The sequence below is a fragment of the Epinephelus moara genome, chromosome 21, assembly GCF_006386435.1.
Source record: "Epinephelus moara isolate mb chromosome 21, YSFRI_EMoa_1.0, whole genome shotgun sequence".
Taxonomy (NCBI): domain Eukaryota; kingdom Metazoa; phylum Chordata; class Actinopteri; order Perciformes; family Serranidae; genus Epinephelus; species Epinephelus moara.
Genome location: NC_065526.1, coordinates 13,255,730 through 13,544,087, shown reverse-complemented (window position 1 = coordinate 13,544,087; position 288,358 = coordinate 13,255,730). Strand labels below are relative to the sequence as shown.

The 288,358-nt window shown below is 42.1% G+C and overlaps 2 protein-coding genes across 4 annotated transcripts in view; both read right to left on the bottom strand.

Moving 5' to 3' along the window:
* dnah9l (dynein, axonemal, heavy polypeptide 9 like) overlaps positions 1 to 43,655 on the bottom strand; it is a 49,451-nt gene extending 5,796 nt beyond the window's left edge. The window contains exons 1-81 of the mRNA XM_050033425.1: positions 43,581 to 43,655; positions 42,385 to 42,580; positions 41,884 to 41,983; positions 41,178 to 41,389; positions 40,854 to 41,087; positions 40,399 to 40,566; positions 39,737 to 39,853; positions 39,298 to 39,435; positions 38,914 to 39,038; positions 37,637 to 37,832; positions 36,772 to 36,876; positions 35,926 to 36,117; positions 35,322 to 35,522; positions 34,878 to 35,213; positions 34,677 to 34,754; positions 34,539 to 34,594; positions 34,255 to 34,375; positions 33,959 to 34,128; positions 33,632 to 33,854; positions 33,430 to 33,546; positions 33,125 to 33,211; positions 32,833 to 32,991; positions 32,510 to 32,593; positions 31,711 to 31,869; positions 31,312 to 31,434; positions 30,780 to 30,902; positions 29,440 to 29,664; positions 29,141 to 29,359; positions 28,712 to 28,879; positions 28,337 to 28,462; positions 25,966 to 26,073; positions 25,737 to 25,868; positions 25,486 to 25,646; positions 25,229 to 25,385; positions 24,972 to 25,117; positions 24,780 to 24,896; positions 24,544 to 24,682; positions 24,347 to 24,439; positions 24,013 to 24,207; positions 23,600 to 23,677; positions 22,444 to 22,576; positions 21,973 to 22,100; positions 21,692 to 21,840; positions 21,431 to 21,581; positions 20,205 to 20,336; positions 19,930 to 20,103; positions 19,608 to 19,812; positions 19,053 to 19,218; positions 18,840 to 18,942; positions 18,312 to 18,449; positions 18,040 to 18,141; positions 17,798 to 17,959; positions 15,285 to 15,368; positions 14,752 to 14,861; positions 14,440 to 14,602; positions 14,223 to 14,346; positions 12,101 to 12,243; positions 11,816 to 11,977; positions 11,309 to 11,368; positions 10,881 to 11,054; positions 10,644 to 10,790; positions 10,368 to 10,481; positions 9,996 to 10,139; positions 9,297 to 9,485; positions 7,957 to 8,058; positions 7,318 to 7,452; positions 7,039 to 7,212; positions 6,762 to 6,894; positions 5,081 to 5,183; positions 4,782 to 4,904; positions 4,491 to 4,695; positions 4,176 to 4,340; positions 3,897 to 4,037; positions 2,357 to 2,527; positions 2,153 to 2,275; positions 1,859 to 2,052; positions 1,623 to 1,771; positions 1,367 to 1,494; positions 981 to 1,118; positions 345 to 434; positions 72 to 263 (exon numbers count right to left, since the gene is read on the bottom strand). Of these exons, the coding sequence (XP_049889382.1) occupies positions 72 to 263; positions 345 to 434; positions 981 to 1,118; positions 1,367 to 1,494; positions 1,623 to 1,771; positions 1,859 to 2,052; positions 2,153 to 2,275; positions 2,357 to 2,527; positions 3,897 to 4,037; positions 4,176 to 4,340; positions 4,491 to 4,695; positions 4,782 to 4,904; positions 5,081 to 5,183; positions 6,762 to 6,894; positions 7,039 to 7,212; positions 7,318 to 7,452; positions 7,957 to 8,058; positions 9,297 to 9,485; positions 9,996 to 10,139; positions 10,368 to 10,481; positions 10,644 to 10,790; positions 10,881 to 11,054; positions 11,309 to 11,368; positions 11,816 to 11,977; positions 12,101 to 12,243; positions 14,223 to 14,346; positions 14,440 to 14,602; positions 14,752 to 14,861; positions 15,285 to 15,368; positions 17,798 to 17,959; positions 18,040 to 18,141; positions 18,312 to 18,449; positions 18,840 to 18,942; positions 19,053 to 19,218; positions 19,608 to 19,812; positions 19,930 to 20,103; positions 20,205 to 20,336; positions 21,431 to 21,581; positions 21,692 to 21,840; positions 21,973 to 22,100; positions 22,444 to 22,576; positions 23,600 to 23,677; positions 24,013 to 24,207; positions 24,347 to 24,439; positions 24,544 to 24,682; positions 24,780 to 24,896; positions 24,972 to 25,117; positions 25,229 to 25,385; positions 25,486 to 25,646; positions 25,737 to 25,868; positions 25,966 to 26,073; positions 28,337 to 28,462; positions 28,712 to 28,879; positions 29,141 to 29,359; positions 29,440 to 29,664; positions 30,780 to 30,902; positions 31,312 to 31,434; positions 31,711 to 31,869; positions 32,510 to 32,593; positions 32,833 to 32,991; positions 33,125 to 33,211; positions 33,430 to 33,546; positions 33,632 to 33,854; positions 33,959 to 34,128; positions 34,255 to 34,375; positions 34,539 to 34,594; positions 34,677 to 34,754; positions 34,878 to 35,213; positions 35,322 to 35,522; positions 35,926 to 36,117; positions 36,772 to 36,876; positions 37,637 to 37,832; positions 38,914 to 39,038; positions 39,298 to 39,435; positions 39,737 to 39,853; positions 40,399 to 40,566; positions 40,854 to 41,087; positions 41,178 to 41,389; positions 41,884 to 41,983; positions 42,385 to 42,477 (11,604 nt within the window). The 5' untranslated portion in view covers positions 42,478 to 42,580; positions 43,581 to 43,655. The remainder of the gene's footprint in view (positions 1 to 71; positions 264 to 344; positions 435 to 980; positions 1,119 to 1,366; positions 1,495 to 1,622; positions 1,772 to 1,858; positions 2,053 to 2,152; positions 2,276 to 2,356; positions 2,528 to 3,896; positions 4,038 to 4,175; positions 4,341 to 4,490; positions 4,696 to 4,781; positions 4,905 to 5,080; positions 5,184 to 6,761; positions 6,895 to 7,038; positions 7,213 to 7,317; positions 7,453 to 7,956; positions 8,059 to 9,296; positions 9,486 to 9,995; positions 10,140 to 10,367; positions 10,482 to 10,643; positions 10,791 to 10,880; positions 11,055 to 11,308; positions 11,369 to 11,815; positions 11,978 to 12,100; positions 12,244 to 14,222; positions 14,347 to 14,439; positions 14,603 to 14,751; positions 14,862 to 15,284; positions 15,369 to 17,797; positions 17,960 to 18,039; positions 18,142 to 18,311; positions 18,450 to 18,839; positions 18,943 to 19,052; positions 19,219 to 19,607; positions 19,813 to 19,929; positions 20,104 to 20,204; positions 20,337 to 21,430; positions 21,582 to 21,691; positions 21,841 to 21,972; positions 22,101 to 22,443; positions 22,577 to 23,599; positions 23,678 to 24,012; positions 24,208 to 24,346; positions 24,440 to 24,543; positions 24,683 to 24,779; positions 24,897 to 24,971; positions 25,118 to 25,228; positions 25,386 to 25,485; positions 25,647 to 25,736; positions 25,869 to 25,965; positions 26,074 to 28,336; positions 28,463 to 28,711; positions 28,880 to 29,140; positions 29,360 to 29,439; positions 29,665 to 30,779; positions 30,903 to 31,311; positions 31,435 to 31,710; positions 31,870 to 32,509; positions 32,594 to 32,832; positions 32,992 to 33,124; positions 33,212 to 33,429; positions 33,547 to 33,631; positions 33,855 to 33,958; positions 34,129 to 34,254; positions 34,376 to 34,538; positions 34,595 to 34,676; positions 34,755 to 34,877; positions 35,214 to 35,321; positions 35,523 to 35,925; positions 36,118 to 36,771; positions 36,877 to 37,636; positions 37,833 to 38,913; positions 39,039 to 39,297; positions 39,436 to 39,736; positions 39,854 to 40,398; positions 40,567 to 40,853; positions 41,088 to 41,177; positions 41,390 to 41,883; positions 41,984 to 42,384; positions 42,581 to 43,580) is intronic.
* Positions 43,656 to 159,406: 115,751 nt separating this feature from the next.
* Positions 159,407 to 281,081, bottom strand: epha4b (eph receptor A4b). 3 transcript variants are annotated; one of them, XM_050074667.1, is made up of 19 exons: positions 280,898 to 281,081; positions 255,938 to 256,002; positions 247,100 to 247,300; positions 245,803 to 245,910; positions 244,159 to 244,510; positions 218,644 to 218,799; positions 212,974 to 213,309; positions 211,833 to 211,945; positions 209,635 to 209,797; positions 206,133 to 206,241; positions 190,154 to 190,221; positions 187,826 to 187,951; positions 187,530 to 187,715; positions 175,553 to 175,614; positions 170,720 to 170,929; positions 166,951 to 167,100; positions 165,988 to 166,181; positions 164,234 to 164,374; positions 159,407 to 163,995 (listed from the first exon to the last, which is right to left on the bottom strand). In XM_050074667.1, the coding sequence occupies exons 1-19, from the start codon at positions 281,013 to 281,015 to the stop codon at positions 163,896 to 163,898; spliced, it is 2,958 nt and encodes a 985-aa protein (XP_049930624.1). In that variant the 5' UTR covers positions 281,016 to 281,081; the 3' UTR covers positions 159,407 to 163,895. The 3 variants fall into 3 exon arrangements, with proteins under 3 accessions (XP_049930624.1, XP_049930625.1, XP_049930626.1); XM_050074668.1 differs by having other exon boundaries at positions 164,234 to 164,371; XM_050074669.1 differs by lacking the exon at positions 164,234 to 164,374.
* Between the last annotated feature and the right edge of the window lie 7,277 nt (positions 281,082 to 288,358).

Genomic DNA, 288,358 nt, shown 5'->3' with positions numbered 1-288,358 from the left:
CATCATCTTTATTATTATCATCATGCCGTGGCACACATCCTGCACACACATGCACCAACAACACACCCCACCTGTGCATTAGCCTCCAGGTAGTTGTAGAGGACATTAACTGATATCGTCAGGTCTCCAGTGTTGAACGGATACTTTCTGTTCCAACCCTGGGGTCCAAACTTCCTCCTCTCTGCCACACAGGCGTGGAAGTAACACAGAGAGAAGAGGATGGTCTTAAACTCCTGCTCACGGCTGCACTGGTCCAGGATGTCCTGGAAAGAGATCAATGAGTTAATAAATAAATACATAAACAAATAAGCTCTGCTAGCACAAATCAGACAACAGATGCTCACCTGGTCAAAGTTATCCAGAGCAGCATGCACATTGGCATGCATACCTGTTGGAGGTTCATTGGTGATCTTGATAGCGTTTTCCAGAATGCCCTGAGGACAATGATTCACATCTGTATTTAATGCCACTACTTTGACGGCGAGAGGAAGCGTACTCCCTGGACAGGCTGGCAGGCTATCACAGGGCTGACACATAGAGACAGACAACTATTCATGCTAACATTCACACCTACGGACAATTTAGAGTCACCAATCAACTTAACCTACATGTCTTTGGACTGTGGGAGGAAGCCGGAGTACCTGGAGAAAACCCTGACACAGAGAGAACATTCAGGCTCCACGAAGAAGGGCTCAAGCCAGCCGGTGGATTTGAACCCTGCTCTGCTAGGCTGTAGAGTTTTTCAAATGTGTTTTTTGGCACTTTGAGCACCACAAGCAACTCACACCAAAACAGTCTAGATTGATAAATAGCACTACAGGTAAGAGGAAGAATATGTTGTTTTGATTCTGGGATGAACTGTCTCTTTAATAGCGTGAGGAACTAGTGTACATCAAAGACACCTGGGAGCCTACATTCATTTCATGTATATATGCTTGATGCATTGAAATGACCTTACAGCACGCACACTGCATCTCTACCTGTGGGATAATGTGTTCCTGAGGTGTTGGTGCCGGCTCGGCGCTCATAAACACTCTGTAGTCTGGATGGCTGCCTTCACAGCAGCGCTCCAGGAGCTTCTCAAGTGAACCCAGCCAGCGAGCAACCAGGTGGATGTTCTACAGGGACGTGAAAGAAAACACGCCATCAATATCTTGTATCGCACAGAGACAGTGTGAACCTCGAGGCATGACAAATAGAGTATTTAGAGTTTCAGTGACTAACTATGATTAAAAAACTAATTACATTAACTACATTTAAATAATTACCAATTATGTTTTTGCAGAATTACTGTACGTCACATGTTTCTATCCTCAGATAACACATTCGTTCTATCTGTCCAAATATTCAGAACTTCCAGTCAGACCTGCAAAATAACCCAGTGTCCCTCCTTAGCAGCCTTCTCCATGGCAACCTCAGCCACAGCCTCCTGGCCCTGGCCCAAGGATACGTTGTGGAGCTTCCCAAGGTCGATAGTGAAACCCAGCTTCCTTCCTGGGAACACACACACCGGATTTGAAGTCTTTCTGGGTGCTGATGTAGATTAAAATCTCCCCTTAGGAAAGATCACAATGCTATTGGCGATAAACAGTGAAGAAAGTGGAAAACTTTGTTTACAGTACCCAGTGATTCCACATCTTTAAGTGGGTCCACTCCGGGGGAGAGGATGAAGAACACAGGTGAGGCTGGTCCACTTTCTCTGAAGGACTTTGCAAAGTCAGTCTTGCGGCCTTCAGTATACTTCACTCCGAGCTTCTCCTCCACAAAGTTCCTACAATGTGACAGTGGGGATAGAAAAGTATAATAAGATAATGAGGAAGGAAAAAACACAACATAAGAGGTAAGAAACTCTGCTCACCTGAGAGCATAGGTCATGCGGTCAGGTCGCAGGGCTCTCATCATGATGAGTTTCTGCAGGGAGCTTTTCCCCTTCCACTCCTGAGGAAACTTTTCTTTCTCTGGACACTCTGACTCCACCAATTTCTTCCAGCGCTTAGGAGAGCCTTCGATGTCCCGATCCAGACCACGAAACTCATCAGTAAAACTCATCACCTGGGCAAAGACAGGGGACAGCAGGGGGTGTTTGACAATATCAGTTACAGATGTGAGCCAGTGGAGAAGGGCCTGTGTGGATGTGTGTGTGTGCGGGCACCTTGATGGCGCTCCATGCTGAGTTGGAAAGAAAGTCGAGGGGGCTGATGTAGTTGTGGTCAATGTTAAATCGCAGTAGGAAGTCTAGCTCACGCACATCTATCTCCTTACTCATCAGGAGCAACTAAAAGAGAAAGAACACAGTCAGGGACGAAACACATGCACTCTCTGTCTCTCTAAAGCTGACACACACACACATACACACCTGGAAGGCTAGCTGTGCAGTAAAGGTGAGCTTGTCTCCCTCAAATAGTCCCCTGCTGATGTAGTTGAAGGTGGAGTAGGTTACACAGTCTATGAGCGTGTTTACTCTGCTCTTCACGTCCTCACAGGCCTCCGCCATCTCCACCGCCTTGTGGAAAACCACATTAAAGGCCTGAGAACAAGAGGGGAGAAAGTTTAGTGTAGCTGGTTATGACCTCTGCAGAAATTCATCACAGGTTTCACACAAGTTAGAAAACAAGAGTCAATATGAGTGTCTGCTTCTTTCCAATTTAGTTTGACAGTTCCTGGGCTGTCAGTCTCCTCCAGACATGTTTTAAATATGATAAATATTTCATTAAAGGAGCAATAAGCGAAATTCATCATTTCCAGATTGAAGGAATTAAAAAATTGCTATGTGAAGAACTAGAGGTGTAATTTCATCTGGAGTGTAGCATGACCTCACACACCCAGCCAGTGAGCAATGGCAGCGCGTATTTTCGAAGCGAAATGGCGGAGAGTGGAACGAAACGTCCACCTGAAGACGACCAGGATCCGACATTACCTCTTAAGAAACAACGGTTGTTGGCGAAGAAGTTGTTGGATAAGGAAAGGGACAGAACTCGGATTAACAATGGCCTTGCATTTCCAAGGTGGAGAGCACTGCAAGAGCTAAAGGGGCTACAATCTGACTCGGAGCTATCTCTTCTTCTCCTGGACAGGTACAACATAAAGTCAAATGTCTGTTTTATTTAGTGTTACAGTAACGTTAGGCACATGTCGCTATGTCGATTCAATTAAATTTAATGTTACAATCGTAGCATGGGTTAATGTCTGGAGCTTGAGTTATTAGTGGCTCAGTCCCAGCAATGGGTCAGGCGTTTCGGTTGTGTTAGGTGAGTCGCCCGGCAGCCCAGCTAACATTTGCAATTAGCATTGTAAAATGTAGCCCGGCGGGCAGCCTGGCGNTTTCCCAAGTATATTAGTGCGTGTGTGAATGAATAAACGAGAGGCATTAACGTAAATTTCTTTGTAGAAAGGCGCTTTATGAAATTAATTCCATTTACTTGTATTAGTTTACAGCGCAGCCTTGCCACATCCAATATGGCGGTGACACTGACGAATCGCAGCAGCGGGCAATCCCACTCGATGCGGCGTCTACGTATATATGTCTATGACTCACTCTACCATGTTTGCAGTCAAACTATGCTAACTCTGCTCTCTGTACTGACATGTCCGCTCTGCACTGGAGGCTTCAGGTTTCATTGCCGGTGTTGTGTCGAAGTCTGTTCCCCTGTCGATATGTGTTTCCCACATTAGACAGAATTCACTTTTGAATTAGTAACGTTCCTGATCCATGTTGCCCGGGGTATGTTTGAACCTTAACTTTCAGGGAAGTGCACAGTCATCACCCCCTTCAGTAGAGAAATGTAAAACACCCCTCTATTGACAAACTTTGCACAGATATAAGTCAGTATAGTCAAATGCAGACATTTTAGAGAACATAATCATAAGAAAAATAGATTTCTTTCCCTCCAGGTTACCTTGAGGCTAAACTGGTACATGGGGTTGATCTTGTTGAGATCATTCATGATAAAGTAGAGCAGGGAAGCTCTGACTGCAACAGGACGGTAGTGTTCTCTGGCTTCGTTGATCTTCACCTCGTTAACTTTAGCTTCCAGGACCTGAGAACGTAGGAATGGAGGGAGAAAAAAGAAGAAGAGATGGAACAAGTAAATGTCAGAGTATGAAAGATGCAAAACAAGTCAACTTATTATGTTCATTTCAGGGTATAAAAACTACACACACATTCATGCAGTTACCTTCATCTCAATCTCAGCAGCAGTGTGCTTGGTGGTCTCAAGCTTCTCCACCAGCACGTTGTCGCCCAGGAAGTTACTCTCTGCAGCAGACAGCCTGGTCAGCAGCTCGTCCTCCAGGAGCTTCAGCTCAATCTTGAACATGTTCTGCTGTTTGGTCAGCTCACTCTGCAGGAAGATTTACCCACACTGCTTGGATCATTTTGAAAATTGCTCACTTTGTATAGCAATATTTCCTCTTGTTTACAACAGTGTTGGATATTACATTACATTTTATCATGCAAGAAAAAGAGGATGCTAATAACTAATTGACTCCACCTTGAGGTGCTCGAGGTCCGGCCTTTCCTGATTCACCACCTGGGCCAGGAGCTGGTCCTCTAAACCATCCCTGGTCACGGTAAAATTGATGAGTGTAGTCTGGGCTTGAATCTCTGGCTTGTAGTGAGGATTGGCCAACTTGGTGTGGAGGATCAGTCTGAAGCCTGGGTGGAAGAAACACTCCTTGTCCCCAACCTTTATACAACTGTGAGAGAGTGGAACAGAGGGAGGGAGCTTGAAACCTGAGTGGAGAGGGCAGAACACTGAGGAACAGATGGATGTTTTTCCCACCTTCCCTTCTTGATGGTGTGCCGTCCCAGCAGAGGGTCAATAACAGGGTCAATGGTCTCCTCAAGGTTCTCTATGAGGACGGTATCCCCTGCTACGACAGCCTGTTCTATTACATCTACATACCTGGAACATTAATACATGAAAAAAGAATATTAAAACAAATACTGTCAGTCCTGGTCGAGACAATAATAGTGCTGCTGAAAACTACAGCATCAGATATAAAGCAGCATTTACGGTCCAGAGCGGGGCCGTACTGAAGGCCTTTATCTCCACTTGAGGATGAAAGTGGAAACACTCACCCTCTCTGCCCTAGACTCACAACCTTGAGGCTGCTGCCATGGCGACTCTTGATCCACTTGATGCCTTGCAGCTGAGGGTCAATGAGGAGAGGCCAGCGCTCACCTGCAGGAATACACACATGGAGATTTGACCATATTATTGAGTTGCACTGCACAGTTTGTACTGCACAGTGCCTGGTCAAAACATGCCTATTCAGAATGTGCCTATTATTTGGCCTCCTGTACTGCTGCTTGCAGCTTTCTCGAGAACTGCTCATACAAACAACACTCAACGCTGCACTTCCTGGGTCCAGCAAGCTTACTCGAACATTTTGTGGTCTCAATGAAGTAGGAACAAAAGCATTCATTACAAATGTTACATCACTGCTGCTTGAAATGTTTTAGTTTCTACACTGTAATATCTCCTGTCTCTCTCTCTTCATCTACAGTAAACTTAAGAGTGCAGGCTGTATAACATGGTACGCCTGTTGTGAGAGATCTTTGTCCTGTTAATGTGATGGTTTTATCTTGTGGACATGTTTCACGTTTATGTTTTCCTGAGGCAGACCAAAGACAATTTTCCTGCCTCAGCTGGGCAATAAAGTTCATTCTGTTCTATTGTTGAATGTGCTGTTGCGAGCGACAGAGAGTGAATTGCGCCCAGCATGCCCTCAGTGGTGCAGCAGTTAATAGGGGTCCTCTATCAGTTCACTAGACAGTGTGCACTTCTGGCGGTAGTTGTGCACTACGAATAAAAATGCCTCGTAGATCTGAAGAGCTGGCATTCGACACTGCACTTCCTTGGATACAGCAACAATACACCTGATAAGTGTGAAGCTCTGATGAGCAGTGGTCAAGAAAATTGAGAACAGACATACATACAGACTCATCTTACAGATCTTGTAGTGTGTTGAGGGTTTACAAAAGGAATGCCATAGAAATAAGTCTTTGGGCTTTATTGTGTTTATGTCCTCGGTGATTTGTAACACGTAATGACTGCAGTGCAGTGCTATATGTGTTTTTTATCATCAAATAAATTCAGACAGACGCCCCCTTTACACTGCCTGTTCAACGCGGAAAATGTGGTGCCATTATTCCACCTCACCTTTTTGTATAAAGGGTATGATCGTGAGATGAAGGGACAGAGTTGTCTCACCTTTAAGCCGACAGTGGATGTAGAAATAACGCCGAATTGATATCTGTGTAAAAGGGACAGTGAGAAGAGTGAGAATAGTGTAACTTTTTGACGACAGGTTATGTGTGTGACCCACCACGGGGGTATTTAAAAAGCAGTTAACAGCAGTTAGCAGCTAACTCAAAGAAGAAGGAAAGCAGCTGAAAATGCCTCCCTACCTTCCAAGCAGAGGGCAAATCAGCTGCCATATAACACGTACGATAAATGATTGCCATTGCCATGTTATGTTATTGGTATTGTTAGAAAGCGCTGTCACATATGTTATATGTCACATTAGACACTGACGCTGTTCTTAAATGTCACGCTCGTCACCTCTTTTGCCTCTGGAACGTCGGCATGGTATCTAAAATCGCACAGCGGGGTGGCATCATGCTGGTTTGGTTCTATATAAAAAAAGCATGGCATAATGGAGGGTCTTCACTGCAGCCCTACAACAGAATTTGTGTGCAAAAAGAGCTGGGGACTCCCTCCAATTCAGTTAGATGTCTATTTACTGCCATTACTCACAGTTTGTGAGGATGGTTGCATTCTGAGTTGACATTTTGTCTCCTGGTAAGCCTTCATTGTTCCACTGGGCCACCATGGCATCATCAGTCAGCATCAACACTGGATCTAAGCCTCCTGTCATGGGGACGGGCACCTGAGGGAGAGATACAAGAAAAGATGTTATCATGGAAATCTCAACATGACCTCCTGTTGTAAGGACAGGCAGCTGTGGGAATGACGGAGTGACAGATTGCCAAATCATGCATAGGAAATTATTTCTTCATTGTAAGATTGTGACCTTCTGGCTGCGCAGGAAGGGCATCCACAGGTTGTCTAGCAGCTCTCTCCTGTACTTCTTGGAGAAGGAGCCGGCATAGGAGATGAAGGCTGCGGTTAGAAGGACATCCCCACTCAGAGTTTCCTCCTGCTCATGGTACTGAGCCACTGAGTGGGCCCAGCGCACATTCTCACTCTGAAACATACATGGGTAATACACATAAAGCACCCTTTATTCCCTAAATATTTAGTATGGAACACTAAAATAAAATATCTCCATATTGATTGCTGCTGTGCCCACCTCCAGTCCTTTGACCAGCCGATTGGCTAATTCTATCGTCTTGTTGGTGCGGTTGACCTCTTCCTGAAAGCGCAGTTTCTCTGACGTGGCTTTCTCAAATGCTGTTGTCAGAGTTTCCAGGCTGCTGTCCAGCTCCTGAGAGAGATAATAAGATGACTTGTGGCTGTAGATGTTCCTGAATAAAATCTCTTTAATTTTCCTTTTAAATTAATTTAATACTACGTGCGAGCTGTAAGTGACCTGACAATTAATGTTATAAAACCACATATTAACCTCTGTTTAAAATGTGCTCAGGAAGGTCTGCTAGTTCAACAAGCTAATAAAACACATCCAGTAGCAATCACACTTTTAGAGAAACTGCTGCAGGAGAAGTGGTAGTGCTGTGGCAGTGGATTATCAGATGGCCTATAAAAGTCACCGCCGCCAGCAGTAAAATTATGTAGAGCCAGTGTGAAAAAACTGCTGTCCCTTAGGGACAGGCACATCAGTAAAATGTGGGGGATACCATTTTTGCAAGGAGTAAACTAACAATGAATTTTCTTGTTCAACAGTAAATGTGACAACATGTGTAATATAAATATATTTTAAAAAAGACAGAGACAACAAAAAAGAAGGGATCAATGATCTCAACAGACATACAGCGAGTTTCTTCCTGATGGCCTCTAGTTTCTCAGCAGCTTCAGCCAGATCAGCATTGGCCTGAGCCAGACACATCCTCTTCATCTCTACCTCACATAATACCTGTGGACGAAACAAACACACACATACATGCACACACATGGAGAGCAGTTTGACACATTATTCTGACAGGGAACACAATACAATTAGCTAAATTTATAAGTGTATGTATAGTTTCATTAGTAAAATACCATGTAATTCTTTCAGACATGCACACAAACTATAACCATAACTAGAATTACCACCCCACAGCTGTATGCCGCCACGCACCAGTCACATTCAAGCCTGTGAAATCATGGATGTTTCACACACCTCTTCCCCTCAGTAGCACAGAAGATCTATACAATCTGCACAGTTTCAAGATGGACACCCAAGATTAGTGTCACCAAGTCAGTGTATGACCGAGTGTCTCCCCTTCTGCTCCTGGCTAGTAATGACCAGAAAAGTGTTTCATGCAAAATATTATGATGTCACAGTGAAGTTGACCTTTGACCTTCTGTATATAAAATATCATCACTTAATCATTTTATCCTATTAGACATTTGTGTGAAGTTTAATCATAATTAGAGTAAGAACTTTTGAGATATGGCCAAAGACGTGTTTTGTCAGGTCATTCCGACCTTAACCGTTGACCTTCAATTACCAATTTGTAATCAGTTTATTCTTCAGTCTAAGTGGACGTTTGTGCCAAATTTGAAAAAAATTCCCACGAGGTGTTTTGGAGATATCGCGTTCATGAGAATGAGACATTGTCCTTGACTTTCGACCTTTCATCACCAAAATCTAATTAGTTCATTGCTGAGTCCAGGTGAACGTTTGTGCCAAATTTGAAGACGTTCCCTTCAGGTGCTCTTCAGATACTGCGTTCACAAAAATGAGATGGATGGAGGTCACATTGACCTTAACATTTGACCACCAAAATCCAATCAGTTTATTGTTGAGTCCAGTGGGACATTTGTGCCAAATTTAAAGAAATTCCCTCAAGGTGTTCTTCAGATATCACATTTGCGAGAATGGGATGGACAATCTGAAAACATAATGCTCTGTCTACGGGTTTCGCCAGCATAAAAACAGTCCGTCTATATGATTTCATTAAAATATCATGCACACACTGTGTATTTGCAATAAAACATAACAAAGCAAAATTATACTTACAAAAATCTACCCAGGGCAGCACAGTGGTTTGGGAAGCAGAAAAAAACCCCATCAAACAACAAGAACACAGTACCGTACATTGCAAAATGTCACACACTGTCTCAGCTCTGATGACACTAAATATGTGTGACAGCTGCTGTACACGCGTGTACCTCATGGAAGCGTATGATGTTGATCACCCAGGCACAGAGCCCCGCGGCAGCCGAGGATTTCTGTCGCACAAACTCCGGGTTGAACTCTGGGTCACTGAGGTGCTCGTCTCTGACACACTTCACCGTGGCCTCCGGGATGTGCTCTTTGTCAAAGTTCACCAGAGCCTGCAGGAAGTCATCCACCTGCATGTGCATTCATGTGCAGAGGTGTGTGTGTGGGTTAGATAAAACAATGTCACCTCACTCAATATATATATTTTTTTCAGGCTTTTAGATTCTAAATCATGAACAGGAATTTAGAAGTGAAATAACATAAAAACAAACAAAGCTTTACATCATATTGGCAACTGTTTTTGCTTATATGTAAATCACTTTAGCCAGCAAAGTGTCACACAAAGATTAAAAATCTCCTTTAACAGAGGCGAAGACAGCAGCAGCACACAGAACATAAAATATAGAGGTTATCGCACATTCACTGTAACACACACTTATAGTTTAAGAGGAAAAGAATAATCGAGGATCAACACAGCAGTCAACAGATACACATAAAGGACGAGGTATAAAACAGCAGTAAGTCATTTTAAGTGTGACGCAACATTATTTCGGGGAATTTATTTGTGATGGACTTTTTGGCTTTGTGTTAGCCAGCCATTAATCCAGGAAACACTACCAGGCGTCACTGTAAAATATCACCTTGCTCATGACCATCTTGGAAGCCTTCCAGCTGCGATCTTTGGGGATTTTGCCTTGGGGAGACAGTAGCACCAGAACAGCTGCTGAGACGTTGGTGACAATAGCTGGAGGGTTGGGGAACGTCCTCAGCTCTGTCAGGTTCAACTGAACGGGCACACACACACACAAACAACACACACAATTAAATTTTTTTATTTGGAGAGCTGGGATGGAGCCAACCTTGCAACGTGTTTTTTTTTCTTTGTACATTTGCACCTCTAGGGGTGTATTCATATAAAATAAATGGAATGAAATGAAATCAAGCCAATAACATAAACCAATTGTGGTGAGAGGATTCAGGTCTCTGTATTTATGTGTACACGAGTGATTTACCCTGTTTAGTGTATTGAGAGCTGCATTGGCTGCCTGCAGGGCAGGTTCAGCCTTGGCAAGGTCGTCCTCAGTCTCCTGCTGCTGTTTGGTCACCTTAGCTTGGATTGCTGCCACCTGAAGACCCAAAACAAAGACACAGAAACATGTCTGCTATGTACTCAGCTGATTTCTGTCTTTTAGCCTGTATATACTGTAAAGTGAAGAGGTGGCATGTAAATGTGCTGTCATGTTGTTGATTCAGGACGTCACATCTATTTTACTGTTGCAGGGTCTTACCCTTTGCTCCTCTGCATCTGCCACAGCTCTCTCTTGGTTGAGCCTGTCTGTCTGTTGTCCTATTTTAGCTATGAGAGCCTCTATATCTGTGTTCCTCTGCCACAGCTCCACCTCCTGCACCGCTAGCTTGGCTTTCAGATCTTCTACCTGAGCAAGACAGAAAGAAAAAAGACCAGGATGTCAAAAGATAAAAAAGGTAAAGACATATTGGGGGAATACAGATATATATCTTCTGACCTGTGAGGCAGTCGTCTGCAGTTTTTGCAGGCCATTCTCCAACCGCTCCATCTTCTGGGTCAGCTCTGTGCGTTTTTTCCCCAACAGGTTGCCATAGAGTTTCATGAACTCCAGGAAACTCTTTGGGGTGGTGTAGTTGAAGTGTTTCTCATTCTGCTGGTACTTGACACTCACCTTTACAATGTGGTTCAACAAGAAAGCGAGAGATAATGTCAGAGAAAATGTCAGAGCTGGTTATCAGAAGAGAGAAAGAAAAATACTCAGGTGCAGAACAAAAAAATACAGCACTACAGGGCACAAAGGAGGTCTGCACACTGTTAGACTCCAAATACAGAGTTTTTCTTTGTTTTTTTGCAAGGGTTAACAGCATACAGACCTCCTGTGTGCCTGTGGGTAGTTATCACCCATGATTCTTTGCAACAACTCACCTCATTGACACTGGTGTGGGCGAAGGAGATGAACTCACTGATAGAAGCTCGCACATTTGGCTTCATAGGATAAACAAGCACAGGGATTAAGGGCATTGGATGGAATAACCAGACTTTTCGTCGTAGATCTTAAGGGGCTCTATGTGAAATTCAGAGCGTATTAGTTGTCTGGACACGCTTCTCAACATCTGCACCTGCATTTTATTTGTCTTACCAATTTTCCAGTTCATGTATTAGGTAGGGAAAATTCTACTGATGTAATTTGGTAGTTAAGGTAAGTAGTTTTAGCTGTAATAACATTAGCACATATAGTAATAGTTTAATTGTGAGATACAATTATTGTCAAGTTTCATATTCATGGATATGACTGACACAATACCTATATTTCCACATCATGTTTCCACTATTAAAGACATGCGTTTCTATTCTCAAACTCCCTAAGAGCAGAAGACATAGTTAATATTTAAAAGAAAGTGAATCTGAATGATAGGGTGAATGTGCTGTCACCTCCAGTCCAGGTATCTTCTCTATGAAAGTCGAGCTGACAGACTGCAGGGCCAGCTGAGGCCAGGGGTGGAACCAGTCTATGGCTGTACAATTCACCAGCGCTGGAAACTTGCGTGCACGTGTCCGCAATGTGAACCCGACTGGAGAGAAACACAAGACGACCTGGAGGAAAAAGACGATGGCGGCAGACATATTTTATGATCAATGCTGTGGGAAAATGGGTTTAAAAAAAGCAGGTATCATGTTGCATGTTGATACCGTATCACACATGATAATGTTTCAGACCTTGAGCTGTCTTCGTATCCTCTCAATAAAGAAGCTCCAGCAGTTGTCTCTGCTGTCTATGAGCCCTAATCCTCTCAGCTCCATCCGGATCGATGTCACAATCATGTCCACTTCTTCATCACTGAACAGGTCTGGAATATCCCCTGAATAACACAAACAATACAAGCTCAAAATGTGTATTTGTCTGTTTATATCTATCCATCTATCGCTGCATTTAAATACAGAATACAGCAATGTTCAGTGTTGCTTTGTGCTGATAGCAACAGCTTATCTTTTTAGGTTATTGATGCCACTTGGGCTCAGATCTTTTTCTCACTAGCAGTTAGCGCACTGTATGTTAGCTGCAATACTCAAAACGTCACACAAAACACACTTTTGTTTTGTTTTTTTCGTACAAAACATAATCATTTAAAGTGTTTTAGTGCAGGATTTGAGCACTTCTACCAGCCAGTGTTTCCCAGGTTTAATTTATTCATCATTCATCCACTACCTCGTTAATGAAAAATATAATTTACAGATATATTTTGACGAGGTCTCTGGTTCCACCACTTACTCTCAGGGTTACCAAGCCTTGTTAAGCATTAAATTCAAGATCTTTTTAAGGACTTTCCAGGCCCAATTTCCTCATATTATATTACATACCAATGTCACAGTGTATCTTAGCTGGTCTTTGTCATCATGTGTAGTTGCCTTTTTTTGTGCTTTTATGGTTCACTTCTAGTATATATTATCATACTTTTTGGCTTGCTTTTATGGTTCACTTCTAGTATATATTATCATACTTTTTGGCTTTTCCTTGTAGTAATCTTACTTTGTATTTTATATTTTTATATTTCATATTGCTTGTTTTAGAGCTGTACATTTTTATTCTGTATTTTTGTTTTATATTGTTTGTCTGTAACTTATTGTTGCTGCCTGTCTTGACCAGGACACTCTTGAAAAAGAGATTTTTAATCTCTAGAGGCTTTGCGTATTAAACAAAATAAAAAAATATTCAAGGACCACTGGTGTAACACTGATTTTTTTTGAGCATGAGAACTGGTAGGTTCTAAAGAAGCTCAAAAACAGCAATAAAAAAATAAGTAACACTAAGAAAAAGAAAATCTTCAAAAAAGATTTTCAATTTGTATTATTACACAAAATAAATAAATTCATAGACTTTTGATGACCTAAGTCTTTTTAAAGGTCTAGCGTGTAGCTTTGGTGGGATATATCAGCAGAAATGGAATAGACAAAAATAAGTATGTTTTCTTTAGTATGTAATCACTTGAAAGTAACAATTGTGTTTTCGTTACCTTACATGGCATCGGAGAAACACTGATTTTCTTTTAACATGAAACAGCTTTATTATTATTATTATTTTTTACCAGTTTAAATCACAGAGACTGTTCGTTTGAAGAGTAAGAGGCCTCTGCCGTTAATTTGGCTCTTGGTAAAAACCTCCTGTACATCTGGATCAAGTTATCAAAGAATAAAGGTGAATGCACATTAGCAGGTGCTGGGCTCGTGACCCGTCTACAAAGCGCCAAACAGGGGAAACACTGATTTTTTTTTAAACGTGAAACTGTTTTCTTCAATGTTTTCACCAGTTTAAATCACCATGTTTGTTTGTTTTGGAGCAGAAGGGACCTCTGCAGATGATTCAGGTCCCGGTAAAAATTTCTTGTATGATAAACCCTACAGGAATCCTAAGTGAGAGAAGTTTCAGCTGGTTGCAATCTTCGATCCCCACTAGAAGATGCCACTAACTCCGCCTAAATCTTACACACTGAACATTAAGTCTGTTTTCAAAAACTTTCATAGCCTTGATTTTCTCTCTCAAATTCACAACCTTTCAAGGATTTTAAGGACCAGCAGGAACCCAATCTTGTCGTGTATCCAACCTGTGTACAGTGTGTTTTTCTGCTCTTGATTGAAAAAAAAAAACACTGCTGAGAAATTAAATTAGGGTGGTCAAATATATATATCTATTTCTATATATATGTACTGTTGTTGTATTTATGAACATCTTTGATATTCCCAAGAAGAAAGTATGCTCATTTTTTTTTAAAGTTAAACACACTAAAGCTGGAATTCTCTGCCCACTGAAAGAAAAGACACTCCAAGGTTAGTGTAGCCAAACCTGAAGCTAGCATATCGTTGATGAGCACCAGGAAGCGTTCATCTGGTATCTGTGCGTCTGTGTGAAGGAACACTGTCCCAATGTTCTTCACCCCCACCTTTATATACAGCGCTGCTATATCACTCTGGAGAAAAAAAGGGTCAGATGATTCGTAAACAGGGTGTGCTACGGGTGACATCTGTATCTATTGTGTGTATGGGTACAGATGCATGTTTGCCTTAAGGTCATTGATGCCGTAGCCTTTACGCAGAGTGATCTGGAAAACTTCCAGCAGGCTGAGGAAGGCAGCCAGCCGACACAGACTCTGCTTCCCGCTGCCTCCAACTCCCACCAGCAGGGCGTTACCATAGGGAGCCTCCAAGATGCGACTGATGCGACACCTGAGCACAAACATCAGAATTTAAAGTGTGTTTATGCACTGACGTTTACATATGTGCTAATCTGTGTAAGTCCTCCCTCCCTGCATGTGAGCAGACGGTATGTGTGTGACTGCGGTTTGCATGCATGTGTCTCAGCCTGTGTGTCTTACACATGCTGGATAGCTTCTTCAAACAGCACCAGGTCCATGACAGCGTGCAGCTCATTATAATGCTCCAAAGCATCAGCCAGCGTCTTCTGGAGTTTCTCCCAGTCTGAAGCCTGACAAGACGGGCAAACAAACAAACTGGCTCTCTTGAGTACAGGCGGCAGCGTCCAAGTAACTGGTAACTTCCGCAGACATAATTAAATGAAGTTCTTATCGAGACTTAAGTCGATTAACTTTCAGTTCAAACCCCATACCGAAAAGAGAGGTAATTAGTTTGCTAATGACAGTGCATTCATCCTCATTTGTTTTCTGACAGATTAGACATGACAGCAGAATTTGTGCCATAAGGTTTTCTGAATATGTGAGCTACAGATAATCCGCATGCTAAATTGTTTAGAGTCAAAAACAATTAAACTCACCTATTTTATTACCACAGTTAATAAAGAATAAATGGATGCTTGAAAGCAGCAACATGGCGTCCAAATCGGAGCTAGCTTGTGTGTGTGTGTGTGTGTGTGTGTGTGAATGTGTCGAACCTGGTGATAGCGAGGCTCTCCCACTCCCTGGGCAAAGTGACAATACACCAAAGGCTGGTGGATAAAAATGGACTCATCTATTCCCTGGAGAAAATTGGCAGAAACAGAGATATGAAAAGAGAATGCTGAATATGCCACAGTTTGACAGCGAGAAACCAACCAATTATTTCAGTTTTACATCAGTGTTTCAAGACAGACTTTACTCGGGCAGGCCGTCCAGGTATATTAACGGCTGCCTAAGTATATTTGGCTGAGAATGACGAACTGAGAATTAAATCTCTGTCCTGTTTAATACATGTATAATCTGTCCTTCCTAACTTGATATATTAAGTATGCTGGCGCCTCTGTAACCAGTCAGTTTATCCCATTTTCTCCATCAAATAACAATGATTAACTGCCTGATGAGTCCCTCCACCCCAACTCCTCTGTCTCTGTATCTATGTATTTATTTTGTCTACGTATTCTTCATCTCTGTCCTTTATGTTGTTGTTTAGTTTATTTGTTTTTTACCTTTGTGTTTTTCTTTCTCTTTCACAACTTCTTGACTTGTGATGTTATAGTTAGAGTTAAAGAAAATGATGGTGATACGTACTGATATGCAAATGCTGTACCTGTCCTGCCTCCATAAATAAAAATTATTAAAAAAAGAAAAAGTATATTTGGCAAGCTAATTTATTATTTTTATTCATATTTTGACCCGCCCAAAAGAACGCGATCCATAATCAATTAACTACTGGACAATCTCTCCTCACTCTTTCCCTCCTGTAGCTGTATGTTTTGCTACTGCAGCTGAGGCGAAAGTGCTTCTTGGCTCGTGATAGTTTTGGCATCTCATCTATTTCCTCCGTGAAAGGCAAACAAATCTGGCAATAAAACACACTGATGAACTAAATCAGTGGTTCCCAACTGGTCCAGCCATGGTGTCCAGATTTCTCCTTAGTCATTAGTTCAAGGTCCACACAGTTTAATTTATTCATTGTCATACATGTGTTTGGCCATGTTGTCGAGCTAGTTTGCTGTCTCTGTTAAGAAGCTGTCTGTTATTCATTCACTCTACAGCAGGACATGGCACAAATAAAAGCTCTGTGCTGGAAATTCACTGTACTTTAAAATAAAGTGTGTTTTTTCCATTCAGGATGGACCCGTGACCCACTTTTGGACCACTGCACTAAATGACATAAAGGACATATTATATTCATTCATTTTCCGTAACCGCTTATCCTGTTGGGGGTTGCAGGGGGGGCTGGAGCTCCCAGCTGACATTGGGCGAGAGGCAGGGTACACCCTGGACAGGTCACCAGACTATCACAGAGCGGATATATTATATATGATATAATGATTTGATTATGATAAATGATAAACTATGCATCTCATCCTCGCAAACTCTTCCACTTTCCCTGCCACTCCTCCTGCTGCTCTCCTGGAGTTTTGATACTAATGATTTTTACCTCCTGAATGATGAAAATCAAAATATGCCCATCCACTATATCCATTTTAAATCGTCCAGTATCACTGCTGTTTGTGAGTCATTTTTAAATTGCAAACCTACTCCACATATTTGTCCGTTGTGTCTACAGAGCAAGAGAGATGAGCAGGTACACACACACACACACACACAAGCATACAGGCAGATTGACAGACAGAAACATCATAAAGATTAGGAAGTTAAGTAGCCACTAAAACAGAAAGACATAAAAGCATGCAAACACTTAAAAGCATGGATGAAAACACAAATGTAAGATAAGCCAGATAGTTAGCATGTTAAAGGGCACATTAAGCAGAAAATTCTACACAACAGAACACAGAGACAGACTCAGTCATATACAACAAGACGTAACAATAAGCAGACAAGAAACAGGTATGCACATGACATAAGCATTAGCAAACAAGGCAGTAATAGACGGGACAGAAGCATCATCAGACAGGACAGGAGCATTAGCAGACAGGACAGAAGCATTAGCAGACAACACACAGTCAGCAATAAAACAGTTTGAATAAATGCAGTGCAATTTTACAGACAAGTATTAGAGGAAAGACTACGTAAACCTGACACACACCGAGAGTTAGACAGCCAGACAGATGAGGACAGACAGTAAAGGCATGCAGATGCTACACATGGTGATGCATCTGGCTGCTTATGATTTAGTGGAAAGGGATGGTATGCGCTACTGCATCTTATATAACCTGGAAGTGTGTTACAGGTCTGGGAAGCTCTCAGAAATAGTAATAGAACTATTAAATCAATAAAAGTATTGTGTTTATTTTTTATTTGTCACATGTTGTAGACTAGTTTTTTTCCTGCAGGTAATGCTAGCCATTTCCACTGGCTGCCATAAGTATATTTTAGACCTGTGGAAACACTGTACTGTGTCACATACTGCTCTATAGGTATAATCTGTGTTTTTACAATCTTGGATCTGCCACAAGTGGTGTTGCTGTGTTGACTTTAGTTATACTACTGTAGTTTTTAAAGAAAAAGACGTTACTGTATGTGCCTTTTTTTTTTTTTTTACCTCGAAATATCTCTTGCCAGTGTCCAGCAGGATTTTGTTGAAGAGTTCCACATCTTTTTCTTCCATCAGTTTGTCAGAGTAAACCCTGGAGCTCTCATGCAGCCACAGATGAACCAGGTCCATTGGGTAACGGACACTCTCTGGCAGGGCAAACAGGATACCCTACACACCAACATACATGGAATCAATAATTCACATTTGACATTTCTATTTAAGTGACTATGTGTGTGTGTGTGTGTTACCTGGAAAATGTTAGAGAGGTCTCGCAGGTTGAAGATGTAGTGGAAGCGTATCGCTGTAGGGAGGAAGTTCTGACTGATTTTTTGGTGCAGACAGATAGCTGCCTGGATGAGCAGAACCAAAAGATGTAGAGATGGTTGGACAGATATTGGAACAGACAGAGCAGATGGGCATTATTATGGACAAGTGATAAACTGACAGGTTATTATTTGCATGGATTGAAACACAAAAGATTTTATTGTAGACAAATGCTGCATTGACACTGCAGGTGTACCTGTATGAGAGTCCCCACTGAGCGGGAGACGCCGTAGCTGAATCCCCCCTGAAGGAAGTGAGCTGACAGGATGCTGGAGAAGATGGTGGCTAATGCGTCGGCACCGGGGAAATGTACTGCAAACACTGAGAAATGCCTCTGAAAGGAGTGATGAGAGGTGTGAAAATGACTTGCCTTTAAGGCTCTGCAAAGCGACTCAAAAAACAGAAAGTACCTGTCAGACTGCTTTCTGAATGTAACTATTAATTCGATAATATCACGTTATCTTCAGTCATTAGCTGTCTAGGACATTCTAACTTCAATATCACCTCTTCTTTGGGCTTGTTTATCATTTCTTTTTGTAACTTAATTGCTTCTTGCTTTTGTAGCTGATTAAATCCATTCTGTGTTCATTTGCATCTTGATAAATTACTTTGTAAAAATGTAAAAAAAAAAAAGCTAATTAACTAAAATAATTGCAGTAGAAAGAGCAAGGAAGACAATAGTGTTTTTGTACATATGCAAGTGTGTATGCATAAACGTCTCTACCTGTAGTCTGGGGTTGATAGAGAAGCTTCCAGCTGTTGGGTTCATGCAGGTGATATACTGGCAGTTGTGTATTTCCTTCAGCACCAGTCGCTGTCTGTCATACCTACAAAGATTTTGTCTATTTAGATTACATTAAGTAGAGCCTGTACCACTGCAAAGATGTGGTTTTGCAACAGTACCGTGCATTCATATAAAATTAGATAACTGTCTTACCAGTGGTTGTAGTCAAGGTGCTGGCGTATGAGTGTGTGCGGTTGGACGGTGCCGTACACGTCCACCTCGGGCATATTGAGGTCGTCTATGAAGTAGATGAGTCTCTTAGCGGTGGGAGGAGCAAATTTACGACCAGCTTTCTTCTCCAGGGGTTTCTCCAGGACACCTGAGGCCCATATAACGACATGAATCAATAGATGAAAATGACAAGAAAAAACTGCGGGCAGCACTCGCAACAAATGACTTGTGAGTTATGGATTCAAAAATGAAGTCCACACTTGGAAAAGAAAATGAAAAAATAAGAATAAATCAATTTTAAAATTCAACAAGTCAGATTGACAGCTTGTATTGTAATGAATATCAAGCAATTCAAGCAATATTAAAGGGATAGTTCACCCCAAATTCCCCCAAAGTACTTTTTTGTGACCGTTCTCTACAAAACCTGTCTCTTATTTACCAAGCAAAATACTACCCATTCATAAAGGAAAGTTCTTCTTCTTTTCAGTAAGCATCACCCCTCCCCAAAATATTTGTTCCCATTCCTGTGATTCTTACGCTGCAGCATGGCTGACGTGGTGTAGTAGTTGAAGGGAACTTTAGCCACCATGTAGTCCTCCTTCAGCTTGACAACTTTATCAGACACCAGGATGGTCTTGCCCACTCCGGCGTTGCCCACCAGCATGATAGGCTTCCCTCTCTGGAGCAGCAGGTCCATGAAGAAGGTGAGACAGATGGTTTCTGGAGTGTGAACCAACACGGTCTGAAACAAACATGGCATGACCTGACTTAAAGGGATGGAACAAAATGTGGTCAATGATGAGTGCAAACATAATATAAAGTAATTCTGTTCTCTGTACACCACCACACACATCATTACCTGTAGCGGCACATCGGGCTCCAGCTCAAATGGCACCATCTTCTCACTCCAGGGAGTAAATTTTTTCGTCTCAGAGTCAATGAAATAGTCAAAGACTGTGCCCTGAGAGGGGAACTTCACCGCTCTCATCTCTTTAGACCACCAGCGGCTGAATTCGGCACGGTAGTCATTCAGCTGGGTGTTGGGAAAAGGCACCATTATAATGTGACATACAGTGTAAAATACTGCAGTAAAAAGGAGTTAGCTCTTTAAGCAAATATTTGGTCACCACACACATGATCCTGGAAGAGCGCCCCTCCAAAGGCCCAGACACAGGCAAAGACAAAGTAGATTTCATAAAGTTCTCGAGGAGAATCAGCAGGAGTGTTGTCCTCTGTCAGCAGGCAGTCCAACAAGGAACACAGCGTCTGATTGGCCAAAACACAATGAACAATACAAAGTAATAAATTGTTCTTTTGTCAGTAGGTAAGGACAAAACATCTGGCTGAATAACATTGCAAGGACAGGATGTAAAAGCATATTATGTGACACAACGATTATGACCAAGTTGCAAGAAAAATGAAGCCAATGTCGATTTGCAAAAAACTGCAGTTCCTCTAATGGCCACTTGAGGCTGGCTTCAAAAGGTGAATCAACTTTACAGCATAAATAAACATGTTTACAGCCTGGTACAAAAAATATTTTTAATTTCTATAGCTTATTTCTCTGTTTATGACAACTGTGCGGGGTGAATTTTTATATAACTTTCCTGTTTAAATTTTATTAAGGCTTAGAATTACACAAAATTAAGGTTGGCAAATGGGTGCCCTCCGTTTACAAGTCGCTACCACAACAGTGTTGGTAAGGTAACGTAACCATGGCGTGCCCACAGATTCCTAGAGTAAAGACATAGCCGCAGCTATCACTATTTCTGCGTGAATTCAGTTCATGGAAGTTAACTGTAACATTTTGATCGCCTTCAAAAGTCTTGTTCAGTGTTTGATTGAACTAAAAGACCCACTAAGGAGTTGGATGTTCAGTTTTTCCAGTAAGTACATTATAAATCACTTGTAATATAAAGCTTTAAACTGTTTCACCATACTTAGAATGCAACGTGGATCTTCACGGGGACTTTAAACGCTTTGAGCAATAAAATACAACATATCTTCTTTGTAACATCCATGTTGTTTCCACATTACGACTCAAAAGCTTATAAGCACGCTTAAGTGGAAAGAACGTCTTCCAAACTTGGGAAATGGGACCATCTGAGGAGCACTTGAATGCAGCAACAGTTAACCATAAACTGTAAATGCACCATGCTCACCAAAAAGCAGCTAGTGTTAGGGTTAGCTCCACCCTCTCATCCAAATATGCAAGATGGAGAAGGTCAAAATGCTAATTTAGAGTTCACAAACCAGTGGGTGACATCACTTCAGCTATGTTCATTATTCTACTACAGTCTATGATTAAGACTCTTTAACGTGTAGATAAGAAACATAATTAGCATGTTGTGTGCTCGCACCTGCACCATGCTGTTTTCTGGTATGGGAGTGATGGTTTTCAGGTTGCAGCGGACTTGTTCCAGACAGTATGGCACATACTTATCAAACAGAATGGTGAGGTTGGCTCGCTCTGATTGTGCCTGTCTGGTATCAATCCAGCTTGTCACGTACCTGGGAAAACAGAAAAGACGGCACTGCTAACCAAACTTCAATTTCAGGAAAGTGAGGAAACAGATGTCCATGATTTTACATGTGTGTCTGTGCTATCGTGTGTGTCTTACGAGCTCCAGCCGAGGTCCTGTGGGTTGACGTAGAGAATTCCTGCCCTGGACACTGTAGCTGGAGTGGCAGCCTTTAGATGAGAGATCTCAAAGAGTAGACGCATGGAGGTGGACAAACTGATCCTCTCGTTACTGGCAAGAGTCAGAACCTGGAGAGAGGAGAGGGAAAATTATGTTTGGGTCTTTCTGGTTGAAATGAAGCCATACTATATTAAAAAAAAAAAAGGAAAAAGGACGAAAAACAGCATTAGAAGAATGAAAAAACACAAATGCATTCGAACCTTATTGTCATCCATAACTGTGTTGAGTGATTCAATCCACATCGGGTCAATATCTCCATCCAGAACAATCCACTTGGGCCCATCATGGCCCACTGAGGTCAGCTCTCTCATGGTGGAGGAGAACAGACCTAATATAAAGAGCGAAAAATACAGTATATCAACACCAGTGCCTGACCATCACTGGTACAAAAATGCTCACATACTGCTGTTTCTTGCTGACCTAAAGAAAACCCATGTAATGGAATCGCAGTCAAATTATTCCGTGTCAAAACTCCTGAAACAAGAGCTAACTCTGAACCAGAAAACATGCTTTAACAAATTCTAATTAATTCTGTGAAGAGGCTTGGGAATAAATTATGGTCTTGGAACCAAAATAACTTGACAGCGACCCAAAATCTGGAGAAAACACTGGTTCCCCTGATCATCATTTACAGCTTATTAAATTCCATGTAAAATCCTGGAGCCCTTCACCATCTTTCCACTCTCTGGTAGCAGGGTGCAGGTATCCAAACAGCTCGTCTGTAGTCACAGCTTTAGGGTTGATATCATTCCACACAGGCTTCATCTTCATGTTTGCATAGGTCCTATGGAGAGTCTTCAAGATCTGATGAATAAACATTATACAGTGGAAACCTATTACAGTGATCACGTCTGTCTGTTGACATTTGTATAGACGTGAATATGAAGTAATTAAACAGACGGCTTTGCTATTTACTAAATTTCATTAACTGTTTTAAAATACAGTACAGCTGCCAACTATTCTGCCTTTTCCCTGCCAGCTCTAGGACTCATTATCCACAGGTGTTTTCCCCATGCACATTTATTTTCTGTCTCCATCACTGGCAGCCATGACTGTTTATCACTGTTTGTAGACTACACAAAGTAGACTTGAAACACAAAGTTTCGCTGCTGCATCTTGTGGCTCGTTTTTGGCTGTTTGTAGTAAGCTTCAAGGAGACTACAGTTTTCACTGAGAAAAAATTACTGTGTTTTTCCTGTCATGATTTAAGTGCACAAACCTTATGTAGCCAGCTGGAACCAGACTGGTTACTGCAAAGCAAAATGTCATGATTTGACTAAAGTTAAAAAAAAAAAGATCTCTGGGCTAGGGCTGGACCAGTAAAACCATTATATAATAACCTATAGATAATAACCCCTTCAGATTTTTCCCTTTCTTTAGTATAAAGACGTTCAATCTGAAAACGTTCATCCATTTATAAAACAGATGATGAACAGCCCGCGACATCCTACGAAAAATATGTGCAAATTCAACAGTATGTCTCTGTTTTTCCACATTCTGTCAGTCTGCTACTCACTCTCCTTACATGTTTATTTTTTCATCCACTAAAATGGAAGCTTCTAAAGCAGCAGGGGAAGTCACCACCTGTCATGTTGTTTTAAGATAGAAGTCTAATAGATTCATTTGTATTGAAGCTGCTGGTTATATTCTGCACTATGCTCCTCCATGTTTTAATAAATTAAAGATCTAGAAAAGTCCCTAGACTTCACAGTATACTTGTGACCCTAAAATGTATGTGGGTATGAAGACAATGGTTATAAGCCACCTCCTACAAAACGGCACTGAAAATAAATACTAATGGATATAGTGGTTTTAACAGAAGTTAACCTGGCTCTTTCCAGTTCCTGGTCCGCCTACTACAAACACAGAGTGTCTGACAGCCAGCAGCTCCTCCAGCTGGGTCACCTGGAGACACACAAACATTAAAATGAACTGAATTAATTACAAATTTGATTTATTTTCTCACAAAGAACAGATCTACTGTATGTATGTCTTCATTCATGCTCCCAAAGGAATTCAGTACTGTACGTCCTCTTGAGTCAAAACTTGTAATTCAAAACTATAATTATACTATAAATATGTGTTTTATTCATTAGACTGATATATTTATATATGAACACTGGCAACCCTAAGAGAGTTCTTTTTCTAATTTAGCAATACAAACACACCAAAGCCTCTTGGTACTGCAACTGAAACAGAGGCATTTTAATTTTTCCAACAGAAGAGCACTTATGAGACACCTTAAGTATGAAGTTCTCCTCAGGCTGCAGGCGCAGTTCACTGACTGACTGGCGAACCGCGTTCTCCAGGGCAGGGTCTCTCTTCCTGGGCACGTCCACCTGAGGAAACAGGTCACTGATGAGCCCGAGGAATATAGGAACGTCGCTGGTCACTATCTTAGGCAGGTTGAAGTCCCTCAGTGCTCGCATCAGCACCTGGGCAGGAAATGACAGTTTGGATATCATGAGTCAAATGCACTTATAAACTCAGATTGCATGCAACTGTTCCCCATTAACCACTTCATGTGAGATTCTCCAGTGTGAAAGGCAGCATTAATGACAGATTGATTCGTACCTGTTCCTCAGGTCTGCTCCGCTCCTCTCTCTTCAGAGATCCAGCCACAACCAGGACTGATTTGATAGCCCTCAAACCCCAATCATAATGATCCTAGGAGTTAAAGAGAATAAACCAATCAAGCAATGAAAGTGTTTTTTCTTCCCCCGAATCTCTCACTCTGACTCCACCTTTAAGTAGAAAGCAGTCTAATGTACCTGTTTTGACAGCAGTTCCTTACAAAGAGTGTAGAGGCTGATGAACTTGCGTGCCAGCAGGCGAGCATCTATGAAGCCTTCTGCCACCAACATGATCTCACAGATCAGCTCAAAGTCTGGGATCACCATGGCACAGGGTCTGCACAGTTAGCAAACCCGTTCTTAATTAGTCATCTTTGACATTTCTTAACTCTTTCACTTATAATCTCCTCTTAATATTTTTGTTTCTATCAGACCTGAACAGAGCTTTGAGGTTCTCTGGGAGCTCAGCCCTGCCAGCATAACCTGGGTTCAGAGTGATGAAGATCCCCACTGTTGGCTTCAGCTCAATCTCCTCTCCCAGAAAATGGAATCTACACACACAGCAGACAAATACATTAATAAATATAGGGTTTGTTTATTATACACATCATTATTTCGGTATCTACCTTTGCTTCTTGTTGCGTACAGCATCCTGTATTGTCTTGACCTGCACAGCTACTACAGACAGCACCTCCACTGAGATCCTGTTGAACTCATCAAAGCATCCCCACACCCCTGTCTGAGCCAGACCCTTATAAATGTTACCTATGGACTGAGGACATGTGATGGAGACAGAGGGAGTGAGTGGAAGGGTCGAATGAGCACAAAGGACAATATGAATTAAGTAAATAGGGCACGAATGAACATCTACAGTCTGTGTTACCTTGTAGTCCATCTGTTCTGAGCAGTTGAACACATAAACCATGATGCCCAGGGAGCGTCCAAGGTCTTTGGTTGTCTCTGTCTTACCAGTGCCAGCTGGGCCTGAGGGGGCACCACTCATAGTCAGATGGAGGGACTGTGTCAGGGTTATGTAGCACCTAACAGGGTTGAAATATGAATCACAAAAGGTCACCTCTCTCTTTAGAGTACAAATCTGTGTGCATGTGGTGTCATATACAGCACTACATGTCTGTGTACCTGTCAGTGAGAGGAGTGATGACCAGTCTGTTAGTGTTCCCCAGGTATTCATAGCTGAACTGGAACTGGGCGTCACAGATGTTGACGTAACAGTGTCTGGTTTCGTCATCCCAGCGGTGGCGTAACTGGGACAGCCACGCAAAGGCCTGGCCTGTCGTCACCTAGGAGACACGTATAGTAACACCAGCTGGGAGGTCTTCTTGCTTGTATGATGCCTCATTCAACACATGCATGTCTTACTTCAGAGTTACCTTCTGAGTTATGAGACTGGCGACCACATCGCGAGCATGGACATCAATGGTGCAGACAGTCATGATTTTCTGTCTGTCTCCAGGAGTTAAATCTCCAAGCAGCATGTGGATCAGTGAGTTGAGCTGAGTGATCTAAAAAATAAACAACAACAGAATAAATCACTGAAACCAACAAAAAGTGTGTTCACCCACCACCCGAACAATATCTTACCCTGGATTTACAGCTTACCTGTTTCCTGTTGTAGTCTTTGAGAGCTGTCTCAAATCCCTCCTCCACCCTCTCAAAGGCAATGCCCACATCTGTGGCCCACCACACCTGACTACCAGTCAACCCAACCTGTGAATGGAAGGAAAACAGCCAGCAGACAACAGATAATTTGTTTGTTAGGAAAGTTAAAAGGCAAGTTGTTTTTTTTTTAACCTGGGCCCTATTTTCCCCATGACTAATGGGAACAACAATTTTCGAAACTGGTCCAGTATTGAGAGTGAGGGCTGCTGGCAGTCGCAAAACAGGCTGCAGTGTAACCACTCAAAGCATGTTCGCACTGTTAATGTACGTCCACTAAAAGTGTCTGTTTTTACCCCTGACAGGCTCAGATTGTTATTTTAACATCTGACAACAGTATGGAAAGGATCCCTACAGAGACAGACCTTCTTGTTATAGAGTAAGATCCGTTTTGTTTCCCAGAAACAGCCCTGAAATTGCTATCTGCAAACTCACCAGACTTCATTTAACAGTAATTTTAGCGTGTACAGAGCCAGCATATTTTCACATTTAACTGGATGAATTAAGTGTTTATTTCAACTAAGCCAGAGTTGGCAATTGTTGGAACAGTGGAGAGACAAACCAAGATGGTTTTCCTGAGTTTTATTTTGTTTCTGTCAACTTTGTTCAAATAAACACAAGAAGTGTGTGCTCTAGAGAAAGTACCAGCGCTCAGTGAATAACCTCCTAAGCCCTGTGATAAGCTATTATGACAAGGCTTAACTATACAGACCAGTGAGCAGTGATAACTAACATGTCTTTGGGGTCATCAGGTGGGAACCTCCTTTCACCAGTGTTCATCTAGTTGGTCCCACGACACCTCCAGGAGGCTAGACAGTGATCTCTGGCGTCCCAGAGACCTCTCCTAATGCCAGGTCTCACTGCTCCCCGCACTGACCCAACAACCTCCTTTACCTTACTTACACAGGGCTTTCTCAGCCCAAACAGCACTGCCACCTTCAACAACCAGGCTCTGTTGATGCGAGCTCCAGGTAGTGACTGTGCCGAATGAAGTGTGTTTTATGATGATAAAATTACTGTTTATTTAGAGGTCCAGTGTGTAGGATTAGGGGCATCTATTTGGTAATGGTATAATATTCACAACTATGTTTCCATGAGTGTATAATCACCTGAAAATAAGAATTGCTGTGTTTATCACTACCTTAGAATGAACCATGTAGGTCTCTTCCACATAATTTGCCATGTTGTTCTACAGTAACCCAGAATGGACAATTTAACACTGGCACTAGACGGGGCCATTTGTGTCAGCCACCATAGTTCTGCTACAATACAGGATTGATTTTAAGGTACTTTTATTTGTTTTTAAAGCCATACATTGCTGAACTTCTCTGCCCCTACTCCATCTCCCGACCTCTTAGATCTTCAGAACAATGTCTTTTAACTGTCCCATGACTGAAGCTTGTGGGTGAGGGAGATTGTGCCTCTGTGGTAGCTGCTCCTGATGCTTTTAAGACAAACCTTAAAGGAGCTATATGTAAGAAATCTAAAGCAAATAGTCGTAAAATCATCCTAATATGTCACAAAGATTAAGGAATAATGTTCATATAACATACTGATCTCACGGACGGAATAGTACAGCCAGAATATTCGTATTTAAAAAACATTTTTACAGTCCGCAAATCATGTTTATGTCAGCAGAGTCTCAGCATCAGTTACAGTTACGACTGAGCTACAGCAGCACGGCAAGCAGCATTAGCAGTGTCCCGGTACATAGCATTAGCAGCCGGCTCCTCATGAGCTGTATCCCGGCAGCAGCGTTAGCAGCAGAGAAGCCGGACTTGCTCGAACAGTCCGCTGGAAAACCGAAGATCCGACGGCAGCCGCCCGTGGGCAAACAAATCAGTCTCCAGCGTGCCACTGTCTAGCAACCTCGAATCTGTAGGGGAGGGGGGGCGGACATGACTCGCGGCAGTATTTTGAATTTGAGTGCAGTAACCGTTTTGGCCACATTCTTACATACAGCACCTTTAAGTTACACGTTTCAATGGCCTTTGGTTGCTCTTACTGGTTTTTAATATTTTATCATTTTCTAATCGTTGTTCTTGCCAGAGTTCATCTGTTTTACCTTTGTGTACATGTTATATTGCTATTTATTTGTGTGTCATTTTATAAATTTGTACGCCGCTTTGGTCAGCTGTGGTTGTTTTTAAATCTGCTATATAAATAAAATTGATTTGATTTTAACTTGACACACAGAAAGAAGTTTCAACTGGTTTCAATCACTGCTAACCGTTAGATGCTAAATCTACTAAATCCTACACACTAGACTTTTAAATGGAGCGATGATAAATCTACAGACTGTACATTATCAGACCTGTGCAGGATAGTCAAACAGCCACTGGTCCCGTGGTTTGTCCTCATAGGCTGCTACGGCCTCTTGAATCTCCTTTCGGACCGTGCAGCGCATAGTGCTCTCTAAGGCCCCCAACCAACACTCTGCCTGAAGAAACACACACAGTGTAAAAACACAATTAAAAATAAAAATAGAATTACATGCTCGATAATATTTGGAAAAGCATGAAAATTGTTACACAGAACAAATATATACATACAATTATAAACATAAGGTGCATACAATTATCAAGACATAAACAAAGTTATTCATAATGTGATTAATGAATACAGCAGTAATTGAGTGTAACCTTACTTGTATTTGTACACATATGAATCAGATTTTGTTTGTCATTACCTGTCCTATACAGACACACGGCTCAGAGAATGGAACATATTCGCCCTCTCGGCTGTACATCCCTATAGCAACTGCCTCCCCATCCTCCTCTCCTCCTCCACCTCCGTCTGAGTCCTTGAAGCGAAGATCTGCAATGTTGTCAAACAGCTTCAGCATGTGTCTGGTCACCTGGAAATAAACACACACAGATGGACTATTAGTTTCAGTTCTGTTTTAAAGGTTATGTTGTTTACAGACCGTAATCTCTTGACTGGAATTTAAGAAAATGAAAAAAGAAAATTGTCTTTCATTCTTATCTTTTATAAACATTCTCCGCTCCACAACACTAAGACACGGTGTGAGGAACATATTGAACTGATAACTACAATGTGCTGACTATCTCTCTGTATGTTCTCTCCTGGAAAAAATAATCAAATTGTAATCTGTCACCTGTTTGGGCTGTGTTCCCTTGGAGACAATCTCCAGCAGGTCTGAGGCAGACACAAAGTAAAATCTGGGGAATGTGAGTCTCTTGGTCTCCAGGTACTCGGCCAGGGCCTTCTCACACACAGACAGCCTCTGCTGCAAGGTCTCCAGGTTCTCCAGGAAGCCAGTCTTGTTGGTCACCTCCACCACGTTACTGTTCTGCACCACCTCAGTCATCAAGCTCTGGGTGACAGAGGGAGTAAAATCAGTAAAAGGGTGAGATGGATGCATGTGGGCTAGTGCTCTCATGTATTGCGTGTTACCTGGAAGTCAGTGTGAATTCCCTGAAAGCGCTCGGCATCATTGGCCAGCTGGCAGCGGATGTCGTGGCTGTTGGTGAAGATGCTGTTGAGGTGGGCCCAGGTCCTCTGGACAGACATCCAGGAGGAGATGACCAGGTCGGCCACCATCAGCTTCCTCTGCCATCCACTCACCTCTGCCTGGAAATACTCTACGTACTTGCTCATCAGGATGTTCTGCAGCTGCACCTGAATAGAAATGACGGGAGGAGCTTTACCTGGTGATCTGTAAGAGTCATAACTTTAATTTATATTTTGATAACGCTATCAATGACCATGTTACTGGGGAGTCAGACAGAATGCCCTACACAGGTAGTCAAGTCATGTTTCCGTTCAACTGTCAAGAGAATTTTAAGCAAATTTCTGAAATGCCGCACAAAAGAAATACAAGTTTAGTACAACTAGGCTATGCAAAGGGTAGTTTCTTCAGAGGATGGCGGCATAGGCTACTGTAAGCTTTACGCATGGCTGTAATCAGCCAGTGAACAAAGTACAAGAAGTCGAGGTTGAATCTAACGCAAAGGGAGGCACTGACAGCGGAAACAGCTGATCAGTCATGTGAGTTAAATATTCGCCACACAGGGCTGGGTGATATGGAGAAAATATCACAATATATTTGACCAAATACCTCAGTATCAATACTGGAACAATATTGTAGGGTTGACTCTTGGTGCTTTCACAAATTATTTACACAATGATGATTACTGATAAATAATCATCACTAATGTGGATACATTGACTTAGTTCTAAATGAAATAACACAACAGCTAGAACAGTCTGGTAAGTTCAGAAAATTATGTCACTTAACTGAAATTAAGCTTTTCAAACCAAGAAGAGAAATCAGGTATGATATTAACATAGCCAAAATCTAAGAAGATATATAGTCTCATAGCTCGATATCAATTTAATATTGATATAATATTGATATATTGCCTAGCCCCATTGCTACATCAGAACTTATTCAGCAAAACCCTTTCCACATATCCCATGTATCACATGAAGTCTTTTTTTGACAAAGGCAAAAAAGACCTCAAGCGAGCATTGAAACTTCTTTGCGCAATCGAGGCAGCTTATTGACCATTGCTGTTTCTATACAGCTTTTCCAATGCCATACTTCAAAATGTGCATAATAATACATCCATGGGAACACAGATAGAGAAGCATAAAGCAACACTATTAGCTAAAGTATTAATCCTGAGCCTGATGTCCTACACCAAATAGGGTTCAGCATTAAACAGCATCAAACTACTGAAATAAACTGGTTATCACATGCTACAGAGAATCAGCACAGTTATCATGCTCACCTGGTTGTCCTCCAGAGTTTCTATCAGATTCTCATCAGCTTTGAGCAGAGGGGTTCCTGTGCTGGTGTGAGTCTCATATGACAATGACATTACACTCCATGTCTGGGTTATCTCTGCCAAAACCTAGGTAGATGTAGGAAATGTTCTTTACAAAGTGTGACATCTGCCATTTGAAGACGGGGAATAATATACAAATTGTGCAGTAGGATGAAAATAAAACTGGTAAGGGTGTTAATAAACATCTTATTTCTGCATAATGATCTGTGAGTTCGTCTTTCCTGTCCATTGAGTCTGCTACTACATGATTATTTGTGTTAATCTTTTTAAGAATATGGTAAAAGTTACACTTCATTTATCTATATTGTTTGAGATAAAGAAATTAATTTTTCAAACATGCATCCAAGTGAACTGATCTATGAACTGTCTCTGCAAATGCAGGTATCGTAACAGACTCAAAAAAGCGCTGTCTTATAACCACAGCATTGATATACAGGACAATATTCTACAACTGGTTGGTCTCGAGTACACTTACTTTTTCAATAGCCATTTCTTTCACAGCCTTGTCCACTATGTTTTTGACCTCATCCTCCACACGGTGAAGCTGTAATTCCAAAAGGTCCCCCAGGGTGGTGCCTTCCCCCATCACAAACCTGACCTGAGGACCAAGAGGAACACACAGCAACCATGAGTGTGATCAGATTTCACTTCGGGATAATTGGGTTCACTGAACTGTGCTGGTCATTACAGGCCTGGACATGTGTTGGCAAGATAGCTGAATGAAGGCAGAGTTTGTGAAGACTAGATTAAAAACAGAACTCAACCCAGCAGAGGGAGCAGGATCATATACAGTGCAGAACATGATCATTGATGAAATATTATTGAATCAGATGGTATGAGACACAGTGAAGCAGCAGCTGAGATGGTCTCGTACCCCGGTGGTGTTCATGAGCTGCTGCCAGTGTCTTTCTCTGACAGCTGAGTTTTGCAGCTCATTGACGGCTCTCAGAGAGGTCAACAGGTTCTTCACAGTCGATTCCAGACCCATGTAGACGTCCCACACCCGCACCTCCTTATCCAGCATCTTCATCTCCTTTAACATGCAGCAGTGATGGTCAAAAATTACAAGAGAAATTAGATATTTTTTTCAACCCAAGCAAAAAATGAAAGATTTTAAAAGGGACCTATTCTTTAGGGTTCATATTTGTATTTTGGGTTTCTCCTAAAACATGTTAACATGCTTTAATGCTCAAGAAACACTTTATTTCTCTCATACTATCTGTGCTGAAACACCTGTATTCATGCTCTGACTGAAACACATTTTCGCACCTGTCTCTTTAAACCCCCCCTCTCAAAATCTGATTGGTCAGCGTTTCCGTGTCTTATGCATCTGCCCCTTCAGTGTCTCTGAACCATCAGTGCAACTAGGGAATGATTGTTAGAGAGTATAGCGTCACATTCTACCGTAAAAAATATCATAATATGATCCAAAATCAGGGAGAAATCAGCAACCAAGATGACCATGTAAAGAAATCTGTCATGAGAATTCAGAAGGGTCTTGAACCTGAGATTTTTGCTCACAGGGATTACTTTTACATACATTTACCTCACTACTTGAAACTCTAGTCACATTTAATATGACCATCTGACATTGTAACATTATATATATAACAGAAAATAAGAAAAAGTAGAATAGATCCCCTTTAGTATTTGTCCATGGAAGCTGTTCATACTTTGGCGAATCGTCTGAGCTCCATGTCCATCTGCTCAACATTGATCTCTTTCCATGGAGTCTTGGTCCAGTCTTCTATGCTGGTCTGGCGCAGAGAGGAGAGAGGAAACATTAATCTGTGATTCTCTAATGAGGAAAATCTATTCACCCCTGTAGTCTTAAAAGTCCTCTATAGATATAGTATGAAATTCATACGCATAATGTGGAAGCTTGAAGTGAAAAGCTGAGCTGTACTATGCAGGCTGTGTTTTAAAGGTTTATCTATAGAGCTCAAAAACAGCAAAGAAATCAAAATGCCAACCTATCTGTGTTGTGTTGATTTACCTTCACAAAGATGACCATGTCCCAGACGGCTTTGACCAGTATGATGTCAGAGCGACACTGGCGCAGTTGCTTGTAGTCTGGGAAACTGACTTCAAACAGATCGGCCGTGTCCTGCAGCTTCTTCATTTCTGCCTCCATCACTGCGACTCCTCGATTAGACTGGGGACAGACACATTCTGATATGCTGTGGCTTAAAATTGTATGGTTTGTTAAATTCCATTTAATTACACACTGCAAGAAACTAGAAAACTTCTCTTGTTGAATAGGCAGTAAAGCATGTCCCAGTGCTCACCTTATCAATTAGTTTATATGGCTCCTCCACAATGATCTTAAAGATTGTCTCAGTGCGAAACTGTTCTCTGAACTCATGCTGTTTGACCTGAAATTTGAAAAAACAGCAAATCAGAATTCTGTGAAGCTGCAGTTCCTTTGCATATCTGTCTCCATCTCTCTGTCTATCACTGTGCACTCCTGGGGTTGTGGTGTCAGTCATACATAATGCAGGAAAGAAAAGTGAGAAGGTTTATATGTCAGATATTGAGCTCTTTGTAAGGGGTTGCCACACTGACATCCAACCCCGCACACACACAGCCTCACCTCAAACCGGACACACTTCCTGCGTATAACAGAAACCTCATTTGATTGCAGCGGTGCCACTTCATGTTTAACTGTGAATGCAATTTTCCTCAGACTCTTCCACTTCTCCGGCAGCTCCTGTGTTTCAGGGTGATAAAGTGAAGAATGTAATGTGATAAACATCCACTCATGGAAATGTGTGTATTTGTGCATTGGCACACACTTCTAGCTGTGTGTAGACGCTTTCTGGCAGCTGCTGTCCGTAGGTCTTCAGGAGCTCAGCAGTGGACTTGAGAGGCTTGAAGTGTTGTTCATTGCTGATCTGCCTGTCTCGTATGGCCATGAGGTGTCCCATGATGTCCACAAGGCCTGCATAGTCGCCATCTGACACCTTGTTAGAAAGGCCACGGGCCGTGTCCTGGACGAAAGAGGATAATTCCCTCACGCTGCGGGGTAGAGAGGAAAGAGGACGGTGTAACGGTTCAGAGTGGAGAGTGCATAGGAGTTTTCAACATATGAGTGTGTCTGTGCTTGTGCATGTGTGTCTAACCTCTGGTTCACGTGGTTGAGCAGGTGCTCCTTGAACATCCAGCTCCACCTCTTGACGACATTCATCAGTGTGTGCTTGAAGGGTCTGATGTCGAGCTGTAGCCAGCCACAAAACACCCTCCTGTCCTCCAGCTTGCTCACTCGTACATAAAGAGACTCAAACAGGTTGATCTGGAATGAAGAATGATACAGCGACTCAAAGACATCTATCGAAGAGGAAAATACCAGATTGCACTGATCAGCTCCATGAAGTCAATTTAGGTTAAAGGTTTTCTAAACCACAAACATGAAGCACACCTGTTCTTTGAAGTTGTCCAGGGTTGGCGGGTTCTTTTTCAGCTCGTAGTCTGCATACAGCTCAGCTTCCTCTGTACTCAACACATGGCCGTAAAGCAGGAACTGCCTCATAAATTCAGACCTGGGAAAGTTGAGGGAAAAAAGGCAAATCTCCCTTTTAAGAATATCTATAATTTTTCAAGTGACTAGAAGGAAATTATGTACAATAATCTGCATTTGTGTGATTCAGTAATAAAGACACTGGGTTAAGTAAAAAAAATGACAGAAAGCCATACGCTTCTGACCTGTCATCCGTCCAGAGGTAGCGATAGCTTGCAAATGATCCCTGATATTCTCTGGCCTGAAAATCAACACAATCTTTACTGTGACCCTGTACTCATCATAAATAAGCTTTTATGTGTGGCAAGAAAACAAACATTTACCTTAGCAATGGCTGCACGTGCCCGTGAGCGGATGACATGGCACATCTCTGACAAATCCCCCATTTGATTTATGTCGTCCTACAGGAAGAAGACACAAGATAGCATGTGGCCAGGGTGAGTGTGCATACAGATATATTTCTGTACAGGTGTGCAGTATGTTTGCACAGTGTGTATAAACCTTTAGTCTAATCTGCACAGCACCTGATAGTCCTCCAGCTGTTTATGCTTTGCCACTCTGGGAATGAAGGACGCCATGTTGGTGATGTTGGCCACCAACTTATCCACAATATCATAGAAGTTACCGCTGTTAGTAAAATCCAGCGAGGGGTCAAAGGTCATCTCATTGCTATTGAGCACCAGCTGGACCTCAAACAGTGGTGTTATGCGCTGGGCGGCATCGGTGTTGTCCATGAAGTACTGCAGGGAGCAGCGTACTGCACTGGAGAAGCCTGTCAGGATCATGCGGTCCACATAGTCTGTGTAGGCCTGCCACTCGCTGCTGTCCAGGTCTGTAACACCGAGCAGAGACTGGTTCTCCTGGTGCACAGTGGAAGAGTGATGTGTTAGAGGCAAAAACATATATATGATAATTATAGATATGAATATGAGAGAGAGAGATGCACCAAGATTAAGATAAGAATATACCTGCAGCAGTTTGTGTATTTCCTCCCCTGTACTGGTGATGAGAGCGTGCTGTTTGTAAACACTCTCATCAATGTCAGAGAAGATGAGGAGCGTAGAACCACGGCTCTTTCTGGTGATGAAGGCACGATGGCTGAATTTCCCCATAAGGGCCTGGATGGCCTCAACATTAGCTTTACTCTTTTGGACACGGCTAGAAATGCTCTGGCGACAGCAAAAGAGAGACACAGTTACAACCAGTAATTATATTCTCTTTGGTTGACAGCTGCATGTTGCTTTTTGTTTTAGGAATGCTCGTTGTAATTGAGGAAAGCTGGCTTGGACTACATAACAAGGATGCCAGGATTCATGCTGCATTGGCAGGCAAAAGTTTCACAGTAGCTTTTGATACTGATATTCAGCAAACTCTAAAATAAGCCATAACTTTTTATATTTCGGCACAAACTGCAGCTGATACAGTTTTGTTTCTTTATAGCAGAGCAGACTGAATATGCTGCAAAATAGTTTCACAGCATGTGCATCCGAAAAATTCACCCACCAGCATTATAACGTGCACCTGTTGTTTGTTGACAGTGGAGTCAAAAGATACACAAGAACTGTTCAGTACCTTGACCAGGTCTCGTGTGCTCTGGATGTAGTCCCATAGGTCGTCCTGAGCCCAGGTCAGCTCCCGTAGGGCCGGATCCAGCTGTCGTCTCGTCCCATCCATCTCATTTTTCACCAATCCCAGCTCGACAGCCAGGATGGTACTGTGGAGCTGGTTGTACCATTGGGTCACCAAACTCAGTGTCTGTGTGTACTGCAAGATACAATAAGACGTTAGCACAAAGCGGCAACCTTTGCAGCTGAAAAATTGGAACGTGGAAATGCCAAAAACTGCAGCTCCTCCAAATGCCAAACTTAACAGGAAAAATAAACGTTTACAGCCTGGTACAAAAAACAGTTTTAGTGCCTATAGCTGATTAAAGTCCGATCCACCCTCTCGTCCAAATACAGTCACCTTGGGTCACTTCTGGCTCCAAAAATCTGAGATGGTGACAGCCAAAATGCCAAACTCTTCAAGCAGGTATAGCTGTCCACCAGCTACATGACTCTGCAAGATGAAACCCTGAAGAAAATGCTGACTTAGCATTTAGCTATGTTAAAAGTGAGGCGGTTAAGGTTGGGGTAAAGGTAAGGGCAACTGCTGGTGGTCGCAGTTTGTAGGGTGGTAGTGGTAGGCTTCAAACAGAATGTGGCTGCAGTCATACATGTCCCAAACTCATAACGTATGTGTCAGATTAAACTGTCACGATGTCTGTGTCCATTAAATTTATACAGTCTATGGTTAACACTTAAACTCTGATCATTTTCAACATATTTCACAGGTCAAAAAAACATTTACAGCCACATAGCTCACAAATAAGTTGCCTGACACTAAATCCAATGCAACTCCAGAGGCTTAGTCACGCACCATGTAGAGTGTCTCTCGTTTGGAGTAGAGATGGAGAGCTGCTTTCGGAATGTTTTGGTTCTTCAGCATGCCCAGATACTTCACCTCCCTTAGCACTGATGTCAACTGAGGACAGCGACAGAGAGAGAGAGGGGAAGAAATTTAAATGTAAATGCAAACAATCTGATGAATCGAAAGTTTTGGTTCATTGTTTTGTTTCCTTTTACCGTGACAGCGAAAATCTGAACAGATAGGATCAGCATCCTAAAGTGTAGATCTCATTAACATTGGAACAAAGTGCACACACACATACACAGTACATTAGAAGAAATGTGCATCAGATAAGTAGTTTATCCCTGGATTAAAGTGCCTGTTTTTGTTGTTGCTGGTTATACATATTCATTGCTGCTGCACTTTTCACTTCATCTTGTTTCTTTGATTTGATGCTGAGTGCATTTTGGGATTTTCTTTATCTGGTCACACACACTGTGGTTATTGCTGCTAATGCAAAACAGTTCCTCTGTTTATTGTAAACAAAACACTGTTGCCACTTCTGGTTATTTGGGACACACCAGCTACTGGATGCTGAGAAATGAAAATGTATGTGTTGTGAATTTAGTATGAGCTAAATCAATAGCCAATTGTAGTGGCCAGATTATGTTTACTGCATATATTTAAATGATTTAAACTCTCATTTGTGGTGTAAACACAACCTTAACATGCTCAATTGTGTATAGTCAAATGTCTATCCGAAATATTCCCTTTTGCATCAGTTCCATCCCAGATAAAACCCTGTACACTGAACACAGTTAGATTATTCAAAATATTTAATTGAACTTAGTTTGTTTAATATGTCTCTTGGTAATAGCTTCTTCGTTGTGCTTACTGCAGGACTGAAGTTGACCTGGAACAGGCCCGTGTCAGTGTCCAGTGTGAGCAGTGGTTCCTTCAGGTGGGTTTGACAGATTTCCTCCAGGCCCTCAGTCCACTCTGAGAACAGCTCCTCATCATGCTGGTCCAGAACCTCCAGGACACGCTCGCACTTTGCGAGGACATCGTCTGCTTCAGCGCACCCCAGAGGCCTGGAAGGGATGGAGGGAAAAGTCAAAGAAAAATCAAGGAGTAAAACAAATGTCATCTGTATCTTGCAGAGTTTATGGTAGAGTTTCATTCCAAAATCAGATGTACAGCATTTCCAACTCATGTCAAAGTGTGTTTAAGGGTCTTCGGGACTATAGCTGCATGTGTGAAAACAGGCTTTTGTGGCTCTAGAGGTAGCTGTGTGACACCTCATATATTGCCTCAAATGATGTCACTTGAGTCAGTGTCAGTTCGTGCTGAAGACTATAAGTTTGAAAATGGAAAAACAAATCTGGAGGTGTGGAGTCAAAAAGAAGTGAGTTAACCAGACATCTCTAGCTCGCTCCTCATCTCTGCTTGAGGCTGGGGGCTTGAGGCTACTTTAGGTGTTACTAGCAAAAACACCAAAATCTCCACCTGAACTGTTGGTGGTCGTGTTGCATTGTGGGCAAGGCAGACACCAGGTGTTGATAAGGAAGAAGAATGCAGGGAATTACAAAGACTTGCAGTGTCTCAGCTCCCATTCTTCCGTAGTTACACTCACTATTTTGAATGCATGAGTGTGTTCACACTGACAAGTATGGCAAAATGCAGGGTGCTTTGAGTATCTGGATGATGCACTCATAACGATCAAAAAGTTGAGGGGGAGGTACCACCAAACTGAAATTGGCAGCAGCTGTGGAAGTGGCTGTGGTTGTTCGGGTGAACAAGCAAACAAGCCTGCAGATATTTTCGTGGGTGACAATCACAGTCAAATGTTGGTGGTAATGCTCTGTTGCAATTTGCCAATTAAAAGAAGGAGAAGATTGTGATCATCATTTCCAGTAAATGCACAACTGCCTTATTTGATTTGAGACAACACATCACTGTGGAAAATTAACACACTACTTCAGTAAGTACATATAGTGTACTACATGGAAGTGTACTAACATAAGTATTCAAATTGAGGCACAGTATATATCTCTGGTTCTGCTGCTGTCTTGATCAGTCTTAATTGTCCTTCTATCAGAGCATATCACAGTAAATTCAGCCAAATATCTGCTGGATAACAGTTGTATCTGCATGTGATAAGTAGGTCCGTACATATGGGCCAGCTGGCAGAGGTTACTCCTGTTGGCGAGAATACGATTCCGAAGCTCCTGAGACCATTTGAGGTTGCCGGCCACTGACGGCATATTCTTCCCCAGGACAGTAGAGCCTGACCGCAGCTGAAACACAAAGGCTGAATTCAATTGGCTGATGGCTGAGTCATATTCATTACTTTGAGTTAATACTCTCCCTAAGATGCTCTAGCACATGTTAAGCTACATTTGTAAATTACAATACCGTATGTGTCAGATTAAACTGAGACATCTTTATGGCATAATTTAGTGTGGTAACTCTGGCTGTACGTTTGAATATTCTAAACTAAGTATGTCAATTTTCAACAGCCATTAAGAATATGTATTTCTGCTCAACCTCTCTTACCCCATCTCTGTGCTGATCAAGTGTAAACTGACAGTGGTCTACTTCCTGGTTGAACATGTCCAACAGCACGTTGTAGTTAGGAGAGAACAACTGGTGGATCCTGGGTCTCTCAAGCAGAGTGCTGAAAATCTTCAACAACTACAGGGGACATAAAGACAACACAGTTTCAGGGCAGAGCACATTTTAGGCATTGATGTAGTATGATATCAAAAAATACATTCCTAATTCACTTTGGAGATTTCCTGGCTTTTAATTGAAGCCACCATCAGGTTGAAATTCTCAATAATGCCATATACTGTATGCTATACTAAGATAAATGTCATTATAACATGTTAAACATTGTCCACTTGCTCTTTTTACACAGATACTAACAAAGTGCAACACCTTGTCCCTGAATACAGTAATGAGATTCTTTAAATGGTCAAGATAGCAGCCATACCTTAAAAGTAGACTTCAAGTTTTTGGAGTGCTGGAAGGCCAGATTGAGGACAGTTCCCAGCCTCTGGTCAAAGTCTCTGTTCTGCTCTATAAAACGCCTGTAGTGAAGCACAAAGTCCTGCAAACGAGATGGCATTAGACAGAAAATGATGGACACTTTCAATCCCTTCCCTGATTAGAAAGCTCTGAGTCCACTTATATTATTAGGCATGTTTTATTCCACTACATTTTCAGTGCAGCACTTCAAGTTCTCCTCAGCTGAGTTCATCAGTATTGGCTGGAATAACAAACACTGGTGAAAAAATATTATAACACAGATCAATTTATGATTCAGTTCCAGTTTTAATTGGCTGAGTCACACTGGAAGCTGTTGTAAAATAGCTGTAAAATATTTAGTAAATTAAATAAAATTTGATGCATTGACTAATAATGGCTGCTGTTACTGATTCTTGCGTGTTGCTTAGCAACTACTTTGCTTTGCTACTTTTCAATTACTGTACCGCTGGGCAGAAAAATAACATCTAATTGTTATTTTTTATTATTTGGCTGTGCCTGTCAATGTCATTTATAAACTGCTGTGAATCACAGCCCGTTGGAGCTGATTAATTACACAGCAGTGTTATATCAAAGACGACTGTAACAAACAATCAGACCAGGCCTCACGTCGTTAGTATAGTCCAGGGGGTCATATTTGCTCTCTCTGAGGGCCCGCCAGCGGTCGTGAAACTCCTCGCTCATGCCGAAGACCATCTCACTGAGGACTTTCCCTCTGGATCCACCCAGTTCAACCTTCTCCAGTTTCAGAAAGTCCAACGCTGTTGCAAAAAGTTCCTACAGATGAGAGGAGAAAAGCCACTGATTGGTCAGGGTGATGGGATGGAGGTAATCATAATCAACAAAACACTTTTTCCGGAGTGGCAGTTCAAATATTCACAACAATAACACAGAGATCTACATTAAAAATGAATTTTCAGCAGTACCCTTGATGTAAATGTAATGGGAATGATATCCTCTTTAGGCAAATTGATCTGGCATCTTCTTTTAAGTATAAGAGCCAAATGAGCACTAATCTTCCTATAAACTAACAAAAATGGAGCTATGCTTGTCATCTCATGCACCTCGATCATAAGCAGCCTCTCCATGATGCGGTCTGAACGCTGGAACACAAGCGTAGCCGGAAAGTCCCACAGCTTAACATCCTGGCTGTGTCTGTAGTACTTGGGGATCCGCTGGCGATGAGAGTGAAACAATTGCTTGAGGGTGCGCAGAACTGAGATGGTTATCTGGACTCTCTCCACCCCCTCCTCGAGCTCCATCTTAAACAGCTCTTCAGGGATGAGGTAGGCAGAGGCCTGGATACAGACACACAATCACATTAGGGAGATCATAGATAGATACTCTGTCTCCCTCTCTTTCAAACATACATAGTCGCATCACTGTACCTTTTCAATGATCAGGTTGCAGAACTCCTGCAGGAGGACCACCATTCGTTTTGGAGTGCAGTAGTATTTGGAACGGCTCCAGATGAGACAGAGTGTGTGGAAAAGAGGAGGCAGCAGGGCATCTACCTGTGGGAAACTCCTCTCTTCTAAGCTGCTGATCAGTCTCCTCAGAGGTCGTAGATACAGATCTATGTCCTCTGCTTCCAGCACCGCTATGATAATCACATACAGAAGTAATAATGGATAACATGATTCCAGCAGGGGTTTAATTTAACAATTAAAATCATACAGCTGTGTCCTTAGACTGCCAGTTTTTAGACAATTTTCTAGTGACAAAGTGATTATCAGGTTTCCCACCACCGCTAAATGAGAATGACGATATACTAAAAAGGCAAGTCAAGGCTACATCCAAGTAGACATAAGAAATGCACAAGAAATAATCAGGCTTAATAGAAATATTTTTTGTGCTTTGTGCCATAGGAAAAAAACAACAGGAGTTATTTGTGTGTTGTGTGAAGAAGGAAGAGATGATAATAGGTGTACACTCGTGGTCATCAGAGCAGTACATATTAAGACAATGACTGCTTAATTAGTTTTTTAAATAAGTAAAATTAAATGAGAGGTTGGGCTGTGAGAGACTAGATGAAAGAATGAGTGAATCAATCAATCAGTTCATTAGCACTGATAAATTGTAATGCTGATCTACCCTCATCGACTTGGAGGCAGATGTCCTTGAAGGAGGAGTAGTAACTGCTCTTGACTCTTCTCAGGATCTCCATGATGTGCTCCACTTTGGGGCTGTGGATCTGAAAACAAGGGAATCGGACACTCATTGGCCACTTTAGGTACACCTTTACAATCTCTTGCAATTCAAAACAACACCTAGGTCATAAATTCTACCTTTATGAGGTTTCTAATCAATTTTGTTAACATTCTTGAATGGTATAAATGAAATTATATGTTTATCTCTGAGGTCATTAGTGGAGTGAACATTATGTCATGCCAATGTATTTCTGGTCTGTTGACATTTAATAATTCGGGCCTTTCAAGCTGTGGACTCTAAATCTGATCTTTGGGAATAACAGGAGTCTCATATCCATATATGGATTAAACACACATCTAATACTGAAACTTTGAAAACTGCAGTTTCACTTTACACTTTGAATTGACTGCACCCCTGCCAACTTCCTCAGAGCCAGTGTCATACTTGTGACTGGATGCCCAGCAGGTTTTCCCTCTGAGTGGTCCAAAACTGGAGCTCCACGTTGGGGCCTGGGTGGTCTCCCTGGAGCAGCACCATGCCAGAGTCTTTCTTCAGGACGTTCCATATCTGTCCAGACCACTGAACTATCAAAGTTTCTATAGAGTATAACAAGCCACGGTCTAGTGGCCAACCAGTGGGGCTGATGGAGACAAAGAGGGAGGGTAAAAATGGCAATATGGGCTTTGAAAGATGAAAGTAAAGTTGGCAAACTACAAATAGGAGTAAAATATTACTCTACTGCAAGTGTGATCACAGTGAACTTTTTTCAATTAGTCTGACACAACCAATACTAAAATAAGACGCCTTGTTTTCATATTAGCATCACAACCATCATGATCTGAAAATCGTAGCATATACTACCATACTTTACATCTTAGCCCATGTTATGCAATAGCCAGTGGCAATAGCCAAGTGTGTGCCTATCCACAAGGTACATTACTTTTATAAAAGTTATGTTGAGACTTCTGCACTGATGTAGGCCCAATTACCTGAGCTATTGCTAATGCACCTACTTAGCCATGTTACTTGAAACTCTGCGGGTCAAGTGACCACACTAACTCCTGTTTTGAAGGTATTTTTTCTTCAAGATTGTTCCTCAAGACTTACATTCTTTCAAGATAAATTCATAAAACAGGCAAGTTGTGATGCTGTCAATTAGTTAAAGTAAACAAAGATGGCAACCGGAAGTAGCTAGCTCTTTTACAAATTTCTTGCTAGTTCTTTTTTATAATACAACTTTTAAAATCCTATAAAGTATCATAAAAATACAATTAACTTAATAATCATCAGTGAAACTCGGCAAAACGCTTAATTTTGTTTTTATTTATTATTTATATTTTGTATATTTTTTGTTGCTGTGTCACGCAAGACAAGCAAGGAGTATGTCACTTCCGGCTGTTATTGGACATGACAGTTGACGCGAGTAAAGCAACGGAGAATTTAGCGGTGAGTGTTGTCAAATGGCCTTTGACATTCAAAACTTTTTCACTAGGAATAAAATAAGAGGATATGGTCTTTCATTTTTAGTCTTCGCGATATAGTAACGTTTCCTCACCTTGAAAAAAATGGATATTCTACTCTAGCATCAGAAATACGCAGTTAAGCTAGCTAGGCTATTAGCCACGCGCACACACACTGACCTGAGTACAATGTCCTGAGGCCGTGCTCTCTCCACACACAGTGGCAGGGGCAGCAGTGTCCGTCCCTCAGCGCGGCCTCTCAGAGTCACCACCCTGCTCCTCAGCGTCTCCAGGTGCCTGTGGATGTCATCAGACACCACCCGCGGCCAGTCCTCATGGTTCAGTCCGTTGGAGAGCACACACACCAGCACCTATGCAGTGCACACAAGCTGTAAGTGGACACATACAAAAAGCATTTTTTCCTCTCTTGTCCTGACAGCATTATTCTCTGTTGGAAAACCCACATCTTCACACACCTTCATTCGTGTATGATGTGTTGGACACTTTACAGTCAGACACACACACACACACACACACACACACACACACCCACCCACACACACACCCACCCACCCTATCCCACCTCAGAGATGACAACAGGTAGGTGCTCCATGGGGTATCCAGGCACTTCACCCAGCCGGAGTTGGTGTTTGAATCCTTGGCGGGCGATTCTCTTTACGCCCCTCTTTAGGACACACAGTAACTTGGTCTTCCATGGTGGGGATGTCTTCACAGATGCAAAAACAGTAGGAATGCTTTCAACAGCATTGAAAGCACTAGAAATAAGTAGTGACTTATTTCAAAGAATGTGTACGTTAGATGGTATGTTGATGTAAAGTCCAGGAGATTACTTGTATGTCAGCTTATTGTCTTGTTTAAGAGCTAAATGCACTTTTCAGTATGTAATTCAGTGTATATGGTAGTGTTTATATAAAAATTCTCAGGGTATGTTTTTTATTTTGTGTGCTTTGGCATACTACAAGTAGGACCAGCGCTTTTCCTGCTGTCTTTTTTGATGAATTGTGCCGTTGTCAAACAGATATTGAAATGTGCCTCATCATCAGCAACTCTATGTATACACAGTAGCTTTACCTCAGGGATGTTAGTGTACAGAACTTCTAATATACATACAGAAAACAATAGATGAGCTACACCATTAAATATTTACTCAAGGCTACAACGGTAATTGAATTTGCCTACACACAATTGACTTTAGCCAAGATGGGGAGATGAAAAAGAAAATGACACGTTATGAAAGCAGGTGCCTGAACTTTTTACCAACTGAGTTTATGCCTGTGTTTCTTGACACTTGGCTCGTGGGTGTTTCTTACCTGGGCATCCCCTGCATGCAATGTCCCTCCAGGTCCAGTGAAGAGCAGCAGTCTGTTGGTCCAGATGTGGTCCAGGAAATCCAGTATAATCTTCTGGTTCTCCTCGGCTCCGATGAAGCGGTTCCATTTATCCGTCTTCACTCGCAGCACACAGAAGGCCTGCTCCCGTAGGAAGTCCACCCTCTCATCTGACAACACCACCCCAGCTTTGAGAGAGGGCTCCTGGGGGACACGCACTCCTCCAGCCCCTCCACTGCCTAAACCTCCGCTGTTACTGCTCGTGCCTGTGGCCTCAGCCATGGAGACTCAGCTGACGAGAAGAAGAAATAAGCCCAAAGCCACCAGTACTTGATTTGGTGTGTAAGGGGTGAGAAACCATAGAGGAGAATCACGGAGAGTAAGATAAAAGGTACAAACTCACCTCAATCCTTCTTGTCAAGATCAGAAATGGATGCTTCCCCCAATCATAACAATAATACACTCTTTTCTACTGTCCTAACTTCATGTTTCCTCTCTCTTCTCTAGCTCTGAGCTCTATCAGCTGGAAAAGTGATACACACCTTGATGGACAGGTCAACTTGTCACTGTGACAACACAGTATGGGCTGGCTTCATTATCCTGCATGGTGGAGGCTGTTTTTGTAGCCTCTGTGGCCTGCAACTCTATCCTGTAACCTGAGCCTTCAGAGGAGACCTGACTACAGTGACACCTCCAGGACAGGTAATGATATGACACTATTTATGCACTTCAGCTTTCAGTGACATAGCAGTTTATAAATCAGGGTGTGTGTAGGTCCTTAAAAAGTCTGAAAATGCCTTAAATTCAATTTAAATTATAATTTTAAAAATCATTAAATAGTTTTAAATTTGAATTTGTGAGGTCTGAATTACCACGCATTCTATCTAATTCCATTTATCCGTCTTTTAATTTCTTTTTGTGAAAATGAGTCAAGCTTTTCTCTGCAAAAGTCCACATTTCTGATGTTACAAAACTTTAAACGCACCACTGAACCTAATACTGTCTTTTTTACTTTACACTTGCTCTTACCTGTTGGCAAAATGTAGATTAACCTAACTCACTCTAATAACCATATTCCTACAGTGATACTTAAGTGAAAAATCAGTCTTAAATTGGGTAAAAATTAAATTGAAAAGGTCTTAAAAAACATTGAATTTAATTGTCTGGTACCTGCAGACACCCTCTAAGTTCTAACAAATGGTAATACTACAATTTGTGAAATTACTACTTATTTGTTTTCTATTTATGTGCGAATGTATGCAGTGTTTGAGTTTTTTTTAATTTCAATATGTGAAAGAACATGTGCCGACTTCTACTGAAAAGAGAGAAAAAAAAAATCCTTGTCAAAATCATCCAAAACATTGTAGAAAAGGTTCACTGTGTCCCTACTCCCGTCTCTCCTTACAATGCAGTTTGTATCATCACCACTCGGGGGCAGTGTGGTACAGTGTTTCTGACTGCATTTTTCAGCTGTAATCCAAAGTGACCCTAGCCATGACATCCTATTACACATGTTATGCCATTTATATAAAAACATGGAAAAATGGGACATTTCTCTAACTGTGTTACTTAAAATACCACAGCAATGATTACCCTTTTAAAGATCCCTCACTTTCTGAGTTTAACCTTAATACAAGGATGTAATCACATCCCAATTTAAAATGAGCTGAATGTAGAAGGCAGAGCTTTTCTGGGATGTCTGACATTTGAGTGTATCGCTACCCTCCATGGTCATATGTTTGATCCGTATCTACGGTTATGCAATGCCTACAAATGGATGGTAAAAGCATCCCCAGAATGGAAAGCTTGTCAAAACCTAATGATATAACAGCTGTTAAATGTCCATATCTCATGTATTCCTTCTACATGGTGTCTAAATGCAGTTTAACTATTCGCCGTTAGATTATACAAGATTTCCTTGTTCATACAGCCACTTCATTTTCTGTAATCACCCCCCTTTGGCTTTAATGTCTGCTTTAAACATTAGATAAAATTCATGGAAGCCATTTTTCAACTCACGAGACGCATATGTGCTTAATGGATGTGTGTGACCTTTGGAGGTTCATGTCTTTATTCTTAACATAAGTGTTCAACATTCATCAGCAGTGAATATTTCCATTGTTCACAACACTGGCCATACCAGCCAGTAATCCATGGCAGTCCTCCAAGGGAATTTGTCCTTTCTGAAATCTGTAATTCCATGCCTCACTCTGTTTGCATAAATGAATGCATGTGTGTATGCTCTGTACACACTTCATTTTGTGTGTGTGTCATGCAGCATGAATGAATGTCCTCTACATGGTATGTCAGGTTGCAGTTTTTATATGGTATTAATGCATGTATGTGTTTCTACAATTACATGCCCACAGATGTGTGTGATTGAATGTGTGGGGCTTGTGTGTGCATGCCTGTCCAGAGCCTAAGGCTAGCGAGGGTGTCCCTTGGGTGTCTCCACACATACACTGTATCTAAGCCCATTTGAGCCTGCTGACAGCAGGAGCATGACTGCCCATCTCTCTGACCTCATGCCCAATGTCAGCTCTGCTCTGTAGGGATGGAAGGATGGAGGCCAGAAAAAGAGATCTTAGGACAACGGGGGGACAAGAGGAGCAGGAGAGGGAGCCAATGGAGAGACAAAAGGGAAAAAAAGAGAGGGTATACGCTGGGTTGGAGAATGAGGAGGGGCTGCAAGCTTACAGAATACAAATGAGACAGAGAATAGAGTGATGAAGGAGCAGAGGAGCAACAGCAGAATAGAGATATGCACTTGGCCAGCTATTGGTGATAAATATTCAAGAGTAGTTGTGAGCAGAGTCATTGCTGAGTAATGTAAACAGGAGGAGTAAGAGGGCAAATGGAAAAAATGTATCCTCAGGCGATATTTAAACTCCCAGCTCTTGACTGTAACTGAAATATCACCTGTAAGTGGATGTAATATTCTGCTCCAATGTAGCATAGTAAAGCACCAGCTAAACTCCTTTTTAATCTCTCAGTAGTGTAGTTCTAACCTGAAGCGTCTCCCTCATTTCTTTTTCCCTCCTCTTGTTCCTCCATCTCTCCTCTTCGCTCCCTCCATTTGCCGTTGCCATGACTACATGTTGCTTGACGATCAGGCTGCCGCTCTTGAGTCCGGAGCTTCAGCCTGGCTCACTCTCCGTCTCTCCCCCTCAACAGCTCCTCTGCTCCTCTCCTCATCTCCTCATCACCCTTTCCCTGTTCTCAGTCAGGGGAGGAAATTACATGTAGATGAGCTCAAGGTCTCTATCTTACAGCTGCACCTACACACTCACACACATGCACCACGGCGACCGTCGTCTCCTCCGGCACAGGGAGTCTCGAACAAGTCTGCACTTTGGTACTACTCACCACGGCCTTTTTCATTTTGCCTTGTAGTCTCCGGGGAACACGACAGATTCATGTATTACTGAAGCAGCTGGACTCAAGGGAGGCAGAGAAATGGATGAAAAAGGAGGATAGAGACAAGGGGGGAAAAGCAAGAAGAGAAAAGCAGAGAGAAAAATGTCACCAGGAAAGGAGAAAAAATTGAGACAGTGACAAAGATGGCAAATGCATGCATGCTGCCACAGACACACACACACACACACACACACACACACACACACACACACACACACACACACACACAGACATGTAATGATCATTTCAAAGCTTGCCTCCTGTTGCTGGCTGACTACCCATGAAACCCTACCATTGCTGGAGATTGCCATGTATGTGCTTGTGTGCGTGTGTGTCCAGATGGTGCTGACCAGCCGTCCCTCCCAGGGTAGATGAACTAAATGGAGCGATTACAGTAATGACCGACACACACATCTGTCTCATACCTCTGCATGGCTGCCAGCTCTTTTGGACACATATACACACACACACACACACACACACACACAAACAAAAGTGCTATTGGCTGAGATCCGTGGAGTTGGTTAGAGCAAGCAAACCCCATTACAATGCGCATTTTATCTGATGCTAATGTATTTTACAATTTTGCAGTTTGCTATTTTATTGTGGGGAATAACAATGAGAAAATGTAAGCAGCTAGTTGACACCTCAGGCAGCTTACAGAGAGATTGTTTGGATGAAATGTGACCCCTCTTGTCAAGGTGACTTTGCTTAAAGGAACAGTGTCTAAAATTTAAGGGGATAGTAGTATCTAGTGGTGATGATTGCAGATTGGAACTGGCTGAAACTTTTGCGGCTTAGATTTCCTTCAGTGTTCATTGCTCAGGAGGTTTTTACCGGGAGCGGAATTATTTGCCTCTCTAAAACAAATGGACCAGGTGATTAAGTGGTAAAAACACTGAACACAGCAGTTTCATGTTGAAATAAGTCAGTGTTTTTCTGATATTCTTGTTGCAGAGGGGCTGCTAACTATGGTGGCCGACGCGAATGCGAATAGCCCTTTTAGAGTCAGTGTTTGGTTTGTCGGGTCTGAGCTACTGTAGAGAGATGATGACCCGCTCCTTGTGTGGAAAGAAATGGCTTATTCTAAGGTAAAGAAAATATTATTTTTATTGGCAGGTGATTATACACTAGAGAAAACATTTTTATTGTGTTCCATTTCTGCCAATATATCCCCCTAAATCCTACACACGGGACCTTTAATCCCTCTCAGTTTCTTGCTCTGTTACTATTCCTCTCTCTGTCTCTTCACCCCCACTCCACTGTGCAACTTCCCTCTCCTCCCTCTCATCACTCTAATCTGACCCACTTCAAAATTGCCCCCTCTCCTGTCTATCCATTTTGTTCTCTGTTTCCATGTTAGTGGTGTTTTTCTTCAACCAGAAATAAGTCAAGAGATGGGGACAATTCGGATGAGCCACCAGGGGCAGGCAGTCTCTTTGTAGTTTGGAGAAAAAGGCCACCAGCAAGCTCTTCCTTATCAAACCTCTCCTTTGTTCTGCAAAGGTCTTACCCCTCTGTCTGGACTCAGTGATATTTGAGAGGCAGGTCCGTGTACACAGGAAGGGGTTAGAGAGCATGGCCAATCTCCCAGGATGTGTGTGTTTGTGAATTTAAGTCCTGAGCTTGCTCTCCTCGGAGTATATCAAGTGTGTGCCCATTTGTGCTTTCTAGTCGAGGGGACCCCAGCAACTTGTGTTCGGAAACGCTGAGTCCATGCTGACCACTTCCAGGATATTGTTCACTAAGTCAACACTCTGTGTAAGAGAACACCCTTATTTCACTGGCAAAGTACTGCAGCGTCCCCTCCAAAATCTGCAGATACAGTATTTTCTGTAAAAAAAAAAAAAAAAAAAAAAAGGACAGCATTGTTCTGTGCTGTGGTAGACACAGGTAGTTTCCTCTTACAGCAAGTTCACCTGGGCGTGCTCTCAGGAGGCTCATTAAGCTTTGCTGAGACAAAGAGATGCGCTGGAATTTAAAGTTAGGTACAAATCCTTCCCTGTGTGAGGGGGCAGGTTTTGTGTTGGTTTCCAGTCACACCTAAATCCTATAGATGGGGCTGTTTCTCCACCCAGCTCCAGAGAATGTCCCTTCGATGATTTAATTCAAAATTTCTCCCATGCCTCATCCTCTTGTTGCTTATGAATACCCATATAAGCTCTGGGGAGACATGTATTATGTGTGCTCCTTATCAATAGCCGAATTGGATTTGGCATAACTCCACTACTGTGGGCATAAAGCAAACATATTGCTATCCTAGGTATTCACACAGATACTAGAACACACAAACCAGCAGAAGCATGTTTGTGCAGATTCAAAGTGTTCCCTTGGTCTTTGACATGGAGAGAAAGTATTGTCTCTATTGATTTATCATCATCTGCTCACCTCAGAGATATTAAGACCATAAAACAATAAAGGTAAAGTGAAATACACCTAGGTAACCCTTTCAACAAATACAAATTACACATACGTGGTTGTCTCTAGTAGTGGAACGCATTTTAAGAGCACTGAGAGGTGGTGGGGAAAAAAAGGGAATGAAAATCTCCATATCTCACTTTGTTTCTTTAACTTTAAAGAGAAGTGAGATAAGTAAAGCTCATGAGCAGAGCTGTCTCAACTCAAAGACATTTACCTTCCCCCATGATGTGATTAGATAAAGAGTAATACCATCCTGTACCCTATATCTTTTTCACGCTTAGTGATTTTGCCAAATGAGGTGAAAGGAGCCAGACATTTCCATGGTTCCATTAAAAAAATGGCCAAGAACAAAGCGGGGAATTAGACACACTAACTGTGCCACCACCCTCCTTTCAAATGACTACATTATTTTGTCTGATTGGCTGCCACAGTGCTCGGCCATTACATGTGAAGATGTGCTAATGAAGGTAGACCGAGGGGAAATGATAAACTGAGGTTTCACTCTGATGAATAAAATCGTAGGGCACAGAGTCTGATTGTGTGTCATTTTGCTGCCATTCATTTGCAATTATTGCAGCAGCCAGCAATTAGTTTAATGTTGCATATAGGTTAACTGCAGCACTGTCCGATGTCCTTACTAGCAAAAAGACACTTGTTCTTCCATTGTTATCGTATGGAAAGTGGACAGCTTTGCTCAGAAAATTGTTTGGGAAACTCTGAGTAATTGTTAGTGGAGTGCAGAGTTTAGGCGACATGTAGGGTTGGCTGGTCAGGAGAAGAAGGTTTCAAGCTGCCCTCCACACAGTTATCATGTGGTGTGTGTCATCCCCTGCAGGGTCCTTTTGGATGTTAGATTTTTGCAATGCTTGACTGCCAAAGAGGAAATTTATCTGCCACAGAGCAACATCTTTGGTAAGGATTCAATGTCTTGCTCAAGGACACTTCGCAAGAATGGATGCTTGTTCCAACACAGGCTTGAATTCCTCTGGCTAAAGGATACTCTCCCTGCTTGCAGCACCAACCTGCTAATCAATGTTGGATGGATTGCCATGACATTTTGTACAGACATTTATGGTGTCTAGAGGATGTATCCTACTGACTTTGGTGACCCCCTGACTTTTCCCCTAGTGCCACTGTGAGGTTTACGTTTTTGTTTTTGAAAGAAATTCCTTGACAACTATTGGATGGATTGCCATGAAATTTGGTACAGATATAAATGGTTCCCAGAGGATGCATCCTGATTGCTTTGGTGATCCCCTGACCATAGACAGGCGAAGTCCCTCCCCTCCTGATGGACCACCATGAAACATGAAGATAATTTTGCAAGTTAAGAAAGTTGCAGTTTGTTGTAAAACTGTTTTAAGTGTAATGAGTGAATGACCAATGCCTGCTGAGGCGATGTTCGTGCTGAATACAGGCTGTGTCTGCTAGCTTGCTAATAAATACCACAAAATATGATGTTATTGGTACATTTGCCATTACGCTCTATGCCTGTGTCCTGACTCAATGCCAGCCAGACCGAATCTCTCGTGGGGCAGTTTGTATTTTCCATGGCCAATACAATATTGGCTGGTTAGACACAGCAACAATAAATGTCTTCTTTGCTACTGGTTGAGGGTGAGACTTTGGCAGTCAAGGTTCACCAAAATTGAACACTACGCAATGTGAAGATGCAAATTTGCTTTACCTCCAGAAGCGAATGTTGTATTTTCCCCCTTTGCTTGCATTGAATGGAAGTCCTTGGGAGGCGAATATTAGCCAATGTTTATTTGTCCATCTGACCGTGCCTTAAGACTGTGAAAAGATTAGAAAGACTACACAAGTCATGTAGGTGAAGTCATAGCTTTCTCTCTTACTGAAGCTACAATGCCGATAAACGTTCATGCATGTACTTACACAAGTAACAGGTTTTGCTCATTCTTTTGCGTCCTGGCTGATAAGATGCCCAGGGGTCGCTGGATAAAACACAACTAGTAAGGTAACGTTACATTTGTTATGGTGTCAGTGATTTATATCGTGCCAGACAAGAGACGTAGTTCATTGAACTGTTTTACACAAATTTAAATGGTACTACGACTAAGCCACACCAAACTGTGACTTTCCTGACATTCATGATGATCTTTTAAATTGACAAACATCATGTGTATGTCATGGCAGCTCAAACAGGATCAAAAATCTTGTTTGTCTCTTGCCGTTGACTACTGCACATATTTATTTTATTTTTTATTTTTAAAGATATTTTTTGGGGCTTTTTTAAGCCTTTAATCGATAGTACAGACAAGCGTGAGAGGGGGAGAGAGAGAGAGGGGGTGACATGCAGCAAGGGGCCACAGGCTGGAGTCGAAAGACTTTGCTTCTATATTGTCTTGAATTTTGGTACAGACATCCATGTCCACTCATGATAAATTATAATACCGTTGATGATCCCTGAACCTTTTAATCTACCATCTTCAGCTTTTCTGGTTTATGACCAAATAACCTGCAAAACCCCTGCTTTACTTTGTGTTTTGTGCCAATGTTAGCATGCCATCACGCCTAATTAAGATGGTGAATATGATAAACATTAAACCTGCTAAACATCAGCATGTTAACATTGTCATTATCAGCACTTTAGCTGATGTTAGCATCTAGCCTAAAGCACGACTGTGCATAAACACTCATTCGTAGAGCCCCTAGCATGGCTGCAGTCTTGTTACATTAAAGCTTAATGGCTAAGATCAAGTCTGCTTAGAAAACATGTGAAGACTAAGAATATTAATGCAGCTGTCTAGAAAGATGGAAATTGAGATATTGAGCATGAACACACACACACACACACACACACACACACACACACACACACATACATACACACACGCACAAACAAACAAACAAATAGATTAGTCATTGATCAGGGTTAAGCTTTGATCTCTGTGTGAGAGCATGCCACGGCCGATCGATAAGTTTAATTCGGCCTCAAGTGTGTGTTTGCACGATTCTGTCTCCCACACCTCTCACTCCTCAACACTTGTCAACCATACATGCACACACACACAGTCATATCCTCCCTTTTCTCAAACCCTCACCGACAGAATTAAACACACACACATACACAGCAACCTGATTAGGTGAGCCACAGGGGTTAGGCCTAATGACAAACAAACTCAGCGTGTGCACAAACACCTCAGCTTCTCAGATGAAATATAGATTTTCCTCTGTCCCAAAAGCTGATGGGTATTAGGTAAAGGCATGTGTGTGTGTGTATGAGTGAGTGAGTGAGTGTGTGCATGTGTATTTGTGTGTGTGTGTGTGTGTGTGTGTAATCCTGTTCTCCAGATTGTTTTTTTATGAAAGGAGGAGGCACCAGGGAAAAAGCATGTAAGTGACTGGATGCTGCTTTGTTACTGTTAAAGACCCTCTCTCCAGGGAAATAGTGGGTTAAATAACTATGTTTTCTGCTTATGTGTGTGTGGGTGTGGGTGTGTGTGTGCGCGTGTGTGGGTGTGTGCCCGCGTGCGCTGTAGGGTGTGTTTGTCTGATGGATTAATAGGACTGCTGTCCTGTCCTAGGGGAAATGCATTGGTATTGTTTTTACTGATGGCAGGTCCTTCAAGATTACTCAAAATGTGCCTAATGAGTGTGTGTGTTTGTGTGATTGTATGGGTGCATGGGTGGGTGTGCTTCTGCCTATCACTCGAATAAATGAAAACCTTTATTGCTCCCAGGAGAATTTGCTTTGCACAGTGGGCCTCTAGAAATCCCTTAAAGAACTGAACAGATGACAGACATTGAAAACTGACATATATTTATAACTTAAAAATTCAGGTTTGATTACATGTCAAACAAATTAAGTGCATGTTTTAACAGAAATACATAAAATAATGATGTTTTAGTGTTGATAGTCAAAAGCAGGAAGGGTTCCGCAACTACACGACATATTGCCTTATAAAGCTCCAAAATTCAAGGCATGCTGCTTTGTTAAATTATTCAAAGTTAAAGCTGCACTAATCAGTATTTTGATATTTACAGTGAGTTAAATGACACTGTGTAATACAAAAATGGTTGATCATAGTGATGAACCCAAAGAGCATTATCACCCGAATTCCACTCAGCTTTGCAGATGGTTTAAGTGTCTCTCAGCTCATTGTTTGGTTTTGTTTTATGGATCACAACTCCGCTGTTTTGATACTGTGTCACCACTGTTGTTTGTCACATCTCCAGCTGCAGCAGGCTGCTATTAACGACACAAAAGCTCTGATAAACTGACCCAATTGCCAGAAGAAAATAATGGCATTGTAACTGTCTGCAAACCACGGATGTGTTACTTTTGCACATTTCATATGCATCAGATCAGCTTTTTAAAGTGATGTAGTTCTATTTACATGTATGAGCTGACTTTGTCATTGGAAAGTGGAGAGGATGGTGGATGGCGTGACACGTAGACGAGACCTATGCCAAGCTGCAGACCACTGTTCGAGACTTAAAAACAACAAAACTTTTGGTGAAACATCACATCATTTCCAGCCGTGATTGTGGCACCAGAACTAGATATTTTAAGCCAAAACATGATCTTGCTTTATTTATTCTTCATTTATTCTGGTGATTGGGTTTGATAAACCCACTGCACACTTCCTGCTTAGCTCCAAATGGCAGACAGACAAAACTAGCAACTAGCTAAAGAACATAGTGGAGCATTTAGGAGCTAAGGAGACAGATATTTTTCTGAGGAGTTGTTAGACACCAAAAACAGTGCTAAAAAGAGATTGAATATTTGACTTACAGTGTTGTACATAGGCCAGATGGACACAAACATGACTCCAAATGAATGCTACTGCTGTACATTAATTAGGCAGCTACTTGCTAACACTTTTACAATGTTCAATTTAATGGGTGATGATACTGAGATCAGTTGCTGGAAGAAAATGTTGGCTTTGTATGTGTACATTGTATGTATCATATCAAGGTTTCTAAAGTGGTGTATATATGAGCTGACTTTGCCATAGAGGGGTGGAGGAGATGGTGGGTGACGAAACATCTCACGCACTCCTGCCACCTGTTGCTGTGTTTCTGGCAGCTTTATTGCCATAAAACGTGGATGATTTTTAGCGACCCATCGCTGTGGGACAGTGCCACCAAAGCAGTTCTTCTTTTACTGGGATGTTGTCCATTTCCTGCTGAGATCATGCCATGAAAAGTGTTTTTTTTTTACCGAGACATAACTGCATGTCCGTCAGGGATAGTGTCACAAACAGGGTTTTTTATTTTTACCCAGACATCGCCGTGTTTCCAGTGGAGATCAGGCCCCCAAAACCATCAGTTTTAAGCCAAAACATGATCTTTTCCTAACCATAATATCGTGGTTTTTGTGCCAAATATTACCACACGTTATCCACAGTGTTGTTGAAACATAAAGAAACACCAACATTCAGCGTATCTGCTACATAATAATGTACAAATATATCATATCCATAGTTTGCAGAAATGTACTCATTTAACATTTATTCTATTATTACTTATTCTACATGTCAATTTTCTGTTTACAGCTGTTTGTGCTGCACCCATGTGGCCAACAAGATCAATTACATCACATGCCAGTCTTCCTCAGGGTCAAGCAGTCACACACAATGCAATAAATACAGACCTCAATCGAACATGTGAGTGCAGTAATATACTGCTGCCTTTATTGAAAAATATGGCAAAGCTCTTTGTTCATGTTTACTGACATTCAGACAAACAACTGAGCTGAGGGTCAATAATGCACCTCAATCATAAGAGCTTATGCTCATGTTGAAATATTGAAGGTCAGCTAGCTTTTCCCATAGTGTATGTAATTCACAGAAATATTGCTGTGAGTATGTAAAGTACAGTTTGATTTCCTTCTCAATCAATGACTTTAGGATGTCTTTCATGCTATTTCATCCCAATTTAATGCTATCTAAATTTCATCAGTTAACATTTCAATCACTGAAATGATCGTATCATCAAAACCGTGAGTATTTTGCAAGCAAAGGGATTAAGATGACTCATAACTTTAATTATAATCCATAACCGGCTTTACTTTCATGCCAGCAATGATTTTGTAACAGTCAATGTCAGTTCTCGCTAATGGTGGATATCTTATTTTGGAATGAAACTCTTCAAACTATTCCAAATCCTTCGATATCTGTGTGGTGAGGTGTGTAATGTCTTGCAACCGTGTGTGTAACCGTGTGCTTGTGTTTGAACGCGCTCCGCTCACTGTAGGTTAAGCTAAGTGGCTGTCTGGCACAGGCATCTTTGATTATCGTTATTTATCCCTCCCACCCACTGTGTCTCCGCTCACACAGACACACACATACATACACACATACACACACCCATCCTGCTAAAAAGCTAATCTTTTTGTGCTAATGAAAGGTATTGGGTTTCCTAACAGGCTTTTAAAGGAAGGTGATGGATTGAGGGATAGATGGATGGTGGGAGGGGAGAGGGGACATGGCGAGGGGAAGAAGCGAGAGGGAGGTGAGGTGTCAATAAGCACATCAACCTGATCCCTTTCAGACTGCGAGGTGTGCATATGCTGCTAATGTATTCATTCATGCGCACACACACACACACATACACACATGCGCCTTTAGTCGCTCATAAATCTCTGGGCAAAACATAAAAGCAAGTCTTTTGGTGCCAATAAGCTGAGAGATGGATTGCCAGAGATGTTTCCACCTTGACCAGTGCTGTGATAAATGCCGAGGGGTGTGTATGCATGCACTCCAATGTATTACATCAGTTGGGAGCTGTAGGTCTGTGCAGATTGGTGCAGAACTACTGTTATTAAATGCATTTTGTGTTGCAGAGAGGAATTCATTATGTGATAGTTACCATATTCAACACATTTGCAGGAAGAAATCTCTTCCTTTAGAAGAAGCCCAAACTGAATACAAAACAGTTAAACATGTTAATTAGTAATGAGCTGTGTACTGTAATTGATGAGATGTTGTACCTTATATCCTGAGCTATGTGTGGGAATTTTGATAACACAATTAATAAATAAGAGAATAGTTTTAAGACCTTGGATGGTATCCAAAGTCTGCAAACGATCTCTTCTTTCCCACATGTATCTCAATTTTCCTCTGTCTTCCACCTCATTCATTCCTCCAGGTGAAACCATCAGGGGGTGTCTTGGGGATCATGAGCCCCCGCGCTCTCCTGCTCTTTTCCCCTTTCTAATAAAGCTGATAATCATTTGTTTCCCAATCACATTAGCATGCCAGTAATGAGAGGGGTAAGTCAACCATTAGAATATGATCCATAATTCATTGTTGACTCCCGTTCATTACCCCAAACTCACTCCGATGAATGTTTAATAAGTCTGTGTGTGTGTGTATGTGTGTGTGACTTTGCATCTCTGTTTATCATCTGGGATACAGAGCAGTGTCAGGCTACGATGGATTGTTTGTGCTGATGGAAATTTACATGATGGACTCTGTAATCTACCTTTTTCCATATGCATTACGTAACTAACGAATGACGCAAGCAACAACTTTAATTGGAAATATATGCAAGGGTGCATTACACTGTGCATCTGTTTAGGTGTGCGCGCGTCTCTCTGTCTCTCACTTACTGTCTGTGTCTCTCTCGTGAGTGAAGCAGACAGCTGTTATCAGTCGCTGACAGAATCCTCCCATCAACCCCCTCCTTCTGCTGTCAATCACGGCACATTGTCACCAAGTCGCCATTTAAATAGCCCTGTTTTCCCTCCGTTTACTCAAGAAATATGTGCGTGTGTGTGTGTGTGTGTGTGTACATGAGTGAATAATGTAAAAGCCCTGCCCTTGCGGCTCTCCTCTCCTCTCCAGAAAAAGACAAACACCGCAGGTTGATTAATACATAAGAATTCCCCGAACACCTTCATCGGGTTCCCTACACTGCAAAATTACTCCCTCAATAAATAAATAGTTGTTAAAACCAGCTGGAACATCATTAATGTCCGGCTCTGAGCCAGAGGAAAGTTACTTCAAGTTGTGTGTGTGTGTCTTTTGGCAGCCTCCTAATGAGATGCCTGTGTTTCCCTCCATTAGTAGTTTATTAGATAGCATGGGTCGCTGAGGTTTGTAAAATACAGTAAGCTTAATTTAGCACATTTGGCACTACAGGGGCATAGGGGACTTAAGGGAGTATCAAGGGCATGGACAACTGGCGTAGCTTGGGATGTAAATTAGTGTTGCCAGCAATAATAGGTGAGCTGTTCAGCACAGCCATGATGCCCTCCAACAATGCTTTTACTTATTAAACTGCCCTAGAGGTGCTGATGACTGGATACAATTATGTGTAACCGGGATTTGAACCACCTGACAAATGCTGCTTAATTTTATGCAGCTGCTTTAAGGGGATAGTTTGGAATTTTTTAAGTGGGGTTGTTTGAGGTACATATTCATAGTTAAAATATGACCTACAGTAGATGGCGGTAGGCAGGCCGCCAGTGTGGAGAACCATGCAGGAGTACTGACATGTGAATGGAGGCAGCAGCAAAACGTATTATATAGCCACCTAAAAAGAGTATCCCCGATAAAGTTCAATATCAGTTGAAGTGTACGTTATATTTAATAATAATAATAATAATAATAATAATACATTTTATTTATAAAGCGCTTCCAAAGTTCTCAAAGTTACTTTACAGAAATAGGTTAAAAACACATCAAAAAACAATTTACAGCAAAATACATCGAAGACAAAGAGGAATAGCAATGGGAGTGTAAAACAAATAAATGAATAAAAAGTAGCTAAACATTAAAAGCAGAATGGAACAGGTGAGTTTTGAGTAGTGATTTGAATGATGGGAGGTCAGTGCAGTCACGGATGTGTTTTGGGAGGGAGTTCCAGAGGGTGGGGGCAGCAACGGAGAAGGCTCTGTCCCCCCAGGTTCTGTGCTTGGTCTTGGGGACGGTGAGAAGATTGGCATTGGAAGAGCGGAGGCTGCAGGGAGGGGTGTAAGGGTGGAGCAGGTCTGTGAGGTAAGAGGGGGCCTGGTTGTGGAGAGCTTTATGGGTGAGTAGGAGGAGTTTGAAGTGGATGCGTTGTGGGACAGGGAGCCAGTGGAGGTTCTGAAGGACAGGGGTGATGTGGTCGCGGGAGCGGGTGTGAGTGAGGAGGCGGGCGGCAGAGTTTTGAATGTATTGGAGTTTATTGAGGAGTATGGAGGTTGTGCCATAAAGGATGCTATTGCAGTAGTCAAGGCTGGGATGTAATGAAGGCATGGATCAGGGCTTCGGTGGCAGTGCAAGAGAGTGAGGGGTGGAGACGAGAAATGTTTTTAAAGTGAAAGAAGGCTGTTTTAGTGACTTGTTTGATGTGTTGGTTGAAGGAGAGGTTGCTGTCGAAGATGATACCAAGGTTGCGGCAGTGGGGGGAGGGGGACAGAGTGGAGTTGTCGATGGTGAAGGTGGAAGTCTTTGGCTGTTTGGGTGAGGGACTTTGGACCAATTAGGATCATGTCTGATTTGTCACAGTTGAGTTTAAGAAAGTTTGCTTGCATCCAGGATTTAATTTCAGAGAGACAGTTTGACAGGGTGGAGTGGGTTAAATGGGTGCTGGATTTAGTGGAGATGTATAGCTGGACATCGTCAGCGTAGCAATGAAAACAGAGACCATGACGACGGATGATTTGACCAAGGGGGAGGAGTTAGAGGATGAAGAGGAGAGGACCAAGCACCGAACCCTGTGGGACGCCTTGGGACAGGGGGGCAGTTGAGGAGGAGCGGTTGTTGATGAAGATGAATTGTTTTCTGTCAGTGAGATAGGAATGTAGCCAGGTGAGGACATTGTCAGTGATGTTGAGGAGGGATTGCAGGCGGGAGAGTAGAGTACATTTAGAATATTTTTAAGAAGCCATTACCCTCGCTCTCTTCAAAGCCACCAGACTCCATTAACAAAAAGAGTAGTTATTCCTCGCTGAACCTGGGAACAGCTGAACTACCACTGCATCCATCATTTAGTATATTTGTGTTATTATGTGACTTTGGTGTTGTAAAGGGTTGGTTTGGATTCACCAAAGTCACATAATAACACAAACAAACTAACCGTTCGAGGCAGAGGTTGACCAGCAGCTCCCATGTTCTGCTGGATACAATTACTGTTTTTTGTCAGTGGAGTCTGGTCGCTTTGAAGAGCGCATAGACGGATATAATGGCTTAAATTCCTTGTTGGAAAGGGCTGTCTGACAGCAAGGTAAACACTGTAAATGTTCCGAATGTCGCGTATACTTAAACACATATTGATGGTTTTAGGTGGGCATTTTTTTAGGTGGCTAAAATAAATTTTCCACAGCAGTGCATTGCTTAGCCTCTATGGTGGCACTACCGCCTGCTTTCTGACCAGCTATACACTGACTAAGGATAAGTACCTCATACAGCCCCACTTCAAAAGATCTAAGCTATCCCTTTAAAGTTGCTAATGTTCTTTTTAAAAAAGAAATCTTGGCTTTGATCATTACAGTTGTGATGCACTTCCCAGAGGTCACTTTGCAATCAAACAGGATCCCTAACACAAGGTGCATTTTTCTCTTGCATTTTCTGTTAATGGAGCAGACCTTTTGTAGGTGGTACTTTTATCCTAAACAATCCACTGGTGCTGCTGTTACAAATGTGTACAATTATTCACTTCCTTAGCACCCTAGCACCCCTCTAAGGGAAAGACCTGCCTGACACTGAATGTTTAAAACAACAAATGCAACAAAGGCTTTGATTAATTGGATGAAGGTTGTGTCGTATTGTTAAAAGAAAACAAAAGCATAGCGGGTACTGATTTATTTGAAAGTGATGCATATCTTGCCATTTCAACTTGCATACAAACTACTTATACACTGTTGGTTTTTTTCACAATACCTGGTTAAAAAAAGGTTTTATATATGATGACAGACTATGTCATCTGTGCTAATGTGCAGAACCACAGAAAACCTTCTCGGTGTCCTTCAGTAGGCATGAAAGAGAAAGTGTATAAAGGGATTTTTACAGAGAACAATTTATTGTTAATTTTCTGTGGATGGAAGAAAGATACACCTAGTTTTCTTTGTTCCTTTGACCTCAAACAGACACACACACCCACTCACAAGTACACATATACACACACACACACACACACACACACACACACACACACACACACAACATCATTTATAGCTAGCTGGTAAGTGACAGATAGACCCATTTTCTCCACCGTTCATGTAACCTTTTCTGTCTGGGGCTATCAAAGGTCACTCCGTCAGACCTGATTTACTGTAGCAGCACGGTGCTCTCTCTCCCTCTCTGTGATTCCCCCCTCCACTTTACATTAGTCTGTCTCTCTATCTTAAGCCTCTTACACTGTATGTAATTCATAAATGCTCTGTCAATTTAATATGCTGGTGTCAAGTTTGAAAAGGACCTTGAGTCATTTTTCTGTAAAAGTCACTCTGACAGTACGCCTACTTAGAAGCTGGTAATATTCCTGTAACAGTTTTCTTCAGCTCAAGTGGGAGTCAAGAGATCACACCGCTTGTAAGGCAAGCTCGTGATTACAGTGCTCTTTTTAAAGACAGTATGTTCAACGCTTGTAGTCACAGAAGTGGCATGACTCAAGGGCAGTGTTGGTTGATTCACCACTTTGTTTTTGATTGAAATATCTCAACAACTATTTGATGGATTCCCATGAAATTTGGCAAAAACATTCATTTTAACCTCAGGATAAATTGTAATAACTCTAATGATCCCTTGACTTCTTATTTAGCGCTTTAGACTGGTTTATGACCAAATACCTGTGAAACATTCCCATCAGCCTCAGCTGTGCTTTGTGTTTAGTGCTAATTAGCAAATGTTAGCATGCTTACACGCTAATTAAAATGGTGAACATGGTACACCGTATGTGCTTAACATCAACATGTCAGCAACGTCATGTTAAATGTGACAGCATGCAGACGTTAGCATTTAACACTAAGAAAGGCCTTACAAACCTGCTACTATTGCTTTCGTCTTATATGAGAGACTAGGAAGTAGTGTTTTATTATAGGTTCTGATGTAGTTATGAAGATGATGTTGATGTGTCAGATTTAACTCTGAAACAACACTCTTTCTTGCCAGATGCCAAGTAATACACAGGCACTGTGGCTCTGTCTATACTCGTCCTGTGATGTACAAACAAAATTATCATGGAACTTTTCCATAAGATAGGCTGCTTTCAAATGGAGCTTGTGAGCTCATGGTCGTGGGTAGTCCTGTATACTTTTTGCTTGGTGTTCAAGTGGTTAAGTCATGAGAACACTGCTGATAGTCGAAGGTGACTGTCGGCATCTAGAAGCCACTGGCGCTAACAATTTAGTAAGCTAGGGAGTGGAAGGCATAATGACAGAGGAAAAAGATGACACCATTGGAAATATTTTCCTCAGACATATAAAATTACAAAGAAATACAATATATCATCTTACCATTCACTGAAAAATGAACTTCCCTGGCTTCTGCCGTTTCTGAAAATGATAGTAAACATGTCACAACTCATGAACTCGGAGCTCTCAGAAAACTTCCATTTCCGAAGTTGTGAATACCACAAGAGTGGTGGGCTCTCTTCCTGAGCATGGTAAACACAACCCCATTTGAAGGCAGCAAAAGGCCTGCATAGAATCCAAAAAAACATTTATTTGCCAGTTCTACTTTGTCCTGAACTCACCTTCATCTTCCATCCTTTTCCCCCTCCTCCTACCGCTCTTTCTCAAAACACATATTGGTATTTTCAGCTTTTTCCCCTTTCATTGTGTCTTATTTTTTACTCCTCTCAGTCATGTGTAGATCTTAGTTTTGGAAGGAGACGGGGACAGCGTCTTCTTTTTTTATCAACACTTTATTCGACAGGAAGACTGATGGGTATGGTGCTGCACACTATGAAGAGCAGAGGAGAAACAGCTGAGGCGGAGAGAGGCAGGATTTCAAACCAAGCCCTTTTATCATTGTAATAGTTGAGTTTGAAGTGTGAGCCGCTTTGATGAATGCCACTGAGACACAAAAACACAATTGACACGTCATTGTGTCGCTAATGAGGAGAATAACACTTGAACTCAAAGTGGTGCAAAGCTCATTCATGCACAAGGCTTTACAATGCTTTCTGTCACACATGATGTCTGGAGATGCAGGAAGAAAGGTGGGCAGCAGATGGGATTGAAAGTGAACGACTGTGTTAAGACATTTTTATTTCTGGGTGAGAAAGAAACAATAGAAGTTACGTCTTCCTTTCTTCTCTATAGGTGTGTGAGGCTGCTGTATTGTGTCCTCACATCTGGTTGGGAGTGCTGGGAAATGGACATCTTCATTGCTGTCATCTGGTAAGACTGAAGGGAGGGCGGGAATTAGGGATGTCAGTTTTGGTTAATTTTGCTTTCGATAGCTCGACATCCACTTAGCTGTCGCTAAACAGTTGAGTGTTAAAAACAAACAAAAACCAAACAAACAAAAAACAAAATACTGTGAAATAGTGAGCTTTAGCACCACATTTCAAAGTGCTAAATTTTAATGTTTTGTGATATAAATGTATTTATTTTTATTTTCTGTCAGCTCTGCGGGAAGAAAGCTGGCTAGCCATGTTAGCATGTGGAAACATAGTGCCTACTGCCCACCCTCCCAATTCTGCTGGTTAGCTAATGGTAGCCTTTGGCCCCTTTCACTGCACACCATCCGGATTGGGTGGGAGCTAGCTAGCAGCGCAGCTTATTTAGCGATTATTGCTGGTAACGTCTTCCTAGCGGCGGGACGTTGCTGCAAAAACATGGCTGCCACCCTCCGGTCTTCCCCCTGGTAGCCCCGGTGCTCAAGTTGCTTTGTTTTGAGCCGCAAAACCCCCTTAGCATGTTAAACGTTGTTAGCACTACAAACTGTGTTGACACTTCTAACACCACAGCCAGAGCTGCTACAGTAGTTGACAATGCTAAGGATTTTTTTTCTGCTCAAAACTGAAGATCTAACTCACCAGGTCGACCTTTGGAGAGTCCATAGGGTGGCGTTACAACTGGTAATTGCTGACTGAGCAGCGCCACTAGCCAGTGTTAGCTCCCACCAGAGCTGGGTGGTGCACAGTGCAATAAACTGAAGAGTAGCTAAATTAAACTACAGACCAATATGCGCAATCGGTCAAAAATATTCTTGGCTGTTGACATCCATAGCAGGAATACTGTAAAATAAAGTATTCATGTCAGTGCCAGTGAGCCCAGAGCTGAACAAAGACAGCGACTCTGGCACTATGAAACTGAGAGAGTGTGACCCTACAAAAGAACCAGTCAGAGTGTGTGTGTGCGCGTATGTGAGTGTCAGATGGAGAAATATGAATTGCGCTGCCGCTGTGGTTGTGTTTGATCTAAACACCGTTTGCTATTGACAAAGCTATAACAGTATATCTGTTTTAAGTGACACGAGGAAAGGCAAAAATCTCGTCTCATGTTGATGGAGAGCTGTTTGCACTCTGGGAGAATGGAGAGAAGTTAGATGGAGTCGATGGCGGACAGGAATAAATTTAACATTACTCATCCTTTGATGCCGTCGTCTCTCCATCTCTGAGTTGCATTGCCTTCTCTGATGTCATGCCTCTTTGCATCTCATCTGCATCCATTCATGTCCCATTTGTCTCTTTTGACTCCTCTCTCAGGTTCGCAGGCGTCTTGTGTCCTTGGATTTTTCTTCTTTATTACCTCATTTCATCATGTTTTCACTCCTCGCACTCTTCCTCCCTCTTCCTCATCTTTCCTTTGTTAGATTGTTATTGCAGATCTGTCAATATTCGCAATGTGCGGCCAAGGCCTCGAGAGCTTTAATCTCCCTAATAAACTCAGCGCTTAATTCTCTCCTGTAATGTGTGTTTGTGAGAGGAACGTGTTGTTTTCTTTTTCGAATTTTGGATATGTGTCAGCTGTGTCACATTAAAATGCTTTCCCGGGCTTTATTTGGACGCCACTGTTCACTTAGCATATTGATTCATTAGTCAGATCTTTACACACCAAGTCTGCCGCTTTTGTTTATAGCGCATTCTAACGTGTAGGCAGTTTCCTTTGTGGCTGTGCTGGGCACTGTCGCTCTACGTGTGTGGGAGTGCGTGCTGTAGTGTGACTGTGTGCATAACTGTCAGGAGCTAAGTGCTTTGAAGTTCATCATGCTGTGTGGCGTTTGGAGAGAACAATAAGAGAGTATTAGACTCTCTTGTTAAGCCTTCCTGGGAACAAACAAAAGCAACAATAGTGCACTTGTTGAGTATTTTCTCGCTCAAAGCACCAACATGACATTACATAAAATTACACACTGCTGTTTTCTTTCTCTGCACATTGCCTCTATTACAGAGCCTTAATTTCTTCTCTAAGTGATGAGTATATTGATGGACTGTGTCTGTGCATACATGGCGTTTGTTTGTGCGTGCATGCACAGGTGCTTTGTATTTAACCCGTTATTCATTGTAGGAGGATGCATGTGACATTTATAAAGAGCTCAACTACTTAACAAGCAGCTACACCCAGACTCCCTCTCCCTCTTTCTCCCTCCCTCCCTATGAATTATTATCCCTTATGGGTTGGAGTAAGTCTGTGAAAAAGCAATATTGCAGAAACGCTATATTACACCATTTAGACTGGATACATTTACACCTAATCTATGAGACTGTTTAATGTGAGACCTGTCTCATAAATAACTATCAATACTTCCGTTCATTGGAATAATTATTGCGCAGAGTGTTTCTTGTCAGCACGCTACCTTTGCCAAAGCAATCCACGAGGCAGAAAAGGACAATCTGTCACTCTACTTTACAGCCTCGCCTCCAGAGATTTTGTGAAACGAGCACAATGTCCTAAAATGCAAATATGTGCTTCATGCACAAAAACTGAGAGAAATACACTCTGCCCTCGTTGAAAGTATTTCATGAAGGAGACATATCTATAAACAGGTTAGAGTTTGACATTGAAAAAATGCTGGGGGAAGTTTGGATTGGGGTTTTGAAATAGTGGATGGTCACAAGAAATTTGCCTTTTATTTTAAACTCGAGTCAAGACGTTTCCTATTCTGGGAGAAGTTAAATTTTGTTTTGTCCTTATTTAACTACAATGCAAATGCAACACAAACCTTGGAAAAATAGTTTTAGGTGCCTTACGGTGAATGGTTTGAACCTATGAGTTATTTTTAGAAGGAATATTCAAACGTCATTTTTGAGCAGTTTTGACAGCCCTAGTGTATACAGGTCAGACCCCAATGAGTGTGCTGGGCTTTGAAGCCAGCTTTAGTAGTAGCCAAACAGTGGAATAACTTTTGTCACATGATGCCCTGTGGCCCAAAAGGACTTTTTCCTGTGGACTTACATTGTGAAAGCGATATCTTTAAATCAGTAGATACATTTTTGGGAGCGTCCCATCCCTGTGAAATGACTCACTTGTAGGGATTTGATTCATGGTGTCTGATAATATTTGAAAAGTCTAGAAGAGCCACAAGATTTAATCTTTTTAACCCCATTCAAGTCAGCGTAGCACTAAACCAGAAGTAGCTTTCTTGACCTGTGTAAGTAAGTAAATTGTGCGCCTGCAGGCTGGTTCCCTGGTCCGTGAACGCAGCGCTGGCAGAACTCAACTTCATGAGTTCTTTTTTTCTTCAGGTCAGATCGATGAATGAGAATAGCAGCTGCTGAAAAGGCAAACTTTTAGACCAAACGCAATCAAAGATTAAGTTTTACTTTTACCATGCCTGTTCTGCTGCTCCATCTACGCACAGAGTACGATCTGTGCTGCAAGAGTGGAGCAATGAATAACCCAATGGTATATAAATTCCTGCAGGACTCCTAATGAACAGTCCAGCTCAAAAAATAGCAAATCAAAATGTAGCGGTAGATAGTTTAATTGAGATGGACTGCCACAAATAAAATCATGTGTGGGAAACCTTGTTTGTAATACAATACAAAAAAGACCCCCCTCTTACTTAATCTATAACTTTATTTTCCAAACGAGTTTGGAAAAGGTCTCAGCCAAGTTTTAAGTGTTCTTCAATACAGGATGATGTTTATTTTGTAAATGATGGTCCCATTTAAAATGAAATAGACAATAAATCAGGGTATGCTTAAGGGTGTCCCTGCCTCGTTATTGACAAGTTACTACCACTGTGGTATCCCTGGGTTTTCAGTCAGATCCACTGCTTTCTCCTCCAAAGCTCCACCCTGTTGTCCAAATATAGTCATATCTGGTTGCCCAGCTCGAGGCTTTAAACCGGTTGTCCACAAAACATTGGGTGATGTCACAGTGGGTATGTCCATTATTTTATACAGTCTATGTTTACAACAAATGTATTGAATCTTAAACTATCTTGTTTGTTGTTATCATCACAGTCATTTAAAGATGACTTCAATGTGTGGGCACAATACCGACCTCATTTCTCATGTTGTTTTGCAGTTTCTACAATCATTCAGTCAGTGATTATATAAACAGATTAGCTGAGTAGTCCAGATTCATCTTAGTTTAGAAATGCCCAATATGCCTTATGGTACTTGGAAGCAGGAGCAAAGTAAGCCTAGCTTCACTTAGATTACACTAATAGCTGCTGGGCCTGTGTGCCCTTTTCAAATGAATTCCCTTCGACTGTACAGTATTTCTCTTGTTTTGTGATGCCGCAGCTCTTCATTTCTTATTTTGTCTGAGACTAAATCGCTGTTACTGTAGCTACAAAATTGGCATTTTTGGAAAGGTGAATCAAAAGAACCTGAATTGATTTGTAACGGCTGGACAGCATGAAAGAATTGAGTTAGTTAAAAGAATCAGCCTTTGCAGACACACACAAACACACACGCACAGTCGGTGTTCAGAGTCTAAAAGGGGCACAGGTAAAAGATATGAGACGTTTTCTGCATGTCTAATGTAGAGATGATGTTAAAATATAAAGGTCTCCAGGGGAGTCTTTGTCTCGCCTTAAGGCTTCATGTTGAATGAGATATGAGTTATTCATTATTTATTATTATATCTTTTTTATTCTGTCTGTTGTTCTCAAAGGAGCTCATCGGCAGGAGTACCTGCGAATTGTCCTTTTTAATTTCTCTATCAGTCCACTTATTTTATGTCACCTCATGCAATGAGTTTAGTGATGTTAAGCACATTAAGGGCACTTTGACATATGTCATTGTCACTTCTTCTTTTATTGTTAAAAATACACATTACTTTGGCCTGAGAGAGGTCTAAAAGCAGAATGGAGTCAGTTCAGTTTATTCGCAGTTAAAATATAAGTACAATCATGAGATATATTGGAGACATCTCAAATGGGACATCTTGATAAGCAATCTGAAGATTGAGAATTGGGGCAGAGACACTGGCTACATTCACACTATTATGTTTTTGTTTTAAAACGCGTCACTATTGCTACCTTTACAACGATGATCCAACCACCATCGGTATTTTGGAACCCTTAAAATGGGGACTTCGGAAAGCACTGTTGACCCGTTTTAGTTTTGGCTGGACTGGCAGAAGCAGAGACTTTTGAAAACAATGACTCAGACACCCACGTTTGCTTCCCCATTGAGTCTTATAAGTCACGACGTACCAGGCCAAAACATTATAGCAAAGTCTCCATACCTTTTGTGATATTACCCCTCGTGTGTGGGTACTCCTTTCTCATCGCAGAGGCTTCATCCGGTGATTTGTAATGCTACAAGTACCGCAATAACGTGGTTGTATTTGCTTTGCAGTGACCCCCAATCTGTTTTCTGATGCCTTGATTGCCGAAATACATCGGCACAACACATCTGCCACAGCATACCCACAGCAGAGCGCAGCTATTATTGTCAACTAAAGCTACTAAACTGACCACGGCAGCTGTGCTTGCCCATGCAGGTGCTCCACTGCTCAACGCCTTTTTAAGTCACTGGTCTATTTTTTTCTCTATGCCCAGGTCCACAGTCCTTCAATAAGTAAAAACAACATTAAACTGTGTAAAAATTGGTAAAGTCTGTTCAAAAATGATTAAAATGAATACATTATTTTACCAGAGGCAATGCGAAGCAGCAGATCAATCTTGTAGATGTTCTTACATTTTACAGTAAAATAAATAAATCACATAAATGCCTCCTGTTGTTAAATTGATCGAGTTAATTGTTTTGTGCCAGTTAATAAAGCCTGTGTGCTTCCAAACCATGCATAACCAACAGCATCGCCTGGCAAAGTACAATACGCACACAGTGAAGCTGGCAGCAACTGCATGCTACAAAGACAGAATCTGTGTAGGTAATGAAACCCGGCTCTGCTCATCTATGTGATGGGTTGTGTCCATGCCTCTTGCATTTCGGCAGTTATTGCTTTCAGTAACAATTCCACCTTATCATTGTTCCAGGAATATAGTATTTGAAATATGTTTACTAGCACGTCTAGATTTTAACACCTAAGACTAACCATGGACCCTAAGATCTAACTAACTTTAACTACTAAATGATCCCAAGACATTTATTCCATCAGTCTAAACAATGGTTGAATATGTAAGATACAATAAATAGAGACATATGGCAAGTAGAAATTCCAGTACAATTTAAGTGTATTTCAATGTAGTGTAATTGGTTCAGAAGAAGAAGAAAATATTTTAGTCGTAACTGCTGCCTTAAGCTCTTTTTGAATCACAGATAATAACATTTTTATAATGTTATCAATGTCATTCTGTACCTGGACCTGAGTGGACCTCTGCAAACCACTCTTACAGTTAAGCTTATCTAGTTTTTGCAAGAGAAAGTAAATTGGAATAAGGTCACAAAGTCCATCGTTGTATTACACATTATGCAAGCATGCATTGTGAAAGACATTACATTCAGTAAGCTTGAGAGGACTGTAGCTGTGGAAAAGAGGGTCAGTAGGAGCAGGTACCTTGGACCATGATGGCAGGTAGAACTTTGTTCCGTAAAAGCTTTATTGTCACAAGATAACTAGGAAAAATATTGCACCACAAAACATCACAGTAATTTAAATGTGGCTCAAATAGACTCTTGTTGAAAGTTAAAAGTGCTTTAAGTGGAAGAAATAGCCTCAACTTGAAATATAAGCCAACATATCTGAACATTTCTTTCTTCAGTTCATCAATGTGATGCTTAAAGTTTAGATATTCATCGATATGTACCCCCAGGAGTTTGGTGGACTTGGCTTTCTCATTAACCCCAACATTATTTTGATTTGCACTGGGGGGCAAAATAATGAAGTTTGTCTTGCTTATATTGAAAGATAATTTATTGCATTTAAACCATGTCTCAACCTTAATCAGATTCCTATTTAGATTGTTTTGCTGGTGATTTAGATTTTCGTGAACTAAGAATAAATTTGTATGTGATTAATTATCATCTAGCCTGGAGATTAAATATTGTCCGAATGTCTGAGCAGGAGATACAGACAGAGACTTCACCCTCTATATCTCACATTTACGCTGTTGCTTCAAGGTTAATCTCTATGTCAAGACCTCTCTGTCTGTCTCTGCCTTTCTATTTTTCTCTCTGGCGCGCTCTCTCTCTCTCTCTCTTCTCCTTTTCTCTCCATTCCTGCCTCAGATCAATGAGCTGGATGACGAGAGTAAATCTTAATGGTCAGGGTGTGTGTGACAAAGTTTAGATGTTTGTGTGTGGGTGTGTGTCTCCAGTGCAGGTGAAGTATTGCTCACTCAGCACTGTCCTGCCCCATGGGCACCACCACACGCCTGCCTGCCTGCCTCCTGTCCAGCCACAATCAATTTCACAGTCCCAAACACACACTTGCACACACAACACACGCACACACACTCAGATGGGTATAGATGCACCTACACAGTTAGGCAGTTGTTTTACAGGAATCTAGTTTTGAAAAACATTTACTGAAATCATTAAAATGGAATAGATGTGTTTTGTTTGTAAAATAAACACATGGATTTCATTTTAATGAAATCTATCAACACAGAAAGAAAAGCTGTTTAAAAGGGACTAAATATTCCTGAGGTTTCTGACTGATTTGATCAATGTGACCACAAAGATGGAAAATTGTTACTTATAAGCCGCTAATGATACATGCTAACACACTTCAAATCAAGTAGCAATTTGCACACATTTAAATGTATTAATTCAGTTTATTTTGGCTGTCTTTGACTCACTTTCATAAATGATTAAGTTGGATTTATTCCAGTTTTAGTAAAGGTTATTTTTCTTGTAAATTAGAGTTATTTTATATGATATTTTCTGGGAAAAGGTGTTGTCAGCGATATACTGGTTTTAAGTTGACGTTTGCATTTGCTTATGTACAAAATTGAAAAAAAAATGCACTTGATGGAGAATCTTCCCTTTATTTTAGTTATTTTCAAAGGGGAGACTTTTCACACATACTTCATTGACAAAATGGTTTCAAGTTCCAGTTATGGTAATAAAACGTTTGTTCAACCAATAATAACCCTTCTATTTTCATTCCTTTAAAGGTCACTCTGACTGATAACAATGCAAATCCTGTAATACCATGATACTGTGAAACTGGGATGTTTTTTGATACCATGAAAATCTTATACCGTTGCAGCCCCTAGATGAGATAGATGAATTTTGTGTGTTTATCAGCACTACTCAAAAACAGCAATGTTATAGTTTTTATAGCATCCAAAAACCTTAGTACCTCAGATTTCTTCCTCATCTTGTGTGATTCTGTGTATCTAAAACCCTGTCCATCAGTTTAAGTGATAGCAGAGTTCAGGCCTGTGTTAAATGTTGGTAGGGCTACTTCATTGCTTACACATGTAGGTCACGCATTGTGTCTTTAATATTGCAGTCTTCACCTGGTTTATCTTTTACCACCTGCTGTTGCACCAGCAGGATGCTAACATTGCACAACTCTCACAGACAACTATTACCATGAATAGGTAAACTAATATGAACGTGTAATATATTTATAGAAAGACTGGACTCTTGTCTTGTCAGTCTGTGTGGTCGTTTTATAAAGGACCACCCTGTTGTAAAATAATTCAGATGCAAGCATCAGTAGAGTACGCAAATTAAAACTTAAGTAGTGGAAGTTTGGACATCTACTGTTCCATGACTTGACGCACTCTTTATCTGTTGCAAGGTGAGTGTGTTTGCTGATCCTGTGAGTTAATCTTTTCTATCTCCTTTGACTTTAGCTTGGAGTTATGCTATGTAGCGTGTGAAACAGAGTATGGTGAATGTGCTAGGAAAGGTAGTATCGGCACTGTCACTACCTGGAGCTCGCATAAACGGAGCCTGGGTTTGTTGAAGGTGGCAGTGTTGTTTGGGCTGAGAAAGCCTGTGAGTTTATCTTCTCTATCTCCTTTAACTTTAGCTTATATTGGAGTTGTGCTATGTAGCGTGTGAAATAGAGTATGGTGAATGTGCTAGGAAAAGTAGTATCAGCACTGCTTCTGCCTGAAGCTTGCATGAACGGAGCCTGGGTTTGTTGAAGGTGGCAGTGCTGTTTGGGCTGAGAAAACCATGTGTAAGTAAGGTAAAGGAGGTTACTGGGTTGGTGCGGGGAGCAGTGAGAGCTGGCATTAGGGGAGTGTCTCTGGGACGCCAGAGATCACTGTCTAGCCTCCTGGAGGTGTCCTGGGACCAACTAGACGAAACACTGGTGAAAGGAGGTTTCAACCTGATGACCCCAAAGACATGTTAGTTATCACTGCTCACTGGTCTGTATAGTTAAGCCTTGCCATAATAGCTTATCATAGGGCTTAGGAGGTTATTCACTGAGTGCTGATCCTTTCTTTAGAGCACAAACTTCTTGTGTTTATTTGAATTATGGTTGAACTACTTCACCTGTATTCTTCAGCTTGCTGTTTTCGATCAAGTACCCTAAATTTGTTGTCTGTCCCTCGCACTTGCCTTAAGACACATGGTGATCGAGCTTTTGTGGCTGTAGCACCTAAATTTTGGAGTGCTCTGCCTGCTCCCTTACAATCTGTTGACTCTGTGGCTTCTTTTGAAAGCCAGCTAAAGACACGCCTGTTTAGACAGGCGTTTGGGTACCTTGTATACACCAGAGCTGTATTTTTTCAAATGTAGTGTGAATTCTTTTTTTTCTTGTGTGTGTGCGCACATCATTTTGCTAGTTGTGCACTTTACACTAAGTGGCTCACGTAATCACTTTGTCTCTATGATTTCTTTCTCGTTGTATATTGCCCCTGTGAAGCATTTTGTGACCTATGTGTGCAAAAAGTGTGATATGAATACATTTTACTTACTTAAAGACCCTGTGATAGGGTAAAAAAAATCTCCAGAACAAGCGATTAAGTAGCTCTTATTGGAGGATATTTGGTCAACTTAAAAATATGATACTCTTACTGTCGAATTTTTAAATAAATCATTGAAAACTTAAAGTCCAAATTCATCTAATGATCAAAAGAAGTTTGTTTGATTTTTTTCAGACCACTCCAAAGCTGAGTGTGTGTTCAAGGCTTAAAGCATTGTATTTTAACAAGAGCTCACACATTAGATTTAATCTTGTTCTTTGCACTAATTTAGCACTTTGACACTTTAAATGTGCTCATGTATTGCGAGTCACAGAATGTGAGGAGCTGGAAATAGGGTTAGATAAACACAGCTAATACCCAGCATACATTGACAAATTCTAACATTTGATTCTAGTGCTTGTTCATGTGAGAGTGCGAGTGTATGCAGCGAGGCAGCTGCAGCATCTCGCCTCTGATTTTATGATTACCACATTTCATGTTTCCTGCCCATAATTGTAGACTGTCTTTGCATATCTATATTGGTCCGTGAGTGCGCTCAGCGTGGGTCTTCGCTCTAATCAGTCATTCATCAGTCATTTCAGTGTAGACAGACCTTCATCCCTTGTAAGTGAAAAAGAGCCTGATGAACCGTAAATCTGCCGTATCGTTAAGGGAGAGAGAAGTGGAGAGGGAGAGACCCCACTGTGCTTAGATGGCATGGGCCAGGTGGTGTGAGTGAGTGCAAAGTGAGATGAGTTGAGAGGATGTGTGCGTGTGTTGTGTGTGTGTGTGTGTGCATGAGGTGGGGTGGGGACGGCATTCAGCAGGCACCTGGTGCTGACAGGCTCTCATTGAAACGCTGCGATCCAATTCAGATTCAGCCCCCCTATGCTGCTTTGAAGGGCCTTGTGACAGCTCCTCTTCTTTCCTCTCCTCTCTCCTCCTCTCCTTTCCTCTTCTCTGCCCTCCTCTCCTTTCTCCTCTCCTCCTCTATGGGGGTCCCACCATTACCTGCTGATTACAGAGCTGTCATCCCTTGCATCTGACAAGCTCACTGATTGGCAAGAGTATGGGTGAGTGTGTGCTGCTCTTGTGTTTGCTCATGCCTGCTGTCTTGAGTCTAATGCATGTGTGTTTACCCATCTGCGTGGACACCTGTGTGTGTGTGTGTGTGTGTGTGTGTGTGTGTGTGTGTGTGTGTGTGTGTGTGTGTGTGTGTGTGTGTGCGCGTGTGCACCTATCCCTTACTCTGATTATGATTGCAGTGGGAGTGAGTGCTGGTGCTTGGCTAGAGGACAGGAAAGAAATAGAAAGTGAGGCTTTTGTTCATAGGAGACCGACCACCGGGAATAGCAGTGCATCTGAACAGTTGCACTTTGATGTCTAGTTTTCCGTATTTATACAAGTCTTTCACATCAGTGTCACATCGTGAATTATAGATGGATTGCTTTGCTGTTTAATTACTGTACATGTGTTCATGCAGCATGTAGCATGCTGATTTTGACAGATTACCACCAGCTAATTGTGGTAACTGTCTTACTTAAAGTAAGTATTTTTCTGCTGAGAAGATGGTCTTTTCATAAAACTGGGCTGTCTTTGCAGTAGACAGACGCAAATACTTTAAAAATTGATGCGTTAAGACCAGAGAAAACAGAGAAAAAGGAATGTAGTGTTTGCCCTTTCTTCACGAGGTAGAAAACCTACAGCTGTACTACAATGCACGGCTCCACACTGGACCAGTGAATACGAGTTGGCCATCCAGAAACAATGGTGATAGGCTGGCAATAAAGAATCTGGTACTACAGTTAAACAGGGTGCTAAAATATGTTTTTGAAAACATTTTAAGGCCTTTGCATTGAGTCCGTTCTTTTATCGGGTGCGATTTTTAAAAAAAATCCTTCATCCGAAAAAAATTGTCACGCATAGAAACCTTGCATACTGATTCTGATGCATTTTATTGTTCTATTCCTTAAATTCGCAATATGAGAATTTCCTCCTTTGCATCGCTCCACTGGAGTTACCCATCTTTCTGTTACCTTTGATTTGGCACGGCAGCTGCATGAAGGGGCGGAGCTGTCCTCCGTCTTTGTCCTCCACATTCTGTGTGCGGTCCACATCCTCCTCCTCTTCATCGTCATCCACCTGAATACTGTCTGACCTGTTGAAAGTAAGCTGTTTGAGACTTCTGATGGATGCGAAAAATGCAGAAAATCGAACATGTTTCAATAATTTTAACGATAGACGAAAGTTTCAGACTGCGTGTGCAAACATGATTGACACAACATGAAGTCGTATTTATTCTTTAACGTACAACAATTTCGGACGAAAAAAACGGACTTGTGTGCAGATGTTCCGATACCATTTTTACCTTTCAGCTACTGATTCCGTTACCTGAACTTGCACATCGGCCAATACTGAATGCCATTCTGATACCAGTGTTAAAAAAACAACAACAAAAACGTACACATCTAACCCTGTATGGATGTGAAATAATCGCTGTTATTGTGGTATGGCATGGCTCAGGTTAAATCATTTATAAAACGTGAACAAATACGTACAGAAAACTTGACTGTCAGTCATAAAAATAAAATCTTAAAATTTTCTTTAAAAAGCTAAAATGAAGCAACAGTTAGGTAAAATAAAAGACACAGATAGCACAGTAACAATATAAAACAGAAGTGCAGCAGCAGCTTAGCATTCCAGAAATCGGTTCTTCTTCGCAGTGCGAAAACAGTCGTTGCCAGTTGCTGCACTGTGCAACTTGTTGTGCAGGCAGCTGTTCAAGAGCGGCAAAGAATAATTTATGTGTTGGAAAACGGATTGTTTTTGTGGGTGTGAAACTACTTTGAAGTTTATTAATAAATGATGTGGTATCAGATGGGTGCATAGACTCTCACTCGCTGATACCCAATTGAGCATTTTAGGCAGTATGTAATGCATATCCTATACTGGTAATGGTATTGGGAAATAGGATATGCAGTAACAGAATCTTGATTTGTATTTGATCAGCACTGCCTAGTGTTATCGTTTGGTCTGAGTGAAAAGAGAGATAAAAAGCAAGGCAGAGGCAACTCTCTCTCTTGATTCCCCTCTATACTCTCTGTGTCTGTGGTGGCAGGCATACAAAAATGAGAAAGTACAGTCTGTAGTTTGGGCAACAGCCCTAGAGCCAGCAAAAGTCTGTCGAATGGTGCGAAACACGTCATTCAGCAGATCTTCACTGGCAAATGAGCCATCCGATCTTGGCGCTGGCAAAACGAAGGGAAGTTTAACACAGTTCATTTACACATACTACCCACACTGTCATGATACAAAGCTGGGTAAAAATTGCTGGTGTATTCCTCTAACACTTAGGCAGATATGCATTGCAGCATAGAGTAGACATGTTGAAGTTATCTTTTACTCCTTATAGGGAAACAACTGTATCAGTGTCGATATGAATTATTAGTAAAGAAATGGACACAAAGAAATGTACAGGGTGTACGACAAATGGAGGTACAAAGGTTGGATGTAAATGCCGCATTAAGTATCTCTCACAGGGATTCCACAGATACCCAGGTCATTAATGTGTGCCACAGCAAGGTCATTAAAAAGTGCCAGTGTAGGGAAGTAGCCTGATTGGCTGTTTGACCTTTAAAGGGTAATTGCCACTTTTAAAAACTAATAAAGACTCTGAGAGTCTGAAAGGAAGCCAAACCCATTTTACTGGAAACAATAACCCCAAACAATAAAGGTATGTTTCTCCATAAAAAAACATGGAGCAAGTTATTGGGAAATGGCTCTTAAAAGGAATCAAAGTGAAAACTGTAGATTTTTTATTCCTCTCTGTGTTCCCTTACCTTTTGCTCTTAAATATTTCAATCATATAAAGTCGGCCCCCTGTATGTTGTAATGTGCACTGTTCCAATAGCAGAGGCTGCTGCGTTTTGTAAAAGTTAACCCTTCTAATGCCTTCTGCCATGTTAAAAAGACTTCTCCTTCAAAGCCTAATATCCAATTTTTCTGTCTGCTAAAATGGGAATGGGAGATTTAAGTAAAAAACTTTATGACAGTTTTACTGGCTCTGAGTTAAAATGTGCCCTCTATTCAGCTAGCATGAAAGTCCCGACTTTGAACAGCAGCATTTTGGAATATAGATTGCTTTCAGCACCCAGACCATTGTCGCTTCAAAGCCGCCCGAGTTCCTCTTTGGCTCTCCAGCTTTAGAAATGGTTCCTCGTAAAAGAGGAATAAAAATGGAATGATATGAGACTGGAACCAGGGATGATAATGGCCTGAAACCAGAAGACAAGAGGAGAAAGGCAAAAGGGATAGAGGGGGAGGGGGTAGATGGATAAATTAATGATATAAGTAATAGGGCTTGAGGGCACCTGAACTGCTGAACACCACAGAGTCTTTGAGGAAAAAGGCGAAACTAGAGGACAACCTCAAAGCATAAAAGAAAATGGAGACAGGCGAAAAGATACATCGAGAGGAGCAGACAAGGTAATAGTGAACTTGTTAAGCTTCAGTGAGTAAGGATAGACGAGGATAAGGTGAGATGGTGAAAGGCTCAGATCAAAACATCCACAGCAGAAAAACACTTGCTAAAACCTAACAGTTGGATCTGACAGACGAGAGGCGGCGTTTACAGAGTGCTGGGTGACAGTGTGGTCTCCTCGGCTGCTGTAACCCCTCAATGGTGTCGCTGTGCCGGTGCAATAATTACTATCTAAGTGTTTCTCCTTAAATGTGGCCATGACAAACATCATCACCACTGACACCACCTCACCAGAGTGACTAGCAGGCACCCTGTGGTGGTGATTCAACATCATTAGTGAACATGACTGGCTGTGGACATTAGAGACGCAACATTACGCCACACCATGCCGGGTGCTAATGTTCTGGAAAACTAGATACCATCTTTTCACTTGCCATCCTTCATTCACCGAATCCTGTGGAAAAAAAGAAGTGAAAACCTGGTGGAAGAAGAGAAGACAGAAGTGTTTTCTACAGATGTTTGTGCATTTGTGTGTGTGTGCACATGTGCTTGAAAAGCATAGGAGGAGAGAACGAAAAGCAGAAAACCAACACGTGCTTTGGTATTAAAGTAATCCAGAGATGCGTTCAGTCTTCAGTGATTTCATCTCGCTGTATGTTTGCTCGAAGCACATATTTCACTATCTTTTCCTCCATCCTCCTCAATCATAATACACCACACACAGGTAGCCTCCCATGGAGGCTTTGTGAGCTCCACAGCAATAGAAGAGTTAGCCGGCTATCTGTTGGATCTGTCTTTAATGTTGCCCCTCCCTGCCACTAGATGCAACATCTGTGAAATAGGGGAAATGGTAGAAAATCCCATTTTCAAAAAGACATCACAGCAAGGGCTCACTTATCTGTGAGGACTGATACAGCAAAAGCATTTAAATGTGCATGTACATGTGCTCTGCGAGTGTGTGAGTTTGTGAGTGCTTTATAATATTCATATGTGCCAGGCCAACTTGTCTAGGTTTGCATGTGCGTGTGCATGTGTGCACGGGAGCATGCCTTAGCAGCCTCACAGTAAGCACTCTCATGTCAAGGCTATCATCATCTCACCTCCTGCTATTATCACCACTTCTGACAGCCCACTCCCGGCTAAATTAATTTCCCCCTCGTTCCAAGTGTCCCCCCTCCCTCCCTCAAATCTCTCCCTCCTGTCAGCACCACCCTGACCAACGCATTTCTTTGGTATTTGTACTTTTTTGTTCCTCCTTTTCCTCTGTGTCTGACAATTCAAGGAAAAGCCAGTTTTCCACTCCATTTTTTTCTACCTTCTAAGAGGTTGCTATGCTTTACTGAGATGTGTCTGTATCCAGAGCCTAACAGTAGCTGCTGGACACGCTACTCATCCACAGAGATGAACAGAGTAAAAAAAATAAATAAAAAAAAGCCAGAGAAAGATTGGAAGGGAGTGGGTGATTGTTGGGGAACCATTTGGTTGCATTGGCTTCGCAGAAACCCATTTGCACATCATTTCCATTAAAAAGCAGTAGACAAAGACATGGATGGCGGCTACACAGTGGCTCCAGCTTCTATAATTTACATGTTTTCAGGGCCTCTTTGGAATAGCTTTTCATTTCTGTCACATGCCTATTCCACTGGAAAAGCCACTTATGGCGGTTACACGTGCGGTTCTTAAATAAAAATTAAGTCAGAGACGGCTAAGAAATGGAATCCAGCTCAGACAATTAGATGCACCATCTGCCTTGTTTTCCACTGGTCCCCTATGTGACAGGAGTAAATACCAGCCAAGTTAGTTAAGTAAATGCCACCGACCTACTGGTTTGTGCTCGGAATGATCGGCTGAATATTAATATGGTTGTATCTGTTAGTATGTTTATGTGAAGTAAGACTCCATTTGGTTATGTTTAACGAGAAGGGCGGAGGGAGTCGTTAGCTTGATTAAGCTGGTCCATATGCTTCAGTCACGGCAGAGGACCCAAAAAAACCACCAAAACACAACAACAGCCCTGAATCACAATGAGGATGCACTCATTTGCCTTCTGCTCACAGTGGATGCACTGGACCACACGAGGTCTGTCTCCTTCTTTCTCTGTCTCTATATGTGGGCTCTATTTTTGTACAGGCATGCAGTGCAGGACTCAGCTTTGTGCCGGCAAAGAAACATTTTCCTGAGGTGGTGCAAAGCTTGTCTTTTTTTTTGCTCCTTTTATATTTGTGCTAACCACTGAATGCCTGCTTCGAGTAGGTCAACAGGCCATGGCACAAAATGCAATCATATTTTATTCTGTTGTCATGGAGTTCAGCAATGTTTTGATGAAAATGATCATCATTCATTTCTGGCAGAATTCACTGTGGTGTGGGACCTTGTAATGTGAGAAGAACATCTCTGTTAAGCCAAACTAATTATAACTGTTGTCATTGAAATATGTTCTTAAGGAATACTTCACCCCCACAGTGACCATTTGTTTATCAGTTACTCATCCCCATGTTATGGTGATTTTGTTTGGGGTCATAGGGGTCTGCGTTTAACTACAGCAAAACTATGTGAAAACATCAGTTTCCAAACTTTTACACAACTTGTACAGTATAACCCAGGACTCATTTATCCAGTTGTATGTTCAGTACTTCCCAAACAGACAGCCCTTTCCAATTAGGAGCTGAACTAAAAGTGAAATTTATCTCTGCTCTCTTCAAAGACAGACAGTAATTTTACCTCACTGGACACAGGAGCTGATGGTCTGCCACTACCTTGATTAGTAGCTTGTGTTATTGTGTGGTTTTGGTGGATCTGAACTAACCATTTAAAACACCACAGTCACACAATTATGCAAACAAACTAACTGATCGAAGCAGCGGTAGATCGGCAACTCCTGTGTTCAGTGAGGTAAAATTACCATGCTTTTTCAGTGGAGTCTGGCTTTGAGGAGAGCATTGATAAGTTTTTTCCATGTTGTTCTGCACCTTGTCGAAATATGATGAGTAACTGATATACAAATTATCATTTGGGGGGTTGAACTTTACTTTTTTTCACCCGACTGTGGCTGAATAAAGTCCTACGTGGATACCCAGGTTGCAGACGGTTGACAGGAAGAGAAAGGATCCATTTCATGATAAAGACAATAGAGACAAATTTATGAGGTAAACTTGATCAAACCCCAAATAGCACTGTCACTTTCCTGCACAATAGAGATTGTGTTTAATCCCAACAAAATATTTTTTAAGTCTTGAGTTTAAAGGTAGGGAGAACTGAGATTAAAGGAAGAGAGCCATCTTCCCTAATGGCAAAGACATCTCTTTAGGATTTACTCTCAGTTCTTGGGATAACGAGGAGGCCTGCCTGCTGACATCTTAGAGTACATGAAAAACCATAGGAGATTATGAGGTTTGTTAAGTATGGTAACAAGTCCTCATTAGAATCTGTGCTGCAGCGTTTTCACCAACACTTTTTAATCTATCCTTCCATTACGGATTGGTTGGTGTGACATAACATCAAATAACTTTCAATCTATAGAATCTTTTGATTCAGATTAAAATTCCTTGATAATGTATTCATCCTTGTGGGCCATGCACCAGCTATGAAAATGTCAAAAATCCCATGTGCGCTCTTCTCTGTGCTTTGTGCTGTGTGCCTTGATTTACGAAAATGAGGCCCTATGTCTCTGTCTTCCCATGTGTCTCCTCTCATTTTCTGTATTCATTACTGTCCGTCTATGGATTCCTCAGCTCCCTCTTTATCTCTCCATGTCTCCTAATCTTCATACACCTCCTTCCCACCATGCGTATTGCTGTACTTCCTTCTTCTTGTGGCATTTCCTGGCTCACCTCATCTCTCTTTCACCTCCCTGTCCTTCTCCCTCCATCCCAGCATGCTGAACTGGGATAAATGAACCTTTCTCAGGAACAATGCCATTACAAGCATGGATGCATCCCACTATGCATGTGTGTGCCTGTGTGTATGCGTCATACAGCGAATGCAGGCACACGGTCGCACAGACTCTTCCTGGGGGAAAACACGGATGCAGCCTTTTGTTTGTGCTCTTGTTTCAGATTACGGTTTGTTTTATTAATGCTATGGTAATCTGGTTTCCCCTCCTTCTTTTAGTCCCCATGCCTCACGAAAAGCAGGAAAGCTCAAAGGACACCCATTGATCTATGCGGCTCCAGAGACCCCGTGCCACTCAGCCAGTTTCTACCGTGTCAATCTTTCATGAATGCTGCTGGAGGAAAGTGGCCATTGGGGATCTGCAACAGACAATTTGCTCGAAACAAAGGGCTGGAAACATAGCGGAGCCGCTAGTGGAATGGCCAGGCCCTTGTGTGGCTGCTTGGCCAACTTGTTTTTCATTATACGCTTATTTACACTGCTGCGTTTTACTTGGATGACTGATTGACACAAAACACCCGCGGCTAAACAGGTTGCAGAATAAGCTACGTTAAAAAGAAACGCAGTTGTGTTGCAGCCCTCGACGCAAAGTAATTTGCTGCAAATATCAGTGTTTGAACATTTTTCATGCTCCACTGTGACGAAGATTTAACCCACACAGACAGGAATGTGTTTAACTTTTAATCAGACTCATCTCAACACAAGTTGTTTTAGGATGGATCGCCAGTTTAACCTGTGGTATATTCACACGTGTACCCATGCATGCACACACACATGCAGTACATGTGAGCACATGCAAATTTGCATACATAAAAATGTATTTGCTTATTGTCTCTTTCTCTACTTTTTTCTTTTCTTCTATGCGTCTCTCCATCTTGTCTTCATCTCCCTTCACCTGCAGGAGACGGCCTATGAAATATTAATTACGATGCACTATCAAGACTATGTGCTTAGCCTACTGAAAAGCCCTGTGTGTGTGCATGTGTGTCTTTCTTGGGGCTTGTGTTCTGCCTGCTAATGACCACTGTTTGTGAGACCTCTTGCCCTCTTTCTCTCTACTCTTGTCCGTCTCTCCCCTTCTTGCCCCTTTCACCTCTAATCTTGTGCCTCAGCCTCCTGTTTCTCCCTCCATTCCCTTTTACTCCTCCTCTGCCTCCAAACCACAGATTTAAACAACTAGCCTCGAGCTCCGCTGACACCTCGTCAATGCAAATTGAATCACCCCTAACTCTCCGTCTCTCTCATTTCTTAGCCGTCTTTCTCTTTTCACTTCCTTTCAGAGATTATGTGGTAATGAGGGTGTCTTGCTTGTACAGCAAGACCTTTCTAACCTCGCTTTCATTTTCTCTCACATTTGCTTTCTCTCTCTCTCCCTTGCACTCTCATGTTGTCACTCTCTCATGCTGTCCCCTCCCTCTTTCTACCCCTTGTTACATTAATTAGGAGTGTATGTGGTTGTGTGTGGGCTGGAGATGACCTGTGTGTTAATGTGAACAGAGGGACCATGAGACTGGTGGCTGCGCAGGCTCAGCCATTGTGCACTTTAAAGTCCTGGTAAAGCAAAAATATGTATGATGAGTTTGTCACACCACAGAAAATATGTTATATAATATGTATGTTGTAAAAAGTAGATTTTAAAATGGTAAAAAAAAAAAAAATCAGTATTCTCTGCCCTGAAATGCTGGGGACTCGTCCACTGAAGACGCTGAGCCGAACAACTAGTGAGTTGCTGCGCAGTGACAGACTTGTTAGCAGCTAGCCCAGTAGCATATACTGTCTGTAATAGCAAAGTACACACACCATTAGCCAAAGAATGAGATAGCTGCTGCACAGTGACAGACTGTCGTTCAGCAGCTAACGTTAGCACAAAACACACAGACAGCAGTGAGCAGTAACTGCTAACAGGCCAAGAAGCCAGTCTGACTTGAAGGTACGTTTGTGACGGCTGTTTTGCTTGTGTTTATATGATTGTTGCGTTTAACTGAGCTGTTTATTTATCTGTTTATTAGATTGAAAGAAGAGAGCATGTGGGAATTGGCACACTTGCCGCTCACACACAGAGACTGAACAAAACGACACTGATGCTACAGTATGCACTTTAGCTTTTATGTAGTTGGGGAGGGGTTAGGATAAAGATGGCTCCGGTGCGTCATTGAGCCATGATTTCAGGCCCACCCAAAAAATTGTGGAAAAACAAATTGTGAAAAACACCAACTGTTTTCACGTCTTCAGCATGTAGTTTCCAATTTTACTTTACCCGGACTTTAACATGGGGACACCATGAAAATTGACAGATTCTAAGAAACACACACACAGACTGCCTTGACCTATATTAACTGCTATTGTGAAAGCCAGTTTACATTGGATGGATAAGCAGACAGAACGCTTTATAGCATATAGTGGGAAAGGAAAAAAATATCAGCCACAATAAAAACATATTGTACAAAAATTCATATATTCAGATTTAAACTGGTTGTTTGTGCTAGTTGTACTTTGCCTGAGTCCAGACCTTTTAATCCACCCACTTTGCTGAGTTTGAGTTGACTGGCATTGTGACGTGAAACAGCGGTTTCTGGGTTGAATGAAAGACATTATAGTTTTCTTGTGTTTAAAATGATGGGCCAGTGGCGTCGGTAGTGTAGTGGATAGTGCCGCTGGAGATTCGCCAGGCACCAACTCTGGACTCTTTTAAATCTCAGCTAAAGAGGCACCTTTTCCTGCTGGCTTTCGCCAGCTAGTTGTGTTTTCTGTTTGTTCATGTCATGTGATTTTGTGGTTGTCTGTGTATTTTTGTGGTTGTTAGCAATTGTGAAGCGACCTTGGGTTTCTTGAAAGGCGTTATATAAAATTGATTTATTATTATTATTATTATTATTATTATTATTATGTATAGAGGTGATGCCTCGCTGCAGCGGTTGCGAGCTCGACTCCAGCTTGCAACCCTTTGCTGCATGTCGTTCCCCCACTCTCTCTCTCTTCCCCCATTTCACACACTATCCTGTCCATTATAGGCAACCCCCCCCCCCCCCCCCAGAAAAAAAAAATCTTTAAAATGATGGGCCAGATATGGCCGTCAAAGAGGCCGGGGGAGTCTGGCACCACCGGGGGACTCGATTATTAATAATAACAATAATAATATTAATGATGATGCATTTTATTTCAATGCACTTAAGGACACCTTACAAGAAAAAAAACAAAAAAAACAAGCAGCAATGTGTCCATAGATCATTAAAATTGTACGGGCGGGTGTGCAGATATGGAGGAGTTCACACAGGTACTGATGGAAGGGGCTTGAAGGTGAGAAGCAGAATCTTGAAATCAATGCGATATTTAACAGGAAGCCAGTGAAGTAAGTGGCTGGAGAACAGGAGTGATATGATCTATGAAGGGGGTTCTGGTAATGATACTGGTGGCTGAATTCTGGACCAACTGGACTTTATGAAGACACTTGAGAGGAGGACCGAAGAGGACAGAGTTGCAGTAATCAATAGGAGATGTAACCAAAGAATGAACGAGAATAGCATCACTCTGAGGTGTAAGTGATGGGCGAAGACGATTAATATTTCGTAGACGAAAGTATGCAGACCGAGTTACATTATTAATGTGGGCCTCAAAGGACAATGTACTGTCCAGGATGACATCCAGACTCTTAACCTGAGGGGATGGATGGTTTTTGGAGTGGTCAGTGGTTAGAGAGAAACTGTGCGGTTCAGCCAGAGTAGATTTAGTACCCACAAGGAGAGACTCAGTTTTGGATTAGCCGAGCACGACTAACTTTGTTGTTAAGCGTTGTCAAGCAGAGCACAGGGAACCAATAAGGAGTAATAACTACAACGTTACGTGCTATAGACTTAAACTGATGTTAGATTCAGGTGGATATGTGGGTCTCTAGTAATTGGTTAGGGAAAATCGAATCCCCCTCCCCCACGGGAATTAGTTGGAGTGGATGCAATATCAGATTGAAGAAGATAACGGAGTATTATGAGTTGACAGTTGGGTCAGATATCAGGCAAAATAGTTCTGGCACTTCTACTTAAAGATGACAAGTCGGTGTCTGTCAGTGGTTCTCAACCGTTTTTGTGTCAAGGACCCCTAAAGTGATAACCATCAGGTCATGGACCTCCATTTGAAAAATTTGACTTCGGGGACCTCCATCTGAAACAATTTGGTTGTCAGATATGATTCAGACCAGAATTCTATAGCTGTCAGCTACAGTTGAGGAGATTACCTTGGAGGGAGTGAAACCTATGATCAGAATAGTCACTCTTATGACTCCTACTCACATTGGTCTCCCTTCTATAGTGTATTGAATAGTGACATAAACTATTCCTCATTTTCTGATGACCCCCTGGAACTCCTTCAGGGGCCTCTGGTTGAGAACAGTTTAAACAGTCTTCCTCTTTGTTTTGCTTTTCTAAATAGCAGAAAATGTTCTCCATGAAGGCTGTGGTCTCAATTCCAACAGAAGGACCACTTGCAGAGAGCTGTTTCTCTCCTCTCCGATTACCTCATTTAAACCATTTTGCATCACAACCCTGCCTTGCATTATCCCCTTTTTTTACATAGAAATATACATGCCATTCACCAAGGCATTAGAAAGATGTCCACATGTAATGTGCTTTTGAGTGCCGACAGAAGTAAATGGTCTTTTTCAGTTACACTCTATTATCATGCATTTGAATCCTCAACAAGAGGCAGGCCCAGCGCGGTAGAAAATGTCACCTGTCACATTAGATGATAATTGTACCAAGATGAAGGCAGTGAAAGGCAGAGGCCCTGCTAAGCTTTTCAGCTCTTATCTTCGGTGTGGCTGCAATAGAAATGCACATGTAGGATAAAGCATTTTTGCAAATGGCTCCCCACATATAAAATAAAACCATAACTTGATGTGTGCTCCTGATGGAGGGGGATTTAGCACTGCATGGGTCTTAAAGAGAGATGAAAGAATGATAGTAATGTTCAGATTATGTGTGTGGGTGTGCCAGTGTGTTTAACAGACAGATCCACGTTGCCCTTTCAGTGTAAAGCCAGGGATTCCCATGGTTCCCAGGGTTAACTCATGGTCACTGTCTTCCAGTGACGGATGACTCTCATGTGAGTGTGTCTCTGTGTGTGTGTACAGGTGGGTGGAAATGTTTGGTTAATTCAGGTCATAACCATCTACAGAGGAGCTGACACACCACAAATTGCATAGTGAGAAATGTCTTATACATATGCATGCATGTCTGTTCATGAACATAAACTATGCCCTCTCTTTCAGACTTTCCTTTTAAATACATCATTATAATTCAACACAGATTGCAGAAGTGCAAAGTTTAGATCAGGGGTGCAAATCAGGAATCTTGTCCTACCGTGCTTGCTGCCGTTATTTATTTATTCATGGCTGGTTTCAGTTAAATCAACAAGCTAACCTCTGGCTGATTGCCTCGGGGTTTGTGCATGTGTAAATTGGCTGTGCACGTGTGTGTCTGTGAGAGATGGAGAGTATGGGTGTGTACAGGATTATGTATGTCCATATATCCACATACACGTTCACTGCGGGCAGCGCTTAACCCACCCGACCACATCTACATTAAGCAGTCCGCTGAGGCCTCTTAACCTGCTGTCTCCAGGCACTTAGGTTGGATTCAACATGTCAGACAGGGCGGGCTGGTGTAATTAGAACAGTCACCTTGTTGATGTTGAGCTCCGGTGGTGAGAGGACAGGAAAGAAGTCAGAGGTTATCGTAGGTGCTTATGGTTGATGACGCTTTACATCACGGATCAATATGTACTATATATCTGTGATGCCATTAATGTGTGCTGCATTATACTGACAGGTATGTAGGTGTGAGTAGGATAATAGAAACGCCTCTCAATGCAATGCAGTAGGGGTGGGCGGTATAAAATGATATCACAATATTTCAGGGTGTTTTTGTGATAACGATATTCCTGACAATATGAAACATTTGTATTAAAAATAATATATGTATGCATAAATATATTACTAATTTAAGAACATAGAATTACAACAAAATAAGTGATATCGTTTCACAGTTTGCCTTCAAAAAATTAGTAAAAACTAAACAAAAACGATCCCTCATTTCTTTACAGTAACTCAGAGTGAGATTCAGATTCTATATACATTCTTAAAAAACAAAATACAAAATAAAATCTACCACAAATTACAATTACAATTAAATGATTGTGATGTTTTTCTTTTTTTTCCAACCTGGACCTTTATGCTCTGTCATATCTCCTCTAATCATCACGCTGTAACCTGTGACAGGCTGTTTTGCTACGATAACTATCACACATTCACATATATGTAGTTTAGAGGAGCCGCTGAATGAGTTCCTTCTGAGCAGTAACTCACTAGAACAGTCTGAGAAGCCCGGGGCTGTTCATAAAACATTCAGGACGCCACAGTTTGTTCCACACTACTGAAGCTGCTCCTCTTTTGGAACCACCACAGTCAATGTCAGTATGTCAACTAGTTGAAATATCGCGAGTATCACAATATTAATTGATACTCACCCAAAATGATCATAAAGATAAATGAGAACATCTCTAAAGCAGTTTCAACAAAAAGTACACATTACAACCTTTATGATGGTCTGACTTATTGCAGGACTCTTGTATTATACTGCATTAGGTTTAACCAGGTTTACCTAATAAACTGGCAACTGAGTGTATATATTGGGGATGTAAATTACTAGTTTCATCATGATACAATATTATAATAATTCTTGGGACATCACAAACCTCATAGCTTACTCATAGCTTAACAAGTCACATATATCATTTATACTTCCCCTAAGTCAGTGGGAGTTTAAGTCACTGCATCTGCTGACAGAAGCTGAATTTCAGGATGCATGTTATTTTTCAGCCTAACATTGTTGAAACAGAGCAGCTAATATTGCCATAGAGAAAGCAACAGATCAGCAGACTGAGATGCCCGGCCAGGTTTGTCGTGTTTCCTCAGTATTTTATCCCGTAATGGTATTATTTGCATATGGCATGTGCTTTGTCTGTTGACTTGTCCTTTCCCAAAAACCAAAATGTTTCCACTCTGCTGATTTATTCCCAAAAGAGGAGCAAACATCCTCATTGTCTTTTTCTTGGCTGCTTGCCATTATCTCCCTGGTGCTGTTTGATGGTGACACAGACCTGTACCCTGTACTGGCCTGCCTGCACAGTCACAGTCCCTATTGCCATTCCTAAAAACGTGTATGTGATCTGTTAGCAGTGTTAGGACCTGATGCTTGTTTGTAAGCTGTCTCCTGCCTCTGCCCTTATTGGACTTGTTTGTGTGTAATGCCTGTCCACCTGCTGCCAAACTACACGCCTGATAATTGACCCTGTCCTGGTAAAATCTTTGTGCTTGTACTTGCTCAGCCTGCGTCTTCTTCTCTGTTGGCTACACCCAAACTGCAAAAGTCAAGTGGCAAAAAAGTTCAACCGCAGTGAAACATTATTTGATGATAACTTTACAGAACTGTGGAATCCTGTTAGGGTATTTTGAGCATGTACTCAAACTGGACTTCCTGGATCAGTAGCAACACGCCTACAGCAACGTAGCCTCCAGCTGTGTTTTTTTAAAGCAGTGGCGTTTCAGTCAGACACAGCAGGGGCCCCTCTGGACTGGTGCAGAGTTGGCCCGGTGATTGGTTGCCCTGGAGCATTCCCCCACTATTACCACTTTACTGAGACAGAGGGAATTACACAGGTGGTTGTTAGGTTGTGAGCAGAACATGCAGGGAGGTGTGTGTTTGTTGACTCTTTGTTTACACTTGAACCCAGCAATTGAGAAAAGGGAAGTCTACTACTGACCCAGTTAGAAATAGAAGGAAGGAGAGATGGAGAGAGATCTCTTAGGGGGTACACAATTTGTGGTAATGGGTTTAGCATGGTTCCTTTCTCAGCTTAAAATGAAAAGTGCCGCACACACTCACACACACCAAAATGCACACACACTTATTACACTCTTACTTCATGTTTAAGTCATGAGGCTCCACTGCTCTTTTGCCAACTCAATAAACACATTGCTGCCAAACCCACTTCAAACCCCCGCTCCCACCCTCAGCCGCAGCCCACTACACTACATCTAAAAATGTCCCTCGTCATATTTTTGGAGCGGACACAAGACCACAGACTCCACGAGTCTAGCATTTCTGTTAGTGTTTGCAATGTATGTGAATAAATAAAAGATGTCAGATAATATCAAAATGCAGGGAGCGTACAGAAGTCTGCAGACATTTGCTGTTCACACTCAAACTTTACCCGCTTGTATTGAAAACCTGCATTGCCCACAAGCCTTGTGAGCATTGCCTGGCTCCAGGGCAATATAAAATACAGCTCAGTATGAAATTGGCTTTTCGCAGATTACATCGAATACTATTGTGTTTGACACAGGTACACTGGTAGGCATCTCGCTAAGTACACATAGTCAGGAAATACTGTTTTGAGCATATCGCGTGGTGATTGTATGCAGACTCCTGCAGAGGTGAAAGTGAGAATCACTTGTTGTCATTGCAGACATACAGGAGCTGATGTCTCATTTTCTGGACAACAACAACAAAAACTAAGAGTGGCAGAGGGAATAAGGGGGGGTATGGGACAAAGAGGTTCAGTCCTGGTTACATTTTTGATGAACAAATGCTGTCAGTGATAGTTCAGTGACAGAGGTTATGACCAAACCTTAGGACAGGTCTCAGCTCATGTACGCTAATTTGAGTCAGCGTGGACTTGCTGGCTGATTTGGATAATTGTGATTAGCCCATATTCTGATTAACATCTAAGTATTTGCTGCCACATTTTAATCATTTAGAAATGTAAAGCCACCTCATGGACATGCTCTCTGTCACAGCTTGCAGTTGTCTGGCTCTGTGGGTTTTGGCTCCAGCCCTGACCGCAGGATGAACACCACTAGTCCCTGACTCTTATTCACCTGAAACTTTTTTTTTTAATACACTGACAAGCCAAAGCGTGTTTAGATCAATTATCATTAAAACATCATTAAGAAACCCTGCAACAGTGTAAATATTTAAATACTAGTAGCCTATGGGTTATTAAATTTTTACCGGTGTCAGGTGGACACAGATGGTGTCTCTGTGTCTCCTCTGCCACCTGGTATGCCTGAAATGGAGACAGACCTGATACGCACAGCCACACGCTCCTCAATAAGCAAAACAATATCAATATTATATAATATATAGGGTAATATTATTAATATATTAAAGGTGACCGGGCTTTTGCCATCAAGGCCTCGAGGCTCTGGAATTCTGTGCCTGAGGAGATCAGGCTGGCTAGCACATTAGCTGTTTTTAAATCATTGCTTAAACTTATTTGTATAGGAAAGCTTTCCCTTTTAATGCCTGATTTGTACTTTCTGATCTGTATCTTATGTGTTTTATTTCCTTGTGTTATATTTTTGCCTCTGTACACACTGTTTTTTTTTTAAAATATCGTATTGTTATTGTTGTCTTATTTTCATGCACTTTGTTAAGCACTTTGAAACCTTGTGTAGGTATACAAATAGAATAATTGTTATTATCATTATTATATACACCAATCAGCCAAAACATTAAAACCACTGACAGGTGACGTGAATAACATTGATCATCTTGTAGCCTACGGGTTATTAACATTAACATCTTGTTGGTAAGTATCATAGATGTATAAATTAAATATTACAACCTGGAGTTTGATTGTCCACTGCAATGCTGTTGACAGCAGCACAGTTTCTTTCTATACTGCGTTTGTCCAACGTCCTTCGATGCCACGTTCAAGCTGCAAAATAGAACCAGTTGGTTAAATTGAACCTGGGACGTCAGTGTTCCCATTTGTAACTCAGAGAAGTTTATGTTCTTGGCCATATTATGACCCTCCATGTCGTAAACTCTTGGGAGCAGATAGAGAGCAGAGCAAATATATTGGAGCAGGATAAGTGAAATATACTGTATGTATGATATGATATGTAAATGACGATTTTCAGCGGTCACATTTATCAATGCCTTATTCATATGGTGTCATCAGTAGTGGGGTTTCCATCTACCTATTTTTATTTGCATTTTCAAAAATTAAGAAAAAAAAAACTTGGATGGAAACGCCAGAAATTCGAAAAAAGGCCAAAAATTCGCAAAAAAGTTTTTACGCTTGGAGGGGGTGGATTTGTCAGCGTATCGATAAAAGGAAAATGCGACTTTTTGCTATGGAAACAGGTTTTGTGAATAAAGGATGATGTACCGGCACACAGATCCTCAAATGTGGCCCTTGACATACAGAAATGTCTCAGCCAGAGTTCGTGAGTGAAATGCTGCTGGACAACTACTTCCCAAAAGTCCTTCACACGCCATACACACGGAGAACGACCCAGTGGTCTCCTTCCAGCTATTTCCGACAGTACTCTTTACATTAAACTTCTTCTTTGTCATCTCTTCTTCAAGATGGTTAGGTTTGCGAACGCTGACAAAATGCTAACCGGAGTTCTCCCAAGAGCCGACAGGTTTATCAGGAATCTGTCCGTGGTCAGTTGTTGAGTGTCAGTTGAGTGTGTTGTTGTTTACAGTGGGCATAAGACACTCTCTTATGACGTCATCTCATGGCGCACTCTTCTTCTAAGTGGGTGTTTTTATTTTGTTCATTTTTCACGAGAAGTGCCACCTACTGCTCTTCCTGTTGAGTCCCCAATAATCGCAAAAAAGTAACGAATGGAAACGGGCATAAATTTGCATTTTCTTTTGCGCATTTTCACAAAATTCGCTCAAAAATTTTGATACATTTGGATGGAAACCCCACTAGTGAGATAAGAATGTTTCATGAATCACACACGAACCTGTAAGATGATTTCTGTGCTCAGATCTGTGCTGGTTTGTACGTTAGAATAATAAAGGAGGGGTATCCGCCAAACCGTCTTGGTTTGTCTCTCCACTGTTCCAACAATCACCAACTCTGGTGTGGTTGAAATAACCCCTTAATTCACCCAGTGAGATGTGAAAATATGTTGGCTCTATACATACTAAAATTTCTGTGTATTTAAATAGTCTGGAGAAATTGGCGATAGGGATTTCGCAGCCATTTTCGGTTAAACACAAAGGATTTTTCTCTATAACAAAAATGTCCATCTCAGTAGGGATACTTTTCAGAAACAAGCACTTATAGAAATTGACGGTGTGAACATGCATTACTTCCCATTAACATGCGAAAAAAGAGTTGAAAAATACTGGTGCAAAATAAATGAATTAATAAAAACTTACTTGTTCACTTGGTGAGTACGATACTGTTATTACCAACTGGTAAACTCTGAAAATAAACCCAGGTTGTACTTAGCTTGAGTTATTATTTAAGTTTAACATCAGTCTGTATTAAGTGTGGGATTGAGAAAAACAAATTTTAATGAAATTTAAATATCTTCTTATTGTTGTGACCTTTTGCCTCACCATGGAATGGCAAACAGATTAATCATGCAAATAGACTGAAAGCTCAGGGGAACTAACACACACACACACACACACACACACAAACAAACAATACACTTTGTAGCTGAGTTTATAGAGGGCCCAGATAAGCACAATCAATGTCGGCCAATTATTCTTGCTGCTCTAAGTGATTAGCTGCACATCTGCGTGCCCCTCTCTTCGTTTGTTTATGCGATGTGCTTTTCTGATAGCTTTATGCTGAACTGTGTTAGCATAAAGTGACCATCAGTGTTCCTCACGCTCCACTGGGACTTGATGAAAGAGCCTTGGTGTGTTTTTCTGCCTGATGAAGTCTTTGTGGTTGTGGTGTTAACGCCTATATGCTGACAAGCAATCAGAGTAATGAGTCTTCTGATGTGGACATATCAGGGCTAAATGCTGTGTTAAGGGAGCTTCTTCAAGGCGATCAACACCTTGTGGGAAATGTGTTTGTCATTCAACTTTTTCAAGGGCAAGTATCCCCTTGCACTTGTGTTGTACTCTTTCAGTGGAACAGAGGATAACATCAGAGGACTTGCAGCAAAAAAACTTGGCTGTCAGAGTACCCAAGTGTAATGGGAGTTCAACAGCGCTCAATTTTTGCAAGAATGAAAGTTTTTTTCAACGCTGAGGGGTGTTTAAAAGTGTATGTATGCAAGAGAGGAAGTGTGTGCAAGCAGCAAGAATTGTTATTTTGCAGCCGTTCTAGAGAGAGAAGGAGAAAAAGAAAGAATAGGAGACAAACAGACCGATGAATCAGGGTCATCCCTCTTTTGCTCCCTTTGCTCGGGGTGATTCATGAGTCGAACACCTCATATTGGGGCTCCGTATTTGATACCCTTGAACACCTTCCTCCGCTCCCGCATTAGCCCACATCCAATCCCTCTAATGTTCAGTGAATAACCGCTTTTACGGATAGTTCAGGTATGATACAGTGTGGGAGGCGGGGGAGGTTAGACCAGGAGGCCAGGGGATGAGGCAGGCAGGAGGAAGACTCTCATGAATAATAGATGGGAACAGAGGGTCCGTGTTAGGCTTGAATATGAATGGCCTCCCCTGCAGTCACCTGGCTTGATCGGGGCTCATACTTACACCTCAGAGATGTGCTCTGAATGTTAACTCCCTCTTTCTAGCAGGAGGCCATTACACTGACTCTGATAACTTATTATAGGTCACTCGCTGAGGAAGACTACTGCTAGTTGCTGTCAGTTGTTCTGCAGTAAAGAGGCTTCCGTCACCGTGACTGATTTATTATTATAAAGCACATTATTAGATTGTTCATACCGATATATCAATGCATAAGCAGCATTTTGTTGTCGTTGACCAAGGTGCAGCTAGTTTGAAATATTTATTATAGGAAGTTTAGTCCAGTTGTTCCCAACCCAGAGGTCAGGTACAAGGTAAGGTCACAAAATTAAACTGCAGTGCTGTGAGATGAATAATAGAGTGGGAAAAAAATAAAAAAACAAAATTTGCTATCAGATTTTTGTATTTGTCTTCAGTTTTTTTGGTAAAATAATGGATAACTTTACCTCTAAAGTTGTTCATTTGGTGACACCGGTGGTAAACACAGTGGTTTGTTACTACACCAAACACTCCTTGAGCAGCTGTTTTGTCAGAAATACAACAGAAAAGTTACTTTTGTATCTGTTCACAATGCAACCAAACAAACTCACGTTATAGGTATGCATTGGGAGGCAATTTGAATCCAGAGCAGGAATGGCTGAAATGTACGACACCGATCGACCAGAATGTTAAAACCACTGGCTGGTGAAGTGATTAACATTGATCATCTTGTTACAATGCAATGTTCTGCTACGAAACCTTGGGTCCTGGCAATTATGTGGTTGCTATTTGACGTGCTCTACCCACCCAAACATCGCTGCATGCCTAGAACTCCCCATGATGGCAAGGGCACTCCCTGTTACACAGTGCAGCATGGGCTGTGACAAAGAGCTCAAGACATTGAACTGGCCTCCACTTTCCCCAGATCACAATCTGATCAAACGTCCATGGGACGTGCCGGTAACCCAGAGGTATCCCTGATCCACTGTGGGGTCTCCTTGGGTCGGACTTGGCTCTGACCAGTCAAGGCATAGACACAGCACCTCAGGGGTTCTCCTGTGGTGTCTGGCAGCAGGGCGTTAGCAGTGGATCCTTTGAGTCCTGTATGTTGTTAGGTGGGGTACCAGCACGTCCTACAGATGTGCAATAAGATTGGGATCTGGAAAATTTGGAGTCCAGTTCAATGCCTTGAGCTCTTTGTCACATGCCTTGGGCCCTAAGGTTTCCCAGCAGGACATTGCACTCTAACAAAATGATCAATGTTAATCACTTCACCACCCAATAATTTTAATGTTTTAACTCACAGATGTCAATGGAAACATATTCATAGAATGTATTGTTTAGAATTTTTTTTAAATAAAATGTAAAACGGAGTGTGTCACATGAATTTGTTATGAAAAACTTAATCTCAATCAAATGAATGTAGTGTAGTTAACTGTAGGGTTGCACAATTAATTGAAATCGCAACATGGTCAAGTGTAATATCGATATCACAGGAGCAGCAATTTTTTGATAGAGGTAAATGTATCACAACATTTTATTACAAATGAAGCATTGTGGTGTGACAGAGATGCCTGCAATGTAGTGCTATAGAAGTTAGGTAACCACTAGTGGTTTGCTGGAGGTATACTTGTATAAACTCCAGTGTCGACTGAATCAAATCTATTCAACTAAACACTACGTTATTTACAGCAGTAGGCTCTTTATTAGGTCAAGCACACGTTTAAATAGCTCAGTGCTCCAGACAGTCAGTTGCATGACTATGAGTCACTGTATTAAAGAAGATGCAGTCAGGTTCAAATAGTTCACTGTTCAACTGAATGTTCAACTGAGTCTGTGAAAGTGATACCATTGTTGATGGTAGATTGTGAAGATGATGATGTCCTCCACCTCAACATTTCTATTCACAGAGCAGTGCTTAAGATGAATGATATGTGGGGAAAAAGAACATCCAATTGGTATCTGCTCTGTTGGTAAAATGATCTTGTAATCTCTCATGAAGGAGGTCAGAGGAGAGGAGAATGGCTTGGAAAACTGATATCAAACATTTTTAAACTTTTGCTTTGTAGTCTGGCTTTTCTGATAGAAGTCTAGACTCTAGGTTGGCGGAGGTGTTCGATTTATATCCAAATAAAAAGCAGACGATTCAGTGCTTAGCCATTCCTTCATAAATGGCTTGGTCGTGATATTAACTGCCAAGTTTTGCTTGTATACCTTGGTCAGACTAACACTTTCAGTGTCTAGAGTATCAAATAACTTTTTTGGTGCTTTCTTGCTAGTAGCTTAGCTCAGTTACTGGCTAATGGCTGCCACTTGCTGGTTTGGAACAGTAGTGCGTGATTACATTTTTCTGCCCAGATAGTCGTTGCATGTGGATTGAAAGGCAATTGCGTTAACACTTGCGTTTAATATGGTCACAATGCGTCCCTGACCACCTCTGAAGGTGGTTTGGGCGATCAGATCTCAATCTGTCCTCAATGCATTTTTTGTGTATTTAAACCTGTACCTTTATGTGGTCAAATGCTATCTGATTACTACAATCTGGTCACCCCAAACCCATTTTATGGCAAGGTGTAAATGGAGTTAATGGTGCAGGTAAAATCAGAATATCCAGAATATGCAGTCAAAGGAGCCTTAACGACCTTTCTGAGGGGGAAGCCTGTCTTAAGAGTCATTTGACAGAAAATTAATTGAAATATTTTGAGAATCAGCGAATCATTTCAGTATTTTTTAAGCCAGGTTCTCAAATGTGCAAATTTACAGCTTTTTGTAAATCGAATATCTTTGACTTTTGAACTGTTTATCGGGCAAAAAGGGATTCAAGGTATATCAGATGGTATCTGAAGATGACATTGTGGGATCTGGGGTGTTTTTTCAGGCAAATTGTCCTTATTTTCTGACATTTTATACACTTAAAGGAATTAATCAAGTCAAAATAATCAAAAGATTAATCAGTAATGAAAACACTTGTTAGTTGCAGCCCTAGTTGAGAGCCATTTTTTTAAGGGGGAGGCATGGGAGCCTGGTGGTTAAGTTCTGTACGATATACATTCCTCCTCCACATTTCCTCTGACGCCCCTAATGTCCACATTTAAATACATAACAAAAGAAAAACAAAGACAAATAATGAACTCTGAATATTACCCTAAGTACAATATGTTATATTGAGAAGATCAAATTATGTAAACTTCTGAAATTAAATTAGATCTGAAGATTTCAGAGTGTTTGTTGTCCTTGTTTAACCAATTGAATTGTGACCCTAATGGCCTGAGATTTAGGCTGCACGTTACGATTCTGAGTCAGTCGATTGTTTTGTCTATAAATTACCATAATATTGTGCTCTTTATAATTTGGCAGAACCCAAGGGGATGTCTTCAACTTGCTTTTGTTTGACCAAAAACCTAAAAATACTCAGTTAACTATCATATAGAACAGCAGTCAGCAGCCATCACCAGTGAACGTTTGGCCTTTTACTAAATGATTAAAACAATAAACAAATTGACAGAAAAGTTGCTGAATAACTTCTGTTGATCAGCACATTGATTAATCAACCAGTCATTTCAGCTTTACTGAGATGACTCAGCTAATGAAACTTTTCCTGCACTCTTTGTTCGATGATCACACTGATGCCTTTATCTGCTTTTTGTTAATGAACTTCTCCTTTGCAAAACTATTCAGTCATACTGCATAAAGCAGTGAAGCGGACAGCTGACCCCCAACCCCACCCCCCCACCCTTCCCAGTAGGTGCACATACAAGCACACAAACACAGACCCAAGGATTAGGTTTTCGGTCAGAAGCCACTGATTACAATATGTTTATTACTCTGCAAGCCGACTGCAGAGCTCTTATCAAACACGCACACACACACGCACAGTTTTTGCGCTGCTTGTGAACTGCAGAGTTCTTATTAAAAATTGATCTGCAAGCTGCTGTGTGTCGCCGCTTCGCTGAGGAATTCATTACCTCTTTGCCATGCGCTGCTGTGTCTCACATGCATGCGCGCACACACACACATACACACACAAATTATGCACACAGCATGCCTGCAAGCAATCCCAACCTGTCGAATAAAACAACACCCTTTCGTTTAGAATGTTTGAGATGCAAACAAACAAATGCTCCGGTGGGAGAGAGTAAGAGAAAGACAGGAAGAGGAAGATGGAAAGACCAAAACAGAGATGGGCTGAGAAACAAACAGGTATTAAGATGGTCTCCTCATTTTCCTGTGGCTCCCCCTCTTGTTCTCTTACCGTTCTTTCATCTTCTCAAACCCGCTACTTTGACAAATCATTACTCTATCTTCTTCCATCATTTTCTTCTCTCGATCTCACTCCCCCTGTCTCAATCCATTCTCAGTCTCCGCCGTGACGACCTTCGCTCTCTTCACCTCTCTCGCCTGTTTATTCATTTTACTCAAGCTTTATTTCTTTAGCTTCAAAGGTGTGATTATGCACAAACAAGGCACGAGCAGTAGACATTGGATTCTCGTTGAATGATTTACTCCATCTTCACTTTCACTTCTTGTGTATTAACTAAGACAGCGCTGATTGAAATTCAGCCCCATGCCTCGCAACCTGCCAAGTGTCCCTGAAAACCTTGTTCAGAGTGGAGTGCAGATGAAGACATAAAGAGAGAGAGATAAGGGAAACAGAGAAAATGAGGAGAGAGAGCAGCCAGTGTGTCTGCCCATTGGTTCCTCTGTCTATCTGTCTGTCTTCTTTGGCTGTAATGACCTCTCCACATGATCAATGCACCTCAGAGAATAGCCGTTCACCTTCTCCTGAGACCGTCATTTTCTCTGTCTGCCACTTCTAAGTCACTCCCTTTTTTTCCTGTATTTCTAGTCGTTCTGCAGTCATTCCATCTTTTTCTCCCTTTCTGTTTCTCTCTATCATTTTCTGTCCTGTCCTTCAGTGAGCCCCTTGCCCCTCTATTACTCAGTAGGCCACATTACATCTCAGTATCTGTGTAATTTTCCATCCTTGCCCGTTTTTTAATTACGGCTCACATCTTTGCCAATCTATCCTCTGTCATTTTGTAAAATAGACCTCATTCGAGACGTTTAAAGTGTTTCTCAAAAACTGTCCTAAACTTTGAGGGAATAGCCAGTAGGCCATTGACATTTAAGACAATAATATTAACATATTATTAATATGTTTTGTTTTCAAGAGGATAGATACCACTCTCATATCATGTCTGTTAAAAATGAAGGTTAAAGAATCCATGTACCAACACTTCTAAGACTCATAACTTAACATGATATTTTTGTTTGTATATAGTAAGAATCTTGAAGACTTTAATTCAAATGAATTTCTTTTAACTCACTGTCTATTGCTGCATGAGGTAAGATAGGATAGGCTAGGATAAGACAGGCCAAGTTAGGGATAGGATAGGATAGGACAGGAGAGGATGGGATGGGATAGGACAGGATAGGATAGCACAGGGTAGGACAGGATAGGATAGAACAGGATAGGATAGGATAGCACAGGATAGGACAGGATATGATAGAACAGGATAGGATAGGATAGCACAGGATAGGACAGGATATGATAGGATAGGATAGGACAGGATAGGATAGGATTGCATAGGGTAGGACAGGATAGGATAGGATAGGACAGGATAGGATAGGATAGGATAGGATAGGATAGCACAGGTTAGGACAGGATATGGTAGGATAGGACAGGATAGGACAGGATAGGATAGGACAGGATAGGATGGGATAGGATAGGATAGGACAGGATATGGTAGGATAGGACAGGATAGGATGGGATGGGATAGGATAGGATAGGACAGGATATGGTAGGATAGGACAGGATAGGATGGGATGGGATAGGATAGGATAGCATAGGATAGGACAGGACAGGATATGGTAGGATAGGACAGGATAGGATGATATGGGATAGGACAGGATAGGATAGAATAGGATAGGATAAGATAGGATAGGATGGGATAAGGTAAGGGATACGATGCAATTGGATGGGACAGGACAGGATAGGATAGGGTAGGATAGGGCTAGGATGCGATTGGATGGGAAAAGGTAAGGTATAGGATGCGATTGGATGGGACGGGATAGGATAGGACAGAATGGGGCAGGGATAGGGATAGGATAGGACAGGGTAAGGTAAGGGATAGGGCAGGGATAGGGATAGGACAGGATGGGACGACACAGGACGGGACAGGATAGGACAGACTTTATTTTCCCAGTGGGAAATTTGCCTTGGACTTCACACTGTCTGCAGTAAAAAAAATCACAGCAAAACAAATGACAAATACATTCCTCTATCAATTGCACATGCCACAAATCACAACAAAACAGCAGTAGAAAAACATCAACAAATATATTCATCATCATCTATTAATTGCACATGCCAATCTACATCAAAAAAGTGCACACATAGTACAATATAAAACAGTAATCAATGACAAGGACAGCTACGGCATACGCATCATTCTGCTTAGATGGTGTTAACGGCTTTAAAAAACAGAGGGACAAAGGAACGTTTAAAATTGTTAGTGGAACCCTGTACAATCTGCTTGAGGGGAGGAGCTGATAATCATTGAGGAGAACATGAGTGTGGTCTGGGTTGATTTTTGGGGCCTGTGTTATTTTAGTTTGCTGAAGAATAGCCTGAGGACTAGGATGTTGATAGACTCCCATTTTCTTCATGGCTGTCTGTAAAAGACATATTGTCAGAATACCAAGCCATGCAGAAACACCAGCGCAGCACCTCCAGGTACAGCCCCTGCTGTACCCTGGAGCAGATATGCTCCAAATGGACCTTCCACACCAGTTTGTTATCCATGTCGATGCCCAGGTACCTGTGGGAGTCCACCTGAGCAATTGTGCGTGATCACCAACAGACCTGGGGTCAAACAGCATCTCCTTTTTATTTTTGTGTTGAGGATGAGATGATGTGTGTTACACCAGTGTACAGAGGTCTGGATGGTAGACATCAGGGTTAGTTTGCGTAAGGCCAGGGTGGCAGTGCCATCAGAAAAAAAACACAATGGTGATTGAGCCTATGGCACACTGATGAAAGTAATGTACTGTAATATTTATGTGTTAGCAGTATAATGAACTGCGTGTCGAGAACTGACATTCATGGGCAAAATGCTGTATTAAGTTACTGCTGCCAGCTCTCACATTAAAAAATGGCATGTTGTAGTTTTACGAGGGATTTTGCAAGGTATTACTTATTTGCTGAGAGAAGTGACTTTCTGCAGTCTTGCCGCCACTGCATGGTAACTAGCGATGACTCCAGGATGTCTCTGTGCCCGGCAGCACATATCAGTATACCTGCAACTATGTACTATTCCTTCATTGTGTGTGTGTGTGTGTGTGTGTGTGTGTGTGTGTGTGTTGTTGATATGTATGTATGTTAGGACTTGTGTGTGAAGACTGTATAATGACTGTGTGACAGTGGGTGTGCGTGCGTACATACAATAAACCTTACGACAAATGGCCACTGCTTTACAGTCATCACCGAGGATTTGTTTTCTCTTGTACCACAGCGCGCTCAGCTTGTGTTTGTTCAGGCCCATTTATAATCATTGTGGGACAAAGCAACACTGTTCCACAAGTGTTCAGCCAGGAACCAACTGCTCAGCCCCTATTGTTTAAAACTATTACAGTTCTGGGCCGTGTAACTGTGACTGAACCTCCGCTCTCAAATCTCCTTTTGCAATAAAACAGCTTTGTAAATTTATTTTCTACAAGATAAGCAAAATAATCTCAATCACAAGCATATTCTATCCTCCCGCTAGATTTCCACAGCACGCTTTTGATTTTGAGCTGATTAGGAGATTATGAAATGGATGTTGAAGCTCTTTGGTATGTATTATTGTTACACATTGATCTGGAGTGCTGGCTGCATGCTGCATTAGAGCCGCTGCTTATCTACAAAGCCAAGGGCATGGGAAAATCTGTTAAGTCAACCTCCAGCTGACTTACAGTTGGAGTGGAGAGGTCTCACGGTACAAGTGCCACTCGGATCGGTGTACAGCTCAGTAATCTCTTAACGCTGTCAACCTTACCTGAATAAAAGCATACCGACATGAGTTTCTTCTTGCAGCATCTTCAGTTACATTCATAGTATATGATTCATATGGGCAGCATAGACATAAATTCTGTGTGGTGTGCCACTTTTAAGTATTTCTGTAATTTTTTTAGATTATAAGTATTCCCAAGTTAAAATACAAGAAGCTGCTAAACTTCTCTAACTTATTCATCAACTGACTTAAAATTCTTGTCCTCTGTTTCCATTTCTTGGTGCCAGGATTCTTGCTCAGCTACCTTGCACAAAAACTTTGGTGCGCAAGCTTTATGGCAATGAACATACCCAAATTTCTAAGCAGTAGGCTCATAAATATTCCACACTGTCATTGATTTTAATTTCACAGAGTGTGAAGTGCCATTTAGCGTTTTTGTGCACAGATGAGGGAGCACACTTTCTAATGTTTCGGAGACTTGCATTCTTCAGTAAACAAAGCAGCTTCACGTCCTGCTTCTATCTCTTAAAGAGAGATGGAAATCACCCAGAGGAGAGGTCCTGGCATGCTAAGATAATAGGATCTCTGCTCGTCTCTGTGCTGGTCTTTGGTCTTCACAAGAGCCAAACCTGCCGCACTAAACACTTCTGCGTTCTCCCCTCATGAAATATGGATTTGTGTACAGGCGGGCACAAATGCTAATCATCGTGCAAGCGTGTGTTCATGTGCGTGTGTAAATTCTAGTGACTTTGTGTTAAGTATGTGTACGTGTACGGGTACGCACGTGTATGTGTGTATTTCGCCGGGGCCGAATTAGATTTGGGTTCCGAGGCGAGAAAGGGAAGAGACGCATGGAGGAATTTAGCTATGAGGCTCATAAATAGTTTAGCCACCCAGAGCAGATTCATCAAGTAGCGTGAGGGATAAATCATATTCCTCCCCCTCCTCCTTTACCCCTCCTCCCCCATCCTTTGCTTCTCCCTCACCCTGAAGAGAAGGATGGAATAAAAGATGTTGGATGGTAATCCTGAGACTTCAGAGACCCTAATACCTACCAACACTCACGCTGTTCTGATCTCAGATATGTGTCTAATTGCATTCTCCGACCTGCTCAGGTGCACATGCACACAATTACATATATAACACATACACACAGAGAGCTACACGTATTGTGCACACAGGATCAGTGCAACTTCTGGCCTTGTGTATCTGCGTCAGGGAATGGGATCAGACAATATTGACAGTAATGAAAAAGCAACACTGTTAGCATGTAGGTTAATATACTCCAGTTTCTCCTCTCATACACTTTTTCTCACAATTTGAGCTGACATACCGTCTTCACACAGCTACACCTTCCCATGAGCCACGTCACGTAAAAGCCCGAACAGTCCAATCGATAGTGATCTGTTGCTCTGAATTGTCCAGTGACGTGACAAATATCCTCGTAGGCTGCCGCGAGCTACAATTTCCCCCCAAATTGAAAGGCCCCGAGGCCCTTTAGGCACTGGTGTTATTTGGCTTCTGTTTTCCCCTCATGGCCATCCATGAAGGATGAACCTCTCTATATATCATCTCTGTCTCTTTGGATAGAGCCCAAGCTCCATCACCATAGCAATGGGTGTTTAGCCTATACCCCAAGAGACATAGTCATTCCACAGATTGCCTGAAAGGAGATTGTGTGTGTGGCAGCGGATTTTGAAGCTTTGAAAGTGTGTGTGTATGTGGATGCGACCCTGTGTTCCTCCTGGTGTCGCCTCCATTTGTTGATATGAATTATAGATCAGGGTTGCCATGGGATTTATGGTAAAGCTGAAGAGTCTCCCACTCACACACCTGAGCCCTCTCCTCTGTTTTGAAGCCACAAGAAATAACTTTGAAACAACCTGTTCCATGACAAACTGTTCAGATGACCGCATGCCTTTTGCTTCCCGTGACTCCTCAGGTGCTTTGCCCTAAATGTGTAATGCATGCAAATATCTTTCCATCCATCATGGCTCCTGTCTTTCCGCTATCTCCTCCCTGCCCCCCAACCCTTTCTCTAGTTTCTCCCCTCTTTCTTGAGCTCCCTGTCTCTGCCCCTCTTTTCTCCGTCCCCCCAGAGACGCCCCTTTCTCCAAAGTGTGAGCCTCTGAGCCGTTTGCTCCTTCATTACTTCATTACGCCGTTCTCTCGTTCCTCTCCCTCGCTCTGTCTCTCCGAGGAGGGCTGCAGTGGGTTTTCATTACTCAACAAGTCAATCTTCATCACGGCGTCCTCTGTGTGCTCTCATTGGCTCAAAGACGTATAGTTGCACATCCATGCATACAGGTGTACGCCGTCTGCATCCTCCTGTATTGTCTGAAGGCAAGTATGTATACACTCTATGTTCATAACAATACTAGGTGTGGCAGAAATGGTAAATTGGTGAGAAAATATTGGTTATTAAGTGAGAAAAAATGACCAACAGGGAGGTTTGTACAGACGTATGCAGTGATGTGTCACACTAGATATTCAACCCAATCACCATAAAAAATGTTGGCAGTATACGTTTTTGCAAACCACTGATACGTTACATTTACATTTGATTATGTAGCAGGTAGGTTGAAACTTAACATTTCAACAATGCTGTGGTTGACATGTGATTAGGTTTAGACACAAAGAGCACTTGGTTATGGTTAGAAAACAGATCATATTTTCGGCCTAAAATACCTGGTTTTGCAGGCACATTTCCAGCAGGAAATGCAGCACTGTTCAGTGAAAAACAACCACTTTCTGTGGCGTTAACCCTGCTGGAAAAACAGTGACGGGCTGCTAAAAAGCATCCACATGTGGTATCTTAAAAGCCAATGGAAACACCTAGATGGTTCCTTTCAATCGAACTCAAGTTCGTTTGCCCCCTAAGTGCTGTTCTTTTGGGCAGGTGTGAACACAGCAATCGCATCAGGTGCACACCAAAACGACTGGACCGAGACCTTCTTGAAGAGGTGGTGTCAGTCCGGTTACAAACGAACTCTGCGGTTTGTATGTGGTGAGAACTTGTTCCAACCTCGATCTTAACCAACTTTTGCATTACGCATGGTTTGGGTTAAACATGAGCATGTTACAGTCCTGGAGGATTATTAATGTGCACCTCCTCCTGTACTGCCTTAATATGCACATTCAGCACATCCAATGCATCAAAACATTGTTTTCTAGTTGGAGCTGCGACTTGTTTTCAAACTGTATGGTTTGACTAAAATGAACAATGACAGCAATATAGTCCACGATGAGCAGCGCTATAATCAACCTGCATAGTTGTCCCTCCATTGTGACATTAGAAAGTGTCACATTCATCTTGCAAGTGTACTCTTCTTCAACGCTTTGTTTACATCCTGGATTTTTCCTGCATGGAAATTCTGACCAATCAAGAGCAGCTTTCTCATGCAAGGCATTTGATCTGGTCCGCTTGTAAATGCTGCCGTGAGAACAAGAACCAACTCTAGGCAATTATGAAGCTTTGTAACAAAATGAGTCCCTGATTTGGACCAAAGACAACTCTAGGTCTGAAAGCACCCTAAATCACAACTGGTTTTGTTGTTTGTTGTTTGTTGTGTCACGGCATCCATCATCCTTTCCACCGCCTGATGACAAAGTCAGCTCATGTACTATGTAGCTTTAGAAACGTTGATTTTATACGTATAAACATGTAAATGTAACGTATTCGTGATTCACAAGCATTTCCTTCCTGCGACTGGGCTGTGATGTTACAATAGATAAAATGCTAATGTGGAGCTTGTTGTCTTTTCCCTGAAATTGATTAAGTTGTAGTTGCAGGTTTACTTATCTGCAGTCCCTTTTTATTATAGCTGTGGTCCTGCAGGAAGGTAAAGCTGCCACGCAGAATATCAAGTAAGGACATATCATGCATGTACACACTCCATCTCTTTTCTCTGCTTGCACAGACGCATCATCACATACAGACTTACTGTTGAAGTAGGGAGCTGATTTCAAAGGCTGTATTATCATGCACGTATCGCTCTGCGGCTGAGTTACCCGCAGAAAAGAGTCTTTATATGCAAGTGTGTGTTTTTGTGGGTCCTTCCAAGCCTTTGTGTGTTTGTTTGATGCCGGCGTTATATTTTTCTTCTCTACCTAGCAATTACTGATGGAGAAAAAAATCATTTTGAACAAGTGCCTCAGAATCTTCTCAGTGTGACGGAGAGCCTGGGGTCTTGAAAATGCAAGAAGAGTGAACTCTGCTGCACGCACACATACACACACACACACACACACACACACACATACACACACGCACATGCATGCACATCAGTTTTATGTCCCCTTGTTGAGTGCCTCTAGAGAAGAGACAGTCTGCAGCCAGCCAGTAGTTTACTCCTGAGACAGATTCTTGTTTAGCATTTAGATTGGCTTGATCAACCACCACTTAGCCAATATGTGTGTGTGTGTGTCTCTGTGCGTTGTGTGTAGGCATCTATGAACGTGCACATGTGAATGCACATGCCTCCCTGTGTGTGTGCTTCTCTGCAGTATGTGTGCTCTCGTATGTGCGCCCTTTGTGTTCCCACTTCTCCTTGTATGTTGCCGCTTGGTTGTGTGGTTCTTTGTGTGTGTGTGCACGTGTGTGATGAGCCATGGCTAACAGCTCTTGGTGAACACTCAAGGCCGAGGTCGCCAATGAGACTCAGAGAGGCAGTGAGCCAGGGTCACACAAAGTTACACATTAATCTTTTAGAGGGAACCTCGCCACCACCTTCACCACCACCACCACCACCACCACCACCATCACCACACTGTACCAGAATCTCCCCACACAACAATTCCCCACAGCAACATATATTTTTCTCCAAAATCACATCTACAAATGAAACATTTTTTTTCTTTTTTGCTCTCAAATGATTTGAGGGTTTGAGCATCATGTGTGGGATTTGGAAGGAGAATGAATGGTGACGCCTTGCTGTGTTTAATAATTGATAGGGGATTTCAGAAACAATCAGTCAAACTGTATTTAAGGACGTGAGGTCTGAAAAGGTTAATGGGATTCTGACTGTGAGTGCTGACGTCACACGTATGTGTTTGCACACAAAACACTCATACTGGGTCAAACTGAGTAGGTAGGTTAAGTAGGTATTCACATACAAGGGATTTGCTTTGGTGCACTGGTTCATAACATAGACATAATAAGAGAAAATAATAAAGTAAATCAAGTGTTGCAAAAATCAAGTAGGATCATGTTATCATAGAAATAAAAAATATGAAGAATACCATTAAGAAATGGGATGTAACAATACTAATATTTGTATTGAACCATTGGGTATGAGGCTTTCGGTTCAGAATGCATTATAAATCAAACAATTCTTTGAACTAATCCTATTACATTTGGAAAATAAAATATACATCTGAAATTGTGTGCAACATTATGTTCTCAATGCCGCTGCACTCAACAAGGCAGCACCCACAATGTAACGGGCAACGTGTTGTTTGTTCCTCCCGGGGTCTGCCCATTGGTCCGACAGCCCATTATCCTGACAACCCATTGTTCCGACCATATTAAACCCATTGTTCCGAAGTCCCGTTGTTCCGAAATCATCATGATGCCCTGTGGTTAAGGTCTGGTTAGGTTTAGGCACAAAAACCACTTGGTTAGGGTTAGGAAAAGATCATGGTGTAGGTTAAAATGAAAAAGAAAGTGACAAACACATAAGCCGTGAGCCTGCTTCGCCTCAAGCCTTTCCCAGCTGACCCAGAGCCGGTCGCGGCGCACCATCAAGGTAGAAATACGACCGCCGGGAGCCGTTCAGCACCTCGGAAAGCTCCCCACACAACCCGGACCCCAAAGTTAATAACAGGAGGTTATGGTGTTTCATTCTCTCCTCTCTATGACACTTGTATCTCGACCAGTAGCCTACTTTTGTTGCGTTTGCTGATCCTCTATGGTACACAAATACAGTATAGCCTAGTATAATCACATATCGGAACAACGGGACGTCGGACTAATGGGATGTCGGACCAATGGGCTGTCGGACCAATGACATGGCGCCACTCCTCCCACCCCGTGACCAAAACATTCAGGCTGGGAGGCATGCTACACTAAGCTAGTTAGCTGCAAGATTGACAGTTACACTATTACCAGACCAGAAATAGAAGATCCTCCAATAATACACAGGTCTGGCATTTGTGGCCGATTTGGTTTCATTTTGAATTACGAGGGCGATGACGAGAGTGGTGGATAAAAAAACAATGGTATGTTGTATCTACTGCACAACAGTAGGTTACATCAGTGAGAAAACTTTAAACATGTTAATACATTTGCACCAATTTCACCCCAGTGTGTCAATAGGTGGAACCAGATGAAAACAAGTAGCAACATGCGCACTTCAAGCTAAGCCCTTAGGCAGCTATTCCTAACTGATTGAAACACAGCATAACAAGTCACTGCAGGGACTGGTAATGTTAAATTTATAGCCGCAATAAAGGATAAGGGGATACAGAAAGGGTTAAAGACGTCCTGTACCTAGACTCAGTTTTTTATTCCCCTTTATTTACTATACGCACATTTAATACACCTATGTTTTGTCTTGTTTGCATGTTTTTGTTCATGTTCTCCTACATGTGTGAGTTTATCATTTCAAAACTGTTCATCTGTAAAATTAAATGAGTGCTGACAATATCATATATGTAATTTCACCTTTGGCTCAATAAAAACACTTAAAATATGAGACTTACTCTGTCGTGGAAAGCATAGGCTTTACAAATGTGCTTAAAGTAATTGACTCCCGTTGAAATTTTCCACACGAACCCATTTCAGCCAGACTGTAATTCCTGCTTTGTACAAAAAAACCAAAAGCCCAAGTTATGATTTTATTATGAAAACATTTAAAAATGTAAAAAACTAAAAAGAAAAGGAAGTTTCTCTGACATTTCAGAAACAGAATTGTGTCTTTTGTTTGTTACTACAATACTATGTTTTATATTTTATAAGTTGCTAAGAAAACACCCCTGAAGATGGGTCACTCAGGTAAAGCTCCATCATTGTTCAAAGTCAAAAAATATCATACTTTATGATAGTTTTAATAGATTAAAAATGTTAAAAATCAAGGAGATTTCTCTGATAGTTTTGTGTGGTATCAAACCGAACCATGACTTTTGTGAACCGTATAAGTACAATATATCTAAAATAAAATGAGTGGTAGTTATTGAAGAAAGATGTATGTTTAAATGAAGATCACTTCCTTTGACATGAAATTTGTCAAACACCATCTGCATGTAGTTTAAAGCAGACTGTATACCTTTGTAGCGAGTTGCACCGCATTTGTCTTCAGACCAGTTGGTGTGTATGTGTCTGCCCACCCGTGCATGTGAGTGGCACTGCCTCTCACCTCTCTTTTACCCCGAGTTCAACCAGAGTTCACAGTCTCCCCTTCACCACTTAATGTGTGTTGGGGAAGAGAGAGAGAGAGAGAGAGAGAGAGAGTGTGTGTGTGTGTGTGTCTTCAGCTCTCTGCCTGGAGTCTCCCCAAAAGCCACTTATGTGCTCACAAAGTTATGACTGTGTAGAGAGAGACAATTAGCGTGTGTGTATGTGTGTTCACATGTGTATTTATGTCTTGCTCAAGTGTGCATGCGTGCATTTGTGACAGATGTCCATCCTCTGATGACTTGGGGTTCTGCAATGCTGTTGCCCCTGAGCGTCTGTTTTATAGCCCGCCATGACATTATGGTTTCAGCTCTATTTCCCACTATTACACAGGTGAAGGATGTGTGGTGTTTGACAAACTACATTACCTTCTTTCTCTACTACTACAACAGCATTCAACCCGCTAACTACATAAAAATCACCTGCCTTCTCTCCTCCTGTTCATGTAATGTTTTGCCACTGGGTAGATGTGAGAGAGGGGTGACAGTGATAGCGCTCTCTGGCATAGAAAAAGGTGAGGATAATGCATTTACTCTGTGCGCACGTGAGTGTGTGTATTGGGTTTGAATAATTCAGCCCAGAGGTGTTGTGCTGGTAATGGTGCCCCTAAAGCGAGCTGGCTTTCTCGCTCTTTCAGAAAAACCTACAGACGCACACCTGTTGTGGTCTGTTGGGAGACAGACAGTGTGTGTTGACGTGTGCACGATGGCAGCAGTGTGCAGACAGGACGGAGAGCTAAAGCAGATTTGACAGGCTGTCCTGGGCACTAACGCTACAAATGGCTGCCTGGATGGAAATATCTTCATCATCCCAAACAAATAGGCTGTCACTCAGCCCTCCGAAGCTTCTGTCGACTGAGTGCCATTTCTCCTCTCTCTGTCTGTCCCCATCTCTTACGCACGCGCACTTTTTGTTGATGTCATCACTTCTTTTGTTTTTATTCTAATGCCATTCTCCTTTTCTTTCCTCTGGAGTGAGAGCAAACCGTTTTCTGTTTCTGAGTGTCTTTATATGTGAGAGAGAGAATAAGTGTGAGGGAGATCATAAATGAGGCTGGTGCTTGGCCTTTGTTTGAAATATGAAACCGCTCTCAGCTGTATAATATTACAGCAATAGAACAGCAATCAGACGTTAATTGAATCTGGGTTATGACTTTTCTGTGTTCTCGCTCAGCTGAGTGTCTCTACCGTTTTCCCTCTCCTCTTTCCGTGGCTCTCATTTTCTTATTCTTTCTGTATCCCTAACTAACCCACTTTCCTCTCCCTATACAGTGCGTCCATGCTTCTTTCCCATGCACGTAATAATTCCTGTAGCATGTCTCCCCCTCATGCAGCCTGCCAGCCCCTTCCTGCCCCTTTCCTCTGTTGTTAACTGATGCCACAGCATGCGGCAGGATCCCCCTCTCTGCTTCAGTTACACCATTCACGTCTCATTAAAAAGCCCTCTGGTGAAATGTCACCATCTTAACTACCCTTCGACATGGGACACTGGCTTTCAAATGTAGAAAAGTGATGTGCGTCTTTGTGCATGTAAGTGTGCATGAGAGTGCCCTTATGTGTGTCACTGAATCTACACTGTCACATGTGTGTGTTGCTCTGTGTCTGCGCATATATATGTGCGTGTTCTTTAATCTATTCTCATGAGGACCGAGCTAAAAAGGAATATAAGTTAGCCAATATGAGGACGTCTGCTGGTCGCTTCTTTAACGGCTAGGATTTGGGTTCAGGCATGAAGTTAAAATCAGGGTAAGGGTTAAGGTTAAATGTGCAGTGGCGGCTGTTAAAGTCAGATTTAGTCACACAGGAATTAATGCATTCCCTGAGCGTCCTCACAAGCATAGTAACACTACTTACTACCAGCGTATGCGTGTGTGTGCTTCCCCTCCTTCATGAAATGGGAGACTATCTATCCAGCCTGACCTTTTCCTTAATTGCTTGGTTTGGGTTCTGTCTCTGCTCATTTCAGGAACAGCGGTCTCCCTGAAATGACTGCTGACTCCCAATTGTCTCTGGCGAAACCTCACTTTACCTGTCGCCACTGACAACCCACAGACCCACATTCGAAAACGCACATGTTTAAGCAGAGGTGCAAAGACACACACACACACACACGCACGTGCATCAGCTGTTACCAGGGAAACCAGAAAGTAAGGCAATTTGGTCTTCAATGTCACACAAGGTCATATATAAAAGTACACGTGGCAGTGTGTTTGCAGGGTTTGATGTGGCCTCTCTGTCCTACTGGACATTCTCTGTGTGGAGTCCTGGTTATTAAACTGTACTCCTTATCTGTATCTCACTTGATATGTCACACACCCGTGTCTCTGTGTTGCCTCTCTTGGACATAACCTCCTCTACAGTTAAGAGACAGCTGAGACAAGATGAACTTTATTGATCCCATGCAGAGAAAGCAACAGCAGTGGTCCTTTTATTGCGAACATTTTCTGGCCATCAAAAGCTGCATTTCCACTCCGTTGTACAGCACGGCTTTGCACAACTCAACATGCTCTTATTTTGGGTTTCCATCAGCAAAAGTTGGTGATAGAACCTGGTACTTTTTTTGCTACCACCTGAGTCGAGGTTCCAAGGTGGAGTTAAAACACTGCAGACCACTGATTGGTCAGAGAGAATCATCTCTTACACAGCATGGGTTGGCCTGCACAAACCCACCACTTTTAAATAGCCAGGCTACCCTCTATAGCGATCGCTATTTCTTTATCCACTTGACCTAGATTTTAAAAAATGTCAGCCAGCAAAACTAAGCCGTACACTACACTGTACAGTTGACAAAGTGCAGATGTTCCTCTGTGTGCTTGCAGATGAAAGGATTCGATGAGTCACATTGAAGATGATTTCACGGCAGTTTCGCGTGGTGTTGTTATGGTGATCAGCTGTGAATCCTTCTCACACTGAGGGGGTTCTATTCACAGTGGAAAGCTAAAAAGAGAAAAGGACCCGGTACCAAAGTTAGTTGAGTCAAGTGAGGCCATACCATGCAGTGGAAACGCAACAGATGGTGCATTATAAAGGAATAGTTGGACGATTTTGGAAGAAACATTTATGTCTTTTCAGACAAGAGTTAGATGAGATGGTCGATACTACTCTGTGTGTCTGAAGCTGCATCCAATAGCCTGTTAGCTTATCTTAGCATAAAGTCTGGAAACATAGGAAAACAGCAGGCCTGGCTCTGTCCAACAAAGTCTAACCACCAGTTCACTAATCGGGATGTTCTCATACACTGTTCATATGTTTTCCTGCAGAAGTAATGCACCCAAATTTGTGTACATCCAATGTATTTTGAAAGGCTGCGATCATGTGACCAATGTGCTGATGGGATAGCAGAGCAGGGTAGCAGGTTCAGGTGGTCTTGTAAGGAAGCAGGTTCAGGTGGTGGATGGATCACAAAAATGCAGACTTCCCCCAGGACTTTCCCCTGGAGACACATGTTCGGAACCATGTGAACTCTGCACGAACTTTGATTAATTTTAAGGTTTATCCTTACCGTGTTTCTCTTCTGAAACCTAACCACAGAACATTTGAATCTAACCTCCGTAACTTTACGTTAATTACGTAACTGTACATTAAGGACACAACATCATTCGTGGGGTGCTAATTCATAGGATATCACACCAACTGTTGTGTGTGCATTTTCGTAGGATGTCATACAAACCGTTCTATGAGGATACGTTGCACTAATTAACAACAATACCGGACTCCAGGATGTCACTCTGCACACCTATTAAAAAAATAATTCACTGTATATAACCTCCTATAAACACTTTTGTATGTGTACAGATTAAACAAACAAGATACACCATGTTAGTGACTGAGCTTTAGAGGTGTTGATAGGCGTTTATTCTACCTTTGGCAGAGCCAGGATAGCTTCCTCCCATTCCCATCATTATTAAACTAGCTGGCTACATCTGAGAGAACATCTGTCCTCTCAGAAGACAAAAACAACGATTACTGAATAAAAATTAGAACTCTGCTCTTGTCCTCTTTAGTCTGAAATCAGGGACCAATAATTCAAGAACTTGCTAAGAATTTCAAGTGGCATACCTTCAGTCAAAGCAGCAGTGATTGAAGGAGGCATGGCTTAGCAAATGGTCAGCTTGTATCATTTTATATTCCTTAGACAGACAAGTTAAGAATCAATCTAGACTATAAATGTGCTTTAATGAGTAGTTTAACATAACATCAATACATAAAAACAGGGTGCAATGAATGGGCAGACTAAACGGACAGAGAGTTTATCTGGTGGTGATTAACAATATGCAGTTTTTCCATTATTCAGTGTCTTGAAATATTTGGATTGGTGTTGTGCTGAATCTTGCCTTTTGTTGAAGGGAATTAGGGGAAACATTTTCCAGATATTGCTCGGAGGAGGACGTAGTAATCTCCTCGTCAGCTGCTCTGGTGCTGCTCGACAGAATGTGTGTACTCTACTAAAAAACAAATTAGCTGGCTAGTGGAAGACATCAAGATGAGGTACTGAGATTTTGTAAATACAAGGGCAGAGAGCAAGAAACGCGGTCACTTCAATCAGCTGTTAAAAAAAAAGAAAGGATTAATTCATTCTTATTTTTTTTTTCTCCTCTGCTTCTCCATTCATTATTCCATGCCTTCTGGCTCCTATCCCTTCTTGTCTCTTCCCACTATTATCTGATGGGTTTCAAATTCAAGAGGCAACTGCTTCCTTGTTCCAATCATCTAATAAAGTGAGCCTAAAACTACCACTCCTCTCTCGCAGCCCACACAGGAGCCACTCACTAATCAGCTTCCTCTTTATTAACCCTATTAGCTGCACCTGTAGCACGCTGCATCTGGCTGCTGGCGCTGCTGCCAACATCCAAGCAGCAACACCCCCACCAAGCTGGGGTGTGTAATGTTGCCGACTGGTTAGGGGGTTCATCTGAGATTATGGGCATTAATCACAGATGGAGTCTCTGCCAAAAAATGTAATCTAGTGATTATCAGCAATGTTTTATTAGCATAAATGACTCACTCCTGGCTGATATAAATACAGTTAATGTTATTCTATTGACGCATTATGGTCTAATTTAAAGTGGAAACGGACAACTTTAAACTTTAAACCCCGCCCCCTCCCCTGTGGTTCCAAGTGGTATTATTGTTGGCGCTGCTGTCACAAAGGCAACCAGATCGCTTTTAGTTTTCCTCAGAGCTTAGCAACCAGGCTCTTTTTCTTTTGCTGGGTAGAGTTTCCACCAATGTGTTCTCATCCCAGGTCGTCAAATACAAACGCTTTTTCATGCACCTCGCATGTAATACTAATGTCCGGTGAGGTAGGGGAGACGCTAAAATCTACCAAGGTCCGATAGGAGTTATATACCTTAAATGACTGACTCATGAAGGGAGTTGACAATTTTTAATGGTTTTCAGCAACAGAAACATTCACAGCTGTGGTTGTATGGCAAATAACAAAATAATAAACCAAACCAAAAGAATAAGTCCCTTCAAGTTGGACTCCCCAACTCAGATCGTCCTTTAATTTGACAGTTTCAAGAGTTTTAAGAGTTTCCAAAGCTCAGATGTCTGTGTCCTGAAGTGTGTTCAGTGTTGATTCCTGCTACTACCCATGTGGAGTTAATAGTGTCTGTGTCTTATCTGGCATCAGAGTGACTGAGTCAAGCGAATCCGACGTGCTCTGTGAGCAAGTCCTATGGTAGGCCACACCACATCCACGACCATCCACAGTCTCATTGGACTGGGCTTGCCATCAGTAAGTTTGTCTGTACATCTTGCAGTTAAAAAAACAACAACCGGAGTTTCCAAGATATTAATAATTCGACAGAAGTTAACTCCTTCACGGTCACAGCTCGTAATCCGATAGAAGAGCAAAACATCTGCACTAGTATGATCGAATAATCAAGGTTTTAAGGTTACTTCGGGGCATTATACCAGACCTTGCTCTGTCTACCTGTAGCATGTATACAAGATGTTTTCAGGACTTTTTTCAGGAAGTGAAGTCATGTACAGGTAGGGATCATACATAACTCGCTCTATCACTTCAGTTACACAGTGGCTTGCGCTCCCTACTGGAAGCAATGTGCAACTATATCTACATTAGTAGCCCTATATTTCATATGGGTTACAACAACATTGACTTTTGGTTTCACACGGGAAACAAACAGCGGTATCCCGGCTGAAATTCTGTGTTTGTTGACCAATCTACCTCCCCTTCCACCCACCACTTACAGACTCTCTCGGTACTACGTCAGTTGCTCTGAGCAGCAGACATTGCCTGGGATAGGTTCACATTGTAAGTAGTTGAAAGCCCGGTTTTTGACAGCCTGGGAATGAGACCAGGCTGTTTCCACAGCTACTTTGGTTGTTCCGCCGTCCACTGTTCACGCTACTGGGGATAGTAACTGCAAACAAATTACATAATACTCTTTGGTAAGTGGTAAAAAATAAAAGCGCAACCTTCTTCCTGTTTTCATTGTGCAGTGGCTGACGTACTTCTTTTGTGCCTGAAATTGAGCCTTCATCTTCCCAGGAGATTGTACCCAGTGGCAGACAGAATTGCAGAATGAAAGTGAAGCTTATAGGGAACAAATGTAAATGCTGATGGTGTCATTACTATATAGCCATCACATTGTGCAGTCAACATTTACTTCGTCATGATAAGTTAAAGCAAAAACTGTGTTTATTTCCACTTTAATTAGTTGTCAAATTTGGTGTGTGACTGAAATCTGAATATTAAAATTTGACCTTGAATGAGTCTCACTGGTTGTCTGAGCAGACTGTGGTCTCAAAGAAGTACAATGCAGTGACTCGGGCATATTGTCTGGGCTTTGGTTCGCCGCCCTAAATGAGCATTTCAGCACTGCCAACTTACCTGGGTTGTGTTCACTATCTCGTCTCTCCCTCTTTCTCTGTCTGGCTGACAGTCTAATTGTCATGTGGGCAGCCTCTGCCGCATGGATTTAGTGTCGCGCTTGCCTTAATTTAATTGAAAAGCTTGCGGAAAGGAAGGAGGAGGGAAAGGAGGGAGGGGATGAAAAACAGATAAATAAAAAGTGGAACCAATCTTTGCCGGGTGCGCTGGGCGGTAAAATGGCTGTGTGCGGTGAATAATGCATGGGGGAGATGGATAGGTCTGCGTGGTTAGAGCCCAGGACTGCTGGCGCTTCATTACCGAGGTGTTTGTATGCTGATGCTGTGATGCCAGCTCCTTCGCTCTGTAAGAGAGAAGTGGCTGCAGAGGTGTAACCTCCCTCAGCTATCTCATATTTTGTCATTCATTTTCTCTTTAAAGTTCTCTTCTTCTGTAGATTTTAACGCTTCAACCCCCAATGCACTCTTTCCTCGTACCCATCTGTCCGTGTGTGTCTGACTCATCTCTCCTATGTTAAGATAGCAAAACACAAAGGCAGATGGTATTAAAGCCTTCTTCTCCTTTCTGCATCTCCTCACAGAGCTAGTTTACGCAAGAGACAACTAACTTCTGTACTTGACCTTTGACCCTGCTGCACCTGTCCTTTCTGTCCTACAGCTGTCCAATTATTAGCAATCTCTATCTATTATAATTCCTCTCATTAGTCTTGTAGAAGCCTGAAAACAAACGGTTTGTAATGTTAATTCTGGGCTTACATCTTCTGATTGCATTGTACTGCCCATTGACTGTGTTCCTTGTACACTTTGATGAAGGTTGCCAAGGATGTTTATTGGTTGCTTTACTTTGTTAATTGTCCTAAATTGTAGAAGTTCTCTACAAAATTAGTTTATCTGAAATATTACATATGTTGAATCGCCTTCTGATACATAGACATGGCTAGTAGTACAATTTTAGCTGATCACAGACACACCGTCATATGTCGTACGTCGTCATATGTCGACCAAGATTTTAAGTGCCGAAATACCAAAAACATGTTTTAATTGATATAGAGACATTGTTGCCATCACATAGTTTGTCTACCAGAGAGCACTGATAACTTAATTCGTCAAGTGGGAAAAGTTCAGCTCACTAACTTATTGAAAGAGCACCTTAAAACCAGCTGAAGGTCTTGTGGTCTAAGGGTGTGTCCATATAGCATTTTTCTCTGGCACAGAAGTGCAGGCAGGGCACTAGGGAGGGTTTCATCCCAACAGTTATCAAGAAAAAAAGAAGCTGGAAGCGCTTTTTTGATGACGCAACCATAACTGAGGATTGGCCACACAGCTAACAACAGACTAACGAAGTGTATGGTGATAAAAGAACAACACTCAACAGCAACATGCAGTGTCTGTCCAATGTCCTCCTACACATAGGCTTTTTTGTCTCAATATATTTGACTATTCCTTCCTTTTTTTCACATAGAGTTTCAGAGTTTGTACTGGTTTGAATGAGGTTCAACGGGCATTCAGGGCAACACTGTCATTCACGTAATATAGTAAACAAGCTAAGTTAGCCATCAGAGCTAATGCATGCTAACTACAATAATGACGGATCCGAAATGAGCAAATCTTTTTGCCGACATTAGATACCAAACAAGCAGAAGATAATGTCATCTCTGAGCCTGACCAGGCAAAGCAACTCCCCCTCTTGGCAGCTGCCTCCGTCACAGTTAGACTCACCCTGGCTCTGGGTCTGCAGCTGCCTGTACTGGAGAGCAGCATGAAAGCAAGGAGCGCTCACTGTGCAGTACAATGACTGCTCGACTTGAAGGAATCTCCGACTGATGATTTGAATCTTCGACTTTCAGGGGGCTGCCCTACTTTGTTGTGATAGTTTTAAGTCTGACATATCGTACAGCTCAAGCTAGACAGACAAGGACAGAACAAGCTTCTCCATTTTCTTAGGTACCAGGTTGATTTCTGCCCCATCTTATATACTATTGGGTGTCTGAAAATGAGCAACAGTGACGAAACCAGTGCCTTTTTGAAAAGTTCAGAGATTTTGAACTGGCAGCGCTCAGACCGGCCACACAAAAAAGTTGTAGCGCTCTAAAAAAATGGTCAGTGTCGTATATTTTCTCTAAGCGGCTGCATGCAGCTGCATACGCTATTTCTCATTTGGAACAATTAAAAAAAAGACGTGGCAACCAGAAAAAATGCCATATAAACAATCGTCCTAACTTCTCACCTTGCTGCAGTGATGTAGAATGTACTCCGTGGTGTGCCTGCACACCGAGACATCACTCATGGGGGTGGTTACAGACGCACAGAACCACCCTTCTGACCACCATCAATCACACAGTGTTTGTTTATGTTATGTGAATGTCACCCAAAATATCATGACCATATTTTAAAAACTCTCAAATATCAGAAACAGCCTAAAGAATCCAGTTTCAGTTTGGCTTTAATTTGCAGTAAACTATTGAGATTCCAGAGGTAGTCATGTTCTCTGTGTATTATTTCTGTTTCCAATAATATGACTGCTAAATCTCAGCAGGAGTTGCTGTGTGTTAGTCAGACAAACAAAGTAAACAACTCACAAAGCACCCACTCTAGAGAGGCAAGGTTTTGTCATTGTTGCTGTGGTTTGAAGGATCTCCCACCTTACTTGCTTTGCTTACATGAAAGGAAATGCCAAAAAACTAAATGCAAATTCAGGGGAGAATGTCACTTTACATCCAACTCTGATCACAAGATACGTTGCTTTTAATTATCTTGGGTGCTGGATTGGTTTATGTAGCTGTCAAAAGCAGAAACAAACAACAGTTGAATTTTTCCCCCAGCAGTTACTTCTAATACGATTATCCCAAGCACGACATCAACATCACGGACTCGTGTGAGCTGGTAACTTTGGCCTGAAAGAGACATTTGAATAAAGAAGTAAATTCTGTCCTGTGATGGCTGCAGAAGCTCTTGGTGTGTAGCAGCATGTCTCTGGAAGGCCAGGCCTATGGTGCGCCGGCATCCTGTAATGTATTCCATTTCATTATTTTCAACCTCGCAGCCTGCTCTCATCAGTGGATCAGGAGTGTGCCGTCTCGCAGGCACACCGAGATATAATTACTTTCTAACACACGAAGAGCAGAGAGAGAGAGCGGCAAAGAGACAGAGAGAGGATGAAGGAATGAACAATGAAGTTTAATTATGCTTTATGGCAACAATTATAGAATGAAAACAGAAAGTCAATAGGCAGAAACATTGTCTCATTTTCTCTGTTGAGGTGGACTGGGTTTTGCACGGGGCCCGAGGCAAACCAAAATAAGAAACAGTCAAGAGGAAACAAAGGAAAGAGGGAGAATATGCCTGATCATATTTATTAGAGAAAAGGGAGGAGCTGGTGCAACTCCAAATCCCTCTGTGATTTTTCCAGCTCTCATATTTCCTCATGCAAACCCAATGCACTACTTCACTAATTGCGACCTTTGCAAGTAATTAGGAGACTGTAATGGATCCCACTTGTACTCTCTCCACCTTGATAATTGCACATGTCTGGTTTTGCTCCGCTCTGCATTTGGAGGTCAGCGACGAGAAGGCGGCGGAATTCAAGGAGCTCCGCATGCGGCGTCAAACTCAGCCTGACATTTTGTTTTCTATCACTCACACACAGAGCATCAGCATCAGTGGGATTAGCGGTCTGATTATCATGCCTCATTGGCAGCGATGTGCACACACACACATAAGCCACCATGCGTTCACACACAGACAAACACACGCTCAATCAAGAACAGATTAATTAAAGGGAACAGTCTAATTAGTGTCATTAAGGAAGGAATAATAGAAAGGCTTGTACATAGGGAGAGGAACGGAGGCAAGCTGTCAATGTGTTTACACAAACACACACATGCTTACATACACCCTCCCTCTCCCTCCCTCCCAGACTTGGAACACGACGAGTCGGTCATCAGAGTGCGTAAGAAAGAAGAGTGTATCAATTTGTTTGGGAAGTTTTAATGGTGTTTAATCAATATTTCACTATAGAAGACTCCACAGGGAACACAATATGCCTCCTATTCACGCTCATGTCTTTTCAAGTTCGGAAGGAGCAGACAAAAGTGGACACAGCTGAGTTGCCATGAGCAACAAGCCCTCATGGTAACCCGGAGTTACTCAATCGCCCAAAAATGCCTTGGGTAGACTGTTGAACAAAAGAGCCAAGGAGCCAATCAGTAATTGGTTTAAACGCACACAGACACAACCTGCAGTCATAATTGCACAAAACCACACATAAATATGTGCGCGCGCACACACACACACACACACACACACACACACACAGACTGGGGTTACAAGAGCCAAATTTTATAAGAAAGTACATGCTGGGGTGCCCTGTAGCAGAAAACCTCTGAACACCCTCTTTTCTTTCCTTTGCTTTTCCACTCGTACTCTCCCTCACACACACAGCCAGGCACAGAAAAAAACAGAAACACACACACACATGCACACACACGCACACCTGATTTTATGCTAGAGGCTGCATAAATATGAATCAGGGGTGACAATGTCGTGCAGAGTGGAGCCCTGTGCATCCTATTTTCATCATTTACCTTAGGCTAAATGGATTTGGAACACTGTTGGATGGCTCACCTCTCACACTGATTTGCCTACTTAAATGTGAAAAATGGTACATTTCCAAACTCAGCCTCACATTCTTTCATTTTTCTCTCACTCGCCTCCGCTCCAGTACTCACTACTCGTGACTCATGGACTCTTTGTAAAAAGTGGACCAAAAAAAATTGCCGAGGTATTATCACTACAATAATGTGCTTTCACACTGATGGAGGTAGTTGGCGTGCATGTATTATACTTGCACATGGAGTGGTGGCAAAATCAACTGCTGCTACGGAGAGTTACTGAAAAGGATAAATCCTTTTCAAGTTTTAAGTCTTTTGTGATTTTTATTTAAATTTGGAGGTTACAGTTGAGAACAGTTAAGAAAAATCTCGTGAATGTTAAAGCGTTGTTTCAACCAAATAACCAAAAACATATTTTCTCACTTAGCCTCAGTGCTTCCTAGCCACACAGATTGTTTTATTCTTACTTGCCCAGATGTTGAAATATCTGTAGACATTGTTATATATACATTGATTCCTTCACCCTAATGCAACTGAGGTGAATGTAACTTCTGCAGTGCCCACAGCATTGACACATATTAGTCAAAAGTGTTTGGGTTTCCCCTTTAGAGACACTTTACTGTGATTTGCATTGGAACTACACTGAACAAAGATATAAATGCAGCACAGTTTTGTTAACATTGTGTTAGTAAGCACATGCCTGACAGTTGTGGCACATAAAAAAAGATTAAACAGTATGAAAACTACAAAGGTGTGCCTTGGGATGGTCACAATAAAAGGCATCTCTAAAATCTGCAGTTCTATCACACAACACAATGCCACAGACGTAACAACTTTTAAAGGAGCATGGCATTGACTGCAGAGATATCCATCACAGCTGTTGCTTGTGAGCTGGATGTTCACTTCACCACCACAAGCAATCTCCAATGTCTTTTCTTAAAATTTGGCAGTACATCCAACCGGCCTCACTTGTAACTCTGCAAGCCCAGTACCTCTACATCTGGCTTTTCAGATTGTCTGAGACCAGCTACCTGAACAGCTGATGCAACAAATGGTTTGCAAAAACAAAGAATTTCAACACAAACTGTCAAAAACCATCTCAGGGAAGCTCATCTGCATGCTCGTCATCCTCACCAAGGTCTTGACCCAACAGCAGTCCGTCATCGTAACCATCTTGAGCAGGCAAATGCTCACATTCAGTGGCATCTGGTACTTTGGAGGAGCGCTGTTTCTCACAGACAAATCCCATGTAACCAAAATTGCATATCTGTAGCCTTACTCACGTAAAATCCATAATTCAGAGTGCCTAATAAATCTGTCTTTTGTCAAGATACTGCACATTTTAGAGTGGACTTTTATTGTGACCATCTCAAGGCACACCTGTGTAATAATGTTGCCGTTTAATCAGCGTCTTGATGTGCCCCATCTGTCAGGTGGATGGATTATCCTGGATAAAGAGAGAGTTTACTGACACAGATCTTAACAAATTTGTCAACATTTGAGAGAAATTAGATTTTTTTGTGCATAAAAAGTCTTAGATCCTTCATTTCAACTTGTGAAAGATGAGAGTTAAAACACAAGTGTTGCATTAATATGTTTGTCCAGTGCACTTTCTACTGAAGCCCTTATGAAGACTGTTGACGGTTTCTTCTGTTGATTATACAAAATGACGAGAATTCTGTTTTAACAGAGAGTCGCTGTTAAATTTAGGATTATTTGTAATGCTGTGAGCGGCACAAACTAAACACCATTTCCCTCCATCAGTGTTGCAGAGAACGCGTTACAAAGGTAACATCTAACAAAAGTACCATGTTACAATAATATATTACATTTTAGCAGTGATGAAGTGCTTTGATTACCTGCTGTGAAACTACATGACCCTCATCCATTTAAAATGCCTAGTCATTCTTCTGAGATCATTTTGGTGAAAATAATGCAGAAGTAGTGTAATAAGTAACTTATTATGCTCAGTGTGCAATGACTGCAACCCGACATACAACGAATTTGTACAGCTTTTGGAACGCAGCAGCGCGTGCCGCATGTCATGTGACGAGGAACAACCAATCATAGCCAAGATATACCTTTGCCTTCTTCCTTAAATATCAGTCTGCGATAACTATGGAAAAGTTTGTGGTTTCAAAGTTTCGGTCCAGAGCTGTCAGACCTTTTCATCTGTCCCATGGATCATACGCCCACACACATAAACAGCGCCTCAAAGAAGATCAGCTCTGCACTCAGGATTTTAGGCAAATAGGCTATGATATGGTTGTGGCTATCCATATCCATGTAGCTGTTTGGTTTTCCCCTCTAGACTTTTCCCTTTTTGGATTTGGAATCCACAGCTAGCCTAGCTAGGAAGACTCAAGACTACTGTAGCCATTGCTACTGATGTTTTCAGAGGAAAAGTCGCCAGGCCACAGATGTATGACGCACATTTTAGTTGACGAAATGTTAAAACATTTTTTAAATTGATGTATAAGCTACGGATTTTTAGAGTTGAAGAATCACTTCAGGCCTACGACAATAAATGAAAATTAAAATGTTAAAAAAATGACTTTTTCATTTCCATGTAATGAAAATCAGAGCTACAGGGAGCCACTGGAGAGGGCCTAAAGAGCTGCATGTTGCCTAACACTGACCTACATTGTATAAGTGGCCGTTCAGATTGAAAACAGCCTTGTGTTAAAGCAACTCAAGGGTCTGTGTTTGGTTCAGGTACCGTGAGATATGAAATAACAACCCAGGAAGTCCAGTTTGAGTAACACATATGTGAGTTTGAAGTCTTATCAGATGGCACCACAGGACAAGTCAGATTTTTAGAACTCTGGAAAGTTATCAGAATGGCAATCAGTTTGTTTATCTCGTTGGAAAAGTGATTCTTCAAAGCAAGTGCTCTTGACTCCTTTCACTCCTCTGCCTGTCTGACTGCTGCTAACTTTCTCCTCCCCTGTTCCGCCAGCTTCTCTCTCTCTCTCTCTCTCTCTCCTCTTGTCCTTTGTCCTCACTCTTTACCCTTTCTCCCATGTCCTTACTCTCCCTCTCTCTCCACACCTCCCTCCCCTTCAGTCCCTACTGATGGCAACATGTTTATCCATTATTGATATTCTGACTGGGCTTACTTCCCGCCCCCCTGTCGCCCCACTTTCCTCCAGCCTGCCCTACTTCACCAGAAGCCCTCACGAGACACTCACACACACATAGATGCACAAGCTTGTGTGTGTGAGACAAAAGTTGTGATAACCCTGAGTGTTTATTGAGATGTGTGTGTGCGTGTGTGTTCAAGTCAGTGAGACAGAAAGAGAGAGACTAAGTGAGAGTCCACACACAGCAAGAGGGGAGTTTCTATATTTAGATCCATATAAGAGACTGTTCCTAGCATCCAACTGTGCATACACAAGACTCAGCAATACATTACAGTCTCTGTGCAGCTCCGTGCCACTGTTTGTGTGCATACATGCTCCTCCACATGTACTGATGAACAGCGGCTTTTAAACAAGCCTTTGCAGTGTTTTAATTCACTCACACTATTGATCTACTCTGCTCCTTTTTATTTCTAATGAAATTGATGTCAAGTGTGGCTCACAGGATGTCCTTCATTTGCCTTTGTGGGTTGGTAAAACATTTTCTTTGTAAAGCTGTTGGAACATCAAGTATTTCTACTTTGCTGGTTTGCTGTGTTCCAGCCAATTAACATGGGCGCCATTCTTTTTGTATTACAGTTGAGTCCCTCGTGTCTCACAAGGATGTGCGTGTACGTATGTGGTGCTCAGAGGGCAAAATACGCATATAAACACATATATATGCACAGGCAAACATGCGAGCACACACACTCCACATACACTGACTCATGCGCATGCACACACACACTCACACAGTTTGAGAGCTTTGATAAGGCAGACTACGGAGTGTATTAGTGTGTGATCCTTTGAAGAGAAAACATGAAAACGTTTGTTGTGCTCGGAGCAAAGGTTTGTTTGGTGCTGTCGCTCGACTCAGCTCCGTGGGGCCCTCGCAGTGGTAGGCTGTTTTGAAGCAGTTATCAAAAAAGATTTCTCATCTGCTGCTTTCCTTCAGCACCAGATTGGCTTTAAGCTCTGTTGAATCCTCTTCCACTTTGTTATGTACGTAGGTTTTAGCGGTCGCACATGGGAATGTGTTCATTTGTCTCAGGCTTTCTCCTTGACTGTCCCCTTGCACTTGTGTGTTTGTGCATGTGTGTTTGCTGGGTATGTTCATTAGTCTAATCTACACATCTGTGCACTCATGTTCATGTCTGTGCCATGGTTAATTCAGGTGAATGCGTGCATGCACATACAGACATGTGAGTGTGTGTGTGTGTGTGTGTGTGTGTGTGTAATTTTCCCCCGTGTTGACTTTTAATTGTTCTGTGCTTCTGAGAGTGTGTGTTCAGTTTAGTCCACAGCAATTGATCTGGAGAATAATGGTTGGTGGAGAGTCCCTGGTCTCCAGAACCACCGTCTGAAACTCCTTGTAATTACCTCTGGGACAATTGGCAATGATGAGGGGAGAGAGAGAGGAAGTGATGGACGGGGAGAAAAAGACAAAATTGATGGAGACATAGCAACAATATGTGAGCAAACCCAAGTACACATGTGTAATGCCCGTTGCTTGGCTCCAGGAACCTCAGCAGATTTTCAAAAAGAGCAGATGGGTTGAAAGACTGACTGTATTTTACGACATGTTATTTATTATTTTTGTGTTTTCTGCTGAAAGCACTGACCACCATACTGCCCTACAAATGCCAACCACAGTTACTACAATTTCAGTCAAAGTTGAGTTATGGGTGAAATAAAACCTTTGAACATCTGTTCTGTCTTCTGACAACATTTCCTGGTTCAGTCTTGTTCTCTTCTAGGGGAGAAAAGGGTATGAAAATTGCAGCAGTTACAAAATTCAACCAGAATTGAAGGCAAATAAATACTGTGCTGCACTCTGCTTTGGGTTCCTGGAAATGTTGGATTCTGTCGAGCCAAGGGAAATCACAGTGAGCGTATTACGATGAATAAAGAGCATGAGAAGGAGGATGATGCCGAGGACAAAATAACCTGACAGTGACCATGACGAGATCAGTGATGGAGATGATGCAGGGCTCCAGACTACCAACTTTCTCAGCTGGTTGCACCAGCACATGATTTGGTTGCATCGTTTTTTGTTGTTATTATTGAATTGAAAAATGCTGGCAGCATGGTGGTGCAGTGGTTAGCATTATTGCCCCATGGCAAGAGGGTTCCTGGTTTGAACCAGGGTGGGGGATCCCTTTTTTGCAGAGTTTGCATGTTCTCCCCGTGTCAGCGTGGGTTTTTTCTCTGGGTGCTCCGGCTTCCTCCCACAGTCCAAAGACATGCAGGTTAATTGGTGACTCTAAATTGTCCGTAGGTGTGAATGTGAGTGTGAATGGTTGTCTGTCTCTATGTGTCAGCCCTGTGATAGTCTGGTGACCTGTCCAGGGTGTACCCTGCCTCTCGCCCAACGTCAAGTGGGATAGGCTCCAGCCCCCCTGTGACCTAACAGGACAAGCGGTTACAGAAAATGAATGAATGAATGCTGCAGGGCGGGCATCCCATGCACAAAGGCATTGTCCTTGCCACAGTGGCCATATGTATGATTCCAGCCATTTGCTGCATGTCATCTTTTCCCCTTTCATGCTTAATCTGTCCTTTTGAATAAAGGCAAAAAAGCCCCCCCCAAAATCTTTAAAATAGACGGCTATAAATGCAACAAATACAAATTAAATCTAGTGAGAAATGAAACAGATTTCCTCTACTGGAAGAGATAAGACACTAAAGTTGTAGTTACTGCAGTTTGCCTTTGCATCACTGAAATAGCTCTTTATGGAAATGCACGGGCAGGGTGCATTAAATGCAATTTTAGTGCATTTTTGGGGTCATAAATCAAATCATTGATCAAATTTGATCAAAAATTGCCTCATGAGTGCATTACCAGTTTTCTGCCTATAACACATTGGACAGTCAGAAAAACTTTGAAGCAACTTCTCTTAGTTTGAGTGTTGGCGTAGTTCAAAAAGCTCAACAGTTTTCTCTGGTGTTGGCAATGAAGAGGAAAAAATGCAATTAGCTGTTCATTATGCACCAGGGTCACATTAAACAAAACAATAAATGTTTGAACCTCAGAGTGGTTGTGCTGCAGAAGGAATCAAAAGGTATAAATCTGATGGTCACACAGGGTTTACTGTGTTTCTGCCATTGGATTTTTACCCTAAATGTATGTTTCTCTTACATAAAAGTCAAAGCAATGACTACTAAATGTTGTGTAATACAAAATATGTAAGAGTGTGAGTGCCTGTCTGCTGTAAAGGGTCCATACAATATGTTGTAGAGGCATTCTTATAGTGTCATCAAAGTTGGAGTCAGCATGAGTCAATTTAAAGATCTGCAGTCTCTCCCATAAGATGTTAAGCTGTTAGCAGTCGAGCAGCCCAGGCTGTGTGTGTGTGTGTGTGTGTGTGTGTGTGTGTGTGTGTGTGTGTGTGTGGTGATCCAATCAACAGGAGACATGCTCGTGGAGAGCAGAGGCCAGACACAAACACACACGCTTCAGAGTGATCAGGGCTAACAAGTACAAAGCTGCAGTGAGCTCCCAGCAGAGCTGCAAAGTTGAAAATCGTTTATTGTCGTCGTTACTTCTTTGTATGCCTGAATGTGTCCTTCTTATCCTGCAGCGTAACACAAATCTGATTCAATTGTAATAGATAAAGGATTATTATTATTCACCCTGTCTTGTTAAGTGATGATGCTCATTCCAGGCTTATATACACACACACATACGTGGACATGGCATTCACACGCACACACATTCACCTGCAAACATTGGGAGATGAACTTCATCACTAACTCCAGCAGTACAGCAAATAGCCTTGTGTTGTTTTCAAGGTATCATCATTTCTCTTTCTCTCCCGTCCCGTATCCACAAAAAGATTACATCGGAAAGAGCGTGCAGATGAAACCGGGGAGCAGGAGAGCAGGGGAATAGGGGACGGAGAAAGCGACGGCGCCGAAATGAAAACAGGAGATTACTGATCAACGGGGGTAACCAGGATGAATATTTGATTCGGCCTTTTGTGATGTTTTCTTATCTGAAAACACATAATGCAGTTATATTGGTGTGTTAAGAACACGCAGGGGCTGGGGCTCAACGTAGGCGCACAGGATTATTGTTAGATGGAACATGAAAGCCGGCAATTCTCAGTGTTACTGTGCCATGGGAGAGGCTCTATTGGTGGTATCGTGGTGAAATTGCATTTCATCCAACAGAGATATCAGTTAGTGCTTTTGTTCCCTTCTGAATGAGAGAAAGCCTTTTGGTTGTTTGAGTCACTTAATACTGAATCTTGCAAATGACCACATTGTTGCTGGAGCTTCTTACTTTACATCCCATGTGTCAGTGTGAGAAGTAATCACAAACAAATGACAACCGCTATACTGTCAGGAATGTATAGCACTATACGTGTGCTGTGTTTGTGTTGCATTGGCTGGATAAGGATTATGTCCTTGTACTGGAGATCATCAGTAAGCAGTGGTGCATGTCCGGGGGCTGATAACGTTTTAAACATTGATGCGACTTTGAAAATAACGCATTAGGAGTTTATTGGCTTTGAGAGGTAAATGCTGGCAGGTGTGTATGCGTGCATGTGCATATACACACACACACTAGACAACCCTGTCCTTGTAATTGCTCCTCTCATTGCCCAGAGGCATCGTGAGCTGGCATATAAGCTATATAATAAAGCATATTATCCTGGCTGGTAATGCATTTCTGCCTCCTCCAGCCTGATGACAGCTGGAATTGAGCTCTGCATGTTGCAGAAGGTGATCCATACTAAATTTCTCCAGGCGGCATGGAGCTCTGTGTCATCGTGCTGACCTTCTCCTGACAACTAGCATAATGAGTTTTGCAACAGCAGCGTCTTCCATGAATGAGCAAGGTTGCTGTTTAGACTTTCCTTTGATGTCCATACATTCAAGACAGGGATTTCAACCAGGAACAGCTCCAGGAACTACTGGCATTGTGAAGCTGCTGTAGTCAGAATTCAGAAAATCCACTTCTGTCTATTATCTGTTCAAAAGCACACGGCCCCACGCTAAGCCTGAAGTTGGTCAGTGTTGGGACACCGGTGAGTGTATGTCGCCTGAGTTTTGGCGGTGTGTCCTGCACCATTGGCACTCGTTGGACCTTTTCAGCCCTTGCTTGACGGTATTTTGAAAGCAGATTCAGCATGTTGAATTGGTGTAGGAGCCTGCGGAGCCCATCCATGAATGAAATCACTCTGATTGGCAGTTCAGCTCAGTGCATTAGAAGAGAAATGCAAGGAGTTTGTAAATGTTGTGTTATTGTTTGCTTGCACACAGTAAATATCCTTTGTTCTTTCAACATCTGGTTGTATTTTTAATGTGCTAACTGGCCAACTAGCATGTTTAATTCGTCTTGTTCGTCTTCCAGTTTCCCTTTTGAATGACAAATACAGTCTACCGCTGCTTGCGTTTCCTCTCATGCAGATGCAGAACATACATGCTAGTTGGTCATTGGCTGTCGTCTTTGCAGTGTGTCCAGGTGCAAATTTTTGGCCGAGACACAGGCAACTCGAGGCGATGCAGCAGACGGCCTTCATCACCACTACTTCTTTGTTGTCGGTTTGCCTGGGCCTTAAAAGCTAAGGGAGATCAAGCACTTTTCGGCACAGTGGAACAATTTCAGTTCCCTCACTGATTACTGCTGATGACAAACAAACACAGGCAGCGGCGCTCCGATGAGCAAAGTAATGTGTCCCACTTTCCTCTGATCTATTTACTGTATCAGAATCAGCAGCAATCCATCTGTCAAGTTGTACAGCGAGCGATAAATAAAGTTTTCCTGCCACTCACTCAGAAACTTCCTGTGCTCCCACTAAACAGCTGTGTTTTGACACAATACAATACTTCTCCAGTGAAGAAAAATGCCTGCAGTTTGGCAACTCTTTGATCTGAGCGAGGCAAACTGTCAGCTGTGCCAGGTTGAGATGTTTGGTACTGTTACAACTGTGAGACAGCTGAAGCCAGCCAGACAGCTGGAATAATGCTACAAATATAGTAATAGAACCTTCACTAGCTCGTGAGGAGAGAACAAAATAATATTTTTCCATAGGATTTATATATTTCTGACTTCAGAGCCTCTAGTGGCAGTATCAGAAACGACACCCTGACTATATTGTTACTTTTTGGATTACTGGTGTTATATTAAATTGCATTATTTTATACAAATGTACCTAATAAACTGGTGACCCTGAGTAAAACCATTTGATGAATTAGTAGTTGTCACATATAAGTTAGTTGATTGTTGATAGTTTAGTTTGTGATGCTGCAAGAAGTTAGCAGAGTGAGATAATCGAAAATATTTCCACACTGCTGAGTTATTGCAGAATAAATAATGTTATCCTCATCTTCTTTCTCTTGGCTGCTTACCATCATCTGCCTGGTGCTGTTTGACAGTGACACAGAATTTCACAATAAAGGTGTGTCCTAAAGATGATGATATAGAACAGTGTTTTCACCTTGCATTGATAATATTGGTATCGATGGGTCTTTACACCCCTTTTTATAAGTGCCTGCATGTTTTGTGATTTTTTTCCGCTCTTTTGTTGCTGCTTTGTGTTGAATTTTTTTTGGAGGAATTGTAGATTACTCTTGTCTATGAATCTATTACTTTTATCTTTCCAAGAACCGGCAACCGTCACTTACATTATTGACACATCACTGAGTCACAGCCTGACTGAAATGCCAACCCAATGTGGTAACCTACATGTTTTTTTGGCTCTTGTTGTTCCCTTGTTTTCTGTTTAAACACAGTTGACAAAGATGTGGAATAAGTACGAAAAAAAACCAAACTAGATGCCAAAACCATCAGTGCTGCAGCAATAGTTTTGGCTGGCTGGGAAGCCAACCAAAGCACCGGCCTACCGGCTTCAGGGCACTCTGTGGTGCTTCCGCCTCCTTTCTGAACCCGATGGATCAATGAAGCTCCATTGTCTTGACGCAAAGCGCTCCGAACCTGTGAAACTCTATGACGGGCTTCCTGGCTTCAGGGCGCAAAGTGGTGCTTCTACCTCCTGCCTGAACCCGGCATTCTCACCTCGATGCGCTCTTGCATACTGAAATTTGGCACAGATTGATTTAGCTTGAATCAGTAGTCGACAGTGCCGATGTTATTCAGTCGGTACCCTTAAAAGTACAGAGTTTGGAACTCAACCCTAGCAGCAGTATAGCGCCCTGAGCAGTTAGTGGCTCATTTTCTGCCCAGGAGATGAACTAGCAGCTCTGTAGGTACCACTCCACACTCCGTACTTGGTCCATGTGGGGACTTAAACCGGTGACCCTCCAGTTCCTAAGTCAAGTTCCCAAAGATGGAGTTACTGTAGCCGCTAGGTATGAAATGTACAAATGTAACATATGCATAGTCTGCAGAAATGTATTGCCAACATTTTCTTCTGACAACTGGACTGAAAATGCAAGATGCTACTTTTTAGTGCATCACATTCATGAGCTAAATCAACATCTGGAGAAGAGATAGTTAAGAGAAAGAAGTATATTGTCTTACCAATGAGGAGCATACAATGTATGACCTTGCAGATGCATGTCGGTCGTTCAGTGAGACTGCATTACATCAATTTTTGTTGATGAAATTAACACTGATTTCTTCATCTTTTGTAAAAGTACTTAGCTGACTGTGAATTAGAAATAGAATCATGCATTCATCTGCTTATATGGAGCATTCCTATAATTTCTCTTACAGGTGGCTGTGGTTGCTAACTACTAATTTTATTTCTAAAATGAATGCAGATATGCAGTCTTCTCTGTAGTGTTGTAAGTAAATGCTGTATCTCAAATAGTAGCAGAATCTTAGTTACTGCATACAGAGCTTCACTGGTTCACCACAACCCATTATTAGCATTGGGCAGATGCTAATACAGAAGGTGGGGCAGAGTGTGGAGAAAAAAAATCACATTATAAAAAGAAGTGTGGCTGATACTGAGGCTGTTAAATTTTTCAGAAGGTGTGGAGGTGTGTGAATCATGTGTCACCGTCCATTTGTGTCTGTGTGGGCTAAAGTTTGGGTGAGCAAACCGATAACTTGTGTAAACTTGTGTTTGAACCAGTGGCATATTTTCACTGTGTATGTATAATAGAAAAGTGTAGTGGGTTTGCAAAGAGAGATGGAAGCGCAAGAGAGAATGTGTGTGTGAGAGAGAGCGAGAACAGGGGTTATTTAATGATCAGAGCAGTGTAATTACCTCCCAGTGAGGTTCAGCCTTTTAGACGGATGATTATTCAAGGAGAGAAATCTCATTTGCATCTTGTACAGTAATATGTAAAAGTGTTCACTCCACACTAAATTAAATTGCCACATTGATTTTTTTTCTCTCCTCGGCGAAAGTGCATTTTTGTCCTCCTTCAGCAGAATTATGGTTTTACACGTAGATGAATTTATCTGCGAGCGTAAAAGAGAAGATAGTCTCTCTATGTCCTGCAGTTCTCGTATCCAGTCATGTCTCCGGGGTTCATCTTGCAGATCATTAACAAGATGTTAGACATTATACTCTGCGCTCTTTAATAAGGGGCTGTGAAAAGAGAGGCCGTGCAGTGAACCTGTGTCACCCTCTTACTGCAGCTCCTTAAAACAAGGCAGGGAGCATCGCTGTGAATGAACGCTTGCTTGGCGTAATTACCCAAACATTTGCAACACTTAAATCTCCGTGTCCACCTCCCTTCAGTCTCTTTTTGTTTTGTAATGCAACATTTTACAGATTCCACACTGCCCACTCACACCTACACACCTTACCTTTGCAAACACACTGCCGGCTATCAGTATCTTCAAAGTATGAAATCAAGGACCCTACTTTCATTCACAGCACCTCCAATTACAGTGAGAGAGAAATAGCACGGAGTGAGTGTAATGACAGCAATCTAAGCTGTGTGGGGGAGAAGAGAGGAACACCTGACTGAGCTTGTGTCACATTTGCTGCTGTACCACCTGAGGACAAATGGGGAGAGGGAGGGTAGACAGATTCAGAGGGAAAAATACAAGGAATAAAACAATATGATGTCAGGATGAGAGAAGCGCGAGTGAATGATGGAGAACAGAGAGAGGCGTGGTGAGATTAAAACAAGAAAGAGACGTGATTGACAGAGAGCCATCTGTTGATCTTCATGCTTATTTGTGTTGCTTTGAGCCTCTACCCTCCCAGCTAGTCCCCTCACGTGGCTGACTGGGGGTCAGCTGTGACTGATAGTCCGTGCTCCTGTTTTCGGCTGACAGATGGGTGCAGGGACTGACTCTGGTGCAGCCTGAAAACGGATTCTCCATGCCTCTGTGTGCTGCCACAGCCATTTTACTCAGCTGTCAGTCACAGACAGCATGGTTGACGTTATCAGTTGTACCCCGCTTAACAGCGGAGGTCTGCTCAGAGCTGCTGCTGCTGGGTTGCAGTCAGACGGGGGAAGGGATGGGACGATGAAGATGGAGTAAATAGATGAAAATAAGAAGATAAAATGGAATCTGCAAAGGTTAAAAGACATAAAGACGCAAGGCATAAAGCAAGGAATTAAAAAGACGGTGGGACAGCTATGGCACGCTCGATATGAGTGTGGAGTAATTAAAATGACATCACATGGCGGGGCCACTAACATTGTCTCATCCTGTAGATGTGCACATAATGAAGATGGCGTCCAAGGCCTTTGGCTCAGCACCAAGAGCAGAGAGGCTAAAGATGAAGTACAACAAGAGAATCAATTCTCTCCTCCCTCCTCCCCTCTTCCACTCAGGGAGAGATTTACAGGCCAAGTTATGACAGCGCACAATAATGACAGACATATTTTACTCCGGCAGTCTGACAACAGCATCCGCAGCCAATCAAATCCACCACAGAACAAAGTTGTTATCTCTTTTGTGTGTGTGTGTCTGTGTGTGTGTGTGTGTGTGTGTGTGTTTGGGGTGTTGAAAACGGCCTGTCATCGCTAAATGTGATTGTGCTACATTGAGTTGATCCGCTCTATTTATCGGTGTCAGAGATAAGGGATTCTGAGGATAGTGAGACAGACTTTTATGGGAAACGCATTAGAAAAATAAACAGCCATAAAAGAAACCAGTTTCAATCACTGAGAGATGAATTGCGTGGAAACATGATCAGGAAATACTGTACGCTCTTAAAAGTTCACATAAGTCCTGAAGAGGGGCCGAGGGATATGGAGAATAAAAGAAATACGAGAGTGAGAGGGAGAAAATAAGGGATACTTTAAGCCTGGACAGCCATAACAGGATGATGAGAAAATAACGAATGAGAAGAGGAGATGCAGAATAAAAGGAAGGAGGCAACCAGAGAGTTACTTAAAGCTGGATGAAAGTGTGCATGGATCAATAGATATGGATGCGAATAGGGAGACTTTTAAATAAGGCTCTCGCTCGTGCCCTCAGATTCTGTTTCACAAAGAAACTCAAACTCAACAGATCAATACCCAGCTCGTTTCTCTGGCCTGTGTCCTGTGCAGCCTGTAGCCAGTGGCTCCTCTTGTATGCCACTGTCTGTCTGTCTCTGCTCACAGCACTCGAAACCCCCTCAAACAGCCTTTCAAACAGTCTGTTATTCTCTGCAGCCCCCGGCTCCCTCGACGTCTACACCACCTTTTGCTCGATAACGGCTTTTTTATCCATTTTCCCAACAAAGTTACTGTCCTCAGAATCACTGCCATGTAACAATCTGCCATGTTTCCAATTCCATTTAAGTAAATGCCAGTTCTGCACCTCTCTATTTGCAGTATGATTCAACAATAGCAATACAGATAGGGATACAGCCTATATGCAATGTTAGAAACATTTTACATTTGCATTTTGAACATCTGGTGCTGGGTTGGACTTTTCCTGGAAGATTGCCTCAGGTTTTTTTTACATTTATGACAGCAGTAACTGAACTGAAACTGAAGAAAACACAAGTTAACTCCAGGAACTTTTATATGTGTATAAAGAGCTGGAGCTGCGATATGATTAGCAAGCTGGACTGTATGTTAAGAAACAGTTACAACATGTAACTCCCCCTAAAATCAAAAAATTAGAGGGACATAGAGGGACAATTCAGCCCCAAAATCAAAAATCCATACTTTTCCTCTTACCTGTAGTGCTGTTTATCAATCTAGATTGTTTTGGTGTTTGGTGTTGGAGATACCGGCCGTAGAGATGTCTGCCTTCTCTCATAACATAATGGAACTAGATGGCACTTGGCTTGTGGTGCTCGGAGTGCCAAAAAAATACATTTGAAAAACTCAGCAGCAATGTCTCTTTATAGAAATTGTGGCCTGATTACTCAAGATAATCCACAGACCTTGCTGTGAGCAGTTTCATGAAGGAACTATTTTCTTTCTACTGTTGTATCACAGAAGAAGGTGTGCATCTCTTGCTAGCTCACCTAGCTAGACACCATTAATGTTTGCATCTCACGCTGTCACTTGCACGAGCCTCTCGTCCATGAGTAGATGCACGCTTCCTTCTGCACGGTGATATGGTTAGTTACACTCGGCAACTCACACCAAACAATCTAGACTGATAAATAGCACTACATGTAAGGGGAATAATTTGTATTTTGTATTTTAGGTTGAATTTTGCCTTTAAGAGTGCTATCGATCTTCTTATCAAACCCTCAGAAACAAAGCAAATAAAAGTGTTTCCCAAAATTTTTGAACCATTTCTTTACATTTATCAGTAGGACATTGGAGGGAAAGGATATCAGTGTGCTAAGGACACTATCTAATTACCAAATGACCTCTGGGAAATGCCAGAGCAATGAAAAAAAACACCACAAGAAAGTCAATTAGAAACACGCTATACAGGCAGACAGTCAGTAGTACGATGCAGGAAGAATTAAAATTAACTAAGGACTAATAATACTTGTGTACGCACTAATGCAAAGATACACACAAACACAGTTTTCATTAATTCCTGACCAGCTACTGTGAGTCCTCGACGGCCCTGGGACATCTGTTATTGAGATGCGCAGAGACTGCCAATGGTTTGTCTGAACCGAGACTGTGCATCACCGCCTCACAGCCGCCTCTGGACAAGTGTGTGTCAATACGCAGAGAATGCTACATTAGAGCTGTGTTTAGCCAGAGGGATTTTGAATTTAGTCAGGTGTGCGCGTAGGTAATGCCTTTATATCCATGAAACAATGAAGGGATTCTCATGTTATTAGTCACATCTAAATCAGACAGAGAAAGAGACTGTAGTTCATGGACAAAGAAGTTTGTATATTTGAGTGTATGCTTGTCTCACTGATTGTGGGCATGTGGATGTCAGGCTATCGCTCTGCTCACATCCTCCTCTTTGTTTTTCTCATTAGTAAAAGCGGACCTTGTTCGTCATTATGCTGTGATGGTCGGTTCCCACTGCGCAAATGTCACCAGAGTCCTCTCCCTGTGTCACCTCTGTCTGCTCCCTGCTGTCCCCTCTGACACCTCTGGGACCCTCCCTGCCCTTTCTCTGACAAGGAACCCTGGTGATTACACACACACACACACACACACACACACACACACACACACACATGCACTCACAGAGACAGGCACACTGGATAGCACATGTGCACGCAGACACACACAAACACAGAGGAAATACTGACACACACGCACACAAAAAACATCCAGAGGCATTGACACACACATTATCATAATAGATTACATCTATTATAAGATTTAGCATTTTGTGCTTCTGGTTATACACTGTTCAAGTACACTCTATTCTGTACTGTGTGATACAAAAAGAGAATACAGACAGTATTGTGCTATCTTAAATCTGAACTCCCTTTGACATCACTTACCTATTAGTAAATGACTCTGCTTTAGAATACCACTGACAATGTAATGACCTCAACAAGCATATGATTCAGTATGAAACACTGCTGCTATTCACACAGATGTTGCTTACAGATGCATCACCAGAGTTGTACTAGCTCCATTAGGTACATTGTCTTGCGATAGACTTGCGATGTGATTTAGATGCTCTTCATGCCAATTTGATAGCATTCTCTTCAACAATGCGGAGCGCACCATTTGCATTCTGCATGGCAGAGGTAATCAGTTAGATGCTTTTTATCTGGGTAAGTACTGTATGGGCATGGATTGGTAAATGCTCTTTCAATTAAAAAACACTCAAACACATGGTGGAGTACATAAGCTGTTGCCATAATGTTCATACGAGTAGCTTTTTTGGACAGAAAATGCATGTTTTTTTTTTTGGGCTTTGACATTGGGGCGTGAATTAAAAATAATGAATTTTCAACTGATAAATGTAAGTAATTAGGAAAAGAAGAAGGGATGGAAGAAAAAAAGGGACAGACAGATGGAAGATTAAGTGCTAAGCAGCACCAAGACTGAAACATTATTCAACAGTCCTCTAAACAACCTGAAAGGTACAGTAAGAAGAAATAGTGGTACATATGCATTCTTGGAAGACCTTTCCGTACAATAGAGTGCTTTCTTTGAATGCCAAGTTTATTTGTGTAGCCCTTTACTACACTTACAAGCTCCAAGAGCTTTATAAAACGCCCACACTCTGATAACAGTAAATGAAAATGGCACAACTGATGTTAGACCGGCAGTGACAACGAGGAAAAAACTCCCACGACAGCCTCAGTAGAAAACAGATCTGCTCTCTGATCGTCATGTGGAGGAGGGAGGGGAGAGAGAACTATTCTTTTTGTGAGGCTTGGGTTTCGATATATACTTATATAGGTGCAGGCGAAATGTGTAACGAAATTGGCTAATATACAAAAAAGCTTGTTTATACAGCAAGTAGTTAATTAGATAAATTCACATCTTAAGTAATTTCATGTATGCAAAATCATCAGAAGGCACTGTTTTTCCAATTAGATTTGACAGCAGCATTAGATAAACAAGATTTATTATTATTTTATCATATTATTTTCCTTCTAGCATAGTATGTATAGCAGCAGTCTTTTGCTGCTGAGAGTAAGCAGAGAGGAGGAGGAGATACACCTGGGTCGACCCCCACTGGTTCCTAAAGGGAGTTAAGTGTGTTTGACTCAGAGAGGTGATCAAAGCCTACGCTGCTGGGCAGCATGCCCTTGCAGTAGTCTTGTTCTTGCCTTCCATCTTGTTCATCTCGGCAGCGAAGCGGCTGCTCGGAGCAGAGTACAGAAGACAAGAGTGCTGTGGGGGGAAACCTTGCTGAGAGCGTTTGGAGCCGCAGCAGAGTGTAGCTCGACTGGAGTGAAGATTTAGATATCAGCTGCTGAAGAGTTCATTGAGAGAGGGAATTATCAGAGGCTTATATGGAAGCGACTGGATTGTTTTCTGTGTGCTTTTTAGGGCTGGGAGACTCAAATGTTTGCAGCAACTGAAACTGTTAAAGTCTGTTAACAGCACAGTGCATTTGGTGAACAAAACCCTAATTCATACTGTATGTTGGCTTAACCACAACAGATAGATAGATAGATAACCAAACTACCTCCTCTTATGTGGTTGTGCAAGTGTGCCAGCCACTAATGAATTCATGCTGAAAGGGTATGTTTAGTATTTTTCAACCTGGACCTATATTTTATGTTTTTATATCTAATTGACTAATGGGAACAACAGCTTTTGATATTGGTCCAGCATAGAGTCAAACAGCTGCAGCTGGTAGTGGCCAAACAGGCTGCAAAGTAATCATTTAGGACATTTGGCACCAAATTTATGTCCACTAAAAGTGCTTGTTTTTGCCACTGACAGGCTCGGATTATTTTTCTTTGAAACTGCTATTGCCAAACCCACCAGACTCCATTTAAATATACTGACATTTTAGCATGCATACAGCCATCATATTCTCACACCTAACTGGGGGAATTAAGAGTTTATTTCAACCAAACCAGAGCTGGTGATTTGTTGAACCAAGAAGGTTTTTGTAAGTTTCATTTTGTTGTTTGTCGACTTTCAATGAAGTGTGTTGTTCGATCTAAAATTACAGTTTATTAGAACGGAGTCTGGTGCATGTGTTGATGGTGATTTCGGGGCTGTTTCTGGTTAAACGCAACACATTTTACTCTTTAACAAAAAGGTCTATCTCTGTAGGGATCCTTTCTATAATGTTGTCAGACACTTCATTCTTTATTCTTAATATTCTTAGCACATCAGTGGCAAAAACAAGACTTTTAGTGGATGTAAAGTGACCCTACTGCCGTTCAGACGCAGGTATACAGCACTGAGGTGCAGAAGGTCTTGTTTTGGGAAAAGCCTGATCACTGCAGCCATATACATATAGGCCTTGCTAAAAAGGCCTGAGTGTGCACTGCTGTCTGTTATTGCATGTTGCACATATCCCCTTTGTCTGAAGTCTAAAATCTAAACTTACTGTGCCTCCCCAGCACTAAATGGCAGACAGACAAAGTTAGCACCTAGCTGGTGAACATAGCGAAGCATTTAGCAGCATAAGAGCCAGATATTTTTTTTAAGAGTTGGTAGAGACCAAAACAGAGCTTAAACGAGAGTGAATATTGGACGGAACATGACCAAATCCACAACTCCAAATGAATAATAATGATGCTTTGTGTCTGTGGGCTGTCAAAAATGGCATCTGTTCGCTGACATATTAGCTATAACAATTTTATAGAATGAAGATATGTTAGTGATGTGTTGCTTGTTGCACTGCCACCAACTCTGGCGAGGTCACACAACAAATTAAAGATTAAAAGATCTCCTACCTTTTTTATGTGGCCACAATGTGCTCCTCATACAGAGTGAAGAGATGCAGCAAACTGGATGTCATTTCCAGGGCCATCCTGCCAACAACGCCAAAAATATGTTGCATAACAAGACTTGAAATAAAATAGCCTCAGACATGGAGTTGCACATTTGAGGGTTAACTCACGAGAAGGCCAAAGACTTGGTGCATCATGACATTTTATAGTGTGTGACAAACAAGCATTGTAGGTATTATTTCCCGCAACCAAATGCTTCTCCTCACATATCCAAATTTGGCCTGAATTAACGCCAGAACATTTAGCTGAAGTCACGTCAGGATAACAACAACAGTTTAGGTAAGGTCATCTTCTAAACTATAGTGGTCACAAAAATCAGTTGATTCAAATAAAGCAAAAACTGGTAAAATTAAAGAATTGTTGATTTGTGTTCCTGTAGCCAACAATAAGCATGTCCATATTTACTTAGCTCTACCTACAAAATGTAACTGACAAGAAATCTATATTTATATAAGGAAGTAATAAACCTCGACTTGCCCGTTCTTAGAGACACCCCCCACCAGAGCTGCTGAGTGCGGAATAAGTGATTCCATTCAGGAGGATACATTGACAAGTTTACAGAAACTAATCAATAGTGTTTCTTTTTATGGTCTTTGTAATATGTAGTTGGCCTCTGTAGTCAATACTCTGTATTGTCTATGACAATAACATCCATATTACTGATGGCTGGGCTAAAGCCTGTTGCCCTCAACTATACAAGAATAAAAAGAGAGAATGCAGTAATTACAGGTGGTGTGTTTGGGGTCAATTATCCCTTGAATAGTGAACATAAAGAAAGAGCGACACAAGAGCGTGCCCCGGGTGTGTTTAATGGTGTATTAAGATTTTATATAAGTCATTTAACCTTTCACCTTCAGGCAATTATGAATTTCCCTGCCATGTTTAATCAATGCTATTGATCGCCGTTGTTAGGTCTGTATTAATTGGAGTTGTCAAAAGGCATAATCCTGGTCACCGTGTGGCTGCGTCCCTCCAGGAGAGGTTATCATCAGGGATCAGAGCTGAATGGTAATGAGGGTGTATGGGCACAAGAGATAATACCAGTAGTAGAAAGTGTGTGTATGTGTGTGTGGTGTGGAGGTACACTGGGGTTAGTCTGCGTGTGTCTGGAATTTTAATGATGGCACCACCCTCTGCAGAGTATACTATTGTTCACAAACACAGTATGTCCTCTTTATGCTCACTCTTTCTCTGTTTTCTCATCTTTGAGTGTGTGTGCGTGTTAATCACCTTGTGGGGACAAAAATCTGTTCACACAGTCACATTAAGGAGCATCAACTCTAATGCGGGGACTAAAAGCTCATCCCCATAAGACAAACATTACATTTTACATTTCCTCTTTGTATTCAGTGGAGGTTGCTCTAATCAATATTTTTATTTCAACAATGGATCACATGACTACTTATATGTCAAAGGGGTCACACGTAGTGATGAACCCACATAGGATTATCACACATCATTGCCCTAAGCTCTATGAACATTTTAGTGTCCTTCAGCTCAATGTTTTGGTTTACTGTTTTGATTAGTTCTCACTCTTCTTATATCAGTGTTGTCCTAGAATACAAAGCGTTCTATGGATACGTAGTTGGAAGACAGATGCTACCATTAGCCTATAAATTTACTGCTCCAAACAGCAGCAGCAGAGCCTCAGCACAGAGCTCTGACTGCGGTCACGGAATCTAAACACTTCTCTCTGAAGAGTCGGTGGTGTGCCCACAGAGAGCTCTGCCAGAAGCAAGCTCGGATCTATGGACAAGGCAAAATTCATGGACTTGCGTTACCGGGGTGACTACGACCGCAATGTTGAGAAGACCAAGAGGATGATGGAGGACAGAGCAGTTATCCTTGGACAGAGAGCACATTCTGGGAGAGAGGAGGGAGATGAAGAGGAGGAGGGAGCTGCCGCCAAGCCCAAGCTGCGGTGCAAAAGAAAAAAACTGTAGCAAGTTTATTAAAAAGGAAAGCAGGTGCTGCCACAGCCACACCAACTGTTCCATTTTGTTCAAAGTAAGGGAACGATCTAAAGATCTAACGCTAAAGATCAAAGTAAGCGCTCTTCAGAAATGACAAATATCTGTCCAGGATAATCAGTAACACCAGTGTTGTCACAAGTTTATTGAGTGGTGGGAAGATTTCCTTACCATGGCATCCCTACTGCCCAGCACCAACTGGCAGAAAAAGTTAGCTACTATGGTGAACATAAGGGAGCGTTTAACAGCTAAAGAGCCAGATGTTTTTTCTCAGGAGTTGGGGGAGACCAAAAATGGGGCTAAAAGAAGAGTAAATATTGAACTTAATGTTACCAGAAACGCTCAGTGTCACCTGGATGTGTAGATAGACAACTGTTTGCTTCAAGTTTGCCATATTGACTTAAAAGATAATACTATGTGAGTGTTGTGTTTACAGCTTTTTTTGCTAAAGTTAATCAGTTTTTGCAGATTTAAAGCATAGACTTCAAAATTAATGGACGTAGCTACCGTGATGTCACCCATTGATTTGTGGACTCCTGCTCTGAAGCCTTGAGTCTGGCATTTCGGTCATCGCCATCTTGGTTCTTGGGAGCCAAAAATGGCGATATTTCGACAAGAGGCTGAAGCTGTGGAGGACTAGGGATGGATCTGACTCACAGACTGCATTGAGCAGTAGTGACACCTTGTAAACAACATATCAATCAAGCGGCCCCACCCTTAAAATATGCATAACTTTGGGCCTTAATAAAATGTAAACAGGTGAGTTTAAAAAAAAAAGTTCACCCTCCGTATAGTTGTCATGAATGTTAAAATTAGCAGCAGAGGCCACAATCGCTTTTTTGTACCAGGCTGTAAACATGTTTGGGTCATGTTTGTTCTGAGGGGATTTAAGGCCCGAACATACTCGGGCGGAACGTACGCGGAACGGACTCCGCGAGGAATGTCCGCAGTCATTCGGGCTTCCATAGTCGAGCGCACTTCCGCGTTGTAGTTTCCTGTAAAAATGTCCATGAAAAATCCCCGCGATGTGAAAAATACATGCCGAGCAGTCACTGGTGCGTGGAGCGGAGTCCGGTCGTAAAATCTGAGCTTTGCGCGCAAGAGCGGAGTCCGGTCGTAAAATCTGAGCTTTGCGCGCAAAAGGCCTTGCAGATGTCCGCTTTGAGTCCGCGCGGACCTCCACGGAGTCCGTTCCGCGTATGTTCCGCCCGAATATGTTCGGGCCTTTACTCTGTTTTAGAGCCAGCCTCAAGTGGCCATTAGATGAACTGCAGTTTTTGGCTATTGCATTGGCTTCATTTCTCAGCCTCAGTTGCTGCTTAATTTAAAGTCAGGATTTTCAGGTTACAGGACAGGTTGTGGTTATCACTCCAAGAAATGAATGTTGGTCAATATAATGTCCCAAGAGTCAAACACAAATGAGGGTGAGATTTTATGAATATTACCGCTTATATCGATACTCCTTATTGAGTCGGCACTTTATCAATACTCTTATCGGTTCTTTTTCATTTCTAAATAAATATTGAATATTTTAAATATTACTAAATGTTGTTTCAAGAGCAGCAACAGTAATTTTTACAACAGCAACGTCACTATATAAATGATATTCCTAACAGTGAGTGAAGTGTGGGCTAGTTTTTATCAGTCACTGTAAGTCATTCCTCCTGTCCTCTGTCCTCCTGTCCTCTGTCCTGTTCCCTCTCTGCTGATGTGATTCACTGTGTGCAGGTAACATTAGCGCTGTTAAAGAGAGGAGGGGCTTCTGTGGCAAACTAAGCTAAACGGTCAGACTTCATACAGGCAGCTGTCGTTTTAGCGTATTTGTAACGATTTGCTATTAGCCAAAATAGCGTGCTGTCCTTGTGGAAAACATAATATTATCTGTGGTGGATGAGAGACTGCAGACCGAGCAGAATGAATTTCACTGTTAACATATTCATGCCATGGTTAACTCGAGTAATTTTCGAGTTATCTTCACTTTGTTTCCACCAAGGCCTCTCTGCTGTTCACTGACTTTACTCTTTGTTGTGTTTGTGTGAGTGGATGTGTGTGCATGTGAAGGAGGTAAGCCCCGGCATAGAGCGCAGGTAAGAGGCTGCAAGATGACAATGAATTAAACCAAAATATTAAAAAGTACCAATAAAAGAACCGATAATGTCGGAGCTTTTTTTTTTTTTTATAATGTAGCCCCGGTGCTCGTTTAATAACGGGTTTTGGTACCCATCCATCCATCCATTGGTACTGTATAATAGTGCACAGCCATACATTTGCCGAAAAGTGTAATGCTCAATGTGTGAGCCTGTCACATCAGCTGTGTGGTATATTGACCACACATAAATACATACACATACAGTAAGGTAAACACAGGGAGACAGAAACATGTACATACAGTGATTTTCTTTTCCAAGTGCTGCTGGTAATGGACTGACTCTAACATAGTAAACAAAGCCATCTCTTGCTGTCTTTAAATGAAAGATGTCTTATAGCCTCAAAAATTATATAATTTCCACTGTGTAAAAGGAAATTGTTTGTATATTGGAATTTTTTGCTGTTAGATGATCCACAGGTTGAGCCACACTGATATTCATGTGGTTCTGTCATCATCAGGCTTTGGTGTGGCAAAACTCTCTTTCCTCATAATATACACCAGCAAATCTCTCTCTGTCTATTATCTGTGTTTTTGTTGGCTTACACACACACACACACACACAAACACATGCATACATACACAAAATAGCATGTACACGACTGAAATTTGATCAGGTGTCCTCCAACCCCAGCTTCAGCTGCGGGGCCCTAAAATCCGCTCTAACCATCCATCATGCTTTATAGCACATCACACATAACGGCCTGACAACACACAGAGAGAGACACAGAGAAAGAGGGAAATTCTGAGACAGCTATGGAGGGAAGGAGAGTATTAAAAAGAGTCGAACAGCAGGAGAGAGAGAGGGGAGAGATGGAGGGAGTGTAAGAAAAAAAAACGAGGGGGAGAAAAAGCATCAACCTTTTCTAATCAATATCCATTTCCCGGGGCTGTCATGTTATTGCGAGAGTGGCTGTTGCATTACCAAACAGAGAACGTCTGATCCTAAATAAAATATCACCTTCAATCCAAACCATCCCATTCATCTTCATTTAACAAACGCTCAGCTTTTGGCAATACCTTTTATGCACCCTCTGCCATAGTCAGAATGAATATGTCAGAATGACAGGGCCTGGCACCTGCATACGGGAACATTTGTGCACAGAAGACACTTGACTGTTAGTGGCATTGTTGCTGCACAATTCAGACGGGTGTTTCCATTAGGGATGGATCGCAATGTGCAATTGAATTTACAGTTTATGACTCATGAGCTTATGACTCGAAGATTATAAGAGGGGGATTTTTAGAATACATGACTGCGCATTTCAATCCAAAGAAAGGCAAGAAAGACGAATGTTGTGTGAAGTTTTTTATGCAGGGATTTCAGGGAGTGGGAGTATGCTGCCATCACGTTCAATAAAATGTGTAAGATGCACACAAATGTGTATATGTATGTGTGTATGCACTGTCTTAATCATGCAGAAATCAGCTTAAAAATCAGTTTGTGCGTACGGCAGTGTATGTGTCTGTTTGTGTATACACGCTCCTTAAAATAAGTCGAGACTGACAGCTGACCTTATCAGCAGAAAGCAGGACCTAATTTGTGTGATGATAAGTCTGAGAAAAACATGTGAGCTCACAAATTGTCTCTCCTCTCTCCTTTCTCTGTCTACATTCCCTCATGCCTTTTTCCCCTTTTGCTCTCCTTTCTTCCCCCTCTCTCTATCTGTCATGAGTCCATGGATGGCATTAAGTAAATCATCTGACTGTTTATCAGATGAAAAAAGAGCAGCGTAATGTCATTACTGACGTACTGCTCGTTTACTCGATTCTCACGGCTCTCTATCAATAGACTCTTAGTTTTCTGAGTGAGTGGGAACGGTCAAGGAAAGACTCTTTTGCACTGGTTTGCCTCTTTGAGTGTTTCGTCCAGAGTATACAATTCTTTCTATTGGTGACCTCCTGACTGGACTGGATAAATATGAACACGCCAACGCTGTATTTAAGTGAGTGCTACCTATTAATCATCACTGCAATCCTTGTGATGCTGCTTTGAGACATTAAATCTCTACTAAACCACTATTTGATGCTTATTTAGTCGTCTTACAACAGAAACAGGAAAATGTATAAAAGAGCACAACTAAATTGTGAGTTTGGCTCCATAAAAGCATTTTATCAGTTATTACAAATAGCAGGAGGGAATCAAACAGCGACCTCCGAAAGCCAACACAGAGATGCCAAAACCTGCAGTTCCTCAAATGGCCACTTAAGACTGGCTCCAAAAGCGAGTCATCCCTCATAGACCCTCATGTTAAAATGCCCAACTTTACAGTAGAAATAAATGTGTATACATGCTGGTACAAAAAACTGTTTTGATCTCTATAGTTAACCACCCTCCGTAAAGCACTTTAAATTGCCCTCGTGTATGAAATGTGCTTTACAAATAAAGCTGCCTTGCCTTGCCTTACCTAAAGTTACACATAATTAAGGTCAGGTCGCTTTGAGTGAAAGGCTGTCTGCTGATAGTGTCCAAAAAACCAAAGATAGCGACATCGGTAATGCTGAAATTGAGGCTTCAAAATGGGATCCCCCAAACCAGTGGCTGACATCATGATAGCTACTTCCAATAATTTTAAAGTCTACGCATAATTAAGAATGCAACCACTTTGAGTGACATTTGGGTGCTGTTCGTTATCAAGTCACTAGCATGTCGACAACGTTATTTAGGTAATGTAACAATGGCATAACCCCAAGTATAGGCGTAGCCATAGCTATTGCTATTTCAATGTGTTTTCAGTTCATAAAAATTAAACGTTTTGGTCACTTAAGAAAGTCAGTGTTTGGTTGTATTAAAAGGCCCTTTATAAAGTCAGATATTTTGTTTTTCCAATACATACTTTTTTTTTATGGTTTTAAGCCTATTTTTTGCTACCAAAGATTATTATTATCCAAGGTTATTACAGTTAAATAACACTAAACTGAAAACTAAAAATAGGTGTGAAAAAAACATTTTTGTTAACTAAAATAAAAATAAAAACGAGACTTTGGAAAAAAGAAAACTCACTCAAACCATTTTGGGTACTCACCAAAAAAAAAAAAAACCTAAAAAAAATTTAAATATAGAAAACAAACGAGGAGTCATTGGTGCGCATGTTAACTAAGACTAGGTTTGTCATGTGTTGTGTATGTATCATTGATTCTAATCAGTCACACACCAATCACAGCCCATTCTCACACAAGGCGGGCCATTTAAATATGGTCTCCCACTCACTGATCCTTGCTACACCAATGCAGCCACACACCGCTGCTGCTGCCACTGGCAAAGCTTTGCCTCCTTCACCCCAGCCGCCACCTTTCTAATTCAGAGTCCTTGCATGGCTTAAAGGTTAAAAGGGTGTTTTATGTCTTGCTTTGGGCCCACTCTTGTACACCCAGGGGGGTTTTCTGCATTGAGCTCCCTGTATTGGTTTAGCATGCTGCTTGTTTGATCCAGGGAGCATCTTAATAGTGGAGCCATCAGCGCCAAGCTTAATTGTATTTCCATTTGTTGCAATGAATGGTTAAATCTATGACGAGTGTTCCTGACTGAGACATTTTCAAACAATAAAAAAACTAAACTGAAATTAACACATCCATTCTGTAAACTCACTGAAACTAAAATGAATTGAAAACAAAATAAAAATAATAACAAAAACATATACAAAACTATAATAACAGCTGTAAGTGCACTGTGTTAACCAAGCTAGCAGTTAGCGTTAGGCTTAACTTCACCCTCTCATTTAAACATAATCACTTCTCTTCACTTCTGGCTCCAAAAATCGGGATGGCAAGGGCCAAAATACCAAACTCAAGGCTTAAAACAGGAGTCCACAAACCAATGGAAGACATTATGGTGGCTACGTCCATTATTTTATACAGTCTATGGGCGTCACCACAGCCTATACTTCAGATTCATCCCTTGCTCATCCCCAGTTCCACCCTCTTGTCCAAATGTGGTCACTCCTTTCTCCAAACATCCAAGATTGCTTTAAAACAGGAGTCTACAAACCAATGCTTGATGTCACGGTGGCTGCGTCCATTAATTTTATTCACTCCATGGAGGGGACAGAATGGAGGTTTAACCAGCTGAGACTTGGCAGAGTAGCAAGTCTGTGTTTGTTTCGCTCTTCACCAGATGTTGGCTGTGATGCACTGTGAAAGTTGCCAGGCTGAAACAGGAACGGTCTACTCTTTTTTTCCTGTTAGGTGTTCACCGTTTATGGTGATCTTCGTTTAGCCGTCTCACTGTAGACATAGATCGTTAGCAAAAACACCTGAAAACACTTGTGTGAATGTATGTTGTTTTCATTTATAATGTAGACATAGTCCGAGAAAAGAAAGGAAAGAAAAGGAGGTTGTGTGGGAAAGGTATCGTGTCATCTCATTTGTCTGTCTCTGCCCTCTCCTCCTCTCGTGGCATCCTGTCGCTCTGTGCTCTGATCTGTGCAGCCGTGACAGGAGCCTGATCCTCAGAGCTATATCTCCACTTCAAACACTGAGGCAAATGACCCGCTACTGCACGGGAGGGTAGCACACAGGATTATATGCATACAGGCACACACACGTACATGCACACAAACCTACACACAGAGCTATATGAGTGCTTGGGATGTCTTAACTCATCCTTTGGGTCTGCCTGAGATGTCATCTCCTCCAGCAGCTGCTAACAGTCCATTTCAGCCTCTAACCCTGCCTGGGGCCAGAGCCTTACAGTGGAGTACTAATGATCTCTGTGCTTCAGTCTGTCCTTCTTTCTCCATCCATCCATCTCTCACGTTTCTCACTGCCGCTATTGCCATACCTCCCTCGTTTACTGTACTGCCTCGACTGTTGATTGCATCTCTGTTTATAAAAAATGCCTGTCAGTACCTGCACCTGTTTAGCATTCTTGCCTGTGAGCATGTCCATAATTGTGCGCACGGCTGTGCATTTGCAGCTGAGCACATCTTTGTAAACCCAGCGTCCATTAACATTGTGTTTACTGTCTCTGTATCATTAAGAACCATGGACGTGTGTCCTAGTAAAAGACTAGGACATAAACTGAAGTGATGTAGCTACGGTCAGACTCACATTATTCTCTGTTCTATTTCCATGGCTGCCTGGGAGCCTAAAAGCCTTCATAAATTACACTGTTATTTGGGTCAAACCTCTGTTAGTAAGCACGTGGCTGATTTAGAGCCCCAACTGCCTACCCTTCCCTTAGCTCTGTGTTTGTGCACATAACCACACACACATGCACAAGCAAATTTTCTGTTGTAATGGCATAAACAATAAACATTCATTCATATCACACACAGTATGACAAAGATAGAAAGTCGGAGAGAAATGTCTTTTATTTTTTGTGAATAGACCACAAGTAGAGTTTGAGTCAGCACTTGCACACTCTTTCAGTAACCCATCTTGTGTGGTCAAACATCAACTATTACAGTGTATGTGCTTGCAGCATGCGGTTATGAGTAGTGTGTGTGTGTGTGTGTGTGTGTGTGTGTGTGTGTGTGTGTGTGTGTGCGCATATGCTGGTGTGTCTCCAAAGTTAGTTTTCCATGACATTTTACAGACCATGTGATTGTGGTTTTACACTACAAAAACCCACCAACTGCTTTTTCTCTTTTCTCTTAAACTTGTAATTTGGCTGTCCTGCTGGTTTTCTGTGTAAACTTCCAATGTTTATTTTCTTCACTTCTCCACAAGCAAGTCAAACTACTGTGTATGGGCATTTGTTCGCAGGATGACAGGTTTGATTAAATTAAATTGGACTTGAAAACAAACAGATGAAACTACTTTATCCATCTGTTCTAATTTTCATGATAAAAACTTTGAGTTTATCATAACTTGAGTTGATGGATCACACGGTGCTGGGTGCCGTACATAAACCGTATGAAAACAAGGCTACAGCTAGCAACTCTGTGGGGCTGTAACGAGATACAGTGCTTCTTTGTGCTTCATGTCAAAGTCAATATGCAAACATGCTCACAGTGATAGGGCCAACATGCTGATATTTATCATGTGTAAGCATTTAGCATCTTCACCATCTTAATTTAGTTTGTTAGCATGCAAACATTTGCTCATTAGCGCTGAACAAAACATAAGTAGCAAGTATTTGGTCATAAGCCAAAGTTTTCGACACCTTTTGACCTGATCATGCAGCTAGAAGAAAAACTCAGGAGATAATCAAGGCTGGACCATGGATGTATAAAGAGAACGAGACACAGTGTTGAAGGCAGGGCCCGTTCATTTATATAAAAGTTGCTCAATGGTGCATGAAGCCAAAACAGTTTGACTTCCCAAGATTAAAATTACCCAAATCTTCCGCACCATGGGGCCCCTACAGCAGGCACGCTAGAGACTTTGCAGACCAAGCGGCTAACTTCCGCTTTAGCCGTCTGCGACCTTGACTAGGGATAAAATGATTTAATTGTGCAGCTCTTCTGAACTGTCAAAATGATATCGGACTAAATAGATCAAATCCTGATAGTGATATGAGTCATTGAGTCATACAAAAAATGTATCCAACAGACATCTCTTTCACAATATAAGTCTATGGAAAGAAGTCGTTTTTTGGCCCCATGGCCCGGAAGTTGGAATTCCATAGTTTGGCCACTGTCAAATTGGCTTCAAGGCCTGACGCTGTTCTCAGGGTTCCGGTCTGGAACAAAGCAGAGGACTGACTGACTGACTGGCTAATTATCCTGCAGCTGTTGAGGTATGAAAACCTTTCAGAAACACTCTGAAGAACCTGAATAGTGCATGGTTGTTACCTACCTGGTTGTTACCATGGTTGTTACCTCAAAGGTTGTTTTTCTTCTTACCAAACTAACATTGAAATGGTTTCACTTGGTGACCAAAATTATGTTCTTTGGTTTTATGCCAGCAGCAGCGGTCCATTTTATTCAAACTGCAAATGTCAATTTGGAATGAAAATTAACAAGAAATGAGCAAATGAACATAATTTCTGAAATCCAAATGAATATTTAGAAGTGCCTCAGATGGTCTAATAGAGATGCAGATGAAGAGCCGATTAGGTTATTGACCCTTGACCACCAAAAATCCGTCTCATCAACTTCAACTCATTGACCAACCTGTCACACATGCAGATCGAGCCCTCATTTTGTCCTCCTTTAATCCTTTTGTCCGTCAGAGGGAAATCAGTGTTGGCTACATACGAGTGGGTTTCACTGTTAAATTACTTTTTGTTGCACTCTGAATTCTTTCCATTCCTTTGGACAATGTGAACCTTCCTTACTCATACCCTGTTACCTCCCAAACACATTCCACACACAGAGACACAACCAATGGCACCACTCGCCCACGCTCTGTTTTCTTTTATGTCACTGGTCAAATCCCCAGAAGCCGCCACTCAATGCCAAGTAGACATGCCCACTTGTCAATAGCGACCATTATGTAGATGACAAACAGGCCAGAGGAAGAGGAGGGGTAGATGCAGAAGGGAAGGCTGTGTAGTAAAGACACGGTGGTCTTACAATAGTAAAAAGAAGACAAGGAGATGACCACATGTGCAGCAGCAATCCATGCTCATTAACTCACAGTGGCACTTTTTTTTTTTTAAATCTGATGATTTTCTAGTGAGTTTAAAGTCATTCCAACCCACCACTAATATGTTCTGTGTTTTCCATTCACAACTCTGGAAAACATTAAGAGACCACCCCATTCTTTGGAAGATTTTAACATAGTGGTCTACCAAATGTTCTTGGAGGCATCACAGCTGTGATAAAAAACACTGGGGCTTTCTACCAAAGACAATGATGGTTTAAATTCTTTTTTGGGGAAAGAAAGTTTCACGTGTATGATCGACATTCCACATGTTTTGTGTATTTCAGAATGTAGAAAGAGAATATATCAAGTAAATTCTTCACTTTGGAAATAGTAGTTTGATAAAATCTTCCCTTGAAGTCCCCCTGCACTCAAAAATGTGTTATTCTTCTGTCTATGTCCCCTAAAATGTCTGACCTTGACCATGCTGACTTGTATCTGTGAAGTTTGTCACTGGAGAGGTGTTTTTACATTTCTGAACTGAAGGGGGTAGTGTATGTGCACTTCTCTAAAATCTGAGCATCGAATGCACACCGGGCAAGGTGGATTAGGTTCTTTATGAATATGAAAGCCAGTCGCTTACTCATATAGGAAACACATATTGACAGGGGAACAGATTTCGACACAACACCAACAAAGAAGCCTGGAACCTCAAGAGCAGAGTGGACTTTCTTGGTACAGAGAGCAAGAGTTTGCATTAGCATTATGAAAGTTTAGACAGCAAACATGGTAGAGTGTGCAGTATTTGGATGTAAACCGAACCCTGGAGTTTTCTTCCACGATCTACCAAACACCATGTCAGTCACTGCCAGTTAGCCTACAAGCTAACAAACAACAAAAATAAAAGATGCTAACTACACTTAACATTCTGATATCTGCTTGTCTTTGATTTTGGTTCACAACAGACAGTAGTAAAAAGTCACCAACACACACACACACACACACATCCAGTCACATTGCTGGAAGTGTGTGTGTGTGTGTTGGTGACTTTTTACTACTCTACTTTTAGGGCAGCATGGTGGTGCAATGGTTAGCATTGTCACCTCACAGCAAGAGGGTTCCTGCTTCAAAGCAGTGGTGGGGGGTTTGAACCCCAGGGTGGGGGAGCCCTCCTGTGTAGAGGTTGCGTGTTCTCCTCATGTCAGTAAGGGTTTTTGCCGGGTACTTCGGCTTTCTCCCACAGTCCAAAGACACAGGTTAATTGGTGACTCTAAATTGCCCGTAGGTGTGAATGTGAGTGTGAATGGTTGTCTGTCTCTATGTGTCAGCCCTGTGATCTGTATTTATGTTTGTAACAATTAAAAGGTGTTGAATGCATACTTATTGCATCATATCCTCTTCTTCTTGAGAAACAAAGCAAGAGAAAAGTAGCATATGAAGAAGAGAAAGAATAGCATGATGAAAGGGGCATCACTGTGCAGAGCAATGCTCCGGGTAGAACCATATTGTTTTGATGCTTTGATGTTAGAGAAATCTGTGTCGATGTAAACCCCGTAGGTCTGTATTTCACTTCGAGTACCCTGAAATAACCACTCTTATAGACTGCATCATGTAGATAGTTTGCTGCTGAGCTCCTACACCTCTGTTTGCTTTAGGAAACATTTCTTATGGATCCACAAAAGCTAAAACAGCTTCCCCACAGCTCAGCCTCAGCTCGTAGAGGGGGTCGCTGCGGTTTCTAGGCTCTTCCCCGTGACATCAAAGCTTGATTGATGGCACTTGAAGAGCTGTGTTTGATTATACAGGAAAGGAAACACACGTAAACACGTGGTGTCTACAAAAGAACACTCGTGTCTCTACTCCACACACACACATGTACACACAGGCAACATGCACAGGAAATCATGCAACACACTGCAATCAGCTGTCACACACAGGGCTCACAATGGGATGTCACAGGAAGGCACGCTAGACCTGTGCATTTTCGAGAAGACAGACATTAGCAGTGTGTTTATGCTTAAATAAATAAGGCTTCTAAAGGCACTATCACCCCATATGAGCTGCTGAGCCCAGGAAAGATATACAGCCTGTGTGAATCTGTTTGAGCAACGTACAGTATAGACCAACAGATGTGGTCTTGCTACGTTCACCCTAAATTTAGATTTTCATCATCTTTTCTCCGTCAATAGAGAGCATGATTTGAACGAGAGCAAGTTTGTCTTTGGTCAGAGTCCCTCTTGAGTCAGCCAATAGCAGTTCAGCATGTCATGTCTGCCGGGCATTAAACAGTGATTTCCACATCTGTGAGGGATTATGTGGTCAATATTATCTCAGTCCCTCCAAACCTCTCCAAGTTTTTCTTCACCTTTTTTTTCAAACTCAAACACTCTCCTCTTTTTCTGCTTATCCTCTATCTACTTCTGCTCCATTTCGAAATCTGTTACTGATTTTAGGTGGTGACAGCTGTCCAATACAGCCAGGATTCTTGCTGATTCTCTTTTTCTGGTTACCTATTTGACTTGGGTCAAACTGGATTTGGAAATACCGCAGTTTTTACCTTATTTGATGCCAAAAACCATGGATGGATTATGAGACAACCTGAGGGCCTGGGCACAGTCTCCATTTAGTCATTTTGTGGCTCTTTGTTCATGTTTTCCATCTCTTTTTAGCCAATTTGTGTCTCTTTGTAATCGATTTGTATTTCTTTGTAGTCACTTTGCATCTTTTTATAGTTGTTTTGCAACTCCTTTTGTCGTCATTTTGCATCTGTTATTGCTTTAAGTCTTGTGGTTGTTTTGCATCTCTTATATGTCATTTTGCACAATGCTGCACAATACGCAAAAAAATCATATTGCAATATTTTTGACAGATATTGTGATTACATTACAAGTCTGTACCAAACAAGTGTGTTCCCGAGTCTGGAATACGATTTATAGGCCGGGTCATCTCTCTAGCAACACAGTGCTGTTTCGCTATGAATGCTATTTATTTCAATAATATTTTGATCAATTGAGCAGCACTAGTTTTACATCTTTTATCGTCATTTGACATCTCTTTGGTGTCATTTTGTTTCTCTTTGTAGTTTTGCGTCATTATGTCGTCATTTTGCATCTCTTTGTGGTTTTTTGTGACTCTTCGTAGTTATTTTGCATCTTTCTATAGTTGTTTTGCATCTCTGTTTTTATTTAGCATCTCTTTGTAGTTGTTTTGCATCTTTTTGTAGTCGTTTGACATTTCTTTGGTGTCATTTTGTTTCACTTTGTGGTTTTGCTTTATTTTGTAGTCATTTTGCCTGTTTTTGTTCTCATTTTTGCATCTCTGTGTTTTTTGTGACTGTAGTTATTTTGCATCTTTTTGTTGTTGTTTTGCATCTATTTGTTCTTATTTAGCATCTCTTTGTAGTTGTTTTGTGACTCTTTCCAGTTATTTTGCCGCTTTTTGTAGTCGTTTGACATCTCTTTGGCGTCATATTGTGTCTCTTTGTAGTTTTACGTCATTACTTAGTCTTTTTTACATCTCTTTGTTCTCATTTTGCATCTCTTTGTGTTTTTTTGTGACACTTTGTAGTTATTTGGCATCTCTTCGTTCTTATTTAGCATCTTTTTGTAGCTGTTATGTGACTAGTTATTTTGCATCTTTTTTTGTAGTCGTCTGACATCTCTTTAGTGTCATTTTGTTTCTCTTTGTAGTTTTGCATCATTATGTAGTCATTTTGCATCTCTTTGTTCTCATTTTGCATCTTTTTGTAGTCGTTTGACATCTCCTTGGTGTCATTTTGTGTCTCTTTGTAGTTGTTTTACATCATTATGTTGTCATTTTGCATCTCTTTGTGTATTTTTATGACTTTTTGTAGTTATGTTGCATCTTGTAGTTGTTTGGCATCTCTTCGGTTTCATTTTGTCACTCTTTGTAGTTGTTTTGCACCATTTTGTAGTTGTTTAGCTTCTCTTTGCTTTCTTTTTGCATCTGTGTTTTTTTTTTTACTCTGTAGTTATTTTGCATCTTTTTGTAGTTGTTTTGCGTCTTCTTTGTTCTTATTTAGCATCTCTTTGTAGTTGCTGTGTGACTCTTTGTAGTTATTTTGCATCTTTTGGTAGTCGTTTTGCATCTCTTTGTTTTTATTTTGCATCTCTTTGTAGTTGTTTGGTGACTCTGTGGTTATTTTGCATCTTTTTGTAGTCATTAAGCATCTCTCTTTTGTTTTGTGTCTATTTTTAGTGACATACTGCAGGTGAACGTGAACGTTCAGGTTCTGCTGTTGGTTCAAAAACTGCACCAGTACTTCAGTATTAAGTTCACACTGGAGATGACAAGAGATTATCTGACTCCTGTCCAAACCTTCTTGCCACAGCAAAAACCACACCAACTTTTTTTCTGCACAGATATTACACTACATACTACAGCACACTATACAAAACAGCATGGGAAACCAGTGCATGTTCTTTTTACTTGAAGCAGAGCTATTCTGCTGTCAAACTTTAAATGTAAACTGCTTTACTAATTATACTGTATATTGAGGAAATGTTACTGTAGCCTCTACATGCTATGAAGCTGTAATATGAAGGAAAAAATAATGAAAAACAAATATTGGGTTGGATTTGTTTGGGGCTTTCTAACTCCTTGGGCCCCTGGGCTTGTTCACTAATCTATCCATCCGAACAACAAAAGCATTTTAGAGTTGTCTTTTTTTTTTTTTTTTTTAAACCAGATTCACTTTTGCCTGACTTTATCTCTTATTTGAGCTGCACTGATGCATATATACTCACCCTATCTGGGATCCATTCAGCATTACAACAAATGCCAATAATTATGTCCACACACAATCAGACCCAGGTGTGTTATCTTTATTGTGGTTTCACCATTCTTCTCTCTTTTTTGTATTATCTGTCCCAACAAAAAAAATTGCACAGATCAAATCACACTTCTGTCAACATCCATTTTCCCGTTCCACTGCATGCACAAGAACACACACGCACACAGACACCATGACGCAGACTTACACCCAGGGTGGCGTCTCATTCCTGTGGCTGATGAGAGCAGGCATGATGGGAGTGAGGCATGTAATGTGATTTATAGAGCTGGGCTCACTTTTCAAATTCAATCAGGAACTTTGATTACTGATGAAAATTTGAGACAGGAAATCGCTTTGATAGCAAACTAAAACCTCATGAGACAGAAGAGCACTGATGTGTGCCTATGTGTGTGCGAGTGCACCGACCGCCAAACACTGAGCCCGTCTGAACTCGGCCATATTTGATTAGGGAGGACACACGCAATGCAATCAAGAGCGACAAAGCAGGAACTCGAGCAAATTTTTTCCATTGACTGATGAAATCTTCCTCTGGTTTAGATGTTATCTACTTCTTTCTTTTTGTCTCCCTTTTTGATGCTCACACCGCTTACTCACATGTGAGCATTGCTTTTAGTCCCATTAAGCATTATGAGCACAGAGATGTAACATTCATACACACACACACACACACACACACGTACACGTACACATATGGCTGACCCTGCAGAGGTCACGATGGATCTATGGCTGTTTGGTCTCTTGTGTTATTTTAATGTCTGCTGTTGCACATGAGGGGACACTCAAACCCACGCCCGACAGCATGACAGAGGGGCCCAATTACCATTCCCATGGGAGAGAGAGAAAGTGTGTGTGGGTGTATGTGTGTGTATTACTCATAGAGAGTGCAGAGAGGAGGAACAGGGAGCAAGGCAGAGACAGAGAGTGAGCGACAGAGTGCTTGTGCATGTATGTGATACAAACATGACAGGCTCATCAGTCACCAATGGCCTTTTAAAGTGTTCTCCATAGGGACACCTGACCTTTTCGCATGATGCCAATAGCAGCTGCATGATGAATCAATCGCCTAAGCCTTTGGCTCCCAGTAGCCACCATGTTATCCAGAGTAAATATGTGAGATGACATTTTCCCTATTGAGACACCTGGAGACAAAAGCCCAAAGTTATGGATTGGCCTTTAATAGTGAAAGGGAACCCAGTGGTGATCGCAGTGAGGCATAAAGAGGCAACGGGCCTCAAAGAGAGGGTGGCATGTGGAGAAAAGTTTTGGATGGATAGATGGATGGAGGTAGTGGAAATTAGAAAGCAAGGAGAGGGGAGATAATGGGACAGTCGAGGTCAGGGAACTAGCCACAACCTTTCTGTCTGTCTGCACAGGATGGATAGGATGGGGGAGAAAAAATGGGGATGCACAAGGCCAGCAGAAAGATTAAGAGGAGGGCAGTAGGAGGAGATAGATACTGAGGAAATGGAGAACAGGCCCTGAATTTTTTTGTATATCTAGCTGTGTTTGTGTGTGTGCGAAAGGGAGATGGAGGGAGCGAGCGATAGGGGAATATGGAGCCTAATATGATGGGGTAAATGAGGTGTAATGGCGGTAACATAGAGTGACAGCAACTGGGTCAGTGCATTAAGGGGTTAACCAAGGCCAGGAGTCGCTGACCTTCCCCCTCCCACGAGACAGAATTATCTCTCAGTAAGGAACACACACACACACACACACACACACACACACACACACTGATAATGAAGATGTGGTTGCAGGACGGCCATTTTTTTGCGATTCAAGAATGTTATGATGGGAATTTCACCACTGCTATCCTGGCCATGCACTGATTTTCTGCACGGCTGGCCAGACGCTCGCAAAAACAAAATGTAAAACCTTTAGGGTTTGTTACACAGCAAAAAATAATTAAGCGAGGGCTTCATAACACTTTCATGTAAAGGCATTACGAATTTTACACCGTCGTCTTCTGCGCTGTAATTGTACTGTGGAATTGTGCGAGTGTGTGTGTCTGAGAGGGAGACAGAAGGAAACAGGCAGAGGAATGTGTGAAAGAAAAAGACACTGCAGGCTTCAGGTGAGAAATTAGAAATATTAGCATATTTATTACAGCAACATGAAAGACATTAGAATGCCTACACCCTTTACAACAAGCAACGCAATGGAAACTGGCATGGGGACAAATAAGCATTGTACGGTGGCCAAAGAAAGAGAGAGAAAGAGAGAGAGGAGAGAGCTGAAAGTCTTGAATGAGAGTCACTCATGAACACTTACAATACAGACCTGGTGGGGAATGGAGGACAAACACTGTATTTGAGATCAAGCAAACCATCCCACATAGCTAACCTTGATAGGGTGAATAGTGACACAAACCTGGGGTTTTGAGAGTTGGAACCAAAGTGTGGGTATGACCCCTGTTTTCTTAAAATTTAGAAAGTGGTGATGTTGAACAAACTTGTAAAAAGGGAGGACATTGTCACAATGCATCCATATTTTTTGAGTGAAATTGTCTTTTTCTAGTCCTGACATTGCATGAGGAAATTTAGCACGTGGAAATAATTTTGCAACCAAATATAGCCTATATCAAATTCTAAGCTAACAACATCCATAATCTAATTGAATATCTTATGACTCAAATAAATAACAACAGCTTTTACAGGTCATCAGCTTCAAGATTCTTCGTAATATTTTAAGAACAAAACGCCTTTGTTCTGCTCTGAGGAGTCCAAGTGAAGGTGCTGCTGGAGGGGGGGGGGGTCTCTGGGATGTTACAAAACCAGGGTGTTGATGTGAGGTCATCTTAAGAACACAGATAAATACTACCTGTACATACACTTTACTCTTAATATCGCCTCTATAGGGCAACAGAAAAGAACAATAGCTCAGTAAATAAGGCATCTAAAAGGCCAGCGGTCAAGGGTAGTCCGCTAGAGTGAAATCATAGAGTTAGCAAGAGTAGAATGTACTAACAGTTTCAGACTCTCCCAATTGTACTGTACTTTGTTTTGTATTCTGAAACAGCAGGGCAGAAAAAGCACAACTAAAGAGCCTGATAGTGGTTGAATTTTTCAATCTGCTGCCCAGCTGACATTTCACTAAGCCCTGCCCCCTTAGTTACTGCTAGGCTTGTCACGATACCAGAATTTCAGTAGTCGATACCAATACCAGTGAATTTCCACGATTCTCGATACTCATTCAATACCACGATAAAAATCAAAAAACAGAACTTGTGTATTTCTAAATTCACTACTTTATTAAATCTGTTTCAAACTTTAACCTTTAACTCTAAGGCCTCATTTACACCGCAAGCGATCCACAAGCGTTGCGGCAGCACACGTGTATTCACACTAAAACCGAACAGACGCAACGCGCAGCTACCGCTGCTGTCCCGTCAAAATACAAACCACGCCCCAACAGTTGGTGGTGGTAGTGCACCATGTTTGCAAATCTCCAATAAACCCCAAAGAAGAAGTGAGTTTGGACCCAAAGCCCAAGATGGACAGGTTCACACGCCAGTGATTATTCCTAAGCTTTGAGAATTAATATTTAGCACTACAAATGGGTAAGTACATGAAACATGTGCCTGTCAGGTCTCACTTGGTCAAGGGGGAGATGTCTATGGTGGCCGAGAGAGGTCATAACACACGCAAACTCGTGTTCTTTGTTGAATACCATGACTGAATCGGTGCCCTTTCTATTTTCGAGCTTGCTCGCGAAAGCAGCGCGACTCGAGCAGCGCATAGAACGGATGCGGTGTGAATGCTCTAACCTGTTAACATGCTCACCGAAATGAAAATGTGAGTAAACAGCGACCGTTCGCAAGTGCTACGCGAACGCATGGCTTGCAGTTTAAATGAGACCCTCTTCACACACGACTCCTGCTACCTGACTTTTCGCTGAGGTGTTGTGGCTCCAGCAGCACTTAAGCCATTGTTTCTAGCAAAGACGATGGAGAACAGGTGTTCTTCTTCGGCGCTCGTCCTCGGCACCAACTGACGCACGTATACTGCCCCCGTCAGTTCCAATAGGAATCGACACGTCCCGCTGAGGGCAAAGTTGTATCCGGTACTTACGGTGCCGAACCCCCCCCCCCAAGGAAAAAAAAACAAAAAACAAAACAGGTACAGACGTATTTTTTTTTGTGTGTTGGCATCGACTTGGTACCGAAGTATTGGTTCTCATGACAACCCTAGTAGTAGGTTTGTATGCATTTCTGAACACAGCCTTGAAGTGGCAGATTTACCATCAAAATTCGTGGTCATTTTTAAAGCACTGGGTCCTTGATTTCAGACAGAGGTAGACAAAAACAGACTTCTCATTTCTAGCCACCGAACATTTTTTTCTGGCTAAAAGGACATTTGTAACTGGCATATTGTAATAGCTAAAGCTAGCTGGCTAAGCTAGTTAAGCAAACGTTGGCTCCATGAGTTGGCTGAAAACAGTCTCCGGCTGTCTTTTTTAATGTTTCCAGCTCATGTGTTTTAAAATTTAAAAAAAACTTGAAAAAGAGGTTTAAAAGAGGCCTTCCGTTTTTAGATTTTCAAATAACATGGTTCACTGTTGACATCACTAAACGTAAGGCTTTTAGTATGAGGACGAACAGATGTATTTGCCAAACCTAGCAGAGCTAACGGTGTCCTTGAATCTGATGGCTCCGAGACCAGCTTTACAACACAGTGGATGAGCTAGTTGTGAATGGGGCTCAAACAAATGTAATCTAGTTTATTAGCGACGTGCACCTTGGCAGTGGAAGTATTGCTTTATTACTATTATAGGTAGTTAGTGAGTTGGACGACATGCTAACGGTTGCAGTTTAGATTAGAAGACAGACACACTGTTTAATCCTTTTCATACACATCTGCTCTTGTATTTTGGATTTTGGAAAGGTTGAAAAAAAGTCACCACCCTCCATATTCTTACATGCAATTCCCTTAAGCATGCGGAGAAATGCAGAGCATGACAGGTCTGCCGTGCCTAGTTACAGTAACTAAGCTATGACTGGACAGTTTCCGCTTGGGGGAGGGGTTTAGCTACTGTTCAGTTTGTGATGTCAGTGGATAGAAATTCAATCTAAGGACGTCTCTTTTCTCGACCTCCCTCCTTCCATCTCTACCTCACCCAAACAAGCATTTTTACAGGTTGTTTTTTCGTTGGCGGACGCAGGCTTGAAAAGTGCATGTAATTACTGTTTACGGGAGGTATGCAAATGAAGCCAGTGTATCAATAAGGAAAGTCCATTCTACTCATCCTAACACTATGGTAGAAACTGCAGTCACTGTCACCTGTCCATCAAAGCTGAAGCTTCGCGCCATGCTACATTCCTTTGTTCAGACCACCTTCCTTCACCTTTCTCCTGTATGACCCGCCCCTGAACGAGTACTTCAGAAATCTCTTTTTCACAATAAAAGTACATCATAGTCATCATCATCATCATCATCGTTATCATTACAAACATTCTAACATTGGAAATCAACACTGTACATATTTTACACTATGATACAATCATATATACTGTACTTTATGCCACTGTTGGTCCTATAGAGTACCACATATATTAAAACTGGGTTTGGGAATACACTAAAGGAAGTTCAGTGCCATTAATGCAGTGCACACAAAGAGGGTCCCATCATATCTAAGCTTGTATTTAATGTGATAAGCAGCAGTTTTCCTCTGATAAGGAAAAACCAACAAACCAATTTATTTGCTTTTCGCTGTAAACATTGTTTTGTAAATTTACCTTATCAGTATTGGTTTGAAACTAGGGATGCTTGAAACAGGTTGAAACAGGTTGGCATGACTGATAACAAGTAAGTGAGACAGTACAAGACACACAAATCATCTTTTTTTTTTTTTTTTACCCTCTCGTGGTGGCACAGCTGAAAATCAACACTGCGTATATTTCATCTTGCTGAAAAAAAAGGGCTCCATTCCAGTGCTCCTTTTCATCAAGCAGACTGTTTGAACAAAACAATGTAATTACTGTGACTGGCCTTGTGTTACCATCCAGCCATGGGAGCTGATGAAAGGACACAGTAACGTAGGAACGGTGTTACGTTGCCCAGATGAACATTTCAAGGTTACTACTGTACATGGCACAACACTGGAAAAACAAGGTACACGTTCTTAACAGTGTCAACTCTATGATGACCTTGGCATCACCTTCACTCTACACGAAACACAGTACTCTCTTAACACACCTGAAACATGGGAAGGCAAACTTTTGGGCTGAAATATTCCCAACAACATCATGCTGTAACAGCTGAATAGACAATGTTGTTTGGAATAGACAGTCAGTTATGGAAGAGTAAAAATGTATCTGTGCCAACTGCAGCTCAAGCAGTTTCTTTGCACTCAGTTACATCACAAGTGCAAGCAGACTGGCAAAGGTGCACTGGGTCTAGTTGCTATGGAAGTGTGTCTGAGAGCAGTCTCTAGGGAAGCCCTTGTCCTGGTCAAATACACTATTTAAATGAGTCATACTTCCAATCTACATGAGCTAGCAAAATCTACATCCCTCTCTATCTCTAAAGGTCCAGTTTTCTGCTCCCCTCACCCCACACATTCATGTCATTCAGTACCTCGGCTCACTTATTGGCTTTCTGTATACAATGGAATGGGCCATACATGTACTAGGTAATAACTCCCATTAAGGTTGAGCGATATAAACCTCACCACCAATACAAACGTTAGGTCCATCTCTACGGTTGTGGGACACACAGCCCATATAAACATATATCTACACATATACATATCTTCTGACCCTTTTTAAACTCTTCAAGGTGAAAACTCCGAACAGAAACAAAATGACAGTAAAAAACAACTGTACACCTCACAGACAGTGATGATAATTATATTCTAATTTCTTTTTTTTTTGTCATTTCTTTTGTTAAGAATATTTTTTTTTCCTTCTTTTGTTGAGCTGATATGATGTGAAATGGTCTGGGATGCTCTAGATGTGGCCTTGTTGTTGGACGTGTGTCTCTCTGTTGCTCTGTAATGGTGGCTGTGTTGCTGCTGAGTGCTAAAGCCGGTAGTGCCCATCGAGGGATGGGAAGAATGGTGAAACTGCGAGAAGGTGAAGGAGTCAAGCGTCCATGTTGTCTCCGTCTCAGTGTGTCTCAAAATCAATGGAGGCCCGAGCACAGAGTATCCATTACAACTCCATTTCAGTTGGGAAACTCTTCACAGGAGCATCCATTTTGGCCCTGTCTCACTGTGTGTTTTTGTGGAAACTGTTATACTTGGACGTGTGTCCCCTGGGTCTGCAGGCTCTGCACGCTGGACAAAATCTTCTTCTGGTGGCCGGCAAGACTCACACCCATCTTAGCCAACTCACTGCAAGGAGGACAGAAAAAAAAGACAAATATAATTCATTAATGACACTTTGAGAGAAAAAAACTACATAATCCCTCAAATGTCACGCAGCTGCGAAGGTTTCAAGTCCAAGATACTTGTGTATATCCCCTTCTTAAATTTTAAATGACACTCATCTGGAATATACTACGTCTTTTACTGACAATGGTGACCTTTTGAGAGTTTAATTTAACTGGGATGATTCACCAGCCATCTGTACCTGACACTGATGTAGAGGATTGAGTCCAAGCTGACATATCCAGCACTGGAAAAGTTCTCCTTATACTGGCCCATCTTGATGGCCTCCAACCACTCATCCACTGTGCTCACACTGAACTCTGGGGTGGACGGGTCCTCCCTGCTGGGATACAAAGCACACTCACAACTCAATGAAATGTTGTCCCGTTGAGTGGCTAAATAACAGTCTCTGACTGAAGCTGACCAATTATTTGTCCTTGGAGCTGTTATTAAGTCTAACTCTTTTTAGGGCAATTCATAGGAATAAGAAGTGTCAGCAGTGTCACTCGAGGAGCCAGTTAATGCTCATTCATAGTGCTCTATCTGCATTTGGACAGAATAATTTAAAAGTCTGCAACAACTGCAGCATGGCAGACTCAAATCCACCGTGAAAAGAAAGCATAAACCCTGAACTTAACCTAGCCATTAATGGGTAAGTATGATTAATGATTCATCCCCTCACTGCCCCCCCCCCAGTATAAGCACACGTGGCTTTACTTTTCTCACCCTTTGACTCGTTTGTTTGCTTCCTATTGCTATAAATTGTTATAAATGATCTCTGTGTTTGTTTATTTGCATGATCCAACTTAGTAAATACCTTGCATATGTAGAGCTAATTGCATCTGCACTTACATACAATGCTGTATATACTCCAGTTAAACGGACAGTCCACCCTAAAATCAAAAATATTTTTCTTTTTACTTGCTGTGCTATTTATTAATCTAGGCTGTTTTGGTGTGAGTTGCAGACAGTTAAATATCGGCTGCAGAGATGTCTGCCTTCTCATCAATATAATTAAACAAGATGGAGCTGAGCTTGGGATGCTCAAAGCGCCAAAAAATACATTTGAAAAACTCAACAGCAATGTCTCTTTCCAGTAATCATAACCTGGTTACTCAAAATCCATGCTTCCTTCTGCACAGTGATGGTTGGTGGGTGTAGTTCAGTTGAAAGAAAATAGTTCCTACATAAAACTGCTCCCAACAAGGTCCATAGACAATCTTGCATATCTAACACTCAGCAACTCATAGTAAAATAATCTAGGTTGCTAATTGCACTAAAGGCAAGAGGGCAAATATGTAGTTTTGATTTTGTGGTGAACTGTCCCTTTAATGCCATGCCATGGTCTACAACACCGGTGTATAAGTATCTTCTTTCTGGTCACGTTGCTCTTTGTGTCTTCAGTGTGTAGGCTTTTGTCAGTCTTGCTTTTGTGTTTCTGTTGACTTTTCTGCTGTGCTGAGATTTTGTTATTTTCCCTGTTCTGAGCATCTTCTGTCGTCTTTGAAAGAGACTGAAACATATTATGTTGCACACTCTGTATGCTGGTCAGGTTGTGAACATCAGCTAAATGCCTGAAGTGTAAAATGTAAATGTAAAAATAATAATATTCTACAGATGTGTGAAATACAACTGGGGAGGCAGGGAGTCTAAATTGAAAATGAGACTATGGATATGCCAGCTGAAAAACCTATATTCATACCTTTTCAGTGACAAATGTTACTGTGCTGGGAAAAGATAAGAATGTGATTTTACTGGAAAAAAAATGACATTTCCTACTTTGCACAATTTTCAAAACTGACAAAGTAGATTTACAATCTAGATCTAAGGCTGTGATTGTGTCTTCCACTGTATGCGTGTACCGTCCCATAATCTATTCAAAGTATCTCAAGATTATATGCGTGTCAGTGAAAGTGTTTGTTTCACAACTTTAATATACAACTGTCTCCCACTAACCATGCTGAGCTGTTGGCCAGCTCTCTGAGGCTGGCTGGGTTTCTGATGAGCTTGTCCAGGATTGTGACAATCTGTCCAAACTTTGGCCTGTCGCTGCGTCCCTTCTCCCAGCAGTCCAGCATGAGCTGGTGCAACACCACAGGACAGTCCATAGGGGCGGGAAGACGGTAGCCCTCGTCTATTGCTTTGATCACCTGCAGGGAGAGAGGGTAAAATATCAGGTTCTGTGATCAGTATAACAGAGAGAAATACATATTCCCTTTCATAGTTAAGAATTGAGCTGGAGATTGAGGAAAACATAAGCCCATTTTACACAGAGATCGTGTGATGCAGCCACAATGAAGACCCTTAACTACGCCGCCTTGGCTTTTTATACAGAGCCAAACAATGCCAGCATAATGTCGCCCCAGTGTGTGATTTTAGATAGCATGCTGATGTTCTGTAAGCAAAAGAGGCGTGACAGGTAACACAACAGCCATGGCCCCTGGTGTGACATACAGCATACGTGTTGGGCAGTGCTTTCTTAACAATACAAATAGGATAACATTGCAGTAACAATCATTTACTGTCCCTGTTATATGGGGGTTGATCTCATCCTCAAGGTTGAGAGTTCTCAGACCTCATTGATCTTCCTCTTTGCGTACATTTTTGGATGTTTTTCTTCTTTGAGTTAGCTGCTAACTGCTAGTAGCTCCTATTTTAATCTTGTGGATCACACATATTCACACGTCATCAAAATGTCACAACCATCCCGTCCTGCCATCTGTCCCTTTTACAGAGATGTTGATTCGATGCTGTTGCTACCTCTGCTGGTGGCTTCAAGGTGAACAACTTCAACTCTGTCCCCCTGTTTTGCGGTTGTACTTTTATATAGAACAGCGAGGCGCCTTGCAACGGCAGTGTCAAAGTGGCTTTTGTAGAAGTCACTGTAACTGAGACATGATGTATGTGTTGGTGACTCACATCCTGGTTGGACATCTCCCAGTAGGGTCTCTCGCCGTATGAAATCACCTCCCACATGACGATACCGTAACTCCACACATCACTGGCTGAGGTGAACTTCCTGTAGGCTATGGCCTCTGGAGCCGTCCATCTGATGGGGATCTTCCCTCCCTGCAGATGGCACAAAACACAATCATCACACAACATGTCACCCTGGACACCCTGTCTGCAACGGTGTAAATATGTAAAAGTTGCTTTATTAGTCTGTTTTTGGCTAAGGGCTTTAACAAATCAAGAACAGTGCTGACGAAACAAATTATGCGATGGTGGCTGCGGAGAAGCTCGGTGCAGCGCTGCCTTTAAGAACAGAGCAGGTGAGATTATACACCAACTTAACAAAACACTCCTCTCTAATCTTTGCTCCAGTGTTTATCCTTACACTTGACTTTCTTTTGCCATCTTTCTTTTCGACCATGCTGCTCCTGCCTTTGTTGTTGATGCGAAGATCAAAAGAATTCCGTAAACCCACTGTATAGACACAATAGGCAGTAAGATACCCCCACCCTCTCTCTCTCGCTCTGTCTAACACACACACACGCGCACACCCCGTACCTCTATAGGGCTCGGTTCAGCTTTTTAACATGCGGCAGCTGCCTCTGCACCACCTAGCATTCCCCATCTCTGCTTGGTCAAAGTCAAATAAAAGACAAAGCTGCCAAGTCACTCGGCACTGTACTTTTGTTTCCACCACCCCCTGTCCACCCCTACCCCATCCTCTTAACTGCTCTCACTGGATCCTTCCCCTGCCTTCCCTTATTTTCCTCTCCCTCCCTTTCTCTCTCAGCCTCCCTCGATCTCCGTCTTATTTGATATCTACTCCTCTCTCTCTGTCTCTTCCCCATCTCTGCCTCGGCCTCTCCCTTTCTTCCTTTCTCCCTTTCTCCCCCCCTTCATGCCTGCAGCTCTCCATCTAGGTCTCCTGACATCAGTGGGGGTGTGTGTGTGATTGCAATAGAGCAGTCAGCGGCTGATACACTCCTCCCAGGGCAATGCTAATGCCATATTAAAAATAACATCCCCAACACTTCCTATGAATATGAATAATGCCATCTCCTTGTGGGCATTTTAGATGAGTTACTCCGCAGTGGTTTAACTCACTGACGTTTGAGTTTCTTCATTCTCTCCGTGCTCTGTGAGAGGATGATGATGTTACCGAAGACTTTTTTGATTTGACTGTATGTAGGCAGGAACACGCAGTGTCCATGCATTCAGTCCATGTGTGCATTTCATTTTGTGAACAGTATACAGTTATGACATCAGTGGCATGCCATGACCTCATACAAAACTTTAACTGTTTAGAAAACCAACAGCACTGTTGCACAGTTTTAGAGGCTTATCTCTGTCCTGACATTACAGAAACATTTTATGAATGCAGAGAAGAGGTCATCACGATCCACTCAGTCCCTCGTGCAGTAACTGAGACCCAACACTGGGCATGAGTCATCCAAATTATAACCACTCTTATTGGTTTAAGGTCTCACTCTGTCGCCATGTGTATTAGGTCTGTGTGCCTGACAACCTGTTCACATGTGGACTCAAAGTAGCAGGCTCCCTCTTACCACTCATGACTCAGCAGCTTCCTGTTCTTGGTGTAATTTACACTGAACAGAAATATAAAGGCAACACTTTGGTTTATGCTCCTATTTTTCGCGAGTGGAAATAAAAGATCTAAGACTTTCTATGCATGGTAAAGGCTTATTTCTCTTAAAAATCCATGTTAGTGAGCACTTTTCTTTTGCCACAATAATCCATCTACCTGACAGGTGTGGCATATCAAGATGCTGAGTAAACAGCATGATTACAAAGGTCTGGTGTGGGATGGTCACAATAAAAGGCTTCTCTAAAATGTGCAGTTTGATCACACAACACAGAGCCACAGATGCCGCAAGTTTTGAGGCAGGACTGTCCACCAGAGCTATTGCCTGTGAACTGAATGTTCATTTCATAACCATAAGCTGCCTCCAATGTGGTTTCCAAGAATTTTGCAGTACATCCAACTGGCTTCACAGCCGCAGACCACATGCAACGACACCAGCTCAGTACGTCCACAGCCAACCTCTTCAGATCATCTGAGGCCAACCACCTAGACATCTGATGCAACAGTTGGTTTGCACAACCAAAGAATTTCTGCGCAGTCCATCAGAAAGTGCCTCAGAGAAGCTCATCTGCATGCTTGTTGTTGTCACCAGGGTCTCGACCTGACTGCAGTCCGTCGTCATCACTGACTTGAGTGGGAAAATGCAAATCTGTTGATGCCATCTGGCAGTTTGGAGAAGTGTTGTGTTCACACATGAATCCTGGTTTACATTGTACTAGGCAAATGGTGGATGGCTTGGACGCCAATTTGAATGCACAGAGATACTGTGCTGAGATCCTGAGGCCCATTGTCTTGCCATTCATCCACTGCCATGACCTGCGGCATGATATTGCACAGCCCCATAGTGCAGGGACCTGTACACAACGCCTGGAAGCTGGAAACATCTCAGTTCCTGCATGGCCCACAAACTCATCAGACATGTCACCCACTGAACATGTTTGAATGCACTGGATTGGCATGTACAACAGTGTCTTCCTACTCCTGCCAATATCCAGCGTCTTCACAGAGCCATTAAGGAGGAGTGGGCCAACAATCCACAGGCTCACAACCTGATCAACTCTATGTGAAGGAGATGTGTCACAGTGAATGAGGCAAGAGGTGGTCACACCAGATACTGACTGATTCTTTGGGATATCTGTGACCAAAAATGCATTTCTGTAGTGCTAGTGCTAGAAATCCCAACAAACCCATTTTCAAGATAAAACTGCAAGTTAAGGAGCGGCCTTTTGTTGTGACCATCCCAAGGCACACACGTGTAGTAATGATGCTGTTTCATCAGCATCTTGATATGCAACATCTGTCAGGTGGATGGATTATCTTGGCAAAGGAGAAGTGCTCACTAAAATGGATTTAAACAAGTTTGCAAACAAAATTTGAGAGAAAAAGTCTGTGTGCATAGAAAAAGCCTTAGATCATTTACATATTCAGCTCTGATTGGACAGTCATTCTCTCCCATTTCTATTCTGGAAAACAAAGTACTTCATTTTCTGAGTGATGTGTTTTCATGCATCGTTTTCAAGTAGCTTGTTAAAGCTATATTAAAATGGGAAGCTGTTTCACCTGCGATGATCAGCTTTTCCTACATTTGTTTGAAGTGCTTGAGAGAATCAAAATAAGCACGATTGGTTCCTGCCGGGTTTCCACTCCCCCATATCGGAGGGAATTTGCAGTAACTTTCTCAACTGCTCCACATCACACCTTTTGCCAGGTATTTGGCGGTTTCATTTACAATTCAGAGCAGCGTCTTGTGCTTCTTGTGTTTGAGTCCGTAGGTGTGAGTAAGGGTAATACCTGAGTGGATAAGAGTGGAAGCGCTATCAGCTCTGAATCAGTTCTGATCACGCAGTGTGTCAGGAGAAAAACAATTTTCTTTTAAAGGCAAGATGGAGAGTGTGGATTGCGAAGGAAAAATCACATATTGTTCTTCTTCTTTGTGTCTTTATGTGTCGACCATGTTTTGGTTCAGATCTGATTACCCTCTGGTCTATTTTAGAGCTTTTTTAAAAATAATTTTATGCATATCGGGTTTGGATTTGGACTGAATCCAACTATGTAGAGGTCAATGATTAGGTCAACTGTAATTGGAGGCACCATTTGTTTATGACAGTTGCAGCAAGTACAAGTGTGTCTTACCCTTGTCGTGTACGCAGCCTCTGGGTCATCCTCCAGAACCCGACTCAGGCCAAAGTCAGACACTTTACACACCAGGTTGCTGTTGACCAGGATGTTTCGAGCTGCCAGGTCTCGGTGAACGTAGCTCATGTCTGACAGGTACTTCATACCTGAAGCGATGCCACGCAGCATGCCAACCAGCTGGATCACTGTGAACTGGCCGTCGTGTTTCTGGAGCGGGAGACAAGGAGAGATGAATTAATACACAGCACAGAGTGTAAACGCTGACATTAAGCTGCACAAGGGAGGCATAGTGATTAGGGCCAAGTCCTTCAACAACCTCAGTTGGAAGTGGAGGTTCGAGCCAGGATTCAAGCATCTGTGATGGCAGCAATCCGTGCTTTTGAAGTGTCCCTGAGCAAGACACTGAATCCCTTCCAGCTCTTGCTAACCCTGTGCTTTGACCTCTCTCTGCAGGGTGGCAAGCAAAAGATGAATTTCTTCACTCAGGGATCAATAAAGGATCACCCAAAAATCCTGCTTGCAGAGGATCGGATCTGACAGTGCAGACAAAACTTTCCTCTCTAACACTGACCGTGTGTGCAAGCAGAACTCACTGGATTTCAGATTTGAGCTGTCTTTGGCAGAGAGCGGCGCCTGTTGATCGATGACGGTCCAGCTCACCTTCCTCTGCCAATTATTTCTGCCCTGGGCCAACGGTCCCCGTTAAAAAGCCATCCATGTTATCAGTCACCCTCTCTCCTTTATATCATCTCTCCTTCCCTCTGTCTCTTAGTTCCCTCCATCCATCTCTGCCTGTCCTCAGTCTCAGTCTCAGAGAGAGAACTCTGTATTACTTTGACTCACTTTCCATCTATCTATCTATCTTCCCTCATCTTTCTGCATCTGTGCACCCCCCTCCTCCCCTTTCTCTATCGTTCTTTCTCTCTCACTCCCTCGGCAGCTGTGGAGTAAGTTAATTAGCCGGTGGTTTTGTGAGATGCTGATTGATTGGACTGTCTAACAAACCTACAGACTTCCTCTATCAATCTGCCCACCACATTGCGTTGCCAGGAAGGAGGAGGAAGGGTGGGCAGGGCAGGGAAAGAGAGAGGAGACAAATGCAGGGCAGAGAGGTTAGACAAGGAGATGAAGGAGACAGATGACAGAGGTGATGGTGGAAAAATGAGACTTTTTGACAAATTCTGTTATGTTACTTAAGTTTTTACCAGAAAACTAAAAGGAGATACTTAGTAAGGGAAGCATAGAAAGGCTACTGTACAGTAGGTAGAAACAAGAGATGAAGAGGGGAAGAGCATCTCCGACAGGAAAGGTGGTTTTGTTATTTCCGAGGGACAACTGCTTAATAAATGGTCAGCATAATTAAAGACACATATGGATGCCAGGAGCACGGATGAGCTGTAAAACCCATAAAATTCCATAATTATATTGAGCCACTGCGGACACTCTTTATGACCCTCATTACAATACATACTCCAACACACAACATGCGTGTGTGTGGATTTTGTTTGTGTCTGTGTGTGTGTTTCAGGCCATTTTTTATCTGTCAGATTTCATTTCATTTTGCTTCAGTGTTGCTGATGGGATTGGTGTCTATTTAGCGACGGGCCTATCATCACAGGCTTAATGGCTTTGGAGCACTGCAGTGATTTTACTGGCTGACAAACAACTCTGAATATGAATCAGGGGGACTTTCAATGTGAGGCACACCACGGCTGCAACAAGCTATTCATCTGGGTGTCTGCGAAACCCAATTCGAGGCTCCTCAGCTCAATCAATACTGCCACGTTTGCTACTTCTGCCGCATATTTTTGTATTCAGTGGGATCGTGAATCACGCATTTATCAACATTTACAACATAAAAGCTTGTCTTCCGCATCTGCAATTAAATAAAGATCCATACTTTTGTTTATGTAATTGGCATTTTAAGAAATACTTAAATAAGTCAATTTCGAGATAGACTCCCTAAATAGACTTAATACGTCTACAGGTCTGTGATATGTTTCAGAGGACGGCTTTTAGGACTAATTCTTTAAAAACATCAATTCACGTAATAACATATTGAGTGACAGGCTCCTCTAATGCTTGCCATAATGTCGATTTCAATAACAAAGCATTACCTCCACAGACTTCCTTCCACTGATTTTTTTTTTTTTTTTTTTAAATCTGTTAACTGATAAGGGTTTGAGCAATAACCTTCAGTAGAATCTGCTTTTCAGGACTTAATTTTGTAATACCCTGGCATGGATTTAAACTCTGTGTTCTACTGCTTGCTCTACAAACGGTATTTTTTAAAACAGTCTCTTTACTGAGATCATTTTGATCAGCATAATAAATGTCTCAGGAAATATTTCGCCTGACTCTATTTCTCTGTTCATTCATGATTAAGTGGAATTCCTTTTGGCATTTTGGAGGTCATTTTCAGTGTTGCTCTCAGTCGCTATCCTGACTTTTGTGGTATTACATTGCACTTGAAATGAACTGTTCATTTTTTGTATCCCCCTGATGGAACAAATGTTGCTCACAAAGCAATACACTTTCTTTGCTTTATTGCCCATTTGTCAGCAGTCTGCTGCTGTTTTCAGCTCTGGGATATGGACACTAAGTGCATTTCATAGACCCAGTATCAGACATCATGTGATGAAAGCATGGGGAGGCCACTCATCCATCTGAATGTTTCTGTTCTCATCCACTTCTGTGTCCATGCCTACCAGAGAAAAAGTTCAGCCTCTGTGTACTTAATATATCCTGACTACCTACATGTATGTTCTGTATATTAATGGTATCTTTCTGGCAGCAAAGACAGCAGTGATTTCATTCCTTTTACAGCTTTTTTTCTGTCACTTAAGCTCAGCTCTCACAATGCATAATTACAGATGACGACTATTCTTCTACACACACTGTGCCATTTAGTGGAGATGTGTTGCCTATTTTATGTTGAAAATTGTCAGATGTTGTCGTTCCTAGCTTCACACAAGAAATTATGTGTGATCTTTTACACTCCTAAGGAGACAGATTTTCAACCAGCTTTGTATAATAACAATGTGGGTAGTAAATGTAAATTGACTATGGTAAACTTCCCTCCATCTTGCCAGTGCACAGATCTCCCTGGCTCTTGGGCTGTTGCTTGATCGACAGATTTTAAAATCCTACTTTTTGTGCGCCTGCCACGGACACAGAGTATGGAGGCGGATCTAGAAAGAGAGACTCGCCCCTCTCTTCCTCTCTCTCAAACTCAGACCAAAGTCAGATTGAATATTAAGGGTGCATTCAGACCTAGAGTTGTCTTGCTTTAATCTGAATCAGGGACGAATTTTGTCACAAAGTTGCATAACTGTCTAGAGTTGGTTCGTGTTCTCACAGCAGCATTTACAAGCGAACCAGATAAAATACCTTGCGCGAGAAAGCTGCTCTTGATTGGTCAGAATTTCTATGTGGGAAAAATCCAGGAAGTAAACAAAACGTTGAAGAAGAGTACACTTGCAAGATAAATGTGACACTTTCTAATGTCACAATGGAGGGACAACTACGCAGGTTGATTTTAGCGCTGCTCATCGTGGACTATATTGCTGTCATTGTTCATTTTAGTCAAACCATACAGTTTGAAAACGAGGCGCGGCTCCAACTAGAAAACAATGTTTTGATGCATTGGATGTGCTGAATGTGCATATTAAGGCAGTACAGGAGGAGGTGCACATTAATAATCCTCCAGGACTGTAACATGCTCATGTTTAACCCAAACAATGTGTCATGTGACTGCAGTTGGTTCAGATCGAGGTCGGAACACGTTCTCACCACAAACGAACCGCACCAGAGTTCATTTGTAATCAGACCGATACCACCTCTTCAAGAAGTTCTTGTTACGGTTGTTTTGGTGTGCACCCGAGTGTGACTGCTGAGTTCACACCTGCCCAAACGAACTGCACTTAGGGGACAAAAGAACTTGAGTTCAATTGAACCAAACAGGGCAGGTGTGAAAGCACCCTAAAACTAGGCAGCGTTGATCAAATATAAACAAAGATTCTGCTACTGTATTGCCTACAATATGTTCAGAAACATACTTTACTGTACTGTTTGGCTGTAATTCGAGAATTTGTGAACAGGAAGTGGGTGCCATACTGTTTCCCGTATTGTGAAAACAGAGGCTGAAAAACTCAGATCAAACACTTAGACTAAGCAGTGTTGATAAAATATGAACTATAACTTTTTTGTTTTCAGAAACATGTTTTGGGTTACTATTTAACTGTAGTACAAGATTATTTGCTACCCGCTGGCCGCCATATTGTGTTCAGACAAGTAAATTACATAATGTCCCCAACCAGCGGGAGCATTTAGTGGTCCAGTGCGGCGCAGTGCATTCTGGTAGTTGTAGGTTTTCTACCTCTTGAGCAAAAGCAAAGCCATTGCCCTTTGTCTGTTTCCTCTGGTCATGTAGCAAAAAGCACAAAAGAACATCTGTCCGGCTGTAAAATACTTTACTTTACTTTAATAAGGTGACTACACATGAAAATGTGTCTCAAACAAGGTAGAAAACTCTTGTGTGCTGAAATAGTGTTTGTTTAAATGGATCTTTGTTAACCAAAGTCCTTGGTGTAAGACTTTTTACAAATTGAATTCTCCAGCTTCAGATTAAAGACAATTTCAGTCAGGGACCTTTTATATATTTTTGAAAGAATGTGCCCTCCATGCAGCAATTTTGGGGGAATGAACTTTTCAATTTCAAACACTCTACAACTGGGACATCATTTTCCACGTGGCTTTTGCAAAGACTTGAGGCCCTGACCTTGGTGGAAATGTGTGCGCCGTGTTCTTTCCAGCTGGGCCGTGACTCACCTTGAGGAAAGTGTCCAGAGATCCGTTTTCCATGAACTCCGTTATGATCATCACTGGTTTACCTACGGAGGCACACAATAAGGCAGCTGTTAGTGGAGCAGAATCACGAGGAAGAAAGACACAAACTATAAAGAGACGAGGACAGAGAAGTAGTGGAGTCCACAGCTGTGACCAGCCTCCCTCTCTGTCTCCCTGCCTCTCTCTGGGGGATAACATGGCATGTCGTCATCAGTCACACTGACAGCTTCTAATCAGCCCTCTCCATAAACGCCAGGAGATAATTAGAATGGACCAATCCACCAGAATATGTGTGTGTTGGTGTGTGTGTGTGTGTGCGTGTGTATTAGGGGGCCTCCTGAGATCTCATGAATATTAATCAGCCTCAAGGGGAAGGGGGTTGTGGTTGGATCGCTATGTGCACCTGCACCTGCATGAGTGTGTATTTGTGTGCATGTTTGTGTGATGAAGGGGTGGTTGACTGACAGGCCCCACGCACTATGGTCCCCTGCATGGCATCTGGTGGGGCTTACAAATGATTAACAAAGTACCTGCAATCACATGTACACACGCACACACACACACACACTCGCACACCAAAAACAGCAGTTGTCCCTGTTTTACAGGGTTCTCCCTGGGTACCACCCCCCTACAGCCGAGCTCTGCAAATCACAAGCAAACACGCGATGTGCACTACAAATGGTTTTTGTACATGTGTGTGTGTGTGTGTGTGTGTGTGTGTGTGTGTGTGTGTGCATAGCTTGTAAACACACAGACTATGTCAGTTGTGATGAATAGGTCACATTTCTCCAATCAGACCTCAGAGATGCTGGGAAAAAACCTGGGGGAGAGATAAAGACAGCACGAGAGAGCAAGAGGCAAACTGAAGAAGTGGAGACAGAGAGTGTCTTCATATAGAATCTTTTCTTACAGGCCCAGTGTGTAGGATTTAGGGGGATATACTGCCAGAAATAGAATATAATATTCATAATATGTTTTCATTTGTGAACTGTCACCTGAAAATGAGAATCATTGTAGTCTCATTGGCTTAGAAAGAGTCATTTATATCTACATATGGACAGGGTCCTCGTCTATGGAGTCTGCCATATTGTTACTGCAGTATTTCTGAGCATACCAAACACCAGCTCTACAGGGCCATTCTTGTTTTAAGTGTCAATTGGTTGCAATCTGCAACCTCACCACTAGGTGCCACTAAATCCTACACACTGGACCTTTAATCAAAGAACAGTGTTCTTTAACAACCTCAGTTGGCTTGTTCAAATTCCTTATTGCTTTCTTTCCATTGGATTCCTTTGAGGTGTTATTAAGGGCCGTTATGTCAATTTCAATTAATTAATCACACAAAAAATAATGCGTGGAAAAAAAAATTACACTGATTAATCACTGTCTGTGATGACCTTTGACCCGGTGCATCATCAAAGGTCACAGTGGTTTTATGACATGATGCAGGCAGATGAGACGACGCTGCTTGGCCCCATTAATCTAACATTTACATTTAAAAAAAACACCACGATAGAACCGTTCTCTGCGATTGCTGCAGTAAGGAATTTTCGTACCATTGGAGAACTTCAAGCCTGAAATATCAACTCAATGCAAAGCATTTAGCAGCGAACCCGGAGGTCCGAGCTTGCACAGCCTCACATGCTAGCACTAGCAGCCAGCCTCACCAACCCACACTTGACCAGGCGTTCAGATGCAAACTGAGTCAGTCTACCTGTGACCAATAAAATAACTCCCTTGCAAAATGGATTTCAATGGACTGCAGATCAATCTCAGTGGTAACAGATGTGGACAATTGTGTCCAAAATCCAGCTGCTTTTACTATGACACATCTGTCATCATTCATTTGAATTTAATTTTTTAATGTACTTTCACAGCAAAAGTTAATTAATCACGGAGCACATTAAAAATAATCTAATTAATTAGATTATTTTTTAAATGCTTGACAGCCCTAATGCGTATATATATATATATATAGCTTTCATGGTCAAGTCCTGGCATTAGGTTGTTATAAAGTATTCTAGTACTTGCAAAAAAAAAAGTAAGAAAAGGAGTGTAAATTGACCAACAACTGAAAACAAATGCATGTGTTCAACAAACAGACTTCAACAAAGTTATAAATAAAATCAGCATACTTTCTTTTGACACTTGACCATGTTTTTTTTTAATCAGTTTTTTTATGCCAATAAAGCTTTACTAAACTAGAAATTGAAATTGTGAAATGAATTGAAAGAAATAGTAAAATGGGAAAGAAAACAAATCAAGGATTAAAGACTTTTTAAATGAAATTGGACAAAAGAAGCACAGGGTTAACAGATAAAAGAGGGGAAAAAGATGGATTGGAGGAGGAAAGGGGAAGTGAGGATGGAAGAAGAGGATGAGGAGGACGAGGAAGAGAGGAGGAGGAGGAGGAGGAGGAGGAGGGGTCAAAAGCCTGTCATGGAAAGGCAGGAACAACACCACCGAGGCCTACAGTGGGATTGTAGGTAAAGACAGCAATACATCACCTTAAATGAATTCACTATCTCACTGCAGCAAACACACAGACACACACACACACACACACACACACACACACACACACACACACACACACACAAGGACATACACAGGGACACACACAAACAGAGTCGCCTGGTCTCTGGTGGTGGTGTCTTCTCTGACAGTAACATTAGTCTCAGGGATAAAAGTGAAAGAGAATTGGATTTTCTTCTGCTGGGGGTGAGGACTGCTGGTCACATTTATCTCCGCACGGGGCCTGTGTTATGTGTGGTGTGTCACTCTGTGTGTGCAGGTTTGTGTGTGTGCACGTCTGTGTGTTTGTGTGTGTGACAAAGCTGGTTTCAGGGCATGGCAAGTGGTGAGGGACGCCGTGATGATGACCGGCTGATTTCAGCTCTGATCAGGGGTGGTGCGTGCTTTTCTGTGTGTGTTTGTCACAGCGACAGATAAAACAGTTGATGGGATTGATCCTGACTGAGAGGAGGTCTGACTACTCACAGCCTTCCGACCACCTAGGGAGGTGTTTGGATGTGTGGTGTGCGTGTGTGTACGTGTGTTTTTAAGCCCATGTATGTTTCCAGTGAAGGAGAATATTACTTTCTGGCCCAGGGTGTTAGGTGTGGTCAAGAGAGAAGCACAATGAAACACATTCATCCTGTTGTGTCGGCTTAGAGCACCATGTGAGCCTGGCATGTACACACACACACACACACACACACACTGCTATCACTAGCCATCATCTGGACACCTGCCATACAGAATTATCCCTGCAACACTGAAAGATAACAGAGGTTACCAATAAAACCGACCACACGCACTCTCGCTGTATATTAGCTCGTTCGGTCTCTGTTTGTCAAGTGCCGCCGCAAACACACACACTCGATGAATCCCTTTCACTTCTTGTTGCGACTTCATGCCATCCACATTTCAAACACACACACACACACACGCTGGCAGAACGCAGCCTCTCCAACTCGTCCTCTCCGCCAAACATTTGCGAGCGCTCCTCAATTTCCTCCTGAAAGCACATAATTAACTAATCACATCATATTCATTCGAATTTATAGCCTTTCATCGCCTTTAGAAAGAACGCAGCCGTTTGTGCTAAAAACACCTCCGTGTGCGTGTGTGCGTGTGTGCGTGTGTGTGTATGTGTGTGTGTGTGTGTGTGCAGATTGGGTATTGATGTTCTGCCAGGTGGAGTGTGTTATGGAACGATCAGCGAGGAGTTTGCTCTTTTTTTCTTTCTTCAGCTCTTCATTAAAAGAAAGTACAAAGTGTTGCCTCTGCTTTCCCCAGGATATAGCCAGGATCATTTAGGCCTCACATGTGTGTGTTAATTAGGGTCGGTTCAGTGTAAAAATTTTCAAACTGGTTTGATATTAAGAGCCCAACTGGACATGTATACTGAATTTTACTTGTGGATGCTGCACTTGATTCAGCAGCCGTTACTGAGTGGAACATAATGACATTGTGTCCTAACAGCAAACTAGCGTCTGACTATTGTGTTGCACAACAGCAAAGCTCTCTGTCCACATTGAATCCATTAAATATGTACTTGTTACATCATGCAGAAAAAGACTTGTATGCTATCTATCAGCTGTGCACTCTGGATCAGACTGGAGACGTAAACACTTAAAAGATGGATGAGTACTTGCTATCCTCGTTACTTTTCAAACAGAAAACGCACGTCTTATATTGTGATATTTACTTAAAGTTACATACAGTATACCCAGCAGCAAGTATCTTAGTTTATTATCAACGATGGTCATTTACCTTACCAGAAACTTTCAGCAACCTGGCAATCTCCCCTTTAGCCAGATGCCAACTTATTTAGGTTTTTGCAGTGAAATAAGGTTTCTTACAGATAACTCCATCATTCTCCCCCACTGCTGCTGAAACTCTCATCCATGCCTTCATCACATTGACTACTGTAACAACATCCTTTATGGTACACCATCCAAACTCCTAAATAAACTCCAATACGTCCACAACTCTGCTGCCCGTCTGCTCACCCATTCCTGATCCCACGATCACATCACCCCTGTCCTCCAGAACCTCCACTGGCTCCTCGTCTCACAACACATCCATTTCAGAGTCCTGCTCCTCACTTGTAAATCCCTCCATAACCAGGCCCCCTCCTACCTCACTGACCTGCTCCACCGCCATACTCCTTCCCGCAGCCTCCACTCCTCTGATGCCAACCTCCCGACTCCACCACTCAGGACCAAACCTGAGTAGTCTATTATCTATCATCAATTTTAACCAATGTAAAGCGTATTTTAGTACCTTGAAAAGCTCTCTATAAATATAATGTATTATTATTATTCTTAACATTAAACCTCATGTATCGACTGTAATAGAAATAGTAATAGAAAACTTGGCATTTGTTAAAAGCTCAGCTCCAAATGGCACATTGCGTCACTTACAGCCAGTTAAAAAAACCCTTTTGTCAACTTCAAATCCAATTAATGCCATACTGGTTGCAAGATGGGTTTTCTTTAGACACTTCAGGCCTTTACATACTCCGCAAGAACAGAGAAATTTGTTCTCTCTCACAGGGCTGCGAGACATTATTTTCTCGCAGCCCTGGTTTGGGAGCTCTTGCAGCTTATTCTTGACACATCATCTGGGCAGAACTTTTTCTTGTGTGGTGTCCGAGAACTATTGTGTGATTGGTCAGAAATCTGAAGTGTGCGTGGTTAATGCGGAAAAGCGTGTGTGACGTATGCAATAGTGGGAGGGGCCTATGAGGACTTTCCAGGAGTACTGCACTTGAGGTTCTCGTGAAGTACGAAATGTCCTGGCCACAACGAACTTTGTTCTTGTTTTTGCCACCTCGAGAAAAAGAACAAATTTCTCTGTTCTTGCGGAGTATGTACAGGGCTTTACTCTTTCATGTTGAATGTGGTCACCCCAAAAAACACTCAAACTTCCTAGGAAACAAACACAACATGCGCTGATTTCCCCCCCTTACACCTCTACTAAAAATTCCTTCATGATGCTGTGCTATGCTCACAGCCTATCAGGCACTATAGTGGCTTTGTTATTCTGTTTCTAAACAAGCATGATGTTATGTTAACTCATTATGTTAAATGTCAGTTCAGGTGGTTTAAGCTCGTACACCGACGCGGACCGACAAAACCGCAAATCAACCCAACTCTAGTGTTAATTGTGATGGAGACTGTATATACAGTATACCTGGTTAATGACATTATGAGAGGCTGTGTCTGTGTGTTGTGAGCATAAACGAAAGTGATACAGTCTGCATACATGTGGATAATTACATTATGAGTGGCTATCTGTGTTTGCGTCAGTGGGCCGCATTACCGCATTATTGAATGAGACGGCCCAAGGTACAAACGAGAAAATGAAATAACTGCTGTATTGATTAATGTTAGGCTCTGAACTAAGTGATACAGTGCTTTTAACACAGGACAGATCTCTGTTCTGGGAAGCGCCATGCGAGGGTGCGGGGGTGCAGAGAAACAGTAAGACAGAAACTCAATAACCTTATCTCCACTCCTCTCTTCACCCCCCGTCCACGCTTTCTCATTTCCTCACGTTTGTCTCCTCGCCATCTCTCCTCTTCGTCTATCCGCCCCTCTTTTCCTCAAATCTCCGTGGGCATCTTCCCCCTGTTGCCCTCATTTGTTCTCAAGCCCCATCTTCTCTCATTTCCTTGCTCTTGTGTCCTATCTCATCCATCCTTCCCCTCCAACCCGCACCCGTCGTCACCTTTTCTCTACGTTCCCCTCCTGTTTCTCCTCTTCCTCATTTGTCCCCACGGTTCAATCTCCAGATCTGCATACGTATTCAAAACATGAATAATTTCAAACACTCTGACAGGAAAGATTGAAACACTTATTGTTCAGCGCACAAAGACGCACAGTTAAAACTAATCACTAGTTTCTTCAAACAGAAGACGGGTGGAAAAGACGGGTGGTTTTGCCGGTTTTAACAGCACCTTTGTAGGGCAGCTTTTTTGTGCGTGTGTATGTGTGCGTGTATGTGTGTGTGTGTGTGTGTGTGTGTGTGTGCGTGCGCGATGTGGGCAGATGAGATGGAGCTCGGTAATTGAGGGTTTTCCAAATGAGCCGATTGTTGCAGCGATTGTAAAACACATAAAGGACGGATGGATAAAATGAGGGACGGGGGAGATGAAGGGAAGATAAGGAGATGGAGGGGAGGGGAGGGAGGAGGAGGGGAGGGGAGGGGGCAGATTGCTGCACTTTCCTGATGTGTACCGAGACAGATAGAGAAAAGAAAGATCTATTTTTTCTCTTTTTCCGCATGTGGCGCTCTAATTAGCATGACAATAGCAACAATCAGGTGACAGACAGCAGAGTAGGTTATTAGAGTGGCACACGGCAGGGGCTGGGGGCTTATGAGGTTTTAAGAGGAGGGAACACGCATGCACACACACACACACACACACACACACACATACACACACACACTGAGAAAGGAAAATAGAGACAGCCTAAATAAGCAATACAAAATACAACTGTGCAGAATTTGTATAAATACCAGTATAACCATTAGTGCTACAACAAGTGCCACCATCGCTCTCCCCAACTATCACTGCTACTAGGTTGTATTACCCTACTACAATGACTACTAGCTGTACCTCTACTTTTATGCTGACACTGTTACTTGTAAAGTGCTCTTTCTTACCATTATGTGCTTATTTGTTTTGGGGGTTTTTTGCTTTTACTTCGATTACACTGATTTAATGTCTGTCCGTTAAATATAAAGTAGTTTAGATCACAGGATGTAGAGTTTGGGCATAAGCCTCTTATTGCCCACCTATTTCAGAAGGCCTTTCTCAAAATCCCAGTCATTATGCGTAACTAGTCTAGCATAGCCAAACCTATCTCCACACTTAATTTTAGGGCTGTGTGTGAAACAACCACCTCACAGATGGCAACTTGCGTGCTAAAATGTCTTTTAATATTTTATGTAGCATTTTCTTTTTTGGAGATTTACAGATTATAATGCCGGGGATTGCTTCCCTATGTGCCAATGTTCCACCAAAACAAGTTAACTCCTGACACTATTTTGCAAGGCCAACGTTGCTGCATTTTGAGCTTAGGACAGCCCAAGACTGTTGTGATTGGTTTAAAGAAATACAAACAACTCAGAGCGTTTTTCTCTTAGTGCGGAATTAGGATGTGTTCAGCCAGACCTTTCTCAAGCGAACCCTGGCTGTTCTGGGTCTGGCTTTGCGAGACTTAATACTGTATGAAGATACAGCCGGTAACTAGTTAGCGTTGCATAATGACAAGACCTCCAAAGCGCTAAAACTAACATGACATACTTTGTTTAGTTCATACAAACACTGAAACATTACAACAACTATTTATTTGTTGTTGCGGGTTATGTGCAACACTGTTTTTGGCTGTGAGTAGTGACTTCCTAGACTTTTTTTTTTCATCTTTGGACATAGTAAGATTAGCTGTTTTCATCTATTTACACAGGGTGTCTACGGGTCCTTAAAAAGTCTTAAAATATCTAATTTAATTTATATATATTTTCATTTCTTTTTCTGTAAATGAGAAAAGCTTTTTTTATGTATAAGTCCACATTTCTGATGTTACAAATCTAAAAACAACAACAACATAATACTGTTATTTTACTTCATACTTGCACATACACTTCCCTCTGCACAAGACCACATATATATACTACTTACCTGCAAGGCTTACTTCTAATTCTTAGATAAGTAAAACATGCTTTGTCCAAAAATCTGTCCTACATTTGGTTAAAAACTGTCTTGAAACGGTCTTAAAAAGCATTAAATTTATGTCTGGTACCCTGTTACAGTCTTTATGCTAAGCTGAGGCTCTAGCTTCATTTTAAACAGCGATATGAGAGTGGTATTCTCATTTAAGCCTCAATAAGAAAACAAATAAGCGTATGTTAGTATGAGAACACAAGTCTTTTGCAGCTTCTGCAGTATCATTACTCCTGCTATTAATATTGTTACAACTGCTACTGCTGCTTCAGACTACCACAGCTACTTCTGCTACTGCTAAAATATCTTTGTACCACGTCTTAGTACTACTCCAAACGATAGTACTGCTGTAACTGCTGATTCTACTACTACTTACAGTACAACTACACAAACCAATCCAACACACCTGAGCCCAGAGCAGTCAGGGTCAGCCTGCCTGATTAGACTGAGGGCGGTGTGAAGGGACCAGCTGGTGCTGGAGAAAAAGGCCTGAAGGAATTATTGACCCATCTCAACTCTCACCCCCTCACTCGCACATACGCACCCTGGGCTGTGACCTGTGAAATTACTGCTCCGCTGGTGAGATTTGTTTCTGAGGAGCTCTATCAGTTTCTCAATGTGCCGTGAAGACAGGTGAGAAGAGCAGACACAAAGAGACGCTTGTAAAAGTAGACAGACGCTCATTACATTCACACGCGGCAAAAACAACACACACAAACATATTTTTATATTCATAAAGCACGGCAAAGTGAAGAGCTATTGTGTTTAAGTTGCTTGTCAAGCCAACATTTCCTCTGTCAGCTCCGCTATTGTCCTCTGTCAGAAAATTTCAAGGATTTGGCAGTAATTCTTCAAAATATTCCGGTATTTTAAATCAGAATGGTGTGTGCCACTGAAAGGAAAGTGCCATAATTACATGTCTGCCTGCCTGAATATAAAAAAATGCTGTAGTACTTCTACAAACTGCCTCAATCCTGCTAAGCAAAGGTCATAGTTAACATCAAGCATTATTTAGACAATGAGAGAGAGAGTGACAGAGTAAGAGAGGAAGTGAATAAGAAATGGAGTGGGGTTTCATTCTTAATATGCATGCTGCTGAATATTCATGAGGCTAAAAAACACATCCAATTAACTTTATGAATTATTAATATTCATGATAAAAGCCTATGCATATGCATTTGCTCTTTTATTGTTGGCCTAAGTGCCACTGAGCACCGGTGTGTGATGGACTTGAGATCTTGTGTGTGTGGCAGAGGGAGAGAGAAGGTGGGGGGGGGAGTGAGACGAGGGAAGAAAGCGGAGGTTTATTTGTCAGCCGGCATGTTTACAATTCTGTTTCTTTGTAGCGACTATCTCCCTCTTCCTTTTGCTTGTCTGTAGATCTCTAACAAACATCTGCATAACAAGGTGTCAGACCAGGGGAGGAACAGAGCAGCGGCACTGAGGAGGGGAAAGAGTCCTGAAACCACACTGAGATGACTTGAAAGCTCAGTTTATGCATGAAAAGGATGTGCATCCACACTCGTGCTGTCTGGTTGATTTCCACACTAACACTTGGGAACAAAAGTCAAAAGGCTTAATTCCGTCCAAGTGTCCTACACTGCATTTTAAGGCAGCCAAACTTGCAATTTAGTTGCTATCATCGACATATGTTTTGTTTCCATTGTCTGCCATGTGGATGAGCCAGCTGAGATTCGATCGTTGGTCATAAATGCTACCTGTTAATCAGGCACTGCTGCTTGAATATGATGACAGCACCTGTACTGGTGATCACCTGTTTTGGCATTTAAGATAAGAGATCACAGAAGGGGTCGAAAGGGAGAGAGAGTTGTATTCTTAAAGGGATAATTAGGATTTTATGAAGTGGGCTTATATGAGGCACTCATCCATAGTCAGTGTACTACCTACAGGAGAGGGCGGTCGGCACACTCCCAGTTCGGAGAAGCGGACAGAAGTACCATGGAAGCTAAGCAACATTCTGCTGTTAACAGGGTTAGCAGCAAAACAAATTTTAGCCATCTAAAAAAAAAAAAAAAAAATCAGCTGAAGTGTACGCTATGTTTAAAATATTCTCACTGCTTTACCTTGCTGTCAGACAGCTCTTTCTGAGGGGAAACTGCAGCCATCTATGCTCTCTTCAAAGCCACCAGACTCCTTTGACAAAAACAGTAATTTTACCTTGCAGAACACAGGAGCTCCTGGGCTGCTGCTGCCTTGATCAGTTAGTTAGATAAGTTTATTGGGTGACTTTGGTGTTTTAAAGGGTTAGTTCGGATTCACTTAAGTCCCATAATAACACAAACTAACAAACTGATTGAGGCAGAGGTAGACCAGCAGTTACCATGTTCAGTGAGCTAAAATTACGGATTTTTTCAAGGAGTCTGGTGGGATGGATGAGAGAAAAGATGTTGGCTTCAGTCTCTGGTTGGAAAGGGCTGTCTGCAGCAAGGCAAACAGTGATAATATTCTCAATAAAGAGAAGAAGACCATTTTGTAGGTGGCTAAAATACATATTGCTGCTGCCTTCGCCCACAGCAGCACATTGGGGCGGTACTGACGACCATCTACTGTAGGTAATACACTGACCAAACTATCCCTTTAAATTTCCTGCCACACAGTAGGGCTGCCACTAACGATTATTTTCATTGTCGACTAATCTGTCGATTATTTCTTCGATTAGTCGACTAATCATTTCATCGAAAAATGTGTAAAATTGTTGAAAAATGTCGGTCTGTCTCGCCCAAACCCCAAAATTACGTCATCTAATGTCTTGTTTCATACTCATGCCAAAGGGTTTTAGTTCACTGTCACGGGAGAGTTTGTAAAGCTGCCAATATCTGAATGTAAGAAGCTGCAGTAAGAGTATTTTGGGGTACTTTTATAGTACTTTTCTATGAAAAATGACTCAAACCGATTAGTCGACTACTAAAATAGTCACCGATTATTTTAATAGTCGATTAGTCATCGATTAGTCGACTAATCGTGGCAGCCCTACCACACAGCCCCTCACTAGCCTGATGATCATAATGTAAAATCTAACACTATCCTTTGGCTTTGCAGACATTGATGGACCATTTCACATCTTCTAAGAACCAAGACACACAATTAAAGCTTAACGTTTTGGTGGCTATTACTGGATAGCTGTGTTTAGCAGGAACTGGGCTTGTGAGTGAGGGAGACAAAGAGACAGAGGGAGAGAGCACCACAGGGACAGGAGAGAAGTGGGCTGCGATTGAATGAGAAGATTAGATGGACACTGACTGAGAGGTATGAGATGAAAGAGGGATAGATGGACAGAGGGAGAGAGTATGATTGAGAGAGCGAGGCCCAGCGATAACGAATCAGCTATCTTGTTGAACCAGGCCCGCGTCTATCTCACCTACATGGACACACTCGCTCTAATTGCCTAACACAATCATGTGAAGTAAACAAGTGGCTGCTTTGAGAGGCGGACAGGCGCCGCTCACATGCCACACTGCATGTGTCATCAAAGTGTTACCATGGTAATGGAGCTTTTATCTGATCTAGGGTCAACTCTGATTTACATCACCGACAGCTCTCACACAGTTACGTGACACACACACACATGCACACACACACACACACACACACACACACACACACACACTTACTACAGCACACATACAGAGAGGGAAAAGTGGAGTGTATGTTACACAACCCAGCACAAAGGATGACGTATGGTTTTAGTTCATCACTCACATCTTGTGACGACTCCCTCCAGCCTGATGATGTTCGGGTGGTCAAACTGTCCCATGATGGAGGCCTCAGACAGGAAGTCCCTCCTCTGTTTGTCCGAGTATCCTGCCTTCAGACTCTTGATGGCCACATAGATCTCCCTCTTTCCCTGAACACGCAGCCGACCACTGCACACCTCCCCAAACTCTCCTACGCACACACACACACAGAAGAAGGCAGTAGTAATTGAAGTTCCAGTTAAATTTTTACAGTTTCCGAAGTTTTTAATATAGTCCACTGCTGTTTTACTGCCAACTTACCAGCTCCAATGACTCTCTCTATGCGAATATTGGAAGCATCGATCTCTTTGGCAAAGTCTCTGACAGCCTGGTTGGGGTCTTCGTAGGTGTGAGGATGGATGTAGGTCCTGCTGCCTGGCAGCTTAACTGCATGAGCGGAAAAGTGGAGAAACGGGACGGATGAATAAATAAAGATAAATGCTAATTGTGCTGAAATACAGCCAGCTTTTGCTCAGTGTATGGTGTTACATTTATTTAAAGAAAGTTAATAGTGTTAATGAGGTATTGATCTCTCTAGGGAAATGGTTTCCTACAGGAGCCGACACTGATTCCTGCTCGGACATTTCAGCAGAGTGAATACATGTTGAGATGGTAGTTTGAGCGTGGGTGCTCTGTTTGAGTGACATTGCAAATTATTACATAATTAAGAAGTGGTGTTAAAATGACTCATAATTTTTAACAGGAACCCATAAGGAGCTACACTTTGCCAGCAAACATTTGTGCAAGGACGTGTGAAGCAATGTGGTTTATTCAGCTGGGAATGCTACAAAGTTGGAGATTTATGTACACAAACTGAATGTTGTTCGGCAGCTCTGATCTTATGATACATTTGAAGGTAACTGAAAACAAAGAACAACTGTTGTATCTGAATAAACAAACAGTAATTGTTCAGATGTTGTCATGAGGAATGCTTTTGATCTGAAGTGTTCGACCATAATTACAGGCAGTGATGTGACAGGATGTGAAGCGTGTTTTAAAGATAAGTTGTGTGTGTATGTGTGTGTGTGTGTGTGTGTGTGTGTGTGTGTGTGTGTAGGGTGCTTGCATAAGCTCAAACTTAAATAAAAAATTTTTTTTAACAAAAACCGAATACACTTGTATGTGTTGTGCTGTGTTATGAAATACCGTGACAGATGTCAGTATGTCACATGATAACAAACTGAAACATTTGCATTTCTGAAAGCAATAAACATTTATGCGTATTTGCAGGCTGTTCTCATGCAATGTTCGTACATACGCCTACGAAAAAGTGGGGTTAGGGTTTGTACATAACCCACATAATTGGGAAGGCTATGATCACGTGACTGATGCCCTGACAGGAGTAGAGAAGGGAGTAGTATAAAGAGCGAAGGTCTGCTGAACAGGGCAAGTTGGGGTGGTGGATGAGTCAAACAAACACAGGACTTTCACCCAGGAGACCACTGTTCGGTCCAAACCAAGTGAACTTGAGTTATTTTAAGGTACATTGTCGCCATGTTTTATTTTCCTTAACCTAACCTACATAACTTTAAGTGTGTAACTTTACGTTAACTATGTAATGTGTGATGTGACGCCCAACCCTGCTTTTTATCTTAAACCTAACATAATTTTAGTTTCCTAAACTTAACCAGCATAATTTTTGTTTCCTAAACCTAACTTACACAATGCTAGGTTTGATGCATAAAGTGATAACGCCCAACCATGCTTAAACCTAACCTATGTAACTTTACGTTAGGTATGTAATGTGAGTAATGTGACAACATGGTTGTGTTGTCACATTACATACCTAACCTAACTTAACCTAACTTTACGTTAAGTATGTAATGTGACAACACTCAACCATGTTTTTTCCAAAACCTAACCTACATAATGTTACTTTTATAAACAACCAAAGTAATTTTAGTTTCCTAAACCTGACCCACGTAACTTTATGTTAGGTACGTAATGTGATGATGCCCAACCATGTTTTTTTTCCCCTATACCTAACCCATGCAACTTTACTGTCCTATACCTAACCTACATAACTCTACATTAAATATGTAATGTGAAAACGCCTAACCATGTTTCTTTTCTCAAACCTAACCTACGTAACTTTACGTTAGGTACATTAAGTAAGTATTGTGACGACACCCAACTATGTTTCTTTTTTTTAAACTAGCCTTTGTAACGTTAGGTACATTGGGGAAGGTAATGTGAAGACGCCCAACCATGTTTTTATTCCTATACCTAACCTATGTAACTTTAGTTTCCTAAACCTAACCTACGTAATTTTACGTTAGGTATGTTCGGTATGTAAAGTGATGCCCAATCATGTTTCTTTTCTTAAACCTAACCTTCGTCACTTAACATTTGGTAGATCAGGTACGTAATGTGACAACACCCATCCATGTTTCTTTCCCTAAACCTAACCTACATTACTTTATATTAAGTATGAAACTTTACTTTAAGTATGTAATGTGACGCCACCGTTTGTGCGGGGCTGTTTCATTAGTATCATACAAACAGTTGTATGGGCATTATTGTAACATATCATGCGAACTATTGTACGCAGATACATTGATTTACGTGTGTATGTGCTGGCGTCTTTACCTCGGCCATGTTGGAACTGCATCTTCTCTTCGTCAGGGTCCTGCTTGGCTTTAATATATCCACAGTGCCTGAAGAAGGAATGCACAGCTGGGTTATGATCCTGTATATAGACTTACATACACAGTATAGATATGTTTTTTCCACCACACATATACCAGTACAGTTTTATATCACGCATATGGAAGGTCACATACCCTTGAGCGTGTATGTGCAATTTCACACCTGTGTTTGATATATGAAATCTAAGATGTGAGTGTGTTTGCATCATAGATTTCTCTGTGGAGGCAGATCTATGCATAAAGCGCCCCTCTCTTTCTTTCTAACCCCTCCGGCCCTCAACAGTCGCCTTCAATATTATAATGCATCACACACACACACAAACACACACCTCTGTGCCCTTTTCCCGCCCCTCTGTGCACACATGCACACACCCCGCAGCGCAGGTCAGTTCAACGATCACGACAAACTATTGACAAATTGATCAACTCAATTCTGCCGCCCAGCTGTGAGGAAGTATTTAACTCACTCTGTTTTACAGACGTCAGAGGGGGGATGCTGTGTGTGTGTTTTTGTTAGGTGTCTGACATGTTTGTATCAGTGTATTTTCTCTCCGCTTTGTCGAGCTTCTGCCTCAAACTGTGGTTAACAGCCCTGATCACCCATAACACTGTCTCCGAGATTTACGGCTCTTTTAAATTCGGCACAAACATTTTAGGACAAAAAACATAAAATGTAAAAAGCAGTTTCATATAACGAGGTACTAAACACGACATAAACGCTACAGCCTCCTCTCCTCTCTTGTTTTTCCCCCTCTTATCGAATCCTCCTCAGCTGCTGTACAGGTAAAACAGCAGCCAGTCAGTATGTCTGTCCATCATGGAGATAAATTGATTTGGGCTTAGAGCCAAGAGTAACTGGGAATCAGCCGCACAGGCTGTACGTAATTTAAGGAAGCAGAGTGGAGGACAGAGGAGGAACGGAGACTGAAAGGAATAACAAGCAAAGATTTAATAATGAAATAGTAAGAGGGGAAGTTAAATAGAGACAAAACAGAGGAATAAAGATTGGAAAAGAAATAAAGTAAAGCGTGAGGAAGAGAGAAACGCAGCGACAGAAATGGAGAAAGGTGGGGTCTCGCTAGGCTCAGTAAATCTCAGTCATTTGGTGTTTAATCCTTGTGTTGATTTTACACAGCTGAATGCATGGTATAACCCAGACATCAATAGGCTGTCTTGGGAATATTTATACACACACACACATACACACATAAGGGTAGAGACTGGTTGCTGGTATTTGGGGATAAAGAGGAGAGTGCATAATGTTCCTTGGGCCCCACCTGGTTATCAGCTGGGCTCAAGCCAGTCAAACACCAAGGGACTATCATTACCCCCTTGACACAGACTCTCACACACACACACAGTGCTTTGGGGCATGTGTTTAGAGCATATGGGGAATGGGGACATGGGTCACACCTCTGCTCCCACTGTGATAATCCCGTGGGGGTGTACACACACACACACACACACACACACACACACACACACACACACACACACACACACAAACACATACACACGTGTGTAGTTCAGCAAAACCCACATTCAGAACACTTGCTGGATGTGTATCTGTGTTAGTGTGTGTCTCCACGGGTGCATGGCTGCATATGTGAGTGTGTGTGTGTGTGTGTGTGTGTGTGTGTTTGTGTGTCTGATGGGAAATGAACACATTTCCATAGTAATTACAGAGCGACTCATTTCTCCTCTTCAGTTAGAAGTGTCATGAATCATTAGCGCTGCAGTCTTAAACATGGCACAAAACCTGACATGGCTGTGGCTTTTGTTTTTCCCCCGACAGCTGTGTCTCTCTCTGTGTGTTTGAAACAAATATTTTATTTAAAACCGTCAGCTAAACGAAGCTGACCTGTAATTCTGTCTATAAAAGAGTCAAGAGCTGGACTCAGGAGGACAATGTGGAAACCATTTTCTGATGCCACAAAAATACTTTAATTATTTTATTGAGTGTTCCAATTTTAAAGTGGTAACATGTGGCGGTAGTACGAAAAACAACATAGCAGAGCAAATAGTTGTCATAGGGTAATCACACATGTATATGGATGATTCTCATTAGCAATTATTCCATGTTTAAACAATGAGGTTGCTTGTTCGGCATGTAAATGGTTTCCATCGTCTGTCAAAAATATTCTCTCCCACTCTAAAAAGATCAATTTTCCTGATCAATATCTAGCTGTTGCTCTTTCTTTGGAGGATCAGCTTTACACCAAATTATAGCGTTTTACTGCCTTCAGCAATATTTTAATCATGTATTTGCCCCTTTGTTGGATAATCTCTTCCATTTATTGAAGATGCATTAGAGAACACACATCGGAAATCAACCGTTTACTAAAAGATGTGTTTTCAGAATTTATTGTCTCTACAATATCCACTGCTGTCTTTCAAATTAACATTTTAATGATCATTCTTAAGCACTCAAAGCTCGTGGGTTCAGGAGAGAAACAGATTGTTCGTTGAATAGTCGAAGACTCAGCCCTGACTTGCTGTTGACATTTAACCAGATCTTTCCCTGACCTTAACCAAATGTTAAATAGTATGACGTCCCTCCCTCTGACTGCTGCCTGCGTGTGTGGTTCGGTGTCCCGCTTCAGGAGCCAATAAGCAGAGTAGAGAACGGACATAAACCTCAGTAGTTTGGGCCTGAGTCCATTTAAGTGGCGTCCCAACTGACATCACTCTCTTCTGTTCTTCCTGGCTTCCACATGCTGTTGTAGTTTGCATTGTGGTTTTGTCTTTTGCATTCATGAACAATGTTTCTGATTACATTTACTTTAGTTTTTTGCCATTTACTTCAGGCTAGTTTATTAATCTAAATCTAACAACATGTGGGATCCTCTGGTGTCGAAGTCCTGTGCGTTGTTCACAGACTGTACAGAGATGTTTCTTTCTGGTTTGGGAAAAAAACATTCTCAGTGCTTGTAATCCAGACAAATAATTGTGTGTTTCCTTCACAACATATTTGGAAACGCAGTAGTAGTAAATAAATATCAGTAGCACATTTTGTAGTTACTCATTGAAGTGGATCAGACATTCAGTCATGTGTGTATGTCTGTTCTAGCTAATTAGGCAAACTACTGGACTCATCAGCCTAAGATTTTTTGTGCAATTGTGTGACTAGAGTGCAACACACACTGCCGCCATACACTGCACGTCAAAACGCCCGCCTCCATTATATTCATGAACAAACCCACACTGGTGCTGGCCGCCGCGCCACTCTGCTTCAGCCCACTGCTCTATTTCCAGCGCGGCTGGCGCTGCGAGAAAAGCCTTTTATGTACGTCTTGGCCGCCGTAGTATCAACTCCGGTTGCTTCAGATTTTTAATAAGACAATTTTGATAAGAAACTCACCCATGAAATCCAAGTTGTTGTTGCCTCAAAGTTTTTCCTCTTCTTCTTCCGTTACTAGCAGTTGGCAACCGTTGGCAACTAGTGTAGGTAAAGCCACCTAGCGGGCTGGGGTGGAAAATACACTTTAGTGTCGACGGTGCCACTGTGCGCCGCTGCCAATGTGTGTTGGGGGGCACTTGACGGCCACAGCGCCGCGCCGGCGGCAGTGTGTGTTGCACTTAACGGTGTTTCATGGTTGAGGTGATTCACAACTTTTGAGAAACCTTTTTCATTGACTGCTCTGTTTTATGTGGTTACTACCTGCTGCCTCCTCACTCCTCTCGACCGGCCTGTAAGGGCAGCAGGTGATCGACAACCGCCAATCATGGTGCGTCCTGATAGCTCACCTCCTACTATCACATAAAATGCAATAAAAATAATAATAAAACTATAGAAAAACTATATAAACTATATAAAAACTGCCATTATGTAGCAAAAGGCATTTCCAGCAATCAGCTATTCTAAAGGGAGCCTTACCTAGTCTGTTGCAGGCCACATTTTGGCCTTTGTTATGGCTCAGACACTGACATCCATAGAAAAGTTTGGTCTTATTTTAACCTGGAGCATCTGCAGATTAATTCCATTTTTTAATATGTTATGATCTACTGAAGTTAGGCACAATACAACAACAATAAGTCACTGTTTTTTGTTGTTTTTGGCCACCATCTTGAATGTAAAGCAGCCAGGAGAGACAACTGAGTGAGATTTAACTCTTCTTTGTTTCACTACTGCCATGCATGCATACTGGACACACAGCCTGCCCTGCACTTCCTGTTCCAGACACACCTGGCAGACATCTGCACTCTTCTGGGTGCAGCTCTGATTGTATTTATATTATCTCAAAATGGCTTTATTTATGTGCAACTGCAGAAAACATGGTAATTGTCACCACACAGCCCTGTTGAGTGGCTAGTTGTCTGCTATTGATTCAGATGCCGCAGGGTTTTGAGCTGGAACAGACTTTGTAACGAGGCAGTCTTCCTCACATCGGCCCTAGCTGCTTCTTTATTCTGCGGTGTGAAGTTAGCACTATCTGTCACTGTGGGAGAGTCATTGTTCCATTTAGCTGCTGTCTAATTACACCATACTCTGCTGTTTCATACAGTAAACACACAACCCCGCACACATGGCTGTATATTCATGCAGATTTAAAGTACACACCACCTGCGCCAATCATGCAAAAACACACACTTTAATGGACTGCGATATCACTATCGCACTCGGGCTCTCACCTTTCTCTCTGCCTCTCTCTGTTCCACTTCAGTGAGGACAACAGGCTATCCCTGTCCTCCAAAGCCACACACTCCACATTTGCATATCAATTTACTTTTTAATATAATACTCTGTCACTCGAGACCCATTTGTCATTCTGCTAGCAAGCTCCCACCTTTGTAGAACCCCATCCATATATTATCGTCGCCGTGGCCCCTCCCTCATTTTCCTCTCCATTCCTGGCCTTTATCTCTCCAGGGTGTTACATTCTTACTTAATTCTTCCTTTAAGTGAAAACATTCCCGATCCCAGCAACCTACATATCCTCTTTTTCTTCCTCCTGTTTCCATCCATTTATCCTGCCCCCAACAGGCCCTGTCCTCCGCCCTCTTTTCTCTCTGCTGTTTCTTTTTTATAGAAAGAGTGGACACTGGGAGCTGGAAAGAGAAGTAAAGAGAGAGAGAGAGAGAGAGAGAGAGAGAGAGAGGTGGAGAGGGAGATGGAAAAAGAGAGTGCTGACAGGCAAGAACGCACAATGGGGGTCCAAGCCTGCATACCAACTAACAAGCAATCAGATGGAGGGGAAGAGCGAGGAGAGACGGGGGAGGCAGCCATATAGGAATAGAAACACGGAGGTTAATGTAAGGGAGGTGGACAAAAAGAGGAGTGGGGGCAGTGTTGTGTGCTGCAACAACAGGAGCTGACGGCGAGGAGAGAAAAGATGTTACGAGAAGAAAGAGTGCTAAATAGAAATGGAGTGAGTGAAAAAGGGAAGCAACAAGGAGGGAGGTGTCAGATCTTTACAATAGAGACACCATTTACATGTGCAGGAGAGAAGACAATAGAAACAAGGATGGATGGAGGCGTGGAATATTGGCTACGTGGATCGAGGATTAAGAAGGACAGTGCAACAACAAAGTGCAACACTGTCAGCACATACGTATCTCCCTGTGGGGGAGAGTAAAAGAAAGGATAAGGGAGTTGATGGACAGATTAAGAGCAGATGACAAAGAGAAGCGTGTGGCTGCAGGACATGTATGAGTGAAGAAGAATCCAACCACAATGTGACAGTAAACAAGGGAAGATGAGGACAGTCAGTGATAAACCAAATGTAGCATGAATGTAAGGAAGGAGTTAAAATAACCCTTGAATAAATAATTTTATATTCTTTTATTATTTTACCCATTAAGACCCAATCAAAGCTAGATTCTGTCCCAGCGTGCAATAACCAGAGACCAAGGAAACACCTGGGGCAGGTCACAAGGCTAACACAAGACAGATAAACACGCTCAAGTTGGAGTGCTCAGTCCACTTGACACTGGGAAGAACCCAGAGCACATGGAGGTCAACTCATATGAACACCATGCGGAAACAAAATCTCCGAAACAAGCTCTGACCACACATGTGGGGCAAACATTCAGACCTTCCAAAATAGTGAGTTCAGAATGAATATATCCACTGAGACATCATCATTACTGTTTTAATTTGCACTCGAGTGTGTACGTACACCATGTTATTGTATAATTTGCTTTACATCTGGGACATTTTACACCTTTAATCTTTATCCTTTGTATTTCTTTTTCTAAGTCTTATTGTTATTCTTATCCTTGGTATTGCATGCAAACCTTTTTAACGAGACTCCCTTCATTTCACTGCACACAATGTGTGAGCATGTGGCAAATAAAACCTTTGAATCTTGAGACCTAAACACCCAACAACAACTATGACTACATATGTTCGTCAACAACCTTACTACCCATGACGAGACGATGACGAGGTGGCACCAATGTCATTAAACACTAATTGCGACTGTGTCAACATGCATTATTGTTGTTGAAGACAAAACTAAAATGTAGTTTAAAAAAAGGAGGAGATGAAATATTATAGACTGGTCAGTGAATACAAGTGTTAAATAAGCAGTTGGCTTTGCATTTTGTAGTGATTCAATCTGTTTCCATCAGATAATAACATAAAATCCTATGTGAAATGAGCTAAGACAAGTTTTGCTGCAGCGGTATAATTCCCTCGAACAGCATCTAAGTCAGCGGACACATCGCTCTCAGTTGATACCTTTAATGTTCAAGTCCTGACCAACATCGGTTTCCTGGCTACGGGGACATTTCAGAGGGAAGGTCGGGATGTAGTTCTTCATAAAGAGAAATCGGAGTGTGGTAGTTTGCTGATTGCAAATAGCGGGCATGCGCTTGTTTAGAATGACAGAAACATACAAATAGGGGTAAGAACAAAACTGACGACCATGCGCGTGTCATAAATCTGACTTTGTGTGCAAAGTAAGAATATTTCTGAACACATATTAGTTGTCATTTATTGGTCTGTTTAGCCTCAAGTTCTATAGTCATGGAAAACATCGAAAAGTCATGGAATTAGTAAAAACTATTTAAAGTTTTGGGAAAGTCGTGGAATTAGTAAAAACTATTTAAAGTTTTGGGAAAGTCGTGGAATTTTATTGTGTTCAATAAAATTGTGACAGTAATTTTCTGTGGTTAATGTCCATGTAATATAACATAACAGCAAATTTATTTTCTGCAGCTGTTGACATAGCGTTGCTGTGTGTGTGATGTTTTGTTTACCATCACGTACCTGTCCTCATTGTTTCCCTGTGTTCACTCTCTCCCTTCATGTATGCCAGCTGGCTGCAATAATGTTTGAATAGCGTTTGAATCTGATTTGCTTGAAAGGCACTGTGCAGGTGTGGCAAGACAAAAACAAAATAAAATAACTATGGGTCCTTGAAAAGTCATGGAAAAGTTTTGAAATTTTGTCCACGAAAATGTGTGGGAACTATTGCTTTCTATTGCTGCCCCCGTTCCTCCCTTAGTCTAACTCCAAGCTATAAAGCGTGAGAGACATCAGCCGCACTGAGCTGCACTGATTTGTAATGATTTGTACTTCCTCTGACAATTAAAACCAGCACTCAGTGATTCTGCTGTCATCTTGGTTTGCTGGAGCTGCTAAAGCCCGACAGTGCAGCGTAGAATTAAGAGAACGACCTCTGTCAGATAAAGATGGGGTCATCACGTCACACAAATGTTACTGTACTCTCTGATATAATGTATTTAAAGCCGTGGCAGCCTGCAGTTCACAAAAGTTCTCTCATGAAAAGTGTCAGCTGAGCCACTGGAGTCCCCGTCTGAATCAGAGGGGAGAAGAAGAAAGGAGGAAAAACGTATGGAGGTGGGAGGTTGTGAAGCAGGGAAGTAGAAGGGGGGAAGAGTGAAAACACACTGTGACAGAGAAGAATAGAGAGAAGGGGAAAGAGAAGATCAAACAAGGGCGAACTTTGGCAAGACAGGATAAAAAGCTGGATTATGCACTAAAAGGCAGAGAAGGGTTGGAGAGAAGAGGTAAATATGGATGTTGAAATAACCTTGAAACAAAGTGGGACAAAAGAGACTGAGAAACTGAGCTCAGGGTTTTTTCCTGGTTTGAAACAAGGCAGAGGTGGTACCATCCTGATCACGTCCACACACGTGCATGTGTACTGTGCCTTCAACTGTCTGTACGGAAACACTTTTTACAAGCAACATATTCAAACAATTATATGTTAAAAATAACTACAGTTATAAGAAATTGTGGCCAAATTGCTACATGGAGTCAGATGTGTCTTTAATGTGAATTCCTGGATATTAAATTTTCATGTGCAATTTTCTGTGCTCCCAGTAATATTTGTTTGTGTACTGAAGTAGCAGATCACATGACCTGGTTAAGCTATGTTTGAGACTGAGAACATATAACAAATACTGATGTACTGAATATGAGGGGTGGGGAAAAAAATCCACGGTGACACGGTGCTCGTCACGGTCACTTTGCAACCTCAGATGCAACCTGCTGCCGTGTTCTTGAAAGCTGGCACAAAAAAGGCACAAGAGTAGCACCCAGCGCCCGACCTCGCGTTTTCCAGACGTTTAAAGATGCGGCATGTGTATGGCCTCTAATTTCCAGGGCTGGTACCTGCGGTTATCCCACAGGCTAGTTGATAACATGTCGTGCAGGAAATCCAAAGTGTGGGATCATTTTGAGAAGGTGAAGGACGAACCCAAGGTGATAAGTAAACTCATCTTCATTGGTCGACTACAAACATGACGTATCATCTGAAACATGGAAGTAGCTACATGCCCATTAGCCCACAGCGTCATTAACAGGCGGCTCGCTCAGTGTGTGACGTGCACTTGTAGATAAAATATAGGCCTATATTAATGAAGGTTCATTAGTACGGTTTTGTATTTCTCTGTAATGTAGCACAGTGTTAACAATGTTACTGATACTATTCTTTCTCACACCTTCAACTCAAACCATTGTGTTGCCCCGCCCAAAATATATACTTAAATATTTAAATTAATATCGTAAACATGCAGACGACTAGTCGACTAATGGCGCTAAATGACGGCTGTCGGTTGACTAGCAATATTCTAATTGGCGGTGCCTTACCCGGTGCACTACACTGAATATGATAGCGCCAATACATTGCCGTATAGCCACAAGATGTGTGTGGACGGTGATGTCTTAGTGACAGAAGGAGAGACGAGAGACAGACTGTTTGTCTTCATGTGAGTGAATAACCTTGGAGTAATGTTAACCTGAGCTAATAAAGTGTGTGTAGTCCTGAGCCGTGTGGTATCGTCGGGTTTGTTTTATATGACTGGCCACCTTTTATAGGATTAGAGGCCAGCTGCTAGCTATAAGACGGGAGAAGAAATTGATACACTGCGAGACAAGGAAGAGTCAGAGGGGATCATTCATACAGAAAAATACTATGTTCCCTTTCCTTTCCTCTCATCTCCTCTCCTCTTTCATTTCCTGTCCCTTCACATTATTTTCCCACTGCTAATCAGAATGACTAGAAAAATGAAATCAGTAAATCATTAGTCACCCCTCCGGCATGACACAATGAAATGACACGTCTATCCTCCCTTCGCCGCCACCCACTCCACACACACACATATATAAACACACACACACTCACACACCCTGCTGTGGGTATCTGCTCCCATCATTACTCATGATAATGGTGATTTCATTTAATATCAAGCTATTAAATAAAAAATAATTACTGGGAATGAAATCAATGGATTAAATTCACTCTCATTATTTCACAGCCTCGCTCACAAACCCCGAAAAACAAAACGCGCTCACTGCTTGGGCGCTAATAAACTATGAGGTTCATAAAAGATGATTGTGGATAATTAATTAAGAGTCAAAACAGCATGAAAAAACGGACTGAAAAAAGTCTGGGTGATTCAGGAGCACTCAGTGAGTGAGACTTCTTCTCTCTCCCTCTCCATCTTGGACGTGTCTGGCACCGGCTCAGCACTCTCTGACCACGGTGTGAAAAGATTTACTCAGCTCTGGCTAATTATTAGGAAGGGGGAAATGATTAGCTGAAGAGTTATGAGTAATAAATCTGTCTATGTTTCATTAACAACCTGTTTGGAAACATTTCATTTAGCTCCTGCTCATTAAAGAGAGTGGTAATGGAAGGAAAAGAAGGGAAACGGTAAGGAAAGGAAAGGTGGGGGAGAAGCAGGTCTGCAGTAATTGGTGTAACGTAGCAAAATTTTTAACAACCTGGTGAAAAGGTCAAATGAGAGAGGATGGAAAGAGTGAGAGACGGAGCAGAGGAGCATGTCATCGGTATCATTAGGTGAAGTGTATCTTTATATTTGCTAACAGATCAGTGTGGAGATGAGTGTGAAACTAATTCCCCTAATTGATGTTACCACACCGACACAACTTGATTAGGTCACGATTGTAATGTGTGCGCTGGTGTGTGTGTGTGGATCCACTAATTTGTTTAAATGCGCTATAAACTTTAAAAACCCCAAACCGAAAAACAGTTCTGAATTTGTCTGATGTTTATAGGACATTTGATCAATCCCACTGCAACATCTGCTCATTTGCATAACGCCTGTGTGAAATAGTTTTGCACCTGCGGCAACTCGCTACTATTATTGCACTGTTTGTAAGCTACTTTCGAGGCATTCTGCAGACAAAGCTGTATTCAGCTACACCCTACAGCTTAGCTGCATTAATTGAAAGCACCGGCATCCAAGCAACACATACAAATCTGTCTAATGACATTACACACATATCGCGTATAGTCCACACACACACCTCCTCGCACTGGCCTGTTTTATTTCTGATACACAGAATCGCCTGGCTGCCAAATTGTTATTAGTGCTATTATCAAGCAAACAGACCGACACCACCCACAGGGAAGGGAATGCATTGGCTGGTTTCTATGTCCACCAAATTCACCATAAGTACCATTTGGCAAGCATGGGCCAATTATTTGTCCCTTTATTCCTGTTTTTTCCTCTATTTTTTGTTATTTCGTTGCTCAAAAACCAAGCATTTTATTTTAATTCTTTCCCTCACCCAAACTAAAATACCCTCACCAATTGTCGTCTTTGCTGTTTTTAATTTCAACTTCTCACATCTCCTTTGAAATCCAAACAAGCAGGCGCACAAACACCTTTTTTTAGCTGTTCTTCAGTTTCTCAAAAGTCTCTTTCTCCTGCTACCTCTTAACTCCTCTCTCTCTTCACTCAACAACATGTTTTCATCAATGCATGCTTCCTCTGTTTTTTCCATCCTTCCCCTCCTCTTTTGTGTCATTAAGTTTTTAAGAATAACCCTGGGCTCCTACAACAGATGCTGCGGAGGTAAAAGAGCTTACGCGCACAAACGCGCATGTCAACAGAACATGCTATTGTGTTGGAAAGGTAGAGCTGTTAACACTGTCTATTAGTGAGACGGAGAAGTCTTTCTGCTAGAATCAGCCACATTATAATGACATCTCACTTTCCTGCGTGGCTTTCTCTCTCTCGGCCTTTTGCTCTTTGTTATTCAAAACTCTCATCAGAAAAGGTTGTTTTCTCCTTGCGGCTCCATTGAAGCATCCGCCTTCAGGAGAGTTTCATCTTCTTTTTGTCGGGAATAAAAGCTGCAACACCCTGCAAGATGGTGATCAATAGATTTCTGTTTGAGCTTACCTCTGTGGAAAAAGAGACATCTAGTTTCGGTAAATAACTACATCTTAATTAGCGCTAAATCCAATTAAGTACTTATTATTATTTTAAGATTTCAGATATTTTCTTCAACAGATTGCAGCCCTTGACTCCCTGCTGAATATCTCCAGCTCTGACGACAGATGTACTCCACAAAGGCAGACCATGAGACACATAGCATCTTAAAAAAAACAAAAACAAAACACAGGCATCACATAAATGGAACAACTTCACGCTGACTTCTCACCAAAACTCCCACATTAAAAACATGAACGCAGAAAAACACACGGGAGCCTGGCGTATAACCAAAGCCTGCAGCTATTCAGAAAAAGAGATGGTTGCAAGGCTGGATAATCATTAGACCGCAGACAAAGCAGAGGCGCACACACTCACGTACACACAGATGCTGGGAGGCAGGAGCTGCAACATGTTTAACAAGGAGTGAGAGAAAGTGAGGACCGAAGGGGAGAACGCTTTCTGAGTGAAAGGCCATCTGCTGAATCAGTGGCGATGCCAGTCGCTCGCAAGCTTTCCCATTGCTCGCACCTGCCAGCCTGCCAAAGCACCCTCAGGAGGACGAAAGCACCAACTTCACACACACAAACGCACACGCACTCTCGCGGAGCAATAATGTGGCACGCACACAGGCTATAACTGGTGTGATTTGTCAGCGCCGTGCTGCGTCTGAGGAGCTTTCGACGTTTTTTCATGTTTTCCCTCCTGCGGTAACAATAGCATAACAGCACTTTATTAAACGAGAACAGGACAGAACAGAATGGCCTGCAAATCAGCCCGTTTATGAGGCATAGCTGTGCGGTGCCCTGCCAGCAAAGGCTGCAGGGGAGTGTGTGTGTGTGTGGGGATGTGTGTGAGCCAGAAAGACAGAGTGACTGTACCGGCATTCATTGTTATTTTATAGTTCAGTGATAAAAAACCTCCCTATCAGGGTGCTCAAGATGTGGTCAGGATTGTGGATTCAATAGGTGAACTAGGTGTAAAACAAGAACAAAAAGCTCTCCAGCACTTGTATCCAGGCTAGTGATTATTGGGGAAATGATTTAAACAGCTGACATTTAGGGAGAAAAAGGGCCTTACAAAGGTCTGGTGGGAAATCATTTCAACCCTGGCTGACTCTCAGTGTCAATTTCAATTCCAGTTTAATCATCGTCCACACTGAACCAGTCTCAAAGCATACATCAGATTCTCCATACATTACTGAGGAAGGGAGTTTCATCCAAATGTGAATTTCAAGAACGGAACAGGAAATGAAAGCCAGGGAGCTGAAGATGAAGCGAAATGACGAGAAAAGCAGAGAGAGTGCTGTGAAAAGAGAGAGAAATGGACTGATTCACAGATAAGATGGCAGGTTTAGGGGGAGGTATGGCCAACAAGAGAGGAGAGAAGACCAATCCTTATTTTTAGATTTCTCCCAGTTCCTCCAAAACCTGAAGTATGACACTCCTATTGCACCTAACAGTGCAATCGCCCACCCATCATCCCTCTCTACCCTTCCTTCTCCTCCTCCTCTCTCAAACACACTTGTAATCTACCTTTTCATCTTTTGCTTCTTGCACCTCACCCCTTCTTCCCGCTGTGCCGCTGGCTCTCCTCCTCCCTCCATCAATCTCCTTTTTTCTCTCTTCCTCTCTCAAGCCTCCTCCTTTTTCTCTCTATCTTTCACACCATCTCAAAATGTAGCTCTCTAGTGGCACAAACATACTTCAGATGTACCCCCCCTTCTTGCTTCAGTCTGTCACTGCCTTTCTAATACGCTCTCATTTTCTCCTCCACTTGTGTCTCTCCTTTACCTTGCTTCTGTCCATCTCCCCCCCACTCTGAGCTCTCTCTTTCTCTTTTCTCTCTATTGATGTACCTTTGATCCTCGCCTCATTCCCCAGCTACAAACACACTCCACCTATACGCACGTCCGCACACATTTTGACAGATGTACAGATGTTGTTTAATAGAAAGCAGTAATCAACACTACTTCCCTCCCAAGCGTCCCCACCTCCAAATGGAAGAAAGATAGATAGAGACGGAGTGAAAGAAACAGGAGGAGAGGGAGAGAGAGGCCTGAAATTGATGGCAGTGCATCGACCCTTCCGTAAAACCTAGTTAACACCTCCCCAGCCTGTGAAACCTGATTAGTTGAGTGTGTGTGTGCGTGTTTGTGGCATCCTGCGTGTGTTCGTAGCTCGCTATGTTTAACAGGTTGTTTTGATTTTTACACACACAACCTCATAATTCCCCTCTGATTAAAGAAAATGTTGATGTGTTCCCATTCCTATGCCGTGTGTGTGCGTGTGTGTGTCACACAGGACAGTCTCCACTGATTACATCCCTCCTAGTCAATAGTGAATAGAGCACTCAGCCTGATAAGCAATCACCTGAATCAATACTAATGTTTTTAGTGTGTGTACGTCTGTGTGTGCATGTTTGCGTGTGTGTGTGGGTAATTCTTAGCATGTAGCTAATCTAAGCGGAGCTCATAGAGGATAAACATTTAGTTACAGGCACGGTAAATCACAGATGCTGTCGTCCCTTTCTCTCCTCTCTTGCCGCCGTCCCTTTCTTCTCCGTCCAAAGAGCCCTCTCCTTACTCTGACCCTTTTATCTTTCTCGCCTCTCACCAATCGGCATTCTTTTATTTTCCTTTCTCCTTCTCATCTCCTCCTCCTCTTTGGCCTTCTTCGAGACAGAGCATTAACAGTAACCTAACCTTCAAAGGATATCAGAGAGAGTCCATGCTCTTCACATACAGAATAACACAGCCTTTAGTTTAGGCTTTAGCAGCAGTGTAAATGTCAAAGTTGGAGGCCCCGCTTTTGGCACACCCACATGTAATCCCTCACAGACAGACAGAGAGATATGAAGTGAGACCAAGTGGGAGAGCCTGCTGAACTCTCATGTGTACGTGAATGCACAACTATAATACCAGTTTGGCCCTCTACATGTGATTGGTGGCAGATTTGCTTTGAGCATGAGCTATTGTCTTCTATGGAAATACTGAAGACGCAAACCGCATGGCCTTACTACCTTGGACGTTGCACGTAAATGTCAATCAGCTCAAGTCAGCAACCAAACCAGAGTTGGTGGAAAGTTGAACGAAGACTGTTTTTATTTGTTTCCATTCGCTCTGCATGACGTGTGTTTTACGACGATAAAATTACTGTTTATTTAAATGGAGTCTGGTAGATTCATGGGCTGCGTCTGGTAAGACAAAAAGGATCTTACTCTTAAACAAAAGCATCCATCTCTGTAGGGATCCTTTCCATAATGTTGTCAGAGTCTTATGATAACAATCTGAGCCTGACAGTGTCAAAAACAAATACTTTTAATGGATGGACATTGACGTTGCCCAATTACCCATTAACATTGCAGCTTGTATCGCTGTTGCCAACCGAAGCGCTCTCACACAACTCTGGACCAATCTATAAAATTGTTGCTCCCATTGGTTGCTTTGACACAAAAATATAGGAAAATAGGGTCTAGATTGAAAAATACCAAAGTTTCCCCTAACCTTCCTTGTCGGTTACCCTATAATGTGCCACCAATGAGATCACAGCTGTCAGTGGCATAACCCAAGAAAGACCCATGATGGTGTTTGCCAAAACGAAAACACCAAAACCAACAATTTGTCAGTCTTAGTACTTTCCACTTTAAGTCTGTGACCTTTAGCCCTTTGGTTCCCCATGAAGATGTAAATCTTTATTTAGGAGAGGTGCTTTGGGGACTTCAGCAACACAAAGTTTGCTGATCTGGTGGGAAGTCAGTACCGTCTGGGATCAGACAGCTGGCACAAAAATGATCAACTGGAGGTATCGTCTGATTGGAGACATTTCGATACTACTTGGTACTGGGTTATTTCAGTTGATACCTTAAAGGTATCAAGTACAGATACTCAGCTCTAAACATGGGTAAATGGTGCATTTGTTGGTAACGAATCTCAGCTGTGGGGTTGATGCTTCAGTGAGCGTTTACGACAGTCTATTAGTATATTAGACTGACTCATCATAAACTACAGCCAATGTTCTGTCAGGCAGTGCAGAGATGTTTTTGGACAACAATAGCAAAAGGTCATTTGCTCAGTGAGTTGGATCGATTGGTAGTTTTTGGTCTTTTCCACCTTTTAACAACCTTGTTTGGGGCTGTTGTTTGATATTTGAAACTATCCAGAGAAGCCTGCCACATGTTTGATGTATGCTACACTTTACCTTTGCCCTGTGCACTCATACAGTTCATACTGATGTGACTTTGGTGTCTCTTTATTTTGACCCTACCTTCCGCTGACAACGAAGCAAGTCACCAGGAAGATGAGCAGAACGATTCCCCCGGCGATGGACACAGCCAGAATGGTGGACTGGTTAGGGTCCCCGATGGCAAAGACATCTATATAGGAGACAAAGGGAACACAGCGGATTCATAAACAAAAGCACAAAGGAGGATGGAAAATGAGCGGAGGATGTTTTCTGCAGCAAGGAAAGTGAAGGGAGAGAAGACGAAGGGAGGCTGGGAGTAAAAAAGACAGCAAGGTGAGTGTGGTGGGGGAAAGTGGGAGAGAGAATGAAATATGATAGCATTAGAAAAGAGATAAAAGACAGAGGTTGAAGGAGAGGGAGAAAAGAGAGAGCGGCGAACGAGAAAAAGAGAGTGAGGAAGGTGGACGGAATAGTAAGTAAGGTCCTTGATGAAAAGCGCTCTCCCTCTCTGCATCGCCTATGAGGGTATGAGAGTGGACGTGAAAGCCATTCCCATTCGGCCGCGCTGTCCAAATGGATATGTTAACATTGCACATAACAAGGCTACCGCCGAGAACTTTCTGCAAAGATGCATCGATTTTTACGCCACACCAATCGAGCCATTACTCAAAACAAATACCCCATTTATCTGGCTTAGCTAAGCATGAGCGGACACGTGTGTCTGTATATGTGTGTGTGTGCGTATGTATATATGAGTGTGTGTTGTGTGTTGAAGAGGCAAATGAATGCCCCCAGGCAGCCACAGATAAGCATTGATCTATTACATTTACTGGCGCACACATATACAGCCTTCTTTAACAATCAATGCAATTGATCTGATTAGATAACCTTGATATGATTGCTCTGGGGTCAGCTGAATGTGGCACAACCTGTATTTTACAGCTCTGAACTTGGCTGTGAACGTGCTGTATTAAGGCTGAGTAACGACTATATACCAGTGATACCTAACCTGTGTCCTGAGCTCCAAAAGCTGCAGCACAATCGCAATCTTTTTTTTTTTTAACGTCACATTCAAGATCATTGTTGCAGGATAAGAACAGAAACCCAGCTTTGAAATCCTTTTATTGATTATTGAATGATTAGCAGGCTAATGTGTGCCTGCTGTATGCTACACAGACAATCTATAGCGCAGTGCTGTACATTAACTGATTTATCCCCCTCTGCCTGCCTGTCTGGGAATCAATGTTCACTTTGAAGTGTGCGTTATGGGGCCTCTAAAGCAGAAAATCCTGGAGCACAATGAAGCGATAATGAAAGTGGATGACAACAAACAACAGAAAAAAGGACAAGAGACACAAAATATCATGACACAGATACAGCATAGTACACCTCAGAGCAGCTTGTGAGGCCTGGCCCCACTGACCCAGATCGAACCAGGCATAGATTTCTCTTTTGTGCCTCCTCCTCTTCTTTCCTAAAGTCTAAGCATGGAATACATCTCTTAATGTAAATGGTCAGTCTCCTTGAAGCAGAAATACAGATCACTGGAGTTGCAGTGAAGTTGTAAGTGGGGGGAATAAAACCGATCTGAAAAGGAGTCAGATGTCCAGTCAATATTAAGGCCTAGTCCACATGGACACGGATATTTTTGTAAACAGGACTGTTCTCCGTCCAAAATGAAAATCCAAAAACACAATTGAAGCGCTGGCAAGAGCGTGCCAAACCCACAGGTGGTGATATAACCTTAAGCTACTACCTGAAGGCAGTGTTGGGCATGTTACTCTAAAAATTTAATATATTACTCGTTACTCTTTTCAAAGGTAATAAAATTACTTTACTATAACTCCCTGCCAACAGTAATTCGTTAGACTACTCGTTATATTGCTTTTCCATTACACCCCATTAGGGACAGCAGCAGCTCAGTCCATAGGGAGTTGGGTTGGGAAGTGGAAGGTCGCCGGACTGGTAGCTGGAGAGGTGCCAGTTCACCTCCTCCATTTACTTTTGGAGCAACATTTCATCCACCACATATCCAGCCACAACCTTCATTACTTCTTTGTAGCTGCAGCTGACCATGATTAAAATCCAGTTTTGGTTGTTCAGCCAGCTGACCCCAGTGGCTGAGGAGGGCTCATCTTTGGTGGGGTGTATTTCCTGGAGCTTCACGTTGTTGTGCTGTCGGTCGTAGTAGCCAAAGTGTTTCAGACTGGATGTTTGAGGACGTGTTTTTTTGCAGTGGAAAGAGTTTTAGTCGACAACTTGCAGCAGCAGTGTTCTTGTCATCTTTCCTCGGGACAAAACCAAAGTAATGGAAATATTTGCAGCTGCTAAGGTAAGCAATACCAACTAGTCTGCTGCTTTATGATGTGCGTGTGCAGCACGACGATTATTAAAATGAGTCTGCTGACGTGACTGTTGTATTTCAAGTCAGTAGTGACATGATAACAAAAGCAACCTTGTAACAAGTTGTGTGGTTTTGGAGCGCGTTATGCCAAACACTGCCTGAAGGCTACCTGTAGTTGTGCATTCTGACGCCTCTGTTCCTTAATATAATAGAAGAGTAACTGTAGATTTATGTGTAAAAAGTCCTGCAAGCAAGGTCAGAGCCAGCACTATTTTGGTCACATTGGCAACTGCACAAAACGTCGCCTCATATTTGATGCTTCACAAAGGAGATATTTGCGCACACTGTAACGTTACAAGGCCAGACTCTGTTTTCCCTGTTGACACGGCAACAGTGAAAATAGTTATTTTAAAATCTTCACCCTGGACAGACTTTTACAAAAGTTTCATTTTTAGTGACCTAAAATGCAGTGTGCGTGTGGACAAAAGACCATTTGAAAAGCTACATTTACAAAATACTCGTGTCCCTGGGGACGAGGCCTAAATTCATTCATGAGGAATCTTGGTGTTTTTTGTTCCATCTTTTAAATTCATGGTTAAATTCATGATTTCTGCCAGGTGCAAACTTCTTCCAGCCTTTTTAGACTTTGCTCCCGTCCTTGGTGTAAATCAAAAGCTCACAATCCAGGAAAGCAAGTTTGCAGATTCTTTTTTTTCCTCCATTGCGAAATTGGATTGTCTCCTTTTTACCTGATACGTATTCTAGGATACTTTCAAGCCACCGGTTCAGACACGTAGATGACAACCTGTGAGGCTGCCGATGTTTCTCTCTCTGACAACAGAAGTGAAGCAGCCATTCAGATGAAAAGTGAGCTATTATATAACCATCAGGTGGATTGATTTAAACTGCAGGGGGGATGAATCTGACACTTTACAGTACTGCAATGTGATATAATATGCCAGTACGCTTTCCTCTGCAGTTAATCTTTGTGCTTCTGGTTTGCCTTCACCATTCACCTCTTATTTTGTTGTGTTAACACTGGGTTGTTTTTCAATTTGCCTGCCATTCCAATTTTCAGCCGAAAACCACAGAGAAATTTAAAAAAAAAAAAAAAAAAAAAAAGGGGAAAAGAGATGAAACAATAACAATTCAATTGCACAAAATGAAAAGGCAAAATAAAGGGGAAAAAAATGAAATGCTTATTCATTACAAATAAATATGTATTATTCACTCCTTTACCTTCGTGGCTTGTTTCCAATTCGATCTCTCCGCCGTAGCTCCCATAGCCCCCATCAGTCCGAGCCCTGACCCTGAACACGTAGGTGGTCCCTGGCTTCAGCCCGTCCACTGTCATCATGTTGGAGCGAGTCTTCAAGACTGTGTAGTTCTGCTCCCGCTGATTCTGAAGTGTGGGAAAGAGCAGGAGGAGAGAGTTTAATGCCAAATTCATTGGATAATACTAAGTGTCAGAGAATAATGTCATCGTGGATAAAAAAGGGCTGAAATTATAGATATACTTTAAAGGGTTATATAAAGAGCAATGGACTGTGGTATCGAGAGAGACTGAAAAAACCCCAAGAAAGTCTGACAATAATAGAAACCTCAAATTGTTTAATTTAAATGTCTCCAGGGGCTACATCCACCTCACTAAGTTTTCATTTGTTCATCACTGGACCATTTGGTCGCATTTATACATGAGCATCTGTCAAGTCCCAAATCTTATCCTCTTTACACTTGGGGGCAATATGTGGTTACTCAAGTCCCGCTTCACTTCGCTCCTCAACTACCTTGTAGGTGTGTGTGCGTGTGTGTGCGTGTGTGTGCTTGTATGTGTGTGCACTTTAAAATGTGTGTGTAGGAGGATGAATAAAGAATAAGTGTGTCTGTCAGTAAGCTGATTCCCTGCAGAGAGGCTGATACTCTACCTAATGGAAGACACTCTACAACAAGGATTAACACTATTTTACAGCTAATGCCTGCCAACACACGCACACACACACACACATGCACAGAGGCTTAATTTCATCACCTTGGCCGTGTTTTACGAGGTTTGTTCGACAGATGTGTGGTTAATTGGCTTGGTGTGAGCAGTAGGGGAGACGTGAGGGATAGAGAGATAGAGGGAGATATATTTGTGATGAACAAGTCATTACAGACGTGCCCTAAGGCTAAACCCATATCCTACAAGCCTGGACGCCATGTAGATGAAGAAAACAAAGGGAGGGGAGAGGAACATGTTGCGTTGAACTTGTTTAAAGGTTGCTCCAGAGATTTAGTGTTGTACTTCAAACAAGTTTTACATTTTAGGGTCAGACGAGGGTCATATCTTTGGGCTAAATATGAAGCTATAGCCAGCAGCCGCTTAGCTTAGCTTAGAACAAAGACTGGAAATAGGGAAACTTTTGCATGGCTAACAAAATCTCCCTACCAGCTCACAAATTAACATGTTATATGTCCTTTGTTAATCAATGCAAGAAAGATATGACATGGTAGTTTGTAAGCTTCAGAGATGTTGGTAGGTAGACATAGCAAGGCTAGCTGTTTCCTCTTGTTTCCAGTGTTTGTGCTAAGCTAACTAGCTGCTAGTGATAGCTTTGTATTTACCGCACAGACATTAGAGTGGTATCAGTCTTCCCCTCTAAAGGCCTTTACACACTCGTGACAAATAAGCAACATGTTGTAACACTTGTTGCATTTAAGGTTTTGATGCAAATAGATTCAGCGGCAGTGATGTGAATTTGCAACACCTACTGGGATCTGACCCAAAGGTGTCTGGCAGGCCTGTCTGAGGTAAATTGTTATATAACCTAAAAGCTACTTTATTGAGTTTCCTTTGAGCAAAACGCTGAAAATGCTGAATTCACTCAGAGTGAATTTGAGTTCCTTCTGGTAAACAGCTTCATAATGCAGATGTCTTGGGCTCTTATGTGAAAGGTAATACGGGAAGTGGTGGATCTGGTATGCGCTACCTTTGCCAATGTTGAAAGGAGTAATAAAGTTTGCCATATTGGTTCAGACTGCGGAGCCTCCATGTTGCTGTTTTATAATCTTCATAGTGATAGGCGAAACATAATTGGTTGATGCCTTTATTTGCAATGTAAAAGTCAGAAAAATCAACCTTTTTTTAAGAAAAAAAAAAAAGAATTACGTCTCTTTACGATGCAACAATTCAAATTCCTTGTTAAAGTACTCATGACAAAAACAATTTTTAAAAAATATAGTGACATGGACACACACACACAAAAAAACGCCCCTGATGTATAAAGGACAAGAACAGAAATACCTCCCAAAATCCGACTATCCCTTTAAAGTTGTTCCACACCTCCAGTTTGTAACACAGGCTTTCTGTTACAAATCTGACGTAACAAGTAAACTGATCTCCATGTGTAATTGTTGGAGTGCCTCTTTAAAAATGAGCATGTGCGCGTCTCGCTCACCTTCTCATAGTAGATGACCTCATACTCCACTATCGCTCCATTTGGTCTCTCTGGACCCTGCCAGGCCAAAGTCACACTGTCCTTGCTCCGCCTCTCCTTCAACACGACGCTCACTGTGGAAAACAAAGAACAAAAGAGGAAAGCATGAGCAACAAAGAGAGAGTAAAGTTCAATGAGAGACAGGGAGAGAGCAGGCTGTGCGGGAGAGGAGACAGATTTCATGTGGATACCCACTGTGCTATAATGAGAAGACCCATATTTGAAGTGCTCTGTGTAATTTTGCTAATGAGAGAGAGCTTACAAGGTGTTTTATACATGTGTGATTACAGTATTCTACTATGTGTGTATGTGTGACATGTGTGTGCGAGTTGTGTGATATACTGTATTGGAGTTATTCATGTGCACACCCTCAAATCCTGTGACTTCCCACCCCGCCCTCCCACGTCGGGGCACATGCTCGTATGGGTTGAAAGTGTATTTTTTCCTTGTGTAAAAATGTGCATGGCATACTGTAGAGAGCAGCACGTGGCGTGTGGGGATCTTAATGAGGTTAACAGCCTCCTACACCCTCTTCACCTTCACCCCCTCCTGTTGGTACACACACATTCATAGTATGAGGCCTATTAGTCATCACCACCCTGTCATACGCGCTTCCTTTGCACCAATTTCGCACAATGCCACACTGTGAAAGATGTACGCGTGACTGTAAGAGTGAAGGCAGAGTTGCAGAGGTATCATTTTGTGGTATCGGAGTGATGCAGCACAGCGATGATTTTACAGTTGTCATGTAAAAAGCCTGACACTATTTGTGAGCACACTGCAATCAGGAGACAATTTTGAAAAATGCTCCCTCTAAACCATCGTACAAATTCCTGGTTCAAACTGATGAATACGTTCTCCCCTGGAAGATTTTATTTCCTTATCAACCTTTCAAAGTGGATATCAATATAGTCATGCAGAATCCTTTCTTCTTAAGTTTTTTACTGCAATTTGAATGTGAAAACACCCTGCCACACATGAAATTATGCTGTGAAAAAGCCGTCTGAGTCAAAAAATGCTGGTGTTTTGACATTCTTGGTTAAATTTGGGGATTTGTTTTTGTGTTTTTTACATTACTCCCATAATGCGTGTATGCTCCCACCTGTCTGTGAAGTAGTGACGTTGATGACTACTGTTCCCCTGGGTGTGGGACTTAGATCCGACACTCCGTTCTGGCTCTCAACAGTGAAGCTGTAGTTGGAGTCCGGCTGCAGGTCTGTGACCAGCACGGTGGCTGACGAGAGGCCGAACTGTCTGGGAACAAAATGGACGCTACTACCGCACGGTGTGCACTTCCTGCTGTCACCGGAGCACTTCCTGCAGTGGAGGCTGTAGGTGATGTCTCCCCGGCCTCCTGTGTCTCTGGGCGGTGACCACTCCAAGGTGACGCAGGTCTCGTTCACAGTGGAGATGGGGTTCTCTGGAGCAGATGGAGGACCTGAAGGAAGACAAAGGCATAGATTTATTTCTGTCAACTTGTTAAATGTGTGCATGTCAAGAGCGTAGTCTTATTCAATCTACTGGGAAATGACTGGTGGTGAATATGAGGGGTTTGAAGCTGGCCTGTGGAGTTTTTTCCCCAAGGGCATAGTGTGTATCCTTGAGGCCTGAATCTGATAGACATGTATAAAAGAGTTCTCAAATGATTTAGTGTTGCACTCATAAATAACATGGACTCAAAAAGTGTTCCTCCTGAAGGGCTGAGGTTCTTCCCAGAACCATCTGGTTCTGAAGAACCCTTTCTTCTTAGGACTAAGGGTTTTATTAAGGACCCATTTTATCCAAAGAGACCTTATTCCCCTTATACTCTTATTATGGTTTCTTATAAGACTAATGGTTCCATTAAAAACCATTTTCACCCAAAGAATTATTTTTGGAAAAAAAGATTTTTCAAGCAATGTTGAAAGCATGGGTGTTTAAAGATCCTCACCCTCAAATATTCAAATGTTTACCAGTGTTTCTGCCTGTATTTTTAAATGTGGAGGTATCCCCTAATTCCCCTTAATCAATTCACTTTACTTGTGTTCTGCCATAGTTAATATCTTTACCATCATTTCAGTTTTAGTTCTAAACCCTCACTGCACCACTGAAATAGTAAAGCCTGTAGTAGTAGTTTAACAAAATCTCCACCCCCAAAAAATGTGATTGTGAATCATGATTGTTGTTGGTTGTGCTGGACCACATTTGCCCCGGCCCTTATGGAGCATCACAAAGCCCATGGGTGCTGGAAGTGGTTCCTTTCGGCCCCAGGCTTAACTGTTAAACTAACCATTATTAGTGAGAGGTGGATCAATGTGTACTGTAGTCAGTCACTATTATTAGAGCCCTGGGTGGTGCTGTAATATAAAAAGACGTTTCGGTAGAACGTCCTGGTTGGGTTCTAAATTAAACCCTGGGGTTATCGAGTGAACCCTCAGAGTGGATTTTTGTTTGCACCCTTAAAAGGTGAAAGGTTGTGGATAGAGTCCCTAGATAACAATTTTCCACCAACATGGAATGGGTTCTGTCCCAGTTTCCGCACCTAGTTTTGAACTATTCATAGCATTTTGACCAAAAAGATAATGGTTCGGAACCCAGAAAGTTTGTTTGTAGCTTGAACCAAAAAATAGTAGGTTTCTTGTAACCTCAAGTGTGAACCTTGATGACATCGATGGACGTGTCATAATCTACAGGCTGGAAAGACAGGACAGATGAGGCAACAATGGAAATCTTAAGTGAGAAATTGTTGGGAAGAAAAGATTGTGCAGGTGGTCCATGATTGTTTTTGGATAGAAACAACAATCTGGAATAACAGCACAAATGCTTGCAGATAATCGATCTAATACGCCATCTTTCTACTACTGTTCGCTTCAGTTTTGCATTATGCAACACCCTCTACCGATTCTTGATTACACGTGCGTCCTTTCAAAACTGGTGGAAATGTGTGCTGGTTGGTGAGGTAGCACCAAGGTTCCAGGAGTCCTGAACAGACCCAGTTCAAGAGCTAGGACTAATTTGGTGGAAAAGGGGTAAGAGAGGGTTCTGCATAGACCTCATGACCTGATGAAGAGCGGTAGCTCGAAATGTCGTCATTTCACTCAGTGAATAAATTGCACTGAAGAGGAGCCCTGCAGTGTGAGAGCCTTTCTTTACCTGCTCAGGGTTCTGGATAGAACCATGATACCATAGAAAGGTTTTCTGTAGAACCTCTCAAGGGGCGTTCTGGGTTGAACCTTTCTTTCATGGTTTTAGGTATATCCCTTTATATCCGATTCTAGGTATAACCGTTTTTAAAGGGCTCTACCAGGAACAAAAAAAGCGCTCTCCTATGGGGACAAGCTGAAGAAACCTATGTGGTTCCATTTAACACCTTTATTTCTAAGAGTGTAGATTCAGCAGAACCAGAGATATAGTCCATGCTTATCCCAGCATACACTCGGTGAACTGAATGGTACAACCTGAACATGTCGCAGTCTATCCACTGCTGAGCTGCTGCACCACCCCTTATCAGTGCCAGCTCATGAAACACTGACTGATGAATATTATTTTTTTCCCGAATGTACATTCTCCAAACGTGCATTGTCTTCATGTTCATTACCAAACTTATTGCAGTTTCTATTAAGAACAGAATTCACATTGATTCAATTAAAAATGAATTAACCGTCTCCAGCCAGAGGGGTGGACACTTAGCGCTCGATTAATGAACAGCTATGGAATGGACAGTGATTAAAAGAGCCTGGCTGATTGTAAATGGGACAGTATGAGAATATATTACGCTTCTGAAGTTTAAATCCATCTTTAAAGAGAATTCACATGCTGTTAAATAGTTGACGCTCGACTGCAGGGAGGGTTTTACCCTGTGAAGTTAACTGATACTCTTTGGGGGCTGCACTGCAGACAATTAATAGTGAGTGGACAATGATCTATAGAAAGTGCCCGGAGTAATTTTCTCATGAGTCAGGTACATTTTATGATTTAGAGCGGTTAATATTACTCTGAACTTCAGCTGAAGTGATAAGTGTGTCGCAGAGTCCAAAAACTGTGTCAGTTATCATTCTCAAAGACGCATAGACACAGCGACACACAGTTTGTTCATACTGATACATATATATGTGAATAATATTTCAAATGTTTGCATACTGAGATTTTAGCAACCACACTGTAAGGGGCTCAATTATTGTAGATGTGACTGCATGTATGTTATTTTATTGTGCAGACTCCAAATGAAAGATGCCAGACAAAATTAAATTTGACACTCCCCGTTCACGAGCATGTATGCACATGGATCAAAGAGGTATCAGGGAGCAGAGACACGGCAGACATAACAGAACTAAACAGCAGCTTAGGGCATTAAAGTGAATATATCCTACCAAATTTGGGGATTACAGAGTTTTAATTCATGAAGTTCTGTTCAGGGCTGCAGTAACGTTGTGTTGGACAATGGGTACCTAACTTGGATGGTGCTCATACACGCCTCTCTTTCCTGTTAGCTCCCTATAACATACTCTATCCATTGTGTGGAGGGCATGCATGCATGGACTTGTTGCTCCAGGTCCCCACCATGTGTAATTTTGTTGCTGGAGCCTTCTGCCTTGGCAACCTCTCTGTGACAACGTGTTCCCACTTTCACGTGTATGAGGGGGCTGCAGTGATATCGAGTGGTGCAAGAATGACAGGGTTTTTTGTGGGCCAACCCAGAAGTTAGCATCGACCTTGTTCCTTCGACAGAAAGTCCATGGGATTTTTTTCTATTGGATTCGAGATTATTACAGAAAGTAAGTTCTGTGGCAAACAAAAGTCAATGATACTTGTTTTACTTGGCAAGATAATCATCACAAATGAACACCATTTGTCTGATCTTTGAAGCATAAATGCAATCACAAGAGGTAAAAAGTTTATTAAATATAAACAAACTACACAACGGTGGCATGACTTCAACGTTGTCATCACAACGAGGCTGTAAAGCCATATGTGGTGCAATGATGTCATCTCATTCAGCCACTTGTTAGCAACCACCTTCATAAACGAATAAAAGCTTCAGAATTCACAAGTGGGGTATTTCCTAACGTATTTTATGTCAGATAACAAAATGTGAAAATCTCTCAAGGTTGTGTTACATCTAACTAAAAACCCATTTAAACATCCCTTTGATTTTCACACACGGAAACCGGAAGTGTAAAAATGCTAACTCATTTTTGGGTTTTAGGTCTCATTCCTGCACCACTTTGTTTGTCTGAACAGTCTTATCGTGAAGCAGATAGAAGAAGTGTTGGTTGCTTTTTCAATAAATAAGTAAAACTAAATCTGGGCTTTTTCTGTGCTTTCTGATTGGCAGATCAGTTTTAAATATTGTCCTGAATGACGGTTCGAGCCAACCAGTAACCTTCAACTCATCATCAAGGTAAGCCTCCACCATGCCCTTTCTACTGTACGGGAACCACTCTTGTGAAACCACTGATTATGGTTGTTCACATCCCAGCACGATGCAGGTATCTCAACCGTATGTAAATTTGGCAGTAGATATCCATTCAGCCTGACATCCTGTCCAGTCCTGTCTGAGCAGAGAGCCCCAGGTGGCCGCCAGCAGGACCTGGGAGTTTCCTGATTAGCCTTCCCAGTGGCGAGCCTCTCTGAGACGTGGTAGGGATGGGGAAAAGCTGGGCGTGGGGGACGGAGGCCATGCTGGGGATAATTGAGACTGTCGGACATAAATCTCCCAAAAGGGTGTGTTGACTGATCCCGCTAATTCTGTCTTTTTCTTTTCGCCATCCCCCCACTTCCCTGGGCCACACTTAACTGTCCATCATCTCCTCCACTGATCGGCCTTTTATGACATTTAAATTATATGCCTCTGATAGTCCACTATTTCCCCCGCTGTTCTGTTCTTCGCCTGTATCTTAAGTGTCATTCTCCATGTCTCTCCGTGATTAATTCTTTCACCTTTTCTCCTTATTTTCCTCCTTTCTCCCCTCAACCTCCTCCTCAGTGCTCTTCACCTTCATGTGTGTGCATGTGAGCCCATACATATTTGAACGAGCCGTTACTCATTTCAAGCTGCTAACACCAAGTGTTACACATCTCACCTGCTACAACGATTAATGAGTGTAATCTACCATAACCTGATAATGGCTTTGGGTATGTGTGTGTGTGTGTGTGTGTGTGCACATGTGCACGCACGCATATTTCTCTACTTCTCTCCCAGCATGTCACCGTCCTTTCCCACCCCCAAATCCCTCCGTCTACCTCAATCCATCTCTCTCTGTCCCTCTCTTTTGCTCAATCTTTCCTCCTCATCATTTCTATTCTCCTCCGTGCCTGTTCATAAGGATGTGGTCCGACCCCCCTGTGTGTGTAAGCCAGACAAAGAATAAGAAACATCATCAGATTTCTATCGGAGTGTCACCCATACCAGTGTTCTCATCTGAGATATCTGTGGGCCGTAACCACACAGCTAACACACTAAATGTGTGTGCGTGTGTTATACATGTATTTCGAGTGTTGTGTAAACCAATAGCAGCTGAGGAGGAGGAAAACGCATGGAAGGATTATAGATGGAAATGGAAAGCAGCCATGCATTTTAATTTCTTACAGGAATACATTGCAAACTAATTAAAGTGAAATGTAATCCAATCATCGTTACTGAACGCCATTTTATGACATCAGAATGTACACAGCCAAATGCAAATATTTGACTACAGTGAAAACACTGAATACACGACATGGTATAAAATTAGCTCCCAACTGCATGGCTGTGTTTGTAGCTAATGACATTGCCAGTGTTTGTATCACTTACGTGTGCAGGCCATGGAGCGTGGGTCGGTCTCGGCGCGGTAGAAACCCTTCTCGCAGACGCACTCGACGGCTTGTTCCTGCGGGGACGAGCTGTGAGGGGGACATTTGGTGCAGTAGGCATCTGTGGCTGAAGCTTTGTAGGTGCCTGGTCTGCATGCTGGAGTGAGGAGACAGATAAACAAAGAGTTAGAGGCTGTGCTCTTTTGACCCTTCAAGACTTTTGTGCCAGAAATCCTTCGTCTCCAGAAATGCTTTTGTAGAATAATCCCAGTTTATTACAACCTGGGTCATATTTTTGTAGATCGATTCTGTCAGTCACCATAACATTACACTCGCCGAAGTAATTGCTGAGCTCTGGGAACACGGCAACATTGCTAAAAAGTAATCATGAGGCAGGCAAATATGTGCAGTCAGATGATCAGAGAGGTTTTAAACAAACCTCCAGGGTAGCCAGACTTAATTGAAATAAGGCGGTTGGTGAAATTATTTCTCAAACTGCCCATTTAAAACATCCATCACATTTTGCAGACCTACCGCAGTTGTGTGGGCACACACTTTTCCTGTTTCACAGACCTTTCAGGTGCATTCAGCTTTAGTTTCACCTCTAAATAAAGTGGTTTACAATAATCCAGCTAATGTCTACCGTATACAAGACGACTTTGAAAAGCCTTTTAAAGACTTTATTCTGATACCCTCTCACATCTATAGGCAGTGTGAGTTTTTAGTTACACACTATGATATTTTGCAAACACTGGGAATCTTGCACGGTCACTGTTTGCAAAACTGCAACTAGATTCCATTTAACATGATCTCCCATCCTGCTCCTGATGGAAAATATTGCACCAAACTCCCTTTAAGAAATGTGACATTGTGGATTCCTTACATGTCCACAAAAACACATTACTCTAGAAACATCACATGTCGACAGTATGTCAATGTGGCATCAGTATAATCCATAAAGATAAACTGTACAAACTTTACATTTCGGATTATGTCGCCTCAACTTGCTACCAGCCTCTGTTGGTTAGCTGTGCTATTTTAGTGGGACGAGACTGTGGGAATAAAAGGCAAACCATTTAAAAAATTAAGATTTCTCACTTAAAGAAGTGCTGGGTGGTGGATCAGATACACGCAGAATTAAATTCTGAGTCATATTCACTCAACAGCTCCACCAGTTTCTCCTCCTACAAGAGAACCAAGACTTGTTCACGTTCTTGTGCCTCCCCAGATTCCCCTACATGTTTACTGTCTGCCCAGTTTGCTGCTTCCTGTTTGGTGGTAGAAAGAACGCACCTATTGGTTGTCGATAAGGTTCACATTATTCAACTTAAGTATTTGCTTGAGCCAAGACTAAAAACATAAGCTGATATTACACACGTGTGATTTGTCAAAAGGCGCCCTTCTGTGCATGTTCTCCCCCTGTCAGCGTGGGTTCTCTCCGGGTACTCCAGCTTCCTCCCACAATCCAAAGACATGCAGGTTAATTGGTGACTCTAAATTGTCCGTAGGTGTGAATGTGAGTGTGAATGGTTGTCTGTCTCTATGTGTCAGCCCTGTGATAGTCTGGTGACCTGTCTAAGGTGTACCCTGCCTCTCACCCAGTGTCAGCTGGGATAGGCTCCAGCCTCCCTGCGACCCCCAACAGGATAAGAGGTTATGGAAAATGAATGAATGAGTGTTTTTGTCAAAGATCAAGATGAGAAAAAAAAAGACTGAAAATATGTCCGCAACAGTGAAATCCAGAATCGTGGACTCAAGTCAGCTGGCTTGGCTTTGAGTCAAACTTGAGTCAAAAATTTGTTGACTCGACTTGATAAAATCAAAAAAGCCTCTCACCTCAGCTTGCACTTTAACACCAGTGACTACTGACTTCACTTGCACTTGTGCCTTTTGACTTGAAAAGACTTGATACCTTCCTCCGAGCCCAAAGATTAAAAAGTATGTTGTGATATTAATATTATTACTTCATTGTTAAAATGGCATTACATGTCTTATTAAGGACTCTGAACTCAGAGTGTAGGGCTTGGGATTTGACTCAGGACTTGGTACAAAGACATGCAAAAACAATGACTTGGTTCCACCTCCTCTGAAAGTGCTTGGAAAGGCCAACAGACATAATCGGTTTGTTTACAACCTGTGCTCATGTTTCTTGCCCCGTCTGACTTTGTTGTGGTGATGTTGCCAAGTTCCCAGAGCTCAACTTGTTGAGTACAATGTTATCATAGAAATGATGCCAAAACATCAATAATAAAACCAAAGTTATGCAGTCTCAGAGTACAAGAGAGAACAGATACTCATAAAAGTAGAAAATGCACAAAGACGACACAAAATGAGGAGTTATTGTAAAAACAAAGGTACTACACACACTGATAGGTCATGCGATGTGCCGTGCAGCACCCATGGCAAAGAACAAGAAAACAAAGTTTGATTTGATATATTGTGACACTGGGTCTTCGTGAGATCCTTTTACATCCGGCTGAAGGCCTTTATAACCACAGGGCCGTACAGTACAATAACACAGTGCAACAGCAGATCAACTGTCATTCCTGTTATATAAGCTTTAGATCTTCTGGCAACCGGGGGAACAAAAATACACAGCCGCAGTCACAGCAATAGTCACAATAACATAATATGACTATTGCTGCGGCTGTTACGGTGGCTGCATATTAGTCATTATGTGGAGTCGTAAAACTGGGGAGGGAAAACTGTGCTTCCGCTCAACAGGAGCAGTCTGCTGAAATAGACTGGGGACTTGAATGATTTCCCTTTTGCATCCTAGGCAGTAAAATGGAATTCCTGACTTTCCCTTTGGTAATCTGAATATAGATTACGCATGTATTTATTTATACATTCATAGGCCTGGTATTCCCATTCTCGCAAGCCTTCTTTTCTGCCACGGCGGTAAACAGTATTACGGTGTACAAAACCCCATGTAAGGAAAATGAGGGCGTCTCAAATGCAATTCGATAGATGCCCTGTGTGTATGCATACATGCGTGTGTGAATAGGTTGGATCAATGGCGCGATAGAATCCGCCAGGTGCTGATTGCATGTTCGTGTGCTGAGCGCCTGTGTGCAAGAAGGTGTTAAGTATGCGGTGAGTGTGTTTGTGTGTGTGTGTGGGATGGTGTGTGTTCGCTTGCTGATTGCTCGTGCTGGTGGTGAAGGTCACGGATTTAATCAAGCTACACGTCACTCGTCCCAGAAAAGCTGTAAATTATCACTCACACACACACACACACACACACACACACACACAGACGTGCTCTCGCAGGCACACACACACATGTATGTTCAACGCTGTGGTTAACCTGCTGGAGAGAGGAATGGAAAAGTGGCCTAAAAGTAGTGTGTTTTCTGACTGTGGAGGTAAGTTCTTCCACCTGGACGCTGTGCTCGCTCGCATGCAGACAGTATTTTTAGGCAAATCATTCATCATAGGGGAGCAAAGTCCACTAGCACAATCCCCAAAAGACATGAGAGAACACTGGAAAAGGAATGTGTGTGTGTAGGTGCGAAAAAGAGAGAAAGAAAGAGAGGAAGAAAGAAATGAAAGGAAAGGGAGTGATAATTCTCAAAGGAGTTCTGCTCTCTTTCCTCCTTCCTGTCAGCTTCCAAGGTAATGGGTGCCTATGTGCTGTGCTAGTGACTGTGTGTGTGTGTGTGTGTGTGTGTGTTCCTGTTGGCTGGGCTGTAGGAGCAGGGTGGAAAAGCAGCTTTTCTCCGGGGACGTTTCATCCGGAGAGTCCTGGCTCCGGGCTCTTGCCGGCCACAGAGGCACAAAAGGACCCCGGCACTAGAGGACAGACAAGGCGCCCCATGCCAGGCCTGGCGTCGGAACAACTGCCTGATCAAAAACTTTCTGCAAGAATGGCGGCTTGGCTGCTTCGAGTGGAGCTTCCTTTTCCTCCCTTCAGTTTTCTGCTCTGCTTTTCCACCTCGTTCTCACTCCGGTTTTTCTTTCTCTCTTAAAAAGTCCCCCTTCTTCCCTCTCTCCCACTTTTCTTGCCTCTTTTTTTTTTACTCAAGCTACTCCCTGTGTGTGCCCCATGGGAAATGTGTTACTTGACTTGGTTCCCTTATGATTAATGATTTACCGTAGATATGAAAAAGGGACAAGAAGGCTGAGGCAGTAAGACAGTGCTCACATAAACATGCACTCACACACAGGAGCACAAAAAAGTTTAGTCACAAAAACTCTGCTGTAGAACTATGAGCTAACTCTGACTTTGCATCACCTTAACAGCGACAGTTGACAATGCTGTGCGGTATATAGGGTGCGTGTATCTGTGCGTGTGTGTGTATGTGTGTGTTTCTACTAAAGACAAAGAGTGGCCTCAGATCCAGTGTCTTATTAAATATTCATCTGGTCACCAGAGAGACTTAGTGTATTTATGCCAATCGATAGCTCTTAGATATGATATAGTACTGCTACTCAAGACACACCCTCAGTCACCACGCACTGATTGAGAAGGCAACAGCCCCACTGGTTCTTTTGGGAGAACACTGAACAGTGAGCTGATCTGCTGGTCTATTCTATTCTACTCTTTATAGGGCTACAAATACTCATAATTTTCTGTAATCGATTACAAAATGTGAGAAAATAGTTTAATAAGCCTATGACAGTTTCCCAACCACAGGGTTATGTCTTTAAGAAGCCACACTCATCAATATATTTATATTAAAGGTGTGTCAAATGACTATATGCAATGTAAATTGTGTCACTTGAAGTGATGGACCCACAGAGGACTTTCCCCCGACTCTGCGGTGAATGAGACAAATCTGCGATCTCATGCTTTATTTGCTCTGACAGATACGTCTGGTCCTCCTCCTGTTCCGACAGATTTCCAGCCGGCCTCAGATGGGTTGGGCCAATCACAAGCGTTTATCTAATATGATGTGTTTCAGACGATGACTGACAACTTGTGAAGCCTTCTTGCTTTGCGCAGTATATGTGATGATGTCATTTTTGGCTTGTGCACCTTGCACCAGGCACACTAAAGCTCCATTTCCCCCAAGCAGTACAGTACAGTATAGTTCAGTTTGGTGTGCTTTTTTCTGTTTCCATTGTGAAAAGTTGCGGTCCCCCCTCTGTTGGGGTACCTAGCACACAGATCTGGTACTAAAAGGTGGAGCTGTGAACACTGCAGTCTGTTGATTGGTCAATAGAGGACGCTCACTCTGCTCAGGGCTGAGTTGTGGCTGGTTTTGAGGCTCATGTAACCATTGCTCATACTGTGGAGAGTTTTATATTAGTAAACTGTAACTATAAAATGAAAGGATGTTTTGCTGCTGACCGCCGGCAACTTTTAAGGTGGAACGTTTACTTGTTATGTTACTCAGTGTATGAGATGACAACGTGAATCCATCATCCATCATCCATCCCCATCCTTTCTGTGGGCTCCAGCAACACTATACCCCTGAGCTTGCCTGAGAAGGACTAAATTTGCAAACCCACTATTTTAAAATATCCCATCAAGAGAGACTGTCACTGCAGCCTGTTTTATTTTGTTCTGAAAATGTTCTCGTTCCAGACCCAGGGTCTAGGTACCATGTCTGAAGGGTTACATTTGGTGCAAAAGGTACCATACTGAAAGTGTTTGGTGGAAATGGGGCTTAAAGCACACTAAATTCTAATAGCAAAAGCAGCAACACTTGTTCACAGACATATTGATGCAATACCATCACAGCTCATCTCTGCACACTTTAGTCTGTCCGTCACTCAGTGCTATGTCATTGTTTCGTTGCTCCAATCACACAATAACACGAACAACTGATTGAGGCAGCGGTTGACCAGCATCTCCTGTGTTCAGTGAGGTAAAGTTATTTTTTTGTCAATAGAGTCCTGCTTTAAAGAGAGCATAGATCAGTATTACTTTCAGCTCCATTTTAAATACTGAGATTTTAGTGAAAAAGGTTACGTTTAGAAAATACTGAGTACAGGACTGAATAAATGAGACTCGGACTATACTGTAAAAGTTGTGTGAGAGTTTGTAAACTGATGTTTTGACTTCAATTTATCAAGAATTTTCTCCATTTTTGGATTTTTCGTTTATGTGGAAAGTTTTCTTTACAAATTCAACATAACACAGGGTCAGTAATTGATACCTGTGAATGTTGCTTGTACTCAAAACAGTAATTGGTTATCTAAATAACTCTCTGTTGATTGACAAATTCTGTTCTTTGCACTTTCACTCTCACTCATGTCTCACTTCTTTCCCCTTTTAACAGTCCAAATTTAGCCTATAGCATGAAATGAATGTGATCTACATATTAGAATAAGCTTCCGCAGAGAGGGAAGCCAAATTGAACTGCACTGGGAGGGATAGAAAGTGTCTTACACACACACACACACACACACACACACTTTACAGTTAATTTAAATGATACTGTTAAGGGGTCATGTATAAGTACGGAGCTGAGTGCTTAAGACACTTGCGTTAAATATAGAGAGTAGCACACTGAATCAAAGTATATCGTGCTGTAGTTGGTGCTTTATTGAATGACGTCTAATTTCTGGCATCAGAAGCTGCATTTATGTGTGAATAGTTACATCGTGCTAAAATAAGGTTTAGGAGTTGGGTGTGTGAATGTCGGAAGCTGCTGACTGTTCCGGATGAGCTCAGGAAATGCATTCAGTTAATGTTGAAAAGGGCCCCACACACAGAAACACTCACCCGATATCTCATGGTAAAAGTCATTACATTCTAATTACATTCAACAAGGCGACTCTGTACGTATGCAGAATCACATCAGCTGCACTTTTCTGAAACAAACACTTCCTCAGGCTGGCTGGGAGCCCTCTCTTCTCCTCCACTTCCCTTTCAAAGGGTTTTGCTGGTTGAACTGTTAATTGCTCCATTCTTGTGCTTTCTGTCGCACTTGGGTCAAGTCAAACATTGGCTCCCCGCCGGCTTTACCATAAAGGGCAGACAGAGGAGAAAACTGGGGGGTATAGTGAGTGTGTTTATGTGTGTGTGTGTTCTTTCGAGAGAGATTCATAGTCGGTGGTTCATCTCCCGTGGGCCAGCAAGCTTTACGCTGGCCCACGGGAGATGAGCTCCATAATGGTCACCATGGCAACAGGCTTTCAAGATGGAACCCTTCTAGTACCCCTCGAGTGCCACAGCTCCTGGAGCACAGAGCAGCCAGTGTGTGAGTGTGTGTGTGTGTTTGCAGGCAACCCAGGCGCTGGTTGAGGCCAGCTACTTAAAAATTGATACATCAAGCGTCAGTGGAGAAATGTGACGAGATTGAATCTGACGTCCTTTACGGCCACCGGGGTCGCATCTGTATGTGTGTGTGTGTGTGTTGTGTGCTCATGTGTACATTCCCGTGAAACATGCTTTTGGTCGAATTTACGTGTTTTCATGCTAAACAACCGTTGACAAAAGTTAAAAATAACTTGTATGTGATAAAACGTACAGATTGAAGTGTGAAGAAATCATTGTACACTACTTCTTTTGAAAGCTGCTGCAGAGGACGACACATGTGACTTCATTATCCGAGAATGTGTTTGTGTTGTCAACAATTTCCCTCCTTGATAAGTGGAAGTAATATGTGTGTGCACATGTGTGTGTGTGTGTGTGTGTGTGTGTGTGTGTGTTGGGGGGGTTAATGAGGAGGTTCATGTGTAATAGAGATGTCAGCATCAGAGTTCAGCCCCCCGCTGTGAACCTCTAATCCCTAATCAGAGTTCATAACAACCTTTAACACCATAATATTCACCATAACTACTAATCCTGTGACACACGCACACACACACAGACACACACACTCAGACATACTACTCCTGAGCAGCCCTGTTTTGACATTACATCTGCTCTCTTGATGTTTCTCTTTTTCTTCCTTTCCAATCGGAAGAATTATCATCATAATATCTGCGTATTAAACTTTAATGGCCTCATATTGTTTGCTCTGTATGAACAATAACACTCAGCTGCTTTACAACATTTTATTGCCTTTATATATTTTGTTTTTATAGTGAGGTGGTTTACAGTAAGTGGCACCATCATCACTACACAAATGTTCATTTTAGTTTTATATATATATACAGTAACTAACAGGTTCACAGGGACGCTAAAACCATCTGAATGCTCTCTGTGAAAAATCTGCTGGTGATGATCCACAAAAACACTGCAAAAAAGAGCTTGATTAAATTCTAGAGAACAATTATTTTGAACAACTGCTGGTTCAGTTTAACTCAATTATCAAGTCATGTCAAGTATAAACTGCCCACTGTTGGGGAGCAGTAATTAAACTAGTAATTTAACCACATGTTGCCATAGCATGCTGGTAGCCCAGAGGAAAATTTTGCTGGTCACGATTGTCTTTTATTTGTCTCATCAGGAATAAATCAGCCTCTGATTGTGGGCGCTAGTGAGCAGGGTATGGAGTAAGACATCATTAAGAGCTCCTGTAGGATCAGCAATAGGGGTGGGCAATGGCCCTTAAATAATATAACAGTGTTTTAAGGTATTTTTGTGATTACTATATTCTTGAGCATATGACAGATTAGTAAAAAACATATATGTCATTAATTTAAGAAAATAGAATTGCAACAAAATAAGTGATATAGATTTACAGTCTGCCTTCAAATATTCAGTGAAAACTAAACAAAAATGATCTCTCATTTCTTTAGTTTGGAAAGAACAACAGTAACTCAGAGTGAGATTTAGATTCTGTATACAGTATTAATAGTTCAAAATGATATCTAACATGAATTACATTTAAACAGCTCCCAAATACAACTGGGATCTATAAATATAAATCAACAGGTGATTTCCTTCTCTTTTAGCAAAATCCAATTCCACCTGGACCTTTATGCTCTGCCATTTCTCCTCTAATCATCACGCTGTAACCTGTGACAGGCTGTTATGATACCACAACTGTCACACATTCACGTATATGTAGTTTTTGTTGAACTGCGAGCTTCATGTAGGTTTACATTACCAAAGGTTTGTGACAAAATCACATGACGACACTGACTCCAGTGTGCCTATGGCGAGAAAGGAGAGGGAGAGATGCTGTGCTGCTGCCAGAGGAGCCGCTAAATGAGTTCCCTCTGAGCGGTAAGTTGCCAAAAGAGTCTGAGAAGTCCAGGGCTGTTCATAAAACATTCAGAACACCACAGTTTATTCCACACTACTGAAGCTGCTCCTCTTTTTGGAACCACCACAGAGTTGGTAATAATTTTGCTGTCGGTCGTGCTTGTTGTTGCCATGGGTAACAGTATGACTTCAATTCATCAACAAGTCTCAATATCACGACTAACAGAATATGAATTTTTCAAGTGATATTAAAAATTATACCGCTATTATTATATATATTATGTCTCAAAGGAGACCTGCTTGAAAGTTCATTGAGGCCACCATAAAGACACTAAATTTCGGATAAGGCCTGGAATGTCGATCTGAATGGCGAGAAGCTTGGAAAAATATAAGCATGGAGGTAACACTCCATGGCCTGCGAGATCTACACGGCTAACTACCCAAACTTCAGGTAACTCGGACCAGCCCTGGCCGACACATACGGAAAATAGAGGCATGTCTCCCGAAGAAATTAAGATAGAAATCTTATTGTCCATTAAGGGAAGTATTTCTAAGATTATAAGGGAAGAAATTAAAAGTGTAGTGGCGGAGGACCTCAACAACCCAAAAGCAGAGCTACAGTGAGGTGTGATTGCAACCTGATCAGAAATTGATCACGTGAACAAGGAATAAATCAGCTTCTTATTTGGAGACTACTTAAAGAAAAACACCAGTAAAATGGCGAGAACCCGACCCAATTTAAGCCAGTAGAGATTAATGAGAAATTTAAGCCTGGTCTGAAATCAGCGGGTCAGGTCAGGCCCCAGTCAGGCTCAGGCAGAGAATCAAAGCTCTACTTTTTATCCCAATAAAACCACAACACTACAAGAGACAACAAATGTTGCGTTGTCTTGAAAACTATGATTTATACCTCAAGTAAACATCTTACTGTAGAGCACCAATTTATTTTGCCCGCAAGACTTTTGTTGTGGAAAGATGAGGCAGAATCACATGGTCGCAGAGCGGACAAGAGATATGAACTATGTCCAGCTAGAAGACATAGGCCTCCATAACTGACGCCTCAGGACAGACCCTTACTGTGTTTATAGCATCTTATGACTTCTCTGACTCTCTCTCACGCACACACTCACACACACTCGGCCAGACCGGATATGAAATGGTTTGTGATGTCCAGTACATGAAGCACATGAGTACACTCAGGCTTCTTTCTGATCTACTCTCTGTCCTCTGGATACCAGCCAATTACTGAGAGCGGCCAAGGGGAACTTCGGGATGAAGCTCTCCCTCTTCCTCATTCTGTCCATCACTGTCTTTCTCTGTCTCTCTCTTTCTGTTTTTCTCTCCTTCTCTTTATCTCCCTGTTTGCCCTCCTGTCTGTCTGTTTCTCTTTTTCTGTCTCTGTCCTCTGTCTGTCTTCCTCGTTCACTTTCTGGCCATCTCCACTTTAGTCTCTCTATTTGTGTGTGTGCATGTGTGTGTGTCTGCCTTTGTATGTGTGTCTTATTTCCCAGTGGGCTGTCTGTCATATGCTGACCCTGACCTTCTCCAGAGCTCCTGCACAAATATTTACTCTCTCGCTGACAGGCACACACACACACACACACACACACACACATATACAGACCCCTCAAAAATCTGAGGAAAAGAGAGCGAGCTCAATTTCAGTGCAATTAAAGCAAACACACATCGACACACACACTTTTCTAGCGGTAACCCAAGCTGATGGCTCTAATTTTGAGCCGGGGTGATTATCCTCCAGTGTAAAAACAGATTAAATAGATACCAGGTGCATGTGTGTTTCTGTGTGAATGGGGTCACAGGAAGACAGACAGAGAAGAAGAAGAGAAAGAGCATGACAGGTCTATAGAAGGAGTCTGTTGGGAGTTTGCTTCACAGTCTGAATAACTTATTCTTCTGTCTGTCTGTTGTGGTATCAAGATAAAAGTCACACACACAAAGATTCACCTTTTCCTTTTAAACATAGCCAGGCACACCAGTAAAAACACAACACACACACCTTAGGTTTACATACACAGATTTAAACCTCCACTGTTAACACACGTTCTGTCTCCCCAGGCACGCTCGCAGCTTAAACATCTTCCATAAAAACCCAACCTGCGAAGCTTTAACACACTGTAAACACACAAACACACGTCTCATCTCCCCACATACCGTCAGACACACGCATACACACATCACGGCAGTAAACGTGCCCACATCGGCCGGCCCCGTGACCGGCAGAGTGTGTGTAGGAGGAGCTGTGCACCTCCTTTCCTCACCCACGTTATTTTCAGTTCATCACTCTCAATAATTCATTCTCTCAGGCGGTGGAGGAAAGGAGAGCCCCGTGCCTTTTTCCTCTGTGTCAGTCACACACACACACACACACACACACACACACACACACACACACACACTCTTACGAAGATGTACCTGTCAAGTGAGAGGCCATATTCTAGCTGTCTTTAATCTGTGGGTGGGCACTGGTCGACTTTGTCAGCCAAACTCGTCGACAAAAGCAGGAAAATCTGCTCTCACTTTTATTCCCCTTATCAGCATAAGATCACAGAGACTTCATATCAGTGCTTTGTAAAAATTTTATAAACACAAAAGCACAAAAAAAAAAAAAAAAGCCCGGAAAGAGAATGTTTTAGATTGCTGCCTCGCTGGTTTGTGAGTGTGCTGAGTATACATCCCTGTGAATGAACATATATTTGTATGTGTGTGTCCCCAAGTGCCATCTTCCACCTCCCAGGATAACCTTGTTACAAATGAAGTATGCCATAAATAACGCTTCCCCTCTCACACACCTCCTTGACACCATGGCGCCCATTCAGCGTCATGCAGGAAGTCAAGGGAGTCACACACAAAAGAGTCCCCTCTTGGGAAAATTGCTGCCGCGTGTCACTTTTGTGCTCGCCATAATACAATCTGCACAGCTCAGGATATAAATATCGACAAAACAACTAGCTCTATAGTCAGATCTGCTTTATGAAGCAGTCTTGAAAGGTATAATGACACTCACAGACCTCGATGATGCCCTCTCAACATAGCGCCGAATGAAGCAGGGCGGCAAGTCACTATGGAACATAAACTTTATACCGTGCTGCTATTTTTGGGCTCATTTATTTTCAGTTTCATTTAAAAATGATCATAACTGAGGTTCTGTGCTGGCATGAGCTGCTTTAAATGTTTTTCCTAACACTTACACATTGTTCTTTGGTGCAGTTCTTTGGTGTGGGTTGAGGTGCTCTCTGGCACTGCTGCCACACAAGGAACTTTTTAAGCCTATGTATAGTTCTTTAGAGGTTCTCTTTGGTTCTGTCCCCAGAAAAGTAAACCAAGCACACCAAGCAGCGGTGAAATGCGGCCTGCGGCAAGCTGCCATACAAGTAAGTAAAGCTAGGGCAAAGTGCAACCAAACTAAAAGTTGGGGATAGTTTAGCATTTGGTGGCGGATTGCAGCCAGAAAATACCTGGAGCCGATCAGTAAACAAATTCCTGTGACATATTGACTGATGTTACAGAGAATTGTCTCCCACCTGAAACACGTGAACATGGCTCATGTTATTACTGGGGCATGGCACACTTTGCCACTGCTTGGTGTCATTTGGTGTAAGCTGAAGAACCAGTAGAGAATCTATTTGGCCCTAGTGGTTCTCTTCAGTTAAGGTTACTGGGGGAAGAGTACAAACACCACTGTTTACAAACAGTGTGTCTCCAGAGGATTATAGCTGTCTCAAGTACCATTTGTGGGGCTTCAAACCAGTGTTAACTACCAATATTCAAAGCCTCAGTTGGAAGCAAAGGGACCTGGGGCGTTAATAGTAATCAATCTTTTTCCTATATGCTCATCAACCACCCAAACTTGACTTTAGTAAGACTTAGTGCTGCCGTGTGTGTGTGACAGAAAGTGATAGAAATAGGGAAGAGAAGTTATTAACTCGGACGCTGCTGGTTGGGCCGCATCACTAGATGCAAAGCAAGTGCTTCACTACAGTTGCCAGCTGCGGATAACCGTCAATTCGTCTCATCTGTTCCTTTTCATCGTTAGGCAGCCAATTTATTTGCTTGAAGCAGGGGACAATGACTGTCACGAACAGGACACAGATCTTATGTGTGTCAGACACTTGCCACCTCCTTTCAGTTTGCTGGTGAAAAAACAAAACAAAAAACGAAGCCTTCAATCTGATCTTGACGTTGATTATCAAAGCAACAACTGAGGCGTCAAAGCATCCGGATGAGCCCTAAAGAGGATACAAATTAAAGCAAAAATTAAAGCAGTGTCTCTGAACCTTTTTGGCTACATGCACATCATGTCTTACAATTGTAGTTTTTGTAATTTGACTAACAAATTATAAGACATGATTAATAATTATTTATATTTTAAGTAGAGGTGTCATTTATAAACACACTGACTCATCTGTGGTATTATCTGGCATCATTCAGGGGCCCGGGCCCGTGGCATCTCTTCTACGCAGCACCGTTTGACAGAGGCGCTGTATAGCACCTTTAAAGATGGGTGCCATGTCACAACAAAACAGGTTCTCTTATGATTTTGAGCCAAGGCATTGCTTTTGTGTTCTGTTTGGCATCATTCTTGTTTACATCCATGGTTAGAAAGACACAAATCAACTGCTTCTTTCAGTTTCCAAAAATGCTTTCATACAGGAGTTTTCAATGTCTGCCCCCCTGGGTGCCCCCTCAGACAATCGAGACAACGGCATTACATGTAGGCACACTGGCACCACTGAAGGTATACTGTAGTTATTATTAGTTCCTGTTTACAAATCATTTCCAGTAAACATATCTAGCTTGCAGGTGTATTTAGCTACCTATACAAGTTGTCAGTTCGAGCCCACAGGCACCTGTGATTCTGCAGCAGCTGGTCTAAATGGTCATATTTAAAAATGAAACATAGTGTGTCACATCTCTCATCAGGTCCTGTTTAACCGTTCTTTGTTCTGGCTGACACTGGAGCTGAAAAGTCTATTTGAATTTTCTGAATGGTTCCTCTTGGCTGTAGAATAATAGTGCAGCTGTAGTGAATACGAAAGCAGCAACAAATTGGACTTCGACCGCGGCTACATCTGTACGTTGTGTTTGGAGCTGAGCAATAACGCCTGGGCAACGACGGCCCAATCAGTCTGACGGGCTGATCGTACATCTGGAAACCATCCATAAACTAGAAAGAGAGAAAAAGAGGGAGGGATGGGGGGAAGGGGTCAATGGCTGTCTTCCTGTTCCTGTGTTTCCTGTTCGGCAGACCCGCTGGCTGCCTGCATGCCCCCTCTGCTTTCTCTCGCAACACACATTTCTCAAAACCTTTAGATCTAAAATGGAGCAAACTCAACACTGAGTCAACACTATAGAAATGTGAAAATGATGAACTTTCCCATGAGTACACGCATGTTTATCCCTAACTGGAACTCAACAGATTATGGAACACATCCAATTAATGGCAACTGTACCCAAAGGAGACACACTCTCCCCTCTACACCTCTCTCCTCTCTCTCTCTCTCTGCCTCCGTCCGTAGGGAATAGTGCTATATAAGGACGTGAAGTTGAAACATGCATTAACAGTTTCTCAGTCCTTGGCCTGCTTTTCCTCCGTCTCTCTAAGGCTTTGTTCACATAGCTCAACCCACTGCACCAGACTCAGCTCGAGCTATGCGAGGTCCCGTCTCCCAAAAGCCTCCTTGATGTCCTCGGGTTTGGTTGTGGCTAACACTACGGCAACGCAAATGCGTCTTGGTGCTAAGGTGGCTTTTGGCAACTCAGCTTATGTCTGACAAGTGATCTGCCATGGCGAAAGAGAAGCTGTGCTTTTGGGGGGGATGTGTGAATAGACATTATCTGGGTCAGTGCTGTGTGGGTATGTAGACGGGGTCTATGGTGTGTGGAGGATATAGCGAGCGCCTAAGCCTTTGTGATTTTGTGTGTCATTTATTCAAACACAAAAGAGAGGAGATGAGGAAGAGGGAGAGGGGAGGCAAGGGATGGAGTTTTAGGAGGGGACATGTGAGAGAGAGGAGATAAAAGCAAATGAAGGCGAAATGAAGTAAAAGGTGGCAGTCATTATCCAAATAAATGAAAAGTGAAGTCAGACAGACGGACAGCGGAAAGACGCACACTTCCAAAGACATGTAGAAGGACAGATGACTGGCCTTTACTTGGCCCATACATCCGTTTGTCCTTTAAGAACATCTGGCTCATAATAACACCCTGCTGCCTCACACTCCAACAGCTTAATGCCCTAATGCCTGCAGCAGTGTACACACACACACACACACACACATACATTGCATACACACTTCACTTGGACTGTATACACACAAAAATCTCTTGACTTGCTGTCTAAATCCTTCTGTTAGCCGCCCACTCCCTTCCTACCCACACCTTCTTGCTCTCAGGCTCCCTGAGCTGCCACCAAGAGAAGAGCAAAGAAATGAGAGGACTGTGTGTGTGTGTGTGTGTGTGTGTGTGTGTGTGTGTGTGTACACGAACATACTACATGCAGGAGGGAGCGCTTGACCTTCAAAAGTCTGTATGTGATCAACATAAAAATGCTCACTTTACCTCGACTGTCCGCATCACACACACACATATTCACACACACACTCCTGCTGTAAGGATAGAGGCAGAGATCAAGCTCCGTGTTGGAGAGGCAATAAAGAAAGGCAGGTTCCCCACTGAGCTTTCAACACACACACCCACACACACATAGAGCCCTCTGTAAGTGAGCTCAATCTCTTTCGCAGGTGTGAAGATTAGCCTTTTCCTACATCTGTTCCCTGCTCAAACCTTTCATTACGAACACAGGCTGCAATCCTCTTATGAGATATAAAATGTAAAAGACTTGTGTGTATGTGTGTGTGCGCGCACGTGTGCGTGGCTAGTCTTTCTTTCATTATGCATCCGAGTGCATATCTTGATGGAGCCCTTACAGCACATGTATCATATAACTTTCACTTACTGTACAGAATGTAAGTTGTCTCACAGAGCACAAACAAAAGCTTTTACTGTAAATCCGTTCCTGCTGCGCCACAGTCAGAGCCAGGCCTGATCGACTGAGCGGCCGAGCAGCAGGCCTTTGATCGCTGCTCGTCACTGGCAAGACAGAAAGTCGAATTCCGCTTCACAGGTTGAGCAATATACTGTTTTTTTCCTTCTCTTGGAAATGACATTGAACAGGACTTAGTTATCCCGCCCAAAAGTTATGATCTCATAGCTTTGGTCAGATGGGGTTTTGAGTGTGTAAGGAGCTAAAGCAGTGTGATGTTTTCCTGGCTTTAAGGGTTTACATGGCATTGCCTTCAAAGAATAGTTCAACATTGAAGTTTTTTTTTGTTTGAAGTGAAAAAAAAAGTTTATTCGTCGTCCCAACACTTCTGTGTTGTGTCTCTTGCTGGAAGTTGCCAGATACAGTTGGCGAGCCCAGATTTTGGTTTTGATCTCTGTACAGGAACAATGAGACCAAACCTGCCAACCTAACTGTGATGACAATGAAGTTACTGCCTGGCAAAGAAATATTCCAGCACATAACACTGCGACGTGTTGTTTTACACAAGATTTGTGCAAAAGACACAACGTGTTAATTAGTGAGGCAGATTTTTCTACCTTTGGATGGAGCCAAGCTCGCTGTTTTTCCCTTGTGTCTTATATTTATGCTAAGCTAAGCTAACTGGCTGTAGGCAGTAGCTTCACATCTATCATACAGACATGAGAGTGGTATAATCTAGTCATCTAACTCTTGGCAAGAAAGCAAATAAGTAGGTGGTGGCTTGTTCTTTAAACCAAATTTAAACTGCAGCAGTAATAATGAAACAGTCACTGTTGCATCAATGTTGGCCATTTTATTTTCATATTCAACAAACTATAAAACCTGGTAACATTCCTGAGGCTAACATGAGGTCAAAGACACGTTAACTCTGTCCCACCCTTTATTTTTACAGTTGATTTTTATTGATTTTTGTATTTAAACAAATTACAATGCAACTAATACAACATATAATACAAAAATCCACAAAAAAAACAAATATCACACAAGAAAAATATTTTAAAAATAAAATAAATAAATATTCTAAAACGTGGATGCTTCACACATGTCTTCCACCCAGCAGCACAGAGGATGTATACAATCAGCACGGTTTCATAGCCTAATAAGGCCATGCCAACGATGTGAGCTCAGTATTCTGTTAAACTCTCTGGGGTGGCACCCATACAATTTCCAAAAATTATAATCCAGTCGAAGCCAATCAGAGATCTGCACTGCCGCTGACAATGTAAACAGCCAATCAGAGACTGTGTTGTAGCTGATGACGTAAAATGCAGGCAGCAGTTTGCAGAACAGTGATACCGGCCTCTGCTTCCAAGTAGCGTAAACACAGCAATAACAGAAATAAAGTCAATAACAACAATTAAACAAGTACAAGAGTAAGCACTTACAGGTTTCTCTGAGGAAAAGACGTTTTCGCCGTTGTTTTAAATGGATTTGGCAAAAGCTTGATTGATCAACTGGCGCCATTGGTGATTAAGAAGATGATCCCCGGTGTTTTGTTACACTGATGGGCTGAAAGAGTTTTACTGTCAAGGCGAGTACTCCCTCCCACTAAAAGTGTTTGGGGCATCACTGAGTCCAGACTGATACAGATAGCGACACAGGATGTTGAGCTCACATCATTAGGATGGGCTTACCAGACTAATAGTTTCAAGGTGGACACCCAAGATAAGTGTCACCAATTCAGTATCTGACCATTGGCCTGAGTTATGATGTTGAGTAAAGGCCAGAAAAGTGTTTCTGTAGAACTTTATGATGTGACAGTGAAGTTAACCTTTGACCTTTTTTGAATTAAAATGTCATCACTTCATTAATCATTTTATTCTATTAGACATTTGTGTGAAATTTTGTTATAGTAATTGAGTTATGGCCAATAATGTGTTTTATGCGGTCACAGTGACCCTTTGACCATCAAATTCTAATCAGTTAATTCTCGAGTTGACGTTTGTGCCAAATTAGAAGAAATTTCCTTTAAAGTATTCTTGAGTTATTGCCAGCATAGAGGCATAAAGAGAAGAGTTGACATTATTTAAATAATGCGGCAAACTGTGAAAATATACTTCACATCTAACACAAAAATGGCTTCAAGTGTTATTGCCAAAATATTGAACTATTCCTTTAACACACAGACATAAGATTAATATTGATCTTCTTTTCCAGTTCTCAGAAATAGCAAAAAAGTGCAATGCGTGTCTTCAAAATATTATTACAAGTCAAGTAGCAGTCCAGAAACCCATTGTTTCTGCATCCACGGCGTTCCAAATGAACACATAGTCGACTCATTGGACTCTTTCCTTTGTCATTTTTCACTTTGGTTTCGGTCCAATTTGAGAAGTGAAAAGAACAGCGGGAGAGCTAAGTGGAATCAGTGAAACAAGTGTGGTGTGACTTTGAAAAGTTCCTCTTGTAAACTAAGTTTTCGCTTCATCTTGGCAGCATCAAACAGACAAATGAATGCGAGGCGAAGGGAAGAAGGAGACCATTAGACAGGTGTAGCCGACGGACAGACAGACACGTCATGCTGACCCATATTACTTTTGCCCGCTGAGAAAGAGAGAGAGGAGATGAGAGCAAGAGAACTTGTGTCGAGGTGACAGGTGTCTGTCCTTCTCTACTCCGTCTCCTCCATCTCTCAGGCATCTGAGGCAGTAATTGGTGCTGTCAGACACACAGAGAAGGACAGGACACACACACACAAACACACAGCTAGTCACAGCAGCACACACATACACACTCCTGCCCTTCAGCATGTACCTCTAGGGCTTAAAGCAGGAGAGGTTTGAGAGGAGAATTCACTACATTCCCTACCAGCTGTGAGACAGAGACAGCAGGAGAGGGCAAGGGAGTGCGAGGTGGAAATGGAAGGGGGGTGTAGAGGAAACAGTGGCAGACAAAAACAGAGAGGGAGAACAGAAACAGAATGCACAAGAGACAAAGACGCAGAGAGAAAAGAAAGCAAGAGAGCGAACGAGGCGGGGGGCTTTGGCTGCACTGACGGAGGCCTCTGCATGGGGTACAGAGATGGAGGAGAGCTGACAGGGGTGAGCAAATGTATATGACAGAGAGGCAGGGAGAAAGAGAGGGTGTGTGTTTGAATAAGAGTGAGAAAGAGAGGGATTATGTAACTCCAGTGGTGACAAAGCAGATGAGTATGATTTCATGGGATTGAGCAGCAGAGCCACAGCCAATCAGAACTCAGTGTGTAGTGCACACACACAGTAGCCTACACAGAAAACCACAGGTGATTGAATCAACAAATATGTATTTAAGTTACAATGTTAAAATCCCCCTCCACTCTAAAGAGTGTTTTTCCTCTGTTTATGCCCCATAAAATGTCTGACCTTCTTGTTCTTGACCATCTGTGCACTTATCTAAAATCTGAGATTCAAACGCACCCAGGGCAAGCTAGATTACGTACGTCACTAATTCAGAAGCCTATCTCTGTCTTTTATGGGAAACATATCGACGGGGCAGCAGACTTTAACACAACACCTGCAAAGAAATCTGAAACCTCCAGCACAGAGAGAGCAGTTAGCATAAGCATAGTGACAGTTTTGACAGCAAACAAGATTGAGCATGCACTTTCAGATGTAAATCGAACCGTGGAGCTTCCTTTCACTTTCTACCAAAAACCCAGTCATTGTGGTGCCATGACATTTCTCTGAGGACCCTAAATTTCGAAGCCCCATTAGCCTGAAAAATGCCCTCTTGGAATGAAAACCCATTTCTCAGACAGCCAATCATCCCAAAAACAAACAGCCATTGATCAGAAGTTCCGTTTCTTCAAAAATAAATACTTCATGGAGTTAGTGTCAGCTTCCCAGTGATGTTTACCAGCCCTTTGCTGTGTTTCTCAGCCGCATTTGAGCCACTGATCCCGGGGGTTTTTCACCGACCCATCCTGGTTTTACCAGCAGCTTTTGTGCCACCAAACGTAGGTGTTTTAAGCCAAAAAATGCTCTTGTCCTAACCATAACCAAGTGTTTTTTTGTGCCTAAGCCTAACCACATATTCACCACAACATTGTTGACAAATATAGCATATGCTTTTTTACAGAATGTGAACATTTTTCCTGGCAATTGGGTTGTCTAACCACAGGTGGTGTGTATTTTCAGAGAAACTGGCTGTCAGTCCAATAGTTCATCTTTTGCAGTAACGGGGCTTTGTGACTTTGGACCGTTGGAACAATGGGCAGACCTTATTGTGGCAGATTTTATTTTCTGTGTCACAACTACTAACGTGATGCCAGCCACTGCCAGTTAGCCTACAAGCTAACACGCTAACAAAAACCACAAACAAATAAAAGATGTTAACTACACTTAGCATTCTGATTTGTCAGCTAGTTGCCAGTTTTGGTGCACAAGTCTGAATCACTCTCATTTACTTTGCACCTTCCTGCTGCTTTAAATATGTATTAATCCCCTGCTAAAAATAGTCCCAAACAAATGTGCTCCTGTTTCCGTCAAAGGACGGTTCCTGGGAAAGTAATGTATGCAATATGGTACTTATTACATAAAACAATCTTTCATGTGGATCATTTACAATCATTTCCCATTGTAACCTAAAGAATCTTTAAAGCTCTAAAGAATCTTTCCACAGCAGGTCAGCTGAACATGCATAAATGCAAAATGTGTTTTTCTGCATAGCTGTAAATTACAGGCAAGCACACGATCCAATCTGTTGAATAAAGTGTCCGATAATTAGTGTTCACTTGGGTCTAAATTTTTCGAGCCATTAGGATTTAAGCCGCTCCCTCAAGGACATTTCTTCAAAACATAAACAAAAGACTTGTTACTATGCCTACTGAGTCAGAACACTGTCTCTATTTCCCCACTAATTAGCACCAAATTACACAGTTTCTTTCCATAAATGTCCTAGGAAATAAAAAAAAAAGGTAGAACCTGCAAAACAAAGTCTCGTCTAGTAACTAAACCTTTCTAAAAAATGAAGCTTTATATTTGTGCCCTGTTTGTCAAGACTTACACCTTCAGTAGGGGTCAGAAAGTATGTAGGAATGAAGTAACACCTAAATAGATTGGGTCTTTTAATGAGATTAACAACAAAACATCAATATGTCATCATCCATTGTTTATGATAACTTGGTATGACATCACTTGCTAGATGCATGGTAGCCTCCGCCACAACCTGGTGGCTCTTGGTGCTTGTGTTGTGCCCATGAATCCCATTATTTCCTTCATAGTCAGTTACTACTGTGTTTTGTTTGTACTAGGAGAATGGCGGCCCTCTTTCTGAGTGGGCAGCGTCCTGTGTTGTCATAAAACAAGATTTAATCAAACCCAGTGTCCGACAGTGACAACATCAAAACATACACACATTTTTAAACACACTTTGCGCCTCACTTTGGGGAACAAGAAGCAAGCATGGGATGGGAAAATAGAAAAAGAGAAAGATGAACCCGTGATCTATAAATGTTTAACGAGTGCAGACAGAGGAGATGAGGGCTGTGTTGAGGAGGAGGAGGAGGAGGAGAAGGGAGACAGAAAGAAAAATGGTGAGGTGGAAAAGGAAGACAGTATCAGAAAGGATGGGTGAGGAGCAAAATGGGGGGCTTGTAGAGGGAAAGAGGTCCCATTATAGAAGCAGACACCAGAGCAAGGTTAGAAAATAGCAGAGAGGAAGGGAGAGAGCCAGAGATTGAGAAAAAAAGGGCTGTAATTGGAGGTGTCTGGTGTTTGTCTAACACAGAGAGGCTAGTAATGATTCCATTAGCGCCTCACACCGCGAGAGAGAGACAGGGACGCAGAGAGGGAGACGGAGAGAGAATGAGAGCCAGAGGGAGAGAACGAGTGTGACACGGAGACAAAAAGAGAAGAGGCCAAAACACTACGAGAAGATTCACACAGAACATTAGAACAAGAAAACAATGAGGGTGCTAAATGGCGGAAAAAAAGTAGGAAAACACACAAAAAGAACAAGAGAAAAGGGAATTCAAGGCGTCCATTAAAAGCCTTGTTCACCTGCACGATGGTGATAATTACAAATGCCCCTCCAATCCTTTCCCCAGCTCTCTTCCCCACCTCACCCCTTCCTCTCTTTGTGTGACAGCAAACGAGAGAGGGTGATTTAAATGCATTAGCCGAGTGTGTTTTCCCTATGGAAGACCTACACACTGTGTCGGGGCAGGAACCTTTTGTTTGGAGCCAACGCCGAGCGCTGAGAGGACTCTTTAAAAGCCTGGCCCTTGTTCTCTCAGGGACACATTAAAGCTCAGCGCACCGGGTTGTTGTACTTCTCTGTGTCCTCCCATGTCTTTGTTAAAAGCAGCCTGATTACAGATGCAGTTACATTAGGTAGCTAAGTGAAATTTTGACGAGGGAAGGGAATAATATCAGAAAAGAGGCACGTGCGGGCGAAATAGCACCGGCACCAATGTCACTTTGACAAAAGAAAGCTGGTTTCCAGGGTGTTCATTTGGCATTATCTCACAGGCTGCATACAAATATGAGATATGTTAGACTGACATACGTGGGACAGCAAATTCTCCAGCTGTATGAGGAGGGAATTTCATTGCTATGCAAATCCTTCCCAAGATCCCACAAAAATGTTTTTCCTAATACTGAGTAGGTGGCGCAGACAACCCTGCGGCACAGAGATTTCAATTCACCACAAAGGAATTAAAATCTATTGGAAAATGCTATGTGATTGTTTCCAGAATAATTGCTGTGCCACAAAAATATGCCCTGAAATGAACAAAAACTTGGCTCTCCCTCTTGTGTTGCCGACACCTGTTCTACCTACACACACACACACACACACACACACATACACACACATGCATCCGCATCTGTAGTGACCATAACTTATTAGACAAGGGACCCATATATTTCCTGACCTCTGACCTCAGCCTGTCACAAGGACTCATTACATCAACGCACGACTACAGCACACATGCTGTTATTGAGTTAAAGCTAGCTTGTTAATCGTGCTTACCTTGCTGTATTTACTCTCTCCGGAGTGATAAGACTCAGGGAGCAGGCTGATGAGGTCATGGAGATCAATCAGGTCAACAGCTTTGCTGCGTCAGACTGACTTTGAATAAAGTTTGATACACAGGATGTGACACAGGCCCAATCCCATTTCATATTTTTACCCCTACCCCTTGTTTTTGACTGAGCCTTTTGTTGTTATTTCACACTATCAATCGATCAAATACTGTAAGTCATCAAATAAAAAAGAACAGTGCTTCATTACCAGGCCACTAGTGGTGCTCTGTAAGCTAATATTACCAACCCTGCCAGGCTGCACTGGTATTAGAGGAGCAGTAACTAGTGCAGCAACTTTGCTGCTGGACTTTGATTAAATCTTGGGTGTCATATGCCATCAAATAGGAGGAATGTGACATGGAAATATCTCCAAATATGGGAATGCCAAGCACAAATCAGCAATAACAACAAAATGTTAGCTAGGTAGTGAGTTCTTTTGTTACGCTTGTTATTGAGAAAAGGAACATAATACACTGAAACGACATCAAACTAAGACAGTGGTTCTCAGACTTTTTGTGCCCAAGGCACACCAAAGGGCAAGCCAAAATCTCAAGGCTCACCTGTATTTATATCTATGCACCATAGCTTCTAGGAAAAAATAAGACAGGTAGCTTTTGTGATACTGTCTACTGTCTTTTTTTTCAGTGGTACGTCATCTTTACTGGTGCTTTGTTGTAGTTTGCTCCCTACAATAAAATGATCCATTGTCCCACTCACAGCTTTCTCCTTTTAATTGTTACCATCTCTCACACTTGCTGCCAATCAGGGCTTTTAATATGTCACACACTTATAATTCCCATGCGCGAACAGCAACAAATAGGTGACCTGTGAAGATTTTTTAAATAAAATTAAATTAAATCACATTTTTAGAGTTTGCCTCTTTATTAGGAAATGGTTGCGCACAACATACTGATACAGTCAATTAAAAATTCATTCATAACTTATTGTACAGGCCCAGTTAAATATTGCAATAATATTGTGTGGTTATCCCAAAATCCCCTGGCACACCTGGATTGGCATCATCCCTACCCCTCTATCCCAACAAGAATTTGGACACCCTACCCCTAGAAGTAAATGCACAATCAAAGGGGTAAGAGCTAAGTTGTAAGGGCAAAGGTTGTATTGGGATTGGGCCATAGACCTAAACGCTGCAGGTAGTGAAATCATCTGAAAACCTGTCCGTGAGATCACCTGTCAGATAACCAAAGCGTGTCTTTTTTTTGCAAGACAGACATGCGGCTCAACAGTCTGCCTTTCATGATTGAGATGCAGCCAGAGTTCTGCCACAATCTGTGCACATTACCAGTATGCATGCTGCAGAGAACAGCGTCTGCTCTTATTCACTTGTCTCTAAGGCCCAACTGCCAAGTTTTCTGGGCGTCTTGGCTGCTGCCTCTCCAAAACAACTGAAATTGCATTATGTGCACCGATTTCCAAGTTTGCAACGATGAATATCTATGATTCCATTTTCTTTTCGGGGAGGAAGTGAGCCCGTGGGGACAGGTGACAGTGTGAGCCTAATACAGCTTGCGCGCTCAAATGCATGCACACACAGTATGTACACACACAAACGCACACATACCGCACGCGCCATCTGTGGAGTTTTACGATTCAATAATCCGCTTCCTAAGGCATACCTTTCCCTCTCCTGCGACACAAACACACATCAATAAGCACTTTCTCACACACACACTTGTACCACTCTCCCCTACTCAGCAGGGAAAATGAGATATTCAGCTCTGAAAAACACACACACACTCAAAAAAAAAAAAAAAAAAAAAAGAGGAGATGCCTCAAAGCAACTCCTACCCTTCTCTCTGCAAGAACTGTCCTCGCAGTGTTGGGAGCTGTATAAAAGTCACTTGGAGCGATGACACCCACACAAGTCACACACACATCGGTAACCTAAATACAGAGTCATTGTCATTCCATCCTTAGTTTCACAGCAGAATTCATAGAGTGCCGAAATGCTTCTGCGCACACTCGTTCAGCAGCGACACAGGTGCACACTCATGTATTTACACATCACATATTCACTACTAAGAGAGCAGAATGAATATGATTGCTGCGTTTCATTTAAAAGTACACTTTTGAAAGCTGTTGAGGAATCTCACGTCATACTTTGACACTCTGGTTTCTTTTCATTTCTGAAGGCCAACCTTTATGAGATCTGTGCATCCAGACATACACACTATATAACAGGCACTCAGTAGTGTAGAGTAAATTCTGCAATAATAAAGTCACTTTCCATAAACACAGACGCATTAAAGCAAATACACGATGGCACCATGCACATTTCACTTTCTTGCTCTCTAAATTTGTGTTTCTATGGCTTTCTTATTCTCACACACGTTCCCACACACTAACAATACATCCCACACATGCCCCCGAACCCCCACTCACATTGGCAGACGTCCTTGTTCTCCTCGAAACCCGGTTTGCACACACACCTCCCGATGGGAACCAGCCAGCCTCCGTCTGCACTGCAGTACATCTTTGGAGCCTCAAACTCCTCAGAGGCGTTCACACACACACCGTGGACCTCCACCAGCGCCGTGTCTCCGCCCGTTATCGTGTCAGGGAACTGGGCCAGGTTGAGCACAGTGAGGGGACACTTCTTGTAGAAGACCCTGACAGAGACCAGAGCGATACAGGCGCCCAGGTCCTGGAAGGCCAGGTAGAAACCCTTTTTACTCAGGTTGCTGATGTCCCGTACCTCCGTGTTCAGCTTCATCACACGGTCGCCAACATCCACCTGCGGATGAACGACATTTTATTTGTGTAGTTCATTTTAATTGGAGCATTTAAATTCAGTTGAAGCATTTTTTTCCAGTCTAAAAAGTTAGAATTCTATTTTAGTGCAGTGTTGCTGCTGTAAACTCAGCAACTGCATCTCCAAAGCTCAAATAATTATGCCCTCAAAATCCTGGCAATTTGGCAGCGAATGGGATACGATAACTGAGTTCAAATATAACCCACATTCAAACCCAGAGTTATTTTCTAAGAGTCAGTGGCAAATGATGAATATATAATAATTTTGGAATGCAACTCTTCTGTTAGGGAGTCAGTTGGTCACATACAAACAGACAGAGCTTAATGTTAAGATCAATATAGAAAACACAGTATAAGACGTAGCCAGCATACAGCTGCATGGGAAAGACTTTGATCCATTTATCACATGTGTGAGTGTGTGACATGTTAGATACACCTATCAGCCACAAAATTAAAACCACTGACAGGTGAAGTTACTAAAATTGATAATCGCATTACATGGAATCCTCTGCTGAGAAACCTTGGGTCTTGGCATTCACGTGGATGCCCCTTGACACGCACCACCCACTCAAACACTATTGCACACCAAGTGCACTCCCTCATGGCAACATCACTCCCCACTGGCAGTGCCCCCCCCCAGCAGGACAATGTGTCATGTCACACTGCAACAACTGCTGAGGAATGACCCGAGGAGGGTGACAAATTGCTCAAGGTGTCGACCTGGCCTCAAATTTTACCTCATTCCAATCCAATCGAGTATCCTTGGAATGTGCTGGTACCCCAGAGGTCCTGTGTCCATGCCTTAACAGGTTAGAGCCACTACCGTCTATCAGACTTGGCTCTGACCTGTCGAGGCATGGACACAGGACCTCTAGGGTACCAGCACATCTCGTGGATGCTCGATTGGATTGGGATCTGGGGAATTTGGAGTCCAGGCTGATGTCTTGAGCACTTTGTCAGATTCCTCGGGCCATTCCTGGGGAGTTTTTGCAGTGTGACATGACGCATTGTCCTGCTGGGGGGGCACTGCCATCTTGGAGTGTTGTTGCCATGAGGGGGTGCACTTGATCTGCAACCGTGTTTGGCTGGGTGGTGTGTGTCAAGTGGCATCCACAAGAATGCCAGGATTCAAGGTTTCCCAGCAGAACATTGAATGTAACGAGATGACTAATGTTAAGTACTTCACCTGTAAGTGGTTTATTGTTGTGGCTGATCAGTGAACACAGCAAGTGCCCCTGTGTGCTTATCCCATGTGCTATAAGTGTGTGCCCATACCTGTGTGAAACTCTCATCTGCAGCAATAGTATCGATCTTGACATACTGGCTTTCCTTGATGAACCACAAGTTGGCATTGTTGGACTCATAGTAGTACATGTTGAACGTCTGCAAGACAAACATCCATCACACTTCAAACTATAGAACTTGAACTTATCAGACAAAACAGAATAACACATAGTAAAACAAGACAGATGAAAGCGAGGGAGTCCATCCAATGTGAAATTTTAACAAGGCTCCCATAGCTCTCCAGCTATTCTGCTGCTTCTCTTCAAATCTCAGTCCATCTGTCTCGATGGCCAGTCAGCAACACTGTCTGCAGTTTCATGAAAAGTGCAGCTCTGTACTGTCTCATATTATCTCCACTACTCATTCTGGAGATGTAATGAGAGTGAAAAGGGTGCAGAGGGCAGACAAAGTAGAGAGAAATGAATACAGCTGAGCAGTGATATCAGGCTGATATGAGCGAACGGGGGACAGTAAAAAAAAAATATATTAGAAGTTAAAATATACGAGGAGCCACAAAAGAAGCCTCTAGAGCGTCGTCTGTTTCGTTCTGCAGCTATTCTCTCATGTCATTCTTTTCCCGCCTTTTGTCTGTTTATCTATTCATCAGCCATCAAAGGGAACTTCCATCTGTGTGTTAGTGTCGAGTGAGTGTTGAATGGAAAAGACTGAAAAATAAAATCATAAATGGTATTCAAAATGCTCTTTTCACTGCTCTGCAGTCCCATGTTCTGTGGTATAATGTGCAGAATGAGCATTGGTTTCATACCAAGTAATTATAGTAAATGCAAAAACCACATTACACCTGGTCTTATATTAATTTATATGTTAACATATGTGAAGCTGGTGATACTGAAATCATCCGAAATTAGTGGAAATTATTGTGTAAACTGGCTCCATTAACTTCATAAACAATAAATGTTTAACTAAAAGTACATTTCTAGTGTTTCACTTTACTCTTCACTTGCTTCTCAACCTTGAATGTAAGTCATATGCTTGAGAAGTAAAGGATTTTGTCCAGAAGGCTAAGAGCACTGCACAGTCAGAGAATATTTTGTTGACTTTGCAGGAGTTATTTTTCTGAGTCAAACCTCAGACTCCAAACAATGTCTGCCTGCACCATGTTCCAAATCAAACTTACTCTTGAGCTATTGATCTCCAAAACAGAAATGTCTCCTTTTTTTTAACCCGCTTCCCTCCAAAAGAAATTCAGTGCACAGAACTACACACCAGCTCCCATTATGCTCATCAAAATTCAATGTCTTGGGTGTGTGTGTGAAGGAATGCAGACCTCCTTGCAGGTGCCAGGTACCCCTGGCAGGCTGTTACAGTCCCTCAGGGTGAACTTGATCTCAATGTGGACTCGCTGCGCTCCTTCTCGGCTGATGTGACGCGTCCTCAGCCAGTTGTTCTGGTTGGCCTCCATGACGTTGCACACCTGGTAGGTCCTCATCGGGGTGTTCCTCTCATCCATCACACTGATCTCCTCCCACTGGGGATAAGACAGAGGAGGTTTAGAGAGAGAAAGGAAAAAGCAAAGTGGATCTACCAGATGAAAGACATAGCTGTTTATTTTACATGGAATTTCTGATTGGATTTCCACATTCCACTGTTCTGCAACGTTCTTAAAACCTGCTGGTTCACACCAATGCAACTAGATGAGACGGTGTATCATCTCTATGCAACAACTGTCTGTACTTCCATTCTCATTTGCAGCTTTTCAGGCTTATTTTGTGGCTGAATATACTTTGTAGCTTCTTAAAATGTGAATGAGGATAGTGAGATACTGGCTACAGTTGCATTTGTGGTAGTGATGAAATGGTGAAAAACTTAAAACGAGCATCAGATGGACTGTATTCGTAATAAATATGCCATAATAATACAAATAACAAGCGCCAATTAATCAGTCACTGGCTACGGTTACATGATGGCTTCTCATTCGGAATTAAATAAATCTGAATGAAATCATTCGGAATTAAAGTTTTTCCAGGTAGTTTACATGGGAAATATTCATTCCGAATGAGGGTTTACACGGGAGATCAGTTTAATCGCCTTTATTCAGGTCTGCGCAAGGTTTGGGGCAGGGAAGGTTTCTGATTGGATAGGGGGCGGGGCGGATGTTACGTGTTTACGTTTACCGGAAGAAAACACTGTAGTCCTCGCTCCGGATAACAAGATGCTTGACGACGCCGTTCTTAGTGCCTTTTTCGGGCTTGTTTTGCTTATATTCTTGAAGCAGCAGTACGACAACAACCTTGTTCTGCTAATGCTTCGTCTGTTGAGGAGGAGAAGGGAGGTAGAAGGTCGAAGAAGGGAGATAGAAGACCGTGCTGTGGCGAATGGAAACCGGTGAGTGCAACGAGTCCGACTGCTCTATCTCAGCCCGTTGCTATGCAGCCCGTTGCTATGCAGCCCGTTGCTATGCGCGCTATGTACGTCATCGCGCCAGAAGGGCAAGGAAACGAGCATGCGCAGAATGACCGGAATGAACTTAAAGAGGAATGAGTGTATACATGCACACAAAATTCTTTCATTCGAAATGACAAACGGAATAAACCACCCCCTTTAATCGGATTTAATTTTCAATCGGAATGACCGTTTACATGACCACTTTTAATCGGAATGGCCTTTCATTCCGATTAAAAGTGGAATTAAACTGCCCATGTGAACGTACTGAGTGATTAGCAACCTATCGTCTAACACCAGCACACCGTGAGGACAGAATCAGAGGGCTCCAAAGGGATGGAGTACCTGCCGCAGCAAGCAAACACGCCATCTGTGGTGAATTTGACGTGACCAGCGGACCTCACTACAAGCTGATTGGTTGTTGCAACAGACGACAAGCTTTACGTTCTAAAACCAGCTGCCGGCGATTTGACCAGCAACATTCTAAAAATGTTTCGTCTCATTGTAAATCATTGGTCTGAACTGGGCTTTAGGTATCGGTTTGCTTTGGCCTTTAGTCAATTAATCCATTAGTCGCTCAAAATTATTTGGCAACGCTTTTGATATTCAAATGATCCTTTGTCATTTTTAAGCAAAAAAGACAAACATTTGCCAGTTTAATGCTTCTTAAATGTGGGAATTTGATGCTTGTCTTTGTCATACATGATTACAAACTGAATAGCTTTTGGACTGTTGGTCAGATAAAACATACCAGATGAAGACATCACCTTGGACTCTGGGAATTTAATTGATGGGACAGATATAGTGTGAAGGGGGCAGAGAGACAGGGGGTGACATGCAGCAAAGGGCCATGGGTTGGAATCGGACCTGCGGTTGCTGTGGCAAGGACACAGCCTTTGTACATGGGGCACCTGCTCTACAAGGTGAGCTAGTGGGCGCCCCTTTCTGACATTTAATTGACAAAAAGATTAAACAAGAAAGCAAAAAGCAGATTAATAGATAATGAAAATAATCATTAGTTGTAGCCCTACTACATAAGCTGTTGCCAGTAGACACATTTCTACCATCACGTGCTATATACCATCATATAGTGTGAAGAAAATAGCAAAATACCAGGAGGAATGGGAGAAAAGATTAAAAAAAAATGGAGAAGATGTGAAGGAAAGTGTGGAGGGGGAGAAATGGGTGAGCAGGATGAAGTCAAGGAAAAAGCAAAGTGCGAAAGAGAAGAGGTGAGTGTTTGAGGAGTGCTGACGGGGAAATCCCTTCCACTAAAACATACATTTCAAAATCAAAGACCAAGTAGTAGAGCGACATTCAGCAGCACAGGGGCCGGCTCGACAACAGCACCACTCAGCTGTGAGATCGTCTTATTTCATCGGCAGTCAATGGACAAAGGAGATCTCAGTCCAAAGATTGCTTGTTGGGGAAACTGGGCCCAAGTTCAATGAAGTGTGGTTTTGGTGCAAACCAACGCTAAGCCTACATGTTCTGTTTTCATGTCTGGGTGAATATGAGTGATGATCTGTGTCAAGATGACTGAAGGACTGTCTTTGTCCATGCTGCACGTGTGCATAGAATGAACATGTTTTTCTAAAGTGAATGCGTGATTTAGCACTTAAGAGGTAGGAGTGTGTGTATGAGAGAGACACGGAGAGAAAGAACGAGCGAGAAGGAGTAGGTAGGACAGAGCTACTTTGTCTCCCGTCATCTGCTACCATCTGTTTCCACTTCTGACTAAGGCAGTAATTGAGAACACTTCTCGCATGAGCAGGAAAACATTTCTATCTACACACACAGACAGGCACACACACACACACACATATATATACAGTCACACACACAAAGAGAAAGAACATTTCTATTCCTTGAAGAAAAATGAAAATAAACCAATGTGGTTTCAGTGTCTCAAGATATCTGATCCATTCAAGGGGAAGCTAACTGGATTTTCTTGGACACACACACAGAAAACCCACACACCCATACACAAAGACACACTCACACACAGGCTGGATGGGTCCTAGTTTGTGGTGAGGGATGAGAGGACCACCGTCTTTGTTCTGAGCTCCTGTCATCATCTTAAGGCTGAAGCTGTAAGCTCTAAAGTGATGAGCACGTATCACCTTACAGTTGTCCAAACGTATAAACACAGACCCCGTTACATACGTACAGGCATGATACACACTCACATGTGCGCACACACCTGCCTGCACCAAGACCCAAAGGGCTAACTATTCGTCATCCCTAACATGTTCTTGAATTTAAATGAAAGTCGAGCGGTAGATGAACCGAGAGGCGAAGAGAAAGAAAGAAAGAAAAGTGAGAAGACAGGCCAATAAAAAAGCAAAGAAAGTAGCAAAAAAAAAAAGAAGGCAAAGAGAAACTTTCAAACAAGTGCAGTCCAAGCTAAGGTTGGATTCTTGAGGTTAATCTGATGTGACGGCCCAACAACCCGGCAAAAGCTTGACGCATTTCACCTCCGAGTCCTGAGCGCTAAAACAGACCCACATAAAAAACGCACATTCTCACATAGACTCGCACTCTCTTTCCAGCTCTCTCCAGCACACTCAGATGCTTTTAATCCTCCACAGCCTCCGCTGAAAACGTCTACTGTGTATGAATTGGAGCTCGAAGAAAACCAGCTCTCTGTTGACCCTGACCCGAGAAGTCCTTCAACTGCAGAGACGGAAAGAATGAAAATGGAAGAAGGATATAAGGCGACAGAAGATTATTTAAGCTGCTGAAGTCATCTGATACAAATGTCCCTGAAAGCCAGTTCAGAGTTTGGAGATTACATATATAAAGGATGTATCACTGGAGTCTTGTTCGACATTCTGTGCACAAAACAACTGAGAGCACTCGATTCAATTAGAAGAACAAAAAACGAGAAGGAGGGAGAAGGAGAGAGAGGAGAGGAATGAATGTTGGTAAATTACAGGCGCGCCTGGCAGCTAAATAGACCCATCTGTGCAGAGCTGAGACCAGTCGGACATCACAGGACGGTCGCACACACCCACGCGTGCACACACAAACACACAAAGCTGAGTCCCCAGGGAGTGGTGATTAAAGCATTTATGGGAATAGTCATTGAGGGATAAAGAGGGCTTTATGATGTCTTTGTTTATTTCTTTGTAGGCAGAGTTTGGAGTGGCTGGATTACTGCCACTTCCTGGTGAGCGACTTATTTCCCTAGTTGGCGGGTCTGTTCATTGTCACATTTGCTTGGTGCACAGCACAGGTGTGTTTATGAACATGGAAACAACCTGCTCGCCCCCGTATTTGCTAATGATACACCAGCCACTTGAGAGAAAAATCCACCGAAAACACAACAAGGAAAATGTTTGGATAGGCAGAAGAGTTTAAGCTCCCCTTTTTTTCTTACTCTCTAAACACACACATGTGAAGTGAAAACTGTTGCCTGCGTTGGTTCAGCCTGAACACTAATTAACATTCAGAATGAAACCCTCCTCCCTGAACCTTCAATCACCTCGGCCAATCAGCGCCGAGCCCGCTTGATTGCTTTGAAGTGAAGCAGAGACGTCGGATCAGGGTTTAAGTTCAACCATTCACCAGCTTAACATAATATCCCTCCTCCTGCAATCATCTGATGGGTACACCTACGAGGACGTAATTGGCCCCCAAACTCTGGAACAAGCTCTGGCTTAGTGAGGAGGGGGCACAGAGGAGGAGAGAGGAGGGAAAAACAGAGATGGAAGATGAAGAAAGAGGAAAGGGGGGAGCACTGGGGGGGGGGGGCTGCTGAAGAGCCTCAGGGGGAGTAGAGATGCTGTGGGGCCCCTCCATTTTCAAACATCATTAAGACGTATCTGTTTTGTGTCCCTCACAAGGAACACCCCTGCCTGGTGACAGAAGTGGGTCGCTCCACGCCGTCTCAGGCACATCCGGCCCTGCACGGCTTGGATTAAGCGTGACCTGCAGGGGTCAAGTGTGGTTTGGACTAATTCAGGTAGACAGTGGTCTCAGATTGGTGGGAACTGCCCCTCGTTGAGACCAATCCTCAGGTTTAAAGTGCAGAGGTCAACTAGATAATCCTCCTGTTATGAAACACAAGACCATCTCACAGCCCAGGCACCTCTGTTCCCTCAGTCTGTCACTCTCCTATCACTCTATGCCTTCTCTTCTCCTCCACGTTAGATCCATTTCTATTAATAAATCATCACCATATTAAATTTTGAGACACATGTATAATTATATTAAACAAATAATACTGTTGCCAACAGGATTGGCAGCAGCCACCAGTCTCCATACTGCTTTTTATGGTGTATGCCATCAGGTTAGATTTAACTCTAAATTTGCTGCATAGTTTTACGGCACAAACGGAGATGCAGAGTTTTACATCATGATACATGAAGTGCTGTTGAAGAATGGTAAGAGGCATTTAGCTAGGCACATGGTTTTCCTCAGGATAGCACAGTGAGGTAAAGACATTGTTTGCTTTGATGACATGCTGGAGATTTACTGGTTTCCATAAACGGCAGTGAAAGCTTGTCATCCTCAGCTCTTCATCCAACAGCTCACTGCTTCTACTTATTTCTCCTTGCAGTATATAAAAAAGTTCAGCTGGCCATATAGTGCAGAATAGGGCTGGCTATTAAATTTTCACTACACGCTTATCATTGCTAAAATCACGATATCTATAAATTTGAAAAAAATAATATTGCTATCAGTGAAATAATCTTTAAATGTGCTTATTGTGTGTTTTGTCTCTTCATTTGGTGATTAAATTACACTCAAAATACGAGTGTAGGGAGACGGAGAGAAAGTCTGTGACTGTAACTGTACAAAATCTTACAAAAAGAGCATTCACACTTTAATGGATAGTGAAAAGGCGACCAGATGGCGTCAGGGGAGAGAAGACAAAGCGAGAACAGAAAGGAATTGAAATTATTTAAGAGGCGCGTGATTATTTACACAGTAGTGTGTGTAATATTTACATAATCTTACTGTTTCATTTTTAAATATCACCATTATTGTCAGTACCATTTATCGTGACACCCCATGTGCAGAACATGTCCACATCTTGTTGCTCAGACTTGTTTTTGCTCCACTAACTTAGACATATTTCCTTTCACAATAAAAGCATGCAACTATCCTTTACATAAGGACACAGATTACAACCAATAAAATACCCCTCCCTTTCCAAGCGTGTAGGAGAATCTATGGTGGCCTTCACTTCAGTGTAAAAATGCTCTGGGCTATTGTATAAACATGACAACGATGGAATTGGACCTGCTCCCTGTGTGAAGGGCTCATTCCAAGAATGGCAAGAAGCATTTAGCTCGGCACATGGTTTTCCTCAAGATAGTGCAGCGAGGTAAAAGACTTTGTTTGCTTTGATGACGTGCTGGAGATATGCTTGTTCCCACAAACCGCAGTAAGAGCTTGTCATCCTCAGCTCAGTCCTCAGTGTAGGGACGTGGAGAGAAAGTCTGTAACCATAGCTGTACAAAAACAGCATCCAAACTTTAACGGATAGTGAAAAGGCAACCAGATGGCGTTGGGGGAGGAAGACACAGAAAATAAACAGAAATGATTTAAGAGGAGCTTGATTATTTACAATATAGCATCATATGTGTAATACTAACATGACTTGTTTTTGCTCCACTAAGTTAATAGCATTCCCTTTCACAATAAAAGCATTCAACTGCCCTGTACGTGAGGACACAGGAGAAACTGTCACCACAGATTACAACCAACTGAATCCCCCTCCCTTTTCCAAGCGTGTAGGAGTACGGTGGCCTTCACTACAACATAAAAATGTAAAAGGGCATCCTGGGCTAATGTAGACACATGACAGTGCAACATGAAAGAGGACCTGCTCCATATCTAGAAAAGCTAACAAAGACACATTGATTCTTAGTTTCAGGTGATTATAAACTACAGAAAACATAGCTATGAATGTTATTTTCCATTTCTTCCAAGATCCCCCTAAATCCTACACACTGGACCTTTAAGAGCTTTTCAAACAGCAGATATAAATGCAGCATTGATATGACACTGCAGAGCTCACGCCTCTCCCAAAACTTGAAAAACTGAAACTCGTTTGTCAGAATCTCCTTCCCTTCAGTTCACCTTTTTCTGTTTGTTTATGCCGCATCAGATGCACTTGATTTGCTTTGGTTTGCCTCCAGCTCCTTAAGAGAAACACTGCTCTTAATTTATGGCAAAGTCATAGCTAAGTGAAGAAATCGGTGCGCCTATTTTAAGAAGCAGAGGCAGCTATATTTCATCCAATTTAGCTTTTTGCCTTTTTAACTGACAATGACTAGACTGAAATAAGTGAGGAGGATTATGTTTATACAGGAGGAAGATAACATCGCCTTCATGTCGTACCACAAGGCGAAATAAGAACAACCTTGAAAGCAAATGCTTTACCAGCTTTAACCAATTTAATAATTTCCTTTTTCAGATAAGCAGCTGATAGAGCTTGTGCCTGACCCCAAAGCAAAGAAACTCAGAGAAAGCACTTGTTTTTACAATGTCTCATTCGATGCAGTGATATCACAGATCTATTTGTCGTATTTCTTTGACAACGATGCTGTGTGGATGCACATAGAGCTGGTTTCCTTTCTGTGCACATTCAGGGAGGAGATGCCAGATCCCCTCTATGTTGACAGCTCATGAAAGAAGATATACAGGACGGAGTTTATTATATATATTCTGCTCTCCAGTCAACACATTTCTTTGAGGGTAAACTAACAACACATGTGCTTTTCCGGGGCCGTGATTAAACCGCCCCAAACTGAACCATATTTTCAATAAAAGTAACTTGTGTGCTCTTTGGTTTTCAAAATTAGATTGAACCTTTTGGCTTAGCTACAGATGGAACACATTCTGTTCTTCTATAAAGATGTTAGTGAAAAAAAGAAAAAGAAAAGAAAAGCATACACAAACATCCATAATATGGCCACACAGTCATCAGAGCATTTTAATAAAGTGAACTCGAAACCCTTGATTGCTTGAGAAAACAACCTTGCTTAGCTCTCCTCACTTCAGCTGCCTCTCTGCAGCGCACAACCATGAAACCGCGTGTGGCATCCTGCGATTTAACACACTGATGCTGAATAGTGGAGAGGAAGTGTGACTCAAGGGGAAATAGAATTAATTCAGCGCCATTCAACAGCTCCTGCGCCAGAGTGACATACAGAACCCACTCTTATTTCTTTATTCAATGCACTTCGTCGTTCTTCCCCGCTCTACGCTCTCGCCCTCTCCCTCTCCTCTCACTTCCCTGTTGTCATTTTCTGATGCACGGTGGCTGCACTCCAGACTCCCTTGGTCCCTATACCTGCAAAAGGCTAGTTATGTAACGCTCAAAACACACACATACACACAAAAATGTACACAACATCTCAGCTTATGTAAGAATATCTACCCTGCCACCCTGTCCCTTCACTCCATCCCCAAAAAATCGCAACCCGTAATAAATGGAGGCTCCGATGCCACACATTTTCAGCGCAGCGGAAATAATTTGTAAATTCCCCCTGCAGACTCCCGATTTAGCAAGGAGCGCTGAAGAACCCAGTGCTCTCTAAAACACACACTCCAGTGCTGCTGCTGGTAGCTCGGAGTCCCTGCTCGTTCCCTGAAAATAAAACATGTCAACCCGCTAGTTGTGATCAGATTTATACTTTCTGTGCCAGCGCTGGCATAAAGAGGAGATGGTGTTTGTTTGTGTGTGTGTTGTGCTGCATTTACTCACCCCCTCATTAGGATAAGCCTCCCAGCCCAGGTCGGCCAACGCTGACATGGAGTCCAGCAACGTAACTGCAAGAACACAGAGGAGAGAAAACAAACTTAACACACACTTATAAAAACTGTTTATCTCTAAATCCCCATTTCCTGAAAACAATCATGCTTTCCACAGACAGTGAAGAGATATTGCGGTCTTGAACGCATCGCACAACATCAAAACCTTCCATATAAAAAAATACAAGATGTTTTCTCGATATATACAAGGGTGTCTTTTGTTGTGTCGGAGTACAACAACAGTGGAATCTCAAGCAGTGGTAAACCTATAATTTCAACTTTAAGATTACTGTGGTTGTGCTGCAGCTGTTACGGTTCAAGGGGACCCAAAGTCAGTCAGTGAAACAGCATCATGACACACAGAGGCAAGAGTATATTTTACTGTCATATTTACATTTTAGACATTGTAGTGATACTCCACCCAAATGCCTCTCTTTTGAGTACTGACCACTCGCCCCGTGGGCTTGAAAAACGGCCGTTAAACACTTGAAGCTTGTGTTTTTTAAGGCGAGAGGGGTCTGTGGTCGAGCTGTATTCAAAGTACTTACAATGGATTGTTTGGAAAGTTTTCATGCCACATAAAATGAATTAAAATGTTTTTCAAACCATCTACTTTGGTGTTCGTCTGTGTTCTCAGTACAAACAGTCACATTTTGCCAGCATGTGGCTAAACACATTGCTTTTGTCTTAGCGCTCTCTACCCTGTGAAGCCCACACGCAGGCCTGTGTGTTGGTGTTCACCCCGTTCGAGTGGTATCGCTGGATTAAATGGGTGTTTAAGTGGTCGACTAGTATGTTGAGAATGTCATCATCAGCATATTAAATGGTTGTGTTTATTATTATGCTGCAACAGAGGCAGTAAGCTGATGTGACATTAGTACTGTCTGAAGAGCAAGAAAGAGGGTTGTTGGGGTGGTGAACGGGTCAAACACAGGACTTTCACCCAGGAGACTGGAGTTTGTGTCCAGTATGACACCAAACTGCAACCTTGAATTACTTATGTCACCTTACAAACATAAAGTATTTATTTTAAGCCAAACCATGATGTTTTTTCTGAACCTAACCACGTAGTCTTTGCGTCTAAACCTACAAAAATGAAAGTGGAACATCAGTGGCATTTAATGTGCTGATAATGGCAATCTGAACATAGTAGTCAGTAGGCTTGTCACGATACCAGAAAAAAGCCACTGTTTCTAGCCCAGACGATGGAGAACAGGCGCTCGTCCTCGGCACCGACTGACACGCCTATACTGCCCCCGTCAGTTCCAAGAGGAATCGACACAGCCCGCTGAGGGCAAAGTTGTATCCGGTACTTACGGTACCAAAAAAAAAAAAAAAAAAAAACTTGGTACAGAAGTATTGGTTCTCATGACAACCCTAGTAGTCAGTGCACCAGGACCACGAGAAAGAGTTGATGCTACGAATGTCCGGTGGGAGGGAGTTCTGGAGGCGGGGGGAGAGCCATGGTGGTCATGGGGTCTAGAGCAAGAGGAATGCAAGAGGAAGACCTGAGAGTTCAGGTGGGGGTGTGGATGTGCAGGAGTTGGGAGAGGAACAGAGGAGCTTGGTTGTGGACGGCCTTAAAGGCGAGGAGTAAGATCTTAAAGTCACTTTGTGAAGGCAGTTGACTCACAGTAATGTCGACGACGACGACCATATGCACCAACAAATTTGACAGTTGACAAAGACAAAAACTAGAAACATTTCCTTTATATAGTTAATTGATTTTAATTAGTTTTGTGTGTACACAATGTTGTTTCACTGCATTTTTATTTTTCCTAAAGTCTAGTTTTTATTTTTATTGCCGCAAACTAAACACCTAGTTTTAGTTTTTAGTTTAGTTAACTATAACAACCTTGACCAAGATTCTTGTAACCCATATCTATCAAGCTAATAACCACTAATAATGCCCATTTAATAGAGTGATAAGACTCGAGATGGGTGGTTAGTTTAGAAATTATACCCTTTAGGTGTTGTAATGGACAGAAACACTTAATCCAAGCTCAGTCATTGGCTGAGATTTGTGAAATTTCTGTCAATATTTCACTTTTTAAAAAAAGCGTACTCACAATTTCAATCCACAGCCTTGCTGCAATTCCTGTTTCCCTTGAAAGGATCAATTCACCAAAATTACAAAAAGCAAACAAATTTTCTCACATTCTCTGAGTATACAGATGTTTTAAAAGCAGTGGTTCCTAACTGGTGCAGCCACGGGGTCCGCATTTCTCTGTAGTCATTAGTTCGAGGTCCACACAGTTTAATACATTCAGCGTCATACTTGTGTGTAATCATGTCGTCGAGCTAGTTTGCTGTGAAGCAGCTGTCTGTTAGTTACTAACTCTAAAGCAGAAAACGGCACGGAAATTCACTGTACTTCAAAATAAAGTATGTTTTTGACAAGCTTGACATGTTAGCAAGTCACTTGCGGTCCATTCAGAATGGACCCGTGACCCATCAGTTGGGAAACACTGCTTTAAAGTACACATCTGAAATTTCACCCAGATACAATAGAGTTGAATTCAGTTGTTTTTGTTGCACTCAAAGAATGAAAACTTGTTACTCTGGAATATCCACAGACCTTTCTGTGAACCCTTCACGTCCAACTGTATCGAAAAAAACAGCGCCCATAAAACTGTTGACAACAAGGTCTGTGGATTATCCAGACGTTGTTTCTGGCGATGGATATCTCCAAACCTCAGCACATAAAACTGAAACTATCTCCATGACTGTGTGACACCATAGATAAATGAGAAAATGTGTTTTTGTCATTTGGGTGAGCCAGCCCTTTCAGCAACTTTCAAGCCTGAAAAGAGTTCTAATAATATAACTTTCATGCTGAAGAGATTTTGTTGAAGTATCACTTTAATAGAAAAGAGTCATCAAGGACAAAGTGCAAACAGTAGCTTGAATGTAGATTGAATGTTGTTTCCTGTGTGAGATCTCTCTGTGTGTGACCAGAGGAAGTGGAGGCAGGATGCAGGAAGGTGAGGATGAGGAAGGTGGCAGGTTGACCGGTGGGAGGCATAATGAAAACCTGCCCAGATTCTGGAGCGAGGTTCTCCACCTGTGTGTGTCACTTGTTAGTGTGTGTGTGTGTGTGTGTGTGTGTGTGTGTGTGTGTGTGTGTGTGTGGTTGTTAAGGCTTGGCTCAGTCAGGCCCTAATCAAGCCTTCAACACCGCTGACCATCAATATTTAATCAGTATCCATCTGCAGAGACTGCTGCTTCTCTCTTTCTTCTCTCCCTCTCTCTTTCAGTCACACACATTGTGGCTCTTTCAGGTTATCCTCCCTCTATCGAAATCTTTGAACCTATGCTTTCAATCCACGGATCCCAGATCAGACGGGTGAGTCGCTGACCTGACGCAATTTAAACTGACTGCATCACTTTACAGCGGCACACTTTCATATTCCCTCCATTTTTTTATAAGCAGTGACCTGGAAAAACTCCTCCAAAGTAAAGAGAAAACACAGTTTGCCCTCCTGAATGCAAATGAGACTAATCACTCAATTGAAGAGGATTGAAAGTGCCTGTTTACAAGCCCCTCTGTGTATCCATACTGCCTGTAGCTATAACAAAGGGACTGTAAAATTGGTCCAACCTCCTCTTTTCCTATCTTTCCCCCTCTTTCTCTTCCCCTCGCACCCATGCTGTTCATCAGCCCTCACTGAATCCCAGCCGTTCTCCTCAGCTCAGCACACCGTGACAGCAGGGAGGCATGTCATGCTGTATTAGTGAGTGTACATGTGCGTATGCGCGTGTAACGCCGCACACAGCAGCGTCTGCGTGAGAAAACAGCGACGGAGAAAATAGTGCACACACGGTATAATGAAGCAGAGCGGGAGGCTGCACAGCAGAGCCCAGGTGAGCGAGGGAGGGAGAGATAGATTGAATGAGAGGGATGAGACGGAAAACAGTGGAGGAGAGGTGCTGAGCGGCAAAAGGTCACAGGCAGCCTCCAGCTCATGTGTGTATTCACAGAGACTAAAGACCATTTAGACTGCTTTCCTCAGTTCATGGGCATTTGAGTGGCGTGCAGAAATTGGACATAATGGTATAATAATATGTGATTTCAGGACCCAACGGAGAGGCACACACACACACACACACACACACACACTCACTCACTCAGAGATAAAAGCTACCCATCAACAAGGTTTGTGGAATTTAGCAAAATTATCTGTTTCACATACAGTCGTTGCTGCCAATGATATTCTCTGTGACTCATTTACTGCAATACCTTTTCATGTGTTTTACACAGGATACAGCCGAGTTAATTAAAGGGTCGGTTCACTTAAATTACAAAAACATGTTCTCATTTCCCTGAGTGGCATTTTTAGTGCTTTAAACAATTTTTAAAAAGTCACCTGATTACAGTATCAATGCATCTCTCTCTGGAAACAGTGGGCTGATTACATAAACACTGGGACTACTTTTTAATCAAGAAACTGCCGCATGTTTATATCAGGGTGTCTACTAGTATAACATGTTAAATTTAAGACTTTTTAAGACCTTTTTAATTCCACTTCAAATGATATTTAAGACCAAACTTGCAATGGAAATACAAACCAAACATGAAAATATGCTCTTTCCAAGTACGCACATTAATGTCAGTTCAAAATTTACCACGTTTGAAACACTCAAACAACATACAGCGTAGTTTGCTTCATAAACACTTCCGGGCACTGATTTTAATTTGTCCTTTCACTTGCATTTTCCCATTTTTCCGTAGCTTGCAAGTTCCTAGTTTAACGATGCAGACTCATTGTGTGATCTAAGTACATTGAGGGGGCCAAAATACGGGCATTGCACACATACAGGTGTTGTGTTGAGGTCTGGTACCCCGTGAAATAGTATTTCCCTCCTGTTAGAAATGTGTTTCCTATAGCACCAACACTAAAACTTATATCTGTGATGTGACTAAAAAAACATTTAAGACCCATTCAATCTGAATTTAAGACAGTATAATACTTTTCACATAACATTTTAAGACTTTTTAAGGAACTGCGGCCACCCTGTATATTCTGTGGAATATCCCGCGGAGTAAAGATGTGAATTTTCACCTCTTTATTCACGCTACAACTGTTTTTATTGATTCCAAACTACCAATTTACAGACTGCACAGATGTTAGCTGTTAGCTAGCTGGTGCATATGCACTGACTGTGTATATGAGCACATTTTGATCTGATCTCAAAACTCACCAAGAACTCAAGTTTTCCCTAGTTGGGCTTCCATCCAAATATCAGGGAAATTTTTTACTGAATTTTGAGAAAAGCCCTTCTGTACAGAGTTTGCATGTTCTCCCTGTGTCAGCGTGGGTTTACTCCGGCTTCCTCCCTCAGTCCAAAGACATGCAGGTTAATTGGTGACTCTAAATTGTCCGTAGGTGTGAATGTGAGTGTGAATGGTTGTCTGTCTCTATGTGTCAGCCCTGTGATAGTCTGGTGACCTGTCCAGGGTGTACCTATTGTCACATTCCTCTAGTCCTTCTCCCTTTTCTCCTTTTTTCTCTGTATGTTTATAACGTGTACTCAACAAGTCATTGTAATAAGTGCATATTTTCCAGCTCCCATGCCTCGGTTTGTGTTCTGAAAGGCATTTGCTCCTGACTTGTTTTTTGTTGTTGTTGTTTAAATAGCTCAACATTTTGGATAGTATGATTTTCTGTCAGACAGTTTGGTGTGAAAATCGATGGGAGGTTAGCCTTGCTTAGCATAAAGACTGGTAGGCAGGGGTTGCAGCTAGCCATGCTGTGTTGAAAGTTCAGAAATCTGCTCTCCAACACACGCTGTTTTTGTTTAGTCTAGACACAGATAAAAATGTTTTCAGGATGGTTCTGTATCTTTTGGCCAGGCTATTTCCTGCTGGCACTAACTCCACACCTCACCGAGTAGTATCGAGCTCTGTCTGTGGAGTCACTCATCATGTAGAAACTTGATTAAAGGTCCCATATAATGATCAGTTTCAGGTTTATACTTGTATTTGGGGTTTCTACTAGAACATTTTAACATGCTTTAATGTTCAAAAAACTATATTGTTCTCATACTGTCTGCTTGAATTCACCTGTATTGACCCTCTGTCTGAAACACTCCACTGTAATGCCTGTCTTTTTAAGCCCCCTCGAAAAAACGCAGTCTACTGTGATTGGTTACTGTTCTTGGGTCTTCCACATCTGCTCCCTCAGCGTCTCTGCACAGTCACTGCAGTCAGGGAATGACTGTAACGGCACTGTAGCAACAGTTCCTACCTTTATATAGTGTAGTTCTGACATCACAACAACCAGGAAGTCCTGACGGCTCGTTTAAATGCTCAGTCTCTGGATGCGGACTGTGTCTTTCTGGTATTTATATAGCACTTCTATGTGCTTTATAATAATAAAAAGACCTTTAAATCTAACTTTTATCAGTATGGGACCTTTAAAGTCGTGTAAGCAAATGTGTTACAGAGGCCATTACATATTCAAAAGCCATTTTGCAGCCCGCTGGGAAAACACACACATACATAAACCTACACATCGACACTTTTCCTCTTCCCCTCACACCTCCTGTCAATACCACTTATCACTTATAATCAATGACTAGACTCATCAATTATGTATTAGCTATAGCTTCCTGTCTGCTGACACAGCCAGTATGCATATACTTTATGTATCAGTGTGTGTGTCTGTGTGTGTCTGTGTGTGTGTGTGTGTGTGTTTGTGTGTGAATGATGAGAAGAAAACAGCGAAATCCTGAAAAAAAATTATGTAGTTTCCTTTCCCAGACAAAAACAAAGCCACACCTCTTATTCATCTGTCTATCCATCTCTAAACACTCCCACTCTGTCTCCCTCTCCCTCTTCTCTTTCTCCAGGGAACTGGCTAAATTGTGTGTGTGTGTGTGTGTGTGAAATCTAAGCCTGGGCCAGGCCTGCTTTTGCCCAGAATAAAAACACCAAGCTCATCAGTCAGTCACTCAGACCGGGCTCATGTTCGATCTAATGACCAGAAACTCTCTCTCTTACACGCATTCACAAACACACAGACACACTTTTTGGGCTGATGAGCTGCTAAACATGACATATCATACCCACAGTGGAGCACCTTCCAAATCTGAGTGCTCAGTGACAACACCAAAACAAAAATCTATCTACGTGTGCTATCACAGCTTTCCAGGGGCGTCGAAGTGGGGGGGTGGGGGGGATAATTACCAAGAGGGGCACTTGAAAAGCCTGGAATGAAATTGTGGTTTTATTTGCAGTTTTTTATTTCTAAGTAATTAATAGTGACTGATAAAGAATGAGAATTTTAGGCATCACTTTCGATTCTCAATTGAACTTTGAACCACATGTCAATAATCTCATTAAATTCTGCTACTTCCACTTAAGAAATATTATCAAAATTAATTCAGCTGAGTCTTTTCCTGAACCTAGAAAAGGTTACTCATGCTTTTGTATTCTCACGCCTCCACTACTGCAACGCACTGTTTGCATGCCTCAGTAAATCTTCAGTAGCTCGGTGCAGAACGCTGCAGCTCGTATTTTAACTGCGACAAATCATAGGTTATCACCCCAATTCTCGCCTGCCTCTGCTGGCTGCCAGTTAACTTCAGATTCGATTTTAAAATTATTTTATTAACTTTTAAAGCTCAACATGGTTTAGCGCCGAGCTTCTGACTACATTCGCTCCAAGTCGTGACTTGAGATCCTCAAGCCTCCCCTCACTAGTCGTCCTTAGATTGAGGTAAGTAACTAAAGGTGATCGGGCTTTTGCCGTCAAGGCCCCGAGGCTCTGGACTTCTCTGCCTGAGGGGATCAGGCTGGCTACCACATTACCTGTTTTTAAATCATTGCTTGAAACATATTCTTATAGGAAAGCTTTCCCTTTTAATGCCTGATATGTACTTTTTGATTTGTAACTGTTGCGTTTATTTCCTTTGTATTGTTTTGTTGTCTTTGTAGCTTTGAGTAGATAAGTGCTATACAAATAGATATTATTATTATTAGTAATGTCATAACTAACTTAAAATTGGCTGGATCAATCAATTGAAAGGCTGCACTTTATATAAAAGCAATAGTGGAGGCTCTCTGAGGCCCCTCCCATCCCTTAAAGTTGGAAAATGGTTTAGTCTGATTCGCGCTAGGATTCGTCTCTAAACGAAGCCAGAGCCGAGTGCGTGATTGAATATGCTGCTGGAGCAAGTACACTGTCATGTCTTTCACCATGAGAGGGAAATCAGGATTCCAAAAAAAGAAAAGAAAGAAAGAAAGGAGAGGGAAAGAGAGGAAACTGACCTTGCAAAAAGAAAAATCAAAAGGTGCTTGAGAGACTGCTTATACACTGGACCCAGAATTTGGTGCTACACCCCTATGTCTTCCTTAAAATACCACTTCCACACAAACAAATCCAAACACACACACACACACACACACACACACACACACACACACACACATCTGATATTTCCCATGCTTTCATCAGGGGGCATAAATGCACAGATCCATACACATGCACATGCGACCTGATTACTGAGAGAGTTGTTCGATTACAGAGAGACACGCTGTCTTATTGATTTTCAGCACCAAGCTGTGAGGTTTACATTCTGAGAGTGAAAGATGATGAGGAGGAGGAGTTGGAGGGTGTGAGTTTGTAAATTCCTGTACAAATGCTGTAAACTGCTGAAAGTACAGTACTTATAGAACCATGTGCAGAAAACCCCAAACATTTTTCACTCCCTTTGTCTCTTCAGCTCCTTCTGTGTCTGTCTATTTTTCTTCTCACTCCTGTTTCCTCCCTCTGGGGTGTCTCTCTCTCCCTCTCTCTCTGTCTGTCGGTCTTCCTCTCTTTTCCTCGCTCCTCCTCCTGTTTGTTTAAGTCTCTTTGCCTCTCTCTCACTCTCTGGTCGGCATCCACCGCTTCAGCTGGGCCGCAAGAAGCTGTGATCCACCTGCCAAGAATCAAACAGCGCTGCCAACAGCCAGACTGGCGCACAAAGAGACCAGGATGCTTATACACACACTCGCACACTAAACTGAGTCACACACACCTCAGGATGGTGCCAGGGCCACAAAGAGAAAGACTGCTCAATAAGACCACCACACACACTCAATATAGAGTACAATATGTGACTACATAATAAGTTCACATCTTTTCAGCTCAGTACACAAAGTATTACACCGGTAGACGTGATATATAATGAAGCCCAGCTTGCTGACACCAACATTCAACATGCTGATACAACATGTATAAGCCTCATTGTTTTCGTTCATCAGCTTAAAGTGATTTTCACCAAGGTTTTATGTCCCAACACCCCCAAAAGTTGTTATGTTTCCTGCTGCAGGAAAATGCTGACAGCTGCAGTCTACAGTAATCAAGGTGCTCTTGTGGCAGAAAATCTTCCGGTAATAGAAAGGGAAGGGAAAAATGGAAAGAAAATGCAAATAAGATGCTGATGATTCCTTTTGAGCACAAAGTAATCTAAAAAATATATTCTGATGCACCGCAGAGATTGTGTTGCAGTGGGATTTACTTTAAATTTTATTCTATTTTTGTTTTTGAATTGTATTTTCTAATCTGATTTTCACCTTCCTTATCATTATTGAAAAACACCAGTAAATGTATGTATTCAGAATCTGTTAAGCCCTACATGTTTAGTTGGACTCAATAGTAATTTATAAAAAAGAATATGTTAATGTATGTATATATATATATATATATATATAAAGAATATAATTTATAAAAAAATTAAATATACGGGGCGTCGGTGGCTTAGTGGTAGAGCAGGCGCCCCATGTATAAGGCTGTTGCCGCAGCGGCCCGGGTTCGAATCCAGCCTTTGGCCCTTTGCTGCATGTCATCCCCCCTCTCTCTCTCTCTCTCCCCCTTCATGCTTACCTGTCCTGTCCATTAAAGGCAAAATGGCCAAAAAAATATCTTTAAAAAAAAAAATAAAAATTAAATATACATAATTTAAAAAAAAATTAAAAACAGTGAGACATATTTAATATTATTTGAATTAAGTGTACAGTTTGCATCAANGTCCTGTCCATTAAAGGCAAAATGGCCAAAAAAATATCTTTAAAAAAAAAAAAAAAAATTAAATATACATAATTTAAAAAAAATTAAAAACAGTGAGACATATTTAATATTATTTGAATTAAGTGTACAGTTTGCATCAATATCCACTTAAAATTTCCAAATTATGTACACAAGTTTCCAATATTTCTTCCTTTAACAAATAAATTGTTTAATACTTTGAGAAATACAGTTATTGGAGATGGATTAGAGGATCAATACCACTCTCATGTCTTAGCTTAGCTTAGCATAATAACTGGAAATGGTGCCATGCCATTGTTACCAAAATTTTGAAGCCCCATTAATCCAAAAAACGTCCCATTGGACGGAGAGCCCATTTCTCCAACAGCCTGTTTCCCCCAAAACAAACAGCGATCGCTCCAAAGTCCAGTTTCTCCAGTTAGTTTCGGTTTGCCAGCAGCGCTTGAGCCATCGATCCCGGGTGTATTGACCAACCCTTTGTGGCATTTCCCAGTTGCACTTGAGCCACTGAACGCGGGTGTTAAGATGTAGGTAGATTTTGTTACTTTACCTTTGAGCCAGACTCGATGTTTCCCCTGTTTTCAGTCTTTATGCTAAGCTAGGCTAACTGTCGGCTTACAATACATAGCTGCATATAGTGTTCAGACATGAGTATCAATCTTCTCGTGGCAAGAAAGCTAATAAATGTATTTCCCAAATTGCTGAACATTTAAATTGAATTCAGTTCATTAGACAGACATCGCCACTGAGGTTGAACCGCTTCTTCTTGATCAACAAAAACAGGTTGATAAACTAGGAAATAAAATACACAGTAAAACTGAAGTACCTGCTGGAGCACAGGGCTTTGCAGCTTGCTCCATATACCGAGATAACTCACTGTACTCAAATACACCCAGATGCAATAAATAAAACAGCTATACAACTGCACACGAGTACACACACACACACACACACTTATACACACACACACACGCACATGCACCCAATATCTCAGTATCAGTGCCGCCACACACACACAGACCTTTCCCTGCTTCCACTCCACTGAGAGTGCAGTTCAACGATTGAGAGTGTTGTCAGGGCAACAAACGGGCCGGCGGAGAGCAGGATGAAGGAGTGGGAAGAGTTGAGCTCTGAACTTTAGGAACAAACTGGCGTCATACCGAGACTGCTACTTTTTCTCTCTGGCTGTCTTTTCATCAGTCCTCCCTCCACTCACCCACAAACCACCAGAGGCTCTCAATCAGTCTGCTCGCTTTTAGTCTCCTCTCTCCTTTCGGCACGCCTGCCCTCCGTTCAAGCTATTTTATAGGAGCTGTGTGTTACTGTATATCTGTCCTATCCTTATCTCGAGGGGTGTAAATCACAAGTTTCATCATGACAAGACATCATATTGATTCTTAAGATGATGATATATTTGCTGATATGACAAAGTCTGCCACGATAAGATTTCGATTTGATTGAATTCAGGGGCCTGTGATCGATTTGAGATATCCTGATTGTCTTTTTCTTGGCTGCTTACCATGCTCTGCGTGGCGTCAGGCTGCTGGTACTGTTAGAATGTTTAGGAAGGAGGTGAGCTTGGACACAGACGTGACATGGAAATTTCAATATAAAGGCATATGTTATAGGTCCAGTGTTTAGGATTTAAGGGCATCTATTGGCAGAAGTAGTATATAATATTCATAACTATGTTTTCATTTGTTTATAACCATCTGAAAATAAGAATTGTGTTCTCATCACCTTGGAATGAGTTGTATATTTCTACATAAGGTGGGTCCTCTCCCATGAAGTCCGCCATGTTGTTTCTACGGTAGCCCATAACGGACAAACCAAACACTGGCTCTCTATAGTGCCATTTGCGTTTTCACATTGGCCGCTGTAGTTCTCCTACACACTTTGCACAAAAGAGAACTTTCACATATGCAACATCACCCCTAGATGTCGCTAAATCCCACACACTGGACCTTTAAAAATGACGATATATATCAATGCTTTTAATTTACATCAATGATATTGGATCATTGACTATTGAATCAACATATTGATACATATCGATGGATCTTTACAGCCCTACTTATCTGTAGTGAGTGACCTTTTCTATCCATTATTTTGTTAGACGCAAGAAACTTCTCTCTCAATTCTTTCATTGGACCTCTTCCAGTAAGACATAGTTTTGTATGGAGGAAATACTTAACATATTATATTGTCACCTTGCATGTATGTTAGAGGAAATGGGTAGCTTTATAACCAGCAGTGACAAGATGTGAAGGAAATGCAACATTAGTTTTTCTTTTTTTTCTGTATAAAATGAAGCATGATCTTACTCATAAGTTAACATATTCAGATATTAACTAAAATTTCAAAATTTTGTGTTCTCTAGTTCTTAACAAGGGGTTCCCGACCCCCACTAGGGGTCACCACAGCTTCATGGGGGGTTGTGAGGCCTTTTTTTTTTTTTAAAGGGTATAAGGAATCTGTTTGCTTGTTTTTTTTCCTAATATATACAGTAGGCCTTCCTTTATTTCCTGCTATTTTTAAAGTCTGGATGATTATTCAAGTTATAAACTTTAAAAAAATGTCACAAAATAAGAGCACAGTGAAGACTTGAACACAAGCTATATTCACAAAGCCTTCACTCGCCGCTAAACAGCCTCGTCCTGCATTAAGAAAGTAAACAGTTAACACAACCAGGGAGCTTATAGGATAATGGCCAAGCGTCAGGGAGGAGACAACACTGAATTTATCAATAAAGAAGCCCATAAGTATGTAGGATTGTTTCAAAAATAATCATACAGACAGAGAATTGCATAAAAGGACCTCAGGATATCACCAGTTATTACATTCACTATTTGAAGTCATTGTACAGTCTATCAGTTGTTCTGTACTGCTGTTGTTATGCATTGAATATAATACAAAATATATATGTCACGTCTTCAGGGGTCGCCAGTTTACTCATAATAGAAAAGGATCCTTTAAGGAAAAAGGTTGGAAACTCAGTGTGTTCATTATTAAAGTCAACAATCATTTAACTTCTTTAGTAGAGAAATCTGTTTGTTGTCTGCTACTGTATTTGCTCCTGTGTGAAAAGTCTGCACTGATGAACATATTCCATGTATAAAACATGAAATGTGTTTGAAGTGCGGTCTGTCGACCGTCCTTTTACACCCTGAATTTGGAGCTACTTTGAACGTCTTTTAAAGTTTAAACAGTACAGTTGTTCTCACGAGCGTTCATCAAAGTGCAGATAAATTGTGAAAGGTTTTACAGCCAAACTACAAACGTTTGTATTCAGATTTTTAGCCTCTATTATGTGCTGTTTGTGTGCGCGGGACATGTTTCCCCTAAAGCAGTCACATCCCAATCTGCAATTTTCTTAATTTGATTTTTCTATAAAGAGTTTAGGGCGGGCTGAGATGGGATCTATTATGATTCCAGAGGAAAAAATGTTATTCTTATTTGAGTGTGATAGCTGTCTGCAAACCCAATGTGCCTATGAATAATTCAATGGATTTAAATTAAATTCTAATCCTAATTCTTCTTTGATTCAGTTCAATCACCCCTGCTTTCTAACTTCCTGTTTTGTTCGGGGGAAATGTAATGTTGATCCTCCACACTTCGACAAACACAAAATTAAATTGGGTTGGACTGAATCGTATAGATAATTACACAGCAGCATATAGCTTTACAAATGACTGATAGACAGCAGCGGATCACTGAAGGTAAAAGCTGATTCTGTGAAACACACCAATAAAATTCAATTAGCTATTACATGCATGGCTAAATAATAGTTGGGTGTCTGAATCACGAGTTGATAGAAAAGTGGATCAAAGCATAAAAAATAATTATCATTTGCCCTTAAACTGCAAAAAGAAACTAGTAAATGTTTGAATGGATTGATTAATTTGTCCTTAGATATTCATTTGCTTCAACAAAGTATGATTTCATAACCTTCTTTATCATTTAACTCAGCCATAAGAAATGTATACGAGCAGGGTTATCTGCACATAAGTGTTAGAAAAAATAAAATATGTTAGCTGAGCCACACCAGGAGATAAATGTTATCATGTGGCAGAAAAAAGCTGGATGTAGTTCATGTATGAATCATGTATATGGATGACTTTACTATATTTTCCATATAATTATTATGTCATTGAGACACTAGGGTGCATGTATCTTTAATCACTGACTGGCCAGTAAATCAAGACACTTAAAATATTAGCTGGTCTACAAGTATGCTATAAGACATGGATGTGAGGGCAGATGTTAACACTATCAGTGCAAATGACATTTAAGTAAGAAAGTTATCAAGAATGATAAAGACATTTAAGTTGGCTTAAATCAACTCCTTCGTGTCAAAACAAGTAGTTCACTCTGTTTTTATTTGCCTGATATCAAACTGAACTCGTTACTCTCTGTCTCCATCAGGTGTCTTTGTCCCGGAGAGGATGTGTTACGAAGAGGCGGTGGACATCTTCCAGACTGACAAAATGCTGCGTACACAGAGAACCGCCAAAGTGCAGACTGAGGTAAACACTGAACAGCATGTGGGAGCTACTGAATCATTATGTGAGGCAGAGACACAAGCAAGGAAAGCACTGATACAGCATGCTGTTGATGTGGCTTAAAGGGACAGTTCACCACAAAATCAAAAATACATATTTTTCCTCTCACCTGTAGTGCTATTTATCTAGATTGTTTTGGTGTGAGTTGCCGAGTGTTGGAGATATCAGCCGTAGAGATGTCTGCCTTCTCTTGAATATAATGGAACTAGATGGCACTTGACTCGTGGTGCTCAAAGCACTCGGTTACTCAAGATAATCCACAGACCTTGCTCTGAGCAGTTTCATGTAGGAACTATTTTCTTTCTACTGAACTACACCTGCCACCGGTATCACAGTGCAGAAGGAAGCATGTATCTCCAGCTAGCTAACCTAGCACTACTAAGCTAGCTAACAGCTCAGCAGAGGAGGATGCCATTAATATTGACATTTGTCACAAGCCAATTATCCATGAGTAGATGCACACCTCCTTCTATGTGGCAATACAGTTACATTAGTAGTGCCCTCCTTAAGCTGTAACGTTAGCTAGCTCAGTCGTGATCGGTGAGCTAGCAGTAGATGCACACGTCCTTCTGCATGGTGATACAGTTGGTGCAGGCTGAGTGCCTTCCAGTTTTATTATATTCGATAAAAAGCATCTCTACGGCTGATATCTCCAACACTCAGCAACTTTTAAAACAATCTAAATTGATAAAACAGCACTACAGGTAAGAGGGAAAAATATGCATTGTGATTTTGGGGTGAGCTGTCCCTTTAAACTGATGCAACAAAACAGCTTATTCAGATTAACCAAGCAAAACTTTGTAGGAAAATGAAACAAGGCAAACAGGAAAACAGATCTACATCATTTATCTAAAGGTCTTAATGTAGGTCTAAACTGTGAGGTTGGCTTTTTGTGAATAAGCCAGCAGAAATATACCAGATCTAACCCAATTTTCAGGTAAAAAATAAGTCAAGACAACAGCCGTAAGATGTCTACTCCACAGCAGTACCACATGGGTGAAAAAATAAATAAATGTGATGTTAAGAAGCTCTTTTTCAAGGCAGCTGCTTTAGTGAAGTGATTTCTAAATGGGATGCGCATGGTTTATTGAAAACCTTCTCCAAAGCCTTGGAAAAAAAAAAAACAACCCTGGCAACCCAAAAGGCAGATGGCGCGCAATGCTAAAAATGTTTATGAAAATATCTGTGTACGTGATGAACTGCACCTCGTTGAGCTTGCATTTTTGGACCTCCCTCCCCCTTCCGCTGTGGCGGAAAGTACATTAGCCTACTCTGCTATTTCATATACACTGGCAGCACTAGCAGAACAGAAAAGATGCCATTCTGACAGACTATGACAGGAGCACTGCCCTAGTTTGTCGCTTGAAGAGGCTCTGAGTGTGTGTGTGTGTGTGTGTGTGTGTGTGTGTGTGTGTGAGTGTGTACGTGGATGTACGGGTTTGTCTGTGCGTGCTGGTTGAACGCTTACGGTGTTGAACTGTGACACCCAGTCAGATCCAGACACTTGTTTTTTTAATAAGCTTCTTCCAACAGTATGCCAGCAACTCATCAAGGGCAAAGAGCAACAAACACATCCACACACAGCCGTAACGACACACACAGACACACCAGCGCACACAAACTGGAGACCTTGAGGATTCAGAAACAACTTAGAGTACAAACCACAGGCACAGACGCCTCCACACATGGGCCTACGCACACACTGTGACGCACCATTCATTTAGAGAAGTGAAATAAGATAGCTTGAGCAGAGTGAATAGAATGAATGAGCAGCGATAGATAAAGCTCTTTCTCCTTAATAAGACACAGATAATTCTGTAGGAATGTGTTTCTCTAAACTCCTCCTCTTGTGTTTATCTCTTTCTTGACCTTTGTTGTGCTTTGTTAGTTCTTATGACATTTCTCCTGACGGGACACACACTTTCACACACACTCGTGCACACAGCTGTCACACAGTGGTTGGTCACAGGAGGGTAAATTGGCCTAGAATCTCAGGAGTGAGTCACGGCAGCGAAGACGGTTAGGAAATCACATGTCAGATAAAAGTGTGTTCAGACAGGTTGCTACAGTCAGTACACAACCATATGACATAAACACACACGCCTACAATAATTGTCTGTCTGGCAATGTGTCTGTCTGCCCAGCTGCTGCTATCAAATCAAACTTAAACCAATTTGCACTGATGTGGACACCATAACATAGTAAACAGAGCAGCAGAACAAGCTTAAACTGACGCTAAAAAGGGATAAGGGGGGCAGATGGATGTACTGCAGGGAAATTTATGAAGGAATTATGTTAGCAAAACACCCCAAACCAACCGAGAAACATTTGTTAGCTTGGCCGTGTTCGCTGCTGCTCAGTTTTGTCTGGCAAACCATTACCTGACTCAGCTAACATCCATGCATCAGTGGAAAAAGCTCTTCTTGTGTGTCGAGACAAATGTCGAGAAGACGCAGGTCTACAAATCAGCAAACGGGGTCAACAAAGGATAAAAAGGTACCATTTGTTACTTGCAAGAAGGCATCTGAGAAGCTGCACAAACACGCATGTTCCAAACAACGTAATTTTCTCGTGAAGAAAACTTCAAAAAGGTTTTTTAAGGCTGTGAATATACTGATTTGTACAGGGAGTCAATTTCAGTCATGGGGGAACTGTACTTCAGAGCTGTTCTTGGATATATAAATCCATTTCAAGCATGCAGTGATATAATACAGGGTTCCTGCAGATCCTTATAAAGTCTTAAAATGCAAAAACTAAGGCCTTAATTGGTGTTAAAATGTCTTAAATCAGTGTTTTCAAAATTATTAAAAATACAAAGAAATGGAAAGTAGGGTTTTATTAATTGTTTTTTTTCTCACACTGCATTGTAAAATTTCCAAATAATTGGTAACATAATTTTTTAAAATTAATTTACGAAATGCCTCTCACATTAAAATCATGAAGATCAGGACAGTGGAACCAACAACACTCATATTTTGTTTTCAGCCTGGATGCTAAGAGCAGAGGATCCATTGCCTGCCAGCTAACTGTCACTGTACCCTGGACGACATGGGGAAGTGCAATGTCAACAAAAACTGTCTATTTAATCAAGATTTTACGGCACATCCAAAACCGGTAAATGGCAATGCATAGGAGGCTCTGTGTGTTTTATGCAAAATGTTTTTAAAACGTTGCATGATGGTAATCAAGGCAGGGGAATCCCACATGCAGGATGAGAAACATGAAATCGCCAAGAAAACCCGCCAACACACATCAGGTATTTCCTAGTTCTGTTGTACCTTTGTACCTGTTTTCCCTAACCCTGCATGATTAATGTCAGTTCATGTTACTTTTGGTTCTTGTAAAACTGGTCTTACATTTCAACCTGAGTGGCTTTAAAAGGCTCTTAAAAAGTCTTAAATCTAACTCAGGAGCCCTGAAATATATAAACTGACTTTCCCATGTATGAATCTACTGTGAAGTAAAATAGAAAAGAAGCTGTGTGAATATTTTCTGGCAGTTACAGTCCAGCTTAAGTCCTCAGGAATTTTACTCTTGTGAAACCTTCACAGCTGTTCATCATCAGCAGAGAAAAGGTTGCAGCGCCGGTCAGCAAACATACTATATCTACGGCTGACCCAAATCCTCGGCTGTTTGTTTGTAAAGCTGGCTAATGCAGCCTTTCACAGCCGCGGCACGAGCCAAGCCCGCAGAGCAAACAACAAGAGGAAAACAGAAAGAGAGGGAGAGGTACGGAAACAACCAAATTCAATTTAGTCAAATTAAAGGTCAGGGCAGGGGGTGCAGGGGTGGATATGAGTGAGGAGGGGCGATGAGAGGGAAAGTGTGTATGTGTGTGTGTGTGTGTGTGTGTGTGTGTGTGTGTGTGTGTGTGTGTGTGTGTGTGTGTGTGTGTGTTCGAGTGGTCAAGGCCCAGTGATCAGTGATTTGACCAGCAGTTAAGGGCTTGTTCAGAGGGGGAGGGGGGTCAACAGACGTGGTGGGGGCCCCACTTATACCCAAATCTTCACTCCAGCCATCAGACATCACACACTGAGGGAAGGCTTCCTTTGACATTAATGAACTCTGCATCCGGCGGAAATCACTCAAGCCTACAGTTCAGTTCTGGCTGTTTAAGACACACAAACGTTCACATTACTTGTGGAAAATGAAATAATATGTTATAAAGCAGCTGCTGTGTCGTGTATCAACTTCTAGAAAAGGTACAATTAATTAAGATAAGTCACATTAAGATACAGTATAGATTTTTAACTGATGAGTGCACTCCATAAAGCAATTAAAGAAGTGAGAAAAATCTGTACTGTGTGGCTGCACTGTAGTTAATTTAACTGTTTGCATTTGTTTACACCATGAAGAGAAAAACTAAACTCATATGCATACTGGGGAATATAGTCCAGATGCTTTTTCTGTCCTTTCCTTTAACAGTACAGTCTGCAGATCAACTTGACTGACACATCAGACTTCACGCTTTCGAGGTCTAGTCTGACAGTTGGAGAAAGATCCCTTTGTTCTCTCTCTTGCCGAGAGTAAGATGACGACATCTATACCACTCTCACACCGGTAAATTTGAAGCTGCAGCTAGTTGATGGTTAGCTTAGCTTAGCATAACAGCTGGAAGCAGGGGGAAGCAGCTAGCCTGGAACCTCTGAGGGCATTTGTACACAGAGGGTGTGATGAATAAACAACGTGAAAATGTGAAACACTCGCCGACAAATAATTCTCGCCAAAATATTTGTTCTGGCAGTGACACAGCACATTTTTGCGGCAGTTGCAACACTTGTTCAGTGAAAAGTTTAACTAGAGTTGAGCCAGGTCATTCTGGGGATGCTCGCGCCGCATCTGAGGAGGCAGAGGACCAACAACCGGAAATTATTCTAAGTTACTTTACTGGGTTTCCCTTCAGCAAAATGCTTTGAGTGAATTTGAGTTCCATCTGGTAAACAGTTACGCAGTGTCAATGTGTAGGGCTTTTATTGTGAAAGATAAGAACAGAAGTAGTGGATCTCGTATGCACTGCCTTTGTAAGGTTGAAAGGCATGATAAAGTTTGCTTGTTTGCTCTTAGTTCGGACTACGGAGTCTCTGTGTTGATGTTGCGCAACATGATTGGTCAATGCCTTTATTTGCCCTGGGAAAGGTCAGAAAAATCAACCACATTCCCCAAAAAAATTAAGTTGCTTTTTCGTCACATAGTATTTGTGTTCTGTGTAACGGTACTCGTGAAAATAATAACAGCTTAAAGTGAATTCATCACACAAAAACAATGCCCTTTATGTGTAAACCTCACCAACGAACACTTTATGTCTCCTTTGTTGAATACAAACAAAAGCCGCACTGTCAAAATGAGTATTTGTGGCTTTATTGTTGTTGTGTGCTGGACTACTTCTCGGCCATGACTTCCTGGCAATCTCACACTGACGAAAAGACTCCAGGAGGTCAGAAACAACCCCCTGTAAAACCACATGTGGTCATTTTCAGACCCTCAGTTTGTGCACAAATTCTGCAGATATAACATTTTAATTGGTGAGCTTTAAAGGTGCTGATAGGTTGGGATTTTTTTTTTACCCCTGGACAGAGCTTGCTAGCTGTTTCCAATCCTTATCAAAGGGCAACCTCCAAGGCTGAAAAATGAAGCCAACACAGAAGTGCCTAAACCTGCAGTTCCTTGAACGGCCACATGAGACTGGCTCCAGAAGCCAGCGGATCCTCATAGACTCCCATGTTAAAGCAGAAATAAACATCTTAACACCCTCGTACAAAAAACGATTTTGGTCTCTTTAGCTAATTCCCCCATCCATGACAACTGTACAGGGGTGAATTCTTTTACAATTTACCCATTTACATTTTAATAAGGCTTAAAGTTCCGCATAATTAAGGGAAGGCTCGTTTCAGAGACAGGCTGTCAACAGATAGTGTCCTCGGCTTCTGAGTCAGATCCACCCCTTGCTCCTCCAGAGCGCCAGCCTCTCGCCCAAATATGTTCACCTCTGGCCCCAAAGAACCAAGATGGCGATGGCCGAATAGTCTACAGTCGATATACTAAGCTATGCTAACCAGCTGCTGCGTATAGCTTCATATTTAGCGTACAGACATGAGACTAGTATCTATCTTCTCGGCGAGAAAGTGTACAGCCTACACATAATGTCAAACTATTACATTTGACATGGAGAAACTGACTGTTAAGGGTTAACGATTTATCTTTGCCGAAACAAAAGAATTTGAATTAGTAGGGCTGAATACAAAACCATATTTAGCAACCACTGACTACCATCAAATAAAACACAAAGGCTCTGCGGGTGCTCAACAGAACACATAGAAATTTATTCTCTTTTTTCTTATCGCTTTTGTTTTGTCTCACGGATTCTCTCTTGTGGATTTGTCTTTTATTTATAATTTCAGTCCCCCCTTCTCTCTCTCTCTCTCTCTCACACACACACGCACACACACAATGAATCCATGAGGTGAAGCCCTCACAGCAGAATCCTTCTCTGTCACTGAGCTGTATTTATAACCCCATCTATCAGCCAGCCCCGGGAATACATGACACTATTCTCTGGACCGAGACCACCAAACTGCCCCCCAGCCATACATTACGATAGCATGATTGTGTGTGGGGGTGTGTGCATGCACGTGCACATGCATCCATGTGTGCGTGTGCATGGGCCTGTGTTAAGCAGATATAGGAGCTCCACCTCATTACAGAAAACATACAGCGGGCTGTCCAACTGTTACACTGCTACTGGAGGTCAGAGAGAGGAAGAGGGGAGGGAGGGAGTAAAGAAGGAGAAAACAAAAGGGGAAACAAGTAAGGAGAGAGAGATGGAGGCCAGGAGGGAGAGAAGGGCAGATATGAAAGACGGGGATTAGAGATGGATTGGAGTGGAGGAGGTAGACAAGAAAAACAGGAGGGTGCTCGCGCTTGCTGTCTGTCTCCGCTGCTCTCTGATGGGAGCGTCGATCTATATCATCTTCTGTCCAAGGTCACGGTTGTTACATGGGAGCGTAGCAATTTCTCGGACTCACACACACACACTTGGTGAAGTATGGCTCTGCCGATAACTACAAGCAACCATTATAGATTAAAGCAATTAAAGCAGAGGAGACCTTTGACCCAACATTATACCACAGTCAGGATGTTGTGTGAATCATACAACATGTGTGTGAGGGGAGGCTTTACATATGCTTGCCTCTGCACTAACTGCTCACCCCTATGTTAACCTTACAAAGCAATACAGCAATTCCCTTCACCCACCGCCTCCCCGCACCCTAAGGCCAATCCAATAAAAAGCTTCAAGTGTACCGTAGTTCCGAGACCAATTACAGATTACAGTAAACCTCAAGACTATAACATAAACCACAGTTGAGTCACATTTTCCCCATGTTTTGTTGTTTTTCCTCTCCCTCCCTGCCCTCTCTTGATTATTAATTCAATTATACATCCATTTGCGCAGCAGTTTTCAGGCAGAATTTGGAATTAAATCATTTATCCACCTCTATTAGTACACGCTAATCAGCGTACACTTGCAGTGGAAGGAAGCGCGGGGCTCCCAGTCATGCTCCTGTGTTTTCTAGGATTGAGGAGGTATATTTAGAGAGAGTGGGGGAAGACACGAAAATAGAAATAGTCTGCTCCATTCCCCACCGGGAGGATGCGGAAAGGGAGAAGTGGGTGCAAGGAAACAACAACAAAAAAGGAGCAGACACTGAGTCAGAAGGGATGCAGAAGGAAAGTGAAGACCGGCTGAGGACAGCAGGACAAAAAGGAACCGTGAGAGACCTGTGAGCATCCACCCTGCTGTTACATCAGTATGCCCTCAGGGTTCAGACCGAGGGTGTGTTGGGCTCCCTCTGCTGGTGCACAACAACTCCTCCATTCCTCTTCCTCCCTTTACTGTTGATGACAAAAGACCTTCAAAGGATGCTCTTCATCAAAACAACGTATGAATGGACCCTTTTCCACTACATGTCCCCCGGTCTGCAGCAGTTTCAAACATCAATTCTCCAGAAGCACCGTGTGCCGCCGGTGCACCCACACAACTGAGTCTCTTGTAAATGCCAACAATTTTGGAGCAGATCAATAGCTCCGGTAGTAAACTAAGCTTGTTGACAGCTTAACACTATTTTCCCGCTAACACTATCAGCTCTATCAAAGGGACTGTGTTCTTAATTGAGCCTTGAGAGCTCTATCTCTCCTTTTTATGACAGCCTCGCTTCTACTCGACAGACTCAGAGGGAGGATTTCCTGGAATAACACGACTACCGAGATACGTGGGTGGAGAATATGCACACTCATAGACAAACACAAGGCACACACACACACACTGGCACAAAGAAGAGCAATCCCTCAGCTAAGTGTGCAGTCGCAGCAGGAAAACTGGCAGGCCGAAAAGGTAAACGCAGGGCACAGAGCGGCTGACAAAAATGGCTTCATTGGATTACTTTCCCATCGGGGTATGGGCACACACCCTCCACATACACACACACAAGTCGGGCATTGGGCTTATAGTTGCCAATTAGGCCAATAGTCTGACACAGCAGGACAAAGAAATAACCACAGGATGAAAGACAAAGTGAATCAGACGCGGGCTGCATGGCAGATTATTTGAAAAGTGTGTATCAGTGATGAAAAACCTTCAGTCACCTCAAAAATTCTCACGCTGGACATCATCACACACACAAACGCACACACACACACAGACACACAGCAACTCACAGATGCCCCTGGTCGTTTATCTAAATCAACAGGAGTTTCCTTTGACTTCCAGTTGGTTTCATCATTCATGCTCATTTCAATGAATATTTCAACAGTGTGTTAGTGTCTCCTTCACATGCATTGTCTCCCGCTGTGAAAACACTCCTCCACTCTTCCTCTCTGTGTGTGTGTGTGCGTCTCTTGCTCCCTATCTATCCTCCAGAGCCTTTGTTCTACGTGAACTCCACGGGGCTGTGACATACATTCAGCCGTATGTACGTACGCGCCGCTTATACTGTTAAGTCAGCCGGAGACAAGAGATGTCATCAAACGTTACCCTGTCATTGTGTGCGTGTGTTCAAGGTGATTGTTGAGTGTTTAATCCAAGCCTGGAGTCTGTGTGTGTGTGAGAGAGTGAGTGAGAGGAAAAAATATTGATAGAAGGCAAATCATCCAGCTCATAACAAGGATGGAGAGCTTTGTTGAGCTGCAGGCGAAGATACTGGGGGGATGCTGGGGACGCTTTTCCCCCGCGGTTAAAAACATGAAACTAACAGAGGAGTTTTGTTTTGACAAAATTAAAAACATCAACATGCAGAGTGTTTTAAGTTCAAAATCTCCTGGTGAGGACCCCCAATTCCCTTTTCATGCATCCCTCCTAATGTGGGAACAAAACCTACGCCCTTGGCTGAAGAGCAGGACTGACTGGAGCTTTGGGAAACACTGAGTAAAACAATTCACAGAATGACAATCAAGTCACAGCTGCATCATCTCCAGTCACACTGTCTGACAGCCAGCCAGCAAAAAAACAAAAAGTTGAGATAACCCTCCAACAGCTTTATAAAGCAGTTACTGTGCATATAACTTCTGCACACCCGCCTCTCTCTTCTTTTATCTCCACTTAGTGCAACTTCCCATTAAACAAGCCAGTTCCCATCCGTGTTTCAGCCCACCAAGCAGTCAAGAGTAGTTAGTGAGTAAATGCATTGGCTAATTTCAGGCCGAGCATCGATGTTAATACAATAACTGAGAGAGGCTCAGCAGCAGCGTGTGACAAATTTAATGTAATTGCTGCTCCTCATTTGCAGACTGAGGCTGGAGCAGGAGGCAAAAAAACATTTATCAGTGCTTTATAATGAAGATATTTATAATGAGGAGGGAGATGTCACTGTTGTTTTGGTGTAATCTTTCTCAGTTAGGTTAGTTTAATGCAAGGAATATAGTTATATATGAATGAATACAATGTGAGGAGATGTCAGAAAGTAAAATGTCTACATCAGCCTTCTCTATCTTCAGCATGGCAGGGCTGCCTGTGTGTATATGTCATACAAATTTAATGTCAGTGTGCTCGGAAAAGAAAAACGTGACGAACAGTTTCCCCCCCTCTCCTTCTCCCTCTCTCCGCTTTTCTTTATGCATCATTCATAACCGAGCCGAGCACTTAACGGGAGTCTCCGCCGCTCCGCTCCGCTCCTTTCCCCGGCAAGTGGAACCGCGGGATGGGGCTCCCCATCCGCCAACACAGCGCACAACCCAAGTCATCTCCCTCACTCCACTTTCAGCTTCACACACACACACACACACACACATACACTCACTGACACACAACCCCGTCAGGGCACCCACCTTCATTCTCCGGGTAATTCCGTAAGGCTCGGCACGGCGACAACGCGTGAAAAAGCAGAAGCAGGGAGGACAGGAGGAAAAGGGATGGATAGATCCACAGGACGCGTGGTGGTGCCATTTTTCAGGCTGCGCTGCGCCCTCGCTGCATCCCTGTTGGCGGTGTCGAGTCGGTGAGCGCAGCCCTGCGATTGAGGAGAGAGGGAGAGCAGAGCAGAGGAGAGAGGGAGGAGGAGACGCTGGGAAGGAGGGTCCACAGCCAGCCAAGTCCTGTCAATCAGCCGCCTGGCTCTGGGGTGGTAGAGAGGCCTTAGGAGACTCCTCACACTGGGTTACACTGTAAAAAATAATCCACCTGAACCAGAGGATGAGCCTGATACTGAGTTTCAATGTGTGTATTTTTCACTTTCCATTCCCTAACCAAGTAAACACAATCAACTGTCAGTGCTTCAAGGGCATAGTCAGAATTTTGTTCTCTTTTCCAAGGCTAAACTGGAAGCCATGCACAATGGAGCTTCAAACCTAAAACCTGGCAATAATTCCACAACTAAACCAAACCTTTTATTGGGATGAGATGATTATAAGCACATTTTCAAAATGTTGGAGCCCGTCTTTTGCAGTCATCTGAGATCAAACCGTGACAGCTGTGCATCCCATTCCCCTTTGTGAAGCAGTGAAAAGGGAGCCGAAGTCGTGGAAATCCGGCGCTTGGGCAGTGACTTGCAGTGTCAGAAAGACATCCTTTAATGTTGACATGATACACAACCGGTTGCCGTTAAAGTTTAACGCCGCCTGGCGGGACAAGGACTAAAGTCAAGGTGGTGAAAGTCTGAGTGGGGTGAGTGGGAGGGTTGGTGGCTGGGTCCAACAAACACCAACTTTCACCTGAGAGAGCTGTGTTTGTGTCCTGTAAGATTATAAAGCCAAACCCTGTTCTTTTTTCCTAAACCCAACCACGTGCATTAGTTGCTGGAGGAAAAAAAAACGTCAGTTTGGGGTGTTGTACCGATTTGGTGCGTTTCATTTGAAAGAGACTGTACTTTAACATTAAATTTCCTGTGAAAACAGAAGTGTATTTTGAAAGAAGACAATGCATGTAACAGGCAGAACTTGACACGGTGTCCCAGAACATCAACAACCAACGCACCCAGGGTACCTTTCACGTTGTATGTGGACGTGGAAAGTCCATGACCGAGGTCGGAGTGAGAATGTGTTCTTAAAGGTGTCATAAAAGTATTTTGATTTATTGTTTTGCCCAGCTGTATTTAATGTTGAACTCATTCGAGATCAAGCAGTGACAGGTGCACATCCCATCCTCCTTTCAGAAGCAGTGAAAAGGATGTAGTCACTGAGAGTTATGCCTACTCTACACCAGAAGACTTTGAAAAGACCTTGAAAACACTTTTAAATTTCTAAAATCAGCCATCTTCTCAAAACTAAAGATAGTGAGAGTTTCTTTGTCACACACTGAACACACACTCCTCTTGAGACTTTTTTCCACCTTGCTCCTGGTGAAAAAATGTTACGCCAAACACCCTTCAAGAAATGCGTCATGTTAACAATTCCTTATATGTCCGCAAAAACTGATAACTCTGCAAGCGCAAGATAAAAGGCGTCACATGTTGACAGCATTCATAAAGATAAACTGTACAGACTTTACAATTAGGATTTTGATGCCTCAACTCACTGCCAGCCTCTGTTGGTTGGTTGAGCTATTTTAGCAGAAGTTGACCGTGGGAATGAGAGGACAACTGTTTCAAAAATTAAGATTTCCCACTAAAATAAGTGCTGTTTGGTGGATCAGATACACGCTGAGTTAAACCCAGAGTTCTGTTTCACTTTGTAACTCGACCAGTTTCTCCTCCTTTTCCACAGTTCAATCAGGATGTAACTCGACCAGTTTCTCCTCCTTTTCCACAGTTCAATCAGGAGAGACAGAAGAATGAAGCAAAGATAATATTTAATACAGAATATGAGTGTACAGATTAACCAATGATTTGTGCAGATTAAGATTTAACAGAAGTCTTTGGCACTTGGACATATTTTGTGATTGAGGGACATCTAAGCGGCAGCAGGATAAATCCCCCCATGGAGTCCAGACACTGGTGTGGTGGTGGTGGCTGCTGACTCCGAGGCTGATGAGGCAGATGAGGCTGATGAATCTGTAAAGGCTAGGTGGTGATGGGGAGGTGGAGGGTGCACACGACTGCAGCAAGAAAGAACTACGGCAGAGAAAGGACCCCATTTCAAATGAGGAGCAGTAAGATGATAGGCTGACAGAGAAGTTGTGTCACTGGTTGCTTGTGAATCAGCTGATGACTCAATTGACAGACCCAAACAATGACACCTAGAAATAGTGAGTGAGCATACGTGCAAGGAGTGAATGGCAGAGTGAGAAAGAAACTTACAGCCTGAGCGTGAAAAGTATTGTCTTCCTGACTAAACTTTTACAAGAGCTTCATTTCTCGAGAACTTTCTTGCGGCTTCTCGGAGTTCTCTCCATGTTTACTGTCTTCCTGGTTTGTGGCTTCCTGTTTTGTGCTGGAGAGAATGCAGCTATTGGTTGCTGACCATGTTCACGTTATCGAACTTCACAGTTTGCATGAGCCAAGACTAAAAACTTGCAATAATATTAAAAGTTTGATTTTTTTCCAGAACATCAAGGTGAGAAAGACCGACTTAAGACAGATAGGACTGAGTTATATGACCACTTAACAACAAACAATCGAGATCACGGGAGAGCGCACCAACTGAGGTGATGATTTTACTCTGACAATGGAAATTTGTCTGTGACAGTGAAATTGCTTGAAAAGTCGGCATGAGAAGCAGATTTAGTCATGATTTTATCATAGTTATGACAATAAGACTCACCTATATGGACCAAAAGTTAGATAGATAGATGCTTTAAATGGACAATGGCCATGCAGTGGATTTACCCAGAACCACATTTTTGGGAAGAACAAACCTTAACAAAGCCCAACCATCTCATTACCGATACACACTTGTTGGGATCTACAGTATTGTCTGGATAGCACCACCAGGATAAACACTTCCATCTCACTGTAGAAAATACTGTCAATTATTTTGATAAGCAACATGGGCACATGGCAATTACTGGATCAGTGTCAGCTCAGGCTTGCCTCGCTCTGTCTTTGCCCAGTTGTTGATATGGTTCCTGCAGATGCTACCACCAGTAGACAACACTGACATGCACAACAGATTCCAATCAAACACTTTATGGAGATTTATTCTATCTGTGTTATGTGTGTTTGACTGCAGTTTGGGTGTTAGGAATGTGTGTGTGTGTGTGTGTGTGTGTGTGTGTGTGTGTGAATCTTGCAGTTGGTATCGAGCAGACTGTCTTTAAACATGAATAAATAACGCAGGCAGCATGTCATGTGAAATGTGCGAGGAAGAGCTGAGAGTGTGCAAGGTCAACCTTTCAATCTTCCTCTTCTTTAACACCACCTACTAACGGAGCTCATGTGGTGAAACCCTCTGCCCCCGACGGAAGAGAATGCCTTTAAGAGGGATGTGTTACTTCTCGCGCTTAACTGCTTGAGTGTGTACATGTGTGTTATGTTCACATGCTGAATATTGTACCTCTGGCCTCAGCTTCTCTGTGTTTTAAACAATACTACCACCTGTAAGTTGAGGTCAACACAAAATATGACATTACTCTGAAAACCAGAGTTCATAGAAACCAGAGGTGTGGACTTGAGTCATATGACTTGAACTCAAGTCAGACTCAAGTCACCTATTTGATGACTGTAGACAGGATTTGACGAACTCAGGAATGACCTGCAACTTGACTTTCACACCAGTGACTTCTGACTTCACTTGAACTTGCGCCTTCTGACTTGAAAATGCTTGATGCTTTCCTCCAAGCCCAAAGATTAAAAGGTATCTTATTTAAAAAAGTGTGCCACAAATCAATTCATTCCCATTTATATTCTGAAACACCCAATGTTAACTCTATCACTGCCATTAATTCTTCAGATGATCCACTTTGTTGGAACCAGTCCAACAGCATCCAGTCAAGTGTCGGGAGAGAACCATGAAGAACTAATGTAACATTACTGAGTGCTGGTTTTTACTTCATTTAGATGTAAAACATGCAACAATATTCAATAGGAGGAACAGTCTTACATAAAATGTTACAGAGAAAAGAATGTCTATAAAGAAAGTTATAGACATTTTTCCAATATGAGATGAGTAAAATACAACAAGACAGGACAGAGAGATAAATTAATTTTGTTGTGGTACTGGTTAATAGTGCTATATGCTTTGAAAGTGCAATGTGTTTTTGAATGATTATGTTTAGTTGCACTTGTTTTAACAAATATATCAAAATTCTATAAGCAGTCATAGTTTTTGTAAATATTGTATCATTATTTGTATTATATATTACTTTTCCGTTGTTAACAACCCGGTCTCACTTCAAACTCATCAAAATCTGGCGCTTGCGCAGTGACTTTCAGGGTCAGACACTGACGAAAAAAGCCGTCCTTTAACGTCGGCGTGATACGCAGCCAGTTATAGTTTAAACGTACTCTGCGGTATCAGGGGGAAACGTGAAAGTTAAGGCGGGAGAGCGGTGTTTGCGTCCCGTAAGATTATGAGGCCAAACCCTGTTCTTTTTGCCTAAACCCAACCATGTGCGTTAGTTCATTAATTCGCAATGTTGTACTGACGTAGTGCGTTTATTTTGAAAGAAACTGTATGTAAATGTTAACTTTCCTGTAAAAACAGAAGTGTATTTTGAAAGAAGACAATGCATGCAACAGGCAGAACTTGACACGGCGTCCCAGAACGTCTACAACCAACGCACCCAGGGTAGCTTTCACATGGTATCTGGACGTGGAAGGTCCGTGACCGAACGTCAATATGTGACGAGGTCAGAGTGAGAATGTGTTGTTGTTAAAGTGGCATTATATTTTGTGAAGAGTGCATTATGATTCGATAAGGACTCATAACTCAAATCTCAGGACATGCGATTTAACTCTGGACTTAACTTAGGACTTGGCTTGATACTTGAGTGCAAAGGCTTTGGACTTACTTGTGACTTGCAAAACAATAACTTGGTCCCAACTCTGATGGACACATAAGAAAAAAAGACAAATATTTTGCTGAGAATTAATTGAGGCGTCTGATTAATTTCTACCAATTAGTCCTTATTAGCAACAGTAGATAGAAGGAAAACTTAATTTAATTTTCTCTTTAAAACCACTCTTTAATCCAGTGCAGGTCAAATCCTTAATGGAATATATCAGTATTTTGGAAAATGTTAGATGAGAAGATTGATACTACTCTCATGTCTGTGTTGTAAATATGATGCTACTGCCAGCAGCCGGTTATAGTAGCAGTTTGGAAACTGGGAAACAGCTAGCCTGGCTCTGTCCATAGTAACAGAATCCGCCTACTGTACCAGCACCTCTAAAGCGCTCGAATTAACATATATCTTTTGTTTAATTTGTACAAAAACAAAACAAGTGTAAAAAATGACACATTGTGGTTATGTGCGAAACTGTTTCTTGGCCGGTATCATTTTGGTGTGAGGTTTTGAATATAAATTGGGTGAAATTAGAACCTATTTTCATATCTAATTTGCCATTCGGCTTGCTGTGAATGCTCAGCACGGCTGAAAGAATGGGGTAAAGAGATCCCACAGGTCACCTGATGTACTGGGATATTTTCCCTGCAGCTTGCAGGCAAATGTGATGTAACCCCGCCGTGATTTATGGAAGGATCATGACCACAATTATATTTACCACGAGTAACGTTCTTCTATCACGCTTCTGTCCCAAATGAGGCTCCTGAAAGAGCTATAAAACTGTCAAACATACGCTGATTTATGCTGAAATTCTGTTTTACCCCCTCCCGGCCATGTGCGCTGCTGTGGGAGTGTGTGTGTGTGTCGGCTTTTGTGTTTTTTTTTTCTTGTGTGTGAGTGTGTGTGTGTGAAGCAGCCACCTCCACAGATTTGTTAAGGGTCCAATTATGATGATGATTTGTTCCCTGCAATGGCTTTACTTGGATGACCTAATTTCCTCATTGAGTGTGGGGAGAAGGAAAAAAAGATACTAGTCCCTTTTTCTTCTCCTCCCTCCTCTCACTCCTTCCTCCTTTTTTCCTTTCTTCTCCTTCTCCTCCTTCTTCTTCTTCTGCTGCCATGACGCTGCATTCATCCGCACGGTGACAAAACATCCCTGTCATGCATTCCAGCAGTGACAGCGTGACACGGCCCCTTAAACCCTTGTCACTCCCTCTACCGCACACACACGCGTGCACCCGGACGCGCACGTCCTGCATGCCTCATGGAAGAGTGATCTCGCCAGTGCAAAACACCGCTTTTGCACAATGACATTTCAAGGCTGCACACCCGCATGCAGACGCATGCAGTGACAATTCGCTGACAGAGCTGAGCGACAGTAGCCTACAACAAACATTTGAAATATGTCATGTGTTTCCCTACGCCTTTACGCACATAACTCTGTCTGCGCTCTCTTGACTCAAGCTTACAGAATTTATTTCCAGGAGGAAGCGCTGATCTCTTCCCAGCTCTTTCATTCAATTTAAAAAGACTTCTTCTTTCATTCGTTTTCCCTCCTCTTTCGACCTCTGGATACTCACCCCTCACCCTGCTCAGCCTGGATGGGTCAGCTATTCACTTTATCTGCCTTTAGTCAGCTAACCAGCCACCCTGCTCCTGTCTCTCCCCCTCCCTTAAACACACACACACATTTTGCTGCTGTCTGAGAAAATAAAGAACTGTAACAAAGTGGAGATGAAACTTGGATAAGCGCAGCATAGCAGGAGTGTGTGCAAGAGTGTGCGCCGCATGCATGTGGCAGTGGCGGCGATCGCTTGTTTGACAAGGGGCAGAGGTGATGACAGGGTCGTCTGCCTTGCCAGGAACTCCCCCCGTAACCGCCGCACTCTATATACACACACACCCTTAGCCCTATTCAGAGCCACTCACTCATGTGGTAATGTCTCTATTGTGACAGCCTGAACGCTTTATGGGCAACAGCTTGGTGCTGGCATTTGGGCAGAGGAATTAGTGTGTATATGAGGATGTGCGCAAATGTGTGTGTGTGCGCCTGTGTCTGGCTCATCAGCTGTGGAATCTGACCATCTAGAGCTCGAAGCATCTAGAGCTCGACTCCTCTGCTCGGTCTGGAGCAGGGACACAGGACAGGGAAAGGGAAGCAGAGAAAGTTTCAGGCATGAAGATTAAAGGACAAGACTGCACACACACACACATCATCCCTCCTCACTCCACTCTTACTTTCCTACCACTGCCATCTCAGTTAAGCAGGCAGAGCGATTCGTCATGTCAGAGAGCCCTGGTGCTGCCATACAACAAAAGGTGAAAGGGAGTGTGGGAAAGGGCGGGTGCACAAAGCCCTCCCTGCCCCCGTCTGTCTCCCTGTCTCGGCTGCATACGCAGGCCCAGGAGCC

Coding starts and splice junctions, on each gene's coding strand:
- epha4b (XM_050074667.1), bottom strand. CDS start 281,015: ATGGCACCACCACGCGTCCTGTGGATCTATCCATCCCTTTTCCTCCTG. Junction 164,375..165,987: donor CTGGCCAACAGCTCAGCATG/GTTAGTGGGAGA, acceptor TTTGTATCCCAG/CAGGGAGGACCCGTCCACCC. Junction 163,996..164,233: donor ATCCTCTACATCAGTGTCAG/GTACAGATGGCT, acceptor TCCTCCTTGCAG/TGAGTTGGCTAAGATGGGTG.